At 44.5% G+C, this 201963-nt stretch overlaps 3 protein-coding genes and 1 long non-coding RNA gene across 8 annotated transcripts; 2 read left to right on the top strand and 2 right to left on the bottom strand.

The window, feature by feature from the left end:
* The first annotated feature begins 2971 nt into the window (after positions 1 to 2971).
* On the top strand, positions 2972 to 10142 carry LOC309375761 (UPF0500 protein C1orf216 homolog). Its single transcript, XM_081921659.1, has 2 exons — positions 2972 to 3137; positions 5011 to 10142. The coding sequence occupies exon 2, from the start codon at positions 5027 to 5029 to the stop codon at positions 5936 to 5938; it is 912 nt and encodes a 303-aa protein (XP_081777785.1). The 5' UTR covers positions 2972 to 3137; positions 5011 to 5026; the 3' UTR covers positions 5939 to 10142.
* A 52271-nt stretch (positions 10143 to 62413) lies between these two features.
* LOC309375663 lies at positions 62414 to 67248 on the bottom strand. 2 transcript variants are annotated; one of them, XR_014170982.1, is made up of 3 exons: positions 67135 to 67248; positions 65884 to 66115; positions 62414 to 63049 (listed from the first exon to the last, which is right to left on the bottom strand). It is a non-coding gene; the product is annotated as an uncharacterized lncRNA (long non-coding RNA). The 2 variants fall into 2 exon arrangements; XR_014170983.1 differs by having other exon boundaries at positions 65884 to 67248.
* A 10711-nt stretch (positions 67249 to 77959) lies between these two features.
* On the top strand, positions 77960 to 113067 carry PSMB2 (proteasome 20S subunit beta 2). The gene is made up of 6 exons (XM_081921549.1): positions 77960 to 78161; positions 82292 to 82414; positions 84304 to 84374; positions 102518 to 102680; positions 111689 to 111738; positions 112844 to 113067. Exons 1-6 carry the CDS (start codon positions 78071 to 78073, stop codon positions 112949 to 112951), a joined length of 606 nt encoding a protein of 201 aa, XP_081777675.1. The 5' UTR covers positions 77960 to 78070; the 3' UTR covers positions 112952 to 113067.
* Positions 113068 to 123785: 10718 nt separating this feature from the next.
* Positions 123786 to 194563, bottom strand: TFAP2E (transcription factor AP-2 epsilon). 4 transcript variants are annotated; one of them, XM_081921484.1, is made up of 8 exons: positions 193776 to 194563; positions 183717 to 184172; positions 180318 to 180369; positions 160767 to 160856; positions 134032 to 134260; positions 132708 to 132826; positions 127101 to 127242; positions 123786 to 125317 (listed from the first exon to the last, which is right to left on the bottom strand). In XM_081921484.1, exons 1-8 carry the CDS (start codon positions 193821 to 193823, stop codon positions 125029 to 125031), a joined length of 1425 nt encoding a protein of 474 aa, XP_081777610.1. In that variant the 5' UTR covers positions 193824 to 194563; the 3' UTR covers positions 123786 to 125028. The 4 variants fall into 4 exon arrangements, with proteins under 4 accessions (XP_081777610.1, XP_081777611.1, XP_081777612.1 ...); XM_081921485.1 differs by lacking the exon at positions 193776 to 194563 and adding an exon at positions 185279 to 185606; XM_081921486.1 differs by lacking the exon at positions 160767 to 160856 and having other exon boundaries at positions 193776 to 194553.
* Positions 194564 to 201963: the final 7400 nt, after the last annotated feature.

A 201963-nucleotide genomic window follows, 5' to 3' on the forward strand; every position in this document is an offset into this window, starting at 1 on the left:
CGGAGGCTGCTGAATCGGTTGCAGGGATGACCTGGACTTTCCCATTTACTATTCCCACAGCTGTCAAATGAGGACTTCGTGGGGCGTGGGTCTTCTGCCCATTGCTCTTACGGTAATTGTAATGAAATAACCCACAGCACACTTTGGACACAATCAGCAGGGTTGTTTGTTTGGGGCAATAATGCGTTTTAAAAATTAAAAATAAAACCTTGCTCCCCGCTTGCTTTTTGCACTGTATTTTTAGCAGGGTTATCAACTGGTTAAAGAATTTTATAAGTATGTTGTTATTGTTATTAAATGCATGTTGCTTGTTACATAAATAAACAGCACAGGCTGCTATCCTATACAAACTTTGGGGGAAGTTACTTTTCTAGGGCTTACTTTTGAGTAGACCATGTATATCACTGTACTGTTAATCAACTTTCAGGTAGGTAGCCGTGTTGGTCTGACGCAGTTGAAATAAATAAAAAATTGTCCAGTAGCACTTTAGAGAACAACTAAGTTTGTTCTGCTTTTGTGTGCATGCACACTTCTTCAGATGCACACAAAAGCTTATACCCAGAACAAATTTAATTGGTCTCTAAGGTGCTACAGGACAATTTTTTGTTAATCAACTTGTAAGATCGTCTAGTGAGTTAGACTGTCAGACCAGGACTAGGGGTTCTCATCTCCAGAGCTATGAAGTTCAACTTAGACTATTTACTATCTCTCAACCTAAACTACCTACAGGGTTGTAGTGAGGATGCAACAGGAGAGAATTGTGTGTGACATGCTTTATGGGCTTAGCATTTTGTAAGTCACTTAAGGGACTTCTTATGTAGAAAGCAGCTGATACTTTGCAATAAAAATAACACCGTAATTATAAAATTTGCTTCAATGTCCTCTAAGTGAACACAAAAGGCCCCTTTATCTCCACTTCCTATGTGGTTTCTCATGTGACCAGACACTCCTGTGCCCCAAATTCTTTTACAGAATTTTGGTTTTCTTCCAGCATCTCCCTCTTCTCATTTCAAGCTGACAAGAAGCCTCCAGGGCACAGAGTAGTGATAAGAGACCCTTTTGAGATCATACTATCTGTGGGGATGGCAGTGGGTATGAGGAAGGGTGTGGGAGACATGAAGGAATGGGCGAGTGATACAGATTCGCCCTGAGCTTACATATGAAGCTGTCTTATATATTTTTATTTTATTTTATTCATTTAAAGTGTTTATAGCCCACCCTTCATCAATACAGATACCAGGGTGGGGTACAGAACAGAAAGAAAAAAAACTACCACCCATTTGCCCTTGTAGATTTCAGCAGGTAAGAGAACAGGGACAAAAGTGGAATTAGTTGGCTCTACCTATCATTGGCTCTGATTCTGCCTACTGTTGGGTCTCCCTGCCTTCCATCCTACCAGTCCCAATCGGCACCAGCCACCACTGCTGCCTGGATATGGCTCTCCAAGGCCTTGGGCAAGTATCATGGCACACCCTGCAAACTCAGAACGATCCACTGTATTGGAAAGGTTGGCAATTGAACTTGCGACTTTCTGCAAGCGAAGCATGTGCTCCACCACTGAGCTACGGCACTTCCCCATAACTGCTGACCAACAGTACTTACAGTAATTCTCACTCCAGTACACCCAAAGGGTGGCACAGCTGTTTAGGGCACTTACAGCTTATAACCCTGAAATGAATTCAAACCTGATTACCTCCCTTGGCTTCTACCCACACTGCAGGGAGCTAATTTTTGTGAGGGTGTTCAGAACAGTCTGAGATTATGAAGGGCCTTCCCATATCTGGCCAAAGACTCAGTCCTCCACCCTTTTCTCACAGAAGCCAACAGGAAGGCCACAAGCAAGACTTAGATGACCCTCCTGGTCCTTTCCAATTTTACAATTCTATGAGCGCTACCACACTCTTCCACTCCTATATCCCTGGTACTGAATCAGACTATTGCTCTATCTAGCTCAGAGGTCTACACTAGGTGTGGGGAACCTTTGACCTTCCATAGGATGCTGAACTACAACTTCCATCAGCCCTAGCATGGCCAATGGCCAAAGATGGTGGGAGTCGTAGTTCAGCAATGTCTGGCCAAAGGTCTACACCAGTGATGACCAAACTTGGCCCTCCAGCTGTTTTGGGACTACAACTGCCATCATCTGTAGCTAACAGGACCAGTGGTCAGGGATGATTGGAATTGTAGTTCCAAAGCATCTGGAGGGCCACGTATGGCCATCACTGGTCTACACTGACTTTCAGCAGCTCTTCAGGACTTCAGACGGGCCCAGTACCTGGAGATGCCAGGGGTTGAATCAAGGAGTGTTTATATGAAACCAGATGCTCCACCACTGAACCACAACCCTCCCCCATGGTATTCACGCCCTCTGATATTGGAGAGGGGTGTGTGTGTGTGTGTGTGTGTGTGTATATATACACACACACACACACATGCATACACTCATGCGCAAGTATACACATACATAGCATTCAATCTCGTGTATAAGTTGAAATCATCATCATCATCATCATCCCCGCGGCCCGCCTTTCCCCGGCACACTCTGAGTCGGTCCACCGCAGAGAGTTTTGCCATGTGATTTACCCGTGTCTGTCGACCAAGAGAAGCCGTAAGGAGTTATTTACGCACGTTGGCGCTCCTCTCGATTAGCGGCCAGAATGCCAGCAGCAGGTCGGTTTCGCCCCCAAATACTCCCACCTTCTTTCCCCCTCGCATTTTCTACACGCTAGTTTGGGTCGTGTGAACTGGCCCGGGCAGGCGGCGGCGGTGCGTGTGTGGAGGCGCTAGCTACTCTTCCGGAAACCAGTCCAGCACTGGTCTTGGGCCCTCTCTGGCTGCGGGCAGAGGAGGTGCTGTGGCGGCGCTGCCTTGCTGTCGTGCTCCCAAGCGGCGGTCCTGTGTGGCTGCAGAGCGCGCCATTCACAGCTCGGCCGCCGAGCTCTCTCCTCCTCCCGCTGCGTGCCAGCAGTACCAGCAGCAGCAGCAGCAACCTTGCCTGCTCTAGGAAGCGGGCAGCCCGTGACGCTTTCCTGCTTCATTGCCTAATGCGATTTCCGTTCTCCAGAAGCTCAGCGGCAAGAGACGCAGACTGAAACACCCCCCACCCCTCCCCACTGATTTTCTGCAAGGCTCTAGCGGTGAGTGCCGGTTACATGCCTGGTTATAGCAAGCGAGAAAGCTGCGAGGGGCTGGCGCACTGACACACACAGAGCGGCGGCGGGGTGGTGGTGGTGGTTGCAACCAGATCCCCTTCGGTGCCAAAGCTGGGACAAAACTACATCATATTCCCTGTTTGCTTGTGAAAGGATTTTTGCAGCAGCGACCGTGCCTTTCTGCGCAACCACTTGCGTTTGGCAAGATGCCAGATGGACGCCCCCGCTCCTTTGCTGAATTCGTGTGTCGTAAAGTTAAACAATGTGGGGTCGAGAGAGGATTAGGACCGGTGTGTTTGTGTGTGTAGACAAAACTGCTACAAGCTTAGGAGGTATTTAGGTGCAGGGGTGGAAACTGCCCAGCCTCCCCTTAGACTGTGTATAGCAGGGAGAGGGAAGCTGTGCCCCTCCAGATGGGGACTCCGACTCCCATCATCCCTGATCACTGGCAAGGTTTAGGAGCTGGACTCCAGCAACATATGGAGGGCCACAAGTTCCCCATCCTTGCTGAGCAGCAGCCTTTGCCAGTCTTGTGCCCTCCAGATGTAGCTGGACTCCAGCTCCCATCACCATATGGGTCTGGCTGGGGCTGATGGGAGTTGTAGATCAACAACATCTGGAGGGTACCAGGTTGGCAAAAACTGCTGTATGGGAATCAGCTGTGCTGCAGCTGAGTAGCAGAGTCTCTCTGTTTATAGGCCTCATTACCCTCTGCTCAGTTGTTTAGTTTGTCCATGAGTTGCCCAGTGTTCATTTTGCAACCTCCAGGACACCCCAGGCCCCCAAACCTACTGCCTTTGCCTTGTTTGGCCTGTAATCTGCCTAAAGTCATGTAAATACTTTGGGTTGGTGAACTAAATTGTTTTTACAATGGTGGTGCATGAAGGCAAGCAGGAATAACTCTGCACCCCATCAGCCTGCAGAAGATGCTCTGAGAAACAGGTCACTGGCCGCTTAAAAATTGTTACCAGCTCTTGGTCAAAGAGTGGGGAACCTGTGTGTCTCTTGATGTTGTTGGGCTCCAACTCTTAATGCCCCTGCCAGCATGGCCCGTGGTCAGGGGTGATGGGAGTTGTAAGTCAGCAAAAACATTAGAGAGCCATGAGCCCCACCCTGCCCCAGCTGTAGGTGACTTCCATCTCCACTGTCTTTCTGTCTGTAAAAAGTCACAGCCAACAGCCTCTCTTCAAGTCATGTTGTAGGTGTTTTATTTTTTTAAAAAATATATTGCATGCTACCGCCAGGGTTTGCCAAAGTTCCACAGCCTGAGGCAATGACATTGCTGGGGTGCAAATTTGGAAGGAACAGAAAAAGAAAGAAACCAAATTGTGTGTCCTCTGCGGATGTGTGCCTTATCACAGCCTCTCAAAATGGTTTACCACCCAATTGTGACTTGTGGGGTTTCAGCTGAGGGCTGTTTCACACATGGCACAGACCAGGAGATGGGGAACCTGTGGCTCTTCAGATGTTGTTGGGCTCCAGCTCCCATCAACCTTGACCATTGGCCATGTTAGCAGATTGGAGTCCCACAACATCTGGAGGCCACAGGTTTCCCATTCTTGACATAGTCCAAAAAAGGCCCTTAGTGGTGGAAGCTATGCTCTGTCCACAGGTCAGAGGTATTATGCCTCTGAATACAAGTTGCTGGAAACTGCAAGAAGGGGGAGCACTTTGTGCTGAAGTCCTGCTTGCAGGTTTCCCACAGGCACCTGGTTGGCCACTGTGAGAAGAAGATGCTGAACTAGATGGGCCATTGGCCCATCCAGCAGGCTCTGCTTATGTTCTTACATGGATGTGATCTGCGTGTGGGTTACACATTTTGTTCCTATATTTCTCTCTCTTACTCTCTTTTCCCCAGCTGGGAGGGTGCACAGATGTTCGCCATGTGTCAGCCAGAGATACCCATTAACCCGCTGTTCAATGAGGCAAAGGGGAACTCTCAACTGGACACTGCTTACCTTGGTGGAAGGGACTGTCGGCCAGATACAAACCTCAATTTCATGGGCAAGGAAGCCTATGACACCAATGAGAACTGGAGCCAGTGCACACCAGGGGAATCGGAGCAGCGAGGAGGGAACAATGAACCTGAGGCATCTGATAACCAAATAGTGCTCATGCAGAGGCAAATTGCAATGAGCCAACCACAGGATGTCCCCCAGGGCTTGAAGTCTGGTGGCATGTCCTTCGCCTCTGAAGAAGAAGAGGAGGAGGAGGAGGAAGAAGAAGAAGAGGAGGAGGAAGAGGACATCCGCAGACCTCCAGAAGGAGCAGAAGTCAATGACCCAGAGCATGAGAAGGTGGTGACCAAGGAGAGGATAAAAGAAAGGAAGCTGGCCAGCTCCCCTTTAGAAGACAATGGTTATGCCAGCAGTTCCCTAAGCATTGATAGTCCTGACAGTGGGGCAGCCAGTGCTTGGGACATGCTTGCTGTTGCCACTGAAGACTGGAAGGGTCATGGAGAACCATGTTCCGCTGCTGAAGCTGAGCCAGAGAACTCTCCTCCTAGTTCCGAGACCCTCTTCCCAGCACTGGCTGAGGCTTTCCGCAATCTTCAGGACAAGAAGAAGTTCAAGGAGCAGGAGAAAGAGAAGCACCATGTCCACTTGGTGATGTATCGTCGCCTGGCTTTGCTCCGCTGGATCCGCAGCCTCCAGCAGAAGGTGGTTGACCAGCAAAACCGGCTGCAGGAGAGCTTTGACACCATCTTGGACAACCGCAAGGAACTCATTCGATGTGTCCAGCAAGGCATGGGTTATGCCAAGAACCCAGCTCAGGCAGAATTGTAAAGGACATGACACGCATTCGCACTTTTCTCTTTCTGTGGGCCCTTCAGTCCTTAGCTTGGTCACACAAGCGAGGTGCCTACAGATTTCCATATTTGCATGGGTGGGAGACTTGTGCTTTTTAAAATGTTTGATGTTCCTCCTGTGGTATACCAGAGCATCAGTAGCCCACTGAGCATGGGCATTTTGAGCCCAGCACATGGCCCATATTATTTACAAGTAGATGCAATTTTTCAAGCTTGTTTCACTCTTCATTTTGGTGCATGGCTTCTCTTGGTGAAATACAAACACAGTGGATAGCAAAATGGAATACAAAGAATCTGATCCTATGACAAGGTCTCAAGAACATGAATAAAAGCTGGGAAAGACATTGGCATATATGCCTTGAAGCCTGATGTCTGGGACCAGGAGAAAGGAGCTTGAAAGGGGTCAGTTGCCATTGGCCTTTATGCCCTGTGTTGGAGAAAGGAACTTCAATCTGGCTCAAACCATGATACAAACAGTTTGGAGCAAAATCCTCATGATCCTGAATATCAGGTGATGCAAGATAGCCAATCCTGATATGTTGCCCGCTGCAGCTTCTAGATTCCCCGAGTCTGAGCTACTTATTTTTCTAAGTGAAGCCAGAAGGCTACCCCACTGTGCTTCCAGGTTGTTTTCCTGCTTCCTGCCTTCTACACCGTCTCCTGGTCATTTCCCTGTCATACAATCATAGAATTCTAGAGTTTCATTTAGTCTAACCCCCCGCAATGCAGGCATCACAGCTAAAGAATCACTGACAGATGGCCATCCAACCTCTGTTTAAAAACCTTCAGTGAAGGACAGTTCACCACCATCTGAAGCAGTCCGTTCCACTGTTGAACAGCATTTACAGTCAGGAAGTTCTTCCTAATGTTTAGTTGGAATCTCCTTTCTTGTAATTTGAACCTCTGGAGCAGCAAAAAACAAGCTTGCTCCATCTTCCTTTTGTACTTGTCAACTGCAGAAATAGTGGTGTTGGTTCTGTTTCCCATCCAGGTCCAAGCTATCTGTCCTATTCCATTTCCTATTCTGCTTCCAGGTACCTCCAGCATATTCACGCACTGCTGATCCTGCTAGCACTAAAAACAAGGTGCCCAAAACGAAAAAAAAAAGCATGGAGAGATTTCGAATGATCAGAAAATGTGGCTAGCTCTCATGATTATTTTTCTGCTTTTTATTTTTTTAATAACCATTGTTGATTCCGTCCCTGCTGCCGCCCCAGTTAGTGTGGGTTGACTTTGCATGCACAGGGTATTGCTTTTGTTCATAGATTAGCATGTGTCCCCAAAAAACCCTCACATGCAAACTACCCCAAAGTTGTTAAGCTTTCCGATTCTGCGCCAATCCTTGAGGATGTGCTGAACCATTTCACAAGTCTGAATGTACAGGTTCAAATGCATAATTGCATTGTCTGCAAAAACTGCACCTTTTATGGATTTTGATCCTATAAGACAACATTCTTGTGACAGAATACTGGCTTTCTGCTTGCAAGATGTCTTACAGTATTTAAGTTTTAAAAGCATTTATATTTTGCATTTCCTCTAGTGGAAATAAGAGCTAAAATACAACCCTGGTGGTCTAGGCTTTTAGGGCTATTGCTCTAACTGTTTTCTCTAAATAAATTAAACCAAATCAATATTTTTGCTTTGCACCAAAAGGAAAGTTGTTCTCAAGAAATATTCTGGACTAATGTCCAGAGACTCGTTATTTGTTATGATTGTTGCTATGTCTTGGGAAGGTGTCAGTCCAGTTGCACAACTGCAAAAGCACGCAATGTTGGATCTTGTTGGTGAACAATGACTGTCACATGGCTCAAAGCTTATGAAAACTGGGAGTGTGCAGCCAGCTGGAGCGTGTCCAAAGCAGCAGGTTCCTGCCCACCCTGCATGTGTCTGACGCCAAATGGTTTTTAATAAAACAGGTTGAATACGTCTAGCCTGCTAGAAGAATGGACAAGACACTGTCTCTCCAGCTGAAATCTTTTGTAAAGTTTTCAGACCTACCAGTCCCATCTGGTCCAAATGGTGTCAGGTGCAGTACAGTGATCTGGCAAGGAGGGAAGTTGTTTCTTCCTGGCTGTCTTTCCAACTATTATAACTTTTTGGGTCTTGAATATTTTCACTGCTGCTGTCCAATATATTAAAGTTGGGCTTGTTTTTTTTAAGCTGTCAGGGCTGGAACAGCTGTCACCTAGTCAAATATTGCCAGTGGACCAACCTTGGTCAGAAACTGTCAAACATTTCGAGGTGCTAAATATTTAAGAGTTAGCTCTAGTGCAATGGGATTTCCCCCTTTCCCCTCTGCATGCATGATTCTGCTCTGAAGGATTGGGGGGGGGGGAACCAGAACTGATTTAAGAGGCACCTGCGGTGCTGCAGGGAGGAGATGGGGAGAACATTATGTTGCACAAGGAGAAGTCCTGCTGAAACATTGTCCTTGTCACTACGTTGAATACAACACTTCATGTTTAAGTGCCCTGTGGTCTGGAAAGTGGGCTCACCTGCATGGACTTTTGTTGCACTTAGAAGTAGCCACCTCCTGCCCCCTTCTCTCTTGAGAGGCTTGGTCCTCTCACATCCCTCTCTGTCTTGCTTCTGCTGTTGGAACATATGCTGTTACCTGTGGCCCTCCAGATGTTGTGTCTAGTGTATAGGATAACAGGAGCACAGGCTTCCTCTCCCATTACTGTAACTATTCGGGCATCAGTTGGTAATATTGAACTTGAGAACTGCCTAAGGGTTTTGTTTTGTTGCTGTTGTTTTGTAGACTGATGAAAATCCAACCTTAACATGAAAGCATCTCCCATAATTGAACCTGTCTTTGGACCAAGTCCATAGGGTTGTATCCAACATTAGCCATACTTGGTGGAGACCTAGTTGAATGAATGGGCATGACAAACTTAGGTCCATTAATTTCAATAGGTCTATTCTGAATAGAACTTAGTTGGATACAATCCCTAGTCTTTAAGATGCATTCGTGTTTAAAGCTGCTACCCCACTGACCTTTGTTTAAATTATATTCAAGTTTTACTTGTTACATGCAGAGTATTTTTTTGAATGTCATGTGTTTACTTTTAGACTTTTTAAAAAATGCAGATAGCTCTATTTATAGTATATATATATCTATGTATTTTAAACAACTGGTGCCATATCAAGAAACTCAAATCCTTGGGTTGGGTTGAGGTGAGAATGAGTCTCAACTCTGATGTTTTATCAGGCTGAAGAGAATGAAGATTATGCGTCCAACATCAAAGACAAGAGGGATTTTGATGTGAAATGTATGTTACTGTTGTGTATTTTTTTACAAAATGAATTTATTGCATAGTATAACATATTTATATCAGGAGACTGGATTAGTGGCATGAATTAGCATTACTACCTGGGAGTATTTGTTGTTATTTGCAATCAGTAATGCAAATTAGGAACAATACTGCACATGTCACCAAAAGATGAAAAGAAAATTCAGTTCTGATTATGGGCAAAACATTATTATTATTATTACTTACTTTTAAACCACCCTTTTACCTATAGGATCCCAGGGTGGTTTACAAAACAGATAAAATACAACATCACAGAACAGTATTTAAATAGCTAAAAACCTTCTTACCAAAACTCAAAAATGACAATGTGATACATTCCATACTGCAAGTGTTTGTTCTGAGCAAAATAATCCACAAGACCATAAAGTGAGAACTTGCTGTTCATTCCCTGGGGAAGGCATTTGAATGTAGAGCTCTAGGACATGCTCATATATGGCCATATTGTGGTAGCTGGAGCACCAAAAAGTTTGCCTCTAATGCTAGAAGCTGCTGGGAGCAGAAGCTGCATTTTTAAAATGGTATTTCTGCACTGATTAGGATCGCTCTGTTGTGGGTAATGGTCCAGTCAGAAATGATGGAAGATTCTATAGCTATATGACTGCTTTAAACTGATTTAATAGTCATTCCCCTTTCCCAGTTTTTAGGGTATGGTGGGAGGAGTCACGTACAGATCTCTGGGCGCCCTACCAAACTATAATTCCCAGTGTCCATTCCTGGATGCCACTAAACGGGTAAAAGCTTGCTATGTTTGTGGTGTAGTACAGGCTATTATGTATAAATGGGTGGTTTTTGTATGTGCAATAAGTAAGCATGTGTATTGCTTGTATGTTATTTTTCATTTAAAATAAAAAGTCCACATGCCTGCTCTTTGGTTGTAGGATGTTGCATATTCTGTAAATGGAAAACAGGAAAGTGTGATACTTTTGTAGGAACATGCCTGCTGTACAGAGGTAAAATTCACATTTGCTGCTCAACCTACCTTTGCCTCTGGGCCGGCCCACCATGGGCATGTGACCCTTCGAAGGGTTTCTAGAAAGGAATGTGGCTCTTGGGCTGAAAATGTTTCCCCATGCCTGATCTGTGTGATCTCCTTTAGTGCCAAGCTCTAAAGCAACGTGAAACTAGTTTTTCTTGAAACATAACTGCAGCTAGTTAAGGGCCTCAGGGCAAGCTGATTTTGAAACTGCAGTTTCTCAAGCAGTTTGTTATTGGGCAGACATGGTGGAATCACTTATTTCAGGGGTGGGTAGCCTGTGGCCCTCCAGATGCTGATGGACTCCAACTCCTACCATCAACCACATCCAGCCTGGCCAATAGTCAGGGTGATGGAAATTGCAGTTCAGGAATATCTGTGGAGCCACAGGCTCCCAATCTACAAGCTATTCAAAGGAATAGTCAAAAGACTGGTTGAGTTCTCCCAGTTCCACACAGAATGGGAATAGTTAGAAGACACCTCTGGGCAGAGTGCAACGACCATCTCAGGCAGCCATCCTGGGGTACAGGAAGCAGTCACCTTCAACAGTCCCTCTTAAGTCTTTTCTGGCCGTTCTGCTCAATTGCCACATGGCACCATTACAATGTTGGGGTTGAACCACAAGGAGGCATGGCCAAATGTAGTAGAAAGAGATGGAAAGTAGGGCTCCAAGATTTATAGTACTTGTATGAGATTTTGTTTTTCACTGACACCACTGAATGCAGGATTGGGGGTGGGGAGGTAAAGATACTGATAGAAATCACTCTGAAAATAGGCTACATTTATGCACAGAGCGTCGGGAGCAAATTCTTCCCTGGCTTCCAGAGAACAGTGGATACCGTGAGAAACCTTGTTCTTTCTTTAAATGAAACTCTACCCTTGGCAAATTCCAAATATAGATTGTGTGTTTGTTGGCTTTTAGCATCCTTGAATTTCAGCAGACTGAAAAAGAGGAGGAAGAGATGGGAAAACAAGGTGAAGAAAGGTTCAAATGAGTGTTTGAATAGTCTGTTTAATCTCCACAAAGCCTTGGGCAGAGTCACCTTTAAGTCACGACTCAGGTGTTTATAGGCCCCTTTAGTAAGCTACCCATCTCTCCTTGTTAACTGACAGCCCTGAGGCAGTTTGGGAGAATTTAATCACTTGAGTGCTGCATACCTCTTTCAGGCTTGGATTTACAGAAGCCATCCCGGTTTCTGATTTGATCCCGGAATGTCCCACTTTTCCTTAGGACGTCCCTATTTTCATTGGAGAAATGTTGGAGGGAATGCTTTTTATGGTGGTCCATTGTTTGTTACCCTGTTCTTGTATTGTTATAGTTTATTGTCAGGCAGTTTTTATTGGCGATTGCAAGCTGCTCTGTGAGCGAAGTTCCTCAAAAAGTGAGGGTGTACACTTTAAAATGATAAAACAGAACAGAACATGCTTCGCCGCCCCCCAAAAATCGAGATTTTGAAGTAAGGTAAGTTATAGGAAAATGCACAGGAAAGTTTGGAATAATGCTTGCTTGTATAACTTCCCTGCAAACATATCAGGATGAATGCTCAATAAACAGGTCATCTGGAAGTGACCAGGGTAAGAATGGTTATTCCTCAGGAAATTCTTTATTTATTTTTAGCCATGAGGTAAGTACGCCTGTACAGCCAGAACATAGGCCATAAAAAAATTAATGAATTGAGCTATTTCTCAGACAAGGACAGAGGCCTATAGCAAGAGCCCAGCCGTGGAGTTGTTTCACTTGAATCACTAATAGAGAATTTTGCAAGCCAAATCAGTTGGGATGTGTCATCCTCGCTCTTGTCTTCTTTGCTGCCACAAAATGGCCTAGGGTGCTTTTCTGTGTCATGGTGGCTATATTTAGGTTCCCTGAGACAGGCTGTGGAGCAAAAGACAAATTTACAGTGCAACCCTATGCATGTCTACCCAGAACTAAGACCCATAATGTTCAGTGGGGCTTGCTCCCAGGTATATGGGTGTAGGATTTCAGCCTATACCTGGTATTTAGAAGCTCTCTAAATGGCTTGGTGCTTTTGTTTTGATGCAGCCTGTAGAGTTGCAACCGGGGCCTTGGCAGCATTCATGAGGCATTGAGGGGATGCTCCTCAGAGAGGAAGGCAGCCATTTTGTGAGTTGGGAACATTCTCTTCAGAGATTGAGGCAGCCATTTTACGAGGTTTTGAGGGGGATGTTCTTCAGAGGGGGAGACAGACATCTTGTCTGACCTAGGGCCGCCCATATTTACATATGCACAGGCCCAATGACTGTGTCCCTTTGCAGGTATATTCTGGAGGGTACACCCTACTTTTGTATGAGTCATACATGTCTAATGTGCAAGAATATGCCTCCCTCACCTTTTTGGCCCACAAGGAGTACCAAGTTGAGCTAGTTATTGGAGGATATTCCTTTGCTCTGTTTTCTAGAGAGGACATAATCTTTCTACCGTGGCATCCTGAGAAAGGACACAAAACAGCCTATTCTGTTCATATCCTCATACCAACAACTGAAGGGTAGGGGCATCTACCTGTGTCATCATGGGCGAATGGAGATTGCGCAGCTTGCTCCATTCCTCCCACTGACAGAAACTTCAAGAGATGACCCTTTTGAAAGTGTGTGCTCAATGGATTATAGAACCTGTGGGGTATCTACATACGTATGCATCCCCCCAAGAAAAGATGAAACGAGAGCGAAAAGGGGGCACAATCTTGCATAATATTTACACAAGCTGATTTATATGTAGAGGTACAGATTTAGAAATTTCTGTAATTTAAGCAGAAATATAATCCCTCTCACCCTAGTAGTGGAGATTGTGGACAGACAGGTGACCTGTGTACCTGTTGTCCAGGTTTTAATGGGCTCCTCCTGCTTCCTTAGGGTTCATATTGAAACAGGACTTGGACTGGACAGCCATTCAACTAGAGCAGCAACGGGAAACTGAGTCCACATGCTGGGCCAGATTATTACCTTCCCCTCAGCCCCCGCAAGTCAAATTTGACAGGTCGGTGTGGCCGCCACCTGCCCATCACTTGCCATCACTTACCGTAATACATTGAGCCTGGAAGGATGACTACCCTCTATCCATTATGCAATGGTCTGAGGGCCACATGGCCCTGGCTAAATTTGAACATAGGTCAGGTAGATGTCAATTTTGTGTGGCTGACATACAAATACTGATGGTTATTGTATCTGTAATGTGAACTGATAGTGGGTTTTTGTTGCTGTTGGCATTACCTTTATTTTATTTATTTTATCCTTTCTTCCTGCTTTCTTTTGTATGTTAAATTTACAAATAAAATAGCAGTAGTAGTAGTAATAACAATAATATCTCTTCACATTGCAATGACGCCAGGTCACCTATTTTTGCCCCCACCCCACGGTTTGATATCAGACTGTGGGCTCAGTCTGCAAACCGCTGACAATCAGCTGATTGTCAGGTCTCGTGAAGCTAGCGGCACAGCGCTTCGAATTGGGCTTTGCTGTCTTCATCCTTTCCCTTTGCCAGTAGCAGTAGTGACACTGCTGACATATGGGTGCTCTCCGTCCTGGAAAGGGAACTAACGTGTTGAAAATCAATGGCTGCAGGCTGTCTCAGATTCATCCTTGAATCTGAGGTACGATGAACAATACAAGCCTACCTTACAGACCTGTTGTAATGAGGTAATGCATAAACAACCACCTTGTGGTACCTTAAAGATTTGGACACATGAAATGAATAATAATAATTTTTATTATTATTTCCAGAGGGGTGGCCATGCTAGCTGTTATTATTACAATAATGGTGTTATTATAATATATGTTATAATGATGATTATTGTCATTGGTGTCTAAGGCTTGCAGTAATGACCCTGTTTGCAAAGCACATTTCTACTCTTGTTCCTTTCTTGGCAGCATCATAATGGGCAAGACTCTGAGTGCTTAACTAAGATGCAGCATCTGATGCAAACACAGTATGAGCCTCCTGTAATGATCCCATTTGAAATGCCATCACGTGCACAAAAACTACCCTTCGGGGAAGAATATTAAGCAAGAGCAACTCAGTTGGAAATTCAGATTATTTTCTTTGTTTTTATATTCTGATGATAAGAAGAGCCTTTAGAAAAAGTGGCCTTTTTCACTACACCGTTGCTCAAAAAGAACACAGCAATAGAAAGGCTTTGCATTCTCAACTTCTGCCTTGGTTGTGTACACACAATACATGTAAAGCACCCCTGAAGAGTAACTGGAACTGTAGTTTACCCCTCACAGAGCACCTAGCACCCTTAACAAACTACAGTGCTCACGGTTATTTGGGGGAAGCCATGTGCTTTAAATATATATTGTGTGTACGCAGCCTTAGAGTTAACTTTTTATCAGAAAACTCCCGGTACATCCTTCTCTTCTTCCATCCTCCCTTCTCCTCCTGGCCTAAAACTCGATCTGGCCGGAGCCCTGTTTGAACAAATGCTGCTTACTTCTACTGGGCCAGAGACATTCCTGAGGAGAAGTGTCAAATTTATCCAAGGGCCATGTTGTGCACTATTTAAACATGCACATGCAACTTTTTCATATTAATTTTAAAATAGTTTATGAACTAAACACAAGCAATAAAATGCCCATTAAGTAATATAATCTAAGCAAATAACATTACTCTGAGGGAAAGTAGGTTTGCTACTGAGCATGCCCATAAAAAAGAGCTGCACTCATTCACTAGAAAACCTGTATGATACACGTATTCGACACATTGACAATTTTAAGTGTGCATTTAAAAGCCTTGCAGAGAGCAATCCTAGCCCCCAGATCTGCTGGCAGGGTGTGTGTGTATGTGTATAATAGCCCCCTGGCCATTCTTCCTAAACACCCACCTTTGTTGGAGAAAAGAAATAGGGCTGACCCACCCATGAGGTGACTGTTTTGAGCAGCAGGATCCACAGGCGCAGCAAATCTGGCCTCCAAGGAACATATTGCCCAGTGCTGCTGCAGTGCCAGAGTAGACTTTGGTAATCTTTTGTAAAATGGCACCCTGTGCAAGGCCAAAATTCCGCATCCCAAAATGGATCTTCTCAATTTTGCTCCCCTATGGCTCAGTACCCTGTGTGGGAGCAACCACCGGGACCACCCTAAATTCAGCACTGCCAGCAGCAGCTGCAGCATTCTCTATGGAGGCCAACTCTTCCACCTTCTTGGCAGCACCCTCCCCCAATGCTGCCTCTACAGCAGCCTGGGTGAATAGGAGGCACTACTAGTCTTCTCCCACCCCCTACTTCTGATGTTGACCTTTATGTTCTTCAGCCAGTGTGGTGTAGTGGTTAAGAGCGGTAGTCTCATAATCTGGTGAACCGGGTTCGCGTCTCCGCTCCTCCACATGCAGCTGCTGGGTGACCTTGGGCCAGTCACACTTCTTTGATGTCTCTCAGCCCCACTCACCTCACAGAGTGTTTGTTGTGGGGGAGGAAGGGAAAAGACAATGTTAGCCGCTTTGAGACTCCTTAAAGGGAGTGAAAGGCGGGATATCAAATCCAAACTCCTCCTCCTCCTCCTCTTCTTCTTCTTCTTCTTCTTCTTCTTCTTCTTCTTCTTCATTCCTCCCTTCTTCCCTGGCACCATGTGTGTCACTTTATGGTTTGTCTCAGGTGCCAAAATGTCTTGGGCTAGGCCTAGACAGATAGTTATAGTTGTTATAGTTATAGTTATAGATAATGTAATAAGATATAGATAATAAGACCATGTATAAGACACCCCCTATTTTTGGAGACTCAAATTTAAGAAAATGGGGGGAGATGGCACAGAGTTGTTGAGCTTTTTTAGGGGGGGGGTGATTGCCCAGAGTTGTTGAGCTTAGCTTTTCTTTGGGGTGGATGTCAAAAATAGTTCACCTGCACACGTCCAAAAATCCACCTCTCGTCAGTCCCCTCACATTTAAAGCTGAATGTATCTAGTTCACAGTTTCTGAAACAACACAAGAACCATCCTTCAAAATGTGCACTCATTGAAGCAATGTTTTAAAAAATGCATATATCAGGGGAATTGTACATGCAAACAAACATTTTAGTGAACATAGCATAGACAAATGCATTATGTGAAATTGAAACTACTTACAAAAATGTGTTTATAAGGATAAATTTGCATGAAAATGCTGAAGAATTTCCATTAGGATTCCCCCCCTTTTTTAAATGTAAGTTGCTGCAGAAACTGAATTTAAGATTGGAAAAGCAGGAAACTGTGAAAACTGAAATAGAGAGATCCTGCCCTCCCTAGGAAAATGCTGAAGTGAGATCTCACTGCTTCTGAGCATAGAATGGGGAGCGAGTGCCACCTTGTCCTTCACCTCAGGCTGCAAAATGTCTGGGGCTGGGCCTGATGACAACAAAGAAGCAGAAGCAATAGAACATGCATTTTTTTAAAAATCATGATTTGGTGCTGGCTGTCCTGACAATGGCATCATGGTAACACATGGCATTTTAGTTTGTGTGCCAATGCCATCTGATGTCTATAGAGTGCAAATGGCAGGGACATATTTGTTTTAATTTTGCCTGCTCTCTTGCCAGTCGAAAGAGTCTATAAAATCCCTCCAAAAGGTTGCATGAATTGGAGGGCTGGGGTTATAGGGGAAAGCACAGAAATTCAAAATCCCTAAATGATATTGCAATTAAGAGCAAACAAAATCAAGCAAAAGATTTTAAACATCTCATGAAATTGAGAAACAAACAAACAAACAAACAAACAAACAAAAACAAACAAGGAATGGCCTTCCACAGCATACATCAACTGGGTGTCCTCCAGATGTTTTGGACTACAGTTCCCATCATCCCCAGCCAGCACATGGTACATGGTACACAGAGGCATGATTATTTCCCCCCCCCCATTTTAAAAAGCGGGAGGTAGAGAACATTAAAAAAAAAAGTGGGGGTAAAACAGAAGAACACAAAAGAGAAAGATAGGTAGCTAGTAGCGCCCGAGACGGAGTCTGTTTGGTGTCGATACTGTGTAGAATTAAGTCACAATGGTCTTGCTCATGGCCTAAGGGTAGACAAGTCTCTCCCAGTGGAGAGCGAGCCCAGGCTGGGATGAGCGATGTGGAGCTTTGGATTGATAACCCAACTCAAGAGGGAAGAGGGAGGGCTGGGGCCCGCCTCTAGGCCGAAAAGCCTGCATTTATCCTGGTGATAGCAGGCAAGCCAGAGCTTCAGGCCTTGCGGCAGAAAACAGCTTAACCCACCCACCCCACATGCTTCATTTATCAGGCAGCAGAGGTGGAGGGGAGGTGGGAGTACCAGGGGAAACAGCCTGAAAACAAACTGAGTGAATTTATACCCTTCTGACAGCATGAAGTACACGTGCATCTTGCTACATTTCTGTGCGTCAGAGTATCTTGTCATATTTAATAGTGGAGAGTGCATGGGGTTGTTAGAGGGCAGCAAGGTGTACTGCAAAGCCCTCTCATAATACTAGAATTCATGGACATCCAGTGAAGCAAAACATTGCTAAGAGTCAGGACAGATTCACACAGCACATAATTAAACCTGTGGAATTTGCACCCACAAGAGGCACTGATGGCCACCAACTGAGATGGCTTTAAAAGATGATTAGACAAAGTCATGGGCTATAAGGCTGTCAGTATTACTAGCCACAATGGTTATATTCTACCTCCACTATCAGAGGCAATATGCTTCTGAATACCAGTTGCTGGGAATCCCAGGTGGGAAGAGTGCTGTCAGGGATAGCCCAAGACATCTTGACATCTGAGGCGAACCACCAAATGGTGCCCCTCCCTGCCAGGGAAAAAGGGGGAGGAGTTGATACAGTTGGGGCTTGGTCACTGTCAATCAGCTGATCAGCACTGGCTTCAAGCCTTGCTTCTGGCATGGATCAGCTCTACTCAGGAGCTTTCCATACAATCTCAGCAGGGCTTGCTTTTGGTGTCCAATTTAAAAGGTGCTGTCTGCAAGCCCATATTTCAAGGCTCATGATTGTTCCTTTGCAGCCGTGTCTTCTTCACCTACCCCACAGCTGATGTAATACTTATGATGGCAGGTGTGGCTTGGGAGGGTGTGGCTTGGGGAAAACAGCTTCATGGGCCAAATTAGGATGTGTGCTGGGCTCAATGAAGCCCACAGTCAGGTTTCCTGCAGCTGGTGTACAGTGCACTCAAAAGTTCCTCTCCAAGCTTGGGACGTAAGAGCATATTGTTTTCCATCCTACTCTGTAACTTCATGCAGCATTGTATTCTGTTGTAGCTTGCCTTCCACCAAAACTACGCATTCGTCTCACTCAACCTCTGTATGCTCAGTCCTATGTACTTGCAACACTGAGATTTACGTGTGATTACATCCAGGGCAACGTGTGCCCCTTCAGCAAGGATTCAGTGTTCAGTTCAATTTGCTGCTCATGCCTTTAAACTAGGGTTGCCATATTTCAAACAGTGAAATGCCATGTGTCATTTTTCTCCAATTTCTGCCCTGACACTGGTGCCGAATGCAGTATTTTGGTTACATTTGGGAAATTCCGGACATATGGCAACCCTACTTTAAACTCCAATTGCCATCATAACGAAAGTTGCAGTAGCAAGTCCTTGTCCTGGAAAGAGCAGACGGGAGTGATCAGATCCCATCTAGCAAATACATTATTGTGACGGGGAAAGGCTGCAGAACCTTCCTCAAGCAAGCCACGCATGATGCTCCTTCATAAGCTACCATGCGGATGGAATATTACCTGACAGCAGAATGCAGACAGGCAGCAGACTCAGATTTGCTTAGAAGCTTTGCAAGTGAAGTCATAGCTGTCTGCACAGATGCAGGAAGTAGGAAAGAATTTCTGCAAAACCAGGCAAGTCGTGTAGCAAGATATTCTGTGATGTGTACTTGGGAAGGGCCATAGCTCAGTGGTAGAGATCTGCTTTGTCATGCTTTGTCCCAGGTTCAATCCCCAGCACCTCCAAGCAGGGCTGGGAATGTTCCCTATCTGAAATCCTAGACAGCCTCTGCCAGTGAGCGTAGACAGTAGTGAGAGAGGGACCAATCATCTGACCCATTATAAGGCAGCTTGCTATGAGCCGCTCAATGTCTTTTACTCAGTCATAAGATCTACCAGATGAACTTCTGCCAAGCGTAATGGAGAAATCAAGGTGGCTTCTATCATAAAAGACAAGAAACAAAATTTTAAACCAGTAACAACACATTGCAATGGATGCAAATTAAAGCACTGCCACCAATTCAGTAAACCAGAACAATTCTCAAGGCCAGGTAGCAGTAATCCCCAAAGGCCTGGGTCAATAAATGTGTTTTCAACAGGCGCTGGCTTTTCCCCCAGGGGAAGATGGTTCCATAAACTGGGCACCATGACAAAGAAGAGCGTCCCTCTGGTTGCCACCAGATGTATTTCTGCATTCTGAGAACACAACCAAGAGGGCCTGATCCTGAGATCTTAGTAGCTGGGTTTGTTGTTATGGGTGCAGATGTCACCTCTGGTCTGGCGTGAAACCTCCTTACACCAAACCGGAATCCTGAGGACACACATAGAGGGGCTCCTTGTGGCTGCTTTTTAACTGCGGCACTTTTCCTGTAGAGTCACCAAAATCTTTTCCTGAACATCTTCTGAAGAGCTGAATTGACTTATTGATTGCTTGGTATTTAATAGCTATTATAGGATGGGGATAATCTGAATGTCAATTTTGGGTCTTCTCCAAGCATCTGGTTTTCTATCCATAAGATAGGATATTGTATTATTATTTATTGTTGTTTTTAATTGTTTAAAAATGAATATCATAAAACTCCTCATGAAGGGGTGGTTGATAAATATATTGATTAGCAATGATAATAATATATTATATTTGGGCTGCACTGACCAGCAGTGGCTTGTCAGGTTTTCCAACACAAATCTTTTCTCATTCCTACCTGGAAATATCAGGAACTGAACTTTGGACCTTTTGCTTGCAAAGCAGATTCTCTAACCGTGAGCCACAGTCCTTCTCTTTCTCTACCTGTCACAAAAATAGGTGGGCCAGCCTCTTTCTACAATATTTCATGGGTAACATTTCAAATGATTGGTGTATTAGAAGCTGGCTGTGACGTTTTCCTTTGACTCCCTCACACTTTCCCCACCAACACCACTCCATACTTTGATAACAATCAACTTGCATTGGCAGATCCATCTTTTAATCGTTTTGTTTATCGTCAGTCGCTTTTGGGTGAGATTAATCAACAGGGCAATTTGGGAAGAAGCTTTGCCCTACAGGCTCGCTTTCATCTGAAAGCAGCTCCTCAGAAAGTCCCACCTTTTACAGAGCGGGACTTGCTCTGACATGTCCCATTACTGGAGCTGAGGAATGGCCTTCGTAGAGCAGAAAAGTAGGCCCCACGGCCCTCTGGGGCCCAGCAATCAAATGGAAATGTGACAGCTACTCAGCCTTGCTATTTGGCTAAGCTATGCTGGGTTACAAGGCAAGTCTTGAGCTTCCCTGTTTGCCAGGAGCTTCTAAAATGATTCTGGAGCAAGCAGACAAAGCAAGTATGAGGAACTTTTGGCCCTCCAGATGTTGCTGAACTACAGTTCCCATCAGCCCCAGCAAGCATGGCCAGGGATGATGAGAGTTGTAGTTCAGTACACATGTGAAGGGGAGGGCTGGCCCAAGACATTTTGCTTCTTAAGGAGAAGGACACAACAGTTCCTTTCACCCACATTTTACACAGGGAAGCTGAATCTTACTTAAACACCAAGCGAAGGAACAACATCATCTGCCAAACCAGAGAGTAGCAAGCTATATTTGTGGGAACAGAGCAGGCTAAGGAGCATGCACAGCTCTGCCACCCAACACCTCACCATCGCTGCTCATCCCTGCAGTATTTGCCACTTGAGGTAGGTGCCTCACTCTGCCTAATGGTAGGGCCAGACGTAGAAGCTGCATAACTGAAACAGTGGGATGACTTGAAGAAAATGTGGACTTAGCAAGGGTTTGGCAGCACATGTACATCAGATTCTTGAATGAGATAACTTGAAACCTGACTTCCATGAGGGCTACATACTTTTCCAAGAGCCAAAAACATTGTTAGATTTCTTACCTGCTGCTACTTAAACCAGGGCTGGAGAATCTGTGGCCTTCTAGACATTGTTGGACTACATCTCCCATCAACCCTAGTTATCGTGGACAACGATAAGAGATTTGGCAGCTGTAATACAGCAGTATCTGGAAGGCCATAGATTTCCAATTCCGGAGTCCTCCTGGTCTAAACCATCTTCCACCTCAGAAAAGAGCCTATGGCTGGTGAAGTTGTGAGGAAGCTGATCCAGCAGCAAGGCTCTTCTTACATTCTTCTCCAAGAGACCCTGTGGATGGAGCTGAACCCCAAAGCGTGACAATGCTAACAAGTCAGCAAAGAACATTTTAACATTTTAACATCCTACTAAAGCAAAAATAGGAACAAAATAAGGAGCATGGAATTCTAGGATCAGGGAACAGGAAAGAAAACCTGCCCCTAAACAATACAGTTGGAGGATATGTAAAAGTGGATGGCCTCCTTTGCATCCCATCATCTTACCTGTGCCACCCATGAGAGGGATCTCAGGTGGACAAGACAGACAGCAGGCCTGCAGTAGACGGATGGGCAGGAGTCAGGCTGGCAACTGTGGAATGGTGGCAGGCAGCGAGGCCTTGCTGTGTCTGGTGGTCCTCATGTATCCCAGCAGCTAATACCTGTCAAAATGCAGGCTTAGCTTGGCCCATGTTTCATAATCTTCACGCTCTGTGGCGGGAGACAAAAGGCCCAGCTCTTCAATGGAGTTCTTAGAATAAACCCTAAACCTCATCAAATCCAATCCGCCAATAAAAATCACGCATAACAAAAGGCAGGCAACTAAGCTGCCTTTTTGCCGCACTAACAAGTTTTCACAAGGCTGTTTATCCGCACAATTTGGAACGACACTTAAAATCTCTAATCCCAACAGGCGTGAAAGTGATCGTCCCAGCCTTAAGCAGGTGTATTTTTCCTCCTCGTCCCACCCCCAAGCTGCTGGCACAGTGTTTGGGCGCCCGTTGGGAGTTGTTGGGAATGGGGCAGCTGCAGCCTGAATGCTTCCCTGACCTCAAAGAGGCCTCCCCCTCCTTTTCCCTTAGTTTTATCCACCCCCCTGCCCACCCCATTCATCCTGTTTTTTAAAGGAAGCAAAATGGTTACAAGGTTCTTAAGCTCAGGCAAGCAAAATGCTCGACAATAGGCTAGGACAAAGGGAAGTTCAGGGGTTTGCTACCTAATCCACAAACACATGATAATGAAGTGTATGAAACTATGAGACTAGCTGCATTAAGCCTGCTGCTGAAGAAACTGGAAGTTTAGGGTGCTTCTTTTCCCCTCCGGCATGTTAGGAATTGAGAAAGACCTTTCTGCCAAAGACGGATAAGAGGTGCTGTTGTGTACTGAAAACATTCACTGGTTTTGCCTCCCCATACACTGTTTTGCTTTTATTTCCCCCACAACCTTACAAACCACCTTAACATCTGATTGAGGGCAATACATCAGCCAGTCAGATATTTACTGCTTGGTTGTAGCCAATGGCCATTACAATGGTAGCTGTTGAAAAACAAAACTAGAGAATCCAAGAGTGAGTTAAACATACAAACTTTCGGAAATACATGCAATCAAAACTTAAAATGGTAAACTTCCCCAGACCATTTAGAATTTTTTAATCCCTTTGACAAATAAGAAAAGACGAATGTCTCAATTTGAGTTTCTCTCAGTTTCTCACTTTTCCAATCTTCAGTTTAGTTCTCAACATATCCACACCAGTTTGCACATTTTTTTTAAAAAAAAAGTTATTGTGAAGAAATCATTGCCATTGTAATGTGAATTTCTCCTGTTTCTCCTAAATGTATGCAATTTATCCTAATATACACCTTTTTGCAAACAAACTTCCCTTAATATAAGGCATTTTTGTATGTTATTTTCAGTAATACATGCACATGACTCCAGTATGTGCATTTTTATAGACATTACTGTACTTGGCTGAAGAACTTCACTGCAAAATTCAGAGAAGTCTGAATTTTGAAGGATGGCTGGGTTTCAGTTGGCATATTGTTTTAAGAAAGTATGGAGCAGGTAGATTTACCTTTAACTGAGAAAGGAATAGAATTTCTCCTGCATCCCTACAGTAAACACTGTTTTGGGTCAACCTTTCTTGCTGCTAGTGCATATGAATCTACCCTATAGATTACAAAGGCACCACGTGTTTTATTATCACCCAGACAGACCATGTAGCAGAACAAATGCTAAAGAAATCATCATTGCCATGGCAAAGCTACTTGCATTTTTGCTGTGGGTGTGGATGTTTTAAAAATGTAATAGCAAGCCTTTTCCGACCACATTCCTTTCTGGACAGCCTTCTGGGGGCTGCATGCCATTGGTGGGTGGGGCTAGAAGCAAAATGGGTGGAGTAATAAATGTAGATTTCACCTCTGTACAGTCTGCTAGTTTCTTGACACCCTCATATCCTCCATCAAGGCAAGCAAGAGATGTTATCAGAGTTCATGGACACATTCCAACAAGGCAAAAACATTCCTGGAGGAAGGGACTGGGATGGGGTGTGGCCTGGGAAGAGACCTTAGATGTCTGCATTTGGCTCCTGGGCCTGATTCCCCATCACCTGCTTTTTGTTGTTTAGTCGTTTAATTGTGTCCGACTCTTCGTGACCCCATGGACCAGAGCACGCCAGGCACTCCAGTCTTCCATTGCCTCCCGCAGTTTGGTCAAACTCATGCTGGTAGCTTCGAGAACACTATCCAACCATCTCATGCTTTTTCATCCCCTTCTCCTTGTGCCCTCCATCTTTCGCAACATCGGGGTCTTTTCCAGGGAGTCTTCTCTTCTCATGAGGTGGCCAAAGTATTGGAGCCTCAGCTTCACGATCTGTCCTTCCAGTGAGCACTCAGGGCTGATTTCCTTCAGAATGGAGAGGTTTGATCTTCTTGCAGTCCATGGGACTCTCAAGAGTCTCCTCCAGCACCACAATTCAAAAGCATCAATGCTTCGGCAATCAGCCTTCTTTATGGTCCAGCTCTCACCTGCTCTCACCTGCTCTCACCTGCTTTAGCCAGGAGCAAAAGGACGCAAGGACCCTCTTTCTAACAGCTTGGCAGAAGAAGGAATTTCAGAAGTTGCAGCTTTCCCCAACCCTTCCCATTGCCCTAATTTCTGCTTCCTTTTCTATTTTCATCAGAGTTCTCCAACACTCCCTTCTTCCCGGAAACATGGTGGGAAGCATTCAAACCTGGCTTCATTCCACACAACTCTGAAGCAAAAGTTGCCACCCTTGGAGGTGGGTGGGCGGCGGCATGTTGTTTCCTCAAGATGTAGGGCAGCTCTTTCACTGAGTGGTAGTGGGCAAGTTCCTTTCTTAAACCCTTTTAAACATTACAGTTTTCCTCAAGGAGCCATGAGAATTGCAGTTGGCCAACGGCAAGGATATCAGGGTGCAGGACCCCAGAGCCTTTACAGAAGTGTATTTTTCGAGCTTCTTTAGCAGGGAGCCCATATTTAACATTTTCTTTATTACATTTATATACCAGGGAAAAAAATGGTCTGCATGTCCATAATTCCAAGCTTTACCAATTATAATTGGTCCTCATTGATTAATCATCTCTACGTTTGTTGATCAATCTACTGATGTAACTATAAACACAGCAACTTTTTTGAGGGCCAAAAGTTCCCCATACTTGACATATATGCTGATGAGGCCTGAGGTAAGGATGCCAGAGAGTTGTAATGGAGATGGAAATGAGAGCGGAAATAGCCAGTGTTTGCTTATGTGTCCCATGTCCAGAAGGAAGACCAAGTCAACTAATATGATCCATATTCACTATTGTTGCTTTCAGCAAATGCTATGTAATTTATTACACCCACACACCCACACCATTTGCGTTGTTTCCTTTGCATTGAAATGAATTGGGTGGAATAATCTAATGACAATGTAATTTATGCAATTTATATTATCTACATAATTAATTATGCAAGTCATGTAAATTTACCATAGCGAACAGTGAGAGGGATAATGTTTTTGGAAGAAGACAAACTGTAGTGGAATGGAGACAGTGCTGCATGCAATGAATATAGGGCAGAACAAAAAACAATGCCTCTCCAGTCTAAGCTGACAGTGACTGACCAGGAAAGGGACTTGCGGGTTGTAGTGGAAAGCTTAGTGATATTAATTATTAATTGATATGTTGTTGTTGTTGTTGTTGTTGTTGTTGTTGTTGTTGTTGTTGTTGTTGTTGTTATTATTATTATTATTATTATTATTTCTACCCCATCCATCTGGCTGGGTCTCCCCAGCCACTCTGGGCAGCTTCCAACAAAAGATTAAAAATACATTAAAACATCAGTCATTAAAAACTTCACTAAACAGGGCTGCCTTCAGATGTCTTCTAAATGTCATACAGTTGTTTATTTCTTTGACATCTGACCCAATGTGCAGCTTTTGGGAAAAAGGTATATTCAATGTTGGAGATCATTAGGAAAGGGAACAGAAGTAGAACTGTCCATATTCTATAAATTGCCTTTATACAAATCTATGGTGAAATCTGTTCAGAGAAGGGCCTACAAGGTTTGGGCAGGCTTGTTTGCTAGAAGCTGCTGCTTCGGATACTTAGATCTCAAGCTGTAACACAGACATGGGTTCATATTGCACCACCACTCCAAATAGGAAGAAGTTATCTGCTTCCCTTGATAGCATCACACTATTTCTCTTTCTCAAATTAAGCAGTAACATTTTCACACACCATCCTCATCGCCTTCTGCCTTGCTGCTTCAACATTATATCCTGAAGCAAAGAACTGTCCAGAGTTTCTTGTGTGCAGAAGGACAGATGAAGTTGCTAATGTGTTTAGCACCCCAGAACTATCAGCCAGACAGCTAGCAATCTTGAGACTAAAACACACAGCCTAATCCAACTCTATCCCCATTGCCTTTTTTTTGCCTGATGAGGGATGCCTAAAGAAGAGACTGTCTTTCAAACTCTTTCAAAATGGAAGGAACCAAGCCATACTTACCAGCGATGAGGTGTTGGAGGTTTTTGCACAATCACACTTCCTGCCTGACCCTGAACATGGGCTCTATGCATAAGTGTGTTCACACAAGCCAGGAAAAATGAACATTAATGCTAAATCAGTCACACCTCCAATGAGTACTGAGGCTGAACTGTTCATCCTCAATCTCATCCTTTGCCATTCTTCAATACAAAATAGGGGAACCATGTAAAAGGAGAATTTAGTTTTATGTGCATAACACACCCTTCCATTTGTACAAATAAGGATGGGGAGGCAGATTTTGCATTGTGATGTGAACTGGCCTAATTCACACTCCCTGAAACAAGACACAAACCAAAACACCTCTATTCTTTGAAATTTGCACTCCTCTGAATTTTGAATGCAATTCTCCAACCAAAAACTGTACAAACATAGATTAGGAGAAAGCATGCAGCGAAGATAACAAGAATTCAGTGGGGCTTAATCCCAAGTAAATGCAGTTAACAATGGTAGTGTAAGTCCTCTTTAACTCAAGGTAATTTACTTTGTTGAAGCCATCATTTGTTTAATAAACCCTGTGTTGTCCCGGAGACAACCAAATGAACCGTGGGTCATTTGTCTAAAGTTTTGCTTATTTTCCACCAGCCCTTGGTTTAGTGCCATATGTGAACCTGCCCACTGTGAATACTCCGGAGTTTACCCACTGCTCATCACTGCTGAATGTATAGTATAAATTGGCCTTGAACCCACTGGCTTGGCGATGACCATTCTCCTTGGCCAGTGTGCCCCATGTTTAGCCTAAAGTATTAATGCCAATGGCCTGGTTAGCATGAAATGATAAGCCAAACTGTGGCTTACCAGGACCATGCAAATATGCTGGAGAGGAGCTCACAGTTATTTTGCTGCTCCTGGGTCTTTTTTACTGCCACGCTGTGCTGAGTTAAGCCAAGGTTTGGTTTAGCATGTCAGCCAAACTGAGACTTATGGTTAAGTCCATACATTGGCTTAGCTCAGCACTATGTGGGAGCAAAAAAGAATTGGGGAAGAGCAATGCGGCTCCATAATTTGTCTCATTGTGCCGTGTGAAGCAGCCCCTTCCTGCAGTACACACGCACAGCATTGTGCAAATCTTAAATATCTCCACATACTACATCATTCTGCTTACTAGTTAACTGTAAACAAGTCATTATTAGTCCCACACAAGAAAGTGTCCTTGAGTAAAATAATTTGGATCTTTTACTCCATCAAAAGGGTGTCCTGCTTCTCTCTCTCCCTTTTTGCTTTGATTGTTCGGGGTTTTGTGTTTTGTTGTTTTTGCTGCAACAGACTCACAAGGTCATGCTTCTGGAACTTCTTATCCTTCTCCCACCTTTTGTTTCAAGAGTAAGGCCTGAAAATTAGTAATCAAGGACTACAGCAAAAATTGATAAGAGCTTTAAAGCTCCGGCCAAACAAACACAGTCGGGCGATTATGGTTTTGCTAGCTGACGATTACGTACTCCGATTTCTGGTTTGCAAACCAGGCAGACGGTCCATCAAGGCAATTGCCTTGAAGAGCTTAGCCGCCTCAAAGTTGCAATCTCCTTTCTTAGGCTATCCATCACCTCCCTCCTCCAGCCCTCAGGCAGATTGACGCCCTGGAAGAACCTACTGGCTGTTTGTTTTCAGAAGCGTGTTAGGGTGCTTTTAATATAGTGAGTGACCAAGATGACTAATCCTCCCTTTTTAATTGATTCGACCCAAACCTCGTCTGTCCTTGGGCTATGGGGATGGGGGAAGAGACGGACCCACACTCTATATAGATTAGCACCCTTTAGTTAACAGATCAGCCGGGTTTGCCTCCCTGCCTCCCTGCCAGCCTTTTCCCCTCCAGCAATGCATAGAAATAACACTAATCTCATTAAAGCACAGAAAGGAAGCCTTCAGAGTTTATTAATAATGGGAATGGACAAGAGAGAAAGCGGCGTTTAAGTGTCTTTCTTTTCTCCAACTGCTTCAGATCTGAAGGCTGAGAGAAGGAACAGAGAGTTGTCAAGGGGCTTGGATTTGCTGGAAAAATCTAGGGTGGGTGGAGAGGAGAAAGGGATTGATTTTCACTTGCCTCTTTTGAAAGATCAGATGAAAGAAACACGGACCAGGAGACAAACCCAAATGCCAAATCCTTTAAGTGTAGAATGTCAAGTTTTGTTTTGTTTTTAAATTAGGAAAAGTACAAAAGCAGCAAATATGGAACAATCTACTGTTGTTGATTTCACATTTAAATAACCTTAATCACAATTAGAGATGGGTGAATCAGTCAATTTCAGTTTTCTCATTTTTCTAATATTCTCCATATTTCAACATCAGTTTGCATTTAGAAAAAGCATTCTCATGAAAATTCAACAGCTCTTTAGCATGAATTTATCCTAATATAAATATTTCTGTGTGCATTTTTGCCTGTTATACACATTTCTGCAAAGTAATTCTTCCTAAAGGGACGTGGGTGGTGCTGTGGTCTAAACTTGCCAATCAGAAGGTCAGCGGTTCGAATCCCCGTGACGGGGTGAGCGCCCATTGCTTGGTCCCTGCTCCTGCCAACCTAGCAGTTCAAAAGCATGTCAAATACATAAAGTAGATAAATAGGTACCAGTCCGGTGGGAAGGTAAATGGTGTTTCCGTGCGCTGCTCTGGTTCACCAGAAGTGGCTTAGTCATGCTGGCCACATGACCCGGAAGCTGTCTGCAGACAAACACAGGCTCCCTCGGCCAGTAAAGCAAGATGAGCGCCGCAACCCCAGAGTTGTTCACAACTGGACTTAACGGTCAGGGGTCCCTTTACATTTACCTTTAATTCCTCCTATTATAAGGCATATATTTTATATCATATTATAGTTTGTGCATACTTTACCCTAGTGTATATACGTTTGTGTAGACATAATTTGGCAGGAGAACAGCATTGCAAAATTCGGAGAAGTGTGAATTTTGAAGGATGGCTGTGTTTGCATGTTGTTCCAGCAAGTATGAAATAGGTAGGTTCACTTTTAAATGCAAACTGAGCTGAGTTCTCCTCCTATCCATAATCGCAATGAATTTCTTACTTAAAAGATAAATAAGATATGGTGCCTTGTGACCTTTCATTGATTTTTCAGCCCACCATTTCTTCTTAATGCAATGTAACATTAGGTTTGGGAAAGGACTGAAGCTCAGCAGTGGAGCATCTGCTTTGCATACAGAAGGTCCCAGGTTCAGTTCCAGGTAGGGATGAGAGAGACCCTACCTGAAACCCTGGAGAGCCACTTCCAATCTGTTTAGACAATACTGACTTGGTCTAAGGCAGTTTCCTCTGTTCCACTTATTTCAGGCTCCTCTGCGTTTCTCCAGGTTTCTCAATAACCCAGTTACGGTAATTAAATGTTTTCTAACCATTTCAGTAACTTCCTAACTAGTTCTGTTTTAATAGATCTAGAAGTCTGTCCATGTATATATAAAGCTTGTTTTTGAAAACTTACAGGAATATAATATTTTACATCATCCATTAAGACAGCAGTCCCATGCACATTTACTTAAGTCTCAGTGAACCCCCTGGGACTTGGGTAAACCTGTGTAGGATTTCACTGTAAATGTACCAAATAATTCAAAAATATGTTGCTCTGAAAAAACCCACAATTGATTGCACTCATTTTAAAAGATCCAAATTCTACAGCTTTCTCGCATTTCTACTTTTGATAAGATGTCACCCTTCATTCCTTTACAAATCCAATATCTGCCTTCCCCCTGCCTGCCTATCTAAGGGTCAAACCAGATTACTTTTATTCATTTTATTTTTATTAATTTCTATACTTCAAACTCATATTAAAAATCCATAAACAACATCTCAAGCTCAACCAAAACATCAAAACAAATAAAACCAAAGCAACATACATTAAAGAAACAGAGGCACAAGATGAGTCACCTGACAAAGAAGATTATAAAAATAAAATGATACATTCACTATGAATCTGTGCCCTTGGATGCAGAGCAGAGCTTTTTTGCTTTATGCAAGTTGCCAGGGTGGGAGTAGGGAGGCTTTAATCCTTTGCTTCCTACTATGGCCCTGATCCAGATTCAGGGGGCAAGGATTCCCATGGTGGGGGGTGGTGGTCTCCCCCTCCAATGTACACTGTAGGCACAAGGGGAGTGTTAGCTAGAGTGGAACCACAGCTGGGGCCAACATTAAAAGCCCTCCAATTTCCTCACTCCACTGGTTCCCAATCTGATTTGGGCCCCTGTGCTGGCAAATCATGGGGTGGGGGGGACTCCTGCACTTAGAGGGACAACTACATAGCTGACGTATTGCCTACTATGAGTCTTGAGGACTTTCTGCACTTATCATTTATGCCAATATAGCAGCTGTTTGGGGGGATTTTCCTCCCCCACCCATTGCCTTACAATGGCATTATTCCACTAGTGTTCCAGAATAATGTACTCAGAACCCTGTTTTTTGTTCTACTGCAAAAAAAGAGAAAAAGGTGAAAGATCTGCACGGGATCCTTAATATTTTTGTTTGTGTGCAACCCAGGTTTCTGTGTGGAGGAGGTGGGGACTGATGAGCCTTGTTTGGGAGATGTCTGTTCTGTGCCACTTCCTTCTGACCAGTGGCTAGAGGAGAGATGTAGACAATGGTTCTGAGTCACAGCGCTGTCCATGACAGCAGTCACGAGCTGCAGACAAAAATTCACCACAATAACCAAGCAGACAGGTAGTTTCTCTTTTAATCCCCTATCTCCACGCAGGATTAGAATTCAGGAATACTAGGCATTAAATCATATTTTAAAACAAACAAACAGCAAAAGTGGTATCCCTGTGTGTATGCTCATAACTCTGACATTTACTGGCTGGAGGAACATGAGGATATGTAACAGTTGTGACTATAGCCACAAGACTATTCTCGATTTGGGGCCAGCCCACCATTAGTGTGGAAAGGAAAACCCCACAGTTGCTCTCTAATAACAGGGACATATGACCAAAGGTGCAGACGATCAGCTACCAACACATTCTCAAAAAAGTCGAATCAAATAGCAGCTATGCCACTATAAATGGTAAATGTGGAAAGGCCCTTAGACATCCTCTATGCTGTCAAATGCCACTGCCTGGCTATCTTAATTCAATTTCCCTTATAATTAATTGCAACAGAAAGATGATCCAGGACCAAACGCCCTCAAGCATATCATGCTTCATGTCTCTATTCCACTTTACCATATACAAATTTATTTCCTGAATTTGATAACATTTCATAAATCTTAGGAAACATTCTCTCCCCTTCCTCCCACTGCTTGCTAGTAGCTGTTTTTCAAACTTAGCTTTCCCTGCTGAGTTATATTATGGGTCTGCCCTCTCGTCGCAAAAAAATGCCCTTACTAGAAGATAAGGTGGTGTAGTTTGCATTTTTTTCAACACTTGCTCATGTGACTGGATACAAGCTTTTAAAAATGAAGCGTCTAGTCCTTATGATTGCAGACAAAAATCAGAAAAGTGGAGAGGAGCATGGCAGTGGAGAACAGACTGCACCTTTTATTTGCCAAACTGGAATGGACAGGGGGCAGCTGCTATGGTCAGCATAAAATTGGAAAATTGCAGAAAGGAATCCCATTTTTTAACTGAAAGGGGGTGGGGAATAAGAAAGGGGTCTTAAGGTAAGCCATGCATTCTAATTTTGAAATTGATCAAGGAACAAATAAAGGGAACTGGCATTTGTTAACACTTTTATCATTCGGCTCCCAATCAATGTATTCAAAGAGCTGTGGAAGTTACAGCATGAAACGTAAGCGAGAAGCGTTTTATGATGGATCATTCCAATTTCCTGTTGGTTTCCTGCGGGCTTCACAACTCCGGGAAGCCTGTTTTTCAAAAATATATTCTGCATAAAACGCTGGGTGCTGAGCTGTATTTTAAAGAGAGGATCCTTGATTTATTGGCTGGCTTCAAAGTGGGCAAGATGATACAAATCCTTCAGCTATGTGATTCATGGCTCTTCCACATGCAATCCCTCCCCCCTTTCGGATGAGGCTTGTAAAAGCGAATCCTTTCGCTATTCTTCCACTAGGAACTTTGCCTGCAGAGTACCAAAGAGAGGAAGGAATGGAGCTGTGTCAGGTGAAAAGTGAAAGTGATGATCCAGGATTTAGGGTGCTTCTAGTCATGGATAATCTAGCAGCACACACACCATCATTGCTGTTTTGTTTTAAGCGGGAAGTGGAACAGCAACTCTGCTTCCAAATTTATGGAATCCAAATAACAACCTGGAGCCAAGTGGGCAGTCCCTCTTTCCCAGCCCAGCTGGTGTGGTATAGTGGTTAAGAGCGGTGGACTTGTAATCTGGGGAACCGGGTTCGCATTTCCGCTCCTTCACATGCAGCTGCTGGGTGACATTGGGCTAGTCACACTTCTCTGAAGTCTCTCAGCCTCACTCACCTCACAGTGTTTGTTGTAGGGGAGGAAGGGAAAGGAGAATGTTAGCCGCTTTGAGACTCCTTAGGGTAGTGATAAAGCGGGATATCAAATCCAAACTCCTCCTCTTCTTCTTCAAATGTTGAAAGATGGGATTGCCATTTGGATCTCTCCCTGTGTGTGCATGGGGGGGGGGGCAGGATTAAAAATTACCCCATCCTCCGCACTCCTGATCCCAGTTGCTCCTGCTGCAATTTGGGGGAGGGGCAAAGTGGGAGAGGGGGAAAGAGAAACAGATAAGGGGTGGTCTTCAGCTGCATTTTACTCAGAATCAGAACAGACCCACTGAAACCAATGAGCACAACTAAGTCAGGCCCATGTTATGAGACCCATGGTTTAGCACCACTGTCACAATGGCTTTCACATTTGGCTTTTGCAGAGAAACGCCAAGTTTGGAGACAGTCTGTCACAGAATGAAAGCCAGCTTCCTGTTAACTTGGGTGATCAGTGCTGTCTTCTACACATTCACTGTATCTTTTTTCCTGTTGGGACTTGGGCGTTAATGGGTATGCAGAGTTCCCACAACAGCCTTCTTGCAGTTGCAAATGCGCTTCTATTTTTAGTGGCAGGCGTTGGGGGGGGGGGGAGAAGGAGCATTTGACACTATACATCCATCGCAGGCCTCAGGGATGATGGTGAGTTCATGGTGTGACATTAGGAAGGCCCCCTTGTGGCACCAGATCTATAATGGTTGCTCAGATGTTCATCCAACTCTTTTAATAATGTGTCCATTTTGTGCTACCAGTATGTTGCACCAAATTTATTCATATAAAAAAATAGTATTATTTGTTTATTTTAGAAAGCAACAACAAAAAACACTGAATTGTGGACACTGTTCCTAAAAACTCAATTACATGATGTAATTAAAATACATCAAAACAGTGCTTCAGCAAAAAGTCATCCATTTAAAAACTAGGGCTAAGGAAAAACTGGTTCAACCTGCTAAACTAGAAATGCTTTGAAAACAAAACAGAAAAGATTATATTTTCTGGTGAAATGAACAAGACAAGAGGAGGAGTTTTTTTGTAGTAAACAACAGCAACAACTCCTCAGAGAAGAAGAAGAAGAAGAAGTAGTGGTGGTGTTTGGATTTGACATCCCACTTTATCACTACCCGAAGGAGTCTCAAAGCGGCTAACATTCTCCTTTCCCTTCCTCCCCCACAACAAACACTCTGTGAGGTGAGTGGGGCTGAGAGACTTCAGAGAAGTGTGACCAGGTCACCTAGCAGCTGCATGTGGAGGAGCGGAGATGCGAACCCAGTTCAACGGATTACGAGTCTACCGCTCTTAACCACTACACCACACTGGCATGTCAAGTATTGAAACATCTTCATTTATGCCTAGCCATGAACTTTGCAGCTCTGTTTTAACCAATGACCTGCACATCTTGTACCTGATTTATTTTTCAGCATTGTAGTGAATTCTGGAATAAAGCTTTTTGAAATAATCGTGCCAAGAGAGTCTGAGCACCATGCTCATGCATGAAAGCTAGGATGGTTTTGGACTACAACTGCCATCAAGCAAGCTGCCTGGGGTTGATTCTAGCTGTAGTCCAAAACACCTGGAGAGAAGCCAGCTTGACAAAGGCTGCTCTAGATGAATATTCTTCTACCTTTTTTGGCATGAGGCTCATCTTTAACCCAAACATACGTTTGGGGACCCATATATTACTTTTTTAACCATATATTTTTATGATAGTAGTGCCACTGCTGCAGCTCATTTTAGATGAGACTGTGACCCAGTGGTGGGTCCCGACCTACCAGTTGAAGAACCAATGGTCAGATTGTTGATCTCAGTTGATCTGTTCTGGCAATGTGAGCAAAGAACGAAGGATATGCATGTAATTAATTATTTATAATTGTCTAAAGCCACCCTAATGAGTTCCAAGCAGGGTGTGGGTGTCTGTGTAATACCCACAAAAACCAAAGGGGAACAGGAGAGGCATAAAATGCTGGAATAAGGCAGAGAGAAAAAGTTAACACAATATTTTATTGTTGGCTGATGTGTTTTGGAAACAACAATTGTTTTCCCTCAGGGCCAATCCTCTTTATTGGTACCCTGCAAAAATATAGTGCTGTAGATTCTTCCTTTGCTAAATGCATCTGTAACACAGTCACACACACACACACACACAAATATTTTTCATACAACAATGAAAGGGAGAAGCAACAAATTATAAAAATTATAAAAACTGAGAGGGGCCATGCCTATTTGAGAAGGGCAACCTTGAAAGGCAGCCTATAAATACAGAAAATAAATAACATAAGAAATAGAAAGAAAGAAAAAGGAAGGAAGGAAGGAAGGAAGGAAGGAAGGAAGGAAGGAAGGAAGGAAGGAAGGAAGGAAGGAAAATAGACAAGGGCCATAAAAATATATGAGCAAATAAAAATGTATTAATCTGGTTGCATTTCAGTTTGCGTATTATTATTATTAGTAGTAGTAGTATTAAAATGTAGACTGGACTGAATCTTTACCCAACCTCTACTTGGGGAGTGTGTTTCAAAATGGAGCACCACAAAAAGCCCCATTCTAGAGAGATGTAAGAAGGGATTATTTTCCATTTTCCACATTCATCACTGTTTCCTTTCCGCTGCAGTTTGCCTTCTGTGTTATTCATCTTACTGTTTGCTAGGGCGATCTCACATTTACCTAATTTATGTAATTAATTGTGTACATTATGTTGCCATGACACTATGCATTTCAGTGCAAAGGAAACACAATGCAAATGGGATGAGGGGGGTGGAATCAATTACGTATTGTTTAGGCATCAATCATATTTGGTGGGTTGATTTCAGTTCTGGACATGGAACAAATAAGTAAACACCAGCAATTTCTGCTCCGATTTCTGCTTTCGTCAGCATTCCTTGACATCCATACTCCTCTGTTACATACTCAGAGTACTTCTTCAGCTTTTTCTACAAGGCTGTGGGATACTACTAAGCAACCTTATGTTATGTAACACCAAATCCACAAACACCTGCCCAACTGAAATTCACATTAGAGCCCTTCTTAAATTAAAAACGCCACCTTGTTTAGCTGAATCTAGGGAAAGTCTGGGAGTAGGGGGTGGGGCAGGGCAGGGCAGAAAGAGGGGAGAGGGAGAAAGGGGCAGCTGAACAGAGAAAGCCACAGAGAGGGAAGGAGGGATGTTATCCCTCCAGGCCTAACCTAATCACTATCTCTCTGCTTTATTACTCTACCTAACACGGCATGCTTTTAAATAAAATATGCAAAGATTTCTCAAATTATTTCCTCAGGGCCTCGCACACTTTCTATCTTCTCTCGTGCATGTTAATCTGAAAAATGTAAATGCCAAAAGAAACACACACAGCAATCTGTGGAGGAATAGCCATTTATTAACTTTTTTCTTTAGCAATGCTGTTTTTCTCTTTGTTTAAATTGATTTTTAAAAATCTATTTAAATGAAGAAAGTCCATCTCCATTTCTGAGACTTTCTTTTCTTTTCTTTTCTTTTCTTTCTCAGCCTCCTGAAATGTTCCCACACTGTGCTATAAATACAAAGCAGTAAAGGACTTGGGTTTGGGGCTGTCTATATGGTGGGGAGGGATCTCTCTGGAGAGTGGGGTGGTCCTCCTTTCCCTGTTCTTCATCTTGAAACCTCCCCACCTAACATGGAGAGGCGATACTTTTAACATCCCTGGGAGCAGAAGCAAGCAAATTCCCAGCTAGGAATGGAGGAGAAATTAAATTTAGTACACAATTAAAGCCAAACCTATCAAATCCACACTTTCAGAAAGAATATGCAAACCAAAACACATCTTGCCTTGAATTTTGCAATGCAGTTCTCCAACCAAACGATGTTTACCAAAACACACATATTAGGGGAAAGTGTGCATAAAAATGAAGATAAAAAAGTGAAAATAACATACAAAAATTCCCCTAGACGTCAGGCTCAGATACTCTGGTTTTATCCTATATACTAACACACACACGTGTGTATGAGCTCAGCTGGTGGAGCATGAGATTCTTAATCTCAGAGTTGTGGGTTCCAGCCCCACATTGGGCAAAAGATTTGTGCATTGCAGAGGGTTGAATTAGATGATCTTCGTTATCCCTTCCAACTATATAGGTCTATGATTTCATTATCAGACTATGTATGGATCCTTATGTAGCCAAATGAAGCATCACCCATGTGCAAGAAAGTAGGGTAAAAAAATAAAACTGGGGGGGGGGGCTAAGGGGAGTGATCCCAAAGCAGCCCAAAGGGGAATGGGCATGTCCATCTGACACAGAATGCTGACTGACTGTTGCAGGGGTGGGGAATGGAAGGGGCCATAGCAGGTTGGAAACCTGAACAGGCGCACTCCAGACTGCAAAACTTTGTTGCATGTTCTGTTTGGTAAGGAGGTAAATGTTGTCTTAATCATGTCAGATGCTTGAAACAGTGTGTTGAATTATATTTAAACAGCAGTTAGTCTGTGATTTATTTCCCTTCCTTTTCCGTCTTTTTAAAAAGTGAGAAACACAAATCCTTCCCAGCATTCTTATCTTCTAAGGATGTTGGTGTTTAGTTAGATCAAGCTTGCCCCACCATCTTCACTGGGCTAGAGAAAACTTCTGCTACTTTTCTGTGTGCCAGGCTGCTAGAAAAATACCATATTTTTTGCTCTATAAGATGCACCAGACCACAAGACGCACCTAGTTTTTGGAAGAGGAAAACAAAAACAAAAAAAATATTCTGAATCTCAGAAGTCAGAACAACAAGAGGGATTGCTGTGCAGCGATCCCTCTTACTGTTCTGGCTTCTGGGATAGCTGCGCAGCCTGCATTCGCTCCATAAGACGCACACACATTTCCCCTTACTTTTTAGGAGAGAAAAAGTGAGTCTTATAGAGCAAAAAATACAGTAAATGCTGTCAACCCTGGTTGCATGCAAATGGCAAGCATGGAGTGTCAGAAAGGAGCTCATGCCTCATATCTCCAGTCCCTCTGAGATTTTGCTGAACTACAGTTCTCATCAGCCCTAGCCTGCATGGCCAATACCCGGGGGGGGGCGTGATGGGAGCTGTAGTTCTGCAACATCTAAAGGGCCAATTGTTCCCCACCCCCAGTAAAAGTCATGTGTGACCATAGATTTCTGAGAACATCACCTCACTGCTGAGTTGTTTAGCTTTCATCCAGCAGAGGGCAGTGGTGTTTCCACAGAGAGGGCAGGCTTTTCTGAGGGACGCCTCAGCTGTCCAATATGATTTTTGTGAGAGACAGATATTATATATTGTGAGGCTTAAAGGCCTGCGTGGAGGATAGTGGAGCCTGAGGGACGTTGTGTGTGGGAATGCTGAAGAATCCTCCCAGCAGATGCTGTGGCTTCCCCTTCAGTTCTGTCCTTAGGGTCCCAACTCTAATGTCATTAAAGGGACGCATTAAACACAACAACAACAACATCACTAAGTCCAACCCTAGTTTTCCATGACAAAAACCTGAACTGACAAGAGTTCAGTGCTTTGAGTCTAATTGGCAGCTTCCTTTCAGAAGGGAGCCGGCAAAGAAACTTGCTTGAAGTCTAAATTATATCTCAACATCCCTCACCCCCACCCCACGACCGCTACTCTCTGTCGTCCCCCATCCCTGTGCCTCCGGGTACCCCTTTTTGGGGCTCATAAGGAGGGGAAGGAATTGGGATTATGGAGGGACGGGCCTGGCTTTGGAGCCTGCAGGCCTTGGGGAATGTCAATGTTCACCTAAGTAATGAGACCAAAAGAAAAAGAAAGGGAGGGGGGGAATGAACATTTAAAAGGAAAAGTGGGGGGAACACTCTTCTATTAGGAAAGCAGATCAAAGTTCTACCTTCAGAAAAATGCTGTCCTGCAGCTATACGGAAACTTAGCAACCACTAATTGTCTTGTAGCAATGCGTTTATTTCTCGTCAGTTGGAAAGGGGAGTGTCAGGATGTAATGTGTAACTGCTTTGGAAGCCAAGGTGGGCAAATACCTATTTAGGGAGGCATGGTCGTCCATCTGAGGGGGGATAGGATGAGTGCCCCCGGTCCTGCCCTTTGGGAAGGGGATTCTTTGGGGAGGGGGGGCATGCCTGGCATCCGTGGCCATGGTCAGCAGCCTCAGTGTCTGGCTGTCCCTGCTGCCTCCTGCCCCCCCCCTTGTGAGGCCCTCCACTTCTTGCCTTCCTGGAGCAAGGTGGAGAGGAGAGGAGGCTGCCACCATTGCTGCTAAAACCACAACAAAATGAAGAATTAAAAGCGGGGCAGGGGGGGGATGTCACCGCCAAAACAGCCTCAAAAGAACAAGTAAGCTAGGAGTAGGAGGAAGGGCTGTCACCACCACCACCATCACTGTGTGGAACAGGATGTGTAGCAGAGGGGAGATAAAGGCAATGGGGCCTTTATTGTGGAGTGATTTGCCTCAGGCCCCCCACACTCCTAGAGAAATGCAAAGGAAGTCTACTTTCAGGTCTCCTGTTAGACCAGTCATTGAAGCCACAGAGGGAAGAGGGACTCTAGCTAGGCGGGTGGGAAGGAAGATGCAAAAACTTAGTCAAAGGAGTTAAAGTTGATGCTGGAAAAAATGTGGCATGAGGAGAGAAGCGCGTGAAGTAGGCAAGAGGGAAGCCAAAAGTGGGTCAGTAGAAAAGACTAGGATGCAGCTGGTATTGTTTTCAGGTAGTAAATTGAACAAGTGATGTTTTTAAAAAATGTTTTAATGTTACAGGGTTGTATCCAACTAAGTTCTGCTCAGAGTATATATAATGGACCTAAGCTAGCCATGTTTATTAATTTCAGTTTATTAATTCCATACTCTGAGTTTGACAATATAAGAATGATGATGATGTTTCGTTTATCATCTGAGCCCTGTGTGAACCAGAGGACTTTGTAGATTAGATGGCCAACAAATCTTCTAAAATAAACAAAGGAGCTTGGGAAGCTGTTTATACCAAATCAGGCCATAGGTCCATTTAGTTCAGTATTGTGTACATTGAAGGGCAACAGCTCTATTTCATACTGGCGTCTCTCCCAGCCCTATCTGGAGATGCTGGGGACTGAACCTGGGACTCGGTGCATGTGATGCAAACACTCTACTGAGCTACAGCCCTTCCTCAGACAATTCAGCCCTATTATACTGAGTCATACCTAGCCCATCTAGCTCAGTGTTGTTTACACGGACTGGCAATGATTCTCCAATATTTCATTCTGGGATCTCTCTCAGCCTTACCTGGAGATGCCCAGGTCTGAAACTGAGACTTTCTGCATGCAAAGGAGATGTTCTGCCTCTGAGATGCTACGATGGTGACATGACCCTCCTCAGGAGGGCAAGTTGCTGTATTTGATTAAGGGGTGCCAACTGGCTCTTCTGAAGCAGGCACTCCCATTTCATACTAAGAACACTTTGGTTGTTGTTTTTTGAGATTGTATCTGTGTGCCGGCTAATTTATTTTAGAATCAAAATGATAACAGGAATGTGAAGTGTTGTTCTTAATTTTCAGGGCCTGGAGATCTCATTTAAGATAGAAACTGGCTCTCTTTGCTGTGCCACAAGTATTTCCTTGGGCCTTGCTTTTTCAATGCCCCTTTGCAGCCCTGGACTGAAAGTTTGTAAGGGAAAGAAGCCACTACCCAGGAAGGAGAACCCTTTGTGTTAAATATAGTTTTATTAGCATAGCTTCCACTGGACCTTTGAAAAAGCATAAGCTGTGGCGGGTGGTAGAATCAAGGACTTGGATATGGTTGTGATTAGGGGAGAACAAAATAATCATGGGAAATTGTTTCATGGGGTGGGTGTGTACAGAAATACCTCTGCAGAAAGACACTTGGAAGAAGCTAATCTCATTGTGAAATGCAAAAGAACTTCTTGTTCAATTCCTCATACACCTTGCTCTGGGTTTCAATTTTCTTCTCTTGCAAAGGGAAAGCAAGAGAAAACATGCATAGTGAATGTGTGAACATGTGCGGGAGCCATGTGTGTTTATGTGCATGCTCTGCGGATGCTATTGGAGTTCCTGTATCTCATAAAGTAAAAGAACTGCCAGGCATAGTCAGATCTACTGCTGGCATGGCTCAGTGGCTTAGTCGTGGGCATGGCACTTTCTTCTAACTTCTCCACATAGGACTGTATGTTAAGATTATCCTTTCCCTCTGCAGTCATGGAACAGAGGGCTGTAAGAAATATCAGAAGTGGAGGGGCCCACAACTGCTGTGTGTCCTAGGCTCCCTTTTCTCTTTCTCTCTAAACGGTACCTGGCTGCTGGGGCTACCCACCATTATAATGTCCCACAATACCCCTGATAAGCAGAATCACCAAAAGAGCTTGTTCAGTTAACCCCAGAGTATGTGGACAGAGTGACCAAGACACTGTTGCATAGATGAGCAATAAGATAATGCCCATAATACTTAGGGCTGGGATAAATCATAGTTCTGAGAAGAAAAATGCCGGCCAATCACATCCCTCCTGCCATTGCCTTGTAATCGGGACTGCTCATTTGGGTAAGCCCCAGTCTTTCTTATTGCTGCTGCTGCTGTCACCTGAATAATGATGCGGGCCCTTTAAAAAGAGGGGTGGGAAAGAAAAAGGCAGGCTCCTCTTTATTTTATTTATTTTTTTCTTGTTAAAAGATGTCTGCAAGGGGAACTGCCAGTCTGAAAAATGATCCTTGCTTTTTTCCCATTTTCTTGGTATTTTCCTTCTAGCTTGTGATAATCTGTTCAGGTAAAACCGCAGGCGCATTCATTAAATCTTTGTCTTTGACACCTCAGCTGGTTTGCTGCCCTGGGCTTCTTTTTCTCTTTGCTTTCCTCCTTTTTTCTTTCTCTGTCTCTCTCTCTGGTTTTTTTTTTTAACTTATCTTTTTCCTGCCTCCTCCCACCCCTCCTTTCTCCCTTTCCCTCTCTAAGCAAGCCTGATCAGCACACATAAAAAGACTGGTGAGGAGAATGGATGAGAATTGTGCAGTTGACACAAGTGGAAACACTGATGGGCTGGATTTCCAGATATTTGTATGCAGAATGCGAAAGAGAAGTCTGTCTTGTACTAAAGGTCTGTTTCACTGAGGACCACTATTCTGATTTGCTTCTCCTTTACAGACCATTACTTATGGCCGTGACACTGTTTCTAAGTGGAAACTCAAGTGTTCCTCTCATCCATTATGTCTGTGATCCGTAAAAATGACCTGTAAACTTGGAAGTAACCCTTGCACCCAAGCTCAGGGCTCCTTTGATGTTTCAACTGCAGCGACTTACACATTGTTAAAGAGGCAAGCTGTCTTCTTTGGCTAAAATGCAAATTGGTAAGTGGCTTCTCTCTTCAGCACTTGGGATAAATTTCAAAGCCACCCCCGGCTCTTCCATCTCGTCTTCTTTTTGACTATTGTCATTGTGGTCTCAGGGAACACCTGAAAGTGCACCAGGGAAGACAGTTTAAGTATCACTGTACCTTTTTGCAAATAATATTTTGGATGTTAAGAACACTACAAAGAATTTGTGGCAGTAACTATGGATTTGCTATTTTGAGGGTGGTAGTGATGATCCTCGTTTGCAGTTCAGACCACATGCTGCCGTTCCTCAAATGTGTCTGCATTTCTGTCCAGCTCACTAGTTCTAGGCGTGTAAAAAGCATAGAATCATATGATTGCAGAGTTGGAAGGGACCCTGAGGATCATCTAGTCCAACCCCTTGCAATGAAGGAATATGCAGCTATGCCATACGAGGCTCAAAACTGCAACCTTGGCATTATAAACACCATGCTCTGACCAACTGAGCTATCCATGAAACCTTTAGCTTAAAAAATGGCAGCTGTGTGATCTAGGGTGATAGCATTTAAACCAACGGCTGCCCATACTGTGAAATGGGGGGGGGGCATTTCTAGGGTGTCACTAACAGGTGAATCTGTCAATTTCAGTTTTTCTCCATTTCTCTTTTTTCCAAACTCAAGTTCAATTCTCCACATTTCCCCATCAGTTTGCAATTTCTTAAACAACAAAAAGTCCATATTAAAAATCACCAGCATTTTAGTGAAGATTTCTCCTAATATGCACATTTTTGCATGCAGATTTCCCTAATATCATACTGTATGTAATATTCACTAATATATTGATTTTCTTTTACCTTAGTATTTGTTTTTTTGTCCACATTACTTGGCAGGAGAACTGTATTGCAAAATCCAGGGGAGTGCAAATTTTGAAAGATGGTTTGGTTTCAGTTCTCCTATTGTATTTATTTAAAGTATAAGCAAAAATAAATAAAATTTATTTGTTTAGGTAGATTTGTCTTTAAAGATGAACTGAATCAAAAATTCCCCCCTGCAGCTATCACACACATCTCCTCCAATTCAGACACTTCCAAACACACACCAAAGAAAAAAACACACCCAAAACATGAAGCAAGGATAGCGTACAAAAAAGAGAGAAAAATATATCATACAGATGCCAAGAAAAACAGAAGCTTTCTGTTTTTAAAGACTGTTAGGGCAAATGGTTTGATTAAGAATCCATTAAGTTCATTAAGAAACAAGGAGATAAGCCTTTGACAAAGGGATTTGTGGCCAAAACACACTGGGCATATTGCAAAAACAAATAAACCCCATATATATATGCAGTTCCCCCTAGCAGGGACATGCATGCAGTGCTTTGCAGGCTAGCCCACTTCCTCCTCCTGATCTGGCTACTATGTCACCTCCTCCCCTATTTTTTTCCCTTTTCTGTCTGGGTTTCTGCTCCCATGGAGAAGCCCAGCCTTATGTTGGCCAAACAATTTCTCAAGCATGGACCATGGGGTAGGGGGCATAGCTATGATGGGGAGAATGAGTGGTTGGGTTTGGCCTTCCCCAGGTCACAATTTCATCCTAAAATGGGTTGCAGCTGAGAATTCAAGGCTGTGCTTAATTGCTACCCTCCCTGATGCCTATGTTGCTGAACTGTAGGAGACACTGCTGATGCAACTCAGGATTTGGCAGGGGTCACCCCCTTGGCGCCCTTCAGAGGTTGGTGGATTACAACTCCCTCCACCCTCGCCCACTGGCCATTGCTGGATGGGGCTGGTGGGAGCTGCAGTCCAACCACATCTGGAGGGCACCACATTGGCAGCCCCTGACATACAGCACACACTGGTAAGCCATTGGTGAAACACGCCATCTTTCAAAAAATTGTAGAGTGTGATAAAAGAGGTGTTGGTTGCATTATAAGCCCTTAAAGAGGATCCACGGCATGTATGTTTGATGCCTCTGTAGTAGCAGAATCAGCATGGGGCCGCGAATAGCAACCCCTACATCTTCCCAGCGATGCTCACGTCAACCCCGTCCAATGATAGGTACCTCTGCTGTGAAGCGCCTCCTCTTTTGCCTCCCAGATTGCCAGTGTGCTCCTGTCGCTGTATTCAACGCAGTTACATTGGCCTAAGATCCACATTGGAATCATAATTGTGTGTCATCAGTAGGTGCTGTGCGTGGGCGTCAGAGAGAGAGGGAGAGAGTTGTGTTTTGCATATCTGTTCAAGAGAGAGGAGCGACTGTACTTGCAGATGCAAGTGGAAATGTGTGTGTATGCAACACCCACCCACATACAAAAGGATTCCTCTCTGCTATTATTTAATTTATTACCGTATTCCCTCCCCCCATGGCACCACATCATTCCCCCCCCCAGCCTCCCCAGTCCCTGTTGGGTGTGACTTTCCAAGGCATGAAACGTTTCTGAGCGAAGGAGAGAAGCAGGTGATGACTGCGGGTGCGATCTCAGTCCGCCCCTGTGAGTCATGAGGTTATTTTAAGAACCTTAGAAAGAGCAAGGTGTGTGTGGGGGGTATTTATTTATTTATCGGCTCCCTGGGTTTAGAGAGGGTGGAGTGTGAGAACAGTGAAGCAGTGCCTGTGTGCAGATCCTCTTCAGTGCACACTCTGGAGACTGAATGATTCCTCTGTGTGGCACAGATCATTTTCTTTACCCCGGGTTACTTATGGTTCATTATAATTCAGGATTTCTTAGCACAGAGTCAGGGTGCATTCTTTCCATGCTTGGCATCCCCATGTTAAAGCCTAGCTAAATAACATTGCCTGCCATTTATTTGTTTCATTATATACTCACAACACCCCTGCAAGATGGTTGAGGCTGAGAAAGAGCGAGGGACCCAAGGTCACTCACTCAGCTTCATGGCTAAGTGGGGTTTGAACTCATGACCCAACAACTCACTTCTCATTTTTCCCATCTTAAGTTCAGCTCTCCACACTTCCAAATCAGTTTTTAAAAATGTTCTCATGAAAATTAATCAGTGAATTTCTCCCAATAGACATGTGTTTTCCCCTATATAGTGCATTTTTATTAGCAGCCAAACCTAACAAATGCATATTCCTGCTAGTTAGCATGAGATGGAGCAAAGCCCATGGAGCTGTATTTCTGAAAGACAGAAACTCAGACCACAGAAATGCAATTCATAGAGAGGGTTCTGTGTGATGTCATTTCCCTTCCTGTCCTGGAGAGGAAGGAGCATATAGTATTTCTTCTTCTTCTTATCTCTTTCTTTGACCAGCATTGGAGGCAGACATGCCTCTGCTTGCTCTGGCTTTAGGTACATGCCTGAAGCAGGTTATACTGTAAATATATGTAAAGGTAAAGGTACCCCTAACCGTTAGGTCCAGTCGCAGACGACTCTCGGGTTGCAGCGCTCATCTCACTTTACTGGCCGAGGGAGCTGGCGTTTGTCTGCAGACATGTGGCCAGCATGACTAAGCCACTTCTGGCGAACCAGAGCAGCACACGGAAATGCCGTTTACCTTCCCGCCTGAGCGGTACCTATTTATCTACTTGCACTTTGATGTGCTTTCGAACTGCTAGGTTGGCAGGAGCAGGGACTGAGCAATGGGAGCTCATCCTGTCACGGGGATTCAAACTGCCGACCTTTTGATTGGCAAGCCCTAGGCTCTGTGGTTTAGACCACAGTGCCACCCGTGTGTGTACTTGCCTGCATAGTTTTTACTATTGCTATGAACCAATGCATGACTATAAGTAAGAAAACCTTATTTTAATCTGCACAGGTTGTTGTCTGATTCTTTATTAAGTGGTGTAAGAAGGCAAAAGTCAGCTTACTTTGTAGCTGGACTTGCTCTAAACAAGGTTTAACAGCATAATTCCTATGCATTTAATTTTGCTGCCAAGGATAGGATTCTGAAACTCTGTTCAACCCACACATGTGGGCTCCTGGAAGGATGAATTATGTTTAATATATCGTCTCCTACCCATTAAAACCACTAATTATGCATTTTTTTTGCGCACTTTAGCCTGGTATATGCATTTTTGTACACATTACTTGGCTGGAGAACTGCATTGTAAAATTCAGAGAAGTGAGAATTTTGAAGGATGGTCGTGTTTCAGTTTGTTACTCTTTCAAAAAGTGTGACTTAAGTAGATTCATGTTTAACTTCCCTCCCCATTCCTAATCACACTGACTCTCAAGACATTTAAAACCCCCACCTTTTTAGCACATCACATACTTTCTCCCAGGAATCCTGTAAAGTAGGTTAAGTGTCTGTTCTGAGTAGAACTTACTTAGATAAAAGCCTTTAGATATATCGGATTGCACTGTAAATTAATTTATTCATTGGAATATAATGCAGTTTTAAGTTCTTTCTCACTTCAAGTGCTGCATAGGATGGTCACAGAGGACCAGAAGAGTGGGGTAATAATAATAATAATAATAATAATAATAATAATAATAATAGTAATAATAGTAATAATAATAATAATAATTTGAAAGACTGTCAGAGGACAGCCTCGATTTGGAGGGCTGCCTTGTCCAAGTCCAATTTCAGGATAGAAACCCAGAAGAAGGGATACTTTTGGGGGTCTTGAACATAGGAAGCTGCCTCATTGGTCCATCTGGCTCAGTATTGTCTGCACCAGTGGCTCCTAAACTCCCCCCCCCAGGCCATGTGAAAATTGGTGAGGGTCTTGGTGGACCAGGTTTAACCTCCAACCCATCCAGGTAAGGTTGGGAACAACTCCTGCCTGAAACCCTGGAGAGCTGCTGCTTTCAGTCAGTGTAGGCAATATTGAGGCGGGTGGGCCATTGGCCTAAGTGTAAGGCAGCTTCCTGTGTTCCTCTGTTCAGGCCCATGATGAAAGTGTCAAGGGTAAGCTCTCTTGGCAGCATGGGACTCTTGAGCTCTTCTGCAGGAGGTGTGCTTGGCTCGTCTGTCACTCCAGCTGGCAGCCGGAGGTCACAAGCGATAGAGTTTAGTTCAGCCCCAAGAAAATCCTGTTTATTTGTCCTGCCGTGGAGCAGCTCTTTGTCTCTTGGTAATGCCACAGCTGGTGCTCCTGGCGCACACCAGCTCCGGTTTACTCAGATCTGGGGCTCTGGAGGGGTTCCCGGCCTTTTGGCTCAATCTTCCCACATGAAGGAAGCTTACTTTGCTGATGCTTGGCGAAAACCCATCTGGGCCTGCTTGGATATCACTACGGGAATGAGGTCTACATTTGTGGGGGTTTATAGAACAGTGGAAGTATACAGGCTCTGGCAAAGGGGGTGAACGTGGCAAGAGGCAGCCTTCACAGACCCTCTAGCTTGACCCTCAATGCAGTTAAAGGTAAAGGGACCCCTGACCATTAAGTCCAGTCGTGGACCACTCTGGGGTTGCAGTGCTCATCTTGCTTTACTGGCCGAGGGAGCTGGTGCTTGACCAGCTTCCGGGTCCTGTGGTCAGCATGACTAAGCCGCTTCTGGCGAACCAGAGCAGCGCACGGAAATGCCATTTACCTTCCCGTTGGAGCAGTACCTATTTGTCTACTTGCACTTTGACGTGCTTTTGAACTGCTAGGTTGGCAGGAGCAGGGACTGAACAACAGGAGCTCACCCTGTCACGGAGATTTGAACTGCCAACCTTCTGATTTTTGTGCCAACCTACAGATTTTTGTGGTGATAATACTGCCAATCTACAGATGTGGTGATAATACTGCCAACTTACAGAATTTTGTGGTGATTATAATAATAATAATATGCAGATAAGAGTGGGAAAGTGATGGGGCAGAATTATGAATGAAGACATGTGAAATTGATATGGAAAAGAAATAATCTGACTCACGCTTCTCAACTTTAGGAACATCCAAGTGTCAGTTGGCTTGCTCCTAAAAATGGGGAGAAATCCGGTTAATTCACATTTAAAGACAAACAGACCTAATTTACAATTTGCAAAACAACATGTGAACCCAAACACCACCATCCTCCAAGATTCGTACATCTCTGAATTTTGCAGTGCCGCTATCCAGCCAAGTAATGCATAGAAAAATGCACATACTAAGGTAAAACATGTCTAAAAATGCATATATCGGCAAGACCAACATAGAATAAACCCACTACACTGCAGTGGGGGGATGCAAGAAGGGTGCCATGCCTTGCTTTGACTTCTGTTGGATAGCTTATCATGCAATGGGATGATGGGAGCTGTGTCAGTGAGATAAATAAGCATCCTAAGAGCCTCTGCTGCAGCTGGTCCTCAGCCTGGAAGCTATTTGGCTGTAGGGAGGATGGTGGAGGATCGAGTGTCCAGAGAGCAATGGAAGCAATTGACTAGAGGCCTCTGGTTGTGTGGTGTCACTAGGGATAGACTGTTTTTATCACAAAAAACAAGGTGGCGGCGGCTGAGAGTTGGAATGGAGGGGCAAGTCAGATTCAATACACATTTAAAGGTGTACTTACCTGATCTGCATGAGATCCAAAACACAGCCATCCTCTGAAATTTGCACTTCTCTGAATTTTCTGAATTCTCCACCCAAGTAATGTGTAGAAAAATATGGGGGGAAATTGCTTTGCATGAATGTCTATATTAGGCAAAACTGAATACAAAAAAGTGTCTATTAGGAGTAGTTTGTATGAAAATGCTGATTCATCTTCAAGAATGGAAATGTGGAGAACTGAACTTAAGACTGGAAAAATGAGAAACTGAGAGAAACTGAAATGGACAGATTTCCCCATTCCCTGTCTGAAAGAGCCTGGTTACGTGAGTCCTGCTACACCTATTTTGCTGGAGGGAGTGGTGGGAATTAGAGTGGTGTTGGACATAAGACTAAAGTGTTGTTACCCTTCTGTATTGGGGTTTTTAGGGAAATGCAGTTGGTGGGGGGATTTGGACTTGACTGCAGCAGCAGGTCAATTAGTTAAGAGCTGGAGGGAATGAAAGGAACCAGAGAAAGAACTGAGGGTTTCAGTGTTGAGTAAATATGTTTGGGTGCCAGGTCTACCCACAACAGATCTAGTCATTGAGTAATAACAGGGGCCTAGAATTCAGGTTCCTCGGGAGGCTGCAAATACACCATGCCTTTAAATCGCATTCCCTCGAATAATCCTGGGCACAGAGCTACAATTCGTAGCAACCCTTAAACTCCAGTGCCATATTTATTTGAGGGAAAGAATGTGCTTTGGATGTGATTTAAAGGCATAGTATGAACACAGCCTTAGTCACCAGGTCTACGATAAGTGGAGTTTGATATCTGATGCCTGTTACATAGGTTCATTCATTTGTAGTATATGCCTCAGAAGAAAAAATTCCCATGGATGCCGATGACTGTTGCCTTCAAGTCCTGCACAGGTTATTTGACTGTGAGTAATCCTCACTGTTCTAGTATGCCGAATTTATTACAAAGCCTGGCCAAAAAGCCAGGGGGTGATATTTAATGCCAGTCCTACTCAGGAGAAGACCATTGATGTTAATGAATTTGACTGAGTTAGGTTCATTCATTTTAATGGGTCTACTCTGAGTAGGACTTCATATATCATTGGGTACTTTATTGCTGGATTGGCTATGCGTTGCTTACCATGTAACATGTACTATTATGTTTTGTTGATTATGATGAAATGTATTTATATAAATGGTGTGAGGTTTTTTTGTATTTTACTGATATTATGTTACATATTTACATAACATTGTTTATTATTTACTGTGTTGTGACCTTTTGATGTAAGTCTACTAATTTCTTAAAATAAATACCTAAACCTTAGAAGAGCCATTCTGGATCAAAGCAAAGCTCATCTAGTGCAGCATCCTGTTCTCACAGTGGCCAAACAGATGCCTGCTGGAAGCCTTGCAAGCAAGACACATTGCAAGCAAGACTCTGCCGCTCATGTTCTTCAGCCCATCGACTCTGATTCTGGAGGTAGTCAATGAATGGATTGGACGATGTGGCAAAATGCACACCCAACCTCTAGACCACTATCTGGAAAGAAGTTAAGACTGTAGAATTCCCACCCCCAATAGGTGACTAACCTGAAAGGCTTTAAAAGATTAGGGAAATTCATGGAGGATAAGGCTAGCTGTGTTGTACCTCCATTGTTGGAGGATGTATGCCTCTAGATACCAGTTGCTGGACATCGCACCTGGGGAAGAGGGCTGCTGCAGTCATGTCCCACTTTCCTACAGACATTTGGTTGGCCACTGTGAGAAGAGGATGCTGAACTAGATGGGACCTTGGCTTGATCCACCAGGCTGTTGTTATGTTCTTAAGCATCCATAGCTGGTCAATGTGGAGACCAAGATTCCAGACAAGATAAGTCACGTTGATCTGTTCCAGTGAGGTTCTTGTGTAAAGGAAGGCAAGAGTGAGGAGAGAGGCTGTTGATTCATGCTCTGCTTGCAGGTTTCCCATAGAGGCATCTATCTGGCTACCATGAGAACAGGGTGCTGGACGAGATGGGCTTTTGGCCTGATCCAGCAGGCTCTTCTTATTGTCTTAAAATATAGTGGGCCCTGCAAATGAAGCACTTGGTCATCTCTATTTCTGAAAGAAGGATGCAACACAAGAAGGGAGACCGCCAAGGGTACACTTGAATATTGACAGCAACCAAAGGTATCACGCCCTCCTGCTCACCGTCCAACGTAGAAAGGCGTGCATAGAAAACACCTCACTGTGCATTCTGGCAACACTGCATAGTGTGCCTTGATGCAGAGCCCCCGAGGCCAGGGCGGTTCCAGGAGGTGTAAACATCTCTGTGCCCTGCAATGCTGTGAATTCCTGCCGAGTTTTGTTCGCAGGAGCAGCACACGGCCCGGTTGCCCTGCTCCGAATTAATTATCCGCTGACACGATTTCGCTTCTCTCCTTCTTTGTGTTATTTTAATTAACGGAGCCCTCCTCCGAGCAAGCCAGCTGTCATGTAAATTGTAAAACTGTCAGCATGTACAGGAACTTAATGGGGATTTTTAAATATATATATATATATTTATTTTAAACACCATTCCACAAAGCGGATGTGCCACTTTCTCTCTCCTTTTCAGCACATTTGTAAACTTTAAATAAAGTGTGGAAAAACTGGTCAGGTGGAGGCAAGTTGAAGAGGGAAATGAAAATGGCTCTTTTGTTTTAGGTCCCCTGGCCTCCATGGCTCATTCCAGAGGAAGGACATTAGGTCTGCAGCTGAGCAGATGCTTCATGTATGCAGAAGATATTTTTATTAGCCCCTGGCATCTTCAGTTAAGAGGATTCAGTAACACAGGGGACAGGGAACCTGTGGACCTCCAGATGTTGTTGCACTACAACATCCTGGACCACCGGCCATTCTGGCTGTGGCTGATGGGAGCTGGGAGTCCCAACAACATCTAGGAGGCTACAGGTTCCCCATCCCTGAAGTCTACAGGAAGTTCCTTCTCTGAATACATGAGGCCTCTTGGGACGATGACCCAGGCTCAAGGACATTATCACCAGGGAGCTCTGAGGGCAGGGTCTCAGGAGCTCCCAGGCAATTATGACCCAGCTAAGTCCTCAAATTATCCAGAACCTTGGCCTGGAATGAGGGGTTGTAAATAATATGGAACCTCTGCTAAAAAGAGCAGCCCCGCCTCTTCCTCTCCCAGTAGCAGCTGGCAAAGTAGCAGGGGGTATATTTTCTTACTGATTTGGAAGTCCTTGGTGGCAACTGTGAGAGGTGGGGGGGGGGAGGTGAGGCAGTGAGTAGGTTGATGCAGTGCAGGCACAGCACTGGGAGCATTGGACTGGCTGCTACTGCCCTCTCCCCTTCAACCCAGTGATACCTAGTCCTACAAAGTGCAATGAGACATCACCATGCTTCAGATGAGTTGTTCTCCCCACATTAGTAAATGTGATGTAAGGCATGTCACACTTTTCATACATCCAGATATTATGAGGAAGAAGCAAATGCTAGCTGTTCCTTTTAGCAACTGCTCTGCAACAACTAGTTCCAGCTTTCTTCTATCGTGTACTTTGTATACCAGTTCAATCCAGGCTTACTAAATTATGTTTAAGGGGATGGGTGGAATGAGAAAAACAAAGAGCAACTACAAAGTTTGCCCTCTTACATCTATTTCTTGTGGCCAAAGACAGACGCCTCACCAGTACACCATAACATAAGGTCCATATCCTCATTAATCAGGATCTTTTGGAATAAAATGCTTAGGATGCTGTCAGCAGACTTGGGGGGGGGGGACAGGACTCAAAGCATTTACAACAACCCAGGAGATGGCAATTGATATACACTTGAGCAGGCTTCCAGCCATTTGACAATTTGCCCTGAGCCCCCTCCCACCAATTCCCTCTGCTTTTACCATTATTGTTTAGATAATAAACACTAGTTAGTTTGTTAAGGACCTAGAGCCAAAGCATGCACAACAGGGTTTCTAGCCGACATCTTAGGGCAAGAGAGGCCTCTCATAAAAAGCCTTGCTAAGGAAGTCCCTTCATATATAAAACACAACTTAAAAACACCTTATAAACTGCTGCTCCTTTGTAAACCTTCCAGGTTTGTTTAGCTCATGCTGTGCAAGGGGTTAGTTCTGAAGTTTCCCTCTCAACTGAAAATGTGGACTAAAAATGCCTATGGGAAAAGCCTCTTGTCCTGTTTCCCTCCAGCCTTGCCGTCCAGTTGCAGTTTCATCAAACAGTGTGTGCCATTGCTGCTACTTTCCTGCACCCTGAAGGGTCTGGAGAGGCTGCATTCCACCACCCTGCCCCTTCAGTTGTGCAATATGCTTCTGAATACCAGTTGCCGGGGTACAAGTGTGTGAGAGTGTTGTGCTTATATTCTGCTTGTGAGCTTCCCAGAGACATTTGGTTGGCCTCTGTGAGAAATGATGCTGGTCTAGATAGGCTTTCGGCCTGATCTAGCCTGGCTCTTCATATGATCCTCCACAACTTTGCTTTCTGCAAACTAAGGGATAAGTGGATCTGTGGGACATGCCCTCTGGCCTTCTGCTGTAATGGCACTCATTCTTTTTTCTTGCTTACCGGTACTTCATTCTCCTCTGATTTTTATTTTTAAGAATCAGTTCTGTCCAGAGTCTCCCCACCTGCAGGAAACCTGCAGCACCAACTTTGCAGAGGGGAATGGAGGAAGGCACTCAAGGAGGAGAAAAGAACGGCAAGGCACATGAGCAGAAGGGCATTAATCACCTCTTCGCAATGAGAGGCTCACTGAACACAGGTTGCCTGAGGGGCTTTTCTGCTCTTGTACTTCTGACTGCTCCAGTCTGCAGTGCTGCGAAGCAAGCAGGACCCAAAAGCATGGGTGGAGAGTTAAGCTATGAAGACGCAGAGACAGGTTTCTGCTCCTGGATTGGGTTTCCAGTAGGAATTGGGGTGGGGGAGAAAAATTGGGTTCTCATTTAAAGGCATACTTGCCTAATTCACACTTTCCAAAGCGATATGCAAACCAAAACACAGCAATCCTTAGAACTTCACACTTTCCTGAATTTTGTTATGCTGTTCTCCAGCTACATAATATGTACAAAAATGCACGTGCTGGGATAAAGTGTGCCTAAAAATGTGTGTATTAGTGAAAATAGTGTATGAAATGCATTATGTTAGGGAAACTGGTTGCAATTATTATCCATGATGGTGGAACACATCATGTTGCACTGGGCACAGCAACAGCCCACTAGGTTGGGAGTTGGAGGTTTTTTTCATAAGCGGGAAGGGAATTATGGTGTCATAGTTTCCAAAAGTATCCTTGGCTGCCAGGAACAACTACCCTATATGGTGAACCACTGAACATCTTAGAGGAGAACCTTCCAGCACTGGATTGACTGGCCACTGAATCTTCCTGGATAGAAAGTAGGGATAGGAGAGAAATTACCAGTATATTCAGTTGGCATTTAAAGGCAAACTTACCTAACTTGCATGTTCCGAAAAAATATGTGAACCAAAACATACTTCTCTGAATTTTGAAATGCAGTTCTATGCATCTCAAGTTGTGGCATCTGTCTGTCTTGAGAGACAATGGAGTGCACCTCCAGGGGTGAAGTCAAACTGCTGCAATAGCAGCACCAAAGTGACCTCCCCCGGGGCACAAGCCTTTGGTTCCAACATAATCTTTGGTCCTGACTTTCATCATCCCCATTAATTCTGCCATCTGGATTGCCCTTCGGTCCTGACTGATCCTTCGGCCTAGAATGCAGGCTTCCCCAACAAGCCCCTGGTTCCCAACTTCTTGCTTACTTCAGTCTGCTGTTAGTGACCCAACCCTAACACTCACCAAGTTGAATTTCAGAGCAAACAACAACAGCAGCAGCAACAATCAGATGCTGAATAATACGTGCAAAGTTTTATTTCAATTCTTTCTGGCTTGAGTCATTTTGCAATTACGGTAAATATAAAGGTCAAAATCTTGGGTAGATGGATAGAGGAATATAGTGTCTGGTGCTCAAGGAATATGACATGAAGAAAAATGATGGTATCAAATGTTAACAGCAGCAGCAGCAGCAGCAGCAGCAGCAGCACAACAACAACAAACAAATTTCTGGAAACAAACTGTCTGGCACCAAGCATCCTTGCAGGAACTCTCATCTTGTTCTGTTCCCAGGGCTTCCCCCTTCAATTCTTGCTTCGTCCTGCATCTGCCACTCTTGCTTTAGAAGCATTTAAAAAAAAACAACCCAAGACATATGAGTCCCATTAACTTGGTGCTTTCCCCACTTCTGAGTGCTTCCAAGGAAAACATTGTTTGATTTCTACAGATGGCAGAAATTTGTAGCCCTAGATCTCTCTTACTGGGGCTTCAAAAGCATCAGCTACCAAAGGCCCCTCTGTGCCCATTGCGCTGAGGAGAAGTGAGAGCCAGTAGCATCCAGTGTGGCAGGGCAGAGATGCAGAGACATCCCCTGGATACCGTTGTCACTGCAGCTTACCTGGAAGGTGTGAGGTCAGGGATGCTCAAATGCAGCAGTGGGAGTGCCTGGCTGCCTCTGCCGTCACATCTCTGTAGCCCTGATGTCATCGCTGCTCTGCCCGATCCATCCACATCCAGGTGGGCTGCAACAACAGCAGCTTCACTGCTCTTCCCCACCACACTTGCTGCTCCTGGTGAGAGCCAAACTACATGAGCATTAGAATCATGAGGCACAAAATCATGTGGGATCCACCTCACACCACAGATTATTACGATTTTTAGTTTAGAATGGGACTTGGTGTCCTTCTAATCTGCAACATCCCTGACAGGTCTCTACCTAACCTCTGCTTAAGCACCTGCTGCAGATGTTGCTGTGTTGCCAGTAGGAATGGGAGCGAAATTTGATTCAGTTCACATTTAAAGCTGAATCTAGCAAATTGACATTTTCAACACAACAACAACAGCTCAAATTGTATGAGAAATGAAACGGCCATCCTTCAAAATTCACACATATTTACAAATGTTGCGGTGCAGTTCTCCAACTAAATGTTTACAAAAATGAATACCGTATATTAAGGGAATATGTGCATAATAGTGGATATATAAGTGAAAGTACCAAAGAGAAATGCAACTGCAAAAGCGTGGGATATAAATTAGTGCTTATTTGTTTACTTTGGCTGCAGATCAATTCTGGACTTAGGCAGCCTCCTAAGCTGCAGTGCTCTTCTCTAGCTCTGTCATTTGCTCACTGGTTCCCTCAGTTCTAAAGTGGTATGCTCCTGGAGGACCCTAGTCTGTTGACAGAGCTTGACTACTGCAGGTCTTGCTGGACTGTACCACTGTAGACTGCCGCTGAGGGACACATGTTCAGTGACTTTTCTCTGTTTTATTGAACTTGCCTTTCTTTACAAAATACTTGAGGTGGCTTGCAGAATTTGACACCAACAACCCAAATACAAAAAGGCTTCTAAAATAGACACATTTTAAAGTGCAAAACTCCCAACAGCAAAATGCCGCATGGAAAGGGAGATGTTTGAACTGGGGGCGGGGTTGCAGCCTACCTTACAGCGCTGTTGTAAAAGAATGACTGAGGTGGGTAATCCCTTTGAGCTTGTAGGAAAACTGTTGCATAGGATTCCTGTTTTCCAAGCTGCTCATGTGAGAGTTGAGATTCTGGATCCCACTGTGCTAGGCCTATTACAAAGCGAGCAGAAATAAAGGTGTTTTGACTTGAAGGTCATAAGTTACAGAGCCAGATTATGAGATTGAGCAAGAGGCAGAGAGAGAAGCAAATTCAAGGGATCTGTTTATTATTGTATTAATTAAATTGGAGAGGAGCAGTGGGCAAAATGAATGCTGGATCATTTAAGTTACACCTCCTGTCTTCCCCTTCCTCATTCTGTGGTGGCAAACAGCAGGAGGTATTAATGACCCCCCCCCCAAAAAAATGCTTCTGAAGAAATAAGCAAATGTGAGCGGAGCGCGAAGTGATTGACAAATAAAGGGTCCTTCGCCTCTCATTTAAATATGTTCCTAGTATGTGTAGCCTATGTTAATTTATACATTGCCTAAACAGCCGGTGGCCATTGTCTGTAAAACCGCATCTGATCAGGGCAACAGGGCAGTTAATGTACTGGCTGGTCAGTGAAGCGATCTTTTAGCTTCCTTCCACTGGCTCTGCAGCCTGAAATGGAACAGCTGAACTGGAAAGGAACAGCCGGGGGCGTCAACTGAAGTTCATTCTGTCAGCCTGCAATAGGGCGAGCCTCAGTGCTCCGGAAAGCAGCCCCACATTTATACACCTTTCTGATCCAATGTGAATCTCGTGTTTTGCAGAACTGGGGCAATCCTAGCAAAACCTCAAAGAGGAAGAGAATAGATTTGCTTGGGGTTTTTTTAGGGGAAGCGACTGGAATCTTTTTGCATCCTTTGCACCCGTGTAACAATGGGGGAACAGGACCACCAATCGGGGTGGAGTTCATAGCTTGCCTGCAGAAGGTTGCAGGTTCAACCCCAGTAAAAACGATCAGGTAGTGCAGGGGTCGCCAATGTGGTGCCTGTGGGCACCAGTGTGCCTGCCAGTATCTCTTATGGCACCCATGAAAGCTCTTGGGAGCTATCCTCTAAAAAACCCACAATGCATCAGAGAGTGTTTGCTGCTCTTGCTCACTTCCTGTTTGCACTGGCTTGGCTTCTCCCATACCAGCAGTGGCCAATGTACATTGGGCAGTGTGGGCAGGAGACCATGTCCACACCATTTAACAGTACTTTTTCTTTTACAGTTGAGATGTGGCAGCTATTAAACCACGCTGATTTGCTTTATGCCATGCACCTCCCGGCAGCCATTTTGTGACCAGTGCCCCCGGTACTTTCTCAACATTCCAAAAAGGCTGACTGGCCCAAAAGGGTTGGCAGCCCCTGATTGTGGGGACAGCCTCGCTTTGCCTGGGTCCTGGAGAGCAGCTGCCAGTCAGAGCAGACAATACTGAGCCAGATGGACAAATGGGATGCAGCAAATATGTTCCTATGGAGGTGCATTTGGATAAACCCAACTATGAAGCACTCTTTTAGGGTGGGAGATGGCCATGGTTTTTAAAAAGATGTATACCTAGTACAGTTCACATGTTTTTGTAACTTCAGTCACTTCTCTTCCACCTGACTCCATCCCCCACAGCTGGAGATTGCAAATCCCAGCGTGCTCATCCCAACTGCCTTTCCAAGGGACCTGCTGGGGCATCCCATGATTCCATGTTATCGCCCAGGAGCTAGGGTAGAGAACTTCAGGCTCAGGGCCCAAATGTGGCCCTCCAGGCTTCTCTATGTGGCCCTCGGAACTCCCCTCAGTCTCCCCCTGAACGCTTGTTCAGTCTAAACAGATGAAGTAGCTGGTTACTAAAGGAGGACTTTTTCTGGTGACTTCCTATTTTTGGAATGCCTTTTCTAGTCAGGCTTACCTGACACCCATATTAACATCTAAACAGCTGCTAAAGACCTTTTTATTTCCACAAGCCTTTTAGCATCATACTTTAGGCCCTGGTACAAATAATTTTAAGCTACATTTTACCTGTTGTTTCATAAGGATTTTAAGCTGCTTAACTTTTTAACTTTTTAGACTTGTGCCTGGCATTGCTGGGAAAATCTAAGAAACCAGTGTAGTTTTGAAAGGCTCAGTTGGCTGTTTTGATTCAAAATTGTGTCTAGTTATCTCCAATAGAGGTGTCCAAATGCACACCAAACAGCAATAGGTTTGGGTTGGGATTGCTGTTGTTGTTAAAACATGACGTGCTGGCATGCATACCATGGTAAAAATACCAGGGTTGCCAGCACAAAACAGCTGCCATGAGTGGTTAAAACAAACAAACAAACAAACAAACAAACAAACAAACAAACAAACGGTGATGGTATTCCATGCTGGTGACTAGTGTTACAAAAAGAGCACTTGGCAAATGGACACACAAACAACTTATATACAGTAATATATCCAAAATATACAGTGAATTTATGAGGAGAAATGCACATTAACATGCTGATGAATTTTTGTGAGGCCTTTAAAAAAAGGGCAGAATGATGCAGAAATTTGGTGAACTTAAGACTGGAAAAATTAGAAACTGAGAGAAACCAGAACTGATATGTTTGTCCATTCATACTATGCTCTGCTACTTTCCCACAAATATATGCCCATCTCCCCTGAATAGACCCATGAGATGAAGATGAAAACAGTGCAAGGAACAGGAATGCTGCCCTACCACAGTGACAGAAGCCTAAGACGGATGTTCTGTCTGTCAAAAGGACGAGTTGATCTGTCCAGTCTAGGCCTTCTATACACACACACACACACACACACACAAAGTCTTGCTTTCCAGCACATCTGTCTTTTCCTGTTCCCTTTAAGGGGACATGACTTGTTGTGGTGGCAATGAAACTTGTCTTGAAGGCCTTAGGCTGAAAGTCTGTGGGGGCCCTAATGTCACATGTGCTGGCAAGGGGGAGTCCCAAGTTATCCTCAGGAGACACTGAAGTCAAACTTAAAACATCCTTTCCCTTCACAAACCCCTGGAGGTGGATTGGATCCAGCTGCTTGCCGTAGCAAAGCACTTTTTTCTTCATCAGGGTTCATTTGTAGCTGTGACCCGGTCTGGTCACTGAAGCAATGTTTTAATGTAGTGAGGCCTCTAATTAGCAGGATTTCGAAGCTAATTAAGACGATCTTTCCAATCTCATTTAGATCTCTCTGTTAGGGCAACGCACGTCGCTTTTGGTGAGCTACTGGGAAGTAGCTGTTCACCCAAAGAAACACAAGGCGCAAGAGTCTGTAATGACTCAAGAAGGGAGATTAAATCAAGGCACACTTTCATAAGATTGGCAAGACGCAGGCTTCTGCTTGCTTACACATCCAATGCCATCTGCACCTTCAGTAGAACTGAAATGAAAATCCACACAAATCTGACATTCCGCATAATGTCCAAATCCAAATCGGACTTTTCTAATTTGGAACCCTTTCCAAATGTTTGCCTTTTGGAAATGTTTGTCTGTCAATGCTTAGAAGTTGCTGATTAATTTTAATGACACAAGGTGCCTCTTCGACAAATCCAAGATCTAGTAATTGATACAGCTGAACATTTATGTCCCACCTTTCCAGTTATTTACTTTTATTATTTTATGAATACATTTTGTTTATTGTATTTATTATTTATTTATAGCCTTTTCCACCCTGCTCTGTAGACAAAAAAGGCTCTCAGAGCAGCTTACAAGAATTGTTTCTAATGTAATACCTGCCCTCAGGCTAAGAACACAAAAGGAAAAGGGAATGCAAAGGGAAGAGGGGGCCAAAGGTTCTTAAAGTTGCACACTCAGAAGCCTAAATTAGCTAACATCAAAAAATGTAAAACCATCCACTTTAAAGCTAAATGTGGAATAGCAAAAGAAGCAGCAGATAAAACCAGTAACAAATACTGGGAACCATGCGTAAAGCATTCAAACATCAGACAGCTCAAAGGGCTGCTGAGACAAAAAGGCCTTCAGCCAATGTAGAAACACCATGGAGGAGGGAGTCTGAATCATACAGATTTATGGGGCAGGGCTGTAATGTTTGTGACAGATCCATTCCTTAGTCCAGGCCAGCATTTCAGAATGCCCTGGGTTAATCACCAAATAGTTCACCCCAAGACTTGCTGGCAGGGCAAGGCCAGTTGTGGAAGGAAAAATAGCAGTCTGCTTGAGGCTGTATATATATAAGAATTCCTGGATACCAAGATACGAGTTTGGAGCAAGGACTCTTTGGTGAGAGAACCCCAGCAGAGATTTAAAGTCACAAAAAATGCCAGCAAAGCATGGATATATAGGCTGTAAGGCCTTTAAAATATGTCCTTCCAAGTGAGTTCCAAAATTTTCCTCTTCCCCAAGTATGGGAAAAGACCACGTTTAGCAAGTTAAAATTGGTTTATTTACAAATTCATCAAAGGTCAGGTTCATGTGCTTTCTCATACATCAGTCAGAAAAATTGCACAGGCAGTAAAACTTAGCTTAGTTACAAAGTGGTTACAAAGTTTCTAAATTATTGGTATTGGAACTCAAGAGTGACTAGTGAGAGCCATGTGGCTGAGCTGGTGAAGCCAGTCCAACCTCTTCACGTGCATCTCAGGTGTACTGGGTACAACAATAGGTTTGCTTACCTATTTTCTTCCAAGGTGAGGGGATGTGACATAGCTAAGCATGGCAGGACAGCTCACTTTATGGTATTAACACCTTCCTGTATGAATTAGACTTAAGCAAATTAAGTTATATGAGGCTGGATATCCCAGAGTTTTTTCATCCTGAGGTTTATAAATCATTTATTATATAAACTATATATTTTGGAAGTGTTTGTTTGCTATGCATTGGGACACCTCTTAGGATATGGAAACTACATGTTGCATGATCCTTGATTTCAAAGAGCAGAGTTTTGCCTATGTTTGGATACAATCAAATGCTATCTTGAATCATTTATTGAATTGAATTATATATTGCTTATGGTTTTTGTTATGTTGGTAGTTATGTAAGTCTTGTCATGTTGTAAGTCGCCTTGAGCATTGTTTTAACTATGGAAAGGCGGCATACAAATAAAATGATGATGAAGATGAAGATGGCAGGCTCAACCTTTCAAAACTGCACTGGTTTTAACTACCGATTTCCAAACAGCACTTGAGTGTTTGGTGTCTTAAAATTCCAAAGCAATACCAGCTACAAGGCTGCTAAGCTGATCCTTTAAACATCTTGGTCCCAAGGTTTGGGGGGCTTTAAAGGTAAGGAGAATGAGAAACTGCCTTATACAGAGTCAGACTCTTGGTCCATCTAGCCCAGTATTGTCTGCACTGACTGGCAGCAACTCTCAAGGGGTTCAGATGGGCTTCTCCCCCAGCCCTGCCTGGGGATGCCAGGGATTGAACCTGGAACCTTTTGCATGCAAAGCAGGTGCTCCACCACTGCGCTAGATTCCTTCCACTGTACTTCAAACTGAGCTCAGAAGCCAATGATGCTGATGTAAAAGAGTTGTGTGCTCCAGAAACAATGTCCTTTCTGGTTAAAGCACCACATTTTGTACCAGATGAAGTTTTTGGATGCTTTTTGAAGGCAGGCCCATATAATTCAACCTTGCTGTAAAGGTAATCCAGCTATGCCCCACAGTACCTCACAGGTACCCCAGTGGTACCTCAGGTTACATGCTTCAGGTTACAGACTCCGCTAACCCAGAAATTGTGCTTCAGGTTAAGAACTTTGCTTCAGGATGAGAACAGAAATCATGCTCCGGCGGCGTGGCAGCAGCAGGAGGCCCCATTAGCCAAAGTGGTGCTTCAGGTTAAGTAAAGTTTCAGGTTAAGTACAGACCTCCAAAACGAATTAAGTACTTAACCCGAGGTACCACTGTATTTAGAGGAGAGAGGTGAAGGAACACCTACAAACTGGGCACTTGTCAGTCATGCATTTAGCCTGTGTGTCACCATTCAAATAACAGAAGTAAAACATTCAGCTGGACACACCCACATGTAGCTTTTTGTATACCAACTGTGGTTCGTGGGGAAATTCTACCCAAGAAAAAGCTTGCTCAGTTGTTGCTGAGTATCAGTATGATAGCAATATGGAGTAACTTTTGCTACAAAAGGCTAGCCTCCCTGGGTCTTCTTAGACATCACTCCAGATTACACCGAGAGTGATATGATCAGTCGTAATAATACTGCTGCTTTGTCCCTAATTATCTCCTCTCTAGTTACGTACCCCGGAGAAATCTTTTAAATAGTGAAGCCTCGTCCGCTATTTAATCTGAGGGATTCATTTGTGCTTCTGAATGTTAGGGACAGAGTTTTTGTTGCCAGATTCTTTCTAGCCCCTTCCTTTGGAGAATGAAAAAGAGGGGTGGACTTTTCTCTAAGCCAACACGTCTCTTCCTTTGCAGCTAATATAAGGCAGGAAAAACTAGGAAACTTTTCGTCGAGAAGCAAAAGTGATGTTCCATTTCTTTTCAGTTCCCAGATATTTAACAATGGTGTATAATGTTGCCACAGTGTTTTTGGCGATGTGGACAAAAAATAGATATATATCTGTCAAAGATGCTAGAAAGCTTTTGAAAAACAATTACATGTTTTAAAAGCTCATTTTCAAGTCAAAACAACAGAAAAAAGCTATTTAAATGATTTTATGTACTCATTTATTTCAACAGTTTATATACGGCTTAATTACAAAAATCTCTAATAGGTAGGAAAAGAGCCTTTTCTTGCAGGCCACAGAAACATACTCACTTGCTTCTTGACACGCTGCTCAAAAGTCATCTGTTTCAATCCCCTTATGAGAAAATTCAGTGTGGTGCAGTGGTTAGAGTATTGGACTAGGACCTGGGAGGACGAGGTTCAAGTCCCAACTCAGCCATGAAATTCACTGGATGACCTTGGGCCAGTCATTGTGTCTCAGCATAAACCTACCCCACAGGGTTGTTGTGAGGCTAAATTGGGGAGCAGGGGGACAATGGAGCTCCTTGGAGGAAAGGTGGAATGTGAGTGTAATAAAATAAATGAATAAATGCCCCTTAGAAACCAGCCCTAAACTGCAAAACTAAACGCTTGCAACCAGATGCAGGAGTTTTAACTTTGCGAAGAATAAGGGAAAAGAGAAGGGGTGCCTGGTGCTAAGTAAACAGGAGCTGCAGAGTTTCCATATCCTCTTAGAAAATAATGTCTCATCTCCAGGTGCTATAAGATCATCGTCCTCCAGGTTAGGATTCCACTGGCTGCAAATGGCCAAACTTGTGAAAATGGTAAGCCTTAAAGAAAGGAGACAGAAAACAGAGGCTTTGTAGGTTTTCTCACAAAACGTTCCGTAAAGTAGCACTTTAATCAAGATTCTCTAGAGGCTGGCTAATTCCCCAGTGAGTTCCCAGAGTTACTTCCTTGTCCGGAAGTCTGTTCCTTACATTCCTTACAATTAGGGATGCGGGAGAAATTCAATTCGGTTTGCATTTTAAAGCGAAGCTACTCAATTCAAACTTTCCCAAACAAGAACCGAAACATAGCCCTGCTTCAAAACTCAACACTTCTTTCAATTTTACAATGCAGTTTTCCAATGTTTACAAAAATGTGTCTGTGTTGTATGCATAACAATGAATGTATTGCTGAAAACGATGTAAAAAAATGTGTTATAGTAAGGGAAATTGCTTGCAAATTAGGTACATTCATTACAACTACATACAAAAATATTTTTTAAGGGAAATTCACACTAAGACGTTGATTAATTTTCATGAGTGTTTTTTTAAAAAATTGCAAATCGCTGCAGAAATGTGGATAACTGAATTTAAGGATGACAAAGAGAGAAACAGAGAGGTCCATCCATCTCTCCCTACTCACAATGTAGGAATCAGATCTTTAATGTAGATGCATCTTTCTTTCAAGAATGGGCAACTGCAAGGCCGCTTCTGCTCTACCATTTTAGGGACTTGGGCCAGGCAGCCCTTCAAACAGAAGACTCCGGCAGATAGTGAGCCATCCTCTGGCAACCGTTGGCCAACCTGAGTTTTCAATAGGGATGGGTGAATCTGTACCAATTGCGGCTTCTCAGCTTCCCAATCTTAAATTCAGTTCTCTACATTTCCACATCAGTCTGCAGGTTGTCATAATGGAAATTCATCAGCATTTTAGTACAACCTTTTCTTAGTATTAGGGATGCGGGTGGTGCTGTAGGTTAAACCAAAGAGCCTAAGACTTGCCAATCAGAAGGTTAGTGGTTCGAATCCCTGCGACGGGATGAGCTCCTGTTGCTCTGTCCCTGCTCCTGCCAACCTAGCAGTTCGAAAATACGTCAAAGTCCAAGTAGATAAATAGGTACCATTCCAGCAGGAAGGTAAACGGCGTTTCCGTGCGCTGCTTTGGTTCGCCAGAAGCAGCTTAATCATGCTGGCCACATGACCCGGAAGCTGTACGCAGGCTCCCTCAGCCAATAATGAGAGATGAGCACCGCAACCCCAGAGTCGATCACGACTGGACTTAATGGTCAGGGGTCCCTTTACCCTTTACCTTTCTTAGTATTATTTTGTTTACGTAGTCCATAAAATTTATACATAGCTTGATTTTAAAATAAAAAAACCCTCAAAGCAGCTTACAAAAAACCATGTACATGTTTATATGCAATTTTGCCTAATATGCACATTTTTCCAAACCAATCTCCCCTAATGTTAGAGATATGATGAAAATGACCAAGACATATATGGCTCTTCTTTGCTGTTTTCACTAATGTTTGGTTTTTTATGCACAATTTACCATAAAATATACATATTTGTACACAGTTTTTGGTTGGAGAACTGCACCGAAAATTTAAGAGATGTGCAAATTTCACAACATGGCTGTGTCACGGTTCACATATTGTTTTGGAGAGAGCAAATTATGTAGATCTGTCTTTAAATGAGCAGTGAATTTAATTTCTACCTCATCCCTACAGAGACACACAAGGTAGAAGTAACTCCCATGGCATTAAATGGGACATATTCACTAGAGTTTAGGATTCCAACCTTAAATATGTTATTAGTGCTGATTGCAAAAATGCTCTGTGCCGCTGCAAAATGGAGTCTACAGGAAACAACATTCACCACCATTATTATCATTGGGTGGTTGTGGTGGAATATATTGATGGAAGAACAGCTATTATTTGACTTCATATTTTGGATACTTTGAAGTGAGTCTGGATTTCTACCCACCCTCCCTTGCCCATTAAGCTCACCCATTTTATTTGCTAATACAAAAAAGGAAAACAAAATGGGGAAACCCACAATGAAACTCAATGCATCAAAAGGTTTGGAAATCCAACACAATTTTCCAAAATTGCAGCAAGTTGATTAGCTGAAATAGTTAATGTGAAATTATATCAGCCTCTGCTCCCAGCCCCCTACCCGGACTGCCATCTCAGGGAGGGGTAAAAAAACCCCTAGAATAATAATTAAAAGATGCCTAGAAACGCTCTTCGAAGAGCATAAATTCTGAAGATGAAAGTAAATGATTAAAATAATTAAATACTTCAAGTTGACAAGCAGAAGCAGAATCTTGCCAACGGACATTTGTCGGTAATTAGTTAATTAATCCTAACACAAATTATAAGCCATAACAAACCAGTCAGGCTGAACGCAGCCGGCTGTTCAGAATTAAACTTAGGGGGTGGAGGAGTGGGAGTAAAGGAAGTGTGGAAGAGAGGGAAAAAGAAAGGAGGGGAAAGTTTTCAACTTTCCTCTGAATGGAAATGGAAATTCCAAAGAGAAAGAAAGAAAGAAAGAAAGAAAGAGAGGGAAAGTTTAAAGCAGGAGATGGAGAAAAGATCCATGATCAGCAGAAGGATTCCCAGTTAAAACTCCGCTTTGTTTCCAAGGTTACTAGTCCCTAGAGTTTTGTTTCCTTGGGTCTAAACATGTGTGATGGAAGCTCAATGACCTGTTTAAGTGAGAAGTAACCTGTTTTGCATGGGAGCAATAGCTAAAACTGAGGACATGCATCTCTCCCCACCCCACAGAAGGGACACAGCAGGGAGACACCCCTGTCTGAGACCCGGGAGAACTGCTGGCAGACAACACTAGGCAACACTGGACTTGAACCTAAGAGGAACCCTACTCAATCAGACCAAGGTTATCTTGTCCAGCATCAATGTCCAGCATCTAGTTCAGCTTCAAAGCATCATGGCCATGCTTCACTTCCACTGTGAGAGGCAGTCTGCTTCTGAACGCCAGTTGCTGGGAATCACACCTGACGGGGAGCATTGATACACTCAGCTCCTTCTTGTGGGCTTCTCATGTGGCAGACCACTGCGAAAACATGATGGCCTGATCCAGGAGACTCTTTGAACAAGCAATTTCCTAAAATACATAATATGAGATGCACACATTAAAAAGCTGCTTATTGATTTCAGGAACCACCATGCAAAATTTGGTAAAAATCTGGCAAGCCCTGCCATTCTTTCGAATGCTTCAGATGACTCTAAGCCTTTGCTGAGGCAACATCTACACAAACCCATCTAGCAGGACCCACTGGGAGCTTGCCTTGCCATGAACTGGAGGAAGTTCTGGTACTCATCACCACTTTGCCGGGGCGGAGGAAGTGGTGGGTGGTGGGTGTGGGCAGCTCCCGGTGTCACCGTGGGGGGTGACAAAATGGTGGGTGGCACTCACTGGGGGAGACGTGGTGGCTTGGGCGCGCACAGGCTTCATGCTGCCCAAATGGTCCGCCTACTGCCTCCCCCCCAGCTGTAGGGCGGCTGAGTGGAAGGAGGCAGGCAGACTCTGAAGGCCTTGTGGTGTGCCACACCACTATGGGCAGCTCGCTGCGCCCCTGGGTGCACTGCCCCAGGCACCCGAGTGGCCTCCTCCACCGCTGCACTTTGCCAGTAGTTCCCAAGCTGAAACAGAAAAGCATGGTGAGGAGGAGGTGTAAGATGCCTTGCTGTGGTGTCATATGAAGGAAAACCACCTGCTACATTGATTGTATTGCATGTGTGTCTGTGAAGGCAGCCCAGATCTCCAGATATGAGTCCTCCTGCCATCTTGCCAGAATACCGCGAGTTCAAAAAGGGACAGTGTAGTTCCTTTGCCCATTGTTGGATGGAGAGTGTGGACTTCTCTTTCCAGTGCTGCAGTAATTTGCCATTTCCCCACCATAGTAAAGCCACAGTTTGTGGCCAGGTGGGCAATTCCAAAATTTTAAATTATATATTTTTAAAGTGTAAAGGCCAATGACTCACTATATCAAGGGAGAATGAGGGATGTCTGGAAATAGCTTGGGAGACAGCATTCACGAAAAGCACATGACTCTTTTGTCAACATCTTGAGATTGGTTCTCACGTTTTTGCATTGTGCAAAAAATGTATTTACAGTGGTACCTCTGGTTGTGGACGGGATCCGTTTCGGAGCTCCGGTCGGATCCCGAGGTTTCTGCAACCGGAGGGACCGCTTCTGCGCATGCACGCGCAGCAAAAACCCAGAAATATACTTCCTGCTTTGTGGCTTACGTATCCCGAAGTTTACGTAAGTGAAGGCTATGTAAGCGGAGGTACGACTGTATTAGACAAAATTGTATATGAATATGTATATTAAGAGAAAGACACTAAAATGCTGGATTAATTTTCATGAGTATTTTTAAGTGTCCATAAAAATACATATATCTGTGAAAATAACATGCAAACGTGCATTATTTTAGAGGGAATCACTTTGCAAAAATATGTATATGAGACAAAACTGCATTCCCACCACAAACAGTATATATTAAAAGAAATTCACACAAAAATGTGGATGAATTTCTGAGAGCACTTAAAAACAAAAAACAAATCTGCAAGCTGATATGAAAATGTAGAGAACTGAACTTAAGGTTGGGAAAATCAGAAACTGAAATGGACAGATTTGCCCATCCCAATTTGGAGGGGAAGGGATTGGATGGATGGATGAGTGGGGGTGAGGTACACGGATGGACAGAGAAGCATCAAGTAAGAAGAAAGGGCATTATATAGTTGGGAAACAGCCCCCCAAAATAAATCTGGGAATAGAATCCTATAGATAGAATGATTTGCTAAATATGAAATAAATCCCTAGCTTCTTAAAAAAAATAAACAAATCTAAGGCTGTCTGCAGTGAAGAAGTTTTGGCCCTGCATGTGTAAGTGCATGCATGATTGTGCCTGTGCCTGTGCCTGTGTGTTTTTAAGTGTTTTGCATGATGTGAGCTCTGACCTTCAGAGAGGAACAGAAGGAATATTTTCTCGCCTGGGGCTAGCGTTGTCAGTGAAATGTCTGTCTTCCTTAATAATTTCAATCTGGGTGACAGGGGACAGGGCATTTTTGCTCTGAACGAACGTACTGTAAAAACTGTCAGATAGGATTTGTTTCAAGACGTGGCGTTTCCATCCACTCAGGGTCATCATTACAGGCATCCCATGACCTGTGGAGCACAGTGTTTCTTTTTTCCGCATGGACTGACGTGTGCCGCCACCAGTTCTAAAAATATCCCATTAACTCCTTTTCCTCCCCAGTTTATCTCCTTCCCCTGTCTAAGGCAAGGGTGGGGGACCTGATGTTTAACTCCAACTCCCATTAGCTCCAGCCGGCATGGTCAATGGTCAGGGAAGGTGGGAGCTGAGGGCCACAGGTTCCCCATTTCTGGTCTAGGGATAAGTCACTGGAAGTTGGGAGCAAAGCCAGACCCCAATGTTTTTTTCCCCTGTTAGGGCTGCTTCTACACAGAGCATAGCTGAACTATGGCACTCACTCCTGCAGAAGACAGTGACAGCTGTCAAACTGGATGACTCTTAAGATTCATGGAGAATAAGGCTATCGGTAGCTACTAGGCATGATGGCTATGCTTGGCCTCCATTGTCAAAGGCAGTAATGCTTCTGAATGCCACTTGCTGGAAACCGCAGGAAGGGACAGTGCTCTTCAGTTATTGTCCTGCCTTCAGACTTGGTTTCTGGTTGGCCACAGTCAGAACAGGATGTTGGACTAGATGGGTCAATGGCCTGATCTGGCAATCTGTGATATGTTCTTATGCTTCATTCAGTCACTTTCATGGGGCATCTACACACATTCATCTTCACATCCTATGTTTTCTCTGTGGCTCTTCTATCTCTTCTCAGACCACAGAAAATCCACCTCCTTTTCTTTCTTTCTTTTTTAATTATACAGAAGCAGCACAGCCTTTGGAGATGTAGAAAGTATTTACACTACTCCTCCACCTTTTCCAAAGGTCCTGGGGCTCATCCAGACAATCTCCTTATTGGGGATTCATCCTGATTTCTTTTCACACAAAAAACGTTCGGAGATTTATTGATTGAGCATACATTCTGATTTGTTTGCATTCACCTTTCCAGTGCATTCTTCTGTCACTTTCTTTCCAAAAAAAGTTGGGGAGGGCATGCTTATTTCACAAGAGCACCAAAATCCATTTTAACTACACAACCTAAATTTGCTGGTATATGATTGATTCATTCCTGCAAAGTAGTGGCAGCCTAGAAGCCGTCATGGATTTGACATGTACAGTGAAGTCCTGGGCAGGAGACTCTGTCTGTCACTCAGCCTACTTTCCCTATTATCATTCTGATCGTGCTACTTTGTTGATATTTCCTTTTCAGTTTCATGATCTTTTAATTAGGGCAAATACACTTTGGGGGCAGTATTTTTTAAATAAATAGGAAAACGTTCATACAGTAACTGTTCTAGTGAAAAAAGTGTTAGATTGCTAATTTAATAAAGGACTGAAAGCCCCATCCAATTGCACTCCGCTGCTTTCCCAGAAGCTATGTTATCAAAATGTTTATCTCCCCACACCCCAGTTTGCTCCAACATTCCTACTGTTTAAAACAGTTTATAGTAATAAGGCAATAGAGCCTTGGTGCAAAATAATAATAATAATAATAATAATAATAATAATAATAATAATAATTTATTATTTATACCCCGCCCATCTGGCTGAGTTTCCCCAGCCACTCTAGGCGGCTTCCAATCAAGTGTTAAAAACAATACAGCATTAAATATTAAAAACTTCCCTAAACAAGGGCTGCCTACAAATGTCTTTTAAAAAGATAGCTGCTTATTTCCTTCACATCTGAAGTGAGGGTGTTCCACAGGGCGGGCGCCACTACCGAGAAGGCCCTCTGCCTGGTTCCCTGTAACTTGGCTTCTCACAATGAGGGAACCGCAGAAGGCCCTCGGTACTGGATCTCAGTGTCCGGGCTGAATGATGGGGGTGGAGACGCTCCTTCAGGTATACAGGACCGAGGCCGTTTAGGGCTTTAAAGGTCAGCGCCAACACTTTGAATTGTGCTCGGAAACGTAATGGGAGCCAATGCAGGACCGGTGTTATGTGGTCCCGGCGGCCACTCCCAGTCACCAATCTAGCTGCCGCATTCTGGATTAATTGCAGTTTCCAGGTCAGCTTCAAAGGTAGCCCCACGTAGAGCGCATTGCAGTAGTCCAAGCGGGAGATAACTAGAGCATGCACCACCATTAAAGCACAGATTATCAACAAGAAAAAAGGCCAAAGATGGAGAACATGTGGCCATCCAGATATTGCTGGATCACAACCCCTATCATCCCTGACCACTGGGCTACTGTTGATGGGAGCTGGAGTCCCAACAATATCTGGAGGGTCACAGGCTCCGCACCTCTGAAGTAGACACACCTCCCTACCAGTATTATGTAGACCACACCTACTCTCTCCCAAGGTCAGCAGAGGGCTTTTAAACCTTTCTCTCCCAGTGTGAACAGCAGAAGAGGCTTTAGCTGAGACATTTCTATTATCAGGCACTAAAACAGGGGCAGAGGAACTTGGCTCATGAGCTAACTTTGGACCACCAGAAGTAAAATTTGCCCCATTGGGTCATTTCCCCAAAACCACGCTTGCCTGCCTGTCACCTTGCATCACTCTGTGACTCTAGAGCTACTATCTCCTGAACACAAGCCAAGACTTGGAGAAACTGTAGTGAGCAGCAGACGTATCCTAAGCAGAAGGGAATCTGTGGCTCACCGGATGTTGCTGGGACTTTAACTCCCATCCGGTACAGCCAGAATGGCCACTTGTCAGGGTTGACGGGGATTGTAGGCTAGCACTAGGTTCTTTTGTTGCTGCATGCACCCTCGAACTGCATTGGCCTTTTTAGCTACACTGCTGAACACACATGGCAATCTTACCACCACTAGCATGCTGTTTCGGGACTTCCAACCCCGCTGGGCCAATTTCAGGAGCTGTAGGGGGTGCATCGTGGTAGGAGAGAGAAGAAGCCCTATTGTGCTTTGGGTAGCTCTTCCATTGGCTTCTGGTAGTGGGAATCAGCTGAATCCTGCCCATGGTCTACTAAAGCCTCAATGTTTTTCCACATGTAGACCAGGACTCTGAAAAGTCTTAACTTCATCTATTCAGAGTTATTTCAGAGCTAATTATATATTAGCTTAAGTAATTTCTTTGGTCTCTCTGAACTGAACTAACTGTGCCCAGACGTCTGACTGTCCCGAACATCTTTGAATTCAGGCAAAGTGCTTGTCTTCTTCCAACATGTCCTTGTCCATATTGACAGCTGACAGGGACTCTCCGCCAAGCGAGGGGGCACCACGCTGATGTGGTCCTGGCTGACCTTGCAGTGATTCTCACCTGCGCTATCAATCAGCTGGAAATGGACACAAGTGCTAATCACCTCCATTGACACTACTGGACAAGTGGGCTGCAATCCATTTTCACCTGTGCACATCAATCGATTCCCCCATCTCAGGTGGAGAGTAAACACCATTTCTGATGATTGGTGAGAGGCAAAAGGCAACCATTCCCAGGAAAGAAGCTGGCTCCATTAACCCATTGGGTGCCACTGTGGAGGGTGTTACGACGTAAAAGCCATGGATGTGTCTGTCCCCACACTACCTTCCAAAGGAAGGAACTAAAATACCATCTAGTCTAATCCCTGCTTTTCTAGAGGCTCACTGCAACATTGTTGGGTAAATTCGGCCTAACATACACATTTTTGAAAGCATTTTCCCCCTTATCATTATGTGTGTTATTTTCAGTAATATATGTATTTATGCACACTTTACGCTAGAATAGAAATTTTGGTATACATTACTTGGCTGGAGAACAGCATTGCAAAATATGGAGAAGTGTGGCGCTGGGTCTGAGCTTTGCACAAAGCTGACAAAATACAGCTACCCATTTCCTTTCCAGGCATTCGTGCATGCCGGTGGAGCACAAAGCCCATTCTGCCCCATTCCATGCTCTTCCAGGTCCAAAACAACCCATGCGTTGGCGGTTGCACATCAATTGAATGGTCGCAAAGCAGTTGCCGCCTGTAATTCAAATTACCAGGTGCACTAATATCATATCCTATGGCACCAGGTCAAATTGGCACCTCAGTCCTGTTTGGTAATACATTGGACTGAGCTTCTTGACGTACAGGGCTTAGTACGTATAAATCTTTATTTTTCTTCCTTCCTTTTGAAAATTCAGTCTATATGTTTTCCCTACCTTCTTTCCGATTCGCCTCTCTTTTCAAAATTCAATCTGTCAAGACAATTCAATAACAACCTTAGCATTTAATTGTACCCTAGGGCACAATAAAAATCGGCAAGGATGATAGCTGCTGGTTAGTGTGCCCCCCTGGTTTTGGTTAACTTCTTTTGGAAATAAAATAATACAAACCCCTAAGTTAGGCAGCCTGGCTTTGTGTGTAGCGAGCACTATGCTTCACAATCTACAGGGAAAACCTATTTTAAAAATCCAAATTGGATCCACACACTTAAAAAACTGGCATGGGGCTCTGCCATTGTTCAGTAAAGGAAAACATCCTGTTTTGATTTACACATGCGGTGCTCAATTTAACAAGTGTAGCTGTGGGCGATTGGAAAACAGTCAAAATGGTGAATACGCGCCTTACTCTCATTTATACAGTTTCTTAAAGACAATTTGTTGCTGTTGTGGGCCCCCCATCTCCCACCCCCATCACTCATTCTCCTGGCATGTTTTTAAAGCTACAGGCCTGCCTCTTGCCTGGTCTATTTTTCAGGCCTAGACACAACATATGTAATCCAAGTGCAACCCACTAACAGGTAGCACAAGGCAGGTAGGTTACATCAGAGGTCACCAGTCTTTTTAGATCTGTGGGCACATTCAGATTTTTGAATGACTGTTGCGGGCGTGCCACCCCCTCTGGTCACTTCCCTCTCCCGGGTGAGCTACCCTTCTCTGAGACAGGAAGAAAGAGTGTGTGTACCCACTCACATACATTTTACTTTTTCTAAGGGACCTGGGTAAAAGTTGTATCCCAAAGAATTAATTCAACTCTTGAGAAGCTCATTAAGCTGAAATAGGAAGTGGGGAAAAGCGCCATTCTTCCAACTTCCTCCTTCAACTCTAAACCAACTTCATGACAGCTGGAGAAGTACACAGCGACTTTGTGGACACCAGGGAAAGACCTCAAGAAGGTCCCCATGGGTGCCATGCTTGTCACCCCTGGATTATTATAATCCTGGAGGGGGGGGGCGGAAGCAGGTGAGATGAAAGCACAATATAAGAGTAGTGGGTGCTAGGGAAGGGATGAAGAGGGAACAAGAAATTAAGGGGGCTATCAGGGTAGGTCAGAGGACAGCATTTTCAGATTCTCTTTATTATATATTTTTATTTATTACATTTATATTCCACTCTTCCTCCAAGAAGCTCAGATCTCCTCCACTACTTTATTATTTATTTATATATTGCCTATACAGTGGTACCTCGGGTTACATACGCTTCAGGTTACATACACTTCAGGTTACAGACTCCACTAACCCAGAAATAGTACCTCAGGTTGAGAACCTTGCTTCAGGATGAGAACAGAAATCATGCTCCGGCAGCGTGGCAGCAGCAGGAGGCCCCATTAGCTAAAGTGGTGCTTCGGGTAAAGAACAGTTTCAGGTTAAGAATGGACCTCCGGAACGAATTAAGTACTTAACCGGAGATGCCACTGTATGCCAAAATGGCTTCTAAGTGGTTTGCAACTATAAAATCAATGGTAAAATCCAGATTAAATTAAAAAGAAACCAAAGAAGTGCCATGGTCAGATCACTTCCTGGTGCAACTGGACTTCTCCGCGACCCTTCCCCTCTGCAGGGAGGTGGGACCAATTCGGATGGTCCGCCCCCGCCACTTAATGGATCCAAATGGTTTCCAGAGAGTGGTAGGGGATGCTTTATCCCATGTTGATGGCCTTTCAGCTGATTCCCTGGTGGCCCGCTGGAATGCGGAGTTAACCAGGGCTATTGACTGTCTGGCTCCGAAGCGCCCTCTCCGATTGCATGGAGCCCGGACAGCCCCGTGGTTTTCTTCGGAGCTGAGGGCGATGAAACAATCGCTGAGACGGCTAGAGCGTCGGTGGCAGAAAACTCACTCCGAATCTGACCGGACACAGGTTAGAGCTCAACGTCGAGCCTACCAAGTGGCGATAGCGACGGCGAAGAAGACTTTCTTCACCGCCTCTATTGCATCTGCAGAAAATAGTAGCAGGAGACTCTTTCAGGTGGTCCGCAATTTAACGGAACCACCTTTACCACCGGGGCCTTGTAAAGACCCCAAGATCTCCTGCAACGATTTTGCAAAGTTTTTTGCAGATAAAATCACTCATATTCGGAAGGAGCTAGACACCACCGTGGGAGCAGGGCTGGGGCGGGAGAGTGCTAGAGCCCTGTCTGGTCAAGTTGCATGGAATCAGTTTCAATCCGTTACCCCCGAGGATGTGGACAGGCTGCTTGGACGCGTGAAACCAACCACCTGTCTCCTTGATCCTTGCCCATCCTGGCTAATAAAAGCAAGCCGGGAAGGGCTGGGCGATGGGCTCTGCGGGGTGGTGAATGCTTCCCTCTGTGAGGGAACATTCCCAGATCCGCTGAAAGAGGCGGTCGTTAAACCGCTTCTTAAAAAACCATCTTTAGACCCGGCCAGTATGGCCAACTATCGCCCAGTCTCAAATCTTCCATTCTTGGGCAAGGTGATTGAGCGTGTGGTTGCTGAACAACTCCAGGCACGCCTGGAGGATGCGCGGACCATTTGGATCCCTTCCAATCGGGGTTCAGGCCTCATCATGGGACCGAAACTGCCTTGGTCGCACTGGTTGATGATCTCCGGCGAGCTAGGGACAAAGGTGAGAGTTGTTTCCTAGTTCTGCTGGATCTCTCAGCGGCCTTTGATACAATCGACCATAACATCCTTCTGGACCGTCTAGAGGGGCTGGGAGCTGGGGGCACTGTTATACAGTGGTTTCGCTCCTTCCTCCTGGGCCGTGTTCAGAAAGTGGTGGTGGGGGATGAGTGTTCAGACCCTTGGGCCCTCACTTGTGGGGTACCTCAGGGTTCCGTCCTCTCCCCCATGCTTTTTAACATCTATATGAAGCCGCTGGGAGAGATCATCAGGGGGTTTGGACTGGGTCTCCATCAATATGCAGATGATACCCAGCTCTACCTCTCTTTCAAATCAGAACCAGTGAAGGCGGTGAAGGTCCTGTGTGAGTGCCTGGAGGCGGTTGGAGGATGGATGGCGGCTAATGGATTGAGGCTGAATCCTGACAAGACAGAAGTACTGTTTTTGGGGGACAGGGGGCGGGCTGGTGTGGAGGACTCCCTGGTCCTGAATAGGGTAACTGTGCCCCTGAAGGAACAGGTGCGTAGCCTGGGAGTCATTTTGGACTCACAGCTGTCCATGGAGGCACAGGTCAATTCTGTATCCAGGGCAGCTGTCTACCAACTCCACCTGGTACGCAGGCTGAGACCCTACCTGCCCGCAGACTGTCTCACCAGAGTAGTGCAGGCTCTAGTTATCTCCCGCTTGGACTACTGCAATGCGCTCTACGTGGGGCTACCTTTGAAGGTGACTCGGAAACTACAGCTAATCCAGAATGCGGCAGCTAGACTGGTGACTGGGGGCGGCCGCCGAGACCACATAACACCGGTCTTGAAAGACCTACATTGGCTCCCAGTACGTTTCCGAGCACAATTCAAAGTGTTGGTGTTGACCTTTAAAGCCCTAAACGGCCTCGGCCCAGTATACCTGAAGGAGCGTCTCCACCCCCATCGTTCTGCCCGGACGCTGAGGTCCAGTGCCGAGGGCCTTCTGGCGGTTCCCTCATTGCGAGAAGCAAAGCTACAGGGAACCAGGCAGAGGGCCTTTTCGGTAGTGGCGCCCGCCCTGTGGAACGCCCTCCCAGCAGATGTCAAAACGATAAACAACTACTTGACATTCAGAAAACATCTTAAGGCAGCCCTGTTCAGGGAAGTTTTTAATGTATGATATTTTAGTGTTTCCTGGTTTCTATGGAAGCCGCCCAGAGTGGCTGGGGGGGCCCAGCCAGATGGGCGGGGTATAAATAATAAATTATTAATTATTATTATTATTATTATTATTATTAAAATAAACAACAGCAATTCCACTAGGGCAATGCAAAGTTGTTAATATGCAATAAAACAAGCCATGACAACTAAACCAAATAAAAAATAAAAAAATAAAAAATTGACCAGTAGCACCTTATAGGCCAACTAAATTTGTTCTGGTATAAGCTTTTGTGTGCATGCACACTTCTTCTTAAGTGTGCATGCACAGGAAAGCTTACACCAGAACAAACTTAGTTGGTCTATAAGGTGCTACTGAACAATTTTTTTATTATTTTTATTTTGACTGTGTCAGGCCAACACAGCTACCTACCTGAATCTGATAACTAAACCAGTTCAACAACTGCTAAACCATAAGATCAGAAGTTCAGTTCAGCAGAATACCTTATTCTCACAACAGCCCTGTGGGGTAGGTTTGGCTGAGAGATAGTAGCTGGCTTGTCATGCTACCAAAAGGGCAGAATTTCACTCACCATGGTGAGTAGTTAGTGCAATTGCAGACTCCTGCCTACAGATCTGCTTAGGCTACAGGTAGAAACCACTCTCACTTCTGAGAATCCTGAAACACTCCAGGATAGAGATGGAGAAAGCAGACGACTTAAGTAAACACACAGGGAAGTGGGAGCCACTGGTCCCTCTTCTGATATCCTTGAGTAGGTTTTTGTGTGTGTTTGCCAAAGGTGAGTCAATCACAGTTCATAAGAGAGTTCATAAGACAGTTCCAAGAGACAGCAGGTAAACCAGGAAGCTTTAAAGGAGGCAGAAGTACTAGAACATAGGTGGGCAAACTAAAGCCTGGGGGCCGGATCCAGCCCAATCACCTTCTAAATCCGGCCCACAGAGGGTCCGGGAATCAGCGTGTTTTTACATGAGTAGAATGTGTCCTTTTATTTAAAATGCATCTCTGGGCTATTTGTGGGGCATAGGAATTTGTTCATTCCTCCCCCCCCAAAAAATATATATAGTCTGGCCCCCCACAAGGTCTGAGGGACAGTGGACCGGCCCCCTGCTGAAAAAGTCTGCTGACCCCTGTACTAGAATATGGAAGTGGAATGCCCAAAATATGTACAGAGACGCTTGAAGATGCAAAAAGGGATCAAAGATGGGCATTGGTCTTTCTTTGCCACCTCTGGAACTAACTAGGTACCTGTTGGAATGGTAGCCACAGGAAAGAACCACAGGAAAGGCTTTGCTGGTGATATTCTATTTACATTATTTATAATCCACACCTTCAGCATACATTTATGTTCCCAGACTAGTGTTTCTTTGTAAGAAACCAAAATGAAAAGGTGCAATTTAAGAGTATTAGTAACAAAATAATTGAGTATTTGGACCTAGTAGTCCGTGTTTCCCACAGAGCAAGATACCTCTAGGAAGCCCACAAAGCAGAGAAACGGGGTAACGCCTCTTCACCCACCTACCCGGTTTGTCCTCGGTATACTGTTCCTGCACGTGGAGGCTCTATTCAGCCCTTAAGACTAAAGAGATGCTTATAAGTGATCTCCCTCCCTGGTGGCTTTCTCTGACATCTGCAAAAACCAGCGCGTTTTAATGATCTGGACCGTTTTGAAAGCGCTTTGCAGGACAGGTGCTCGCTGAGCCGCCGCCCCCTAGAACGCGAAAGCGGACCGGCGGAACAAGGGAAAGGAGAGCGGGAAACGTCACGTGGGCTCGAAGGGGACTCCGTGGGCGGGGCTCATCTGCGCACGTCAGAGAGCGAGAGAAAGGCTGAGCGAGCAGGGACCATAGAGTCTTGAATGCCTAGAAGCACCCGTTTCTCGCGAGAAGCTCAAAGAGCACCCCGTAGACGTCATTTCCCTGCGCCGCGCCGGCTCTTTCTCCGCCGTCTCGCTGTGTCACTGTTCCGCGCTCTCTCCCTTCGGCCGCCTAAGTTCAGTTGCCCACTCCTGCTTTAGTCGCTGCCGGCCGGGCCCGATGGAGTACCTCATCGGCATTCAAGGGCCCGACTTCGTGCTGGTGGCCGCTGACACCATCGCCGCCTCCAGCGTCGTCCAGATGAAGCGCGGTCAGTCCCTGGGAAGCGGGGGGCGGGCGGTGGGGTGGAGAAAAGTGAGGGCAGGGGCCCCTCAGAGCGGGCGCTGGGCCGTCAGCGGGCCGAGCGCTTGCTTCGCACGCGTAGTGTTGGTGAGATCTATCCCTGGCGTCTCCGTTTCTTCGAAAACGAAACTGAATCCAGGCTAAGTTAGTCTCATTCGAGTTCCCGTTGGTGGAATCGGTGGGATTTGGCCTAGTAGTAGTTAACTTTCCACGCAGGACCTGCATTCCAACCTGGTAGTTATAGTTCGGTTTCCTTCGCCATAAGGCCCCAAGGTGGGCTTGTTGTTTAGTCGTGTCCGACTCTTCGTGACCCCATGGACCAGAGCACGCCAGGCACTCCTGTCTCACCAAGGTGGGCTACAGCATTGCAAATAGTTTGAAACAGATGATAGTTGCAATAATAGGGTGGGCACCCCAAGGTGAAGAGGTGCGGCTTCTCGAAAGCTGTGTAATGAAGATCCCAGGCGCACTTCGGTGCGGAGAGGGTTCCACAACTTAGAGGAGGGAGTGCAGCTCAGTACCAGAACACGTGCTTTCTGTGCAGGGAGCATAGCTGTCAACGTTTCCCTTTTGTTAAGGGAAATTCCCTTATTCCGAATAGGATTCCTCGCAAGAAAAGGGAAAAGTTAACAGCTATGGCAGGGAGTACCAGGTTCGGTTTTTGCAATCTTCACTTTAAGGAGAAGGGTGATGCAAAAACATCTGTAGAATATAGATGGGTATGCAGGAGGGGTCTGGGAAATCCCGGAAAGTCACAACTGGTCATAGTTGTGGTTGTGGGTCTAGGTATAAAGCAGCTTCCTTTCTTCCTGTATTTTTTTCATGGGAATGGGCATAGCTCAGTGGAAGAGCACATGCTTTGCATGCAGAAGATCCGAGGTTCAATATTCAGTTAAAAGGTCCATGTAGCGGGTGATGGGAAAGTTCCTTTATCTTGGAGAGCTCCTGTCAGATAGTACTGGGCTAGAAAGGCAACTTGGCTGATCTTGCTTCCAATATTCCTAGCAGTTAGATTGGGATGGACTTCCAGGATCCACTTTTTTATTTACCAGCCATAAGCTCGTGCAAAAGACATGCAAGGGCTTTAACTCAGTGGCAGAGGATGGGCTCTGCATGTAGAAGTTTGCCGGTTCCGTCTCATACCCTAGTGAGCTCCTGGTAGACAGTGCTGGGTCAGATGGCCCAATGGTCCAACTCGGCATAAGGCAGCTTCCTATATTTCCACTCAAAATGAATGGAGTTTGAGTTGAAGAATATTTGTTGAGCACCAGAGTTGAGCTGTCTTGCCACAGAAAAATCCACTGACACTTACGCCAAACTTTAACTGCATCATACAACATGAGATCCATTTCTTATTTAAATGCCCATAGGCTGCCCATGTCCAAAGTGGGGTTAGGTGGGCTCTGTTAACTTGAACTGTTGCATAGAAGTGTTGATGGAACAGTTTGTAATGGTGAGGATGAGCAAACATGCATTTATCAGAATTCCTTCTTCTTCACAACTATTAAAAGACGTAAGAGCCATGACCTCCTTTGGATTTGGTCGTTCTCTTTCTATAAACGAGTCCTGAATAAAATAGAAAACAGAAGTGATGAAATTGCTGTATATCATCTTCAATTTAAAGCTAGTGATATAGGGTAGAAAAAATTCTAATGCCTTATTTTCCTGTATATTTTATTTAGAAATGCATAGTTTCATAAAATGAGAGGGCAGTCCAAATGCCTGGCCTGCAGTGGCAGGGCTTGATGGAGTGGGAGGACCACCACTACTATATCCACAGTCCTGGTGTTCATGTTGAAAGGGGAGAGGGTATAAAAAATGCCTCTTCACTGTGCCAGCTCCAAGGCTCATGCAAGAAAGAAGCTCAGCAGCTCAGGATCCAGCTATTTCTATGCTGTCCCCAAAACACGCCGTTTTGGGGGTGTCCACTGACTACAACTGCTTCACCAGGTGCATTGTGGTGCTTCTTATCAGCAGGGCAGCAGAGTGGAGGCCAGCAAGGCTGGGCAGAGGGACACTGTCTCATTCAAACCTCCTGCGCATGACAGATCAGGGGTTTAGATTGCTCTGTCCGTCTGCAGTGTAATTAATGTGATGCAAGTTAAATTGAGCAACTGGAATGAATACAATACTACGTGCAGCAATTCAAGTGTGGTAAAATAGGTATGTTAATATCTTGTAGGACTTTTATTTCCCTCCCCCCAAAGTTTAACTAATGTAAGGGGAATGTGTGCTATTGAGTTGCTGTTCCAAGTAAAGTCTTGAATTTGTTTTAATGCACCATTTTAAACTGTACTAAGTGCACTTTATCATTTTTTCCATATTATTTCAGTACTTCCAGCTACATTTAGCTATTGGAAAAACTTTTTTTGAGAGTTATATAGCATATAAAACTAATGTAACATACTACTTACAATCAGAGCACCACACTTTTATGGCAATTGGTGTTTTTTTTTAATTTATTGATTATTGGAAAACTCATCACTTGTAAGTCTCAACCCAAAAGTTGGATACCAGTGCTCTAGGTCAACTCCCATCAGCCCCAGCCAGCATGGCCAATGGTTAGAAATGATAAGTCCAGCAACATCTGGAGTGTTGCAGTTTCCCACTCTTCTATAGATTACGTTTATTGTTGCAGGTGGAACCTGCCACCAAATGTTGCATTGTGTAGTGCTTCTTTTCAAGATTTCAGCTTCCCATATAAAGTACTACAAAACTTTCCCCCTTTTTTTCAATTACTGTATATCCCCATTCTAAAAAAACCCCTACAATGTCAGCCAGCATTCAGTGGCCACTGAGCATGCTCAGAAGTCAAGGGTTTTTTCAGGAGGTCCACCCTCCTTGGACCCAGTGAATTTCGAATGCTGGAGTGATTTGTTTGTACCGCAGTAGCCCCATGGGCAACATTCTTTGTTAGTGCATTATGCAGAGCAGCCTTCGCCAACCTATAACTCTTTAGATGTGTTGAACCACAACTCCCATCAGGCCAGCTGTACTGGCTGAGGCTGATGGGGCTTATAGCCCAACACATCTGGAGGGCACCACATTGAGCCTTTGCCACCTTTTGCTTTTGTGAACTGGTGACAAAGACTCTCTTGACATTTTGTTAGCTTTCCTTCCCATCCCATTCAGATCCCAGGGAAAATCTCTGCAGTTAGTTTTTCTAAACTCCCATGTGCAGAAGTCTCTCTCTCTCTCTCTCTCTCTCTCTCTCTCTCTCTCTCTCTCTCTCTCTCTGTGTGTGTGTGTGTGTGTGTGTTTTAAATTATTTTAACAGCTGCAAAATACTCTGCTAATCCTGTTAAAGGATGGAACGTATCAGAAACTCTTAAACATGTCCTCCAGGGAAGATTATTCAGCAGTAAACAGCAAATGATGGAGAGGTTCTGATACGGAGATTTAGACTCTTCTGTGGAGGGGATTCTAAATACATAGAATGTTGCTTTTCCCAAAGACACAAGGGGCTTCTGGGAAATGAATTTAATACATTTATCTATCATCTAGTTAATGCAGGCTGAGGGTAAGATGAGGTTTCAGAACCATTAGTGGCATATGAAAGCATTCTTCCTCTGATTGGTTGTAGTAATAGTAAAGTCTTTTTCTTTAAAAAAACCACACTTATTTTTTCAAAATTTTATTTCCAGGGGAAAATGCATCTCAGTGATTTTCATTACTTTCTACCCCTCTCCCTCCCCATGACTTTTAGCACTTCCTAAATTCTGCATAGTGCTTTCAGACTTCTTTTCCTTATTGTTTTTTTACTGGTGCCAACAAATTAATCATCTGCCTGTCACTGATTGATCTAGTAATCGTAAACATTTATATTACGAAAATGTTGGTATGGGTGGCTGTTTAAAGATAAAAAAAACTTATTTAAGTTCTTCAGATCTGATTCTGTAATTAATCCACAAGTGTGCAAGTCTTGTTTTTTCAATAAATTACTAATGTTTTGACTTTGCCCATGAAGGGGAAATAGCCCTTGTATTAATCAGAAGACTCTGCTCATTTTGCTCTCACTCTGTCTCTCAAAATGAAACACTTCACTGTAGCTTGTCCTTATTTCTGACTGGTTGTTTTTCCTCCATCCTCTTGATTTAGATCATGATAAGATGTTCAAGATGAGTGAGAAAATCTTGCTTCTATGTGTTGGGGAGGCTGGGGACACTGTCCAGTTTGCAGAGTATATCCAGAAAAATGTCCAGCTCTACAAGATGAGGAATGGTGAGTACTGTGTGGTGCTGTGCCACTGAATGTATAGAGTAGAATAAAGAAGTCTAGGATTCTGCATTGGTAAGCTGTATGCTTTCTAAACACTGCAGACAAAACCACAAGAATTGTGATTATGTTAGATCCAGGCTGATAACTCTCTCTCACCCCAGATTTGGCATGCACCTTGATTTGGCTCAGTTGCAGAGAATGGATCTGTGCCCCCCTCCCCTCCATGTCTCAAATCTGTCACTCTAGCAGTTTTCCTTCCCCACTTCTCATGAATGACACTGCTGAGAGTCTACAGAGCACTTCTGCCAACTTGGGGGAAAATTTACATGCTTGCAGTTCTTTTCAACTCTTAAGAGTCAGTCTGCACATCCGGAACAATAGCATAACTGGGGTGCTTTACTTCAAGGTCAAGGTTTGGGGTGGGATCCCATAGTTAATTTTCTCCATCTGTATTCAAAGTGCAAGCAAACTCTCTGTTTTTAGGAGACTAGTACCTCAAGAATAGAAAAGAGTAGGATAAATACACACATTTTCTAAGGGGAGGGAGTTTTTTTACTTGAGGATTCATTCAAAATATTGATTTCCTATCCACCCACCCACAGTTTGGGGAGGGAAAGTCCTAACAGAGTGGTACTAGATAATTCTGCATCCTTGGATTAACTCACAAGTCTTCCATACACCCTTGGTGCCCATGCTCCCTTACTTCAGTCTATGTCAGGGGTCTGCAACCTTTAAGACAAAAAGAGCCACTTGGACCCGTTTCCGGAAAAAAATAAACTGGGAGCCGCAAAACTCGTCATTATAAAAATAACTTTTTTGTCACTTTTTATTATTTCTTTGTTTGACCCCTCAGAATTACTCCTCCTCATAGAAATAAATGTTAAATTAACAAGTTACCTTTTTGTGTGTGTGTGTTCTTCACTCCCCTTCAAAGCAGTGACCAGCATACATGCCCCCTTTCAATGCAGTGACCAGCGTACATGCCCCTTACAATGTAGCGGGCGGGCGGGAAGGTGACATCGGGACGGTGCGTGACTAACGCACGCACCACCCCCATGCAACGTCACAGCCAGTACAGCACCCACCACAGTGGGGAGTATCGGGGCGCACAATGCGCCTCCTCCCCTCGCTAGTATCCGCCCTGGAGCCGCGGCAAAGGTGTAAAAGAGCCACATGCGGCTCCGGAGCCACGGGTTGCAGACCCCTGGTCTATGTGATCACAAACCTAATCAACTACAATTGCACAAAAGCGGAATTTGCCGTTATATAATTCAATTTCACCTGAAACCAGCAACTGTCTAGAAGTTGCCACATGCAAGCTGTGATTTCTGCATTGCAGGGGCGTTGGACTTGATGGCCCTTTGGGTCCCTTCTGTCTACAATTCTAGCTGTTCTCTCCCTCCATAGACCTGGAAAGGAAGTAATATTAGATGCCCAGGTGACAAGGCTGCTGACATTCTCTGCCCCAACTCATTAGTTGAGGAAGGCTTCTGGCCCTGACTGCAAGAGGTTGGAGTATCATTGCTCCACTTTAGTATTTGTTCAATGATTTTTTTAACAGATATTGTTCTTTTCTTTGCAAACCATCTGAAGATGTTGCTGTACATATGTTAGGTATTCTCCTAAAATGAATTTCCACTCACCTTCTGTTTATTAGCAGCCTCGTACCTGGCGCTTAGGAATTCCAAGAAATCAAAATATCAGTGCAGCTTTGAAATCAGCGTTTAAAATCAGTGTAGTTTTGAAAAGTTCAGTTTGCCATCTTGATTCAAAATGTTTTCCACTTACATCCAAACAGCTGAAAGCCTCTGTGATATCTCAAGAGGTGTCCAAATGAACAGCAAACAAATTGCCAAAATATATAGCAGATGATGATTTCCTTTTCTTAACAGGGTATGAATTGTCTCCGACTGCAGCTGCCAATTTCACACGCCGAAATCTGGCTGACTATCTGCGGAGTAGGGTGAGTAAGGCAGCTTTCAGAAGTTGTTCTTTCTCTCTGTTCAGGAGGTCCTCTTGACCTTTCAGTATGCTATGGGTCATGGGGGCTTCTGGAAGAGGGGAGAATCGTCCACAACAAGGTTGGGCAGCACTCCTCTCCACCAGCAGCCCCTTCCACAGGTTCAGAGTGGTGAAGGGGAAATTTTCCTTCTGCAAACTTAAGCTCTAGTCCATTGATTTTGTTATATAATGATTTCAAAGTGGCAAACATAGTTGCCTCAATTCTATTGGCAGTGCGAGATTTTGTGAACACTGCTCATGTACAGTATTAATTGTAGGGCAGTGGCATGTCAGCTATCAGGGTGGATAAAAATCAATGTTTTAAAAAATAATGATAAAAAAATCAGATTTATTTTATTTAAAGTGGATTTTTAAAATAAAATGCTTTTGGAGGAAAAATCTTTTTAAAGATCGTTTTCTATTTAAGTTACATTATAGACCAAAGGCTATTCATCAGGAAATGAGGATTTGTTTTAAGTTTTTCATGTGTGCTAAAACTCAGTCTAAGGTGGGTTTTTTTTAATCATTTAACCACATCAGTTAACAAACATGTATACATATGCTATAATGTTATTGTTTTAGTTAAATAAATTGTTTAAATTGTTATTAAGGAAATGATAATTTCTCTCCTTTCAATAAAGTACAGCAGAAAAGTTGTCCAAATATAAATAGTTAATTTATTAAGCCTCAGAATAATTTCATAATTATCTGTTAATGTATTTCTAATAGTATAACCAAATCAGTAATTTTTGATATAACTGTAAAAACTACTCTGAAAATTTATTATTCAAAAAATGAAACCTTCATCTGGTTGTAAATATTAAGATTATACCAGCAAGAACGAGTCTTTCTGTAAAAAAAAAATGGTTTAAATCAAGTCTTACTGGCTAGTGATTTAAATCGTGATTTAAATTGATTTGATTTAAATCAAATCCACCCTGTCAGCTATGCAGTGGGACCACTCTGCCAAACCTACAGGAGCTTGCATGTTGACTTTCCCTTACAGATAATGGCACGTAGTACATACAGTTGCTCTGGGAAAAGCAGGTGCAAAGTTGGGAGCCAATCTAATAGCACGGCCCTGAACATGCCACTGCCATACAGGCAATGATCCAGGGAATAAGGCGAATATAATCAGGATATTTGAATGCATTTTTTTTTTAAAAAAAAACCAACTCACTTCTCCTGATGCTTTTGTAATGACTATTAATAGGAATTCCTAAGAGGAATTTTTGAGTGCTGCGTTTACCTTTTAGCGAAGGTAGCGGTTGGGAACAGGTAGCAGGCATTGCTGAGTCTGTGTTGCTTCACAGGGATGGGAAATCATCTGCCATTTCAAATGGTTCTTAAGTGGTTATGGTACTGAGTGATATATTTTAATTGAAAATAGCCTTTTCCTCATTTATGTTCTATGACCCACTTTTTAACCAAATATGCATTTGGGGATCCATATCTTAATCCTTTGCCTTTTATATGCATGGTGGTAGGGGTCCTGTTGTGACCCACCTTGGATCAGGCCTCAACCCAACCTGCCAGCTGAAGACCAGTGTGCTACATATTTCCAAACACAAGTACCAAAATGTTTATTTGGTGTCATATGTGAAAGCTTCCCAAAGGGAGGCTGCTTGGACCCCCATCACTAAACTAAACTAAATTTGAAGCCCTATGCCAAGGTTAATAGAGGAAGGGCTGTACCCCAGAGTTTACATGAAACTGCATCATACTTAGTATTTATACAATGTGTTTAATTGTTAAAGTTCTTAACATGCAGTGGGCTACATCCAAATGTAGCCATGCTCCAAACAAGGGAAACTTGATTTGTTCCTAACTGAACAGAAACTTGTACTTTCCTTCCCTTGTGCTCAGTTTGTTGTGACATACGAACACAGCTGCTTGGTATCTATATTACATTTGAATTTATTTTATGTGTGTGCTGCTGTTGTTTTAAAATGTTTTATATATGCAGTGTTTAAAACTGTTTATATATGCAACCTTCTTACACTGTTGTATTGTAATAGTATAGGACACAATTCATAAATGAAAATAATAATAATCACCTTGTACATTTTCACAACAGCCCTGTAAGGTAGGACAGTAGCATACAGTGGTACCTCGGGTTAAGTACTTAATTCGTTCTGGAGGTGCATACTTAACCTGAAACTGTTCTTAACCTGAAGCACCACTTTAGCTAATGGGGCCTCCTGCTGCCGCCGCGCCACCAGAGCCTGATTTCTTGAAGCAAAGTTCTTAACCTGAAGCAAAGTTCTTAACCTGAACCACTATTTCTAGGTTAGCAGAGTGTGTAACCTGAAGCGTATGTAACCCGAGGTACCACTGTACTCATAATGCAGATGTGATGTTCAGGCAGTGATTATCTTACGCCTGGCTAGTGAGATGATAGCAGAGGTATGATTCAGACCTGCAGATCCTGACTTGTAGCTACTACTCTACACCTGCTGTGAGCCAATGAGTATTAAGGTTAATCAGGCCTCCACAGAAAAGCAAAGAAATCATTCCTGTTTTCCTTTTTTCTTCTGTTGCAGCTCTTTATCATTGCAGTATTTTTTCTCCAGGTCTTTCTGATATGACATTTGTTCTTTGCTTTAAAAACGTAAAATTGCAGGCATGTGCCTACTCATGACTGAGTGCTGCAGGGCAGAACGCACCACATAAAAATGGAGATTGCATGTGACCAGCCTCTTCTTTAGAAACAGACAGCTGCTTTTTTCACCATGGTTGTTGTTGGGGTAGCAGCAAGCAGTTAATAACTGAGTGTTCTCCAAACTGGCTTTGGTATCTTTTTGCTATGGGGCAAAGGCATTTCACAAAAAGGTGCCTTGCAAAAGCTGAAACCATATTTGTGACCGTAGAAACATGCAGATAACAGAATTACACCTACCACGAACATTATTTATTCAACAAAATTTATATATCACTTGAAAAAAACTTTAAAATATATAAAATAAAATATTAAAACTCTTGATAGAATACAGTTAAAAACAGGTATTTTAAAACATCTGAAAGAGTTTTAGAATCAACAGTAGCTAAAAACCCAGTCAGAAAGGTGGGGTACAAATAAAATTGTTGTTGTTGTTGTTAAAAAATAAGGTAGGTGTACTACAACTTGTCAGTATAGACTTGCCTAAACAGGTGCCAAAAAGAATACAGCGAAGGCAGAGAGTTCCAAAGTGTAGGTGCGGCCATGATAAAAAAAATATTTCTTATTGTGGTGTGAGCCTCGGGTTAAGAACTTAAGGAAGATTGTTGAGACTTCCTGAATTGAATTTTGGGGAAATGTGTGACTTAGTGCAGTAGACTTCTTCAGAAGTAAAATTGGCTTACTGTACTAGAAGTCATGTAACTTCAGTGGGTTGGGGATTTCCCACTCAGAGTAGACCCATTTCAATTAATGGGCCTGAGTTACCCATGTCCATTAATTTCAATGGATCTACTTCAAGTAGGACTAACATTGGCTACATACAGCCCAATGGGCCTGAGATCCCTTGATTTCATTCTGCAGCTAGAGGCTTTATAGCACCCAGATGTTATTGGTTTAGCTGGGGTGTTCTCAGTATTAACTATGGAATGGCATGAATGTTCAGAACCTTCCCTTTCAGAACTTGGGACTCAGATGCTGGATCAGACTAAGTATTATACCGTAAGGCTTATAGGCAAACTCCTGGGGGCCGCATACCATTGCGGGGCAGAGCCAGAGGCAAAAGTGGGTGGAACAATAAATGTTGCTTTTATCTTTGTTCAGTAGGTGATGTTCAGGCATGTTGAAATCAGTTTCTACATGTACAAACACCCCATGCAAGGCTCCACCTTCCATCCTGACAAGCAAGAGCCTTGGCCCAGATTGAGTTGAAGAGATTGACAGACTATAACAAAATACTGGTTAATAGGCCAGGTCTGCACAATTTGTAATCAAGTGAGCCAAATGTAACACACACGCATAAATTATGAATTGTCTCCTGCCAAGTGCCTTCCCATCCTCCAGTCCTACTTAAGAAGCAAACTCCAGGAGTCTCACTGCATTTGGCTTTGAGAATTGCAAGTTGGACAGACTTGTGATAGGCAGTTCTTTGCAACGGGTCGTGGTGTTAACTTTTTCAGTTTCCAGAGTGAAGAATTGTTTTTCTCTCAAGCAGCCACAGACAGCAGAAAGGAATTAAGCCCTTTAAAAAAACAACCTACTGATAAGGACTTCACTTCTCATGCAAATATGCAGATTCTGTTTAAATTGTTTTGAGAGAAAGATTAATGGAGCAAAGCTGTTTGATGTGCTGAGCCAAACAAGCACTTTTTGTCAAAACTGAACATGAAGCTTTGAGTAAATATCATATGAAGCTGAGCTGTGTGCGCACATGTGCGCATTCTCTCTCTCCCTCTCCCCCTAATTCCATTAGTGAGCTTTTCATGGTCCTTTTGCAAGAAACTGAAGAAAGTTCTCCTTCCTCAGCTGTCTTTTCCAGCACAGGAACATGAACGCAGTTCCCTCCTCCTATCGCTTCTGCTTGTTATCTCCTTCATCTGTTTCCTGGCCATCAAATGGCACCAGATGCATCTCTAAAAGAAAAGAAAACCTGTTGCTATCCTAATGCCATTTTACCAATCTATGGTGCAGATGCAGTTGGAATACTGTGTACAATTCTGGTCTGACCTGAGAAAGGATATTGTAGAGTTGGAAAGACAACAGAATGATGATGGGGATGGAGGAAAGGTTGCAGCGTTGGGGGCTTTTTAGTCTAGAGAAAAGGCTACGAAGAGGGGACATAATGGAAAAGACTATGCATGGTATGGAGAAAGTAGGCAGAGAATTTTTTCATACCACTAGAACTCATGGACTCCCGATGAAGCTGAACGTTGAAAGGTTCATGAAAGACAGAAGACAAGAGCTAATGATGGCCACCAACTTGGGTAGCTTTAAAAGAGGACTAGAAAATTCATGGAGGAGAAGGCTATCAATAGCTACTAGCCCAGATGGCTATGTTATTCCTCAGTGTACACCTCTAAATACCATTTGCTGGAAATGGCAGGAGGACAGCGTGTTCTTGATTTCAGGTTCTGCTCATGGGAACAGGATGCTGGGCTAGATGGACCACTGAATGATCCAGCGGGCTTTTCTTATGTTCTTAGGGCCCTGGTGGGACACCTTGTCAATTGGTTGTACAGTGGTACCTCGGGTTACAAACGCTTCGGATTACAAACACTTCAGGTCAGAGACTCCGCTAACTCAGAAATAGTACCTCGGGTTAGGAACTTTGCTTCAGGATGAGAACAGAAATTGCACGGCAGTGGCGCAGCGGCAGCGGGAGGCCCCATTAGTTAAAGTGGTACCTCAGTTTAAGAACAGCTTCAGGTTAAGAACGGACCTCCAGAACAAATTAAGTTCTTAACCAGAGGTACCACTGTATAATATTGTGACTATGGTGAGATATTCTTATGTGGGAGGCAGCCTTTTCTTGTGTCTCTACTCACAAAGGAAACAGTGGGGCCTTCTTGCTTCCTAGCACTCCAGGCTCCTGGACACTGACCCTTGCCTGACTCATACCACCTGGGCAAACCATGGTCTGGCTGTCTGCACTGTGTCAGGGTCATGCACTTTCTCGAGTTTAGACCAACCAGGTTAGAACTCCATTTCTGGTTTTGAGATAGCTTTCTCAAACCTGGGGAGCAAGTGGAGTGCATGTGGTGAGAAGGGAGCGTGTGAATGCAAAGACCACTTGTGACTGCCATTCCATGGATTCACTAGTATGTCAGAACTGGGCCTTGGGATGGCTGCAACTTTCTCTGCTGTCTCCCTGCAATTAGATGTGTTATTTTGGCGATTCTCAATAAAAGCCCCCAAAGCCACTCAAGTCTCTTGAATATTGTTGATGTGTATTTAAATGTACATAGCATTGCTGGGTGTATATGATGGTTTATAATAGTGTTTTATTTCATTGTTTCATCACTATTTTTGTCCACTGTATAAATCTTCCAGTGTTACACTTCTACGTAGATCTTTCTGTCTGTGTTATAGTTTTACAAGGTTAATACTTGAATTAATGCATCACCTTTATTTTGGCAGTATTTGGCTGCTCAACTGACTAGTCTTTCTCCCATCCTTCCCCACCATCCTGGGCAACCTCCTGGCTCTTGAATGAGCAGCTAACCCTGGTTGACGTGGTGTGATATTTTCTGCACCAGTCTGTAGAAAACTAGGTTGCAAAATAATAGTATTTTTGGATATTGAGTATAGCAGGTTAAAATAGGGAATGCTTTTGGGCCAGTTCCCGTGTGTGTGTGTGTGTGTGTGTGTGTACATGTATGTACACACACACACACACACACACACACACACACACACACGTACCTTGGGTTACAAATGCTTCGGGTTACAAACTCCACTACCCCGGAAGTAGTGCCTCAGATTGAGAACTTTGCCGCAGGATGAGAATGGAAATCACATGGCAGCGGGAGGCCCCATTAGCGAAAGCGTGCCTCAGGTTAACAACTGGTTCGGGTTAAGAATGGACCTCCGGAACAAATTAAGTTTGTAACCGAGGTACCACTGTATATGGATTTCTAGTTTTCCCTTACCAGCCTGTAGGGGACTCCTTGAGAGAAAGAAACACCACAATAACTGGGTTTTCCTTCCCAAACTGTCCTGGTTACTGAGTGTTCTCTTCTTGCATTGCTCTGCAAGGTCATGTGACCTTTGGAACAGATGGCCCAGGTGACACTGGCTTGGAGCATCCTCACTAACGAGGGCAATTTAACATGCCACTTGGCGAAGAGGGGGTAGCAGGATGCGACAGGGCGGGACTCTGCCTCCTCCCTTTGCGTGCCAGGTCCCTTGAGGCCTGATCCTGCCTGTTCCTCTCCCTCTGTGCCCACGCTTGCCTCCCAGCTTACCTGCTCCAGATGGGCCACACAGCAGGGAGGACACTGGCAGAAGCAGATGTGTTTATTTACCGGAGATGAAATGTTGCGCTCTTGCAGATGGCAGTGCCTTCCAGCAAACAGTGCACTTTGACACCGCGGTTGTGCCACTTCGGGCAGGGGGGTAAGGGGGGTCGGGTGACTCCTTGCTTTCTGAATTATTTCCCTACCCTTCTCCCTACCCTTCTTGGCACCAGAGTGAGCATCTCCTAGTCACTTTAAGGAACATGCTTTCATTTCTGGGCTGCTTTTCTTATTCTGTTCTTTCAGTATGGGGTGGCAAACAGTTTTTGTAGCCATTTCCTCTTGTAGTTTAGGAAGTGCTTGCTTCCATCTTATCACCTCTACATGCAGAGGGCCTTCTTGGCAACGGTGCCCGCCCAGTGGAATGCCCTCCCATAAATGTCAAAGAAATAAACAACTGTCTGACTTTTAGAAGACATCTGAAGGCAACCCTGTTTAGGGAAGTTTTTAATGTTTGGTGGTTTATTGTGCTTTTAATTCTTTTGGGAGCTGCCCAGAGTGGCTGGGGAAACCCAGCCAGATGGGTGCGGTATTAATAATAATAATAATAATAATAATAATAATAATAATAATAATAATTAATATAATACAGCAATTGCAAATGGAAAAAACAAAGTTTTAATCAAACAAATATGGCCCCCCTAAGCAGAAAATTGCTGCAAGAAAGGATATTCCGATTAAACATTCCGAAAGTAAGAGCTGTTCGACAATGGAACAGACTCCCACAAGAGGTGGTGAACTCTCCTTCCGCAGAGGTTGGATGGCTACCTGCCATGTATGATCTAGTTGTGATTCCTGCATTGCAGGGGATTGCAATAGATGACCCTCGGGGTCCCTTCCATCTCTACAATTCTTGAGCCAAATAATCATATAGTGACATGTGTGCCAAAAAGCTCTCTGAAACAACAGTGTCTGGGAAAGGTTTTTATAAATGCTGTTATGGTGTGCGCGCACACGCAGAGTATGCACACATCTGACTCTCTAGGATGAAAGAGCAGTGGCTAGTGTTCTGGGTGGGCAGGCCTATTCCATCCAGTGCCGTTGCTGGCTCTGCTAGCTGCCATGGATCAATGACACCCTGTTCTCCCCTTCCCCCCTTTTTCCTGCTGCTGACCAGACCCCTCTCTAATCGTGTGATTTTAATCAGAAGACATTTTAAAATGGGCTCTCAAACGTTTGCCCTCAGGGCTCAGCAGTCAGAAGGGCAATGTCCTATTTTCTCCCTTTGTGCACAAGTCGAAAGAGATGGGCCCCACAAGATATGGGGTCTCTGATGACGTGGGGCTGTATAAACCCTAGCAGTGTTTGCCTCTTGGGGAGGGGGAGGCACATGTTACGCTTCCAATTCCTGCAGGCATAAAATCACCAAATTTGGGGGCTGGGTTAGAATTTGTCTCCTAGGTTGGGCTCAGTTGATCGCTCCTTTAAAAAACACGCACTAATATTTAAAAATATGAACACAGCTGCTTTTGTTCTGTGAAACCTGGAGCCATTTTGGCCCTGCAGGGTTGAGTTTGCCAAGAAGCAAAGCTGCACGCAGAAGTTGGGAAATGGGGAGGGGCCGCAGCTCAGTGGTAAAACGGCTGCTTTGCCGGCAGGCGTCCCAGGATCAGGTACGACTAGAAAGATTCCTGTTTGAAACCCTGAAGAACTGCTGTCTTTCAGTGTAGATGGAGAAGGGTGGGGAGACGTGGAGCCCTCCAGATGTTGGATTTCAATGCCTGTCGGCCCTGAGAGCATGATGGGAGTTGTAGTCCAGCAACATCTGGAGGACCACAGATTTCCTACCCTTGATTGTAGACGTGTGGTTCTCAAACCTTTTTCTCTGGGCCACACTTTCAGAATAAAAATTTGCTTGTGCCACACCAATTCTTTTAATTGGTAAGAAATACATTGGAAAACAGAAATAAACAACAACTAGCAGTGCTTGATTTATAACATAGAGCACAACTACTATGAGGAAGTTTGTCTGGTAGCTTCATTATAAATCTTTGGGTGCCAGGCGAAAACATTCCTCTTCAACCAGACCTTTGGCTGATTAACATTCTATAGTTTTTTAAATGTGTTTGTGAGGGGGGTTATTATTTTGTTGTTTCTGTTTTAGCCATTTGTGCTTTTACCTTGTTTATTTGTGCTTTTTACTTCGTATTTTTATCTTGTGAACCTCCCTGAGATCTTGTGATGAAGACTGATATATAAATCAAATACTTTATAATATGCTCACCGGACATCCAGAAGGTGTAAAGCAAAGCAGTTACATGCAAACATTAATTGTTCCCAAAATATTCATATTCTGCAAATATATATATAGATTCTATATTGTACTATACTATACTGTACTGTACTGTACTATACTACACTGAAATGCTTAAATGTTTCTTTGTCTGTCCTTGAATCTTCCTGCCACACTTGCCACCTCTCCTACCTCACCATTGGTAGTGTGCCACACCCTTTGAGAACCACGGATGTAGACAATACTGAGCTAGGATTAATGCTATGACTCTGTATGTGGCAGCTTCTTATGTTCCTGCTGCTGAATAATATGAAGCTGTTGAATAGAACATTAAGCTTTGGGAGTAGGAGCCTATTTAAAAAAACCTCCAACACCTGACCAAGGCTGCACTGCGATGAGCCTGCCATTATACACACAACCCACAGTGCTGCTGGGTCCTGTGGCTGTGTTACTGCACTGTGAACATGACATTGGCTGCCCATGGTTTGGATGGGGCAAACAGGTGTTTGGGATAACCCATTTGGGAAAAGTTTGAGGTACCCATAAACCTGGACTTAATGGTCTTATGGGGGGGCCCACTTTAGATCGTAGTGTGTATTACTTCAAAATATGGTAAGCCAGCCCTGCTGCATTTGGGGAACCCTCCTGCTCATTCTATTGAGTGGGGGGGCCCTGGACATCTGCCCCAAAGTCCTGCCCTGACGGCACCACTGCGTGCCCCCTTGCAGCACCTTGATTATAAGGTAGTGGCAATGTTTTAGATTAGCAAGTGAAATTGGCTGGGAAAATGAATACTGTGTTAACTATCTGGTATAATAAGGCATCTGTGTCATGTTGCTGCTTAAGTCATTAAATTTGGAAGTGGTTTTAATTACAGCGGGCAACTGCTGCTCTAATGAGAAGAACAGAGAGCAATCTGGAGCTGATGCCAGGGAGTGGGAATGTTCGGCAGATTGGAGCGCATTCCCAGCGAGGAAAATCCAAAGTGTTTGTGGCTTTTTTTTTAGTTTGAAAGAAAAAATGAGAGAAATGATTAAAAAGGAAGGGCATGAGAGAGGCTTACAAGGCAATGTGTGCTATGGACAGAAAATGGTTTCACCCTCTCTCGTTCTACAGTTTAGGGTCATCTGGTGAAATTGGTCAGATGCAGCAAGGGAATGGGATTTCCGGCCTCGGGCCAAAGGCAGCCCTCCAGGTCTCTTTGTCTGCTGCCTGCAACTGTCCCAGGCTGCACTTTTCCGTGGTCCTGCATTGTACCCTGTCTTTCTTCCTGCCTAACTGGAATGTGCCCTTGAACCCTGATAGCACCTGTTGCTTGTCTAAATGGAGGATAGAGAGGGATGTGTTGTCTACTATACAAAGATAGCATTTATACTTGTTACTCTGCTGACTTTTGCCTCTGGTCCTGCCCACCACTGGGTGGCCCTCATAAGGTTGCCCAGGAGGAAATGTGGCCCTCAGGCTGTGAAAGGTTCCCCACCCTGGGCTTAAAGGTTCTGGCATGGCAAAAGGAGGTAGTTTTCCACAGCTCTTCCTTATAGCCCAGAATTCACTGCCACAGGATGTGGTTACAACATTTAAAAGGGCGTTAAACAAATTTGTGGAGGGCAGGTCTGTCAATGATGAGATACAAAGAGATCTAAATCTTCTTTGATTTGAAAGAGAGGTAGAGCTGGGTATCATCTGCATATTGATGAACACCCAACCCAAACCCCCTGATGATCTCTCCCAGCGGCTGCATGTAGATGTTGAAAAGCATGGGGGAGAGGACAGAACCCTGAGGCACCCCACAAGTGAGAGCCCAGGGGTCTGAATAATAATAATAAAAATAAATTTTATTTATATCCCGCCCTCCCCGGCCAAAGCCGGGCTCAGGGCCGATAACAACACTAAAACAGTGCAACATTATAAAAACATTATAAAAATTAATTGAAATCAAAATTGATGGCAACCATAAACTAAAGTTTTGTAAAGATTGCCAAGGAGGGAGTCAGGCTGCGCCCTGACCAAAGGCCTGGTGGAACAGCTCTGTCTTGCAGGCCCTGCGGAAAGATGTCAAGTCCTGCAGGGCCCTTGTCTCTTGTGACAGAGCGTTCCACCAGGTTGGAGCCGCAGCCGAAAAAGCCCTGGCTCTAGTTGAGGCCAGCCTAACCTCTCTGTGGCCTGGGACCTTCAAGATGTTTTTATTTGAAGACTGTAAGTTCCTCTGTGGGGCATACCAGGAGAGGCGGTCCCATAGGTACGAGGGTCCTAGGCCGTATAGGGCTTTAAAGGTTAAAACCAGCACCTTAAACCTGATCCTGTACTCCACCGGGAGCCAGTGCAGCTGATATAGCACCGTATGAATGTGATCTCGCAGCGAAGACCCCGTAAGGAGTCTCGCTGCAGCATTCTGCACCCGCTGAAGTTTCTGGGTCAGTCTCAAGAGCAGCCCCACGTAGAGCAAGTTACAATAATCCAGTCTGGAGGTGACCGTCACGTGGATCACAGTGGCTAGGTCAGGGCGAGAGAGGTAAGGAGCCAACTGCTTAGCTTGGCGGAGATGAAAAAATGCCACCTTTGTTATAGCTGCAATCTGCGCCTCCATGGAGAGGGAGGTATCGAAGATTACACCCAAACTCTTAACGGACGGTGCTGGCACTAATTGCACCCCCGCAAGAGATGGGAGTTGCCCCCTCAATCCCATATCGTCCCGTCCCAGCCAGAGGACCTCTGTCTTTGAAGGATTTAACTTCAACCGGCTCCTACGTAACCATCCAGCCACAGCTTCCAAGCATCTGATCAGTGTGTCTGGGGCCGAGTCAGAATGGCCATCCATCAACAGATAGAGTTGGGTGTCAGCATACTGATGGCAGCCCAGCCCAAAACTCCGGACAAGCTGGGCGAGGGGGCGCATAAAGATGTTAAAAAGCATCAGGGAGAGTATCGCACCCTGGGGCACTCCACACACCAAGGAGTGGCGGGATGACAATTCCCCCCAAGCGCCACCCTCTGTCCCCAACCAGAGAGAAATGAGCTCAGCCATTGAAGGACTGTGCCCTGGATCCCAACGTCGGCAAGGCGGTGGTCCAGGAGTTCGTGATCGACCATGTCGAAGGCTGCTGACAGGTCTAGAAGAATCAGCAGCCCCGACCTGCCTCGATCCAGCTGCCTGCGGAGATCATCTGTTAGGGCGACTAGAGCCGTCTCGGTCCCATGACCAGCACGGAAGCCGGACTGGAATGGATCCAGAGCCGATGTTTCATCCAGAAACCTACCAAGCTGTTCAGCAACCGCTCTCTCAATCACCTTACCCAGGAATGGAAGATTCGAAACCGGGCAGTAATTGGATAGATCTAAGGGATCTAATGATGTTTTCTTTAAAAGCGAGCGCACCACTGCCTCCTTCAGTTCCCCTGGGAATGTCCCGGTGCCAAGGGACAAATTGATGATATCCCCCAGGGGGGGGCGCACCTCGTCTGGACACGCTCTAATAAGCCAGGACGGGCACGGGTCAAGAGGACAAGTGGTGGGCTTTCCAGCTCGGAGGAGTCTGTCCACATCGGCTGGGGATATCCGGTCAAAGTGGTCCAATACTGGACCCAAGGACAGTCGAGGGGCCTCCAGTTCCTTTATTGTATCCAAATTGGCAGGGAGGTCATGGCGGAGCAACAGGACCTTCTCCGCAAAAAAGCTCGCAAATGCCTCACAGCTGTGTGTCAAATTGTTATTTAAATTTGGCTGTCCTTTGAGGGATGTTAAAGACCGAATTATACTAAATAATTGCGCCGGGCGTGAGCTAGCGGATGCAATGGAGGCTGAGAAGTAGGACTTCTTAGCGGCCTTCACTGCCATCTCGTAGATTTTCATAAAAACCCTATAAGATGTTCTTGAAGCTCCATCACGGAGCTTCCCCGCCACACTCCATCACGGCACCCCGCCATACTCGCTCTAGCTGTCTGAGGTCCCGCTTCATTTTCCGGAGCTCCTCGGTAAACCAGGGAGCCCGGTTTCTGCGGGGTCGCAGAGGGCGCTTAGGTGCGATCTCATTGATGGCTGCCAGGAGCTGGGTATTCCAGCCCTCAACAAGCTCAGTCAATGAGTCGCCAGGGGGAGAAAGGTCCCGCAAGGCTTGACGAAATCTATCAGAGTCCATCAGCCTCTGCGGGCGAGCCCAAATCGGCTTGCCACCTAAGCAGGGTGGGGGTGGAATGTCAATCCTGGCTTTCAGAGCATAGTGATCAGACCATGGCACCTTCATCGAAGGAAACATGATCACATCTATACCAACGCCAAAGATCAAATCCAGCATGTGGCCTGCTTGATGTGTGGGGCCTGAAACAAACTGGGAGAGCCCTAGTGTCGCCATGGAAGACACCAGGTCCAGAGCCTGTGAGGAGGGAGTGGCATCAGCATGGATGTTGAAGTCCCCCAATGCCAATCGGTTAGGGAACTCCAAGGCCCAGCCGGCCACCGCCTACAGCAGGCCTGACAGGGTGGCTGCTGGTGCGCTAGGTGGCCGGTACACCAGCCACACAGCCAAGCTCTCCTCAGAGCCTCACACTAGGCCAACACATTCAATGCCGGGGATCGATGGCGATGGTAGAGCCCTGAAATAACAATCTTCCTGGATTCACTCACCCCCCCCACACCACTTTCTGAACATGGCCCAGGAGGAAGGAGCGGGACCACTGTATAATGGTGCCCCCAGCTCCCAGCCCCTCTAGCCGTTCCAGAAGGGTGTTATGGTTGATGGTATCAAAAGCCACTGAGAGATCCAGCAGAACTGAGAGAAACAGCTCTCCCCTTTGTCCCTAGCCCACCGGAGATCATCGACCAGCGCGACCAAGGCAGTTTCAGTCCCATGATGAGGCCTGAATCCCGATTGGAAGGGATCCAAATGTAGCTCTCTTTTATAAGTGAAGAAAAATGTGACATTCAAATTAAAGGACTGACACTTCGTATTTTCTGTTGAGCTATCCACCATGACCTCCAAATCAGTTTTCAGATTAGTTGCTACTTTAAACCCTGTCAATGTTTATATATGTGAAATTGGGAATTTTTGCTGCAGTGTGCATCATGTTACACTTCATTACCCTACTGTGGCCCAACTAGCATCTCATGACTAACCATAATCAGTAAGCCAAGAATAAGCCTTGGCTACAAATCAGTTTGTTGGGAGTGAAACAAACCACAATTGTTTCTTCCCACTACAAGCTCAGAGGAGTGAAGTGGGGTAAGGAACCATTTTCAGCCTGCTGTTTACCTTGCAATTGGCAAGAGGGGGCCAGAGGCAAAAGTGAGCGGAGCAACAAACAAATTTTATACAGTAGGCTAGTTTGTATACAAGCTCACACTGTCCTCCCTGGACTCCATCCAGGCAAGCAAGAGGCATCAAAATTTCAAGGACCCATTTCCAGTCAAGCTAATGGAGGATGCAAAGCAGAATGGTTGAGGGGTGTGAACCTGAGAGGGTCTCAAGAACCAGACAGAGAAACTAAACTCTACTGGATTTGATCAGTCTCCCGCAGCAGAGGAGACCCATTGACATTGACTTAGACCTAAATGTCCATTAGCTTCAGCAGGTCTACTCTGAGTAAAGCTAGCATAAGATACAACTCCATGAATTCTGAGGGATGCATTTTACCCTGTGCTTGTCCCATGACAGCTTATCTGCACCTCCAGATTGGAGGCTGTGTAGCTCTGAATGCTAGTTGGCTGGAGGGCAAGTCAAAGGGAAAGGCTCTTGCCCCTGGAGGCTCACAGAACATGGAGGTGCCTGGCTGGCCGCTGTTGGTCACAGGACACTGTTGCCTTCTTCAGCACGTGCAGTCACTTGATGCCTTTGCATGTAGCAGTGGGCCACCATAAAGCAAACACTTCATCTCACTTCACCTCAAAATGAAGGGTTCCTCAACTGAGTTCAGCTCCCGCTTTGAGCACAGGGAAACAAAGTCTATGGCTGTGGCGCTGTGGGGCTCCTGGCCTCAAACCAGAAAGGTGCTTCCAAGGGCCAAAGGAGATCTAGGACATAATGCTGCAATTTTACATGATACAGAACAAGGTTTCTTGATCCTCTTGTTGCCGCCCCCCTCCCCTTCACCTTCTGGGAATGCAAAGACTGCTATGTTTGTGCACAGAATGAAAGCTTCTCTCCCTCCACCCGCAGGCAGGCATTTATACACTTCCCCGTTAAAGTGCTGCTCCGTACGATGATACATTTAATTATAGGTGGCACTGCCTGGCCTGGGTCCAAAGAGAGGCTGTCAGTTCCTCTCTCGTTGTCCACGCTTAGTAGGATGCCTTCCTCGCGCCCACTGCGTCCCCCTCCCCTCCATGGCGACTTTGGCTTCCGCCAGATGTCACACCGCCACTCCCGCCCCAACCTCTCATTGCTGATTTTGTGTTGTGTGTGCGTGCACGTTTTGGTGTGGTTGTCACCACTCTTCCCTTCAGCTGTAAATTCTGAAGGATTTCACGCTCTTCCTAATCACTGCAGTTATTTTAAATCCAGCAGTAGAGAGGGAAGAATCCCACTCCTCCAAGTTGGCATTGTTGTTGCTTTTTATGCACTCTTGTTTGACTCTTCTTTACCAGCCTTCCCTTAAGCTGAACTTTCTGAAGTGTACTTTCAGAAAAGAAGCGATAAAAGCAATGTTTTATTGTGGGGGGAGTGCAACGGGGGTAGCTGATGTGGTGATGGGAGTTGTCATCCACAACAGGTTGCCTACCTTGAGTCTAAAATCCACGTAAGCCTTGGAATGTTTTGTGCAAGGTGCCCATACATAGGTGACGACTGTACTTAATGTACGTTCAAACTCATGCTCCGTCACAACACTTGCTGGAGCAGCTGTGGTCTTGCCTGGGCCCATCTCACAGGGTAATTGTGTGTACCAAATGAGTCAAAGATCATACCACAGTTCCTCCTCCACGCCCAGGAAAGGGAGGCCTGGCTGTGGTGTCAAATCCTACAGAGATGTTGCCGGTTGCCCTGTCTCAATGTCTCAGTACTTTGTGCTTGTTGGATCCTTGATGAAACTGCTTCTATTTATCTGCACTTCGTTTCTGGGTAAATGCAGTGGTGTGTTTCCTTCCATTTTATAAAGACAGCATGCTGATTTTGCTCTTTGCAAGACTTTGGGCACCATTGGTGCAGAACAGAGCTTTATGTGCGACCTGAACAGAACCTTTGAGGAGAAAGGTTGGAACTACAATCAAGTGTTTGACACATTATGACCTGGAGATGCCCCCCGCCCTCCTGTTCTTAGATGGTTTTAAAAGAGGATGAGGCAACTTCATGGAGGATATCAGCGTCTACTAGCAATAATTGTTGTGTATTGCGCTCCATCTACTGCTTGAGGCAGTCTCTCTCTGAACACCAGTTGCAGGGGGACAATGTTGTGCTCAGGTCGTGCTTGCAGGCTTCTCACAAGCATCCAGTTAACCCCCATGAGAACAGGCTGCTGGACTAGATGGGCCATGTGCCTCATTTCTTGCAAGTGTTGTTCGTGTGTCCCAGCACATCATTCAGGAGTGACTGACGCATTTGTGCCTTAACAGTGAGTCCGTGGAAAGGCAGACAGCCTAATAGCAGGACTTTGGGTAAACTAAGCTTGTATTTGGAGTGTGATGCCACTACATTCAGTGACTGATCTCTCTCTTGCAGTGTGTAGTTCCCCTGCATACACTCACAGCTGCCCCCCCCCAAAAAAAAACAAATGTAAGGGAAGAGGGAATGTGACTTTTTAAGGCAAGGGGCTTGAAATGTCTTCTGCAGTTGCCTGTGTCAAAAAAGCATTCCCAAGAAAAGTGCTGCACAGCTGTCCGGGTCTAATTAGTTTGCACATCATTTATGTATGTATGCTTTGACATCTGACACAGACTCGGGTAGAAGTCGGTGTTTAGAAGCCACCTTTTAGAAGCCCGGAACCCGACTCTCCAATTACGAGGTAGCTTTGATTTGCCAGCTTCTGCATGCGCAACATGCTTAGGCGTAAATAAGGGGTGTTAACATGGGCTAATTAAATCAATGTTGCTGGAGCCGGGGAGCAACTTGCAATCTCGGAAACCCTTCTGACATTCTTCCGTGTTCTTCTTTTAAAAAATTCCTTTGCCTGTATGGAGGTTTATAAGCATCCATCTGGTAGTGTGCAGAGTGGGAACCGGAGCTAGAACAGAACAATCAAAAGCTGTGATTTGACATATTGGAAGTGAATCCCAGTCATTCTTTCCCTCTATTTATTTATTTGAATATTTATAAACCATGCTTTCATATATATTGCACGGTGGAACACAGAATAAAAACACAGTTTGAATAGGAAAAGCCTGAATCATTATTACTTGCCTGCTATGTTCCTGAATTCTAAAGCAATTAAATTGATCCCTTTTATTTTATATATCTCTGTCTACTGCTCCAATTTCGTCTTAAGACGGTACTTAAGAACTGACCTGGACAATTTGTGCTGGGTGGGGCCCACAAACTTTCTCTGTGACAGCTCAACAGCGGTTTGTAGTTGTCGGCAGAGGTCTTGTCCTTGATTTTATTTGATTTAATAGTTTTGTATTACTTAATGCCTTAGTTTCTAAATCATGTACAACAGAAAATATGGTTGCATTCAGTGGGGGGAGCAATTGAAAACGACGCTGTGGTGTTTGCAGCTCTTTTGCCTGTGATGTTACTCTTGACACAATGTACTTAGCTAATGTATTCATCTTTATACGTTGTTTTTTTAAAAAACTAAAACCAATGACTAGTTCACATTAATAAATGTTTGATCTGATGACTGCAGAGAGTTGAATAACATCATAAACACAGTTTGGTCACAATATAGTTAGCCCTTTGTGGCACTCACTTTTGTGCTTTGAAAAAGTGCAGAATATTGAGAAGTCATTCTATGATATCCAGATGAGTGTTCTAACAGCTTCTTCTGCTTCTTTTCCAGACTCCTTATCATGTCAACCTCCTGCTGGCAGGCTTTGATGAGCAAGATGGGCCTGCCCTTTACTACATGGATTACCTGGCCTCTTTGGCTAAAGCTCCCTTTGCAGCCCACGGTTATGGGGCCTTCCTGACGCTCAGCATCCTTGATCGCTACTATAGACCAGGTAAGCACATCAGAATCGTAAATTATTGGGGTTGGTTGTATACCCACCCATGGTTGTATTTCTAGGCTGCCTTTTAGGGCGTAGCTTTCACAAAACTGTGTACCCAATATAAGATGCAGCAAGTTACGTACCATATAATCAAACACCGTTTGGTCATATCACAAAATACCATTGGAGACAACAGCTTTATAATCAATACAGTCAATATGAAAAATTGGTTATGACAAACCGAAGTCCCTCCAGATATCAGTGGGAGTAAGGAACAACTAAGTTAGTCTGGATTTAACCCATGCCCCCCCCCACTATAATAGGAACCTCATCACTCGCAGCATGGCCATCCTTGGTGGTACAGGCAAATGAGGCAGCCTGCCTAAGCTAGGGAAGCACCCTGAGGAAGGAGAAATTTATTTGCTTTTTCAGCTCATAGCTCAAATGCAGATTGTAACCAGATTTCTGGTGTCCAAGAATCTGGGGGATGATGTGTTGTTGCTGTTGCTGTTGCTGAAATATTACCCTTCATATGGGTGTCACAGAGCAGCTTACAGCATTTTTTTAAAAATCAGGTCACAATATGATAGGAGCAGCTGGTGCAGTAGAGTGGTAGTGCAGAGTTGTCCTCCTAGCCCCGGCATTGCTCCCACTAACGGTGAAGATGCAGGGCAGTAGCAAGGTCAGCCCGGTGCTGGAGCTTTGGAGGAGCCAATCTAGTGCTCCTGCCAGTGTGCCCACACAGCCCTGACCTTGCCACCACCCCAGTGCCATCCCAGTAAGTTGTGGCAGCACTGGTGTTGGAAGGGCACCTTTGCAGCATCACCCCAGCAACAACATATGATAGTTAAGTCACGGAAATTTTATAGATCTTCTGTTGACTCTTGATGATCAGGCATGCAATGAGATTTGTTTGGGTAGGTAGTGGCAAAATTTGAATTTGCCTGGAACACCAAAAATCTCTGGATCAGTCTTGATAAGGAGGCAGGAAGAGATGCAATGGTTGGATCTTCCTAACAGCCAAAACCCTTTCCTAGCCCCCTCCCTGGATTTTCAGTCTTCTATGGATGCTATCAGTATTCATTTCCAAACTGCATGAGGGCTAGAAGCTCAGATTTTCTAAAATCCAGATATCAGGTACTCCTGTGATGAGTGTGCAGATGCACAAACACATACAATCTTTTTTTTTTTTAATATAATTTTTATTAAGTTTATAGTATACAAAATCCAACTTCCAAACACTTATTTCCATAAATCTAGTGGACTCCCCCCATCTTCCGAACACTGCATTCTCTGTAAATTTAAAACCTCAGCAAATTGTTAACTTATTTTAAACATAATAATATATCTTCCATTTTATCGTGATATCTGGTCTCTAAACATTTCAGTCCAAATCCATTGTTTTAGTTTCAACACAATAAAATTATTTCATTACACCACTTCTTTCTTGTTGTTCCTTATTTTCCAATTCAAAAAATTAACCGATGCTGAAGCTGTAATTTCCTAAAAAGGAGCATTTTTTAACATTCATACAACCTATAATGCCTTTTCAAATAGTCCTTAAATTTTTCCCAAACTTCCTCCGTTTCTTCTTCTCCCGAGTCTCGGATTCTGCCAGTCATTTCAGCCAGTTCCATATAGTCCATCAGCTGCGTCTGCCATTCTTCCAATGTGGGTAAATTTTGTGTCTTCCAATGCTTTGCCATCAGGATCCTTGCTGCTGTAGTAGCGTACATAAAGAAAATTCTATCTTTCTTGGCCACCCTCTGGTCTACCATGCCCAGGAGGAAGGCCTCTGGTTTCTTGGGTAAGGTAAATCTAAGTACCTTTTTTAGTTCATTATGTATCATCTCCCAGAAGGCCTTCACCTTCGGGCAGGTCCACCAGAGGTGTAAGAATGTCCCTTCCTCCTCTTTACATTTCCAACATTTGTTGTCAGACAGGTGATATATCTTTGCAAGCTTGACTGGGGTCATGTACCACCGGTATGTCATTTTCATAATATTTTCCTTCAGGGCACTACATGCCGTAAATTTCATTCCGGTGTTCCATAACCTTTCCCAGTCTTCAAACATAATGTTGTGCCCCAAATCCTGCGCCCACTTTATCATGGAGGATTTAACAATCTCATCCTGTGTATTCCATTTAAGCAACAAGTTGTACATTCTCGAAATTAACTTAGATTTTGGCTCAAGCAGCTCTGTCTCTAATTTCGACTTTTCCTCCTGGAAACCCACTTTTTTGTCCGCTTTAAAGACTTCCTGAATTTGAGCATAATGTAACCAATCTCGCACCTTGTTTTTTAACTTTTCCATACTCTGCAACCTCCAATTATCTCCAATTTTTTCAATTATTTCCCAATATTTAGGCCAGTGGGCCTCCATATTGAGTCTTTTCCGTGCTTTGGCCTCCATCGGTGAGAGCCACCTCGGAGTTTTACTCTCCAATAAGTCTTTATATTTTGACCAGACCATAAAAATTGCCCTTCTGACAATATGGTTTTTGAATGATCTATGAACTTTAACCTTGTCATACCACAAATATGCATGCCACCCAAAAGCATTATCAAATCCTTCCAGGTCGAGGACATCGGTGTTCTCCAATAAAATCCAATCTTTCAACCAGCAGAGGGCTGCAGATTCATAATATAACCTCAAGTCCGGCAGGGCAAACCCCCCTCTTTCTTTCGCATCCGTTAGTATTTTAAACTTAATTCGGGGCTTTTTGCCCTGCCAGACAAATTTAGAAATATCCCTCTGCCATTTTCCAAAACATTCCACCTTGTCCACGATCTGGAGGGCCTGAAACAGAAATAGCATTTTCGGCAATACATTCATCTTTATAGCAGCTATTCTACCCAACAAGGAAAGTTTCAGTCTTGACCATGTTTCCAAGTCTCTTTTGATCTCTGACCAACATTTCTCATAATTGTCCTTAAACAAATTCAAATTTTTGGAGGTCAAGTGCACCCCTAAATACTTTACTTTTTTAACCACATTTAATTCCGTTTCTTTTCTGAACTCCTCTATTTCAATAGTTGTCAAATTTTTTGCTAGAACTTTAGTTTTTTGTTTATTCAGCTTAAATCCCGCCACCCGACCAAAGTCAGAAATTAATTCTAACGCTCTTTTAGTGCTAGAGGCTGGCTCCTGTAGTGTTAATACCAAGTCATCTGCAAATGCTTTCAGTTTATATTGTTTCTCTCCGACCACAATTCCCTGTGCCAACCGGTCATTTCTAATCTTGTTCAATAGCACCTCCAGGACTGAGATAAACAACAGAGGAGACAGAGGGCACCCCTGTCGTGTCCCTTTTTCAATTTTGAACTCCTCTGTCACCACGTTGTTCACTATCAATTTAGCTTTTTGTTCTGAATAAATTGCTTCTATTCCATTTTCAAACCCCCGCCCTACTCCCATCCTTTCCAAATTTTTCTTCATAAACATCCAAGAAATGTTGTCAAAGGCTTTCTCCGCATCAATAAAGATCAACACCGCTCTTGTATTTGAATTTGTCTGTAAAAATTCCAAAATATCAATGATGTTTCTTGTGTTGTCAAATAAATGCCTACCAGGGAGAAAGCCTGCTTGGTCCTTATGAATCACTTCATTTAATACTTTCTTAAACCTACTTGCCAAAATGTCTGCAAAGATTTTGTAATCCACATTTAGGAGTGAGATAGGACGGTAGTTTTTAAGTTGAGTTTTTTCAGTTTCTAATTTTGGTATCAACGTGATGAAAGCTTCTTTCCACGTTTCCGGTGCCTTCCTCCCCTCCATAATCTGGTTGCAAACTTCCAACAATGGTTGTATCAAAGAGTTCTTCAATACCTTATAGTATTTGGAAGTGAGTCCATCTGGTCCTGGAGACTTGCCTAGTTGAAGATTCTGAATGGCGCATTCAATTTCTTGGAGCGTAATGTTACAGTTCAGGGTTGCTCTCATTTCCTGAGGTATTCTTTGTAATCCATTAGTTATAAGAAATTGATCCACCTCCGAATCTTTTTGTGGCCTTTGTGAATAAAGTTCTCTGAAATATCTCTGGAAGCACTTTCTAATTTCCTCAGGTTTCTGAACCATTCTCCCTTCAATCTCTAGATTTGTAACTGTATTAAGCTTTTGTCTCTTTTTCAACTGCCAAGCCAACAGCTTCCCACACTTATTAGCTGATTCAAAGGATCTTTGTTTCATTTGTTTAATTTTCCATTCCACCTCTTGATTTATCAATTTCGAATATTGTGCCTGGAAAAACTTCACTTCTCTCAACACTTCCTTCGATTTAGGCCTGGATCTCAGTTTTTTCTCTCCTTCTCTTATTTTCTCCAAAATCTTCTCCTTCTTTTCATTCCAGAGCCTTTTTTTGATCGTGTTCTGCTGTATTAGAAACCCTCTCATAACTGCTTTACTTGCGTCCCAGATTGTTCTTTTTTCCACGGTTGTCTTTAAATTTATTTCAAAATAATCCTTTAAAACTTTTTGGGCCTTCTTAACAATCTCCTGATCTCTTAACAAAGCGTCATTCATTTTCCATCTGAAAGATCCGGTTGTATTTAATCTCAGTTCCATTCTCAAAGCATTGTGGTCGGAGCAGGTTTTTGGGCAGATTTCCACTTTTCTAGTCTTAGGTGCCAGTCCTCTAGTTATCCATATTTGGTCGATTCGCGTCCATGTCATGTGGGCCTCAGAAAAGAAAGTTCCTTCTTTCCCTAGAGGGTTCTTGATCCTCCATATATCAGTCAAGTCCAAATTGTCAGTCATTTCGAAAAAAGTTTTTGGTAGTCTGCCGTCTTTCGTTATGTTAGCACTTTGCGACTTATCCATATTCACTGAGACGACTCCGTTCATATCTCCCAACATGATAATGTTGTTGTAATCCAAATAGTCCAGCATAGTCTCATGCAGCCTCTTGAAAAATTCCGATTTCCCTTCATTTGGGGCGTAGATTCCTAAAATTAAAAACTTTTCTCCTTGTGTCTGAATTTCAACCGCCAAAATTCTGCCCTGTTCATCTTTAAATACAAATTTTGGTGACAAGTTCTCCTTTGCATATATCACCACTCCTCTTTTCTTGACTTTGTCCGATGAAATAAATTCTTGGCCTAACCTTTTATTAATTAACACTTTTCTGTGGAGTCTTGTCACATGTGTTTCTTGCAAGCAGATAATGTCCAATTGTTCTTTTTTCAAAATATGAAATACTTTTCTCCTTTTTTCTGGAGAGTTCCCGCCATTTATGTTCCAACTAAGAAGCTGTAGAGACATCCTGGTCTAGTACTTGAGTATCACAGTTGGGTATCTATGTTATCCTCCGTTCCCGAAGGATGTGGTGCCGGTCCGCCTCCAGATGGTACGTGTCCTGGTGGTAATCCCGGTGGTGGAGGCCAAGAATCTGCGGCTCTCTTTTGGAGGTCCTCCTCGTTGTCGTGCAGGAACTTCTGCTGGTCCTCTAGTATTTTAATTCTTACCTTCTTTCCTTTATAGGTGAATGATAAACCTTGAGGGAATTCCCACCTGTAAGGAATTGCGTTGTACCTTAACAGTTTGGCCAAGTCTGTATATGAGGCTCTAAGGTCCAACAGATATTTGGGAATGTCTCTATAAATTTCTGCTCTTTTGCCTTCAACTTCCAGAGATTTTTTAAAATGTTGGCCTAGTATCTTGTCTCTTTCCTCTCTTGTTCTCAAGCAAACCAAACAGTCTCTGGACTTGTCTTTCTTAGCCGATCTTCCCAATCTGAAGGCCGTCACAATTTTAAAGTCTTTGTCTTCCTCAACCCCCCAAAATTTAGAAAATAACTGCGTCAAAAATTCCTCTAGGTTGCCCTGCTCCAGTTCTGGGACGGCCCTCAGCCTAAGATTGCATTCCTTACTTTTCAGTTCCACCATTGACAGGTAGGCTTGCTGTTCTCCTACCTGTCTTTTCAGAGGTCTTACTTCCCCTTTGATCTCCTCAACCTTTTTGCACGCTTGCTCAGCTTTTTGATTGGCTTCCGCAGCTAATTTATAGTTCTCAGCCGTAGCTCCTTGCAATTTCTCAATAGCCTGGGTATGCTGGGAAACCTGATCTGATAACTTACTGATAGTAGATGTAGCTCTATCAATTTTAGATGACTGATCGTCCACCTTCTTATTCAAAAGTGCCAATTGTTCCAAGATTTGTTTCAAGACTGGATCAGTTCCTCCAGTTGCCATTTCTTCTGTAGCAAGCGTTTCAACTTCTCCCTCCTGTGCCGTCAGCACAGTTGGTACAGAGGATCTACGTTGATGTGTTAACGTTGTTTGAACAAGCTGCCCAGCTCTCTTATCTTTTTCTTTAGCTTCCTTAGCTTTGGCTGCTCTTGTTTTCCCTGGGCCGCTCATTCCCCAGCTGCCTCTGTTCAAGGTCAAATAGTCTTTCAATCCATGAGAGAGGCAAGTCCAGAATGTAAACAATTAAACCACAAAGAATCTCAATATAATACAGTTCCCAGGCCTCTATACCTCTGCAAATCCACCAGGGGGGGTGTTTCATGAGAAGGAAAGTTTCTTTTCCGCCATCAAAGTTCCTATCAACTTTTATAATCCCCAAGTTCAAAAAGGAGGTTTCCAGATAGTTCTGTTTCAAAATAGTGCCACAAGGTGACAGAAAGGTTCCAGTATCAATATTAAAGCGATAATGTATCCATCCATGCAACAATTTATACTTCAGAAGAAGTTTCAGCAGCCTGACAGTTCTCCTTTGCAACACTGGCAGCCCGACAGCTCGGTTGTCCCCTTTAACTCCACGTCACTCCACAATAGGGGGAAGGTTCCGTAGCAAAATAAACCAAATGATTTAATCCTTCATTCCTTTTAATTTCTAAAAACACAGTCTATTGATGCCCCTTCGTACTATTTTCAAAGTCTCTTTTTAAGCGCTTCAGCCCACATCAAATTCTTTGCTTTGCTCTGATTAGCAGGGTCGGGAGACGGACTTCCTGTTACTCGCCTCCCGTTTTCAGCCGAATTAAATAAATTTAAGTCAATCTTTAGTACCCCTTACTCACGGGTAAGTCGCAGCCAATTCCGATACTTTTCAAGAAGAAAGGTCGACGCTCAGCAGCAGCAGCAGCGCGGCTTCACTTCCGCGAAAAGAGCGATGAACTCACAGCGCCGCTCCCCCTTTCACGTTCCGGAGCCTCTTACGAGGTCCCTTCCTCGCTTCTGGGGGGGCTTCTGGCACCCGCCGAGTCCCACGGCCGCAGGCTCGCTCTGCCTGCGGTTTATCTTAATGGGTCTCCGCTTTGCCGTAGCGGACGACCCTTTTTCGCGGAGCCCCTCTTCACTGGGTAAAGAGGACCGCCATTGCCGTTTTGCGCCGCCTCCGGAAGTCAAACACATACAATCTTTTGATGAGGGTTTCAGTATCTCCTCCTTGGCAGTTAATAGAATTTGAGTGGTTCTGATACTAATTTGCTCCCCCAACTTAACACCACTTTACTACGACTTTTGATGTTGAGTATTTTCTTATTTCCACTAGATATCTTAAGACATTTCATTTTAGTATTTGATAGTGTTTGATTGTTGACATGCAGTGGTATTTAGTATCTGACTTTATTCATTTATTTCATTTAAAGCATTTGAACCCTTGAGCTTTTCCTCAAGCTGGAGGAAACAAAATTAAGCTCTCATTTAAAACAAGCAAACAAACAAACAAACAAAAAACCAATTGCACAGTGCTGAAGACCAACAGATTGCCCTGGAGATCATTGTCATTGATCTCTGCAACATCTGAAGTGGTAAAGAGAATGGCCTTTTAGCTAGTGGTTAACCTGCAGTAGCGCAGAATGTGTGTGAGAGTGGACAGTTGTTACATAGCCGATTCCTGTAAAGGCAGCAAGTTTAATGCACTCTAATTCCAAAACTTTGAGTTAGAATTTTGCATTCATGCTGTAGATCTGAATCTGAAGATAAGAAGAGCCCTGCGGGATCAAGCCCAAAGGCCTATCTGCTCCAGCATCCGGTCCTTACAACGGCCAGCCAGATGCCTTTATGGGAAGCCTGCAAGCGGGACATGATTGCAAATGCAACTCTCCCCTCTGCAGTTCCCAGCAACTGACAATTACTTACTTCCTCTAACAGCAGAGGCAGCTTTGTATTCAAACTTTAGAGGGCAAAATGGAAATTCTGACATACTTTGAAAATATTTGCTAATATTTTTATGTTTTTAGATGCACTACATGTTTTAGATTTTTAAAATATGTTTTTATTTTATTTTAAATTGCCTTGTCTTAATATGTTGATGTTTGCCACCTTGGGCTCCTTTGGGAAGAAGGGTGGGATACAAATTTAATAAATAATATTTGTGACTAGCTGTTGATTGGAGACCAACCTTGAAGAAGCAGGTCGAGTGCAAATTCTGCCTTTTGATTCTCTGCTTCCTTAAAATTTCATTTTAAACGGGTCTCCTTCCACTTACCCCCCATGAATGGTGGCAGCAGAATTATGTCCCCCCCAGCCTAACATGTTGACAGTTTGCTGTCTCTTTCCTGCCCACCATTTCTTCTAATGTGTGAGAAGAGCTGGGGCACTTCTCACACGTGCCATTTCCATTGTTAAAAATCAGTACCCAACAGGGAACGTAGCACTTAAAGCCCAGCCCTCCTGACCCCCCCCCCCTCTACACATGCACACACACTCCTTTGAGTGATTTGCAACTGGCTGTGGACAGATGGAGCTGATTTAATGTGGTAATAAGCTCAAGAAGGCTGAGGTGGCCCAGCTCTTCCAGCGCCTGAGCCCCTGGCCGTGGGAGGCAGGATTCTGCCCGGCTTCCCGTTAGGGTGGAACAAATCGATTTTTGACGGCTCGTTGGGCAAGGGAGCTGGGCCACAGGTGATCCTTCATACATGTGGAACGAGTTTTCTCAGAGCTGGGAAAGAGCCTTTCGTTCCTTTGTGCACAACTGAAAAGCTGTTCGGACTTCATCAGAGAGATTTTTAGGAGGCCAGGAGACTTGGCGGCTAATTAAAGCTGTCTGTGGTGCTCTCTTTCCCTCCTGCAGGTATCACCCGTGAAGAAGCAATGGAGGTTCTCAAGAAATGTCTGGAGGAGGTGAGTGACCTGCCTTGCCCAGGAGACTAATGTTTGGTTGCCTTTGTTTGGCCAGTGATTTAACTCTCCCCCTTCCTTCTCCTGCTGCATCTCCCCCGCTAAAAAAAATATTCTTGCCACAAGGGGAAATAAATACAGAGCAGCCAGATGTGAAATTGGTTAGTGGCGAATAAGCATTCCTTGCTCTCCCCACCCCAACCTTCTTAGTTTACTTCATGGTTAGGTAGTAAAGTTTAGAATTATTGACATTTTAAATTTCTGGTTCTTCCGCAATTAATATTGATAATCCATCCTTCTGCCACTTTTGGGGGAGGTTTTGCTCTTTGTCCAATTCATACATTTAATGGTATCATCATTACTTTAAATTAGAGGAAGAAAACTTTTATCAGCCTGAGGGCCACATTTCCTTCTGAACAACCTTCCAGGGGCGACAGATCTGCCTTAGAGTTACTATATAGATAATTGATTCTAACATGCAACTCTTATCGTAAGAGATGCACAAAGGCAGGCAACTAGTACCCATATTTTACAGGTGAGGAGCACTGAAGCTAAGAGATAAGGGATTAGTGTAAGGTGAGCAATGGCATGGATCCCAACCCCTCCAGCAAAAAAAAAATCTGTTCGGGTGACCTTCATGTAAGGGTTGAGAATGGACAATTTTGAGACCTGTTGTTTGCCTGAGGGGCTGAGGGAAAGGAGAGAAGATGGGGACAGGAGTCATTATTCTGAAGTCTGTTGTTTGCCCCTTCTCCTTGAGAGTGAGGATGTTCCGTGTGATATTGCCCTCCTTCTGGGTTAATGGCCCTAAATACAAATTTATGGTAATAAAATGTCTATTTATTTACTTGTTAATGCTTTACTTAGTAGAAGTCAAAAGCCCTTGCAATCTATTGCAAATCACATGGTGATCTCTGCCTGCCTTCTGCCTCTCCCCGCAATAGATGATAGCTCCCTAAGAATAGGAGTAAACTTTCACAGGGAACATTTTGCTCAAACTTGCTCACGCAGAGGAAATGAGACAGTGCTGGGCTGCTGAGAGTTCTTGCAAACATTTAGGTGACTTTCTAAAAACATTTAACGTAAACACAACTCTTGTTTCCCACAGCTTCAGAAACGCTTCATCCTGAACTTGCCTTCATTCAATGCTCGATTCATCGATAAAGATGGCATCCACGATGTGACTAATATACCACTCTTGACAGCAGAGGCCTAAATGCCCAGACTTTCCTCTTCCTGCCTCCATTTGGCTTTTTTTGTTTTTTTCTTGTTTGAAATCCAGAGTTCATTTACTGCACTTTTGCAAATACAAATAAAGATCTTCTGTTATAATTCTCTCTCCATTCTCTCCGAAACGAACAAATTGAGGGGCAATATACCTCTTCAGTGAATAGTACCTTTTTATCTCCTCCTCCCAATCACCGGTCTTGGCTGTGCTGTCTGCCCACGGCTTGAGCCACAGGTTGGGGATTTTACCTGGCAGCAGATGAGTTTCATTGAGACATGCCATTCAAATGGCTCTTTTGCAAGGTTCCATTGTAGTTTCCTTTCTCCACCCACTATAGAAGGTTGTATTGGCTCACTGGTGTGTGTGTGTGTGTGTGTGTGTGTGTGTGTGTGTGTGTGAGAGAGAGAGAGAGAGAGAGAGAGAGAGAGAGAGAGAGAGAGTGTTAGTTCACAGGCTTGGCTTGGTTATGTGCTTTTTGAAAAACTTTTTTCCAAAACTATATTTTATCCAGTGCAAACCAAAGTGTTGATGGTGCTCCATGTTGCTCAGAAGGCAGATACATATTCATACACACAAAATGGGCAGCATCAGGTGAAAAATACAAAAAGGGGGGGGGGGGAGAGAACCAATCTCAAGATGCCAAAGAAAGGAACATTGGGACTTTTTATTAATGCTCAACTTGTTTTGGCCAGAACAGGCATTCCTTTTAGGTTTCCTAAAACATCATTTTTGAAAACACTGTCAGCAAAAATGCTCCTCAGTTGCTCCCTTACAGCAGCCTTCCCCAACCTAGTGCCCTCCTTAGGCCCAGCCAGCATGCTGAGGTCCCAAACCTCTGGAGGATGCCAGGTTGGGGAAGGCTGGCTTGCAGTGTTTTCAAAATGGATATTATTGAGAGCTTGGTTCTCCCTTTTTTATCTTCTTTTCCTGTCTTCTAGATACATATTCAGAGAACAGGAAGAAGAAGAATCTGACTTGCGCCACATCAGACCATTGATCCACCTAAGTCAGTATTGGACTCAAGTGGTCATGAACTGGCAGGACAACGGGGAGGGGGAAGAGGGTCATGGTAGCCAGCACTAGGACACACTGGGGCTAGCTGGTGATGGGGAAGGAGAAGTTGGTGTAGGAAGTTCTCACGGGGGTAGGGTGGAGAATGAAGAGAAGATGGTCAGTGCACAGGACCCAGAGCCAGAGAGGCCTCTGTCTCCATGAACACGGTGGGCTTTGAGGTATAGAAAGCAGTTCTCCAGGAGGCTGAGGCAGGGAAGGGCCCACAGCCCAACTCCCTAGCTGGCCAGGTGGGGCTCGCTAGCTCTGGGAGATGGCTGTGATTTCTCAGCTGGAGTAGGAACAAGTGAAGGTCAGCTGCCTCATCAAGCCCAGATGCTACAATCAGCAGGCAAAGTACAAAAGGGAAGCAGAGCTGAGGTGCTATTTCTGCTCAACTGCCCATGTTGATGGATCTTGATTTGGGTGTTCCTGGACCTCTGTGGGACAGTGCTTCAGGTTTGACTGCATCCTGACTGCGGGACTTTGGCCTACTTGGATTGACCCTAAACCTCGTTTCCAGACCTTTGGGCTTGGTGTACTGACTTGCTGCCAGGTAAGCCAGGGGTTCAGAAAACAAACTCCCCTTATCCCAGATAAACTGGCCTGGCTGGGGCTGATGGGAGTTGCAGTCTAGAAGTACCTGGAGGGGCACAAGTTTCCTACCTCTCCTATATATAGTATGTACAAGCAGCTTCGGGGGGAAAGGCTTTGTTCTAGATTTTCTGCATGCAGTGATGACTTCATTAGTTTTTTAAGAGGGAGCATTCAAACATACAGCTCCCCAACCTGAGGTGGGAAGTGTAAAATCTAGGAAGGGGGATGGCAATGGTGTTGTTTAACCCTTAACATGCTGGATAACAGCCTGAAAATAGTAGAAGGTGCTACACTGGGCTGATGGTGTGTTAAGATTTCAGCAGTTACTGGTTTGTTATTTAGATCCACCCTAGTGCTGGTTCAAATTAATGTTGGAAAACTTGGGAAATGTGAAATCTTGAGGTAGGGCAGGGTAAGAGCTACATCCAGTCGTTGGAAACAATACTGGAGTAGGTGGGCTGAGTTGTCTTAACTCACTATAAGGCAGCTTCCTATGATCCTGCTTGGGCTCAAGTTGTTTTACAAAAGTTTCTTCCCATTTTTAAAAATTATTTTATTGCAGCTTAAAATTAGTTTATTGCAGTTTTTATTGCAGTTTGTTGGGTTTTTTTGTTTGCTTAAATCAGTATAACAAATGCAACCTTAGCAATACATAAAACCAGGATGGAGAGGGAAGGGAGAGTGGATTGGGTTAGTTGGGTGTCTTGGCAATTTCATGGAGTGCTGCCCCCTGGAGGCTGGCCAAAGCATGTTATCAGATCAGCTGCTGGGAGTATTTTAAGTGTTTATTGGGGCAAGCAGGTAGGTAGAATAAACGTCGGTCTGAATGTGAGGAAAGCTGCTTCCAATCTGAGTGGGCAAATACAGGGCTGAAGGGGCCAGTAGCCTAGTTCCTTATGAATCTGGGGCATATGTTCAATTAGTTTCTTAGGAGTAGCTGTGATGGGTTTTTATGTGGTGCTTGGGTTGCATTGAGTGCAGCCAAAGTCATCCCACCTCTTGATTGAGAGATGTACCAGTGGCTTCAGGGTTGAGGAGAACTCTCTGCCCATACTAGCAGAGGACCAGCATGGCTGATAGAAAGTGACAGGAGCCTTATTAGACACTTGGCCAAAGACAGGGTGGAGCCAACCTGAGAGCTAAGAGCCACATGGGAATTTGAGATGTGTAAACAGAACCCTTTCATTTGAGAAGAGCAAGCAGAAAGTCACAGGCATCTCCAGGTAAGAACTAGTGATGTCTGATATCCTGGTGAGCTGCTGTCAGTCACTTCTGACAATCATGGGCTAGATGGATCAATGATCTGACTTGGTATAAGGCTTGATGTGCTTATGAGTAGACAGTAGGCTGCCTGTCTGATCAGAACTGCCTTTCCTTTGTGAAATCCCCTGTAGGATATCTATAGATGGAGACCCTGGACTGTGAAGATGCTGGCTGACATTGGAACCCTAAGGTGTCCTTAACTTCCCTGGGCCATCTACTCACTTGTACATCTCCCCCATGTTGCGTACCAAGTGAGGGAGATTCTTTAGTACTGCATATGCGTTTTGTATTTTTAGAGTCTTGCATAAGAAGAAGCAAACCTGAAAAAACCAAAGTCCAACCTGGTCCAGTTTCTCAGAACTTGAGAGTCTCTCTCCATGAATTTGTCTAGTTCTGTTTTAAAGGCATCTGAGCTAGTGTTAGCCATCTCTACATCCGCAGGTTAGCTATGAACTGTGCAAAGAGAGATGTCTTTCGCCTGTCTTGAATTTACTGCCTGTCTGTCATTGTAAAGTGATGTGTCCTGCCTGAAGGCTGCAACAGGCAAGGAAACAGGCAGTCCAAACAGGACAGGGCAGAAAGTGGACACTCGTGGTCCATAACACATGGGACAGGCCTGGCCCTGATCTGCCAACTGCCCATCTCTGCCCTAAAGCAAAATGCGCATGGTAAAGTCTTAGTTGGTTTATGGTCAGGACTCGATTCCCAGAGGAGCCCATGTGCTCAAATGGAGCCCTCGTCTTAAGGGAGGACCCAAAGTGTGCTGAAGGTCCCTGGCTCTGTTCCTGCCACCTGCAGCTTGGGGGAGCTGGGCCTTGACCCCAAATTTGATTCCATTTGCATTTAGAAGTGAACCTCCCTAATTCGCACTTTCTGAGACAACACGTGCATCGAAGCACAGCCATCCTTTGAAATTCATACTTCTCTGAGTGTTGTGATGCAGTTCTCTAACCTAGAAATGTGAACAAAATTGTATATACCAGGGTTAAGTGTGCATAAAAATGCATGTTCTGTGAAAACAGAATTCAAAAATGTATTATGTAAGGGGAAATTGCATTGCAAAAATTTGCATAGCATAGGCAAAATTGCATACTAAGAAATCTGCACTAAAATGCTGCTTGGTTATTATGAGGACATGTTTTTTTTAGAATTGCAAATGTGGAGAACTTAGAAGTTGAAAAAGGAGAAACTGAAATTGACAGATCCAGTCATCCTTACAACATACATATAAATGAAAACCCTAGGATGGTTTTTACACTGCAAACTATCACCAGCAGAATGGATGTGCGTGGAATACATATATATGTTTTTTGATGCTTAGCCCTCCTCCACAGGCAGGTGATAGTTGTATGTTTATTAATGATTCCGCCCCCAAACAGACTGGTTGGAGTTGGGTTAGAAGGGAGCATATGTTCTGCCTCGGGGCACAGGAACAAGCACTGAATCCCCACTGACAGGGGAGATAGGAGAGGCTGTGTTGGAAGAGGGCAGAGTGGCAGCCTCTGGAATAAAATGAAAAGGGGTCCCACTTTAAGCCACAGAACAAAAGAGTTTGCAGAGGGGGTGGGGTTTTCAAAACAGAGTCATCAGTGGGACACTTTTTCTAGGAGCTTCATCATTTGTTATTTTATATTTATATTTTTAGGAAGAATTCAAATGAAGTATCTGGGTTTTCTCATCTCCTCCCCTCCCCCGACTGATTAGCTTTCAGTGGTGGTGGTGTTTTTATAAACAATAAGTTTATAAACCTAAGGGGGAAGAAAATGAAAAACAAAAAGACCCCCATATTGTTGGACTCCCAACTCCCATCAGCCCCAGCCAGCAGGGCCTTGAGGCCTTTTCTAGTGGCCCTCGGCACCATTTTACATCCTTCCCAGCCCTTATCAAAGCTTGGGGTAAATGAGGTGCTGGGCTTTGGGATGGAGGCATGAGGGCTCTGACAGCGTCCCAGAGGCTTCCCACCTGCTTCTCAAAGCTTAGTTAGCACTTTCCCAGCTTTGGGAAGGAGGTGGAAGGGCTCCAGGACCTTGCCAGAGCCCTCACACCTCCTTCCCATAGCCTGATGTGTTTCTCAGCTGGATTTGGGAAGGCAACTTGGAGGGGCATCAAACTTTGGCCTCGCTCTGGGACAAGGCAGTGTGCGGCCTGCAGGTTCCATGTCCAAGTACTCTAGCAACCCACTTTGGACGAAAAGTTGGGCTACCCTGATCTAGAGGACCACAGCTTCCCCACTCCTGGTGTATAATTTCAGTATGTATCTTGGCAGCAGTGGAGTCCTAGGACTGAGCCCCAAAGCTATAGCTCAACTCCCTCCTGTCCCCCATGCCCAGATCCTTCCACTTCCACTTGTTGAGAAGCCTGAGCATGAGATTTAATGCTGGGTGCAGCATTCAGCATCTGAAAATCAGCTGTTTTTGTTTTCTAAAAATAGTTTCTAGTCCTTATGCCCATAGGCACAAGCTTGAAAGTGTGTGATGAAAGCTCAGAAGACAGAGGGGCTGTATATCCCCTCCAGTGGCAAGGGGGCTGGGCTTTGTGCCCCAAACATAATTCAAGCAACCACAATAAATGGGGCTAGATGACAGGGGCTGTATACCTTAGTGCAAATGGTGGCTCCATGGCCTACAGCTGTGCTGGCTGAGGCTTATGGGAGTTGTAGTTCAAAGGTCACTGGACCAGTGGAGGCTGGAGTAGAACATCTGCATGCTTTCCCTTAAGTTTCCATAAGTAAAAGTCTTAGAAGGATCTTCATTAATGAAACCAGATCTTTCCAGGAGGGGGTCTGATTTCCCCTTGGGGCTTCAAGCCCCCATTAGCCCCCTGTGGCTGCAGCCTTCCTGCCTGGATTTGCATGGGTCAAAAAGGTTTTTGATTTGCATCATGAACAACGGCCCTGTCTTGTCCAGAGCACTGTTAAGAAAAGCGGTTGCTTGGGAAGTAGCAAATACCCACAATTTCAGTATAGGTTTCTGCTTTGTTTTTGTGTTGTTTTTACTTTTTAAAATGAGCAAGGAAAAAATAAATAAAGCCAGCGCATTTGAGAGTTTCCTCTGCTCCACAGACAGCTGGCTCGAGTTAAGCGACATGAATGCACTTATTGGATAACTACCTAATGGCACATTAGCACCGAACCAAATGCCTTAAAATGTCAGTTCCCATTTTGGAAGACGGCTACATTTGTTTTAATGGTTAACAGTGGTCCAATTGTGTGGGCAGCACTCAGAACCAGGAGCTAGATCTCAATAAATTAAAATAATGGACTGTTCCACTTCATGTTTCAAGCAGAGTATAGGGATGTGAATGAAGCTTGTGTCTTTCAAAGTTGCTTCCGAAATACCACGTCATTTGCTATCTCGTGCCCTTGTTGAGGTGGGTGCACATGGATTGAGATTCCATGAGTGGTCTCAGGATTATGATGCTCTGAGCCCAGTGGCGGAGCTTCATGTTCCGGCACGGAGGGGGGGCGCGGAGAGCAGGCGGGGGCGGAACTGGCACACGTCCCGGGGGCATGGAGCCCAGTGCAGGGGGGGTCCACCCACAATGGAACCCCACTGGGATCGCGCTGCTGGGGGCGGTGCGCTCCCCCCGCACTCCTCTTCCTCTGCCAGTGTCTGGGCCGTATTAATTATGAAATAATAATTTTGGGGGGAAATAGTAATAAATCCTATGTTAGCTTCAGTTATGCAAGTAATCTGCTTTACACATACACAAACATTTTTGCAGTAAAATTTTGTAAACCAAAATGTGTTATCACTTACATGGCCGGAACTCATGTTGCAAATTTTGGCATTGCACGGTGTGCTGCCAAATTTTCGACCCTAAAGTCCACCACTGAGAAAGCTTAGGCCCCAGGTCCAATCCTTGGCTTCTCCAGGCAGAGCTGGGTGATTTATCCTGCCTGAAATCCTGGAGAGCCACTTCTGGTCAGTGCAGACAATACTGACCTAGATGGACCCAAAGTTATGACTCCGTATACGGCAGCTTCTGATGTCTCTGTGTCCTGCCCATTGATTTCAGTAGGTATACTCTTAGTAAGTTGCAAGAGTCTTGGATGGTTGCACCCATCCTTCCCAGAGATATTGAAATGGAACCAGGATTAATTCGCTCTTGTTATTCAGAGGGTGCGGCAAGGATCTCTCTTGTAATAATTTGATAAACCAGATTCTTGTGGCAGCAGTGAAAGACCTAGGCAGATACACTATCTGCAAATGGAATGATATGGCGTGGTACTTGGCTTTGACTAACAAGACTTACAAAAAAATATACTTTCAGCACTGATTCGTTTGTATTTATTTCCTTTATTAACACTTGCTTGAAGAAACTTGGACCTTCTGTAACTCAGACATATTTTTGGCTTGGTTATTTAATTTAAGATGTTTTTGTGGAGAGTGGGGGTGGCCTGGGGGAGAGGGAGAGAGTTTTGAGGGCTAGATACTGAGGACTTGGGAGTTGCTATCTTTTATGCTGCAGAGGAGTGAATCTCAGCTCTGTGACATCTCCCATTGTGGCTGGGAAAACAAACCCCTCTTCTGCATCAGTCATAAAAACTTTGTAGCAGGGGTGAGAAGTTGGGGCCTGGCCCAGTCTGCGCAACTGAGGCTGCCTGGATACCTCTCCCTCCTGTTGTGTAAAAGATCCCTTAATAAGGCTCAGTCTGTTTTCCAGACAGGTGCCTCGTACCAGGGGAGAAGCAGGTAAATAAGCCAAGCTAATTGCTAAATAGCTACTTGCCGGCTCTGACAGGAGAGCAACAGTAGGAGCAGCTGAGGTTAAGAAATTACAGGAAGGGGAGGGAAGCCCTCCGATTCTGGCAAACTTAACATAGGCAGACATCTGTAGGTCTTCCCTCCCCATCCATTTACTCGTACACATTTAAATCGTCTCTTCTCCCACACTGGGGCAACGCTCAGTGTGCCCAATTGTGAACATAAACACACAAAAGCAAACACGATGGTGCTGAACACTTAACTCCCAACAACACAAGACTGCTGCTTTTAGGCCCCATCTGCTCTACAATTTAAAGCAGTATCACACTACTTTAAACAGTCATGGCTTCTCCCAAAAAATCCTGGAACTGCAGATTGACAGAATCCAACAACATCTGCAGGACCACAGGCCAGTCACCACGGCTTTAAAGGGTATAACCTGCATTGTGAAGCAATGGTCGACAAAGCAAATTGGTAGTCGACGCAAATGTTTCAAAGCAGGTGCTGGATGGGAAAATCCACTTGAGCTGCTGAGATAATGTCTAGCTCAGCCCTTAATCATTCTTTATATGCCTCTGAAATAATCCCCCCCCAAAAAAGTATGACATTTCTGTTTTGACTAAAATATCTATACCCTTTTCTTACATGATTTTAGACACACTTTGCCACCACCACTATTTGAGAGGAGGTGGTACAACTGTCTGAAAGGAAAATGGGCAAACCAATTTAGGTTTGGGGTAGCTATTACCAAGTTAAGGAGGGGGAAATACATGGTGGAAACAAAAATATTCCTAGTTTATATAGCCATGTGTTTGAATTTTTTTGTGGTTACAAATGCCACAAATTTCTAACAAGGTGTTTAATGTTGCTTTCCAATTAATGAGAGGATTCAAGGGTATTATGGGGGGCAGGATTCGGCTCCCCTAAAGGCCAATTACACCTGTTTTCTTTATAAAGTACAAAACCTGTTTTTACAGGTGAAAGAAAAATGTATGCCCCCACCTACCCCAGCTTAGATTTTTTTTGTATTTGAGTATATTTGATATTCCTGCACTTGAGCATTCATATTTACCTCAGTGTTTCCTTTCCAAGCATTGAGGGAACAGCAGGCAAATTGGCCATGAAAATGTGACTAGGATGAATCACTGAATGGATAAATCCCCCAAATATTTGCTTCAGCTGGCTAAAGATTTGAGGTTAACCACTGCCAATGGTTTTAGTAAGGCAGTTGCCTCCCTAGTCCACTTCCATATCTCATTTGCTTCCAAAAAATATTAAGGCAATTAAACCAAGAGGTCTTTTGTGTATGGTTTTTTAATAACAAAACAAAACAAAAGGCTGCCAAATTTATGCTCATGGTGACCTGGGAAGACAATGATAAGTTCTTTCAAATGTGTTCAACTGATGTCTTAAAGTTCAATCTTGTGGACACCATAATGAATGAGTCTTGCAAGGCGTAATTACCTAAACACAAGAACTGTGGTGGTTGTACGCATAGATGTCATGCATGAGAAGATAGCAGTCAATTACAGCTTCTGATACAGTTCCCCTTCCCTTAAGTGGTTACCTCCAGACATATCTGAACTATGGTGAGATCACTTGAGAGCCCACAATAATGGCAGACAAAGGCCCCTCTGGGTGAGAGCCTGCTGTACCCCTGGTGGAGTTTTTGGATGTTAACAATTGAGTCTTGGAAGCAAACCACTGGTTCGCCTTTTGGAGCAGGGTGATGTTCTGTACTTGATTATTCCATTTTTGAAGTCTCAGTTACCTAATTATGTTGGCTTATTTGTATTGGGAGGGATTCCACACTGCTTTCTTCCAATTGTTTCATCAGTGCAAGCATTTCCGTTTGCCTGGTGGAACAATTTCCTCTCTTCCCCACCCCGCATGCTCTGTTGTGGGGGATTATGCAACCCTCACAAGGAACTGGGGGACAGGGGGCACAGGGAAAAGAGAAGGGAGGAAGAAAGTCCGGTTGCGCTAGCAGGACTGGTTGCACTGATTCCTGCTGGTATGGCAACTTCATTGAATCTGGCCCATAGTTTTCAACAATGTTGTGTGGATTGATTTTTTTTTTAAAGGACTTACTGATATTAGAAACAGTTATAAATAATCATAATATGTTTTGAATTGTTACGCTTACTGTTCGTTTCATATGCTGTGAACCACTTTGGGCATAATTTTCTGGGGGAATGACATACAATTAGATAGATGATGAAGATAGTATCTGTGAAAATGGAAAGGAATAGATTATTTCACAATAAAGGGCTAAAGTTGTTAACATACCCTTCCACGTTGCTTCTCTATGGTTTTGTAACCATAGCAGTATTTATGCCCATGTAGGTCTATTGGGTGTATTGCTAGTGGGAGATCAACTAAATGGTAGAAATTTTGAATTCAGAAGCAAGATATAGCTCAGAGTTCTAGACCATGCAAACCAGGCAAGCACAGAGTGTGAAAGGATTCCTGGTGTCAATTGTGGCTTCTCTGTATCCTATTATTCTAGTCTGAATCATTTCTTCACATTTGCACAGCAATTGGTAAACATATATATATATTCTCATGAAAATTTACCAGCATTTTAGTGCAATTTTCTCCTAATAAAAACATTTGTTTGCAGTTCTAATTCACACAATTCCCCCTAAAATAATGAATTTTTATGTTTTGCCCAAAATTTTATGCACAATTTCCCTATTATATGCATCTTTGTACATGCAAGTTGATTAGAGAACTGCATCTCAAAATTTGGAGAAATATGAATTTTGAAGGATAGTTGTGTTTTTGGTTAGCGAAGTGTGAATTAGGTAGTTTCTCATTTATTTGCAGACAAAATCACATTTCTTCCCCATAGCTGCTGATGTGACAACAGCCCCTTAACACTGCATTGAGAAAGCCTTTTCTTTACTGCTGTTTGTAACAAGGTTGGGCTATCCCTCTCTTCCTCCCTTTCTTGTGGGCTCCAAAGGAACTGTTCAGCAGAAGGATGAGGTGGATGGATAACTCGGGTATCGCCATAGAGATTTGGCCCCAGAGAATATAGATATCACCTTTTTCAATAATGATGAAATCAATGCAGTAAACATTTCCCCCCAAATATGTCAACTCATCCCAGAGTGCTTGCTTTTGGGCTTTTCATTTTTGTTCTCATAGATCCAACTCTGACTATTCCATCGTCAACATTACAAACACAGGGATGGAGGGGCTTGTTTCCAAATAAAAAGAGGTTTTATTAAGATAATGACTGACATTTTTTTGTTTGTTGGGGTGGTGGCATTGTACATCTATTGCAGCTTTTTAAGAGAGACAACAGCAAGTACAAAATAAAAATAAAAAACCAAACCAGGCTAAATGTCTCTAATCAGGCTATTGTCCATGCTACCAGGTTCTGTATCCAAAACTTCATTCCAGAAAATTCCAAAGACTGACTTAGTTTTCAAAAAGTTTTTTTTTTTAAGAAGTCCCAACTTAATTGGATATAAATAACGCGCACTGGACATTTTAAAACTTTGATTTAATTACACATAAATAAATATATACAGATTTCAAAACAGTTCGGTTTGGCCTCCTTCAAGTTCTTTCTTGTGCTTTAATCGTTTATTAATTTATTATAAGTATAATCATTTATTCATTATTTAATATTACTAAAAAAAATTGAAAACTCAAGGAGTGGAGTCTGGTGGTGTCATCTCACTCATCCGGGGTCCAGGTCAGCTGAATGCCAACTCGACAGAACAGAGCGTTTGCAAGGGACTCTGTTCCTTTTAGGGGGGAAACTGCTGAAACATGTGTATTGGTGCGTCTGGTCTAAATCAGACAAAACCCACTGTGATTTCCAATTGGTCAAAATGTGCAAATGAAGTCGCAGAGCTGCTCAGTGGCAGTGGAACAGGTGAGGTTCCTTCTTCCTTGACCCATAAGTCTGCAATGGAGGTGAACATCAGCAGACACCTCGCTTGCTCTTTCTGCCTCATCTCTCCGGGCCTGTCCCATGAGGCAAATTAAAAACATCCCCCTGCCCTTCTTGATACCACTAAGACCTCTTCGTTTTACATTGCTCACTTCTCTCTTGGAACAGCTCAACACTGCATGATTATGGGCTTTTCAAAGAAAATGTTTGTTTTTTAAGAAAAAGTAATTGCACATGTAACCTGGCTTTTGGTATCCACTACTGAATACCCAAAGTGTCAACAGCAACCACTAACTGCTCTTGATTTTACTTCCATCTCTGTGAGGCCCATGTGGATATTCCTCTTCCTCCAGTCACATTTTGTTGAGTTGGCTTCAGAGATGCATCTGTCACAGTTCAGAAAACATGGCAAGAGAAAAGGGGGGGTCTTCACTGTTGCTGCTTTTCTTCTCCCAACGTTGATAAGACCCAAGCCTCCTATCTCATGAACTGGGAAAGGGGAAAAACCCTCTGACTGGGCAGGCTGGGGAACTGTGGCGTCATTTCCGATGCTTCACTTCCTTTTCTGATGTTTTGGAGTCGCCAACCGGGTGGCCGTTGCCTGTGCTGTTCATGAACATTTTATCGAGCCCTTTGAGCGACTCCACCAAGTAGTTTTGGAACGCTGTAAGTGCCGCGCAGATTGCCGGCCCCCCAAAACCATGAGTTATTAAGCTGAAGTGGGTCAAGCAACTCTGAACTCCGGGTTCCAGAATGAGGGAAGGGCGACTGTTTCCAAGCGGAGAGCGATCTTGGGCCATCAGATCGGCAAACTCTTTGCAGATTTGCCTAGAATGAGAGAGGGGGAGATATAACCTTAAACAAAACAAGACAAAAAATGACACAAGCAGGTGTAGCTTGGCAGCTCCACTGGGCTGGGGATTGCTTCCCCTCTGTGGCAGGAGCCCCCGCCATGTCCCAGGCTCACACGGCAGCAGCACATCTGGCATCGCATCTACACATAGCAACATGTTTACATTTTAGCTAAATTGTGCCTTAGAACAGAGGTGAGTAGAAGGCTCTACAGATAGAAACCACAGGAGCGGAGATTGCTCTTGTGCTCTGGTCCTGCTTACTGGTTTCCCACAGGTATCTGGTTGGCCACTGTGAAAACAGGAAACTGGACCAGATGGGCCATTGGCCTGACCCAGCAAGACTCTTCCTATGTTCTTAGGGATTGCAGTAAATTAACAAGTGTTTCTGATTCCCAGTGGTTCACTGATAGCAAATCCAAAAAGCTCCACTGAAATGAGACTGCTGAAATCAAGAAACCTTGGGGCAGGGGTGGGGTACCAAAGGCCAAATGTGGCCCTCCAAACCTCTCTGTTACACCCCTCAAAAGTCTCTCCTGGCCTGGCTTCACAGCCAATAACTTTTGCCTAGCTGGAATTTGTCCAGCTCTAATACTTCCTATGCCTTCAGTTGGATGTTGGGGTACCAGTGAAAAACAAATTGGATCCCCCAAGGCTAAAGTCTGCTCTCTCCTGCCTTTGAGAACTAACAGCTTGGACTCTTCACAGAGTATTTTTTGTGTGTACTTGTAACCAGTATAATTCATAGCTGGTGAATCTGACTTCTCCAGTAGGAGAGTCTGCAAATATATAATTTGAAGCCTACAATTCATTTGGTGATTTTATGAAACAACAATTTTCTGATTGCTTTTGAGAGTTTGGTGGGCAGAGAAATTGCCTGGAAACTGTCTTGTGATGGGATCTGTCTTACAGAATTTGGAACACCAAACTAAACACTGAAATACAGTCCTGCCCAGAAAATTGTTCAGTGCATTTGGGGATCTTTCCACCTCGGAATCTGTATACAATGAAGGCAGATAAAGAGGTATGTTTGGTATGTCTGTGTGAGAACTACAAAGCTGCTTTGGAATCTTTGGAGCTGTAGGACTCCAGTCCCATCAACCCCAGCCAGCGTAAGCAATGGTGAGGGATGATGGGAGAGTTGCAGATGAGCAACATCTGGCGAGTCAAAAGTTCCCCAGCCTTCAACTACTAACTAGTTAACAGTACAATCCTATATATAAATGTCTACTCAGAAATATGTCCCACTAAGTTCAGTAGGGCCTACTCTCAGATAACCGTTTGTAGCTTTGCAGCCTAAATAGTTCACAACCATCATAACAGAACTGCAAACAAAAATAGAAACCAGGGAATTGTAAATAATGTTTAAACAAGTAAACATAAGAGCTGCAAAAGATTCCAGGGAGAATTTGGAAGCTGTTTCAAGTATAAAATATTAAATGTTCAAAGCTGATGTTTAAAATTATTACCTTAAAATCTCTCTGCATGGCCTAAGATTAACATTATCCTTCACAGAGCTGAATTCCACATTTAAAAATTCTATTTCCAAAAGAAAGTCGTGTTTGAATTCTGAGATTATAACAGGGAAATGTTCATTTAAGCCAGACTTCACCAACCTTTCAGGTGTCCTAAACTAGAGTTCCCAACAGCCCCAGCTGTAGTCCAAAATTAATTTTCACAACTGTGGCTCTCCCTTTTTTTGGAGACTCTTCCTTTTAAGACAAAAGGGGGAAGGGTAATTGTATAGACTCTATACTCACTTGGTTGCTAATAGCATGTTCTTCCGAGCATGAAGCTCACCAGGGTCGGAGTGCTGGCGGCAGAGGTACTCCGCTGCAGCCTTAGCCGGAAACTCTGTTTCGCACACATAACCAAAATCTCGGGCGAGGTGAACAGCCTCACCTGCAAAAGAAATATATTCATGAGCATGTATGGTCTTGTCTGCTACTGATACTCAGCATAATCAACTGTGCATGGGGTGGAGCTCATAGGGATGACAATTTCAGTTTCTCTCAGTTTCTGATTTTTCTAAGCCAAACTCCCAACTTATCACTATCTCGTGGTGAGAAAGTCAAAGTTGCTTGGCAATATCTCTCTTTGGGCATTTTGCTTGTGATCAGGAGAGTTCTATATAAAGCAGAATAGGCTTTGGAGAGGCAGACTCTTAAAAGCATGGGTGAAATATGTTAATTTCAGTTTCTCAGTTTCTTGTTTTTCGACTCTGAAGCTCAGTCCTCCAGATTTTCACATCACTTGGTTGTTGTTTTAAAGAAAGTCTTCATGAAAACACATCAGCAGTTTAGTGCGTTTTTATCCTAATGTACACGTCTGGATATAGTTTTGCCCATAGTGCACATTTTTCGCAAAGCAATTCTTCCCTACATAAATTCATTTTTTACGTTATGTTCACTAAAATATGCATTTTTATGCACATTTAACAAGAAGATGCATTTTTGCACATATTACTTGGATGGAGAACTGCATTGCAAAATCTGGAGAAGCATGAATTTCAAAGGATGGCTGTGTTTCAATTCACATCTTGTTTTGGAAAGTGAAGATTAAGTAAATTTGCCTTAAAATGTGAACCGAATTTAATTTCTGCCCATCCCTATGTGTGGGTCTCTGGACTTTTCAACAGCATGAATAAGCAGGGCTATCAGCTAAGTATAAATCTCCTGTCCTTTGATTGATCTGACTTAGCGAAGCAATTGTATTATGAAAGCCTCAACATAGGTGCCAAAATTTAGTAAATAAGATCACAATTTAGAAAACAAAAGCTGCTGCTTATTGTTAGAAGAAAAGTTATTTGTAATGTTTTAAAAGCAGATATACTAATAGTATATATATTGCTGGTTCTTATGTACTCCAAACAGCAGTATACTGTATACACACAAACACACACACAAAGTATAGGTCAAAGTGCTGGTTTTGACCTATAAAGCCTTAAATGGCTCAGGACTGCCAGATACTGTGCTCATCATCTGAGGCCCTTTGTATGCCTCATCCATGAAAAGTCTGGAAGGTGGCAACACAAAAATGGTCCTTTTCTGCAGTGGCTCCCGTTTTGGGGAATGCTCTCCTCAGGGAGGCTTGCCTGATGCCTTCATTACATATCTTTAAGTGCCAGGCAAAAACATTTCTCTTTAACCAGATCTTTGGTTGATTAACATTCTATATCCTTTTAAATGTGTTGGTGGGATGGGGGTTATAGTGGTACCTTGGGTTAAGAACTTAATTCGTTCTGGAGGTCCGTTCTTAACCTGAGGTACCACTTTAGCTAATGGGGCTTCCTGCTGCCAGCGTGCCGCCACTGCACAATTTCTGTTCTCATCCTGAAGCAAAGTTCTTAACCCGAGGTACTATTTCTGGGTTAGCGGAGTCTGTAACGTACCCGAAGCGTACCCGAGGTACCAACTGTATTGGTTTGGGGTTTTTTTCTTGTTCATGTTATGTATTTTGTGTTTCGCATTTTGTATATTTATGTTGTGATCTTCAGATGAAGGGCAGTATACAAATCATATTATTATTATTGGTGCGCACACATGGGAAGCCTTGGAACGAGGGGGAGAATTGTAGAATTGTAGAGTTGGAAGGGACTCTGAGGGTCATCTAGTCCAGCCCCCTGCAATGCAGGATTGTCAACTGGATCATACGTAACAGATGGCCATCCTTAACCTCTGAGGAAGGAGAATCCACCACCTCTTGTGGGAGCACGGGGCAATTGTTTTGCTTCTTATTATATTATGTATTTTGTGGTTTTATGCTGTAGAAACACCCAATGATCCTTAGATGAAGGGCAGTTTATAAATTTTAATATTATTTATAATATTATTTTAAAATTATTTATTTATAATAATAAATAATACTGGAACTCAAAGGTTTGCAGAAATACAGAAAATCTACAGCGGTGTGACTGTAAGAGCGCCCAATGACAACTGAGTATGCTCAGCAGGCATAGGAGAAACCAGGGGATGTAGAATCGAAAGGAGTGGCTGGAAGCCTGAATACAGCCCCACGCCCACTGCCCCACTGCAGAAAAGGAGCACTTAGGTGCCAGAACTGATACAGATGGTTCCCTATTGTGTTGTTTGGACATGTCTCCCTATCCCAAGTACAGTGGAGTACATTTTATTTTTTTGAACCTTTAGAACCCACTTCTAATCCATTAGAATACCAGAGCAGGGTACAATGCATAAAATAACTTAACTGAATGATGAAATGATGCAAAATTCCTAAAGTATAGGACAGAACTGCCAAGCGTCCTCTTTTGGTTTAAATGTCCACACAGCCATGAGAACTAGAAACTTGAGAAAGTTTTTAAGCAACTTAAGAAAGCTGGTTCTGCTTGGGTATCCAAGAGCAAATTCTGCTTAGAACGGCTAAAGAGCAGCCTGGCTTCCCAGCACAAGCAGGGTGGAAGCAATGCTCTGGCAACTAGGTTAATGCACTTGGGATGGATGGCATAATCCAGCAATCAGCAGGGGAGCGCAGATGAATTAACTCTGTCTGTCTAACCAGGGTTTCAGAAGCTGAGCATGATCAATTGCCATCAGCTCTGATTACTTCCGCAGGGATGCCTGAAGATGGATCAATTTCACCGATGAGAGGGCATTTCCATGGAATGATGGAATACCCCCAGCCTGAGCGCCATGCCCTAAGGAAGCCTCAGTGCTCATCACAGACAATGCAGACAGGGCCATCTCTTTCTCTTACTCCTCTTGCCTTCCATGTGAAAAGCCATCAGATGTGGACCCTCCTACCCAACCCCAGCAAAAAGAAAAACGCACTACTCTATGGTTGATCTGGGGTTGCAATACAGCTGGGAAAGGGGGTGGAGTAGAGCTTTACATGCCACCCAAACAGAGAGAGGATTTGAGGAACCTCTGCATATTATTATTATTTATTGAATTTGTTAGTTGCTTTATCTTGCCCAGGGCAACCCAAAGCAACTTATAACCAACCAACCAACCAAACAGACAGACAGACAAAATCTCCACACAGATACATTAAAACCAAGAGAAAGAAGGAAATGGATTACAAACATACATGCAGGGCTTTTTTTAAAAGCCAGAACTCAGTTCCAGCACCTCTCAGGTGGGCACCATTGTCATTATAAAGGAACAAAGGAGGTGTTCACAGTGAGTTCCAGCACCTCTTTTTCTAGAAAAATAGCACTGCATATATATGCACATGCTAATTTGCATGTATAGCTGCAAACTGAGAAATAATATAATTTAACCCTGTCCTGCAGGTTCACACGTCAGGATGTTTTGTAGGGGGTTTACAAATTTATTTATCATTTAATATAGAAATTCCTAAATTCTGCCTATGGTTCCCCCCTCCTTAATATGTAGAAAGCTCTTCGTTATTGTTGAGTGGCCCAGCTTGGCTCCCAAACAGCTTTGCTGTTACAGTGGTACCTCGGGTTACAGGTGCTTCAGGTTACAGACGCCGCTAACCCAGAAATAGTACCTCGGGTTAAGAACTTTGCTTCAGGATGAGAACAGAAATTGTGTTCTGGTGGCGCGGCGGCAGCAGGAGGCCCCATTAGCTAAAGTGGCATTTTTAGAATGTCAAATTGCCACACAAGGACTGCAATGGAGAGGATGGCAGCATGTGAGCAGTTTGTGCCTTCTTTCCCCAACTGCCCCCTTTGAAAATCTATCTGCTCTACATGTCAGACAGGTCTAGGAGAAATGTCTTATATGCATGAAAGGGACCTTTTCCTGCTAAGCATGAATGTTGGGGGGCAAGGAGGGGAGACCATGGGCCAGACCCAAAGGCTCTGTAGGATGCAACTGGCCTGTGAGTCCCACGGTCACCCATACATTGATGTATATTGCTGTTTTAAATAATACTATCTATCAAAGGAGAAAGTGAGATATAGTTAAAAAAAATTAATTTTTATTCTGCTTGTTTTCCTCTCATTTAAGGCAGGGCGGTATCCTTGCCTTTCACAGCCAAAACAGGATTTTTAGAGTGTGGCATAGTAAGAATGATGCACTCTTAGTGGAGCCCACCTCAACCGGAAGGAGAGGAGCCAAAAACAGAAATTCATGCAAAAAAAATCAAAGGACAGACTCTGCACTTTGTAAGTCACTTTGGGTAAGTTTTCGTGGGGGGAAAAGTGAGTAACAAATGTAGTACAGCCAGGACCCTGGAGCTCTCAGGGCTCGGTTGAAATGTAAGGCTAGCCCTTTCGATATGTAGGGCTAGCCTTGTTCCTTGGTCAAACATGCCATCATCTGTAATTTACTCCGACCCCCTGAACAGCAGCCAGTGACAGCTCCCAGCTGTCTGGGCTGAGTCAAAAATGTGTCTTTCCCTGTCCTCCTTTTCTTCTGATGGTAATCAACCATTCAAAGGAGCCAGGCCCAACTGCCTGGGGAACAACCGCTGCCTCACAGACCTGTTCGTTTCATTTGCTGCCAACAAAAGAGATGGGCTATTCCTCCTTGGCAGCTGCCTTTTGGGCCACAATGGATTTCAGAGCAAAGCAAATGCACAGTCCAAAAACTCCTGTCACTGTGTGTGTGTGTGTGTGTGTGTGCGCGCGCACACACACACACACACACAAACTTCTCACATCGAGGTTGCCGGGATGACAACCTCTCTCGTTTACCATGAAGGCCAGAGAATAACCCCATCCTGCCTCCTCAGTCCCCTTCAGGTGCCTGATAGTTAATCTTTTGCCCATATTAATCACAGATTAATCAGGGCCCATTTCTGTGCAGGGTGATGATGCCAAAGGCTTCTCCCCACGCCACCTCTACTTATACAGTGGTACCTCAGGTTACAGACGCTTCAGGTTACGGACTCCGCTAACCCAGAAATAGTACCTCGGGTTAAGAACTTTGGTTCAGGATGAGAACAAAAATTGTGTGTTAAATTTTTATTTTGCCTGGTCTTTGACCCATTGACCAGCTTAGGTTCATTCATTTCAATTATTCCACTCTGAGTAGAACTTAGGGAAGCTTTTAATGTTTAAAAGAGTATCTATTGTATTTTAATATTCTGCTGGAAGCTGCCCAGAGTGGCTGGGGAAACCCAGCCAGATGGGCGGGGTATAAATAGTAAATTATTTATTATTATTATTAGGTAGCTACAGCCAATAATATTTACTGCTGGTTTTATATTCGATTTTAAATCTTGTTATAAGCCACCTTGGGGGAGTTTTAATGGCTAAGGCACAACATGTGTTTTAAAGAAGCATATAAATGCAGCACCCCGCAAATCCCACAGACAGGGTATCGAAGACAAATAATATGAAGCCCTCTCATGTCTAACAGGAGAGGATATTTTGAGCACTAAACACCCCGTGCATCCTCCAAGAAATCCGCTGAGCTCCCGAACTGAAGGAGCCTTACCTTCCACCAGTGACGTTAGCAAGGTGACATTAGCTGCTTTACGCCTCCCAGCAGGTAGATTTAATCCTATCTTCTCCAACCTTTCCCTTAAACACCTTCCACCATTTTTAGATTTTGCCCTAGAAGAGGAAAGCAGAGAGATAAGACAACTTGAGCGGATGGGAAAGAAAAAAGTGGTGTGGGCATATGGGGAGAAACCATACATTATTATTATTAATTGTTCTTCTACAACCACAGGGCAATTCAGAAGTCTATTTCAAGATGCAAAGACACTAAAAGGCTACACCATACATTTAAAGCACACAGCCTCTCCCAAAGAATTCTGGGAACTGTAGTTTTTAAGGGTGCTGGGAACTGTAGCTCTGTGAGAAATAAATAACAGCTCCCATGATTCTTTGGGGGAAGCCATGGCTTTAAACATGCCTTAAATGTTCAGCGTGGATGTAAGCTCTGCAGCTGTTCTCACATGCCGAAACCACCATTCACGCTATCCCTACCTTCCCCAGCTTGGTGCCCTCCAGATGTTTTGGATTGCAACTCTTGCTGTGAGAGGGAAGGGGAGAATAAACAATTCCTTGAATTGCCACCATCCACCTCCCACAGTGGTCCTTCCCTCCTCCAACTGCCACCAGGGGAGCCTGAAGACCCATTTGCCCTGAGGGGAGTGAGAAGAAGCAAGCCATAATACCCTTTTAAAGCCAACATTTCCATTGTAATTTTTAAAAAGAAATAAAATTGATGCTGATCCTTGTAATAATATTATGTAAACCGCTGTTATAAGCCTTGTGGAGATGCTGTGGAGGGGATGTTCAGATCCTGAGGACTGGGAAGAGATCAGGCTGTTGGAGCTTAGATGACTCCTAGCAGTATTGGAGCCCCAATAAATGTCTGAACCAGAGGAGGGGGCCATGATCAAGGGAGTCAGGGGCTGGATCCTATGGAGAGTCCAAACCCCACTTGGGACTGACAAGTGATATGGGTTGTTTTCCTTCTTATTTCGTTAAAATATTTCTCCCCAGGCTTTCCTCACATAGTTCAAGGGGCAGAGACTTACGAAAAGTATTCAAATGCCATCAGAGAGCTGGTTTTCCCACTAAAGGCATTGGGAAGCTTATGGGATATAGATCTTTCTTAAACTGCCCATTAAAAGGTGATCTGAAAAAATCCATGCCAGTAGGTCAGGAAACATTGATGTTACAGACAGCAAGATATGGGTGGGGTCTGCTATGGGAATCAACAATAAACAAAAATGAATGGAGTTACAGAAATGAGTGAACTCATTCCAGATCCGTAATGAACTGGATCAGTTTTCTTGGTTTCTCACCTTCGGAGGACTCCACCAAGAAGAGAAGCGTTCAGACATTCAGGGGGCGAGAGCCGCCTCTGGACCTCACCAACGGTCACTTTGTACTTTGAGGTGGAGCTGAGGAGAGACAGGCGGCCAGGCACAGAGCAGAAGACTTCATTGGGGTTTGTCACCCCTCCAATCAGGGTGTCTTTGTTCATAGAAAGGGCGGAGATGGTGGTGCCATTGGCTTTTGACGGGATGGGCACTAGAAGGAAGAAAAGCACACTCATGAGAGAGTAAAGAGGCGTGGAGCCACAAAACAAGAATTGTATCTCAAGAGTAGGGATGAAAGTATCTGTGAATTTCTGTTTTCTCCAGTTTCCCATTTTCCCAATCTTCAAATTGTTTCTCCAAATTTATGAAGTATTTTTAATAAAATAAATAAATAAATAAGAAAAATCCTTTTTGATTAATGTACATATTTGTGAAAACAGCTTCCCCAAATAATGTATTCTATATGCTATTTTCAATAATAATAATAATAATAAATTATTTATACCCCACCCACTCTGGGTGGCTTCCAACAAAATATTAAAAATACAATAAAACATCAGACATTAAAAACTTCCCTAAACAGGGCTGCCTTCAGATGTCTTCTAAAAATCAGATCATTGTTTATTTCCTTGACATCTGATGGGAGGTGTTCCACAGGGAGGGTGCCACTACCAAGAAGGCCCTCCCTCTGGCTGGTATTCATTTTATTCACTTTCTGCCACACACACACACACACACACACACACACACACACACAAAAACACACATATTATAATGGTTGGTTTGAGAACTGCATCACAAAATTTGGATAAGTGCAAACTTCAAAGAACAGCTGTGTTTTGGATCTCATATTGTTTTGGAAAATATGACAGATAGATTCACTTTTCAATGCTGACTGCGTCAAATTTCTTCCACATCCCTACTCAAGAATGTCTATTATAAGCTGTGACCAGCTCCAGAGGAGCAGCCATTGAGACTAGTATTAACACCCAGCATCAAGCCTTCCATTTTAATTATCCACAATGCACTGGAGCCACCCTAAGCTGAGGGCATTGTGGGAAGGGAAAATGGTGGGCAACTCACAGCTGCTCACCACATATCACAATGCTTTTGTTTGCTGCTGCTAGCAGCAGTTAAGCCCACCCGGGAAGGACATTTTGCCAGGGTGGGGAGGGATGGTAAAACCCGGAGTCAACCCTTAGTAGCTAAATGAGTGTGCTTCAGCAAAAACAAGAAGTCTCAAAGACTAACAAAATTATTGTGAAGGAAACTTTTGTGGGCTAGAGTCTACTTGGTCAGATGCATCATGAAGCTTTGTTTTTGGTTAGCAGATGGGCATAAAGAATTCTAAACCATTGGACCAAAACACCATGAAATGCAAAGGTTTATCTGCCAACTGAGAGTGAGACTTCATGCATCTGACACAGTGGGCTCTAGTCCAAAGAAAAGGTTCTGCCAGAAAAATGGTTAGTCTTTAAGATGCCACAAGAAATCTGGTTCTTACAGATGTGGTGACGCTGAAAAATAATCAAGGAGTGTTGGGGAAAGGTGTTTACGATTATCAAAACAAGACATAACATTGACTGAACTTCTAATTAAGCCCACTGAAAGAGAGGTGATGGTGGGGGAAGGGGGACTCAAGAGAGGTTTTATAGAGAAAAGTGAGGAGAAACTTGGTGGATAAATAGCCTCTAGCATAGTGTCATTTCTAATAGCAAACTCAAGTGGTGCATTCCAGCCAATGGGACCGGAGACAACACTTGGCAAGTCACAAACATGAGGGAGGTATATCAGCATGCTTGAGGGAAACTCCAAAAGTTTACTGAAGTACTCGTTTATTAATTTTAAAAACAACAACAACCACTGTTCGACAGTGGAATTTGCTGCCAAGGAGTGTGGTGGAGTCTCCTTCTTTGGAGGTCTTTAAGCAGAGGCTTGACAACCATATGTCAGGAGTGCTCTGATGGTGTTTCCTGCTTGGCAGGGGGTTGGACTCGATGGCCCTTGTGGTCTCTTCCAACTCTATGATTCTAACCCAAACACAGACACAAAACAGCCTGATGATGACCGCGCATGATCACTAACCACATAATGCTGCACTTCCATTAGAAACGGAAAACGGGTAGAATGACGTGCTTGCACTGAATTGCTGAACGCAGTAGAGGTTGATCCATTAGGATGAATGGGGCACTGCCCCACCAACCTCAGTCTGTCCTTAGCCAACCCCCATATGCCTGTCTTCTTTCTTACGACCCCTTAGCGGCTGGACCTGCCTGTCTTCGGCTTCGCCTCCTCTTCTGTTGTCTTCTTCCCTCCCAGTTCCACTGGGCACCAGTCACCACTGTCTGGATGTGACAAGGGACTGCAACATTTTATTGTGGCATGGCACGCAAATATGCAAAATCACAATGCCTAAACAATTGCGGACCGGCAGAATCAGAAATGCTACTATACAATTCAAAACACAGCAACCACGTCCGTATCACAATCAAACAGGCACTGACAGTCGTGACTTTTCATCATCGGTTAAAGACTTTGAGATTTTTCTGCAGGCCTTCCCGGAGAGAGAAGTCTATTCACTAACAGTATATGTTGATACTGTTTTATGAGAACCATATTTTACTCATTTTGTTGTATTTTCTTTAAATTTTGTACTTGGCTATGGCATTGTTAAATGCTCAGCAGTCAATAAACGTAAATACTAGAATAGAACCAAGTTGAATTAAATGATACAAACAAAAGTATTCTCAAGTATTCTAACAACAGCAGGAGCAGGTGGGTTTCATCGCTTTCCTATGCAGTCAAAGAGCATGATGCTTTGTGCAGCAACCATTTGGTCATTATGTGGAGGGGTTCAACATGCTTATATCAGTTCTCTTCTTTTTATCTTATTATTACACTTGCATCCCCTGTTCCCTCCAAGACACTTGATTTTTAGCACTAACAGCAATTAGACAGCTCTTTTCATTTTAGCTTTATCATCTTATCTTGCATTCATCCTTACAAGAACTTTATAAGGTAGGTTGGTTTAATTCCCAATGTACAAATGGGGAAAGGGGGAATGAAATGAAAATCCAGCCCTCCCAGGTGGGCCAAACAGGGTCACGCTGGATCGCTTTTCTTCAACCGCCGTTTTAACTTTCTGACACTTCTGTCTTTGACCCTTGTGGTTTTCGCTTTTGAGAAACTCCTAAAATCACAAGACTTTCAATTAAATCGAAAGATTTGGCGGCTGAATGTTGCATGTGTGATGACACCAGCTCATTTCTTTCTCCCCTTTCGCGTTTTGTTTTTTTAAGCCTTTTCAGGCACTACCAAGAAATGTTAAAGCCAGAATGGAAGACTGATGCCAAGATCTGTTTGGAAATCTGGCCTAATTTCAGCGCAGGTTTTCAAAAGCATCCTTGCTGGCTGCAAATGTAGATGCCAGCGGCACACCAACCAGGTCAGGTCTGACCTGGCAGTGGAGCTGCTGCAGCCGGGCGCACTTCTCCACGGCCAAGGAGGGCTGCTCTCTCAATGAAGGAGCCTGCTGTGGGGGTGCCTGTTTGCACCCCCTCTGAAAGTTGCGCCCACGGCCATGGCCCTCACGGCACCCCAAACGCTATGCCTCGGGTAGCTGCTCCTGGTTATCGAAGCCTTGGCATTCATTCCAGTTTGCTACGTAGCAACTGCTCCAGAACATTGCCAGGCTTAATGGGCAGATCAACCACAATAACCACATTTAATAAGGGAAATGCAAATGCTCAAATTGGAAAGAGTAGCCTCAAAACTCAACTGGAAAAGGCAAAGCAGCGGGAACCCATTAAGGGGGCCATGACAATCGGTACATTGTGAACCAGCAGCTCCCCAACTTGTTAGCAGAACTATAAAAAGCCAGCACATGTTACATAAAAACGGGCAAATGCTTTTGGGGCTAAGAGATGAATGCAAGTCAGCTGAGGGGCAGCGAGCAGTGATGTAACTGGTGATGTCGTCCCACTTTGTTCATTTTTTGTGCATTGTTGAGCCCACCCCATTTTGCAGCTTGTTCTCTCTTGGCATTCTGAGGCTGTTTCTTAAGATTTTGTGATCTTTTTCAAAAACTTTGCTATGTGTTTGTTGCATGGATTCCAGCCACATAACCAAGAACAGGTTTTGGTTCATGTAATTTTTCCACAGACCTGCGATAGATGTGTATGTGGAAAGGAGATGACTTGTGTAAAGTGAAGCTAATGTTAGCAGGATTTGTTATTATGAAAAAAGTTTATCATTATTATTATTATTATTTTGATGCAGTCCAGGGCATTGTAATCCCACAAACTGTCACAGAATTGTGCTCAACGTCCACGCACTTCGATGAGGGCACAACATGGCCAATTATGTGTCATTTCGTACTAAATTTTTTAAAATGCTAACTTTGTTCAGATCCCTAAGTATGGAGTTCTTACTCAGCTTGAGATCTCACCAAAGAGTAGAGCTGGCAGAGTCGTTCAAAAGCAGCTGGTGACCACAGGTCTCGCTTCCAGATTCAAGGACTATGAGGCATACTTTTCTAACTGCATCTGGCCAATGGGTGCAGAAGAGGGGGAGGGGCCCATAGCTCTGCCCAAAGAATTGGTGCAGTGTAGCGGGCATTAAACTTGGAAAATGCAATATGCCCAAGGGTTATGAACATCTAGAAGCCCATGGGGAAATTACATTTCCCAGGTCTACTTTCTAAAGGGGAGAGCAAATGAAGTCCCCTTCCTTCTTTCCTCTCTCACAGTTACTTTCTATGGAGCAGCAGAAGGTAACTGGGTGGGAAGGGAGGGAGGTTTTGGGGGGCTGGCCGCTTGCTGGCTGGAAAGGCTGTATGAACCACACCAGATTGCATGGATCAGAGGAGCAATGGGGTTTGAATTGATTCAGATCAGCTCTGGTTAAGCACCCAAACTGTTTTCTGATACTAATGATAATTTGAATTAATCCAAGATAATCTGATTTGAGCCACCAGGTATGTGAGCCAATCCAGAAATCACATCCACAGATAGTTGACCCGGAAAGGTCAGGCATCGCTATAAAGCAGAGTCCAGGGTTGCTGTTATGACTCATTCACTACTACTAATGTAATCAATCTTAATAGAAAAGAAATGGAAAATGGCATTGTGCAGGCAGGGTCCTCCCTGAATTCTTAATTCATAAATCACTATTCATTAGGTGCTCATGAATTCACAATTGACTACTTTGGTAGCTGCAAATGGGCAATTCCGGTTAGTCACGAACTCATCAGTTGCTAGTTGCTGTCTATGAACTCCTGAGTTATGTAAGTTGTTTTTGTAATGGGTGATTGGATGCCTGGGCATCACGTGTTGCCAGAGAGCATTGGGAACTACTTTTGTTTCTGCCTTAAGTTGTCTAAGCAAATTAAACGAAGTCCAGGGTCAGGAATCACCCTCCTTTTCTATATCAAAAGAAAGAAGATGCTAAGTTGGATAGGCCCTCTTTTATAAAGGCATAGAAGTGAGATGCAAAAAAATGAATGGGCACATGGGGTCTCAAACCACTGAAATGGAAAATATTCTTAATGCAAAGAAGTTACCTGGTGCAAAAGGCTGGGTGAAAGATTCCTGCATTGGTTGGACTTGATGAGCCTTGTGGGTGCCTTCCAATTCTATTCTGGGGACTGAACCTGAGACCATCCGCATGCAAATCAGTACCACTACCACTGAGCTGTCGTCCCTCCCTGTACTTTTTATTGGAAAAGGGAAGAGACTAAAATCTTACTAATGTTCAGTAGATGAGGGCTGCCATTCTAAGGCTGGACTGAACTGAAACAGCTTTTTAAATGATTGCATATGCCTCTGGGACAGCAACTGTTAGCAATGCATAAACCTGAATGTTCACAATTAATTACTATCCCACCCTTTGTTAAAAATCACAGAACACAAAACATACAACAGCATTGACAACATGCAATATACTGAAATACATTTAAAACATAAAACAAAAGAGACAACCAATAGCAATAATAGCACAACCATTGTGAGATAACTTCTTTATGTTGAACTATTAAAACTTCAAGGGAAACATGGCTGTCTCTTTCATTAAGTAACATCAGAAGTAAGTTTTAGACTCCGCTTAGTCAGAGAGCATTTGGGAACAATAGCTGATAATCAATCATCCCTGTGTCCTGTTTGGCTCTGCAGTGCTGTTTATTCCTGTACAGTGACGATTTGTCTTGTCATGATTTTAATTATATCATTTTGTGCTACTGTTAAGCCACTTTGTAGATGGTAACAAATGGAATGGAAGAGTATGTATGTATGTATGTATGTATGTATATAAATATTTATTATACTATACTATTATTATCATATAAATAGAGGGGCTGCTGAATAGAGGAGTAACTTGCCTAGGGCCACCTAGTAAACTCATGATAGACATAAGATTTCCCTATTTGTAACTCACTCTCTTAGCCCTTAGGTTAGCCCAAAGATGGCTGTTACCAAAGGTACATGGGATGGCCATCTTTTTCTGCTTGCAGAGTCCCCCCAAAAGGCACAGCACGTCAAGATGTCCAGTCACTTCCTGGAAGCTGTTTTGAAAGGGTAGCATTTGGGGAAGCAACAAAGAACAATAAAGCCGAATGATGCATGGATGGTCCACTTTAAATCCACCACAAATGGCATTTGTATCGCATCAATAACATGTTGCAGAACACACCCACAAAAAAACACCAGTTTGGAGGACCCCAAGGTCCCAGGCAGTTGGAGTGGGAGTCAAAAGGTGTTGCTGTTTTTTACTGACTATTTTAGATGCAGGAAAGAGAGGCTTGAGAAAGGCAGTCTAGAGTGTTCTGGGGTTGTGGGACTTCAGAATCTGCACTGATTCAGTCCTGACACTAGGAAGCACTGCCTGCATTGGCTTGCATTTTCCTAAACTGTACTTAGTGTTATTAAAAAGGAACTTTACTAATCTAATCAGCATGTGGGAACACGTTTCATGCTCTTACCCAGCTTACTTAACATGCATATATACAGGTCATCCCTGTGTCTTAGCCATTTCCTGCATGATCTAAAGCAGTCCAGAGCATCAAACACATTTCACTCAGTGGATTTCTGAAGCTGTTTATTCCTGAGTCAGACCACTGGTCCATCTAGCTAGGTATAGTCCAAGGTCTGAAGGAGGGGTCTTTTGCAGTACAGCTAGCTGCAAAGGTGGAGAATTAACATGGATCCTCTGACATGCAAAGCTATGCTTATTTCTCTCTCATTGGGGCCCCAGGCTGCAATGGTCCTAGTGGTGGCTTCATTTGAAGGATGCAATAGGGGGCTCACCTGCCTCTCTGGTTTTACCATTGTCAGCTTTAAACTCTACCACATCGGTTCTTTATATAACAATGATAGGGAAACTTTGGCTTTCCAGATCCTTGACCCTAACCATTGGTAATGCTGCCTAGACTTGATGCTGCCTAGACTTGGAGGGGCACAGTCTTCCCACCACTTATTTATTTTATTTATTACCAGCAGCCTCATACTTGGCATTGCTTGGGAAGTCCAAGGTATCCCCCAAATCGCTGCAGTTTCAAAACTGGTAATTTCAAAAGGTTCAGTCCACCAGCTTGATTCAAAATGGCATCCAATTGTATAAAGACAGAGACAAAAAAACCTGCTCCTTGATGTCACGAACCAACATGCTATAGTTGCTTATGCTCTCTTAAGAGGTGAACAGACAGCTTTCTGAAACATGGAGTAGATTTAACTTGATCCAATTGTACCCTAATCCTATATTTTATGGAATGGGCTTTTACGTCACGTGAAAGCTCAAATACAATGCAGAAATTAACAGTTAGGCAAATGCCACGGAAACAGAATAAACTGCTGTGTGAATGCAGTCTTGGTCTGACTTCCTCTTTCCCAATCTTTGTCCAACTTAATTTTTAAGACCAATGGAAAATAATGATTAAATAATGGCAGCGAGTTGTCTAAACCAGCTAATGGTGCAATTCTTCTGATGCCAGGACCTACCCTATTTGTGGGCCTTGACTCTCCAATGGAAGACCAACAGGGCTGTTCCATCCAGCCATAGGAGAGTGAATAAGATGGGACTGCAGGGCCTTTCCATTAGCTCTGCTAAAAGACCAGCAATTTTTTGGCTTGATCTCTTCTTGAAATATTTCCATTCCTGCTGATCATGACAAGAAAATGCATAACTAAGAAATAGTGTCTGGGGTTTTCTTTTTTCTTCCTCCCTCCCAATTACTTTTCCTTTTGTACTGTGACTTTTAGATTGTAAGCCTGAGGGCACGGACTGTCTTCCGATTGCCATTTGCAAGCTGCTCTGGGGGATACAAATTTGTTTATTTATTTAGCAATTTTTTTAAGCTACTTGATTGTAAAAACACACACACCTCTAAGCAGATTACAATAAATACTAACATTAACAATAAACAACAACAACAATTTAGCTCAACAGTTTTCTGTATTGAAAATCCCATCAATTAACCCCAATTCTCTGCAAAATTACTAGTTTTGGACTGAATTTTCTTTCAAAAAACAAACACACACCTAACCAACCAACCAACCAACCAACCAACCAAACAAACAAACACAGAAGAGCCTTACACTCTTCAGTTTCAATCGTAGAAAACTTCAGTTTCTTGGAATGTAAGTTCAATCTCCAGAAACCCCTTTTTAAAAGTAAATATATATTATTTCTTTTCTGTCTGCCTTTCTTAAGGTAAAGGTAAAGGGACCCCTGACCATTAGGTCCAGTCGTGGACGACTCTGTGGTTGCGGCGCTCATCTTGCTTTACTGGCCGAGGGAGCCGGCATACAGCTTCTGGGTCATGTGGCCAGCATGACTAAGCCGCTTCTGGTGAACCAGAGCAGCGCACGGAAACGGCGTTTACCTTCCCGCTGGAGCGGTACCTATTTATCTACTTGTATTTTGACATGCTTTTGAACTGCTAGGTTGGCAGGAGCAGGGACTGAGCAACGGGAGCTCACCCCATTGCTGGGATTCGAACTGCTGACCTTCTGATCAGCAAGCCCTAGGCTCTGTGGTTTAGACCACAGCGCCACCCCGGTCCCGTGTCTGCCTTCCTTACCAGTACATAACTGACAGAATTTTGCCACTATGACATGATTCCTTCACTTACACAACTGTTCTTGGTGCTAGACATCTTTGTTCACATCCAATCTGCAAAGAAACCCTTGTTTCTTTTAACAAAGACATCCTAAGGGGACTAGTGACATGTCACATGCCTAAACGTCAGAGAGCCTCAGTGCCATTTTACAAAATGAGAAAGTGCGTTGGGAGAGGAGAATCTGGAACACAGAGATTCTGCATGGACGGCAGTAAGTCACACCACTTCTCCACTCCAAATCTCCCTCTGGAGCGGCTGTGGCTGTAGCTCAGTGGGAGAGCATCTGCCTTGCCACCCAGAAGGTCCCAGGTTCAATCCCTGACATCTCCTGGAAGGACCCCTGCCTGAAACCCAGAGAGCCACAGCCAGTAATTGTAGACAATACTGAACTAGGTGAACCAATAGCCTGACTCAATCTAAGGAACATTCCTATGTTCCTGTATAATAATATAATAATAATCCCTTGGTGGGCAACGTGGCGTAGGCCAGGGGGTGAGTGTCTCTTTCACTACGTCGGGGTGGCTGGAGCTTGGAACTGGGATAAGAACTGCTAGCTCAGCTGGTCAGACTGGGTACTAACATACGCTCTGGAGGGTCTAATCCTGCCTGGCTGTCAGCCATACATTCTCCCCTCCTTCCCATCTAGCATCATGTGTCACCAGCCAGATACTTTTACCAGCTATGGCTGGTATGCCGATTACATTCTTGGACAGCGACAGTCTGGCCGCAGTGATTCATGCAACGGTAACCTCAAGGCTCCATAGTTGCAACGTTCTCTCTGTGGGGCTAGCTCTGGACCTGGTCCGAAGGCTCCAGCTGGTCCCGCTCCTCTGAGGGAGAGCTCAGTCTTAAGGTCCAGGCAGGGCCAGCACCAGCATACAGTGGTGGTTCCAAGTTTGAGGTGGTCCTTGGCAAAAAGGGAGGCCCCCTCCTCCCTTGGGTGAGTCCCGCTGGGTTTATCTGATGGTAGCAAAGAACCACAATGCTCCAGGCAATGTCAGGCAGCTGGGCCTAACTGTGGTTTTTAATTTCCCACAATGCTTCAGGTGGGCATTGTGTAGGGGTCTTGTGGGAAATAAAAAATGCTGTTAGATCCAGCTGCTTGGTGCTACTCAGAGCTCTATGTTGGAACAAAATATGTAAAAAGTGGCCCTGCCAGGAAGTTGGCACTCTGGCAGCTGCCCCAAGCTGCCAGGTGCCGATTCTGGCCACAAGTGACAGGAAAGTTTTAAGTATTACCTCTCTCACACACAGCCAGGTGCTGCTTCTCAGCTCAAAATTTCCTTCTCCCAAAAGAGTTTCTCATTTAAAACCAAAATCCACAGAATGACTTTCTTTTTTGCCATATGTATGTACAGTGGTACCTCAGGTTACATACGATTCAGGTTACATACGCTTCAGGTTACAGACTCCGCTAACCCAGAAATAGTGCTTCAGGTTAAGAGCTTTGCTTCAGGATGAGAACAGAAATCGTGCTCCAGTGGCACGGCGGCAGCAGGAGGCCCCATTAGCTAAAGTGGTGCTTCAGGTTAAGAACAGTTTCAGGTTAAGAACGGACCTCCGGAACGAATTAAGTACTTAACCCGAGATACCACTGTATAGTTAGCCTCTCAGTCACTAATATTCTGTTCCTGAAAGAAAAACGGGCAGGTTGGGAGATTAGCCAGGATGATTACAGAAGTGTTGTAGGAAGGTGCCACGGGTTCCCCACGGGGCATATACTCCTCTCAATAACTTCAGTAGCTTCTTTTTTCAATCCAAAGGTGCTTCAGAGTTCAAATTGTGATCCATGATAGAAGGTATTTATGGCAGCACCCGCAGAGGAGGTCAGAGCCCTCAGCTATATTTCAAAGGTGTCCTCTGTCATTAGCTTTGTTCCCCGAGGGGATTTCTCAGGTATTCTGTCTTATCTTGAATGCGCAACCTGAGCAAGGCCTTTGTGTCAAAGAGATCTCTCAGGTACCACAAGCCTTTGAAATGGAAGGGGCTGCTTAGATTCTTCCAGAATCTTTAAAATCACCCCACATTCTGCTCTGTCATTCAGGTGTACGGAGGAGGGAAAACAAAATATAAATGTCACCAGGTGAAGGAGGAAGTGTGTGACGCAGCTTGCTTCATGACACGTTACAAAATTCCTCCATAACAATTGCTCCTGAGTAACGAATTAAGTTGTAGCACGTATGCAGGTAATGAAAAGCGGTGACTCCACAGGTGTGCAAATTGTGAGTGTACAAAATGCAGAGAAACTGCAGTTGGTACCCCCTGGACTGTTTTCAAAATTCTGTTCCTAAATATCGTGGCTGGCCCAAGGCATTTTGCTGCCTGAGAAGGGCAAGATGAGACACCCCCATTCCCCACCTTCAGATTCCACGTATAGAGGCTGACTGGACCAGCCATTGAATCTTATTTCAATATGGGTGACTAGAGATTTGCAAATCTGTCATTTTTGGTTCTTCTAAGTACAGTCCTCCATATTAACTTTCAGATTTATTCATTTTACTTCATGAAAATTCATCAACATTTTAGTGGGATTATTGCCTAGTATGTTATTTTCACTAATACATGCATATGCACCATACCCTAGTACAGTATGTCCATTTTTGTCTGCCTTGCCTGGCTGAAGAACTGTACTGCAAAATTTGAATGTGAATTTCAAAGGATGGCTGCATTTCACTTCACATAACATTTCGGAAAGTGCAAATTACAGAGGTTCCATCCATGTTGGTGAAAGCCACCACACTTGGTATTGTTTTATGTAAAACCACTTGGTTGATTAAGTGGTATATAAATATTGACAAATAAAAATAAAATAAATTTAAAAACCCTGCTAGCTTGGGCAGTTCAGGAGAGGCCATGTGACGCACACAAAGTTCCGTCCGACATTTCACTGCTGCTTCCTGCCCCACAGCATCTGCCACCTGAGGCGGCTGCCTCATTCTGCCTATTAGCAGGACCAGCCCAGGAAATACTGTATATATTATAGGCAGATAGATTTAACATTCTCACCAGTACAAACATCCTCAGAGCAGCTCCCAAATCAACAACAAGAGAGTGAAAACAAATAATAAATTAGGATTGCAGTCCTGTACACATTTGCCTGGTAGTCCCATTGAAATCAGGGGGACTTACTGTTAAGTAGGCAGGTATATGAGTTTGGGTCTTTTCTTTGACACCAGGAATAATCACAACTGGTCTGGACACAAGGTTATCAGATGAAGAAGACTTGGGTAAAAGATCAGGGGGAATTTTCCCTTGCAGAGGGGGAGAACCTGGTCAAACAAGTTTTGCTACAATGTTTAGGGCTAACTGATCACTCTGTTTGGGGTCAAGCTGGAATTTTCCCTGAGGTCAAGCTGGCCTTTTATTTACTGAACTATGTTTCCATTCTTGTCTTTCTCCAGTGACCTGAGCTCAAGATGGGCTAGCAAGTGTGCTATGAAGCTGTTTTTTCCTGCACATTTGCTCTGCTGGAGTGTTTAATCTATCTGCTTTTTACTATATAAAAATCCAGGTAAATACTATATATAAAACCATTTCCTGCTGGATTCTCATGAAAGGTCAACCCTTTTAGCTGTTGCGGGATTTGCCTTTGCAGCAATTTAAAATTTGGCCCAATTTACTACCTTCTCAGTCATATGATAAATAAAGTTAGACTATATTGCTATTGTGAATATTTCCTTTTGTTGCAATTATTACTACTTTGTTCTGTGGCTGAAACAAAAATGCTAAATTGACTGACTGACAATTTGGTTGTAATGTTTTTGTAACTCTTTGTTGACTGGGGCTGACAGGAGTTGTCATCCAAACTATCTGGAGGGCACCAGGTTGGGGAAGGTTGACATAGACCTTAGCTGCTGAAGTGATGCACTGGGATCTTTTGAAGGGCCCAGCTCCCACAAAAGACTCCTCCTCCCTTGTGCCAAATGGAATGCAGGGGAAAATACAGCTTTTTCTTCCATTTCCCCCTAATATTACACAGTGGTACCATGGTTTACGAACTAAATCCGTTCTGGAAGTCCGTTCTTAAACCAAGCATTCTTAAACTAAGGCGTGCTTTCCCATAGCAGCGGAGGACTCAATTTACAAATGGAACACACTCAACAGGAAGCGGAACATGTTCTTATTCCAAGGCAAAGTTCACAAACCAAAACACCAACTTGCAGGTTTGCAGCATTTGTTCCTAAACTAAGCTGTTCTTAAATCAAGGCACCACTGTACATTGATTTTTTCTAAAAGTTACATTTATAAACAGAACCAAATGAAAACAAACTCAAATATATACCCAGAAGATGACATAAACTACCCAGACCATAACACTGTATGCATAAAGGAAACTTCAACCCCTCTCCCACAACTGCTACCCCCCACTAATCCTATTTCCCAAATGTGTAATATCAAACACAAGTTATAAGAGCTACTTTACAATTTTTTCCACATTATTCACCTCCCCTGCCTCTCTTTGTCCTTCCGTTTTGTGAGTATGTGTAGAAAGCATGCCTATAGACACTTTTCTTAATTAAGTAGTTATTTAAGCAAAATGTTTTTGCCACTGCTTATTCGTTTATTTAATTATTAATCATTTAAACATTTATTTACTGTCTTACTTAATTATTCCCTTTACAAACTTACATATCTTTTTGTTTCGTTTTTAGATTAGGGCTAAATGTGTGTTTTCATTTTGTATAACAATTTTTGTTATAAACACCTACAACCGCAAAGAAAAGGAATATCTATTTCCCATTATCCCCCTTCGCTATGCACTCCTGAGGTGACAGGAAAGTGCTACGCAGCCTCAAAGGGGGGCTGCCCCATAGCTCTTTTGGAGCCAGTCAGGGCACTTCCAGCCAACCTGTGAACTGAGCATTCACCCCAACTATGGGGAGATGATATGACTGCGTCAAAGCAAGGCTGCGTGCGCACACACCATACATTCAAAGCACATTTACAGCATGTGGCTTCCTCCAAACAATCATGGAAACTGTAGTTGACTCCTCACAAGGCTACAGTTACCAGCCATCGTCACAAATGGTACTTCACAAGATTCCTGTTACTTCCCTTCTTGCTAAAGGTCTGATCTTGAGGCAAAGTGGGTTTGCTATGCAAGACCTCCCAATCAACTATAACAGCAGCATCCGAATTTGCCAGTATGTGGTAGAATGAATCCCACCCGAAAACAGACTGGAAGCCCCCTCAGCCACTCAAACTTCCTTGTCTCAACCCCGAGTCACCCAACATAGAATAAAGTATACAAAGCCTGTTTCAATTGTGGTTCTTTGCTTTCAAAACAAAGACCTAGCGCTATTCGTTGAAAGGCAGGCTAGTGGCACAAGTAATCGATAAAGCCTACAGATTATCAGTTTCAGAGTGGCCCTGTGTCCTACTTTAGACTGGGCAGGATTACCGTATAATGATTTAGGTGGTCCTTGAGGTATCCTGCACCCAAATTGTTAAGTGCCTTGTAGATTAATTCAAGTACCTTGAACTTGGCCCCGTAGGCTATGGGAGGGCTGTGAAGCTTTCAAGCGCCAGGGCTATATGCTAGCAACCCCATCAGTGGTTTAGCTGCAGCATTTTGTAATAGCTCGAGACCCAATGGTAGCCCCACACAGAGCATTAAACCTGGCTATAATGTTTTACCCTAGTATCAGAGGCAGTATGGCCCTGAATGCTAATTGCTGGGGAATGGGAAGCAGGGACTGCTTGTGGGTTTTACAAAGACACCCATGTTTGGCCACTGGGGGAACAAGATGCAGGACTAGATGGGGTTCTGGTCTGATCCAGCAGCCAAGCTCTTCCTACATTTCTCTCTGAGAGCTTCCAGTTTGCCTAGCTGAGTCATTCAGTCTTGCAAAAGAGCCAGGTGCCTCTTGGCAAGGTATATAGGAGGACTCTTTATGTGGCTGCTCAACAGTGTAATCCATTTTACAAATCGTGTGCTCGAGACATTCTGTTTTCTTTGCAGAAAGGCCTAGATTTGTTCGGCTTTGGGTGTACATGAACCTCGACAGCAGGGAACAAAGTCCCGCTGTTCTTTGGGGGAGGCTCTGTGTTCTGTGCAAGCCATGGTTGTGTCACTCTCCATTTGTTCAAACATATTTTGATTTCTCAGGGCCAAGAGGCCCTGCAGCAAAGATTATGCTTGGCAAATAATAACGGCAGCAACCATAACAATACTTTTCTGCGGGCAGAATGCAAAATGCGAATTTCCACCTGCCATTTTGGAAATTCTTGGCTGAAATTAACTCCAGGCTAAAGACCTTGGGTAGAAGTTGCAAAACCATCTGAACTGCAATCCATAACTTTCTTTTTGCAGGATTGCACCCTAGTTATCCTAATGCCTTCAGTGCGATTATTCTGGAGGAAGCAGTTTGGGAGGTGTGTAATCCAGAGCCTTGTTTACATCAAAGTTTGTTTTCAAACCATGGATCAGTTCTGATTTGTAGATCATATGCTGGAGTAAATGTAAATTGAGGCTGCATTTTAAATTGCATTTTAGCCTGTATTTTAAATTATTTGTCCCCCCCCCCCCCCGCTATTAAGCTAGGAAAGTTTCAGAAAAGGGCAACCAAAACAATCATGGAGCTGGAACAACTCCCGTATGAAAAGCATGAACAAACATGCACAAAGCTAGGAAATGCCAGAAATTGCTTTAACAGCAATTTTTCAGAGTCCTGATATTTAAGCCAAAACACCAGCAAAATTTGCTAACTCTGATAAATAACAACAAGCAATAAATACTATAAATAGGTGTGGTTTCTCAACTCTCAGCCTAGCCTACCTCAAAGGGTTGTTGTGAAGATAAAGTGGGGGGGAGGGAAAGGCAATGTACACAGTCTTGGAAGGAAAAGCAAGATACAAATGTACAAGAAATATGTACAATAAATGTACTGCCACAAAATGTAATGGTGGTCATCAGCCTGGATGCTTCTCAAAGAGGATTAGATAAATTCACAGAGGATAGCACCATCAATGAATCCTAGTATCCTAGTATGGTGGCTGTTACTATCTCCAGTGTCAGTATGTTTCTAAATACAAGTTGCTGGGGAACCTGAGTGGGGAGAATTGCCTTTGCATTCAGGTCCCAGAGTCATTTGGTTGGCCACTCTGAGAACAGGATGCTGGACTAGATGGGCTTCTTTTGGCCTGATCCTGCCCTCCTATAGATGCACGAACAGCACTCAGCTTTGCTACTAGGTAGGACTCACAGTCTGGCCCTAGACAAGAGTCTTGCAGCTTCAGGTCTGTGCCTGTGAAATGGGAGCCACCGAGGTGAGGCAGATGCACGGAGACTTGCAAACGCTTGGCAAATTAAAAATGGTAAGCAGCGCTATAAACAGTGGCAAGGGAGGACTAGTTCAGACAGTCTGACACCAAAGGCAAACAGGTATGTCAAAGGGTATGCAAGGTGGCTTCCAGTAGCTGAAGGGAGTTTCCTGGGATGAAGTGTCTTTCTGGACGAACCTCATTCCTCAGAGCAACGCCAGAGGCTGGGAGCCAGCCATGCCTCCTGCGGCTACGATGAGGGTGCAGATACTCTGTGGGATAGCTGAATTCAATAGGGGATTCGCCCAGTCTGTGAAAAGATGGGTCTGTTACATGGCTAGTAGGCATGATAGATAAACGGAGCCTCCATTTTCAGAAGCCAAATGCCAGATGCGGGACAGCAACAGTGGGAGAAGGCTTTTGCCATTATACCTTTTGCCTTTTCTTGGTGGAAACAAAATGCAGAGACAGATGGGACTTACGGTATATCCTTATGGCTGGAGTTCCTTGGCCCTAAGGTTGCCATGATGACAACAACAACAAAAACAGGGAAGTTTTGGAGTTCTGCTGTTCAAAAGAAGTTGGTGTGCTGTTCTCAATGTTGGAAGATAATGGTTCAACAATTTTTGTGTTCAGATTTTCACTTTTTGAAATATGGCAACCCTAGGTGAATTATTAAAATTCATTAAATATCAATTAATTGAATTCCTACTCCTCCCTTCCTTCCAAAGGAGCCCAGGGTGATAAACACATCAAAAAATAAATTAAAATTTATTTTAAAAAACCCAACCATAGCTAATAATGCTGGGTAGGTGCAAAGACACCTACCTATGCAGAGTCCTGCATTCTCAGTGTCCTGTCTAAACCAGGTTTCTGGCAGCTGCCTGAGCAGGCTTAGCATGCCACAGGTTTGTGTTGTGAGCAGATATAAGCTATGAGGTGAAAATTCAATTCAGTTCACATTTAAAGGCAAACCTACCTAATTTGCAGTTTCCAAAACACACAGCCATCTTTTGAAATTCACACTCCTCCAAATTTTGCAATCTGTTCTCCACCCAAGTAACGTGTAAAAGATGCACATTATTAAGACAGAGTGTGCATAAAAAGATACACATTACTAGGATAATGTGCATAAAAATGGGTTATATTAGGTGAAATCGCTTCGCAAAAATGTATATATTAGATGGAATTGTATACAGACGTGTAAGAGAAATTTGCACTGAAATGCTGGTGAATTTACATGAAGACTTAAAAATATAAATCACAAAGTGACGTGGAAATATGGAGAATTAATGTTAAGATTGGAAGAATGAGAAACTGAAACCAAGAGATTTGCCCATCCCTAGGCAGGTGTTCTACTAGTATGCCAACTTTATACACGATTGCAGCAGCCAGCAACTTGGTTTAGATGTGATGCCAGGCACATGTTGCTCTGCACGGATACCTTTTTTACTCACGCCGCAGGGTCACATTTAAATCAGGGCTCGCATTTAAACCAAGTCCTCAGGCTGTTCTTATCTGCAAAATGGCAACAACAGTCACCTAAATCGTAGGGTTGTTTTGAGGGCAAACGCAATAAAGATTATAACAGAGTTTGCAAAAGAAAAGCATTGCATTAATGGCAAATGAATACAGTAGAATTAGGCCCCTAATAATCCTAAACTGCTATTTTTCAAAAAAAATGGGTGCCGGGGGCAGGGGAGCAGATGAGCAGGATTGGAACAGCACTAACAGGAGGAAGTTAACTCATACTTTCTGCCACAATTTTGGAAAAAGTATCTGCTCCCCAGCATTGCTGTTAGTCATTAGAACAGCCAAAAGCCCATCTAGTCCGATATTCTATTTTCACAGTGTACAACCAGATTCCCAATGAGAAGCCCACAAGCAAGATGTGGCTGCAACACCACAACTCCCATAACAGCTGCAATTCCCGCCATCCAAGAAGAACAACTTCCAAAGGCTTAACCTTAACTTTTGAGATCCAAGTAAAATCATGTAGGTTAGAAATTCCTATAAGTCTGACTTTCAAGTGGGGATGGAGGAGAAATTCTATTCAGTTCACATCCGAAGCCAAATCTATCAAATTTGCACTTTCCCAAACAGTATGCATAACACAGATGTTTTTCGAAATATGCGTTTATCCGCATTCTGCAATGCAGTTCTCCAACCAACGCTTACAAAAACGCACACAGTAGAAGAACGTGTGCATAAAAATGAAGGTATTAGTGAAAGCTAACACTCAGAAAATGCATTATGTTAAGGGGAATTGGTTATAAAAATGTGTTTATTAGGAGAAATTCTCACTAAAATGCTGGCGGATTTTCATGGGGATGTAAAATACTCCCCCCCCCAAATTGCAGCAGAATGTGGAGAACTGTATTTAAGATTGCAAAAGGGAGAAACAGAGAACCGAAACATATCCTTCCATTAGGGTACAATGCACACACACACACACACACACACACTTGGAGGAGTGTGGGGGTGTTGCAGCGTGCTTTGCCCCCAACCTTTGCACTGGACAATTTTTAGGGAGCTCGTTTTGTGACAGCTTAATGGCTTCTCCACAACCATTAACACTCACAGTAATGAACGTGAGAAGGGATTCTGACACTGTGATGAATTTGGCCCAAAGTTGTCACGCAAACACACAAGTTCACTGGAGAAATGAAGACGCACGTAAGAGGCAAGAACCGAACTGTCGGGATTTTTGCCCCTCACAAAGAAAACATGTTCCGCTCCCCCTGAAGCACTGCAATGCCAGAGACCCCATTTTGCCAAACAGATGAGAATCGCCTGCGTTGCACAAAGGAAAGCAAATGAGAGTCTGCGCCCCAACAGCAAAACTGTTTTAAAAAATCTGCTGTACCTGCAGCAAAAAAATCCCCCAGCCACCCAGATTCATTGACACACACACACCTCTAATTAGGCAAGTCGTAACAAAGTATGTGGAACTTTGCGATAACTGGTGCCTTGCAGGCGTGGCGAGGGCAGAGGAAAAGCTCACAGCCTTCCACATGGCCCAGAGTGCTTTATCACACACACACACACACACCTTGATTCTACACTCTCCTTAATTAAGCATTATAAATATCATTTTAAAGAAAGGGACTGCTGTTGGGGCTTAGCCCTGGGGCAGTAAACTCTCTTTTAAGTTTTTCCTTTGTTTTGCTGATTAGGTAATTTTATACAGAGTTACTGCAGCAAAATATGCATGAGAGGGAGATGAAGAGAGTTGCGTTACATATGGAACAGTGCTCAGTTTTGAATGGAAACAGGACAACTCGCAATTAAGCCCTTTAACACCCCTCACCCACATCCCTTCAAGTTGTAGGTGGCTAAATCTTGAGACAGAGGCCCCATCTGCACCATGCATTTAATGCAGTATCATACCACTTTAAAGAGCCACGGCTTCCACCAAAGAATCATGGGGATTGTGGTTTGTTTGTTAAGGCGCTCAAAGTAGGTAGAAGGCCCTGTTCCTCTCACAGAGCTACAATTCTCAGAGTGGTGCAACAATCTTCCCAGGGAACTCTGAGAATTGTAGCTCTGTGGAGGATGAATAATTTGGTGGCAAGTTTGTGTGGTGGTGTGGTGTGGTGTGGTATTGTGGTTTACACATGATATGGATGAGAAAACATAGCTTCAGTTTTCTATTTGCTGCCTTGATCCTTGTTCTTACATTTCAGTCTCCTTAACTGTAAAATGAGGAAAGAATTGTAACAAATTCATTTGTTGTTTTGAATAAGTAGGGTCGCCATAATATATCAGAAAATTCCGGTAATGTTGGGGGTGGGGAGGAGGCTAAATTGGTGCCCGGCAGGAATTTTCAATTTAACAGAAAATGTCCAGGATTTCGTCTGTTCCCCGGCAGAAGCGGAAGCGCTGTACAGTGGTCGCTTCCTTGTTGCATCCATAAAGTGCAATATGCAAATGTGACAGTGGATGGCGATGGTGAGCTATGGCAAATTCAATCCCCCCCCGATACGTTTTTTTAAAAAGCATTTTCACAGTGGTTTTTTTTATGTGTGTAGATTCCACCTTGGTGTCAGATCCTGCAAAAGACTATAGCTCAAGTACAATAGTTTATTATATTATAACTACAAACATTTTGGATCTCTAAGAAGCCACGTTTTCTCATGTTTCAGCAGTACATAACAACCACTATATTTTGTGGTGCGGGGAATTTTAAAGAAACCCAGTATAAGGCACAAGATGGTCGTAGTCTCCATTCTGTCTTGGGAAACTCTCAGAGAATTAAACAACCCAAGAATGCGACGTACCCTCCAATACCTGACAAATTTAAAGAAGTAGCATTTTCTTTTAGACAAAGGCTGAATTTTAAGCACAGAGGGCAAAGGGTTTCCCATTCTATAGCTTACTTCCTGACAGTCTGATGCTCAAATTCCTTATCTCTGAACCAAGGATGGGTGGATCTGATGAGTTTGGTTTCTCATTTTTCAGTCTTAAATTCAAGGTGAAATACAGACTGCAAGAAGGAAGTTGTGGAGTGTGATAGTTCTAGCCTTGTAGTGAGACCTCCACCTTCCCTCCACTACCAAGAAGTCCTTGCTTTACCCACAACTATGCCTTGTCTTGTTTGAGCCTGCATGGAAGAAATAATTCACAAGGGGGTAGCAAGCAAGTTGCACATAGGAACTAGCCTTAGACAGTGTCAGACCACTGATCCATCTACCTTGGTGTTGCTGACTGGCAGCAGCTGTCCGGGGCTTCAGGCCGGGTTCCCTCCCAACCCTAACTGGAGATGCAGGGATTGAACCTGGGATGTTCTGCATGTTAAGCAGATGCTTTGCCACTGAGCTACGCCTCTTCCGCTCTATTGCTTCACCAAACTCCTGCCAAGGGCGTCTTGTTACAAAGCACAGAACCCATGAAAGAAACCTTCAAAAGGCATCATTTCATTTCTCAGGGTTTTTGGTAGCAAAGATCTGTGAATTTTTTTTCAAAAGGTGAGGAGTTTTGTCATGGCCACAGGCTAAACGATAAAAACTAACTTAACAAAACGTGGAAGATTATGAAATCCCATGTCTGAGGTGGGGATGAGATTCCAAAATTACAGATTGCTATGAAAGTGCATTTCAGTTTGGAAAGTCTAGCAGGGTCCAAGTAGGTATTGCTGTCGATTAGAAGATGCTCCAGTACAGTGGTACCTCAGGTTAAGTACTTAATTTGTTCCAGAGGTCCGTACTTAACCTGAAACTGTTCTTAACCTGAAGCACCACTTTAGCTAATGGCTAAAGCTGCCGTCACACCACCAGAGCACGATTTCTGTTCTTAACCTGCAGCAAAGTTCTTAACCTGAAACACTATTTCTGGGTTAGCGGAGTGTGTAACCTGAAGTGTATTTAACCTGAAGCGTATGTAACCTGAGGTACCACTGTATTAGGCACAAGGTCAAGAATGTGCAGGCCAGCAGCCTGTATGAAGAGCTGAGAGAACAGGCAGCATAACTAGAAACTGGGGGAAGTTGTGACAGTGATCTGCCATAGACTCTGCCGGGCTCACTGCAAGGCCTGGAACTGACTTTTCTGTTACAAGGCCTTTAAGCAAGTCGCTGGCAGCTCCACCTCTCCAGCCTTCCACGGCTGCCTCGCAGTTCAATTACTCCATTGCTAAACAGATTGTGTTAAATACTCACTGACTCAGTGTAAGTATCAATTTGTGCAATGGGAATATGGATCCGCTCCAACCAGATCTATAATTACAGCGCTGTACTAAAGAGATGGGGAATAATATACCCCGGGGACTCGCAGCCAGGCAGGTCTTCTTGTTTACAAGCTTGCTCAGAGGTCAGTAATGGAGAGTACCCATTCTTCCTAGCTTTGGTCTGCTGTTGCTGCAATAAATGCCTCTCTGGCTTGAAAGGCAGCCATCTTTCAGGCACCTCAGTTACTAGGGAGGCGACAGTCGTAACCTTTTCTTTTTTTAAAAAAAAAAGCCTCTGGAGTCCAGAGTCAGCAATTCCAATTTGCAAGGCTGGCTTTTTAAAAGAGTGCAAGATTGTGACTAAACCAATACAGACCCCCTTCTCCCTTGGTTCCTCTCTCATTTTGGAGACCTGCTCAGAGTGCAGTGCTCTCATGACATCGCCTGCCTCCTCCTGCCTATGCAGAAACAGAATTAATTAATTATACATCATTCATCCCTGGCAGATATTTATCCACCCTTTAAAATAAAAGTCCTCAGCTAGGCTTGCTTGACAAAGGGAGGAACAGGGATGGGCAGGAAGGGAGATTTCAACCATCAGCAATTGGCAACAGAGGAGATGGAGCTGTAGTGAGGGAGGAAAGATGAACACTTTTCAAAAGTGAATCCAACTCGCTTTGTATATTCTCCACATCTGTACTCGGAATGTCGGGGCTATAAATTGGCTGGGACAGCAAGTTTCAAGCCTCTCTCCTTGCACACGCACACACTGCAACCTCTTCTGCAGTCATTTATGTATTTATTTTATTGAATTTGTATAGTTTTCTTTGTCAAAAGACCACAGGGCACAGAACTTAAATGCCAATACATAACATAACATAAAAATCAAAAGTTATAAAAATGCAATTGTAATAATTCACCTGCTGAAATGCTCCTGTGTGGGGACTGCAGAACCCTCCTACTTTGCAAACCCTCCAACATTTTATAAAACTAGGAAGAGGATTGCACTATGTCTCAATTCCCATCATTGTCAAGGATCAGCTGCCTGCCCTGATGTGGCTGTTAAAATCGGAGAGGGTGCGCAAGGTGGAGAACCTCCAGGTGCCGCTGAACTCCCAATGGTCAAGGAGTAAATCTGCAAACACTTCAGTTTTGCTATCTGGCTTCTAATGTGAGCCACCCAGGCACCTAAGTCAGTTGACCATCAAGCTTTTCCTCACCTGTGGACACGATCAGCTGCTCAACCCATCAGCAAAAAGTGGCTGGTTCACTGGAGTCCGACAAGCAGCAGCTCCACTAGGCTGTAGTCATCCTCAGTTAATTTCCCGTGTGCCTGCTTCTGACCCCGTTCCCACCCCCAAATCCCTTCAAGAATTGGCTTCCATCTCCTTAGGGAAAGTGTAGCAGCAGCTCTTTTGGACAATGCTTCTAACGTGTAGGTGGAGATGAGCAAGGAAGGGAAGAATGATGCAATCCTACACCAAAATAAACGTGACTGCGAGGGAATTAATTCTGCACACTGCCAATTAAGGCTCCATCTCTCTGTTCACATTTTCTGGGAGCCTTGGCTGGAAGTACAGCATAAATAGGAATCTCAGCCCTTTTACAGCAGCCTAGGCAAAAGGCATCCCAGATTTGGTCAGAAGTGAGAGCCGTGTTTTCTCTTGATATAAATGCTGTCTAACTCGATTGGGACAGATCTCTTTCTACTGCCGTGGAATGTGGGGAGGGGGGAAAGAGACTTGGCAAAAACAGAGGAGGATTCCACCATTTCCATCCACCAAAGTCTCATAGAGGGGTCATGGGAGTGTAATTATATAATACATTTGTTAATCAATACAATATATAAAGCAGTATGTATTATATCAGTATAAATTTAATATCCTCTTTGCAGGTTTTCTTTTTACAACTAGGCAGCATATAAATTTTCTGAAATAAATAAAAGATTTATAAACTGCTTGATCAAAGTGCTCTCTAAACAGCATACAACAGAAAGTGTAGAAAAAACGCAGCTAAAACCCAATTGGGGAAAATTGTACATAAAACTGTTCATGAAAATAACATATAAAATACATTATATTCATAAAAAATCCCTTGCTGTACTGTGCACTAAAATTAGGACACATTTTCATGAGAATTAAAAGAATAATAATCCCAAAACTGGTGCTGAAAGTTGAAGAACTGAACTTAAGGCTGGAAAAATGAGAAACAAAGAGAAAAAAGAAATTGACAGAATCCCTCCTGTTGAGAACTTACTTAGTCTAAAAATAGCGAGTGTTTAAAAACACACAGAAATGGCAGAGAAGCCAAACAGGCACTTATCCCTGTGCTCGCTAAACATACAGTTCTTTAAACAAAGACTGTGCCAAAAAATAAATAAATCCTTGAGACATGTGATAATGGATCATAACCTCATCTGATGGAATAATGGGTGGGTTGATTTTCTACAAAATTGCAAATTTTGACAAGGATTTGAACCAAAAGACAAACCCCAACATTGTGATTACAGCCAAATTTTCCAGCCTTGTAATAAAAAATAAATATATTGCTGGAGCACATTTTCTACATATTATCTCTTGCTCGCTTGGCACACATGCAGAAATAAGCAAACAGTGGCATGTAATGAATGCACAAAACCCCACATTGTGTACCCGGCTGGTAAAGCATTTCTTATTCAGCGGTATTTAATAAAAAGCCTGTTATGTTCTAATTAAAGCAAAAATCATTACGGTTGTTAGCACTCAGCTTGCTTTTTCCCCCTTTCTAGTCTTTTTTTTTAATGTAACATAATGATTTTTTTTAATCTGCAAGAAAAACAATTTCCCTGTGTAACCAGAAAAGGCTGAGCAAAATGACAACAGCAATTTCATCTTATTTCTCTGTGCCTCCAACATCCACTGTGCCGTCATATTTCTACTTTATTTTTTAAGTGTACAGGGATGGGGTTTTCCCTTCCTGGTGTGAAAATGTCTAAGGTTGGGGGGTGAAGGTACTGGCTTAAGCAGACTGGAGATCACAGAATCATAGCCTTATCCTCCATGAATTTGTCTGACACTCTTTTGAAGCCATCCAGGTTGCTGACTACCACTTCATAGAGAGAAGCAGTGTACTGGGGACAAACAAGGAGGACATCATCTTCATGTCTTACTAGTGAGCCTCTGGAAAGTGTTTTCTGGACTAAATGGATTTTAGCCTGATCTTTCACAGCAGTTCTCTGGAGTTATGGAAGGCTTGCCTCACGCTAGTTCCTTATGGAGAAGCAGGGAATACCCACTTTTCTTGCAAACATCTGAAACAGTACAGGGGCAGATCAAGATCAACTGGATGATCTGCAGCAGAACAGCAGAAGTTTCTGACACACACACAAATACACAGCAGCTAAGACTGCTGAAATGAAGGGTGCTTCCAGATGAGCATTCCTCCTGATGTGTTTGCACAAAAATTGCACTGAGGTTGTTACACATTGCTGTTTCTTGAGCATCCATTCTGATTTGTTCATAAGAAGGACATATGATGTTGTCATTATCCCACACTTTCCAGGACATTTTCTCATCAATTTTCTTACCACAAAAATGTTGTTTGTTTGTTTGTTTTGGAAGTGGGCTTGTTGTATCAGAACACTAAAATCAACATTAAATTTACTGGCATATGAATTCATCATGCTGTCATACTTGACTGTTGTCAAGTAGTGCCAGTCTTGAAGTGGCCAAAGAAAGATAGTCAGCTCAGCTCTGGGACTAGGAATGGGCAGAGGTCAATTTCGATTTTCACTTTTCCAGTCTTACTTTCTCTTCCACATTTCCACATCAGTTTGCAAATTTCTTCTAATATTTTTGCAAAGCAATTTCCATCTCGTATGTTATTTTCACCGATACCTGGAGTTACCCTTGTCTCTTAATTCTGAGTTTTCACCAGTTGCCTTTCACTCAAGTCACTGTCCCTGTTTTCAGATGGGATTTAATCACATATCAGGCCAATTCAGGTCAGGTTGCACAAATAAAATGGGGATTTGGCAGTCTTGTGGAACAAACCCACTTCTCTTTCAAAAACTGAAATTTTTGCAATAAGGAAAGTGACAGGAAAATGCACTGGCAAGGTAACCCTAGATTGATGCAATGTCATATAACCTCCCTGCAAATAATAAATAGCAGACATCATCTAACTTCTCCAAAAACTTTTTGTGCAAGCAAATCAGGACGATAATGCACAATAAACAGGTCACAGCAACCTCAGCCTTTGGGTAGCTCTACCGGCTAGCTTTAGAGTGTCTCATTTTAATCCCTGACCTCTAGGAACTCACACATAGTTGTACGGTATATATGCTGGTCACCCCAAGTGCACATCACTCATGTGGTGCAGTATCTAACTGGCTCTTTCCCATTGAGTCACCATTTTTCTCTCTGCCTCCAGTCAGTGGGTTCTAATAAATACAACAGTGGTGAATTAGAACCTGCTAGCTTGAAGCCAGCCAGGTCCTCATCTAAATATCTGAAGGGTTGTTACACAAAAATGATGGTGCAGATTTCTTTCCTGTTGCTCCAGAGGGCAGGAGGACCAGGAAGCCATGGTTCCTATTACAAGGAAGGGGATTTTGACTAAATGTTAGGAGGAGGAACTTCCTGGTGGCATGACATGTTTGAGAGTGGAGCAGGCAGCCAGGGAAGGTGGCGGGCTCTCCTACCTTCCTTGGAGGTTTTTAAGCAGAGGCTGGAAGGCCACCTAGCAGGGATGCAACAGCAGCAAGTTTCCTGTATCATCAGCGGGTGTTGGTCTGGAATGATGTTGACACATGAAAAACGATTATAGCATTAAAGAAACAGAGTGAGAGTATGAATTGGCAAGTCTGTGGCATTTTTTTCTTTAATAAGGCCAAAGGGAAAGAGGTTAAGAGTCGCTGCGCTGCCAGTGAAGAAACCAATGACATCACCTAGAATGCAAGGATAATGGACACCGCAGACAAACGGTCCATAGGAGCCAATGGTGACCACAGGGAAACAACTATGTGTTAAGGTGCAGCCATCTGTCTGATAAACCAGCTAGAGAGGGGTTTACTAACTCAGTGGATGGGAAGATATTTCCTAACCCAGAAACCTGACCCACAGAAAATCCCAAAATAAAGATTGCTAAGAACTTTGGGTCTAGAGAACAACATGACCCATTTGAGGCTATGAAGAGTATCAAAAGATTTCCACTCCATCCCAACCAAAGACTAAGAAGCTAGACTTGGGGCTGCTCCCCACCCCCCAAAGAAGCGTGCTTGTGTAATTATGAATGCACTACAATTAGAAATATGAACAAAATTAGCCCTGTAAATTTGCCATCCTGTTCTCAATAAACTTGGGACTTTCTGGAACACTCCCTTTACTGCAAGGTTCCTCCTCGCAGGCCATTGGATTGATCAGCATTGCTAACAAAGTTTGAGGTGAAGTCCCCAAGTGAGACAGCCCTGCTCCACATAACCCCTAGAGGGCTCATGAATTTACTCCAGGTGAGGAACAAGTTTGCACATTGCAGTGCAAACTAGGAAAAAGGAGTTGGCATGAAGCAGGAAGGGCGCCTTCTTGTGCCACAAAACCCAGACATCAAACCCCTTCACTAAAGTCATGTGGAATCTGCATCAGGAAAGGCTGATGTCTGCATCCTGTCTAAATTATGCAAATTAATCTAATTTGAATGTTGTTATACTCCCTTCCTGAATCAACCAGAACACTGTGATTTTCAAGCTGTGCTCCGTGGAATATGCAGCTCTTTGGAAACTTATATGGGGGTTCCTCAGGGAGGGACGGGACGCGGGTGGCGCTGTGGATTAAACCACAGAGCCTAGGGCTTGCCAATCAGAAGGTCGGCGGTTCAAATCCCCATGACGGGGTAAGCTCCCGTTGCTTGGTCCCTGCTCCTGCCAACCTAGCAGTTCAAAAGCACGTCAAAGTGCAAGTAGATAAACAGGTACCGCTCCGGCGGCAAGGTAAACGGAGTTTCCGTGCGCTGCTCTGGTTCGCCAGAAGCGCCTTAGTCATGCTGGCCACATGACCCAGAAGCTGCTCACCGGCTCCCTCGGCCAATAAAGCGAGATGAGCGCCGCAACCCCAGAGTCGGCCATGACTGGACCTAATGGTCAGGGGTCCCTTTACCTTACAGGGAGGGACATCAGTTATGGTAAGCCAGCCTGCCCACTATCAGACCAATACTACTTTTTCTTCTCATTCTGAACACTTTTATTTCTACTCTACTAGTCACATCAGATTTACAGTAGATTCTAATCCATGTACAGTCCAGTACTTTGATTACTGTCTTGTATCCAGAGAGGCTTACTGCCTCCAACAATGAGGTGCAACATGGCCATCCAAGCTAGTAGCCATGGATAGCCTTTTCCTCCATGAAATCCAGTGCATTGCTTGATACTGTACAAACAGGAGGAGTTGTCGACACCCTGCTCCCAAGGGCCTTGTTCTAGCATCCCCCACCACGTTGTTTTGAAGTCGGCCAGAGGGCAACTCCAGGCACTGGTGGGACTGAAAAGGGGTGAGGAGAAGCCCCTCCTCTACAAGTACCCCTCCCCCCGGCATACAGAGTGCTGCGCTGCTGCCAATCTCTCCTCAGGTTCCTGAAGAAACCCTCCCAAGTTGTCACTCTTGCACGTGCACTTGTGACGTATGGCCCGCTCCAGTTCTATTGCCTGGAGGAACATCCAAAGTATTAAACTCATCTTTCTCTCCCTCCGCAAGGATCACAGAACCTGAGCAGCCTCCGCAATGACTCCCCGTCATTCACCACTATTAGCTTGAGGTCCTTCTGCTATGAAATTCCCCAACCTTCTCTAGGGCGCCTTTCCCACCCCACCTGCCCTGTGGAGAAGGCTGAAGGCCTGGGACTCTGGAATCTGAATCAGGATGCAGAATATGCTTGGGATATGCAACTGGTATTCCAAAGCATACATACTGCCTCCAATAGTAGAGGTACAACATAGCCACCATGCTTAGTAGTCATCAATAGCCTCCATGATTTTGTCTAATCTCCTTATACAGACATCTATGGTTGAAAGGACAATACTTCTGCTGATAAGCATGAACTTAATCATCATAACCAACCATTGGGCATTTCCATTGTGAGTTGGCAACAAGAGTAACAAAAACAGAAATTCTTCCTAAAAGTATTTCAGACCATAATGTGTTAATAATGGAATTGAAAGGGAAAGAAGAGACTATATTTAGTTGGGGGATGAATGATGGATTACTGGACAATCAACTAATACTGGGAAAGGCACAAAAGACATTGAAGGACTATTTTGAGCTTAATTTGAATAATGAAATGCTTTGTAATGAGAAAATATGGAACCGATTTACATATAAGGAGGTGATTTTAAAATAAAAAGAAGAAGATATAAGGTAAAAAATTATCTATAGAAATACGAAGAATTTGTTAAAAGATGTTGGGAAGTCAGAAAGAGGGAGGGGGGAAGTCGATGCTCTTGCTGGAGCAATGCTTTATGATATAGATCTGTGTAATGAAATGTAATTAAATATGGAAAACTCAATGAAATTTATGATTAAAAGGGGGGGAACCACCTGTTTGATCAGCCTCCCCCTGGCCATTAGTGCTAACACAATTGCCCTGTATAGGGCTCCTTTAAGAAGAAGAGTACAGTACAGTATAAGTTTAATAAATGCAATAATATGAGGGTTTGCCCCCTTTCCCCCTATGAATCAGTTTTGCCATTTTTAATCTTGTAAACCTCTATGAGATGATTCACTAATGCTAAACAGTATATGAATATTATTACATGAAAATTTTAAAATAAAGCCAACCTCTGGCTATGATAAACAGCCATTTCACTCAGCTTCGGCAAGACTCCCTGTGAGAGATCTTGTGTGTCCACTTTGAGATTGCTAAGTCTTAAGACAAATTGGAAAAACGCTCAAAGGAGGATGATTAAAAGGGCTGGAAGATATTGTCCTAGGAGGAAACGTGGAAGAAATCAGTCTGTTCAGCCCGGGGAGAGGGTGGAATTTGGGAAGGGGGCATGTTGATAGCTATGAAATATTTAAAAGAACGTCAGAAAGAAGGAGGAGGGCTATCTTTTACGGTATCCACTGGGGATCGCAGGACACAGAGCCCGGGGTTTAAATGACAAGATGATGTGTTGGGGAGGTTAAGTGTTGGGGAGGTGGAAGCTTCCAAGCTGCAGAGCAGTTCAAGAATGGAGCTGGTTGTTGTGGTAAGTCACAAAATTGCTTCTATCATAGACAGGGCCTCGTAGAAGGCCTGTCACTACCATGCAGGAGGAGGGCGGGAAAAGATGCCCAGGTTTCACCCTTCTGAGAGCCTCAACAATTTTCTTTCTTTCAAAAAGCACAAGTTTCTAGGCTTTAGGGCTGCCAAGGTATGCCTGAAACCTCCAAGGTCAAAGGGGACATCTGACCATGATATCCAGTAGTCTAAAGAGTGGCCTACATAGCTCCTTGCTCACCTGCTCCCACCCAACTAGCCAAACTGGAATAAATATGATAAATGATGCAAATAAAATTGATTTCTGTGCAACTGATGAGATTCAGGGCATAGCATTGTAATTACAGGGGGTGGGGGTTAAGGAGTAGGCACCACCCTGATAGCAGACATTTGCCTGAGATAGCAGACAATCTACAATTTAGGGGGCAAATATTTTTGCTGCATATGCACCAGTGTTTCAACACAATAAACAGCAGGCGGGGGAAGACACATATCTGTAACAATACCATGCCAGGCAGCCGTGACTAAGGGTGGCTCCCCTGAGCACACTCTGTGCCTGTTCTCTTGAGTTACCACTGCACACACTTCTGCCCCTCACACATTATGCCTCTCACTAGGAGACATGTCACTTACATGCAACAGACACATCTAATGTACAAAGTGTGAACTGGTTAGCCTGTGTGGGGCACAAAGTGATCTGCAGGACACTGTTCCCAGTTCTGTGATTTATGCCAGCCTGTGGCTACATATATATATATTACCCACATGTATTTATTACAGTGACTAACATAAGAGAGATATAGCAAGTAAAGACATAGAGCAAAACATTTTGTTTTGCTTTAAGACTTTAATATTTCTGTTATGTTAGTCATCGGCATAAATAGATGGTTATGGTGATTAACGACATCCTTCTGGGATCTAGCACAAACTTGTCTGGAGTGTTGTTTGAAGCTTTAAGAGTCTAGTGTGTGGGTGTGTATCTCACATTTATATCCCATCTTTCCCTCGATGAACTCACAAGTGGCAGACATGGTTCTCCCTCTCTCCATTTCGTCCTCACAGGAACTTTACAAGATTGGGTTAGAAACAGTGACTGGCCCAAGGTCACCCAGGGGGCTTCATGGTCGAGGGCGGATTTGAACCCTGGTCTCCCAGGCTGGAGTCCAGCCCTCTAACCACTACACCACACTGGCTCCCTGCACATATTTGTGTATTTGCCATCTTCAAAACCACTGATGGGAAACCCAAGGCAGGGCTCAAATATTTCATGCCTGCTATTCTCCTCGTGCTGCAGCATAAACCAATCCTCCACCTTAACTCCCTCCCCAACGATGGTTCAATAAAAGTATTTTTTAAGAAATAGGGTAAATATTTTACAGAGAGGTGAGCCACTCCAATGATGGGGCTTGGCACCGCTTTAAGCAGATTGCTGCAAAACAAGAAGCCGCAGAGAGCAGAGGGTGAATAGGAGCATGCAGCCATGCCCAAGATGTTCGTCCTGCTTGCTCTGCCTATATAGCCTGTCATCCCTCAGAATTCTTGCACAGCAGCAAATATTTATAACCTGCCCTTAACTGGAAAACGGAGATTGCTCTCAGTTTTCCTAAGCTTCTCAGAAAGCAAAATGAAAGAAGCAATGCATGCTGGGTGTACTTGAGATTGTACAGCTACGTGTTCATCATTCTCAGTTTTCATTTTTGGGAGATGAAACTAGCAGTTCTTGTGGACAGAGTATTTTCTGAGATTGTGTAAAATGCTCAACTTTTCTCCCACTCCACTTTGGTCCTGGGCTGCTGTGGTGGCGTCAGTGTCATTTTATCCCAGGTGCTGCTCGTTTTCGTCACTTCCTGGCTGATCCCACCCCAACAGGGACCATGTAGTGAACAGGATGACATCACAGTGCTAAGTAGCCAATCTGAATGAGGATATCATTGAGGGCAAGTGAGGGCGATGTGAATGAATAAGAGAACAGAGGAACAGAGAAATTTGCCTCATACCAAGTCAAAGCATCTTGTTCACCTATGGAGGGACCCGTGAAGGAACTCTCCCCACAGATTTCAGTACTCTGAGAGCACCTTTCCTCACAACACCCAAACCTTTGGATGGCGGGAAAGTGTTTCTGCCATGTGTGTCAGCAGTGAGAGGCATGGCTGTGGCACCCGTCCATGGTGGGGTGTGCGCTTAGCCCATGTGCCTTCCCACCCTCTTCACCTGGTCTTTGCTCATCGGGGGGCATATCAAGTATAACTCCTTAAGGCACTACTGGTGCTCCCCAAATATTTGGGGTTACAGTTCCTGTTGGGCCCTGGCAGCCTGGCCAAAGTCTGGAGGCTGATTTTGCAGCACAAAATCTCTGGAGGGCACCAGGTTGGGGAAGGCTGTACCAGAAAAGCAAGGCAAGACATGGGAAAATACAAGAGACAGATTCCAAAATCTATAAAATCATAGCCAAAGTTATACAACTAAAGTGACACCACTAACAGGGGGCAGCTCCCTACGTCTTCCCCAGCCCTCCTTGGAGATGCTGGCAGGGACCATCTGCATGTGGAGTAGGTGAGATATACACCTGACCTTTCCTAAAAGAGAACCCTTTTCTCATGCTAAGGACGAATAAGCTGGATGCCCCCCCCCAACTGATCAGGCTCTGTGCTTTCATCTCTTTGCTCTCTGTTTCAATTAGTGGGCTTTATTTGTGTGGGCTTTATTGATGCCTGGTTTTTGTTTGTTGCATTTCTTGTGTTTTCATTGCAATGTGCTGGGCTGCATCTATATAACAAAACACACTATCTTCCCATTTCATTTAAGTGAACATTAAGCAGCACTTTTTACACCGTTAGATACACCCTATTTTAATGTTGCTTGGTCTGCGTACACACCATACATTTAAAGCACCCACCCACCCAAAATCCTGGTTTACCCCTCATAGAGCTTTAATTCCCAGCACCCTTAACTAACTACAATTTCCACGATTTGGCAGAGGGGTGCTTTGTGTTTTAAAATGTCTGGTGTGCATGCAGCCTTGGAAATCCACCTCAGTTAGATGCTCAAGCACGGCTTCTCCCCACCCGCCCTCAGTTTCCTAATGCTGGTCCAAACGGCCAGAAATACGGTGGGCAGAATCCAATAATGAATGAGCAGAACTTCCAGTCGCACAACTGAACTGTAGCTTTCTCTCCTCTTGGTGCAGTTTGCGTGCACCCCCAAAATACACTCTGGAGGGTTCTCCAGCCTCCTAGAGCAGAGTTTGAGGGTGTGCAGGTGACTGGAGGGGGCAAGAAAGGAAGGCGAATTCTCATTGCATGAGTGGAAATCTCTTCTGCTCATGCAAGAGACACCATGGGATGCATGCAACCCTGTATATGTGATGGTTTATGTGCCTGTGCATTCTGTCTTCTGATACACACATTTGATGTGCACACCTGTATGAGAGGGATGCTTCATTCTTATGGTCCTCCCACATTTTTGGCGGGCGGGGGGGGGGGGAGGAAGGAGCTGGGATGACTGTGGGAATCTGGCATGCACAGGTACGGATATTGCACATACACCTAACATGCCAGTTTCATTGTTCTATACAATGGGAGATGTTTCACTAGCAGCCTTTGTACATCTTCCAATTGTGTGATGTGAAACAGCTGTTGTTTAATCTGCCTGAAGTAACAGTAGTAAAAAGGATTGTGCAAGCGATTGCAGCCAGGGAGGAGCTGGCCCTGCATAATCAAATGCTATCAACTGCAAATGCACCTGGATTCTCTGGTCTGGAGCACTGGCCACCCTGACTGGTTACTTTAACTGGGAGAGAAGAGAAGTGCTACCCTACTAATTCTGCTCAACCTCTCAGTAGTGCTCAGTGCTGCTGCCGCCGCCCCAGCAGTGCTCTCTGTGGGTTTGAAGGTGCAAGCACTGTGCCCTTTGCATTTGGAGCACGGAGTCTTCAATTTATGCAGGTGGCTCCCACCTCACTTGCTCTCCACTCCACCTGAATCAGGAGAGGATATGTTTATGTAGACCAGTGCCTAGAAGCAGGAATTGTCCAGATGAGAGCCTACATACTGATAACATGAAGGTGCTGCCTAGAGGCAGTTCCCAGGTCTGGGATTTGGGGAGACAAGATAAAGGCTTACAAGTTCAAAGGTGCAGTTGAGGTAGTGAAGTCACACATTGCCTCTTTTTAATGTGCAGCTGAAATGGACAGGTAAGCAGATTTAACTTCAATACAGACAGAAGGCATAGATTAACGAGCTGTGCAATTAAGTCTCTGGAACTTCCTGCCACAAGGCATTGGGATGGCTGCTAGCATAAAGTGCTCTTTTGAAAGGATTAGGGAACTAATAGAGTAGATTGGCATTTTGTTGACAGTTTACCATCTACGTCCCCACACATAAATGTTTCCATAAAAAGAATACTGACGTTTTACCTGTCAGTAACTCTGTTTTAAAGGCCCAGTTAATCCTGAGTTTTGCTTGTGATGTTTGTGCTTCTGTAGTTAAATCCACTAATATTATATCCTTATTAGTTCTCCACCTATTTCAATATTCTGTGCTTGAACACCTCCACCCACCCAATATTAATAATTCTGAACATTTGTGCTCTTTCAAGTGTTCAAAGCATGACACATGCTTTGTCCTGTCTCTCCTGTCATCTTTTAAGACAAAAAAGGCTTAAAGACTTCCTTCATCATATATATTATTTCATGCACACAGACACAAGCCTGCAACGCCTATTTTCATTCACCTATTCTGCCCCCTCTCTTTTGCTACAATTTCTAGTTTCATTTATCCAGTGGCTAAGATCTGGCGCCCTATTACGTGCACAAGTGCTGTATAGCATGCCTAGGGCTGGATGCCTGACCTGTACACACTTACCTGAGAGTAAGTCCTGTTGAAATCAGGCTATTTACCAATGGGTAGACATGTATTGCCCAGGGTTCTGGGGCTACATATACATCATACATTTAAAGCACCTGGCTTCCCCCAAAGAATCCTGGAAACTGTAGTTTACCCCTCACTTATCTAAATTCCCAGCACTCTAAGCAAACTGCACTTCCCAGGATTCTGTGTGAGAATGGTATATATGCAAAGCCTAAATCTGCTAAATTATGCCCTTTAGGTGAGCCTCACCCAGACCAGATTTTTGAAAAGGATATCTGCTAATGAACTGTCAGTGAATAGGGGTATATAAATATTTTTAATGAATAAAAAAACAGTCATTTTCACGTGTCCCACTTGTGTATATTAATATGGTTAAGGTGGGACTGAAAGTTCATGTTTTTACAGAAATTACTACGCAATGATTCTTGACAACCCAAATTGCAATTCATTTTGCAAACAGCAGAAAACCAAATTCTTCCTGTGTTGCAGGACGTAGGACCCAAACCAATGGATTCAAATTACAAGAAAGGAGATTGTTCTGACTAAACAGAGGGGAGAACTGTCAGATGGTAAGAGCTGCTCAACATGGAACAGACGACCTCAGAACATGGTAGACTCTCCTTCACTGGAGGGTTTTAAACAAAGGTTGGATGGTCATCTGTCAGGGATTTGTTAGCTGTGATTCCTGCGTTGAAAGGGGTTGGGCTAGATGACCCCTGGGAAGCCTTCCCATTCTACAATTCTGATTCTACGTAGTGCCCCCAGTATACAAGGTGCTTTGCAGAATCTCATGAGCAAGAAGAGGGAGCAGCCCAGGCTCTGATGTGCAACAGATGAAATAGCATGAACTTTCTCTCTCTCCCCTCCCCCTGCTTTTTGCAAGTTTTATAATCTGGCCGTCCTACAGCATGACTAATTTTTACTGCCCACGTGCAAGTTATTTTTGAAACACAGCACAAATAGACAAATATTGCTTGTGTCCATTTTAAATTTTTTAAAAAATAGTACCACTTAGGCCTGTCGTATGGCAAATGTAGGCACCCTCCTCCGCCTTGGAGATACACCCCTGAATTGCTTCTTTCCAAGAGTCAAGCAACCAGCTGCTTGGAAAAAGCTATTAAACATGAACCTCTTGTGGTTAACCACTGGAGGGTTGCAATCCCTTTTAGTCGTCCAGGCCATTTTCAATTAATATTTCCCCAAGATGGGTTTCTTGGTTATATTGATGCAGGAAGACAGCATCAAACAAGTTAAGAAGACAAACTTTCTCTCTCTCTTTCTCACACACACCTAAATATATATATTTTTAAAATATATTTATGTTACATCTCTCAGCCAAAATTTTGGAGGCAACTCACACGACATAAATTTAAAACAATATTAACAATCGTAAACTTTTCTGGAAGCTTTTCATCTTCCCACGCATTCTGTCCCATCTCACCCAGTTTATTCACTACCATTTACGGGGGGGGGGGGAGGAAGACAGATATTTTATGCCGCACCCAATCTGGGTAGGGCTGTTTTAGGGTGTGTGGCATCTTTTTTTGAAAAAGCAAGGATATTGATCCGTATATGATTTGAGACTTCTTTCAACCACCCTGTAGAACAGAGGCCAGGGTAAGAAATGATGAAAGGAAGATTGCAACACAGTTGTCTCTCAATACATCCAGGGATTACATCTGCAAAATAATGCTTATTCAAGAAGGGAGGTGGGGCTTGGCTTTGACTGGAGGGTTAGGAAACTAAAGCACAGCTCCCAATCCACTAACAGTTACCTGAGCTATATTCAAAGCATGTTTACTCACAAGCAAGCCTCATTTTCTTCAGTTGAGTTTACCCCCAAACTAATGCAAACTAAGTACTGGAGTCTGAGCTTAACCACATTTACAGTAAAATCCTATCCACAGATGAGGGCTAGTTGAAGACTCAGATATATGTGTGTATAGAACTGTGAACTTGCTTGGTTTCACTGGGACTTAAATTCCAAGTTAATGTGTCTAGACTTGTAGGCAGTGCAATCATAAAATGGGAATGATCCCTCACTTAAGTCAATGGGACAGCTTGCTTTAGAGTAGAGCTGCAGAGAATCAGGATCCATATAATCCATGGGGTTGGTTCCAAGGAGAGTTAATCCCGAGTCCCCCACCCCCACCCCAAATTGGGTATGCAGATTGGAAAAGTGAGAGACCTTGAAAGCATTTGATGCAAAGAAAGAAATACTTCTCAGGCTGGGATTCTGTATCCAATGAAAAACTGAATGAGGCTTACTCCTGAATACACATGTATAGGGGTTACACACTGTACGGGTTGCAGCCAATGCAAGACCTACTCAGAGTAGATCCATTGCAATTAACAGACACGTTTGACTTTGTTTCATTAATTTCGGTGGGCTTACTCTGAGTAAAACTTAGATACAACCCATTGAAATGAAAGGACCTAAGATATCCATTTATTTCAGTGGGGCTACTCCGAGTACGACAATGCTGGAAACAACCCCTAGAGGCACGCTTAGAGCCCAATCCTCCAGGTCACGGCTATGAAAAAGCCCCACTGCATTCCATGGGCTTAATCCCAGATAAACGGGGCAAAAATCGCAGACTTCCTTGGGAGTAAACTATGTGGAACTTCGCTCTGGCTGAGTAAAAGTGGCGGTTGAGGTGGGGAAATGGCCCTGATCCGACAGAGGAACGGCCTCCCTCGAAAGGTCGGGGACTCTCCTTCCTTGGAGGTTTTTAAAAAGAAGTTGGATGGCCATCTGCCAGGGATTCTTCGGCTGCGATTCCTGCATTGTAAGGGGTTGCAATAGATGGCCTTTGGGGGTCCCTTCATGGGCGTAGCTAGGATTTATTTTAGCGGGGCAGGCTTTATGTTTGGGGGGAGACAGAACCGGGTTATCTGTGATGCAGCTGGTCAGCTAGTTAAGTATTTGGATTTATTTACTTGATTTAGGGGGGCAGTTGCTCCCACTGCGCCCCGCTGGCTACGCACATGAGTCCCTTCCAGCTCTGCAAATCTGCGATTCTATTATATCTCGGATCGGGCTTCTCCTGGCAGAGAAGAGGCGGAAAAGAGACTCAGCAGCAGCCGCCGCGCGCTCAAAGACGCAGAGCAGCTTCGCTCCGGATACAAGGAGAAGAAACCCGAGGTCGCCCGCTCTGCGCCTCTCGCCACTACGATTATGAACACTGCTGGTAAATTTCACCCTGTGTTTAAATCCGTTCCACTTCTACCATTTTCTCTGGTTTGTTTGATTCCCTTCTAACAGATCCAACAACCCACAGCAGAGAGAGACAGGGAGATTCAGAGGCTGCCTGACGCCCCCTCGACATTCCCCATGGCGAATTCTCCACTGAAATCACTTGTAAGTCGCTGGGCAAGTTGCCCTAGGCGAGATAAAGCGACTGACAAATTTAATAAATAAACCAATACTTCAAGACCAAATGGGTTGTCAGTCTAGGGGGCAATCGAAAGGTTCAGTTTCTCTATGGAAAATATGTGTGCGTTTTCTCCTTTTTCTTTCGAGATAATTTAATAGTTACCTCGGAACTTTTTATGAATTTTCTATTTTGGTGATGGCATTTCTCAATTTCTGCCTTTCCTTCCTTGTCTTAAGGGTGTCAGCCACCATTAAAGCCCTACTCCGAGTAGACTCGTTGAGATGAGTAAACTAAAAGACACTCATTTGATTGCAGGGCGTCTCCTACTAATCGGTGACTCTTCACTAAGTTTTCTACCGGGGACTCCGAATACTTCTCTAAAGATGTAAATGCTCTATGACACTTTTAACTGTCATCTTTTCAACCATCCTGTGTAAAAAGAAAAGAAGAGAAAACACCCGCTCCAACTATTTCACTCAGCAAAAAAAGAAAGAAAGAAAGAAAGAAAGAAAGAAAGAAAGAAAGAAAGAAAGAAAGCAAAAACAACACAACCCCAAACGCGGTGCGAGTTTTCAGCTTAATTCCGTAACATTTTCGAAAGTCGAATCATTTCGGACTTCCTGAAAATGCAAGCAAACCGATACAATATAGTATCGAGCTTTTCACTTCAGACTCTGGCGGCTCACACGTGTCAAATTCAATAGAATCTCAGCCTCACCGCGCAATTCCTACGCATATCTGAGTCCTGACAAGTGCAACAGGTCTTACTCTCAGGTAAGCGTGTCCACGGTTGAAACTTTGAAACTCTCATCCATTAAAATATTTTAATAAAAAACATTAAAAAAAAAACAAAAAAAAAACCTCACCCATTCAAAACGAATGGCTACGATCCTGGGCACATTTACTCGTGAGTAAGCTTGGGCAGAAGGGGAGGAAAAGAGACCGTTTTGGAGTGTACCCTAACTTTTATTTATAGAAGCGAGGGAATCTCCCCCCGCCTTTCCCGGCGCGGTGAAGACGTTTAAAAGGCATTGCCTGTCATCTTTGATTATTATTTTTGAAACCCATCTCCCCTTCGGCTATAAATGCTTGGCGAACACCTGGACGTGCCAAGGAAATTGCTCCACAGATTTTGGGGAGGGGGAAGATGCTTTTTTTTCTGGGGCATTTTAGGACTTTGAAAAGTGTGGGGGAGGAGAGCCACAGCAAAAATCTGAGCGAGGGGGGGCGAGGGAGGGGGTCCCATGAGTCTCTCCCATCCAAGGAGGCCCTCGCCTGCGATCGAGCAGTTTGCCTGCCTGCCTGCCTAGCACAACGAAATGTGAAAAGATGTCCTAGGAGGACAAAGTCTCCTCGTTCCTCTTCTCCCTCGCTGACTGTTGTACAAGATGCAGCGCGATCCAGCCAAATGGAGGCAGCAGCATTTGAACCCCATGCTCTGTTTTAGCCTGTCAAATCTTTGGAAATAGGGACCTGAGGCAGGCTTGTGCTATAAAGCATAAGGCATCGTGTTCCATAGATGGTAATCAATATAATCTCAGCTTGATCAGGTCCATTACTCATCGTACCCATTTTACAGAAAGGGAGCTGAACCAAGGCCTACCAGGGAAAGTCAGGGCAGAGCAAGAAACCTGAAGGCAGATGTCCCAACTCCAAGCTGGGTTTCCAGCTGGAGCCAAGTCACTTCAGGAACCTTTCAGTATGAGGATTCTGCCTGAAGTAATGTCATAATGAGAAGGTGTTAAGCATGTCCAGACTAAATATGCCGGACTACAGCTGTGCTGGGAGTTGTAGTGGAAGCCATCTCCAGGGCGCTAGGTTGGGGGAGGCTGGCACAGGCAAAGAGTGCCTTTGTCTCTCACCAGCACAACCAATTGGCAGAAGGCAACGGAGGGGAAGAGCTTCTAGCTCCACCTCAGAGACGCGGGTTCGAATCCCCACTCAGAGAGGAAAGTCGGCCTGGGTCTCAGCCTAACCAGGGTTACTGTGGGGATGGGGAGGGAGAGAACCATGTGCGCCACCTTGAAGTCATGAAAGAAAGGTGGGATATGAATGTGATGGATAAATACCACAGGATTTGGGTGGGCTGCACCACTCGGTGCACCCAGGTTGTATTTGAATTAAGTGGCAAAAACACAGTTTAGGCCAAGGTTTTTTTTTATCAGTGACAAATTTCTTTGCCTTGGCTCGTTCCAGATCCTCTCCCTCAAGAACCTACCTGGCTTATGATGGCCCATAGACCCAGATGAGAAAATTTGTTTCATCCCAAGGGCCACACTCCTTTCTGGATAACCTTTTCTTTTTTTTCTTTTTTTAATATATTTTATTAAGGATTTTCTTGTTTTACAGGGCCATGTGTCGGTGATGGGAGGGGCCAGAGGCAGGAGCGGACAGAGCAGGGAATGCCCATTTTAACCTTTCAACAAGAGGCTAGTAGTATCTACACACACACAGGCCTCACCTACCCATGCTTCAATCAGGCAAGCAAGCAACATTATTGGAGCGCAAGGACACCTTCCACTAGATCAAAACACCCCAGGGGGTTGCAAAGCAGGGCTGGTCAGGGGTGTGGCTCATCTGTGTAGTGTCCTGAGAGCCAGAGAAGTCTGCATTTGGCCTCCCAAACCCGAGATTCCCCCTTCTCTGCCACAGGTTCTCCTTATTCAGGCCTGAAACATATTTTCTATCCAAAGGGGCGGGAAAACAGTTTCTCCCATGGTTGGAAAAAGGGCGTTGGTTTAGAGCCTGCCTGCCAAAAGCCAAGCTAACTGGAGTTTTCCCAAAGAACCGTTTTAAAGCCAAGCTCATTCCATTTCTTGGGCTTCAGATCTCTGGTGGGCAATATTCTTCTGAGAACACTTCGTCTGCCTCCCCCTCCCCAAAATATAATTTGCTTCTTGACAACGGATTGCATTTCTCCTTCATTCGGACTGGACTGCGTGTCATTCTTTTGGGAGATGCCTGGCCTCTACTCTTGAATAGCAGAATCGGATTGGGCAGGAAATGGGTTTAATTAGGGCTGCAGCATTGAATCAATTAGATGAACTGATGCAGGGGAAACACTTTCAACCCACTAAAAAAGTACCCTGGTTAATTGAGCTGCAGTTTAATTGTTATTTTAAAAATACAACTGCTTCTGAAAGCTGTACATGGCCATTGAAGCCTTCACCTTCCCCCGAGAGGAAATACCTTGTGCATTATCCAAAACAGAAGTAGTATGATTTTATTCTCCAGACTTACTGTATTGACTAGTGTGCAACTTTAGCAAATTGATTAATCAATCAGCAAATATTGGCTTATTTGGGAAACAGACCTAGTTCCAGTTCCCTGCTATTTAATTGGGGGTAGCAGGATGAATGTCTGTGTTTTGCCATCATTCTGGCTTAGGCTGAAAGTTCAGTTTAGGAGTTTAGAAACTAGGTACAATTGGGAGAAAGAAATACATTGGACTGAAGTACTTGTACATTCTCATGTATAGGACTAGTTTTCTGCATGGCTTGTATACATTTCTCTTGTATCTCAACAAGATCTGTTAGATCAGCCCAGGGCCTTTGGGGGGGCAGTGGGGAACATTTCACCATTTACATTTTAGTTGCTTAGTCATCTACCTTTAAATCCGTTGATTAAATGTAAACGAATTTCCCTATCACTAAATACTAAATGTGTGAGAAAGTTAACAAAAACCACTGCACATTGTCTATTTCTGTTCTTCCCCTCGCCCCCATTTCCTTGTACTATGCTACAAAAATGCAAAAACAAATATCTTCAAAGGATGCCTCTCGGCCCCACTTATTCAAATAGGTTCTGACCTATCAACCAACTAACTTAACAGTTGATTAACGGCCTGACTTAAATTGTTAAATCTTGCGCCATTACTAAAAGTCATGGGTTGCTGCAATTCACATGAAATCGCAACAATAGCTGGACTGGGGAATTCAGCTTTTAAAATGTCTCCCTTCTGCTATCTACACATGTACACACAAGAGACTTGTGCTATTTTGTACTAGAACACAGATAAGAATACATCTGTGTAGCATAAACCACATTATGAAGGTCGTACCTTTCCGCTTTCAAATACACAGACCTGATTCACAGTGAAAGCTATTAAACTATGGTTTACATTATGTACGAACCCAGCACCCTTCCTTAACGATGGTTTGCCTGACCACTCCACCTGACATACCCGCAATACTACAAAGGCACAAGGCTAGAGCAACTGGAAAATGAACAATCCATGATTTCTTTGATTGTCTGTGGGACAACTTGTGGTTTGTTCAACAAACCATGGCTTAGCCTTTAACAAACCACTGTTTAGTGTTATGTGTGAACCAAACCCTATACAGAATAGGAAATGTATAAGTCTACTTCTTCCATGTATTTTAAAAGGGAAAGCTGGTCTGGAAACACCTCTGCCCTTCATAATTTATGTCACGTGCAGGAATCTTATACTAGGGTCTTCCTATCAAAATGTGATAATAATTTTAAATAATTATAGAGTGTTCTCCCCCCCATCTCCATGTACATTGAACAAACTATCTCATCTTTTCCTTGTCCTTCTGCCAATGTATTCAGTGCATCATATGTTGACTTATCCTCATGTTGTCCTCACAACAACCCTATGAGGTAGGTTAGTATGGGCGAATGCATACGCTGAGAATTTCACAGGTGAGTGGGGATTTGTATCCAAATGCAGTCCTCTGTACACACCACACCACACCACACCACACCACACCACACCACACCACACTGGTGTCTGTTGGCTGGTATTATTACAGTATTCCAATATTACCAAAGGACAGTTGCCTGTCATTTGTGGCAGACATACAGTATGAACAAGGGATTTCCAGTTAGCTCTCTTAGCCATGATACTGCACCATCAACTGTGCCATCATTTAGATTCTAGAATATTTTCCCCAACCTGGTATTTCCAAATGTTTTTGACTACAGCTCCCAGCTGCCTGGGGCTGATGAGAGTTACAGTCCAACACATCTGGAAAGCACCAACCTAGCAAACCCTGACCTAGGAAGTTTAGAGTGACACCTGCCAGAAGCAAAACTTTTGGGGGGGTTGGCTTCTTGACTGTTTGGATCCTTTCAGAGCGTTCAGAAGATGGCCATGACTTTCTCCCTTTGGCTGTAAAGTCAGCTTTAACACCATGTCTCCTTTTGTGATTTGCAACACCACTGTAGTCTGCCGGTTTAATCTTACGCTATTTGTTTTACTGCGAATCTGCGCCTTGCTGGCCTTCTTAGCAGCTTGAATTCATAGGATCATAGAGTTGTGGGGTCAAATGATAAATAAAAGGGCAAGCTAAGGATCAGTGTTATTAAAAGAAGTAATACACAAAAACACACACACGGTTCGGGAGAAGTTTGCGAAATAACATTACAACTGTTCACTAATAAAGACAAATAGCTGGGTGAGTATGGACCCAAATTCTACTTCCTGAAGGCTCTATTCTGATCTTACAGGTGTTCTTTCTCACTTTTACTGAAGAACTGGGTGGAGTTTTTATCGACTCCAGGTCTGCTTTGATGAGATTTCAATTGGAGAATTAACCAATCACTCTACTGTTGCTCCCACCACCCCACTCAAACCACACCATTCCAGGAGTTTGATTACCTTAAGAAGCAGCATAGATCACTATGCTTACTAATCATGCTTTCCTAGAACATAAAACGTTCCAGCCTATATAGCACACAATGCCATGTTCTGCCCCTGCCATGTGCTAGGAGTTTATAGGTAAGGAACAACAGATCCTTATCTCAGGCCTTCAGAGAAGCACCAGAGCACATTAAACAATGGCTTGATCTAATAATGAGCTTTCTAGTCAAGAGAAGGAAGTGTTCAAATTCCCCTCACCACCCCAGGGAAAAACCAAACAAACAACACTCAAATTTACTAATGAAAATATTGAGCCTATCACTCTCTTTCCTCTTTCGTTTTGTTGTTTGTGCAGCCTGACTTCAGACATGTTTACTCAAAAGGTCCCTCTATTGTCCAGCGGGCTTCATCCCAAGTCACTATGACTGAAATAAATACAAAAGGCTCCATCCTGAGCTCTTTGCACACCATAAATTTAAGACACATCCCGCACTCCAAGAATCCTGGAAACTGTAGTTTGTTAAGGGTAGACTATAATTACCAGAATTCTGGAGGTAGGTGTATGCTTTTAATGTGCTTTAAATACATGGTGTGGACTTAGCCCTGTCTCGTTAAGTCACCAAATTTTATCCTCTTGATATTTGGTTTTCACTAGTGCATTACTGAATCTAAGGTGGGTTGCGACAGCAGCATTAACACCATACAAATGTGTGGTAGGATAAATAAAAATAAATAAATGTAGGAAGTGGGTCTCCAAACGCATGTTTGGGCTAATGGGGGTCCCATGGTCTGAAAAACATTGAAGACTATTGAATGAGATATTAAGTGGCATCTGTTCCGATGATCATTTTGACAGTGTACAGGTGTGCTGTACAAAATGCACTAGCTTTACTTACTTACACACACACACACACACACACACACACACACACACACACTATTTCCCAGTGGTCTTACAAGTCCTTTTCTCACTTCTCCAAAACCATTTCAGGTCTACAGCTATTTCTGCAATTTGGAGATGAGCAAGCCTTTGCATAAACAAACAAAATCAACAATTTGCTCAGGGAATAATATATTTAATATATCCGAGAGGAGCATTCAGGAAGAGCCAAGGAAACAATCACAGAGTAGATGGGAAAGCTCTGCCTCCTCGCTTGCTTTCTACTCCAAAATCCAAATGTCTTTGCCTCAGTAACTGTGGTGCATTTAGCTCTGGTGGTGGTGGGTACACTCAGGCAGAGGCCAGCCAAAAATGCCTTGAGGGGGGTAAAGAAACAGAGAGGCCCAAGCCTTAAAAGCCACCACCATCACCACAAAGCCCTTATCTCCCACACAGCAGCTGAGATAAGGGTAAATCAATAGCTCTCAGGGTCTGTTCTCTTCTGGAGTGCCCCCAAATCTGAAAACTGGCATTCCCATTAGGAGTGCCTAAACTGGCATTGATATGGCACAGTTGGAAACCTGGGCAGAGGGAAGAGAAAGGGGGGAGATTTTATACACTTTCTCTCACACCCCTATTCTCTCCCCCACTACAAGTCCACACGTTAGTGTTATTTTATATACATCTAGCAGCATTAGAGAATGTATTGGGCCACAGGTCAAGGCTCCCTGAACTAAGTACTGTACTTATGTTCAGGGGGTGGGGAAGTTGGGGTCCCCGAGGGCCAGGCTGCCCATGAGGCAAGGTGAGGCAACTGCGTTAGGTGACAGGGTCCACCAGGGCAGCAGATCCCAATGCCAATCTTTCTTTCTCCCCACCCACAACCTTTGCTCTTGTCGATCTTTCTTGACCCTTTTCTTCCTTGGGCACCATTGTGAAGTTTGCCTCAGGTGAGCTGTCCTAGGGTCCCCCTGTATCCCTCAACAAAAGCAGAGCTTCAGTCTAATCCCAGATATGAAAAACGGCGGTAAGCCGATGGGCTTACGTCTAAGAGCAAAGATGGGGAATGTGAAGAGAAGCCAAAGTCTTAGGGATGGTCTCAATAGCCTGGATTCTACTACATCCAAACACAAACAAACACGAATTGGCTTTGCCAAAGCACCCCGTCCTGTTCTGAATGTCAATTCCCATTTTCAAGCTTTCCATGCCCACCCCCTTCAAAAATTAAAAACAACAAAACCATGAAACCATCCCCGAATGAGACAAGTTTCCTTACCTTTCTTGATCACAGACTGGTCCAAGAGATTCATGCCAGTTTCATCCACAGCCTGAAAGAAGAACGGGCAAAGATTATTTACGTGGCCTCAGCATGCAGAGTTGTTGTGCAAGGATTACTGCAAGTATCCACATGAAGTGTTTTTAACATCCGAGACACTAGATGGGAATATAAAGTTTAAGCTGTGTGGAGCTTGGTGGGTGGGATAGGGGAATATTAAGAAGCCAACCCACATCTCCATCAAATATAGGGGTTTCCTAGAGAAATTAAACGTGGTTTTTTAAAAAAAAAATCTGTAAGAGGAAACGAAACTATCTCCTTACAACATCTCTCTCAAACAGGAGTTTTAAAGAGGCGTTGGAATAGTTAAAGAACTTTTTCATATTTTGAGAAACTTTATTCCATAATTCAGAGGGAGAGAGAAGGAAAGAAAAAAAACACCCTGGCAGGCCCTTCCCCTTTTATTACTCAAAAGCAAGCAAAACAAACAAACACACACCAAGAAGACCATGTTTCTAGAGGGAAATAAACCTCAAGAGAATCCAGAACTGCTCTTTCAAGATACATGGCATAATTCAGCTAAAGGCAAACACTTCTAAACCCCATTGAGCCCCCATTAAGCCCCTATTGGGAGAGATTTATGCAACTGTTTAGCTCCCGTGGAAACATCTGGGACCCAAGCCTGCGATTCAAGCTTTGGAGCAAGCCCTTATTTGAATAAACTTGAATTCAGGAGTAACTATGAGCATTTGAATTGTATTTGCTTATTTATTTATTTTTTGCTGGAACCAGGAACCAAATTATTGTTGTGTTCAGGAGGAAAACAAAAACCCAAGTAGGAGCTCCCTCCCCGCATCTTCCAGTTAACTATTACTGGGAGTTCCCTTCCTTGCACTTTCTGAGTATGTTTCAAAACTCAGAAAGTGATTGCTTCGAGACATCAGTACGGCAATTATGGCTTTTGTTTGTTTGGTTTTTAAACCTAAAAGGTTTTTTGTTTGGGTTTCCTAAGAAGCCACCCCACAATGTCATTTTCCTATTTTTGGTTCTGGACAAGCTGTTCAAACTGGTTCCTAGCAGAGAAAGTCCTCAGCTAAGCCAGCAACTCCCCCCCCCCCCCCGCCTATAGATATGTACCCAAAACGGCCCAGTAATTGCGCGGGTCCTTGACTGTCATCTCTCCTTGCAAATAGTTTTGAGATACTCAGTCGGTAGCCAACAAAAAGATGGCAAAATGCCCCGAGGAGGAAAGATTGTTGAAAATAAGAATGACAAAAACGACCATATGATTGGGGAAAGTCCATCATTATTTTTAAGCGTTTCACTTATTTTAAAAAATATAAATAAATCAGGGAGCTATGGGTTGTGTACCGCTTTAGAGCCATTGAAATGAATAGGCATGACTAACTTCGCTCCATTGATTTAAATGTTTAAATGCGTCTACTCTAGGTATAAGTTAGTCGGAGACAACTAAATTTACCGGCAGCAGCAGCAAAAGACCTCTGGTCCGCACACACGAATACGCAGGAATAGCGCGATCCTGCACAGGGTTACTCAGAAGTAGGTGTCACCGAGTTCAATGAGATTCCTTCCTTAGTAACTTCTCAGCCTTAAACGTATTTTTAAAATGCAGGGGGAAGATTCTTATTGCTGGGGGTGAGCCATTCGGAATTAAGCGTTTTAAAATCCAGTTGAATTCAACGGGAGAGAGTGAAAAACAAAAACCAGTTTTTACTGAAACCTCCTGTGGAAATCCACGGGATGCAAAACAACTCCGGCTAGAGATCGAGCCCTTTGTTAGGTCTGAAGGAGCAGCAATGCAAAGTAAGGAAAAACCCTGAGCCTACAATCCTAACTCCACTTACCTACGAGTAAACCCCACTGAATTCAGCATGACTTCCTTCTGAGCAGACATGGTTAGGCTCGCAGCCAAAGTCCCGTACTTGGGAGCAAAGATTGCCAGGTTAGTTGGGGGTGGGCAAATATGGGTGGAAAGGATTAAATTAATTTAATGCACTTCTTGAAGCAGGGATCGTGCGTGATCCAAAACGGGATTCCCCTTTTCTACGCTTCCCTCACTCTATGTGTCCCGTCCAGCCTAACCCGAAACGGTATTTTTTGTTTTGTTTTGTGTTGTTTTTGCAGCGGTGTGTTCTGCTTGAAACCGGATCAAGACCTTTTGTTTGTTAGCCTTTCCAACGATTCTTGGCCGTTTTAGATCCGAGGGTGGGACGGGCGGAAAGAAAGAAAATCAGTTAAGGCGAGCGAAGGGTTCGCGATGGCCAACAAGAGGCTTCTGGTTTTGACTCTAGAAGAGCGAAACCATTTTTCCCAGGGAAGAAGGAGGGTCGAATATTCTGAAAAACTGCCCAGTCGCGCAAAGCTAACAAATCCTGACCATTCTCTCATTGGAAGTAAGTCCCACCGATTTCAATAGAACTTACTCCCCGGTAGGACTTCAGCATTGGGGAGGCATTTCCCCCCGCCTCTGTGTCCCCCCCCCGCCCCCGTGTTTAGTTTTCATCTTCGCCAACTACAGTTACTATCGCCGTTTTCTTACTGGAAAGTGTTGGAAATATACGTCCCATCACTTCATTTTAAAATAGATAAAACGCATCTGATCAGGTTTTGGGTAAAGACAGGAGTGAAGCTTGCATCTTTTAAGAACAATAACGATTTGGGGTATTTAGTAAAATGGCTTTCAAAGAAAGGAACTGTGAAAGACGCGCAGCCTCTCTTGAAGCAGGCAGTGATTTGGGGAGGAAGAAATGGGCAATGTGATACGATTATTATTATTTTTAGAGAGGGGGAGAGAAGAGGGGGATCACCTAGGAGGCATTTAAAGTTTAAAGCTGACATCACCCCTCGTTTGATATATTCGCCACCGTTTTACAATCCCGGGCGGTTGGAGAGGCTCGTCTCGGGAAAGTCTCAGCAGAGGAGAGGCGTTTGTTTCTTTTCACTCGAAATAGGTTTCATCGAAATTCGACGTCGATAGGCGCGGGGACGGGACGGCGGGCCTCAACTGTGCGACGAGGAGTGGAAGGCTCCGCTGCTTGTACCCCATCCCTTTCTCCTGCCTTTCTTTCTCCCAGGGGGCTTCCCAAGTCAGTGACAAGCCAGCCACCGACGTAAGCAGACACACACACAAGAATCCCATGGGGCGGAGGAGAGCATTGAACTCGGTGGGACTTCTTTCTGCGTCAACCGACAGGCTCCGAGCAGCCCGCAATATTTGCTGGAGAAGGGGCTTGAAAGCCCCCCTCCTACAGGTGGTTGCCACTGTCGCTTTTACTGCGCGCCCCTCGACGAGAGCGCCCGCCACCAGGACCCGAATTTTCTTCCCCTTCCCGGATATTCCCCCCTTTGAGGAGCCGCCCGAGCCAACCGCGTGCCTACCTGGATGTCCTCGATGCTGTGGTGGCCCAGGGCGTGCAGTCCCAGCGGCCCGTCGCTCAGGGCGTGCGCCCCGTCGGCCAGGCCGTGGAGCAAGCGCGGCACGCCGGGGTAGTCCCTGCGCGGGTCCAGGCCGAGCGCGCGGTGCGTCTGCGAGAGGAGGCCGGCGGCCGCTTCCTCTTGGCGCGCCCGCTGGGAGTGCCAGCTGCTCTGCTGGTGCTGGTGGATGGGGTTGATGGCGGTGTAGGGGTCGCCCAGGTGCGGGTAGCCGGTCTCCTGGCTCTGTGAGTAGGGCAGCGGCGGTTGCGGGTAAGGCGGCGGGAAGTAAGGCGGCTGGAAGTCCGAGGCCGGCGTGTGGCAGAGAGGGGGAGCCGACGAGTACGCCGCCGCCTGGTTGAGCGACGACAGCTGGGAGAGGCGGCCTCCGGTGGAGCTCCCGTTCAGCCCATCGGAGCGGTCCTAGACACGCGAGCAGAGGAAGGAAGAAGGGAAGAAAGAAAGAAAAAATGGTCACTGGAGAAAGCCACGCTGCCGGGGACTCTGTTCCTCCTGCCCTCCCTCTTTGCCGGGAGCGCACGGCTCCTCCGGGGACGCAGCGTCGCCAGGGAAGGGCGCGTTACCGGGCCTAAGATCGCAGTTCCCCGAGGACCCCCTGCCTCAGAAACACCTGAGCCGCAGGCAAGGCGCATCTCCGGCCAGCCGAGCCCTCCTCCTCGCCTTCTCCCCCCACCCCAGGGCAAGCCGAGCAGCCTCTGCGCCAAAACGCAGCTCCTGCCTTCGACAAAAAGCGCACCGCTTTGGGCATTCGACGGCGAGGGGCGGGAAACCACCATCTAACAATCTCCTCTTTGCAGCTGGTCTGACTTTTCCGCTTAGAAACAAACTTAACTTTTTAAACTGAGGGGGAAAGCACCCAAGACACAACAAAAGCAGGAGAGGGTGCCCGGCAAAGGCACCCCCGGCCCTTTTCGCTCCCGATTGGGGATATCGTCCTTGCTTTGTTTACTGTAATCTCTCCCCCCCCCCCAATAGCAACTGAACCCCTTCCCTCCCGCATCTCGTTTTGCTTTCAGCAAGGAGAAAAATAGTGAAATCCGAACGCGGAGGGGGAAGAGAACCAACAATGCGCAGCCGTTGCATAAACAATACTAATTTTTAAAAAGCCTTCTCTCCATAGACAGCGGGTCTTTTATTTGCTAGTTGCAAACTAGCAGAAGCAGCACGTCGGAAAGGTCTCCCTGGCTTCTCCTCCTCTCTCCCCCTGCTTTTGTAATCGACTCCGCCGCCTCGGCGTGTCCCCCCCCCCCCCCAATCCTCCAAAGGAAAGAATTAAACCATCAACTGGGGACGCTGCGGAGCCCTGACATCTGGCCAACATTAAAGGGTGAAATCTCTCTTAATTTGGAGGTATAGGGTTCCTTCAATTAACTTTCTCTTCGAATGAGCTTGATAGAGAAAGCGGAAAGCGTATTTTCTTCTCTTTTTCCTCCTTCCCACCGTCCCCCGTCCGGCTCCCCTCTCCCCTCTCCCCGCAAATGCGCGTACACACACAAAGTCCAACTCACCATGGCGGAATAAGTGTGAACCAACATCTGGACAGCAGCCAAAAAAGCAACAACGAAAATCTTCTAGGAAAATGCCCCCAAACGGGGGGGGGGTGTTTGTTGTTGGAGGTGGATGAGAGTAACAACGACGAAAGCAGCCCCCCAACCCTGGCGAAAGAATCCGTCAAAATCTGGTGGTGATCTGCGCTGCCATGGATGGCCTTCCCCGCCGGTAGCCCAGCGAGCGGCGCGGTGGGATGGTGGCTGCTTCTTTCCCCGCGAGCCTTTCCCTTTAACAGCCTATGCTCCCGAGTTCTTGCTCCCTCTGAGCCCAATGCAACTCCATGGACTCCAGTTATAGAGGCGGGAGCGCGCCCAGAGCGCCGGGAGCGCGCGTTAAAGAGACAGAGCGCAAGGCCGTCGCCTTGGGTGTTTCGAGGATGGATTCGGCTTCCGCAGCGACTTCAAAACGGCGTCTGAACGCGCAGGGTCGGGGAGGAAGAGAGACCCAGCGCATGGCAGCCCAAGTGTGGTGACTAGGAAATAAGTAGCAGGGAGCTTGCGGAGGAATAAGCCAAGCTGAAGCGAGTGTAGATTTATCTCAGAGGAATCATTTCTGGATCGGGCTGCGATCCTACCCGCACATAGATCCATACTGAATATAGTGGGATTGAATTCAGAGTGTAACAGACATAGGATCGAGGGGCAGGGCTGTATTCCTAGGCATAATTACTTAAAAGTAAATCTCACTAAACAGACTGATTCGGGACGCATCTTCCGGGCGAGTAGCTTTAGGGTTGCAGCGTATCCCTTAGCAGTAAAGCTAAGTTAATTATCACTTAAGGCTGCAATCCTGCGGACAATCTTCCTTGAGAGCATGTCCCATGGAGCTCAGTGGGGCTTGCTTCCGAGTAGACTTGTATAGGCTTGCCCTGCTAGTAGACCTGCCTATCTCTGGGGCACAACTGTTTGCCAGAAATTCAAACCCTGCTTTGATTGTCGTTCTTAGCTTTTATTCCCACCTCCATGGGGAAAAAAGATTTATATTTAATAAAAGGTGAAACTTCAATAGCGGTCTGTTCTCGCTACACATCCCTTCCAATCCCACTTCATGCAACCTAAAACATCTGGATGTGGGGAAGTGCCGCTTTCACAAATGGCCAATGTTTCATCCTCGAGGAGAAGGGGCATTTTATATTATTATTGACTTTTTTATGGCAATACTGCGGATTGTATCCTACCCAGAGTGGTCCCATTGAAATCAATGAGCATCACGTAAGTTAGGTCCATTAATTTCGGTATCTCTCCTCTGAGTATATTTGGTTGGCTACAACTTCAAATCGTCTTCTGCATTTGTAAGGGCTGCTAGATTTGGTTTTGGCGATTTCTCATTAAACTTCAAAAGAGCGACTTAAATTTGTGAAAGAACGGGGTGAATGGGAGAGAAGGACCCGAGCCCCACTAGTGCCTGCCGTGTCCCGGGTGAGCCGACATCTGGGGAACGCGCAGGGCAGAAGAGCGGGGTCCCCAAGACTCTCTTTCCTGGCTGTTGATGGACGGGTGGGGAGAGCGGCGGCTTTCTCCGTGCCGCTCTTAGCTTTAATTTTATTAGGCCCAACAAGGTGATAATTCTACCCCCACCTCCCCGCTCCCTTCTTGCTGCTTCTTCCGTATCAAAGACAGCAAGGAAAGCGAAGGCCCCGCAGCGATGGAAAAACATCGATCCGCCCAGCTAGCTCGCAGAAACTCTCAAGCGAAGCGCGACTTCCGCGGCTGCTGAAATGGACAAGGGCTTTGCTGCGCTTGAAAAAGCGCTCCAGTTTAGGACGCGTAGTAGCGCGCGGGGGGGGGGGGGAGAGTTGGAGCTTTCTTTTATTTATTTAAGGAAGGCTGGCTCCTTCTTAAAAAAAGAAGGGCGATGGATAAACGGCATCCCTATGAGAGAGAAGGGAGCTAGCCTCCACTTTTGGTTCATCCTGAAGTTGCTGCTGTTAGGTGGGTGGTTGTGTTTTAATCAGGCCATATTCCCTTTCACAGTCGTCCCCCCCCCCCGCAGTCAAAAGTTTGAAAAATTAACTCTCGTCGCCGTTTTAATTGCATTGCACGTGGGAGCCAAGGCCACTGTTTTTCACGCGGCGCGTTTTCAGCCCCGCAGATTCAAGCGTGCTATCCGCTGAGTTCAGTGTGATTATTAAGCAAAGGCTGGAGCTGCTGGGGGTATTTAGCATCGGAGCCTTGCAGCAAGTTTCCTCGGAAGTAAATCCCACGGGGTCAGCCCGCGGGGAAACGACCCATACACACGCAACTCAAGGCCCCAATTTGGATATTGAGACGCGCCTGCCATAGGATTGTGATGGGTTTAATCCTAGCGGCGCGCCTCGTTCCCCCGTCGGAAATGAATTTTAACATCGTTTTTTATTCAGGTGGGTGCGAAGGAAAGGGGTGAGGGGGAGGATTGGGGTGCGTGGTTGTGGTGTGAAGTGCAGCAATTCGCCCAAAGGAAGATCAATTATCTAGGTCCTAGCAAGGGCTGAGTTAAGGGAACGTCTTAGGGTTCAGGTCAGATGTGTGCAGGCCTTGTAGTCTCATCGACTTCCAGGGGGCAGTTAAGGGGTGGGGGTGGGGACTGGAGTCTTTGCACAATAATACAAAAAGCGACTGTGACACTTTAAGTGCTGTAAGGTTTGCCTCTGGAATCTGTGCCCGCAGGATGGCACCCTTACAGTGCAACGTCTTCACTCAGAAGGAAGTCCCGTTGAATTCAGTGGCACTTGATCCCCGGTGAGGGTGCTCTGGACTGCAGCCTTAAGAATTCTCTTCATTGAGTCCGGATCTTGTCCCTGTCTTTGCCATATATACAAAGGCAGGTTGTTTTGAAAAGCTGCGCATCCAGAGAGTTACGAAACGGTGCTTACATTTATGACCTCAAGAACAAAATCAATGCTAGAATAACATTGGAGCGCAGTTCCCTGGACGACCTTCGCCAGCCGGGCGCCCTCCAGATGTTGGCTGGGGCTGATGGGCATGGGCGTAGCCAAGGGGGAAAGAGGGGCAGCTACCCCCTCCCCAAATCAAGCAAATCAATAAAAAATACTTAACTAACTGAGGTTCTGCTCCCCTTAATATGAAGCCTGCCCCAAGACACATAACCCCTGGCTACGCCCCTGCTGGTGTGAATTGTAGTCCAAAATATATGGAGGCCGCCACGCTGGCGAAGGTCGTCCTTAGTTCCTGAGGCCAAATCTGGGGGAAGGCCCACGATTATTATTTCTTAAGGACCAAAAGAAAACAGGAGGAAGTCCCAGTAGATCCCCGCCTTCTGTCGCAGGTGGCATGATTGGCCAGCTCATTTTTCAATCTTGCAAATACCTGAGAAAGCACAACTAGCAAACAGCGCATTTCCCCGCGCGCTGGTCAATAGTGCCTGCCTGAAATATCACTAGTACCAAAGACGTATCTCAGCATGCAGAAATTATCTCCGCACAGAGCAGCTGGGGCCCGAATCCCAGAACCCTTGGAGACATCCCACCCGCTGTAGAATCTATGACGCTTCAGCTAGATACAAACGTGTTTTTACACACACACACACGCACGCACGAGGGACGCTCACGATTAACGTTTTAGGACTGCGCAATCTGCGTACCTGTGCGTTCAAGAAGTGTCGTGAACAGTCTGTGTGCCTAATAGCTAAGTGTGCAAATGTACAATTTCACACAAGCGCCTGCACATGGGTAGAGACAGCTTGTACCTGTGTTCGGTGTAACGTGCGAACACGCTGCGTATGGAACTGAACGCACTCGTTAACAGCCGGCCTAATTCAGCGTACCCAAGAGGGAGCGCCCCAGCTCACACTCGCTCCTGAGTGAAACACCACCGAAGTTAGAGGAGCTTACCATTGAGTAAACGTGAATGGGATCCCTCTTCACATGTACTTCAAAGAGACACAAATGTGTCGCCTCTGTCCAGAAAAACTATGTATGTCAATGAGTAATGAGAGGGTTAACCAGGCATTATAGAGGGGCGCGAGGGGGGGGGGAGAGCCAACATTAAGCTATATTCAGAAGGAAACTGAAATATACGAGCAAATATCCAACCCAGCGACCTGGCCCTTCAAAGGTCGCCCTCGCTACGATCTGTCTCCTTTTCCGTGCAACAAGATCCCGTTCCGATGTGCGCACAATTTGTTTACCTGCCCATCTATAAGCTGAGTGATGTGTCATTTCACTGGAGAACTGCCGAGCGCCTTCTTCAAGCCCATCCACCTCGCCCTCCGTTTAGTCTCCCCATCAACACACGTCCTGCTGCCTGGCCGCCCAGGCACCTAGGAGGCGCAGAAAGTTAGTCTCCTTCAGCACCAAGTCTTTACGTACCTCAACACACGCATTGAAAAGTACGAGCACCCGTGAAAGGCGAACGAGCCTCTCTCCACAAGAGCCACCTTCGCAGGATGAGACCAAAGACCCATTGAGTGGAAAAGCAAGCACACGCGCACCATACATGTGAAGCACCTCCTTGTCCCCTCACAAAGAATCATGGGAACTATAGTTTGTTCCCCACAGAGCACCCTTAAACTACATTTCCCAGGATAATTTTGAGATGCATGCTTTTAATGTGCGATATGGTGTGTGCACAAAGGAGGCGATGGGGAGTCGTGGCCTTCCTTGTCCTTTTGCTCCAGCAGCCTCCGACATTCCGAGGTATACTGGTCCTGTACATGCAGGTTCCATTGAGCTACCATAGCTGAACAGTCCTTGAAAGACTTCTGTATAAGTCAGGGCTTCTCAGGTTAAGTATGTGCAGACTACCCTGGGACTAAGCCTCATTGAACCTAGCAGGACTTGCTTCTTGGGAAGCACGCTGAAAAGTTGGCGCTCTTGACTCGCCCGTTTCTTTCCACTAAACGAAAAAGCTGCAGACGTGACGATCTGAAACGCAAGTCTTTCCTCGGTGTTCCAGCCCTTTGGACGTTTCTTCCCCACCCCTTTTCTGAACTTTCCCTCAAGATCTACAATATCCTCTCTGTTTCTATCTCTGTCTCAAAAACGAAGTGAAGAGGACCCCGGGATTTGTGGATAGTTGGAAGTAATCCGAAAAGACCTGGAGTCGATTCCACCCGCCTCACTTTCAGCTGGAACAGAGAAAGAAGAACCGGGGCATCTAGGAATGGATTTGCCAAAAGCTCTAAAAAGTCATAATGGACACAATACCTGAAGGCAAGGACTGCCACCGTTTATTTGGAAGTTCAAAGAGGAAAAGAGGAGAGCATAACCAGGCCGTGTGTCGCCCGTTTGGAGGAGGAAGACTGGACAGATATTCGGTTTTTATTCAGGTCTGCGAAGACAAGCTGGGTTGGAAGGATAGCATTTTCGGATCAGTTTATATTTGCGGATTTGTTTTCCGGCACCAGCGTGGACAGAGCAATGACTGGCTGGTCCTAAAGCCGGACAGGGAAAAGCAACTTTTCAAAAGAGAAAAGGGAAGTGGGGCGCGCAGTTCTCTTCATGTCCCTGCGAAGACTCGCTCTCTCCAAAACTTCTCTGGACACGATCCATCCCAAGGCGACCGCTTTGAAATCTCAACCATTTCATGGTGGGAGAAGCGGTGGCAGGCGATACAGGTTTCCTTGGGAGTAAGCCTCCGGTTGAACCCATGCGAAGATTTGCTTCTGATTAGGGAGGGAGACCCTGGCCCTGCTCAGGACAGCGCGGGGAAGATTCTGCTCTCTAGGCGAGCGAGTCTTTGCACATCGAAGGAACTGCAGCAGAGCGAAAGGGGGTCGCCTTGCAGCGCCTGCACGCTTTCTTGGAAGTAAGTCTTGTGCAAACGGAAGGAAACTTCCTCCTTGGTTGCTGTTATTTATTTATTTGCAAAGGTGCTTAATATATTTATTTGATAACATTTATATACCGCTTATTTGGGGGGTGGCGCAAGCGGTTTGCAAAAAAGCATCTCTCTCTCTGTGTGTGTGTGTGAGAGAGAGAGAGGGAGAGAGAGAGAGGGAGGGAGGGGGAGAATGAATGAATATCCCTGGGGCCGCAGGCGCATAATCTAATATCGACTTCCTGGCAATCATGTACAGGATCGGGCTGAACCCGTGCTTCACTATGGATTGAATTGCGCCCACGCATACTCAGTGGAGATACCTATTTGTATCTTTAAAAGGGGGAGGCGGGAAAAAGAAACAGAAAAACACAGCAAGCGGCTCCCGCAGCAGGAACACAACACACACCCTCCCCGCTTCTTCCTCTGCCAGTGCCACTCCCGCCACTTAAAGTGGGCTTCATTCATTTGATGTGGCTTCTGAATCTCTTAGAGACCGTTTCAATAAATCACTGCGAAGCCTTAGGACATGGTCGCGTGGCATTTCTTACAGCTGGTTCCTTTTATTTGGGCGAGGGGGGGTGGGGGAGAGAAAGGGGCAGGTGCAGGGGAAGGGAGGGGGGAGACAGGGGGAGAGCCTTCCAGGGGGGAGGGAAGAAGAAATAACAACAACCACCACAACAGGCTCCAGTCAAATTTAGAAACACTCCTAGCTAAGGTGCAATGCTCAGCAAACTTGCTTAGAAAAGGTGGAAGCCCCCAGGGATTTTCGCTTTCGTGCACGAGGCTAGGATCAGGCACCGGGTCCCATGAATTCCGCCCGGAGAATTTTAAGCACGTGCCTGCAAACCAACGGGGTTCAAAAGCTGCAATTTTAGCCATACTTACCTGGGACTAGGACGCACTCAGCACAGGAGGGAATTACCGTATTTCCAAGTAAGCAAAGATAGGATCAGGATGGGGGAAAGGAAGCCGGACTTTGGCTGAATCGTGGCCAATAATGATAAGAAACGGCAATAAACAAACAAAACCATATTTGTTCCAGGAGCCGGTGCTGCCTTCGGAGCCTTAAGGAAGCTAAATGGAGAGGTACAACTTTAAATAAACACTAAACTAAAAATAATAAATAAAAATACAATGCATTCTTTCAGCATTTCGATCAGGGTTTTTCAGTATGGGGAATATTTTTCGATTTTTTTATTTTATGTGCCGTTTGGCTATTGCTTTAAAGGTGATGACTGCCACGACAATCTATAGTCTTTTTATTATTATTAATGGTTCGCTCTGCGGGCAAATCAGCGTCACGAGGCCACTAATATTGACAAGAACAACGACACCCCTCAACCAGCGGGGGGAACGCGTTTTGCATAGGAACTCATAATTCGGATTACCAGGGCGTGGGGTGTGCGGGTGGGAAACCGATCCGGAAGGTTGTTGGCCGTCAGGAGGAAACGGATCCTGTCCTGATTGTTGCTTTTAGGTGAAATATCGAAAAGGAAGAGGCTTAAGAAGTCTTAAAAGGACCACCAGAGGCAAAGTAAAGTTCAGGGGTCCTCATCCGGTTCGCTTTCAGCATCCCTGAGCTTGCTCCTAGTTGACGTGCAAGGGATTCCTCTAGAGTAAAAGGCACGATCCAGACAAGACACTGGACTTCTGAGGGAGCTCCACTGATCTCACTGGGAGACGTGGGCTCTTCCCTAGATGCCTTCCATTGAGTTCCCTCCGTGGAGCTGGTGCCTACCTTGTGCTGGATCGAGGCCTTTAAAGGGACGCCTTTTGCGTCTGATAGCTGCAGCATTTCCATAGTTCAGCTCCAGCGTCCCACATACTTCCCGCGCACCATCTCACCATCTTAGCTCTGCAAATATTATGATGTCCATGTTACAGATGCGGGGCTGAAGCGGAGAGAGTTTGGCCCGGCACTCCTGGGCAACTTACAGCGCCACGCACACCAGCTGTCTTATTAGTTGAATGGAAATACTTTAATTAGGCAAATAAAAATAAAACACTGTTTTAGCAACTTACATTAATTGCGAATAAATATAATAAAATCCTTTTTTTTTTTGTAACTCTATTCAATATCACCCTCGATGCTTTGGGCTCACTTAAATTTAAGCGCCAGTGACTCTCGAGTAAGTCCATGGCAGGTTGCCGGGCCTCTATCCTTCATCTTATGCCCACTTGCTTGTGAGAAAGTCCCCTTGAGCTCAGTGGATTTACTTCCGAGGAATCGTGTACAGGATCTGGAGCAGCAACCCGAGCCTGTGCATGTTTCCTCGGAAGTAAGTCCGTCTGACCTCAAGGGAATTTACTCCCGAGGAATCGTGCCTACGCGCTGGCACCCTTACGTGGAAATAACCCCTGCGAACATACGTGGAGCTGACTCACAAGCAAAACCCCAGGGAGCACAACGAGCGTTAAATGAGAGTTCCGCTGCAAATAGAACGAAAACCGCCAGCCTTAACAGCCCAGATCATCTGCTGCAGGTTTGCACGGATACAAAGCCGACTTGCGTGCAGCGGCGCTTTACTTCCGAGGAAGCACGCGCACCGGAGGCTTTGCGCCCCTTCTTTTCGAGGAAGCCGCTCACCTCTCGCACCGGCCGCAGGCGCGCTTGCCTGGCGCGTCCAGCCAGCGTGGCTGGTGAGCTAGGCAAGAGGGGCTTTGCACCCAGCCAGGATGCGTCCTGCTTGCTTACCTGCAGGTAGTAGCGCTCCTCTTTGATGTTGCCCGACTTCCAATGCATCCCTGCGGTGCAAAGGTGCGAAGCGCAAAGCGGTGGAGACAGGACACCCCCGAGCCCAGCTCTCCTCTGCCTCCTTCCTTCCGTCTTGCCACTCCTGTGAGATTCGGGCGAGCCTCTCTCTCTCTCTCTCTCTCTCTCTCTCTCTCTCTCTCTCTCTCTCTCTCTCTCTCTCTCTCTCTCTCTCTCCGTGTGTGTCTGAGTGGGCAGGAAAGTTGCACCTTGGAGGCGATTCGGAGCAGCCCCCCACGAAAGACGCCGAGAGTCCAAGAGGCTGCGCGGAACCCCGAGGGGGCGGCAGCTGCTCTGGCACCTCGGAGGCCTCTTCTTCTTAAGCCCTTCTTCCTGGGTGCTGCGGGGGGATAGTGGCTCTTCCAGCCCAGCCAGCCGCCCCCCTCCCCAAATTCGGAGCAACACTTGCGAGAGAGATTTCTGGCTGCAAGGAGCAGAGAGACGGGTCGGCCTTCGTGGCGATCGTGCAATCCAGACTTCTCGCTCTCCTTAGACCACCCTTTCTCTTGGGCGGCTGCGGCTGCTGTGGAAGTTGAAAACAAACCCTAACAAAGCCAAGAGGAAGCCAAGAGGCCAGGAGTAGATGTCTGAGGGGTGGGAGGGTGGGCTTGGGTGGGTTTAGGTGCCTTCCAGGGGCCTTGTGCAAAAACGAGCAGAGCAATACATGTGAGTTCCCTAAGAGCATAAGAAGAGCTGCTGGATCAAGCCAATGGCCCATCCAATCCAGCGTCCTGTTCTCACAGTGGCCTGTGGGAAACACGCAAGCGGGATTCGAACACAAGAACCCCTCTCCCCTTCTGTGGTTTCCAGCAACTGGTATTCAGACCCGTTGCTGTGGAGGTAGAGCAGAGTCACTATGCATGACTGGTAGCCATTGAAAGCCCCATCGGCGTAGCCAAGGGGAGCAGCTGCCCTTCCTAAATAAATAAAAATAAGTAAGTGAGGTTCTGTTCCTCCCCACCCACCGAACATAAAGCCTCCCCCTCTCCTCCTTTCATGTTTGTATAGTAGGCTGGTTATGTTCACACTCCAGAGGTAATTGCGCAAGAAGTATCACAGGCTCCAAGGACACATTGCAGCAAGGAATCAACGCTCAAGGAGGGTGCAAGGCAGGACTGGGGAGGGATGTAGTTCTGTAGCTGGAGTGGCCTCGGCAGAGTCCTGAGGGCTAGATGGAGAGGCTTGGCTCTCCGCTCCTTGCCTGTGGCTGCCCCATCTCTGCTATAGTCGTGGCTTAGAGAACAGTCCTCACTAGGGAAGCAGAGTTGACTCGGAATGGTCCGGAAGACACACCCACTAACTTCTTAGCCCCGCCTACACATTCCAGACATAGAATCATAAATGGTAGAGTTGGAAGGGACCATGTGAGGATCATCTAGTCCAACCCCCTGCAAATGCAGGAATCTTTTGCCCAGTGTTGCATCCTGAAAATGTAGGGCTCAAACCCATGACCTTGTGATTAAGAGTCCCACGTTCTCAGGCTATGTGCACACCAGCACCAGTTCAACTTGCATTTTCTATTGAATATAAACACCAGAGAGGGAGCAGACTGTCTTCATCTGATGCATACCACCAGGGCTGGCCCCCTCAAGTATTTTATGGTGGGGGAGCTGAAGTGACCTCAGACCCTAGGAGTTGGCTCCTATGCACACTACAGTGGTACATCGGGTTACAGACACTTCAGGTTACAGACTCCACTAACCCAGAAATAGTACCTTGGGTTAAGAACTTTGCTTCAGGATGAGAACAGAAATCGCGCGGCGGCAGCGGGAGGCCCCATTAGCTAAAGTGGTACCTCAGGTTAAGAACAGTTTCAGGTTAAGAATGGCCCTCCAGAACAAATTAAGTTCTTAACCAGAGGTACCACTGTACTGTACTTTGTTTTCCTGTACCAAACTTCTGTTCAGTGAAGCTGTTATCTGAGCATGTGCAACAGCTGCCAGAAATGTACACACCTCATCTTAACTGTGCCAGAAGCTAGTCTGAGGGGCGGTATATCACCCATCAGTAGCAATCGTCAAGAAAGTGCAGGAATACTTAGGGATGGTAACTAGCAATCAATCAAACAGAGCACTGGCAGTGGAATAAATGGTAAATGTGCGCACGGCCTCAGTGGCAGGTACTTTGAGTATGCCCAGAAGCACTCTTGTCTCTTCCAGAGATGTAGGCAATGCTAGTCTGTTGCAGCACTGTTCTGACACTCTAATAACTCCGCCACACCGTTTCTCTCTCTCTATGACCTAAATTAGATAAGGTGGATTGCTAAACTTCAATAACATTGATTGGAAGAAGCTGAGAGTGCGGCTAGATCAAGCATTTGCTCCCCCTTATGACCAGCTAAATGCTGGCTGTTACAGTGCCCAGGCAGCTCAATGGACCAGACTAGGAATAGCAAATGCAGGATTGTATGCTGCCCATCCCCCCAAGCTATATTGGCACAATAATATAAATATAATTGTTATTGTTTAGTCGTTTAGTCGTGTCTGACTCTTCGTGACCCCATGGACCAGAGCATGTCAGGCACTCCCGTCTTCCACTGCCTCCCGCAGTTTGGTCAAACTCATGCTGGTAGCTTCTAGAACACTGTCCAACCATCTCGTCCTCTGTCGTGCCCTTCTCCTTGTGCCCTCCCTCTTTCCCAACATCAGGGTCTTTTCCAGGGAGTCTTCTCTTCTCATGAGGTGCCCAAAGTATTGGAGCTGTCCTTCCAATGAGCACTCAGAGCTGATTTCCTTAAGAATGGATAGGTTTGATCTTCTTGCAGTCTATATAAATATAATACTAGAAATAATAAGTATTTGTTAGATTCCCAGCTCCACCACAATGTTTGCATGCCATCTTTACCGGGTCTTTCCCATTGGTCATCATTACCGCCTGTTCCCTTTCCTCCCACCTTTTCATCTTGCGTTTGTGCTTTGGTGGTAGTAGTACAATATTTGGTGGTACAGTAAGGGCTCCGTGGGATACAGACTCCAATGAAAGTGGAAAAATTCCCTGCGCTTGTGGATGAAAACTGTTATTGGAGGAGATTAAGCAAACCGCAAACCATCCCTCATCCTAATTTTCAGACCAAAAGGCTCTGGCGTGCCAAAGTGTTTGGGGAGCAACTGGAGGATGATGGAAGTCTGTTAAGGAAAGTATCACCAAGAAGATTTTCTAAGGATTTTCAAGAGGAGTCTACTTCAGGATTTGCATGGCTCTTATAAGATTACCTCTACAAGTCTACATGTACTCTGATTGGGATTTTTAAAAAAATAATCTGCAGCAAGAAAAACTGAATTCTGCAACCTTATGCAAATTAGATAAATCTGTATAACCATAGTTCACATTATTTATTCTGTTTCTGCTCATTACAGGAAGGGAGAAGGAACTATGCAGGCCACTTGTTGACCACCGGAAAATTAATCAACTCTGTGGTTTTTGAGATTTAGCCAGGCATTGTCCATATACTCTCAAGCATATTATTGCAACCATGAGAGCTAGATGGTTTTAAAAAGAAAAGAGCAAAAGCAGAGATTCTCAGGAATTTCATACTGAATATGGAACCTGGTTGTTTCTGTGCTTGTGTGGAATGGGAACATACACACAGTCTAGCCAAAGGCATCCTTCCGCTGAAATTCTGATAAGTGCAGATTTCAATAGATGGCTATGTTTTGTTTTTCATATTGTTTTGGAAAGTGCAGATTTGATACATTCCACTTAAAATGTGAATATAATTTTTCCACCATCCCTAATGGTGGGAGTTGGAGTCGTGCAGCACCAGAACCCACCACGTTTTGTGGACTTCTTTTTACACTACAGCAGATGTGGGGAGAATCTTTGGCCCTCCAGTTGTTGCTGGACTCCAACTCCCATCAGCCAGTGAGGCCAAGGATGATGGGAGTTGTAGTCTAAGTCTAATAGTATCTGGAGGACCAAAGGTTCTGCAGCTCTGGTTTGTAACAACAGTATGTCAAACTAGAGAGCTGATCAGAAATACTGATGCTTCTGAGGAATAATTGCAAATGGTCTGAAACACCAGGAGTTGGGAGCCTTCCTAAAACAGCGTCTCTTGCTACACAGCCAAGGTCCATTAATAATTACTCAGGTGTGGTCAAGAGATCAGCCCTCTCTTTCTGGGCCTCTCTGGCTTCTGTTTTTGGGCAGGAGCTGCTCTTATACTAGCCTGTCCACTTCATTCCAGAAATCTGCCTGCTTGAAAAATGGGAGGGGGGGGTCATTTGCGTGTGAAGAGGGTTGGGAGCGGGGAAACACTTTAGCTTAAACTGTAATACACTATGATGTGTGATAGACATTAACAAACAGAATCCCACATTAAATTTAATTTCATTCCACTCTTCCTGCCCGGAGCGATTGTTCCCTTCATTTTCATTTTTCCTCTGAATTCCCACAACTCAGGCCTCTTTGAATTCCAGGTTTAATTAACAATGCTCATTAAATGAATTTTTATTCCTTTCTTTTAATATTACTCTGCCACCTGTCTTTAGACATTGAGGGCTGACTGTTTATTCTAATTTATTTCTATTAAATATGGCATTAAAAGGAGCAATGAAAGCAGGGCGGGGGAGAGGCAGGGAAGGGGGGTGGAGGTAGAAGTGAAACCAGAGGAGCTATTCCTCCCTCCCTCCCCGGTTCCTGCTCTGTCTCTAACAAAGACAACCCAAAATGAATTTCAAGGACACAGTGCCTGAAAGTTCTGTGGGATTGCATTTGTTTTCCACCAGATCTGTTTCATTTGCGAAAATTGGATCAGACATGCTATATTTTGTAGGGATTTTCCACCTAATTCTTAAAGCCCATTGCTCATCTAGTAGTCTGTGTATGATTCCAATTCTCTTTTTACAGGGAAAGAGTCAGAACAATGCAGGGGGGGCAACTCTGTGTTGAAAGAAAGGCTGCGGAGATGCAGCGATGTGGTTTGTTTTGTTTCAAAAGGCAGAGGTGGACCATGAGAAGGAACAAAAGCTAATACTCTTCTCTGCTCATCCTGATTTGTCACAACTGCCCCCACTTGCAATGGATCTTCCATATACAGGGGGAGGATATCGCTGAAGTGGGATGAACAGGAGGAGGTCATCGTCGTCATCATCATCATCATCATCATCACCATCATTTATTATTTTTATCCTGCCCTTCTGGCTGGGTTTCCTCAGCCACTCTGGGAGGCTTCCAATAAAATGTTAAAAATACAATAAAACATCAAACATAAAAAACTTCCCTAAACAGGGCTGCCTTCAGATGTCTTCCAAAAGTCAGGAAGTTGCTTATTTCCTTGACATCTGATGGGAGGGCATTCCACAGGGCGGGTGTCACTACCGAGAAGGCCCTCTGCCTGGTTTCCTGTAACGTTGCTTCTCGCAGTGAGGGAACCGCCAGAAGACCCTCGGAGCTGGACCTCAGTGTCCAGGGCAGAACGATGGGGGTGGAGATGCTCAACTTCATATCCCACTTGTAAGTTGACAGAGACTGCTTGCTGACAGGAACTCAGTATTGGACTAGAAGGATGTTTGGTCTGCACCAGCAAAGCAATTGTTGTGTTCCATCTGAATACAGTATTACAAAACATACTAGCAGGTTAGCAAGCTGCAGCAGTGGAAAAGATGAGAAGCAGGATGATCCCATTAGTTCAACTAGTAGACTAGCTTCTCCTCTCCCAAACCCATTTCTATTTCAGTCGTTCATTCATACATAGAGCAACTCTCAAGTAATTTAAAGGAATGGTGCCGGAGTTTGCCTCCCCCCTTCCCTCTCACCTCCTTTCCTTTTGTGTCATTTCCTTCAGGCTGTAAGCCTGCAGACAGGAAACTGTCTTGTTTGAATTACAGTGGTACCTCGGGTTAAGTACTTAGTTCATTCTGGAGTTCTGTTCTTAACCTGAAGCACCACTTTAGCTAATGGGGCCTCCTGCTGCTGCCACACTGCAAGAGCACGATTTCTGTTCTCATCCTGAAGCAAAGTTCTTAACCCGAGGTACTATTTCTGGGTTAGCGGAGTCTGTAACCTGAAGTGTCTGTAACCTGAAGCATATGTAACCCGAGGTACCACTGTAATTGCATGAAAGCCATTCTTGGAGCCTTTTGGCCTAAGGCATAAGAGTAAATACAGTAGTACCTTGGGTTAAGTACTCAATTCGTTCCGGAGTTCCGTTCTTAACCTGAAACTTTTCTTAACCTGAAGCACCACTTTAGCTAATGGGGCCTCCTGCTGCTGCCGCACCGCTGCTGCACAATTTCTGTTCTCATCCTGAAGCAAAGTTCTTAACCCGAGGTAACATTTCTGGGTTAGCGGAGTCTGTAACCTGAAGCGTATGTAACCTGAAGCATATGTAACCTGAAGTGTATGTAACCCGAGGTACCACTGTATGCTCTTAACAAACATTCTTGGGCATGGCCCAGTTACATATTTCTAATAGGAGACAGGATTGGGTATTTGTTGTGTATGCTTATATAGCACATCTTCCAAAGGCCCAACACTGAGCAAATCCTTCCCATGCAGTCTGTGCAGAGGCAGAGCTAGCTACTCCAGCACCTGGAGCAGCACACATGCTGTGCACCCGGGGGTGGGGCTAGCCGCTTGTGGGGGCGGGGCTAGCATTCCAGGGGGGCAGATCTCAACTCCCCCGATGACACCAGGAGCAGACTGCACCCACTGCACCCCTTTCCTCCGCCAGTGAGTCTGTGACAACCCCCAGTGCACATAGCAAGTGTGTCCATGGCAGTCTTGTGTTAACAGGGGTTAATGCTTTGCCACCTCAGCCATGATGTCCCCCCCGCACCTTCCTGGCTGTGTTCATAAATGTACAGTAGCTGGGTGGCTGGGAAGGCTTGTGCAGTTTCCCATGTGAAAACCATACCAGTTTTTATGATGGCGTGTGTCCATGTAAACATGTAAGCTGCTTTACAGAGATCCAGACAACTGCCTCAGGTGGACCATTGCTTTGAATCATAGAGATGGAACGGAGGAGCCCGAGTCCAACCACCTGACATGCAGGAATCTTTCACCCAACGTGGGGCTCAAACCCACAACCCCGAGATTAAGAGCATCAGGCTCCACCGACTGAGCTACAAGAAGTTTCAGGCAGAAGCTCTCCATAGCCTGTCAGGAATGGAACTGGAGGTACTTTTTCTGGTGAAACGTGTGAGCTTTCTATAACATTATTATTATTATTATTATTATTATTATTATTATTATTATTATTATTATTATTATTATTATTATTATTTTATTGCCAGCAGTGCCTTTCAGCTCTCTATATTGGACAAAGAGGCCAAACCCTATGCCAAAGGATAAATGGACATAAATCTGGCATCAGGAATCACAAGACAGAAAAGCCAGTAGGAGAACACTTCAATCTCCCAGGACATTCAATACAGGATCTCAAAGCAGCTGTCTTATTACAAAAGAATTTCAGAAATAGACTTGAAAGAGAAGTTGCAACTTATTACTAAACTGAAAACTACGGAGAGACTTGGTCTGAATAGACATACTGGATTCTTGTCTCATTACACATGCTAAAGCTATTTTTGGTCATCTGCATACTATACCTTGCATTTTCCTGTAGGGCTAATTGCAGTCGTTAACAGTCGTCTACAGGTTTACCATACCCATTGAGCCAATCACCCATCTCCTACTACCCTTCTGGAAAAAACCCACCCCACCCTCCCACTATATATAAGGGTCTGGTGACTTCTGTTTCAGTGTATCTGAAGAAGCTAAGGTGCTACTGGACAATTTTTTAAAAAAATTATGTAATTCAATTTATTATTAGTAGTAGTATACAACCCTGTATCCATAGATCCCAGCTTGAATATATGAGCAGCCAAGTTGCCCACCTACATCATGTACAGCTGGGTAAGAAAAATCTCAGGAGTGACTCTAGGGACTCAAGCAGAACTTGAGAGGAAAAAATCCTGTTTTCTCAGAGAGGGCAAGCCCTTTTTTAACATAAGAGTGACCCCTAGTGGCACACCCTAAGAAGTACCCTGTCTTTTCTTTCTCTACTGCCCATCAGCACAATGCATCAACTATTCAGAGTAAAGCTTCTCTCTCTCTCTCTCTCTCTCTCTCTCTCTCTCTCTCTCTCTCTCTCTCTCTCTCTCTCTCTCTCTCTCTCTTCACCTGGGACTAAGCA

Source organism: Podarcis melisellensis (assembly GCF_964234715.1).
Source record: "Podarcis melisellensis genome assembly, chromosome: 8".
Classification (NCBI taxonomy): Eukaryota; Metazoa; Chordata; class Lepidosauria; order Squamata; family Lacertidae; genus Podarcis; species Podarcis melisellensis.

What these genes read in the sequence shown, in the direction of transcription:
- LOC309375761 (XM_081921659.1), top strand. Translation starts at nt 5,027, where the DNA reads ATGTTCGCCATGTGTCAGCCAGAGATACCCATTAACCCGCTGTTCAAT.
- PSMB2 (XM_081921549.1), top strand. Translation starts at nt 78,071, where the DNA reads ATGGAGTACCTCATCGGCATTCAAGGGCCCGACTTCGTGCTGGTGGCC. An exon ending in CTGACTATCTGCGGAGTAGG is followed by an intron (nt 84,375 to 102,517) that starts GTGAGTAAGGCA and finishes CTTCTTTTCCAG; the next exon opens with ACTCCTTATCATGTCAACCT. An exon ending in TCAAGAAATGTCTGGAGGAG is followed by an intron (nt 111,739 to 112,843) that starts GTGAGTGACCTG and finishes TGTTTCCCACAG; the next exon opens with CTTCAGAAACGCTTCATCCT.
- TFAP2E (XM_081921484.1), bottom strand. Translation starts at nt 193,823, where the DNA reads ATGCATTGGAAGTCGGGCAACATCAAAGAGGAGCGCTACTACCTGCAG. An exon ending in AGGAGCGCTACTACCTGCAG is followed by an intron (nt 184,173 to 193,775) that starts GTAAGCAAGCAG and finishes TCGCGTGTCTAG; the next exon opens with GACCGCTCCGATGGGCTGAA. An exon ending in AACATGCTATTAGCAACCAA is followed by an intron (nt 125,318 to 127,100) that starts GTGAGTATAGAG and finishes CTCTCATTCTAG; the next exon opens with GCAAATCTGCAAAGAGTTTG.